The 286,204-nt window shown below is 40.2% G+C and overlaps 17 protein-coding genes across 36 annotated transcripts; 9 read left to right on the forward strand and 8 right to left on the reverse strand.

Moving 5' to 3' along the window:
* Positions 1-24,159: 24,159 nt before the first annotated feature.
* Positions 24,160-78,351, reverse strand: LOC309715511 (E3 SUMO-protein ligase ZBED1-like). Of its 3 annotated transcripts, none has more exons than XM_082548694.1 (4): positions 78,142-78,351; positions 25,324-29,136; positions 24,895-25,147; positions 24,160-24,736 (listed from the first exon to the last, which is right to left on the reverse strand). In XM_082548694.1, the coding sequence occupies exons 2-4, from the start codon at positions 26,166-26,168 to the stop codon at positions 24,320-24,322; spliced, it is 1,515 nt and encodes a 504-aa protein (XP_082404820.1). In that variant the 5' UTR covers positions 26,169-29,136; positions 78,142-78,351; the 3' UTR covers positions 24,160-24,319. The 3 variants fall into 3 exon arrangements, with proteins under 3 accessions (XP_082404820.1, XP_082404818.1, XP_082404819.1); XM_082548692.1 differs by lacking the exon at positions 78,142-78,351 and adding an exon at positions 77,710-77,725; XM_082548693.1 differs by lacking the exon at positions 78,142-78,351 and adding an exon at positions 30,417-30,434.
* On the reverse strand, positions 33,144-38,079 carry LOC309715654 (uncharacterized protein). Its single transcript, XM_082548940.1, has 2 exons — positions 37,474-38,079; positions 33,144-35,168 (listed from the first exon to the last, which is right to left on the reverse strand). The coding sequence occupies exon 2, from the start codon at positions 34,874-34,876 to the stop codon at positions 33,314-33,316; it is 1,563 nt and encodes a 520-aa protein (XP_082405066.1). The 5' UTR covers positions 34,877-35,168; positions 37,474-38,079; the 3' UTR covers positions 33,144-33,313.
* Positions 64,959-69,646, forward strand: LOC309715319 (uncharacterized protein). The gene is made up of 7 exons (XM_082548335.1): positions 64,959-65,120; positions 65,305-65,652; positions 66,095-66,204; positions 66,299-66,443; positions 67,886-68,335; positions 68,921-69,023; positions 69,297-69,646. Exons 1-7 carry the CDS (start codon positions 65,039-65,041, stop codon positions 69,424-69,426), a joined length of 1,368 nt encoding a protein of 455 aa, XP_082404461.1. The 5' UTR covers positions 64,959-65,038; the 3' UTR covers positions 69,427-69,646.
* Positions 70,635-74,813, forward strand: LOC309715514 (uncharacterized protein). 2 transcript variants are annotated; one of them, XM_082548698.1, is made up of 6 exons: positions 70,635-70,860; positions 71,621-71,725; positions 71,816-71,858; positions 72,057-72,181; positions 72,672-72,730; positions 74,026-74,813. In XM_082548698.1, exons 1-6 carry the CDS (start codon positions 70,857-70,859, stop codon positions 74,509-74,511), a joined length of 822 nt encoding a protein of 273 aa, XP_082404824.1. In that variant the 5' UTR covers positions 70,635-70,856; the 3' UTR covers positions 74,512-74,813. The 2 variants fall into 2 exon arrangements, with proteins under 2 accessions (XP_082404824.1, XP_082404825.1); XM_082548699.1 differs by having other exon boundaries at positions 71,624-71,725.
* On the forward strand, positions 77,854-80,329 carry timm10b (translocase of inner mitochondrial membrane 10 homolog B (yeast)). Of its 2 annotated transcripts, XM_082548701.1 has the most exons (5): positions 77,854-78,069; positions 78,364-78,458; positions 78,545-78,660; positions 78,739-78,834; positions 79,544-80,329. In XM_082548701.1, the coding sequence occupies exons 3-5, from the start codon at positions 78,631-78,633 to the stop codon at positions 80,027-80,029; spliced, it is 612 nt and encodes a 203-aa protein (XP_082404827.1). In that variant the 5' UTR covers positions 77,854-78,069; positions 78,364-78,458; positions 78,545-78,630; the 3' UTR covers positions 80,030-80,329. The 2 variants fall into 2 exon arrangements, with proteins under 2 accessions (XP_082404827.1, XP_082404826.1); XM_082548700.1 differs by having other exon boundaries at positions 77,962-78,069; positions 78,364-78,660.
* Positions 80,330-82,425: 2,096 nt separating this feature from the next.
* Positions 82,426-89,602, forward strand: ilk (integrin-linked kinase). Its single transcript, XM_082549328.1, has 13 exons — positions 82,426-82,606; positions 82,997-83,131; positions 85,052-85,217; positions 85,501-85,596; positions 85,762-85,858; positions 85,959-86,042; positions 86,131-86,216; positions 86,299-86,408; positions 87,905-88,032; positions 88,337-88,458; positions 88,546-88,645; positions 88,871-89,001; positions 89,096-89,602. Exons 2-13 carry the CDS (start codon positions 83,043-83,045, stop codon positions 89,243-89,245), a joined length of 1,359 nt encoding a protein of 452 aa, XP_082405454.1. The 5' UTR covers positions 82,426-82,606; positions 82,997-83,042; the 3' UTR covers positions 89,246-89,602.
* A 1,301-nt stretch (positions 89,603-90,903) lies between these two features.
* On the forward strand, positions 90,904-98,279 carry smpd1 (sphingomyelin phosphodiesterase 1). The gene is made up of 9 exons (XM_082549646.1): positions 90,904-91,101; positions 91,326-91,587; positions 92,691-93,011; positions 93,312-93,592; positions 93,846-94,019; positions 95,807-95,978; positions 96,101-96,177; positions 96,544-96,689; positions 96,771-98,279. Exons 2-9 carry the CDS (start codon positions 91,369-91,371, stop codon positions 97,187-97,189), a joined length of 1,809 nt encoding a protein of 602 aa, XP_082405772.1. The 5' UTR covers positions 90,904-91,101; positions 91,326-91,368; the 3' UTR covers positions 97,190-98,279.
* Positions 97,298-104,977, reverse strand: tpte (transmembrane phosphatase with tensin homology). Of its 3 annotated transcripts, none has more exons than XM_082549650.1 (19): positions 104,872-104,977; positions 103,866-103,956; positions 103,698-103,778; positions 103,571-103,618; positions 103,308-103,469; positions 102,665-102,784; positions 101,985-102,084; positions 101,830-101,893; positions 101,651-101,715; positions 101,452-101,512; positions 101,285-101,366; positions 100,993-101,081; positions 100,834-100,895; positions 100,658-100,738; positions 99,799-99,904; positions 99,601-99,698; positions 99,424-99,519; positions 99,268-99,338; positions 97,298-99,172 (listed from the first exon to the last, which is right to left on the reverse strand). In XM_082549650.1, exons 2-19 carry the CDS (start codon positions 103,910-103,912, stop codon positions 99,067-99,069), a joined length of 1,539 nt encoding a protein of 512 aa, XP_082405776.1. In that variant the 5' UTR covers positions 103,913-103,956; positions 104,872-104,977; the 3' UTR covers positions 97,298-99,066. The 3 variants fall into 3 exon arrangements, with proteins under 3 accessions (XP_082405776.1, XP_082405774.1, XP_082405775.1); XM_082549648.1 differs by lacking the exon at positions 104,872-104,977 and adding an exon at positions 104,371-104,835; XM_082549649.1 differs by lacking the exon at positions 104,872-104,977 and adding an exon at positions 104,225-104,364.
* Positions 104,978-105,057: 80 nt separating this feature from the next.
* Positions 105,058-107,899, forward strand: fgl1b (fibrinogen like 1B). The gene is made up of 9 exons (XM_082549651.1): positions 105,058-105,556; positions 105,669-105,755; positions 105,938-106,211; positions 106,389-106,548; positions 106,680-106,777; positions 106,926-107,014; positions 107,101-107,226; positions 107,352-107,416; positions 107,558-107,899. The coding sequence occupies exons 1-9, from the start codon at positions 105,551-105,553 to the stop codon at positions 107,736-107,738; spliced, it is 1,086 nt and encodes a 361-aa protein (XP_082405777.1). The 5' UTR covers positions 105,058-105,550; the 3' UTR covers positions 107,739-107,899.
* An 843-nt stretch (positions 107,900-108,742) lies between these two features.
* Positions 108,743-114,698, reverse strand: thsd1 (thrombospondin, type I, domain containing 1). The gene is made up of 8 exons (XM_082548941.1): positions 114,074-114,698; positions 113,220-113,344; positions 111,981-112,375; positions 111,293-111,893; positions 111,002-111,163; positions 110,475-110,895; positions 109,833-110,370; positions 108,743-109,715 (listed from the first exon to the last, which is right to left on the reverse strand). The coding sequence occupies exons 2-8, from the start codon at positions 113,269-113,271 to the stop codon at positions 109,083-109,085; spliced, it is 2,802 nt and encodes a 933-aa protein (XP_082405067.1). The 5' UTR covers positions 113,272-113,344; positions 114,074-114,698; the 3' UTR covers positions 108,743-109,082.
* Positions 114,699-115,820: 1,122 nt separating this feature from the next.
* Positions 115,821-123,327, reverse strand: vps36 (vacuolar protein sorting 36 homolog). Of its 3 annotated transcripts, none has more exons than XM_082549994.1 (15): positions 123,237-123,327; positions 122,707-122,897; positions 122,433-122,501; positions 122,266-122,336; positions 121,032-121,146; positions 120,846-120,935; positions 120,176-120,262; positions 119,557-119,589; positions 119,303-119,380; positions 118,935-119,069; positions 118,724-118,789; positions 118,563-118,627; positions 118,089-118,173; positions 116,348-116,424; positions 115,821-116,202 (listed from the first exon to the last, which is right to left on the reverse strand). In XM_082549994.1, exons 2-15 carry the CDS (start codon positions 122,800-122,802, stop codon positions 116,121-116,123), a joined length of 1,149 nt encoding a protein of 382 aa, XP_082406120.1. In that variant the 5' UTR covers positions 122,803-122,897; positions 123,237-123,327; the 3' UTR covers positions 115,821-116,120. The 3 variants fall into 3 exon arrangements, with proteins under 3 accessions (XP_082406120.1, XP_082406118.1, XP_082406119.1); XM_082549992.1 differs by lacking the exon at positions 123,237-123,327 and adding an exon at positions 123,070-123,154; XM_082549993.1 differs by lacking the exon at positions 123,237-123,327 and adding an exon at positions 122,998-123,018.
* A 239-nt stretch (positions 123,328-123,566) lies between these two features.
* Positions 123,567-132,324, forward strand: proser1 (proline and serine rich 1). 2 transcript variants are annotated; one of them, XM_082549990.1, is made up of 12 exons: positions 123,567-123,678; positions 123,766-123,831; positions 124,210-124,278; positions 124,995-125,089; positions 125,231-125,324; positions 125,524-125,634; positions 126,130-126,231; positions 126,430-126,508; positions 126,768-126,860; positions 127,937-129,242; positions 130,082-130,223; positions 130,335-132,323. In XM_082549990.1, exons 1-12 carry the CDS (start codon positions 123,634-123,636, stop codon positions 130,458-130,460), a joined length of 2,328 nt encoding a protein of 775 aa, XP_082406116.1. In that variant the 5' UTR covers positions 123,567-123,633; the 3' UTR covers positions 130,461-132,323. The 2 variants fall into 2 exon arrangements, with proteins under 2 accessions (XP_082406116.1, XP_082406117.1); XM_082549991.1 differs by lacking the exon at positions 126,768-126,860 and having other exon boundaries at positions 130,335-132,324.
* An 812-nt stretch (positions 132,325-133,136) lies between these two features.
* On the forward strand, positions 133,137-137,871 carry stoml3b (stomatin (EPB72)-like 3b). The gene is made up of 7 exons (XM_082550128.1): positions 133,137-133,413; positions 136,030-136,133; positions 136,236-136,308; positions 136,389-136,471; positions 136,567-136,770; positions 136,999-137,133; positions 137,254-137,871. The coding sequence occupies exons 1-7, from the start codon at positions 133,350-133,352 to the stop codon at positions 137,440-137,442; spliced, it is 852 nt and encodes a 283-aa protein (XP_082406254.1). The 5' UTR covers positions 133,137-133,349; the 3' UTR covers positions 137,443-137,871.
* A 181-nt stretch (positions 137,872-138,052) lies between these two features.
* Positions 138,053-186,192, reverse strand: mtus2a (microtubule associated tumor suppressor candidate 2a). 3 transcript variants are annotated; one of them, XM_082548704.1, is made up of 16 exons: positions 186,061-186,192; positions 167,561-169,815; positions 166,395-166,653; positions 163,283-163,528; positions 150,960-151,124; positions 148,128-148,226; positions 145,732-145,895; positions 145,535-145,660; positions 143,794-143,860; positions 143,277-143,491; positions 143,078-143,183; positions 142,895-142,968; positions 142,697-142,795; positions 142,445-142,564; positions 142,207-142,304; positions 138,053-142,074 (listed from the first exon to the last, which is right to left on the reverse strand). In XM_082548704.1, exons 2-16 carry the CDS (start codon positions 169,571-169,573, stop codon positions 141,642-141,644), a joined length of 4,284 nt encoding a protein of 1,427 aa, XP_082404830.1. In that variant the 5' UTR covers positions 169,574-169,815; positions 186,061-186,192; the 3' UTR covers positions 138,053-141,641. The 3 variants fall into 3 exon arrangements, with proteins under 3 accessions (XP_082404830.1, XP_082404828.1, XP_082404829.1); XM_082548702.1 differs by having other exon boundaries at positions 142,207-142,307; XM_082548703.1 differs by lacking the exon at positions 186,061-186,192 and adding an exon at positions 172,377-172,406 and having other exon boundaries at positions 142,207-142,307.
* Positions 186,193-190,523: 4,331 nt separating this feature from the next.
* Positions 190,524-222,559, reverse strand: slc7a1a (solute carrier family 7 member 1a). Of its 4 annotated transcripts, none has more exons than XM_082549813.1 (14): positions 222,324-222,559; positions 216,476-216,564; positions 199,024-199,277; positions 198,751-198,933; positions 198,490-198,648; positions 198,222-198,396; positions 197,967-198,100; positions 196,371-196,593; positions 193,334-193,470; positions 192,327-192,429; positions 191,890-192,068; positions 191,446-191,597; positions 191,229-191,337; positions 190,524-190,899 (listed from the first exon to the last, which is right to left on the reverse strand). In XM_082549813.1, the coding sequence occupies exons 3-14, from the start codon at positions 199,220-199,222 to the stop codon at positions 190,721-190,723; spliced, it is 1,932 nt and encodes a 643-aa protein (XP_082405939.1). In that variant the 5' UTR covers positions 199,223-199,277; positions 216,476-216,564; positions 222,324-222,559; the 3' UTR covers positions 190,524-190,720. The 4 variants fall into 4 exon arrangements, with proteins under 4 accessions (XP_082405939.1, XP_082405936.1, XP_082405938.1 ...); XM_082549810.1 differs by lacking the exon at positions 193,334-193,470 and adding an exon at positions 193,987-194,126; XM_082549812.1 differs by lacking the exons at positions 193,334-193,470; positions 216,476-216,564 and adding an exon at positions 193,987-194,126.
* LOC309716164 (homeodomain-interacting protein kinase 1-like) lies at positions 203,269-221,251 on the forward strand. 6 transcript variants are annotated; one of them, XM_082549814.1, is made up of 11 exons: positions 203,269-203,450; positions 204,007-204,201; positions 204,378-204,462; positions 218,071-218,290; positions 218,388-218,579; positions 218,686-218,867; positions 219,028-219,151; positions 219,267-219,386; positions 219,462-219,548; positions 219,697-219,883; positions 220,097-221,250. In XM_082549814.1, exons 3-11 carry the CDS (start codon positions 204,386-204,388, stop codon positions 220,180-220,182), a joined length of 1,275 nt encoding a protein of 424 aa, XP_082405940.1. In that variant the 5' UTR covers positions 203,269-203,450; positions 204,007-204,201; positions 204,378-204,385; the 3' UTR covers positions 220,183-221,250. The 6 variants fall into 6 exon arrangements, with proteins under 6 accessions (XP_082405940.1, XP_082405942.1, XP_082405943.1 ...); XM_082549816.1 differs by having other exon boundaries at positions 204,045-204,201; XM_082549817.1 differs by having other exon boundaries at positions 204,118-204,201.
* Positions 222,560-222,886: 327 nt separating the features above from the next.
* paxbp1 (PAX3 and PAX7 binding protein 1) lies at positions 222,887-233,609 on the reverse strand. The gene is made up of 18 exons (XM_082550135.1): positions 233,136-233,609; positions 232,774-232,896; positions 232,234-232,440; positions 231,711-231,932; positions 231,501-231,601; positions 229,411-229,634; positions 228,959-229,148; positions 227,875-227,998; positions 227,123-227,225; positions 226,746-226,861; positions 225,996-226,195; positions 225,748-225,895; positions 225,528-225,649; positions 225,328-225,404; positions 225,150-225,216; positions 224,721-224,867; positions 223,776-223,930; positions 222,887-223,551 (listed from the first exon to the last, which is right to left on the reverse strand). The coding sequence occupies exons 1-18, from the start codon at positions 233,431-233,433 to the stop codon at positions 223,431-223,433; spliced, it is 2,745 nt and encodes a 914-aa protein (XP_082406261.1). The 5' UTR covers positions 233,434-233,609; the 3' UTR covers positions 222,887-223,430.
* Positions 233,610-286,204: the final 52,595 nt, after the last annotated feature.

Genomic DNA, 286,204 nt, shown 5'->3' on the forward strand with positions numbered 1-286,204 from the left:
CACCGCTGACAAAAGAAATGGAAGAGGACCAGAAGCAGCTACAGAAAAAGATGATTTTGACATATACAAAAAGAACCCCTCCAAAGCAGACTCCAATACACCCACCCAGAATCTCATCCAATCAAGCATGATATGATTACATTCAATGACAAATTCATATATGAGGCATATGACAATCCACATTCATATATTAATGGAAAAGGGCATAGTGTTTCATAATGAATAAAACATATATACATAGAGCTTTTTTGTGAATATGAACATTAAGCAGAAACATTTGCTCCAGAGACCTGTAATAATAAAGAGATGTGATTTTTATCTACAACAGCATCCAATGATGTTAATTGCTGTGAAACTGTCCTATGCAGAAATGACTTACTCTGATAATCCTTGCATGCTGACTTTGCAAGTCTTAACAGCTATTGTTTAAATATTTTCTTGGAGCAAGATTTCATTCAAAAGCATGGCCAACAGAAAAATGCCTCAAAAGCTACTGAGTCTGAATTGCTCTAGCCAGATTACAGCATGTGTCCTATTGCCAAAGCATGCTCCTCTTGTACTGCTGAAGAACAGCAACCATTTCAATACACTTTTAACTACTGTACTTTGTAACTGCTAGAAGTCCACTGAATTGGTGCTGCAGGAGTTGGTTCCCTGGTCTTTGCTGAGGACCACGGGAGCCTGAAGACAGTTGATAACTGCTGAGACCTTAAGCAGTGCCCGATGGTTGTCATGGCAACAGACACTGCAGACACCAACCTTTCTCTGTAATAAAATAAACAGCCCTAAACAAACCAAAACTGTAAAGCAGCCAAACTGTCATGCTCTTCTGAATCTGACTGGGCAGACTTCAGCAGTTGAGATTAGGTATTCCACTTTTCATTTTCTTTTCAGTCTGTTTTATCACTGAATGATATTCAAAGTCAGTGAATGGTCAGCTGCCATCAAATGCTGTCAGTTTAGGCTTCTCCTGGACACACTTGGATCTCTTTGAAGTCAACTGGAGAGTTTTCTGCTTGGAAAGCCATATTTGCCTCACTGAAATATAATTTTCAGTTTACTCTTTAACTGTACTTGTTGGTGGGTTCTTTTGTATTTTTTTTTTAAATATTTATTTTCTGATTAACATTTAATGTGTAAAGGGGGACTTTGATTGCATCTAATGATTGCATCTAGTTTTTATTTTATTTGGTTTGATTAGCTCATTGCCAATCTATACACTACTTCACTGATAATGACTCATGCAAATAGGATCCATTCTAAGAAGGCAGTGCATCTTACATTTGGTTGACAGCTGTTTTTGCCTTCCAGTGCTGATGTTCACTTTTAAATACAATTTCCAGACTTCATTAACTCATCATGTTGTTCTTCTCAAACCCTAGTTTCAGCACATGCACTGAAAACCTGAACTTTTTCAGGCTTTTTTTGCACTCATGTGTGAATTGGGTCAGTATAGTAATTGCCCAGTGGACTGACAGCAAGAAAGTACATGTCGTGTGTACTGCCTCCTGACAGTTTAATCAAGTCTCACTCTTGCCTAAAGCAGAGTAGTTTCAGTAATGAAGAGTATTTTCTCCTGTTGTGTGCAACATTTGTCAAACGACAAATATAGAAAATACTCCTCTGTGTCCTCTGTGATATACTAGTGACATATATATCACTTTAAATTTATTGACAAAAAGTCTAGAGAGTAAAATACAAACTGTGGAAATGACTATCTACTTATGTTAAAGCAGAATATATTCTACCCAACCATGCAGCCAATGTTTCATTTTTCAACAAGTAGTAAAAGCTGTGATGAACAGGCTTGTTCATTGTTGGAATACTGCCCTTTTCTACAGCAGAAATGCTGTCACTATATTTTTTCTGCGCAGTCCTCTTTGGACTGGGTTTGCTCTCGGCTTTGTGGTATTATTGATTTAAAGAAAGGGACAAGGATTTGTTCTAATATGCAGCCACAATTAACACAGAAGTAGTGTAACAAGATTTAAATAAATTTGAGCAACAGACAGTGATTATGGTATAAATTGTGGCAGAGTAGCCTGCACTGTTTCTGTTTGTATGTTCACTATGAATGGGTTTCTACCAGGTGCACCATTTCAATCCCTCAGCCCAGTGACATGCAGGTCAGGTGAAATGGGAGCTCTGAATGACACGTGTTATTATGAGCATGAATGTGTTTGTTTGAGATAGAGCGTAAACCATGGTCAAAATGGTTGAGAGGTGGGATACACTCTTGCCCAAATGTGTCTCTGAACAGGAAAAGAATAAATGGGTTGTTCCATATGAAAACAAAAAGGACAAGCTACTAGCCAACACTCCGCTATTAATCCGCTTGTATCTCTCACACAATGCAAATATGTTATTGTTGTTTAAATGTTAAAAATATTCAATTGGTGCCCAGTAAAAACAAATGCAAATTCAGCTAAGGGACTCACTTCACTTTGCCTCGTCTTTCTAAAAATCACTTCACACACCATCGTACTTTCTAAATATCTCTTCTCAAGCCCTATATTATCCTCTTCTAATTCTAGCATGCACTCCTATAGTTTTGATTACAATTTTTTTTAGTATTGGAGAATTCTTTAAAAGGTCACAGGAATACTTTACAGTACACACTGTCATCCAACATTGTGTCTCTTTTGCAAACACATTGTATTTGGCTGTGAATTAAATTAGTTGTTTAAGTGAAAAGCAAAGACTGACCTTATGTGAGACATAGATATGGAGCACTTGAAAAATGCAAACACAGAAACTATTCTTCTGTGAATTTAATGCTCTTTAAGCAATTGTTTATTGTAATTATTTATGCAGAATAATATTTGAATACAATACAGTATGCCATACAAGTTATTATACGTTTGCTAATATGTGACTTACCTTTAAGATGTTTTATGTGTTGAATTAATTAAGGAAGTTTGTGTTTTTTAAGCCTAGGTTATGTCCTTTATCTTTAATAGAAGCACATGACTGGCTAAGCAGACTTTCATTTAGACCCTGGCTTTTTGCCCTCTGCACTCTTTTCAGAATGAACACAAAGGTGAAGCTTTTGAAGCTGCATGCATGAAGGACATTTAGTATGACTTAGCTTGTTTGTTCAGAGTAAAGTACATAATTATGTGTTAAGAATTTTTTAATTTATTATCATGTCAAAATGTCAGTAAATTATCATTAGTGCCTTTTAGCAGTCTCTTCTTCATTGAATTTAAATTACTTTTACCAAGGATGAAAAAGTGGTTCTGAATCTGTTTTTCCTTCATTTATTTTCTCTCTTTGCTTTTCTGGCTTTTGCTGTTTGTAACAGTATTTTTAAAGAGGATTTGAGGAGAGAAATTTATGTGTGTTTTGACCAGCAGCTTGGTGCAATTTAACTGGAATGTGATAACATTACTACCGCAGCATTGGCTAGTGTAATGGTCAATAAATTAACTGACTGCAGCATATCCTGTCATGGTTGGCTGTGTGGCAGGCAAGCAGAAGTGGTGGACCCAAAATTGCAGGACTCTTGGAGATGGGAATAAACTGAAAACGCAGCTTTATTGCTGGAGGAATGATTATAACACATAGAACTCAAACAATAATAATAATCATGATAATAAATTGGAAAATGATAATAATAATAATAAACTTAAAGCGCTGGGTCACCGACCCAGGACCATGACCGTACCCCCCCCCCCCCCCCCCCCCCCTCAAGGGCTGGCCCCCGACAGCCCCAAAAGACAAACAGACCACCAAGCCAGGGTGGGTGGTGGGAGGCACAGGACGGAGGGCCCAGAACAGAACAAAAGAAGAGCCCCCCCAGAAAACCAAAAAAAAAGTCCAAAAACCACACAGGGGAGCAGAGTCCAAAACGTAGGTCAGGAGGTCGGCCTGGGGACCGATAGGTCAGAAGGCCAGCACAGTTCATTTCGGGAGGCCGACCGTGCGAAAGGCAGCGGGGCAGGTTCAAAGGTCGGCCGTGCGGATGGCAACGGCGGTGACGGGCAAACAGTTCTGGGGGCCGACCGTGCGCATGGCAGCGGTGGCAACAGAGCAAGTCCGGGGGCCGGCCACGTGGAAGGCAGTGGCGGCGTTCAGGAGGTCGTCCACAGCGGCGACGACTCCCAACTAGAGGCCAGGAAAGCGGCCGGCAGAGACGAGATGGAACAGGATGAGCTGGAACTGATGATGGTGTGGCAACCGCAGGACTAGACGAGGCAGGACCAGACGAGGCAGGACCTGGCGTGGAAGAAGCCACTGCGGCTGGACCAGACGAGGCTAAGGCGGCTGAAGGCGAGGCTGGACCAGGCGAGGCTGAAAGCGAGGCTGGACCAGGCGAGGCTGAAGCCGGAGCTGGACCAGGCGAGGATGAAAGTGAGGCTGGACCAGGCGAGGATGAAAGCGAGGCTGGACCAGGCGAGGATGAAAGCGAGGCTGGACCAGGCGAGGATGAAGCCGGAGCTGGACCAGGCGAGGATGAAGCTGGAGCTGGACCAGGCGAGGGCGAGGATGAAGACACAGAGGCTGCAGCTGGCGAGGATGAAGACACAGAGGCTGCAGCTGGCGAGGATGAAGACACAGAGGCTGCAGCTGGCGAGGATGAAGACACAGAGGCTGCAGCTGGTGGCGGCGTGTCAGCCGGAGACGGAGGCGCTGCAGCAGGCGGCGGCGTGGACGAAACTGTGGATGTGGCTGCTGCTGCAGAAGTGGATGAGGCTGCTGGTGGAGCAGCTGGTGGCTGGACGGGCTTCTCAGGCCCCCCAGCTGACGAGGAAGGTGGCTGGACGGGCTCCTCGGGCCCCCCAGCTGACGAGGAAGGTGGCTGGACGGGCTCCTCGGGCCCCCCAGCTGGCGAAGCAGGAGGCTGGACGGGCTCCTCGGGCCCCCCAGCTGGCGAAGCAGGAGGCTGGACGGGCTCCTCGGGCCCTCCAGCGAAAACAGTCTCAGGACCAGTGGGCACAGGGGCCCCTGGAACACACAGGACAAAACCAGCAGGCGCGGGGACCTCTGGCAGGGACAGATCGGAACCAGCAGGCCCATGGGCCTCTGGCAGGAGCAAAACAGAACCAGCAGGCACGCGGGCCTCTGGCAGGGACGAAACAGGTTGCGCTGGCTTCTTTATGTCCAGGGGTCCAGAGTTAACTGAATGCTGATATTTAACCTCTGGGGAGGCCCGGAGAGAGTAAAAGTCTCAAATTTAGCCAGGTCTTGAGGAGCAACGAAAGTCTGTGTGGGGGCATCCTCCTCCTGAAAACGAGTGGGTGGAGATGGTGGCTGAATAGACGGTGGAGTTGGCGGCTGAGGTGCAGGCCATGCTAAAGGCTGAGGCGCTGGAAATACAAGAGAGTGCACTGAGGTCGACTGAGCTGCGAGTGACTGGAGAACAGGAGGAGACTGAGCTGCAGAGGACTGAACTGGGGACCGCTGGGCAGCTAAGTGAGCTTCTGGCTGGGCAGCTAAGCAAACTGAGGGCTGCTGGACTGCGAAGTGTGATGACTGCTGGGCAGCTGACTGCACTACCTCAGTGGAGTTTTTAAAAGACTCGGGAAATTCTGGCTCTTCAGCCTCTAGCGGTCCAGAGTCTGCTGAGGGAGGAAACGCAGACTCTGGGGAGGCCCTGGAGATTGTGTCAATATCTACAACATTACTACTTGAAGTCTTTAAATGAGTGTCAGTAGCCCAAGAAACAAAACATTCGGGCACACACTGAACAGTCTCTTGAGGTGGCAGTTCAGAGAATAAAAGAGTCTCAATGTTCTCAGAGCTGAGGTTAATTGTCTCCGGGGTCGAAGCCGCAGCTTTAGCTGATACGGGGTTAACAGGGTCAGATGGAGGAGAAGAAACATAGTCCTTTTTATTGACATTCCCAGAAGGAGTGCGTGAAAAACTGTCGTGGTTACTCACAGCTGCTGATTGCTCTGGGAAGGGGCTGGAGTGCGGCTGTAGCGAGGAATGGTGATGGCGCCGGTGCCGTTTCCTCCTGGAAGTGGGAGTGGAAACTGCAGAGGAGAATGGCGATGGCGGAGAGGCCGACTCCTCATCCTGCGCCCACATGGCCGCAAGGAAAGAGGCTGGCGAGCGACAGTCGGAGCAGACCGGAGTCGGTAGTTCACTCTGTGGCAGTGGCAAGGGGTTGATATCCTGCCGCGCCGATCGCTGTGGTGTCGCAGAAGGCTCCGTGTTCGGCTGCTGCTGTGTTGCAGGGAGCTTACACTGCTTCGCGGCGCGCTCCGTCCGCTGCTGCTGTTGCTGCGAAGGCCTCAGAGTGGAGTACTGCGAACGAGCAAAGGCTGCTAGCTCCCGAGCCTGAAGAACCTCCTGGGCTTCGTGCATCTCGTCAATTAAGCTCATGAATCCCTTGAGTTGGCAGAGATGTGGATTCCCCTCGAGGATTGTTCCGATAGCGTTTAATCCGATCGCCATCGCCTTCGTATCCTTTGTGTGGGAAATCCGCTTCATTAGGGCCATGACGCGGGCAAGATCGCGCTCCCGGGATGAGTCCGCTGGGTCCATGTACTGGTCGCGGCGTTCTGTCATGGTTGGCTGTGTGGCAGGCAAGCAGAAGTGGTGGACCCAAAATTGCAGGACTCTTGGAGATGGGAATAAACTGAAAACGCAGCTTTATTGCTGGAGGAATGATTCACGAAATAAAACTTACAAAAAACAAAACTCTAAACCGAGGTGCTGGAGGCCAGGACATTACAAACACACAGCAAGTTGAGGGTACGACGCAACACTGACACAGAGAAACACAGGGCTTAAATACACAGATGGCAGTAATCAAGGGATGAGAGACAGGAGGGGAACACACCTGGGAGAAATCACAGCTGACGAGATTATGACAGACGTGTTTATTTTAAATTGTTATTGATCAGAACACTTTGCCTGTGTGCATTTTAAATGAGCTCAGGTGCAGAGAAGGCAGGTGCAGCTGTCTTTGGATTTTGTTTTTTTTTTCTTTGCATTATAGAGGTTTGCTTTTAGGGATGCAGTAACAAATTGTTTTTTGCCCATGTAATGATTTCCACCATAAAATCATGTCTGACTTTGATAACAACTTGAAGATACATCCATGTAGCTTCATGTAGTCAGAAAATTAATTTCAGTAAAAAGCTTTGTAAATGCTTTGATGGCTAGTTTATGCATTAATCGTTGCTGATTCATATTTCACAATAAATAATGTAACAGTTACATAACTTTATTAAAGGTGTGTTTCCTTTATACTTTTTTAACACTTATTTCGAAAGAACAAATTTACATAAATTATATTTTAATGCATGCTCAATCATCCAAGTAAGTAAATCCCCAAAAGTTGATTCTGTTCATCTGGAAACGCTACGCCCAGATGAACAGATACAACTTTTGGGGATATATAAATGATTATTTTTTAAATCTTTTTTAAATGGTTACAGTACACTCTCAAACGATTGCTTATGCTGTGCTAGAGCTGGGCGATATGAGATTTTTTTCATATCACGATATGTTTTTTTCATTTCAGGCGATAACAATATCTATCACGATATAAGCCAAATAACTATATTTGTAAGATTTAAATGTGCTGTTGCTCACAAGTAAAATGTGAAATAATCAGCAGCTTGTTTTTATTTAAATATTTATTTCCCATAATAAGTTCAACAGGGTAGATGTACTTAAGGAACATGAGACTTTTTCAGATAAATAAAGGCAAATATTGCAAACTACACAAAAGGCAGCCGCTAAAGCGTTTAAGTTTCAAAATAGAACAAATGAAACAGACTAAATTGTCAATTCCACTTAGAAACAAAGTATTAATTCTAAAAATAAATCTTAGTTTGTTTTACAGAAGAACAGACAAAACTGACTAACTTTTGTCAATATCAAATAAACTGAGAACTAAAAGGAAATTCTCAATCTCTCCTTGTTGTATAGCTTAGCTTTTCAAACAGTTTTAACAGTTACTTTAGTCTGACAAAAGCCGAATGACGAATTAGCGCTTCCAGTCAGAGACTGAGGCTACGTCCACACGTACACGGGTATTTTTGAAAACGGAGATTTTCCGCTTTCGTTTTAAAAAATAATCCCGTCCACACATAAAGGCAGAAATGAAGGAAAACGCTGCTATGAACATGCCAAAGCAGCAGGTGACGCTAAATTCCTAACCGTGCAGAAATGTTGGCCAATCAGAAGTCTAGAAGCCTCGGTGGGAAAAAGTAAACAAAGCTGGGGCATAGAAGCAGAACCGAGTCGTATGTGTGGAGGGACAGTAACTGTGTGTATATGTAAGCATTTACACACTGCAGAGAGTAGAATTAACAGTATTGTAGAAATTCATTTCACCGAAACAATAACGTGGTGCACAGTGAGACGCATGCACCAGTTTACTGTATTTCCAGACTTGCTTTCGGCACAATTTACAGTGCACGCTACTCTGTTTTTTGTCAGACTTGAAATAGCCGAAATACCTTCACACTACGGAACTTCTATGGCTCTTCCGTTCGACAATCTCTCCGGCATTGGAACCATCATCTGTTTTCTCTTCGGTCACGCTCGGTTGATTTTTCTAGTCGGCACACTCATTTCCTCCATTACGCGCTGGCTCCATTACCCGCTGGCTGCTTCCCAAACAAACACACGTGTGGCTTGGCACTTGTGCTGTACGTACCAAGTCACGCGACGTGACGCTGCGGCTGTGATTGGTTCGGCTCTGTGCTACTGAATTTGGATCGGCTGACCTTTTTTTTTTTTTTTTTTTTTTTTTAAGAGGACAAGAGCGGCAAGGTCTATCGCGATAGCTTAATTTCTCTATCGAGTAAAAGTTATATCGCGATACATATCGTTATCGTTCTATCGCCCAGCTCTATGCTGTGCTAATTATTCAGTACACATTAACTACCTGCAGACATGTGATACCTTCAGGATGTGTGCAGATGTGCGGAACAACCTTAACACCTGAATAGCCAGCACTGAAAATACTTGTGTGTTGAACAATGTCTTCATTCGGCTGGTGATATACAGTATAGGAATTGTGAGATTATGTCAATTGAAAATATGATCAAAGTCACAGCGTTCACATTTTATGAAACTGATTGCAAATGGCAATCAGCCTCATAGTAACAAAACTGCATCTCGTGCTGCTTTACAGATAAATGTGTTTGGTTAATCGGTTATTTCCTGAGTGCATTTCAGTCAATGTTCACATGCTGAACGCTCGCTGTGCTGATTGGCAGGCAGTCCAGGGTCTCCTGATCCAAATCTGCTCAGCAGAGGCAATCCAGAAGGTGTTACCTGACTGAATGGATTAAAGGCGACATAAAACAGTAATCTGAGATCTGTTCATTAAAGCTTGTCTGATAAAATGGAAATATGTATGAGAGTTATGCAAATTGAACAGAAGGAGAGAGCCTTTGAAAACTGTAGAGGTACTAAAATGGCTTAAGCACAATAAGAATTGCATGTTATGTTTAGGAGTAACAGTAGGAAAACATGGCTTCCTCCAAAGACAACTAACTCACAAATGTAAAAAAAAAACAAACCCAAACAGATCTGGTACACAAGTCCATCACTGTGCTGCCGGCAAAGAGGCGTACGCAGCACACACAGCCCAAACCCTGCCAAATGGTCCACTGGCTCTCACTGCATGCTCTTTGCCAGCCTTGTACTCCTTGAACCCGATGAATGAGTGAAAACAGATGCTTGCTCCTTGGTCACCTGCCGAGATATCACACCAACCATGACACCAGTCAATTCCAACAAGACACTCATCCTGGAGCTTGGCCCACTATTTAGTTGACAAAAATCTGCCTGCCAAAATCTGTCAGATATTTTACCTGAAGTAAAGAGACAGGCATTTTAATTTAAACTCTTCAAGATCAGTCAGCGTTGCTTTACAAGTGTTTGGTTAACATAAAAATGAAGGCTGAGTTTGGGTGTGTTCTGACAGAAAAGACATTTCAGAATAATAAATTACAGTCAAAGATTTTTGTTGATAATGCAGAAAATGTAATTAGAATTGAGAATGAGGTTGGGATTTTTTTTTGTTTCTAAAAAGAATATGAGCCTGTTTTTGCTTTGCTCTGTAGGAAGACACACGTTTCTCTAAGAAGACAGTAGCCTCAGTAACCACAGTGACTTACTGCAGATTAGCTCTGGCTAATCGTAGCTTTTGTGCCAGAAAAGACTCGGGGCTTTGAGTTTGTTTGACTGGCTCAGAGAGGGAGGAGGGCTCTATTATTCATCTGATTGGCTGGGCAACGTCTGGACCTAGCTGCACTAAATCATAAGAGGATACTTTCCAACAACCAAAACAACAGAGGACATTCAGGCCAGCAAGAATACTCTCTGCAATCCAATGAGCAATCCAATTTGAGAACTGCAAAAAAATTAGAGCTAACCTCCCCCATTTTTTATTTCCATCCCTTAGAAGTCCTTTGTAAGCAGGGCACATTTCAATACACTGACACTGCCTCTTAAGATAATTGCATTTATAAGTGTCTATCAGCCTTAGATTGCTCTGTTGGCTTTCCTTTATGTGACCATGTTTACCGTACAAACAGTGTGTATATAGTTGATCCTCCATAAAGACAAAAACGTCTCACTGAAAGTGATACAAAATCAAATAAATGGCATGTAAATATAGATGTTCATTTATTATCAACGATTCTCTTTATTTTTGCAAGTTTATTTTTTATCTAAATAAAAATATTACTTATTACTAACTTATTACTACTAATATTTAGAACAGGATTATTACGATATTTATTCTTCCAATAAGAAATTGATGTGCCCGAATATTCTGTGCACAGAATGTGCTGTGTATTTAGTCTGTGTGTTTTCATTCAGTCTTTGTCAGGTGGTCTGTTTTCCTCCCTTCATGGCACGGTTCCTGCATGCTCCTGCTCTGAATCATGTTCATGTCTTTTTCAAAGTCATCACAGTCTAATTTTTCCCAGTTTAGGTTTTAGTTATAACAATTGTTTTTTGCCTTATTTTGTATTCATGTTTTTCGGCCCAAATAAACAGCTCGCTTTTTGTTATACTCCGTTTTTCTCCCGTGCCTGCATTTTTGGTCCACACCTCAAACACACTGGCTCGTCCAGCCATGACACACAGTAGTAGTACTATGTTTGAGATGTCAGTGATTTCTGACCTGTTGCCAATTAAACCAATTACTTGCAAAGTGTTTCTCCAGCTGTTTCTTTTTAGCTGTTTCACTTAGTTTTCCAACCTTTCGTTGCCCCCATGGATGTAGACTGTCTTTTCAGGTAATCCTAAACTAACTTGATGTTAAGAACAGAGCTCTGGGGGGGTCATAACATCTGCTGCTCGACTTCTTGTTTTTCTTGTCACCCAAGATAGCTCTCTAACCCATATGGGGTAGCTGTCATCTGCATTATGAATTTGGCACCAACGAAAATGTCTCCTTGTGGAGTAAGATGGATTACAAAAATCACAATGTTAACACCAATTGATATAAATGGATTAATTACAGAAATCAATCTGATTTATTATTTCAATTACAATCTATTTGTGTTTGTGAAATATGAAACTCAACAGTCAAACACACATTCATTGTTTTATATACTAACGAGGATCAATATCAACAGAACAAAGCTGACATTTGCCTGGACACCAACCTTTATGATAGCCAGAGATGGTAGCATACACAGACACGGCAACACTCCTATTAGACATTCAAACAGTGTTGAAGAAATATTCAAAGTAAGTATAAAAATGGTAATACATTCATTCATGTCAAAGAAGGATGTGATTGTGAAGGAAAGAAAAATGCCTCCAGCCAGTGATAGCAGGTGGTCCATGAAGAGTCGATTCACTGTGGAGCTGGTGAAGAGCATGTCAAGCAGACCTTAAAAGCACTGAGATGGGTACTTGCACCAGGGGGCACAGGAATTGTATTGGATGGGGGGAAAGTTATAATTGATGGCAGTGTCCTTTTGTTCAAACAAACAGATGTTTCATTTCAGAGCAAAATACAAAAAAAGGGAAGTAGTTTGATCTTTCTAAAGTTGCAGATTAGGCAGAAAATGGAAAATATTAATCGCCCAGATTGCTTCTTTGCTTCTACACTTTCAATAAACAGCAGAAAATGTGATGTGAGAGCTTCTCCTCGTTTCTAATTTAAAGGCAGCGCTAGCTCTTATTGTCTGGATAATAAATTGCACAGTATGTACTGGTCCCATCATGGCAGAGGACACACTTATGGGAGTCTCGATATAAGCATTGTAATTAATGGTACAGTTAGGATGAAAAACAACTTGCTGAGTGATTTGGGGTTTTTTTGTTTTTTGAATACAAATTTCTCCGAGCTTATCATAAAAAATAGCTTGCTTACCTGGTCCAACTCAGAACAAGATTGATGCCTCAATTTTTCCATTCAAATACTTGTTAGGAAACCATTTAATGGTTTAAGGCTTTCCTTTTTTTCTTTTTTACAGCATCTCCAAAATCCATCCAGCTGACCTTCAAATCCGACTGCCTGTTTTGGTTCATACATTCTGTCTGGCAACAGCACTAAAGACAGAGCTGGGCATAAATCGTGAGGTATGAAATCCTCTATTATGGATTCAATCCCCCCCACAAAATGAGTTGCTGTGTTGTGACTTTCGACCCAGTGATTCTTCACATTTTCGTCAGCCATCAAATAGTGCTTTCTCACCTCGGCTATCTCTGCTGACACCGACTATTCACCTGAGTGCCAGAGATGTTCCGCCTTTCCCCCCAAAGTTACACCACTGCTCAGTCAGCTCACACCTTTAGATTCACCCTGGACTGGTATAAAGAAGGTAGATAAAAATACAATCTCGGGCTATTATGTTGACATTTTTTGAGTTTTACAAGTGCACTGAATAAACAGTTCACTTTGACGTGGCAACAGACAGATATGCTGTCTTCCACCGAACCTCATCTTGTTCTTCTTCCCAACAGCTACGAAAGTGCCAAAGAAAATGTGTTGGGATAGAGTCTGTCAAAAATAAAATTTTAAGTGACAATAACTTTGCAGGTGTAGATTACATCCCATTACAATAAGTGCACAGACAAGATCTGAGTACATAGAGGCAACATCTACCAGTCCTGATCTAATCTAGCACAAATTGAATGCAAAAAATAATACCGTTCGAAACCAAATAATTTAACATCTTGCTCCTTACATACTTCGCAAATGCTTGCCATCACTACAGTGGTGTTGTTTCATCATGTTATATGTAGCTTATTAACTCATTCACTGCCATTGACGTCTATAGACGTCAATTGAAAAACTTACGTTGACTGCCATTGACGTCTATAGACGTCAATTACGTTTTCAATGGGAGGGGCTAGAATACAACCTCGGGCAGCTTGTCAGTGAACATCAGACTGCTTGAAATGTATTTTTCACAACAAGCTCGTTTTCTCCCTTTTTTTGGTCAAAACAGGCATTTTTGGTGGAACCCACCTCTCTTCTACAGCTGATTACTAAAGAACGGAAAATGGTAGAAACAAGCTTTTTTTTTGGATGGAAGAAGAGAGTCTGTTCTTCATTTTGGTAGGTTCAGCGTTTATGTGATCATAACACACAGTTTTCTGTGGCTCTTCAAAAATGAGTAAAAATGCTCAAAAACCCTGGCAGTGAATGAGTTAAGAATACTCACTTCTTAAAAGAAAAAGTGCAACAACAAACCACAACTTTAATGACACAGTAGCTCACCCAGCTCACAGTCCATTACAATTCACAGGCTACTGCCCATAAATGACAAATGTGACCTTGAGCTTGATCACAGTGTGTGTGAAGACTTATGGGATGATCACTGTGTGTGGGTTTGATTCATTTCTGCCCAATATTGTAGCTTGTGAAAGACAGAGTGATGCTCATAGGTCCATTGGCATATTTGTGCATTAAACTGTTCTGTTTTGAAGCCACATGTGGTATAAAAACACTGAAAACTGCATTAGCAGTAATGTTTTTCTGATATCTTTGATTTACCAGAACAGTGTGAATTTGCAAAAAATGATTTTCAAAACTTAAGTGGTGAAAAGTTTAAATATTGTGTTTAGATAGCCGACCGAAGACATCCGTAAAAGACAAAACTGAGAACTTTTCAAGAAAAATACACACAAATATGATTTCTTAAAACTAAAGCTCACTCCAAACACAGTTAAGGTCGTCACTGTTGTGGAGCCTATCCCAGGTCTCATTGGGTGAGGGGCAGTGTACACCTTGGACAGGCTTCCACAACCATGGAGATGCAGTATTTGCTTTGGAAGTAGGTTTAGTGAAAACTCTGAGTTTATTTTAATCTGAGATAAAGGAAACTCTCTGTTTCAGAACATTGTGTATTTAGAAAGAGAGTTATCTTTCCTCCGTGGGTTATAGCCAAAGAGTGAGTGAGTGTGTGCTTCTGTGTCCCATTTGTGTCTGTGAAAACTGCTGGGAAGTGTTTGTCCTGTATCTTTGGATGATGATGTGTGAAGATTGTCCTCCTGGGGCTTATTTATACTTTTTTGAAGTAGTTCAAATCCCATAAGCACCAGAACATCCTTTGGTTAGACTTTTTCAATAGCTTTAACACCTCTAGCTAATATCAACATGTGGTCTGTGTGAGATGCGACAAAGTCAAATCTCTTCAAGCCAACTAAGTTCAATTCAAGCCCCACAGTTCTTAATCTTATTTATGGAATTTATCTTATGTAACGGAGAAAAATTAAAACCCCAGTAATTTAAAAGTTGTACATTTGTACAATATAAAAATAAATAAATACAATAAATATGTTTATGTGTTTAGGAACATTTACACCTCGAAGGCAAACTATGTGAAAGCGCTCACTGTACCGCAATACAGTTGTTAAATGCTGACCAAGTGGAAATTAACAAATGTCACTATTATTCATGACAGTCCTTATAAATCCTTATAAGACCCAGCAATTCATTCTTCTCCTCTGTGGGGAAGATGAGTCTGAAACTTCTACGTCAAGCCAAATTTATGCATCTATTTTAGTCCTTCTGTACTGTCAAGAGGACATCCTGGGCTTTTTAGTGATGGCATATTTGTGGGAGGTTTGACTAACAGACAGCATCATTTTTCTTTTTTAAAACTGATAGGCACTGCAGCTTCCACATTTTATGGCAATAACACAGCTTAGGTGATATTTTTGCAGGTATTATGTTTCTTTTAGTAAAATTGTTCATTCAATATGAGACTCTTAATTTCAGCTTAACAGTAATTTCAACCTTATCAAAACGAAACTTTAATTCAGTGTACTTTGTAGTGGAGAGCAGGCCTTACTAACCCCAGTTTTCAACCTATATCTATACTTCAGGAAGCAGAGGGCTGAGGGAGGCCGAAAGGATTTCACTGTAGAAGGGGAGTCAGGCGTATAGCTGTCAGAGGATGAGGTGAAAGAGAGCCAGGCAGAGCAGGAAGGTGAGAGCTCAGAGGACATACCAGAGGACATACCAGAGGAGCTTTAGCAGGGACAAAGTGATGGCACCCACTGTCCATCATGGGAAAAAAATCAATGTGCAGTCTGAAGCGCTCTGAGGTTTTTTTGGCCATAAAATGTGCAAAACTGTAATAAGAGACTTTTTAGTTAAACACACACACAAAAGTTTCGTTTCTTAAACTATTTTGAAAAATCTGTTAATATTTGCTAAAATTGCTGTAAACTGTACCTCTCCTTTCTTTATTAATTCCATTTCAACTCTACCGAGTCTGTGTCAAGAGACTTTCTAACATGAAACATGGCCACAACCACCAAAACTGCAGGGCGCCAGATCACATCAAACACTAATTTTGAAACCAGGTTTTTGAAAATGTCAAAGTGTACAAACCACAATGAGACACTCAACTCTGAATGCATAATTAAAACTGCAAACATGGCATGACTTGCACACCCCAGAATCAAGTTATACTGGTTCCTAGTAACAGCCAGTTTAATCAGTCGGAATTTTTTTGGGATTAGGCAGTCACACAAAGTAACAATATCTTGATGTCTCTGAAAAAAGGGACAAGGGTAATTCCCTCTGAAATATTCAGAATTGTAGAAGAGTCACACTTATTGCTGTTTTTTTATTAGTGCAGTAAACTATACCTCTCCTTCTGTCATAACCTGTGTGTCGCAGGCACGATTGGACCCAAATGCAGACTCACAGAGAGGATTTTAACACGAAAACTCAGCTTTATTGCTAGAATGACATGATAAAAAAGCTAAACTGGAAAACCTACAAACTAAATCATGAATAGACCACATACATCCGGGTATGAGGGAAACGGTGACACTAGATTGAGGGAAACAGAGACTTAAATACACAGGGAATGACGAGGGAACAGAAAACACATGGGGAACACAGCTGACACAAATTATGAGACAGGGAGGAAAGCAAAACTGAAAATACTAACCCAAGACACGGACTGTCAAAGTGAAACAGGAAACATGGTGAGATGTAGACTGTGACAACCGGACATGGCACACGCAGACCGACTGGGGAGGCAGGGTGGAACACAAGAAGAGGAACGGACAAGGGGACTAAAACACAGACACCGCTAAGAGGGCAAGGGAGAGGGAGAGGGGAACGTAGGGACGAGGGAAAGAGTGAGGGAGCACCAGAGAGAGAGAGAGAGAGAGAGAGAGAGAGAGACCTGACATGCTGGGAAACATGGGCACAGAAGAGGGCAATAAGACACAAGGACTCACACTAAGAGGGGGACACAGGACAAACACACAAGGGGAGCCTAAAACATACAAGAAGCAAACATAAAATAAACTCAGGGTTACAAAAAGAACCTTAAATTATAAACTATAATACAAATTAACACCAAAACACCGGAACTCAAAAACAATGGGTCAAAATAACCCAGAACCATTACACCTTCTTTATCAGCTCAACTTCAATCTTAATTAAACTGGGTTGAAAGACCTTTTAACATGAAACATTAACCATGACTGATGATTGCATTAAAACAGTAATTAGGTAACCAGGTTTTTGAAAATGTCACCGCACACAAACAACAGGGAGGAGCTCATTTCTGGAACAGATACAAAGTGAAAGATTCACATTTAAATGATAGCACTGATTCTATATTAACAAAGACGACAAATACATGAGATCCTCGTTATACATTATAAATCTTACATTATACATCTTATTACCATTTTCTGTTGTTTAAATATATGTATACAGTATTTATTTTTGACACTGACATAAAAAGGCAATCTGTTCAGGATGTGTTCGACTTCTAAGCAAATGCTTGCTGGAAGCCCTTGCAACCCTGAACAAGAAAGACAGGTGAGGGAAATGGGAAAATAAATACATAGTATACAATATAATCTGGCCAAATTGTACTCCTCACTAAAAATTTGACTTGCACGAATTGACACAGAAAATGAAAAAAGGTCCTGTTGTACACTAGCTACACAACCTCTAAATTAGGGCTCCCCAATCCCAGTCCGCGAGGGCCGGTGTCCTGCAGGTTTTAGATCTCACCCTGGGTCAACATACCTGAATCACATGATTAGTTCATTACCAGGCCTCTGGAGAACTTCAAGACATGTTGAGAAGGTAATTTATCCATTTAAATCAGCTGTGATGGATCAAGGACACATCTAAAACCTCCAGGGACACCGGCCCTCGCGGACCAGGATTGGGGACCCCTGCTCTACATCAATGAAGGAAATATTTGTCATCAGGATGGTTTGTTTTTTCCTGAAAGAAGGGATAGTCCACAGTGTATCCTTACATGCAACATCAACGTGAGACAAAATGCAATATCAGAACTTGCTTAAAAATCTACGGGTGTACAATCAAATGAAAACAGATAAAAATCCGTTTTTTACGCACACTCGCCAGACACTTCTTTGGGGCATAAATTCAACAAGGTGCTGGAAAGATTCCTCTTAGATTTCGGTGCATATTGACATGAAGACATCACAGACTTTTTGGAGATTTGTTGGCTGCGCATCCACGATAAGAGCCTCCCATTCCACCACACCCCAAAGGTGCTGGACTGAGATCTGGTGACTGTTGGGGGGACACTAGAGTACGGTGAATTCAGTGCCATGTTTAGAAAACCAGTTTAAGATGATTTAAACAGTTTTGTTATCATGTTGAAAGCAGCCATTAGCAGATGGGTACGCTATGATCATAAAGGGATGGACACAGTTAGCAACAATAGCTGGGTAGGCTGTGGTGTAGTTCAAGAAACTACACCATTACACCATCAGCAACACTCTAAACTGTCAAAACAGGTCAAGATGGATTCATGGTTTCATGTTGTTTACACCACATTCTGATCCTACCATAAAAATGTTGACAATGTTTTGTCGGTCAAACTGTAGCTATAGTTTCCTGATCTAAGCTGACAGGAATGGCATTCAGTGTGTTTGTCTGCTGCTATACGCCACCTGTTTCTAGACTTGACGTTTTGTGGCTTCAAAAATATCCTTCTGACTACCTTGGTTGTAATGAGTGTCTTTTTGAGTTACTGTTGCTTTCCTATTAGCTCGAAGCAGTCTGGCCATTCCCCTCTGACCTCTGGCATCAACAAGACATTTTCGCCCAGAGAACTGTTGCTCACCAGATATTTTCCTCTTTTTCAAACCGCACTTTGCAGAGGCAAGAGAAAAAAGATGGTTGTGTGAGAAAATCCAAGTAGATTAGCAGTTTCTGAACATCACTTTTTCTGAGATCAGACTGTCTGGTTCCAGCAACCATACCAGATTCAATACAGAGGTAAGGTACACAAAGCTTACACAGACTGCGTGACAATTAATGGAGAGATATGAAGAGAATGTATATGCTCATCAGATACTTAGAGGAGCTAACAGGTGAAACCATAGCTGAGCCTAATAGACATAACGAGATGAGGAAGTAAACACAAGACAGAGAGAACAACAGTTCCCAAAATAAAATGGGAAGCGACTGGGACACAAGACAGAATGAACTCAAAGTAAACTCATTCATCAACAGTTACTACTGCTAACCAGAACAGAAAACTCAATGTAGAGGAATACAATATATCCTAATAAGGAAAGCACAAAAGCCACAAATAATATGTATAAAAACTTAAAAAAAAAAAACAGAATTAAAGTATTCAAGAAACAGTGAAATAGGTATTAACTATGTACTCACAAGGACAGAAAACCACAAACTAAATAGACACAAGGCGGGTTCTTCAATGGGCTCTTCCAGAAACGATAATGCTCTTTTCCGATTGTAGGCAGTAATATCATACCAATTGCTCCAGAGCAGGTTAGGTTCAAATGAAAGTGTTATCATGGCGATGTCTTAATAGTATCAAAAAACCCAATATTACTCCTGAAGTTACCTGGATGAGACAGAATCCATCTTCATAGTACAGGCCTCAGGTGAACCTAACAAAGTGGCTGGTGAGTGTATATTCATCATGCATTTTTGAATTAGATTTTTCCATAAACCAGTTTGTATGTAGATTTTGGAAACAGTTTTTTTTCCTGTGACATTATTCCACCGAAGTGGGGACAAAACCCTCTACCAGTCGTTTATGGAGATTTGTTCACAGAAATTAGAGACGAAGGATAAGTAGAAAGGACAGCATTATTCATTTAGGTGCGAATCCCCAGCTGCCTGGCTGCTTAACATTGCAAAATTCTTTCCTGAGCTGGTATGGAAGTATGAAGATTAATAGGAGTTCTAAGTGTGTTCTAATATTCCCTGTGGAGATTTATATTATGTTTTTGCTTTTTCATTCACTGACGCCTCACTTGTTGCCCTTAAGGACAAACTGTAAATTTTATGCATTGTAACCGGTTTATGTCTGCAAATTGATTTCGTTCAGCTGTAAAAACAGCTTTGATCTCGGAAAATTTCCTCCCTTTGTGATTTTATCCCATAATAATACACCAGGCATGTATTAAAAGGGAAAGTAATTGTTGTTCTGCAAGACATTAATTTATAACACTTTGTGTCTTAAAACTCATTGCAACAATTCTGAGATCATTTATAAGGTGGAAATAAATGCAAATGAAAGGTCACCTTCTTTGTATTTTTTTCAATCATTCCAGAGTTTTTCCCCATTATTCTGGCAGATTAGACCTTTTCTCAAGTTGACATTGGGCAGACACCAAACTTAATATACGTAAAAAAATAAATAGAAGAGCAAACTCTCCCACGCTGAGAGGTACAACAAAACAAACAAAGCCACAGAGTCATCAATCAACCACCTATATGGAAAAAATCTATATAAATCTTATAAAGTTTGTATCTGTCTTGCGTGGAACTTGTATGCAAAGCATACACGAGTGAAAACAGATATAAGATCCCTTGAAAAATTATATAAATGAAACGTGTATGCATTGCATAAATGTGCCTTTGGGTCAATTACATATCCTAGGAAAAAAATAAAATAAAATAAAACCCTAAAATGCAGTGTGGCAGGATGTATTAGTAACAAAAATCAAAATAAGCCTTTATAAGCAGTCAAACTAAAACAACTGAGTGGAAGCCAGGAATAAGACACAAGGCCCCAGCAGACAACATGGGACAACTCAGCATCCGGAGAATCACTATCCCTATATGTGAAGCATTGTGAAGTCTGAAATATGTGAAGTATTTTGTATTTTATCATGGAAAACAACAATTATTCGAACTGTTTCTGTTAGTTCATCTAAAGCATTCTGACAGCATTTTTTTGTATTATAGTGAAATGTGGATAATTCAGGAAGCTATCAAGTTTGATGGTGTCCTAGCTATTAAAGTAGATAAGCAGCTAATTATATATGAGCTAACTAGACCCAGATGTGCCACAATAATCCTCTTACGGGGTAATATCTAATAATTCTAGATCGTTAAGGGCATTGTTTTCGTGTTTCATCCTCTAGTATCTTGTTTCTACCCTTCATGGTTTGACACATTGCAGTATCTCTACCTTAACATGTAAACACTTACATATTGCCAAAAATATCTGCTTATTTGCGTTCCCATGCATAGGAACTTGACTGCTTGACATGAGTCAAGTCTTCTGGGAAGGCTTTCCACAAAATTTATGCATTAAATTATGTTTTTGTTTTTTTGTTTATGGGAAATTTTGACCATTCTTCTAGATTCACATTACAATACATTATTGAAAAACACTTGCAGTTCTTTTGTAGCACTAACTGGAGAAGTAGAATCACCAAACCCCCATCAGAACTGAATGTGTACATGCACTGTATTGCGAAAAATATTTGCGCTTCTTCGCCTTCGCACACCTAATATGAATTTGTGTTTACATTCCATTTATGTCTTTATGTCTTGGTGACCTCTATGCACTATGCGCTTAACAAAACAGTATTAACAGTTCTTTTTAAGATTTCTCAAATGCTTTAAATATTTTACAGAACTTAATTAAGACATCAGTTTAGTCCCAATGTGAAAGAAAAATCTTTGTCTGAATTTTTTATCAAAGAAATGTTGCTTTATTCTTTGGGTGGACTAAAGTTTCTAATGCAAACTCCTATCAGGTCGTGTTTCTCCTTGCTGTGGTTAGAAAACGTCTAAGAACCTCAAATTGCCTCAGATATTCATGCATAGCTGTCGTGGACTGGCAGCAGGCTCATACCTTAATCCCGGATTAAGCTCTGAAGCAAGGTTACTCGTTGATTAATCTTGGAAGCTGTGCATCATTTGGTACGTATCCATCAGTATTTAACTGCAACTTTCAGTTCCTCGACTGCAGAGTGTGGATTGGATGGACTGCATTAGAGAAAAATGAGACTCATTAATGATTTATCATTATGCGTTCACTTAATTTTCACTCCTTTTATCCTACTTTTAAAAATAACCTTCCCATTGATCACTTTTTGCACTTGAAAAAGCAGATTATTGGTTGACTTGTCAAGCATAAATACCTTTTCTATAAAAAGCAGCGCTTTTAGAGGCCAGTTTCTAAAAACATAATGCTGGATGTCGAAACTATTCCACTTAATTATTTTCTGGACTTAAATGGCTTGCCTGAATGGTGCATATGACCAAATCTATCAAAGCCAAAAAGCAGTGAGCCAGCATCTGTGCTGCACAATTTGTGTAGAGTGCTCACTGGCAATGGCTGACACTAGTCAAACTATCAACTATAAACTGTAATTATTTTAGAAATGTTGGCACTATCTGATTGTACTAACTTGTGGTTATTGGATACTACTTCTACAGCTGCTGATAGTTAGTTCAAGCTGTAAAGAATATTTTTCAGAAAATATTAAGCTAGACAGATGTTTTGTGTACATGTGCATTGCAGGTTCATTATTCTGGTAAGTAAATACAAATGACTTGCTGTAGAAGGAAACTGACACCAATCAAGTGGTGTCCATATAGTAGGGCACGGTGTCAGGTAGACTCATTATAGCCTCTGTAACATTTAAACCAAAGTTCCCCCAGACATCACATGTTCTCGTCCTGCTCTGCCCGAGCCAGAGGTCTGCAATTCACCGTGTGGTCCTGCTACGCCTGAGCCAGTGGTATGCACTTCACCCGAGTCAGTGGTCACTGATGCAGACATGACTTGTCCTGCACCGTCTGGCCATCTGTGGCTGCCTCCTAAACTGCTAGTTCTTTGTTTTTCAATCGTATGCTCCTGTTTCTCTTTATGTTCCCTTTCAGGTCCTGTTTGTCATGGTCTATGTATTTTTTCCAGCCTGCCATGTCTCCCTCTCTGTCACTGTCCCTCACTCTTTGTCTCTGTGTTGTTTCCTGTTTTACTATGGCAGTCCTTGTCCAGGGCTCCAGAGTGCGACCATTCTGGTCACACATGCGACCTAATTTCTAATACCTAATAAATCCTAGGTCGCATAGGTACGACCAGCTGTTCGAGTAAAAAAAAGTATCTGCGACTGTGAAAGTCTCGGTGTGGTTAACAACAGACACACATTGTGCCCACATCAGGGTCTAAACCAATCAGAGATAGTCAAGGACGAGACCTCTCTGATTGGGATTGGCCGTGGTCCAGATATTCTTTTAGGCTACGTGCTACGTGTGTGTACGTTTGAAAGTGCAGGCGGATACAGAGAGGTGAGTAGCCTAGGCCTGATAGAAGCGGATGTAGCTGTGGGTAATGAGAAAAGATGAAAAGAACGATTGACAACTTTTTTGTTAAGTTAAAGCCTGATCCACCCAAAATTCATAGCCAGCGTTCTGACACGGAGCCATCAACTTCTCAGGTTATGTCTAACACTGGTTCAGAGACGGCATCAGATAGTGAGCCACATACGATCGACTCCGAGCGAGAGCCCACTGAAAGTAAAAGGGAGAAAGTGTATACATTTCGAAGAGAGTGGCTTGACCAGTTTCCCTGGCTATGATACAGTAAAGCCGACAACATGATGCACTGATTTTGATGACCCCAGAAAATCTGTATTTGTAAAAAGCCCTAATCAAAGCAGAAATAGATCAGAATTATTAGGAACAACTGACTGACAACGTCACAAACACCCATGAGGTAAGACAAAAAAGATACTTTTTTTGATACTCCTAAAGACACCTTATATATTTCCTCCCAGTACCATGTCCGAACCTCTACACCCCACACACTTCTAACACTTTGATGTCTGCCAGCATTATTTGCTACATATTTCTATCTATTGCATTTGTGCTGCAGTGTCTGTCTTTTTTTATATTAGTTTGTTTTTAGTACACGTGATTGTGATGTGGTTCTTTGGTTGATATTGCAATTCCTGTATTGCTTAAATAAAGACATGCCTTTTTGTTATTTGTTACTCGTGCTTACTGACAAATTGATTGTGTTTCAGGACACTAGTTTGTTTTGTTTTAATTAAATCAATTACTTTTAAGTGCACATTTTGTAGAAACATCCTTTACAAAGATTCAATAAATCTGTCGTACAGATTTTTTTTTTCATACAATGGGGATATTTTTATTAGTGCTGTCAAGAGATTAAAAAAAAATAGAGATTAATTAATTATGATTTTTAATTAATTGATCTAATTAATCTCTTTTTTAATCTCACCTAAAAATAGCTGAGGAAAGCCCTCAACTTATTGTGGCAGACCAAAAGACTGATATAACAAAGAAAGTGACTTTATAAAGTCATTTATTGTTTAACAAACGTTAAACAGATGCAACCATTTACATACTGTTGTATTCTTTTGTAAAATAAGTGGAAAAATAAATACAAATAAAATCAAATAAATTAAGTGCTGCAAGTTAGCACATCAGAGTCCTCTTTTCTGAGCAATATAGCACTGAAATTCCTCTGCTTCAGATAATGAAAAATAAAACTGACATTGCAGTGCTGCAAGTTAGCACATCAAAGTATTCTTCCATCACAAAAAAAAGTGCTGAACATCAAGCAATCTATTCTAGTAGGCTACAAATGACACAGCAGCTATGCTGACCACATGTGTCTCATTTCTTCTTCCTCAGCCAGTCACTAAGACACACCAGCCTGGTAACATTTTCTGGAAGCAAGGCTGCCCTTTTCTTTTGCACTATGTGGCCTGCAAGGCTAAAGAGTCTCTCACAGGGTACAGAGGTAGCTGGGGAGGCCAGGTACTTTTGTGCTAGGACTGACAGCTTTTCATAGACTCCTGAGTGAGCATACCACCACTGCAGGGGACAGTCATCAATACTGATGCTGGGTTCTGCTCTGTAGCGCTGCAGCTCTCCAGACTCAATTCCATCTTCTGAGTCAGAGTCAGACCCCAGAAGGAGTTCGCTCCTCCTCTTCTTCTGAGCTGGTCCATCATCCTCTGTGGAGGGCTGGAGACTATCTGCTCTTCTGGGCTCTGCTGCCTGGAGCATATTCTCCAGAATGGTCCACACCTGAATGAATGAATGAATGAATGAATGTGATTAAAACTAAGTGCTTTTTTTTTTTATTTATTTAATCTTGTAAAGAACTTTGTGTTCCATATAATAAATAAAAGTTTGATTTGATAATGAATTGGACTCATTAGTCCAGCTTAACCTTATTGTCCTACCTGTTCCCTCTTTTCTCTTGGAAGACATTTCAAATCCTTAAACCGTAGATCCAATGCTGTGGCCACCTCGAACCATATCTCGTTGCCATTAGCTCGTCGTGCTGCCAGATCCTTCTGGAAGGCATTCTTGAACTTCACCACGTAGGCAGGATCATCATCAGTAATGTCCATGACACGGTACAGATGGCGAAAAGCAGGCAGCACTACAGAGCAAGAGACGTAGGCCTCACCACCCAGCAGCTCTGTCACATACCTGCAGAGGTGGAGAGGTTTGCTAAATAAACCTAGCTGGATTCATTTAAATCAAAGTGTAACTGATTTCCAATTTAATTGTCCTTAAAAGTTCCTTGTTATGTTCATTAATTTTGATTTTACACATGTAACAGTAGTTTATATAATTAAAATGGGAAGGTGTTTATTTGAACTTACTTGCATGGTTCAAGCAGGAGCTCCAGCCTCTGCAGTTTCGCCCACTCAGCTTCGGTTGGCAAGACCAACCTGTGGTTCTGTTGGTCCAACGTAGCCTGGACAGCCTCTCGGTTACATAGGAGGCGTGAGACCATTGCGAGAGTCGAGTTCCACCTGGTGGGTACATCCTGTATAAGTTGATCGCTCTTCTTTCCGAGTGCTACTTGTTGTTGGTTAAGTTCTGTGGTACTCGCAGGGCTTTGTTTAAAATGACCAACAATCTTGCGGCACTTTGCCAGTACACCGACAAAACCACTGCTATCGAGACATACCGTGATGGTCCTCTGGAGAATGTGAGCATTGCAGGCGATGTGCTCATATGGAAGTGCTCTCATAGCAGCCAGCATGTTTGCTGCGCTGTCTGTGCCAATGGTGGATATCTTGTTTTCAATACCCCAGTCATTTGCTACCTTGAGGAACTGTTCGGCGCATTTATCAGCAAAGTGCCTGGTTTCTGTTCTCATGACGGTCAGTGCAAATGAGTTGAGGTTCCACTCACTATCAATAAAGTGTCCAGTCACCCCAAAATAGCTGTGGTTGCCAGCTGAGGTCCAGTGATCTCCGGTTATAGCAACACAGTTGGGAGAATCCTCCGCCAAAATCTCAAGTTTGTTTTTCTTTTCGCCGTCGTTGCTGATTTTGGTCGTTACTGTAGTCCTGCACGGCGGCTTGTATGACGGGTCATTGGACGCAATTTGCAACACCTCTGTCAATCCTTCGTCCTCTACTATATTTATCGGCCTACAGTTCATCGCTATCCACTTGGCAATAACATTAGTCAGCCTGTCGGTCGCAGACTTGCTCATACGAGGGGTATTCTCTAGTTTTGTTTGGCGAAAAGCTTTGCTCTGGCTTGCTATATTGCTAACGTCTTCACTGCTAGCTGTTGCTGCACTCGCGGCTGGGTGCTTTGCGTTGAGGTGATAGGCCAAACTTGAGCTGCTTCGGTGGTAAGCAAACTCCTTCTTACACTCTAGGCAGACCACTTTACCTTTGTCAATGGTGCCGTCGGGGCGTTTATGTGACTCCACGTGACTCCACCCCCAACAAGTCAAGCACAAGGAGCCCAGCACATAAAAACGGATTTTATAACATAGCAACTCTCATACAAAATCAATGACGTCAAGAGATTAAAAATTAGATTAACGAGATTAAAAAACATAACGCGCTAAATAGCATTGTAATTAATTAATCGCAATTAACGCGATAATTTGACACCCCTAATTTAAAAGCCTTTAATTTTCTTAAAAATAGACAGTGCACCTTATGTATGGTTGTGCTTACTGATTTCAAACCAATTTTATGTGGTACACGGCACTCTGTCAAATCTGTCAAATGTTTTAGTATGACTTTGGTAAGCTACAAAGCAGCACCATTTGATGTATTGTCGGAGCATGGCTACCATAGTCAGCACCCTTATAGAGTAATTCGTACTGTGCTTCAACATAATATGGTGTGTGTGTATAAGGGCCTGGCAGCTGTTGAGAGCCATGCTTATGAAGCAGATTTCAAACTGATCAATCCACATTCATCAATCCATAAATCCTGAAAAGTGAGTGTATTGTTCTGTATTTTATGTCTTCAACTGAACAATTTTGAGAGTTATTGTAAATGAGTTGAATAAAGTTTGACTTATCTGTTTTGTTTGGCTTAATGTGCCTTAGAATTTAGTGCGCCTTACAGTCCGAAAAATACAGAACATATATATCATTACACACTGAAGAGTTGTACAGTACATTATTAGATTCAACTGAATGAAAATGTTTATCATATGGTGGTGGAACATTTCTAAGGACATTTTTGCATTCTATTAACACAATAAAAACAAACAGAGTCTGTAAACCAAGATGTGGTGCTACAGTAACTTACTATAAACATTATATGGTCAAGCTAAACCCACACAATGAAGTCAGAGCAGACAGTTTCAGACCACCTGCTTTAAACACTTCACATGCACTCAACTCACATGATCCTTAATGCCCAAAGGTCTCAAATTCCTGTTTCTGTGTGTACTTACCTGGTACAACAGTATATCATAATGTCTGGGGAGCCGTTAACATAAAAGTAAAAAATAATTTACTCAGTATGACTTTTGACAAAATGAAAAATTTGGAGACAGATGACTCCTATATATGGGCTCAAAATGTGGTCATAAATATTTTGTACTTGTAAAAAAGATTTGTATGTGTAAAAAAGATTTGTGTGTGCGTAAAAAAGATTTGTATGTGTAAAAAGAATTTGTGTGTGCGTAAAAAAGATTTGTATGTGTAAAAAAGATTTGTGTGTGCGTAAAAAAGATTTGTGTGTGGACTTAGAAAAAAACCCCTGCAAGTTACAAGTACGGATTTTGACCCTATTTTTCTTCCTTTCATCTGATTGGTCAATGTCATGTCAATCACAAATGTAACAATCCAATCAGAAAACAGAAGGGTTTGGCTGTCGGAGGGGCGATTTTTTGAACTGCAGGTCCTTGAAGGGTGATACAGTTTGAAGCTGGAGGATCGCTATATAAATATCCGATAGCAGCTAGGTCCCCTAACTTTCAGTAGCTGTTGAAAGGAAAAAGTTGTGGTATATCAGTGGTTAGAAATACCATTATTACTTTAGGATTAGTTTAACACAAAGTCAAGGCTGACCCAGGACCATTGCTGTGAGTCACAGTGCGCAGCATAAAAGTCCTTTCACATCGGACGCAGGATGTGCTGCTAATGCTAACTGCTAACTAAAAGCAAAGGATCCAGAATTTGTTATGCTGGCTGCTGGGCTCTGTGGGTTTTTGCAGCAGCTCTACCTGTACTAGATGCACCTGCTCCTTGTCTTTTCTATCTCTGACTTTATGTCCTCTACAAGAGTTTGGTTTTTTTGCTGGTTCTTCAAATGTTCAATAAAAACATGTATGCTAATTCATAACGAAGAAAGCTTTGTAATGAAGACTGTCATTTCCAAAACACTGCCCGCCCCCACCCCGCGTCCGCAGCGCTGTTGAAAAGGCTGTGGAAGTCCCTGTATTAAACACGTAGACCTGTGACACAAAAATCACCAAACTCGGACGACCACAGACTGTTTTCCTTCGTGGTGATGAAGGAAAACACTGGGTTGGCATGTAAAAGGGCATTTATTCCCTTCAAAGACCTGCAGTTCAGAAAAAGTGCCCCTCGACAGCCAAACCCATCTGTTCTCTGATTGGATTGTTACATTTGTGATTGACATGACATTGACCAATCAGATGAAAGGAAGAAAAATAGGGTCAAAATCAGATCAGCAGTCTAGAGAAAGGAAACAATTCATCAGATCACTGTTTGATGATTCAGACTGTTGAGCCTCTTCACACACAATCCAATTTACTGTGACATAAATTAACTAGTAAAATTCTCAATTTATTTAAGGCTTTATGAGCTTACTGTAGTCTAAAGAGGAGATAAATGAACTGCAGCGTCTCACATGGTTATAGCAAGTGTAATAAAAGCATTCATTACTACAGAAATACAAAGAATAGCCACCAATATTTGTTGGCACAAGTGCAGGATATGCCAAATATTTCCTAAACAGAAGCTTTGTGGCTCCAACATTTTCTACAACAGGTCAGTACTAGTAAAGTGTGAAAACCAAAACTTTTAAAAACTTTTTGCCCATCAGTAAATGGAAACATATCACAAAAAGTCAAACTACTGCATGTAAGTTGCCAAATGTGCTACGCAATGCCAGGTTCATACTGCTTCAGTTACAATCACTGTTTACTTACCAGCAAAGGCAAAACCAAAGATCTCTTTCATTCTGTGTAACAAAAGACAAAGCACAAAAACACAGAATGAGACAACTCAAATCAGCATCACAGTCAATACTGCATCACTCTGTGTAGTCCAAAAGATTCAGTATACTTCTTTGTTTACCACAGCAACAAACAACTCTCCTCTTTTTTCTACACCTTATTAAAGATTACTGTCTTCATTAAGGTAATATGTGGTTTCATCCATTTGTAATAAGCCACACACGTTTCTCAGTTATGTGATAGCTCTATTAGTTTGGTGCCATTAGATAACACAGTAGATTTAATAAGCAATGATTTGCTACACCTAGCACTGCACACTTTATCAAATTCTGACATCACAATTTCAAGGCATGAACAATCATAAATGAAAGCTTGGATGATATTTTTGTAGGCTTCAACATTTGAGTTGGTCTGCATTCAAATTCTGCTTCCTAAAAATATTATCACCTACACACAGTATCATTTAATATGCTGTTGTTTTAAATATCTACATATCATATTTTTAATATTAATGGTGAACTGCTGCATTTTATTTATTTGAAGGTGGACTTTTTTATATTTCGTTAATTTTTCACAAAGTGAGAAGTTAAACAGAGCTGCAGGTGTAGGTTTTCTTTAAAAAAAAAAAACAACCTGCACAAACAAGTGCTTGTTAAACAGTTCTTAAAATTTAACTAAAAAACTAAAATTAACTTATTAAAAAAAACTTCCTGTTAAGAGATGTTATTATTCTTATATTATGTGTTTTATCCTCACTCTCTCTCTCCCTTCTGTTAATTAACTCAAAGCACAAAAACACGTTTTGGGACACAGCTAATGGCGGTAAAATGGCTCCTTTGAAGTTGCCGACCCTGCTGCTTCAGCAGCTAATCAGTGGTTCTAAAATTACCTTACAACCTAAAGAATGAGGCCGTTTTAACTGACTGATTTGTGAAGAGGAGAACTAACTTCACTTTCCTAAGAGACTCAGAAACACTAACACACCGAATGAACCAAATACAACACAATAACTGTATTAAACAATCAAATGAACCACATTAATTTCACACTGGGCCTATAGCAGCTAGGCTAGGCGTTAGCGCTTAGGTTGTTAGGGCTAGCATACCAAACACTCCTTTTAAATACTAAAATTACAACGTTTCACTAAAAAAGTAGTCATTGTGTTACTTTAACATGACTTATACTTCAACTGCCTTTATAAGTCACTAACAACAACTGGGTAAATCACTCAAACAGCTTATAGACATTTCATTTCAGAGAAGAGAGACAGAGAAGCAGCGCTTACCGGCAGGGACGAGCAGAGAGTGGGCAGAGATTCAGGCGTCAGTCGGAGACATAAAAAAAGAGGCATTCACGGGTAGTGGGAAACTCCGCAATTACACAAAATTGAAAACGTGAAAAATATATGTAAATTTAAATATTATTATACTAGATTTTTTTGCAACAAAAAGCAACTAACAGAAATTTTATTCTATATATTTTAAGAAGCCCCACATCACCGGCCTGAATGACTACAGACCGGATGCTCTTCGTGGATTACTGCTCAGCTTTTAACACCATCCTTCCACACAAACTGGTGGCCAAGCTACAAGACCTGGGGCTTCCATACAGCACCTGCATGTGGATCAACAGCTTCCTCTCGGGCCGTAGACAGAGAGTCAGAGTTGGCCATCACACATCCTCAGCCCTGAGTCTCAGCACTGGCTCACCCCAGGGCTGTGTGCTCAGTCCACTGCTCTACTCTCTCTACACACACGACTGCACTCCTCGCCACCACAGCAACATCTTTGTGAAATTTGCAGATGACACCACAGTGGTGGGGCTCATTTCCAAGGGAGACGAGTCTACGTACAGAGACGAGGTGGAGCAGCTGACGTCATGGTGTAAGGCCAATAACCTCCTCCTCAACACTTCAAAAACCAAAGAACTCATAATAGATTTCAGAAGGAAAAAGGCAGAGATCCAACCACTATTCATAAATGGGGACTGTGTAGAAAGGGTGGCAAGCTTCCGCTTCCTGGGAGTCAATATAGAGGAGAACCTTTCCTGGAGTGTGAACACCTCCGAGCTGCTGAAAAAGGCCCAACAGAGACTGTACTTCCTGAGAATTCTCAGGAGGAATAACATCACACAGAAACTGCTGGTGTCCTTCTACAGAGCCACCATTGAGAGTGTTCTAACTTACTGCATATGTATTTGGTACACTAGCTGCACAGGGGCTCAGAGGAAAGCACTCCAAGGGATCATTAACACCGCCCAAAAGATCACTGGCTGCCCTCTCCCCACACTGGAAGTTCTACACAATGCCCACTGTTTTAAAAAGGCCCAAAACATCATAAAAGACACCTCACATCCTGGCCACTCCCTGTTCGAACTGTTGCCCTCAGGCAGACGGTACAGGGCAATCAGAGCAAGGACTAATAGACTCAAACACAGCTGTTATCCAACTGCAATAACACATCTGAATACTACAAAAAAATGTCCATCACGCCACTCTTGTGTTAATCTATGCACGGCCTGAAGCATGTGTGTGGGAATGTATGTGAATGTTTTACTGTTACATCTTATTAGTATTTTAAGTATTCTATCTATTTTATTTATTGAATTTTATTGTTTTATTTATATTTTGATATTGCTAGGGATGATGCAATGATCGGGGACCATTCTTCATTTCGTTGTTCTCGTGACAATGACAATAAAGTTTCTGATTCTGATTCTGAATAAATGTTTCAAACAGGATTCTTTGAATTTGAAATAATGGTTAAAAGACATAAATAAACACAAGGTCATTATGTTAAAATGTACTTTATTATGATAGATTTATTTAACTGACTGTAATAGCAGTAATAAGAACAGTCTTCTTCTGAACACCAACACCAAGGAGCTGGTGTTGGTGTTCATGAAGCTTCAGCTTCAAAGCTGAAGCTGTCTGCAAAAACTAGCTGAAAAAGCTGAGAAGTTGCAGAAATTGTAAAAACTTTGCAGAAGCAAAGGAACTTTGCTAAAATGGAATAACTTAGCAGAACTGCAATACCTTAGAGGAAACATAATACTTGGCAGAAATACAATAGCATAGCAGAACTTAGCAGAAATGTTGGGGGAAAACTCTGTAAAAAACCCAGGAGAAATAAAGACACAATGAGACAAAGTTACTTTCTTTATCAAACGTGTACACGGGTGAGCTGCTAAGAACAACTCACACCATGCACAGTGGCTTGGTAATTTTTATAGGAAAGACAGTGAGAACAGGATAAGAAAATACAAAACAAATAAAATAAACAACTCCATATGTGGCGCTAGTCTCGTCAGCAGAGAGCTGGGAGAAGGCTGTGAGAGATAAAACAATCTAAAACAATATGTCCCAAAACAGTATGTCTTTGCTGAGAAAGTCTAAAAAGATAATTCTAAACTAATCTAACCATAGGCAAAGGGCAGACAAAAGGCATCTTTGTACATTTAAAAGAAGGTAAAGAAACATAGAATCATTTTTCCTGTAACATTCCCCCCTGTTTAACTTATTTTAAATGTATACAACAATTGTCTATGAAAATTATTTATTAAGTATCTTAGGCAATTTTTAATTTCCAAAAATCTTCAAAATGTCAGCATAGCAGAAATGGCAGTCAGTTGGTCTAAAGAATAAAACAAAAGAAAATAATAAAAAGAAAAACATAATAAAACAAAAGAAAATAAAAAGAAAAAACATAGTAAATGAAAATCATAGTAAATGAAAGAACAAGTGGAAAAAACAAGAAAAAATAATAAAACTACAAAAAATAAAGGATAAAAACCTTATATTTTAAAACGAACAAAAAATAAAAGGATTAAAAGTAAAATGAAAACTTTATATTTAAAAATGATGAAAACCTAATATGTAAAATGAAAACTTCAAGAAATACAAGGATGAAAACCTTATATTTAAAATGATGCAAACCTTAAATTGAAAACTTTATATGTAAAATAATGAAAACTTCATGTTTAAAATGAAAACTTTATGTTTGAAACTGAAGACTTCAAAAAAATAAGAGTATGAAAACGTTATAAAAATGAAAAACTTCATGTTTAAAAGTCAAGACTTCAAAAAAAAATAAAAGCATGAAAACTTGCATAACCTACTAATGTTTTAATCAGTGCATGATCACTTGACAAGTCATTTTTAATCACCACGTCATTTATTAGCAGCTAGTACAAGTTCTCTTCTAATAGAATTGCAACGGGATGTTGTTCTTCTTGAGGCACGGCAACATAAGCAGTCATTGTAGTTGTTATCATCTTTGAAATCATTACTCTTAGGCATGGCAACACACACAACACTAATATGAGCAGTGCTATCATGATGAGACCTAGAAGAAAAAATGGCTTTGCTACAGCAGCCAGCCATGAACCGCTGAACAGCCAGTCAAGCCAGCCTTGTGCTGTAGCTGCTCCAGGTGTGTGGTCAGTGACATATTTTTGCAGAGCGGTCAAATTCTGCAAAGCTTCATAAATGTCTCCTCCAGTTTCGTATCCATCAGGGATAAAAGTGCAACATGTTTCCCCGATCAGCTTGCAAACTCCTCCTTGTGATGCTGTTAGCAGGTCTAGTGTCAGTCTGTTCTGCAGCACCATCGTTCTGATGGCCTGCTGTTCTCCTGCTAAGGCAGTTCCCAGGGTCTTAGTCAAGTTGATGTGTCGTAGCAGAGCATATCGGTTGATCTCCACGTGATCCCGCACCTCGGCAACTCCAATGCCGGGGATCAAGCTCTGTAAGAATTTCACTCCTCCTCCCCAGATGCGAAACTCTCCCGGCACTCCAGTGTCCACTGTAATGCCGAAAGAATTGGGGGAGGCGATGTCCACTTCGCGTCTCTGCCGGCTGCTTGGGTGATGTGCAACACTTTGCATGAAGAAAACGTGATCTGATAATTCCACCAGGGCGCACAGACCTCCCCAACCTTCAGGGAGTGACAGATAAGCCTTGTTGCCACATAAGAAGTACCAGTCAGCCAAAACTCTGGTTCCTCTGCTGCTGGGTGCCGTCCGTGCACATCCTGTCTGGTACTGAGTCTTTGTTTGTAGTGGCATTCGGTAGCTGTAGTCGGAGCGACAGTTTAGGCCCATCAGCGTCGTGTTACTGGCACAGGTGGCGTTGATTGAACAGGCCATACACTTCCTCTCGTTCCTTGGTGGGCAGAAAGTGTATATGGACTTACATAGGTGAGTAGGCAGCTCCCCCACTGCCCGCGATCCATTGTTCATCACACATACTGGCAGTTGTGATGCGTTCAGTTTGTTCAGTAGAATTACATCAGGCAGTGGGTCTGAGACTTGGGGCCAGGTAAGTAGGTAGGTCTGTCCGGAACAGTTCACATTTGTGAGTGATGATGACCTCCAGGTTGCTTTTGCTGGGATGCTGTAGTTGGCTTTGGACCAAAGAGTACCGTAGCCTGGATGTGTTGCCAGGCCCAACAGACACCAACTGCGATCTTCAGGTATGCTGTACGGCCACAGGCCAGACGTCTGTGAGGATAGGGGCATATGGGTACATGCATAGCAGTCAGTTTTGTTATTCAAGTGAGCTGTAGTGTTCATAAACTGCCACCAGAAGTTAGTGGCGTATCCATGGGGAAACTTGGTGTACTTTCCTTTGTCATACAGTGTCTGCCTTTTCTCCATGTAGCGTGACTTGTTGTCCCTCACGGAAGCAAAGGTGAGGAGCCCGGCCATGGTCAGGGCCGCTGCAGTTGATAAGAGCCACCACGTCATGACGACGGAACACACCCTCCTGTCGCGAGTAGACCCCCCGGCCAGGAAAGCTGACCCCTCCACCGGGCGAGATCACAACAAGCGGGCAAGCCTGCCGTCAGCTGTGTTTAGATGGCTTCACTGACTCGCCTGCAGTGACTCTGATGAATCCAGGATGGTCGTTCCGCAATTTTGCAAGCGGTCGGTGTAGTGAGGAGGACTTGGTATGGCCCCTCCCACCTGGGTGTGCTCCAGTTTTTCCTTTGGAGCACCTTGATCAGAACCCAGTCACCGGGCTTTAGTCTGCAAGACACTGGAGAAACATCATCAGGTTGTTGATTATGTACAACGATCTCTTTGTTTTCTAACAGCTTAGACATCCATTCTGCTAATGTGTTTTCTCTGATTGCTTTGTCTATTGGTTGACTGGTAATAGGCAGTGGAAACGGCCTGCCATGAATGATTTCAAATGGAGTTAGTTTATGGGAGCCTTGTGTTAAGCGCATCCACATTTTCACTAAACCCAAACATTCAGGCCACGGCCTTCCTGTTTCTGCCATGCATTTCCTGAGCCTTTGTTTTATAGTGCCGTTAGTTCTCTCTACAAGGCCTGCGCTCTGAGGGTGATAAGCACAGTGGTGTTTTATGCTGAAACCGAGTGCTTCAGAGACCTTAGTGATGACATCATTTACAAAATGAGTGCCGTTGTCTGACCGTATCAAAGCTGGGATGCCATATGTGGGTATGAAGTGATTGCACAGGCACTTTGCTACTGAAATTGCATCTGCCTTTTTCACTGGATAGATTTCCGGCCACTTTGAGAACACGTCTATAACCACTAGGGCGTATTTTGACCCTTGACATTCGCTTAGTTCAATAAAATCCATATGAATTGTGTGAAAAGGATGAGGCGGAGTTGGAAAACGGCCTCTTTGTGGTCGCAGGTTACCCTGAGTATTATATTTTTGACACGTCATGCATGTTCTGACAAATTGTTTTGCTGAGGTTTCAAAATTTACAGTGTAGAATTTACAGTGTAGAAATGAGAGTTGACAATACTGGTCAGTCCCCCCGTTGACAAATGCGTACAGCCATGAGTCACTAATGCCGCCATTTTGTGGAGGAATTTTGGCAACACTGGCTTGCCATAACACATCATTAAGTCGTTTGTCAGAACTGCACCGTGTTTTAGCCATTTTGCCTGCTCTGCTGTGCTTGCTGCTTTTTGTTCATTTTTCAACACATCCAGTGGAATCTGATGTGTGTTTACTGCCATCAATGTGATGTTTGCCTGTTGTGCCGCCTATTTTGCTGCTCTGTCAGCAAAATTGTTGCCTGTAGTAATGAAAGAGTCAGTAGGCGTTGTAAGAGGTTGGCATGCTGGTTTGCCAGTTGGTGTAATCATTCCTCTGGTTTTCCAGATTTTTTGCAAAATGATGCACAGCAGAGAAAACATACTGGCTGTCTATATAAATGGTTATTTGTTTATCTTTGTGTATTTCACATGCGCAACAATCTCGTGTGAAGTGACCTTCCTCTCCACGGTTCTAGCAGGCGTTGTCTCTATGTTATCTGCTGTTTCTGCGTGGCTGTCTGCGGCCTTGGTGTTTGTGACTTTGCTCGCCTCTCTGTTCCTGATAGCCACCTGCGAATTAGTGTTTTAGTCTGTTGTCAACAGTCAGCCTTATTTTTAAGTTACAGAATGCTTCTCCCTTTTTTTTGTTTTTTGTTTTTTTTTTTGTTTGGGAGAATAGATGCAACTCTACATTTTCACTTAATAAGGGATTATTAAGTTCTTCCTGATATGGGTGGTGCTGCAGATGCGGCTGCAGGAGTGAGTGATGGTTTACTAAAAGGATTGTGGGAACTGCACAGTGTCTCGTCTTCTGGTTTGACTAAACTGGCAGTTGAGTTCTGTTCTTCTGACTGTTTATATTTTGTTTTCTTAAATCTCTCAGTTTACAGACACTGTTTTTGTCCGGCGTCTGGGCTTTTCTTTTCTCACCACTGCTCGTCAGCAGGAGTGAGTTTTAATTTCACTTGTGTGATTACCCATCTTATTTATGTATTTACTTATTTTTGTTTAAGTAATATATACACAATACAGCTGCTATCACCTTCGCTGGTATTAGAGACGAGAGTGGTTGCTCACACGCCCTTCTACTTTCGGACTATTTCCAAAAGCGGTGTGAACTTTACGAGACGGAACTCGACCGTTCTCTCAACTCACCAGCACGTCAGTGAATAGCAGTAAAAGAAAAACACAGTAGGAGCAGCTCAGTCTCTTATTGGACCGTGAAAATTCAGCTTGCTCCATTAATTAAAACAATACACACACACACACATTCACAGCTTCGACGCGCGCGACCGGAACCCTTATAATAAGGGGAGCTCCCAGAGCTACTTACTCCCTAGACCCAGTCTAGACCCAGCTGGGGGAGCTACCCAGAGCTCCAAAGCTACCAGTCGACGAGCTTCCAAAGCTTCCAGTCGACGAGCTACGCTACCAGTCGACGAGCTCCCAGAGCTACCAGTCGACGAGCTACTTCCGCTATTTTAAATTCCCTGAATTCAAAATGCGCTTTTACGCAAGATTGTGTCAGTGTGTCTGTATCTACCTGGTCGGTGTCGCCGGGTCTGGTCCACCTCGATCGGGTCCCACCACCGTGGGTCGCTTTCTAAGACGTTGGCCAAGACCCGAATTTAACGCTCTTGGTCTTTTTCCACACACCTGGTGTGTGGGCTGTCGACAGGCGAACAACGTGGACTGGTCACGGAGATGGGACACGATGGAGGTGATCCGGCTGTCGAAGGACCAAGAAATGTTGGGGGAAAACTCTGTAAAAAACCCAGGAGAAATAAAGACACAATGAGACAAAGTTACTTTCTTTATCAAACGTGTACACGGGTGAGCTGCTAAGAACAACTCACACCATGCACAGTGGCTTGGTAATTTTTATAGGAAAGACAGTGAGAACAGGATAAGAAAATACAAAACAAATAAAATAAACAACTCCATATGTGGCGCTAGTCTCGTCAGCAGAGAGCTGGGAGAAGGCTGTGAGAGATAAAACAATCTAAAACAATATGTCCCAAAACAGTATGTCTTTGCTGAGAAAGTCTAAAAAGATAATTCTAAACTAATCTAACCATAGGCAGAGGGCAGACAAAAGGCATCTTTGTACATTTAAAAGAAGGTAAAGAAACATAGAATCATTTTTCCTGTAACAAGAAATATTGTAACTTACCAGAAACACGATAACCTCTCAAAAATACAAGAATTTAGGAGAAATAGTATAAGATAATAGAAATAATATATTTAGCCAAAAATACTTAAACATTACGGAAACACGATGATTTAGAAAAATAGTACAACATAGCAGAAATACTGTGATTTACCAGAGACACTGTGATGAACTATGAATATTGTAATTTTAAATCAATACTATGTTTTAGCACAAATAGTATAATTTGACAGAAATACTATCATTGGGCAGAAATACTATGTTTCAGCACAAATACTCTGGTTTAGCACAAATATTATAACATAGCAGAAATACAATTATATAGCAGAAATACTGTATTTAGCACAAGTACCAAAAAGTAGCAGAAATACTATGATTTAGCAGTAATACTATGATTGAGCAGAAGTAGTAAGATGTAGTAAAAGTACTTTGATTTAACAGAAATACAATTATGGAGGAGTAATACTTTAAAATGGGAGAAATATTGATACACACAAACATACACAGAGCGTAAAGGGAAGAGTATTTGTGCCATGGAGTGTTAACAAGAATGTGAGGTCCATATTAGAAAAGCTGGTAAAATCATAAAAGTTTGCAGAATTGTAATGAATGATCAATATGAATTACTGGTCTGTGATAGTGTATTAATTTGTAGGGAAAAAAACATGTTGACGAAGGGGGAATCGAACCCACGACCTCTGGCTTGCAGACTGCGCCACTGGGAAAGAGAGCGGGCGACTTGAAAAACAGGGTGATGAGCAGTCAGAATTAGATCGCGGTGAGAGGCGAAAAACGCTGTTTTTTGGAATTACAAAATGTTGTGTAACTCAAAAATTAGGTGGGCTAGAAGCATAATTCTTCTACTGGCTGAATGAGCGGACTTTGGTGTACTTTGACCACGATTTTCATTGATCTTTGTACATCCGTCGCTGAGATATGACAAGGGAAGGAACGGCAGACCTCAGATATGATTGGCATGCTGGGAAGCCGTGCAGGCCCTGATATGTGCATTTGAATGTCTGAGTCCTCACAGAGGATTGGCTGCCTGGGGACCAGGAAGAAATATATAGAAATAGTATGATTAAGCATAAATACTACATTTAGCAGAAATACTATATTAAGCACAAATCCTATAAAAAGCAGAAATAGTATATTAAGAACAAATCCAATAAAAAGCAAAAATACTATATTAAGCAATATAAATATCCTATAAAAATCCTATAAAAGGCAAAAATACTGTACTATGATTTGGTAGACAAACTATAATTAATAAGAAATACTATATTTGGTAGAAATACTAAATTAACACAAATCTTATAAAATAGGAGAAATAGTATGATTTAGCACAATAGTAATAACTTAAAACAGAAAAATTGGAAAAGCAAAATGGACAGCTGAAAAAATGCCGAACATGCTAAGGGTCCCTAAAATATACTTGTTAAATGAAAAAAATAGGCAAAAAAACATATAACAGCCACACAATCACAAATATGGACACATATGCAAACACACATGCACAGAGAGACACACACACAAGATCCAATTCAGTCAACCAGTCTAAATATATTGAATTTAAATCTTACAATGAGATCATCCCATTAAAAGGCTTTCTCTCTCTCTCTCTCTCTGTTACACACACACACACACACACACACACACACGGGGAGAGAGAAGCAAGTTTCTAGCTCAGTCAAGCAGCCTGGGAGCTGCTGAATTTGAATCCACCAATCAGAGAGCCTGTGCACTTTTTCCCGCCAAAACAGGTGCACGCAGCACAGAGAGACACAGGATTTTTGCAGTCTATTTCTCATAATGACGACTCCCCTCAAACAAATGACCATAATTTCCTAACCGTAGGGGCTAGAATGGTCATTCTTACACCAGAAGAGATGGGGGAATCTTCAAGTGTTGACAATTTATCATTAAAATATGAATTATTAAAGATATTTGACTTCTAATGCACCACAACTGAGTAGAGCAAAGCAAAAACTGCCTTGACTTGCCCTCAAACAACACTCTCTAACTCTAAATCTATTTGGAGTATCAATATCATTCTTTCACCATAAGAGACAGCAGGCTTTGGTGAACAATCATGGAAATTTTCAGGTCTCTGTGGAAATACATTAAAAAGATATGACGAGAGAAAAAAGTGGTTCATTTCCAGAGTTTGAAATCTGAAGAAATCTGAGCGAAGGACGAATTTCCTACCCTCAAACAAGTCTAACTCATTTCAGAACGGTAATAGGTGAGAAAATAATTCTTGAATTGTGAGCGTCAGGAGTGTCTGAAGATATACTGGGACAAGCCTTATGTCTTAACTTTACTTCGTTAAGGAGATATGACGATTCGAATATGCCTCTCATTACAGAAATCAAGCGGTGATTTTGAACAAGCTCTCCATTGACTTTCTATGGAGAATTTTCCGACTTTGTGTTGGTCTGAGGAGATTTGCCAAAATTCTATAAATCACACAACAATGATAGTGACATTTTCAGAAAGCCAGCAAAAATACCTACGTTTTGATGTATAATTTGTGGAAGTTGAGTGAAAATTGAGCAAGTAGCAAGAAGTTGTTCAGACATGAAGAGAAGACTGCAAAACCTTCAGTGGCACACTGGAAGCCAAGTGCATAGCAACCATAACAACGCATGTATTTTGTGAAAAATCACAATTTTGCAACTGAAAACTTTAAGAGGCATAAAAGTAAAACGGTAAAAGATTTGAAAAAGCTGATTTATACCTGAATAGCCCAATAATTTGAGAACATTTTAAAGTTTGAATGGTTGTTCTACGTGAAAATATGAGGAAGTAGTTAAGTTTCAAAAACAAGAAAATTTTAGCAGAATTGCAGAATTTTCCCATTCATTTCAATGGGACAAATTAAGCTTAATATTTTAAAAAGTATAATAGTGAAAAATACCAAAAGACATAGCACACATTAGCAGAAATAGCAATTTGAACGATGAAAATCGGCTGAAAATTGTGGAAGTAGTTAAGTGCCAAAAAGTGCACGGAAGTCCCAAGAGGAACTCAATAGTGTGGATGCTTAAAGCATCCACACAATAAAGAGAAACAGGAACTCAATAGTGTGAATGTCTACAGCATTCACACAATAATAAAGATAAAGAATAAAGAGAAACAGGATCTCAAAAGAGAAACAGGAACTCAGCCATGTTGGCTGTTGGTCAGTGTCAGAGTGAGTGACGAGTGACAGTCGCTTTGATTGGGTGACTGATGCCTCACTTTTTCAGACTTAAATGTAGAAACACTGTCCCTACATTATAAAGAGAAACAGGAACTCAATAGTGTGGATGCTTAAAGCATCCACACAATTACTATTATTTTATTGTGGATTGAGTCCAGTGCATTCACAATAAGGGAAGCAGAGGATAAGGAGACTGGGTGGATCAAGTGAAGTGTGAGAGTGAAGGGTCCTTAAACAAGGAAAAGAAATGCATGTTCTGGACCATATCAAAGCCTTTGGGTTTGTGTGTCTGTCTTTCCCTCTTATATTTCACTCATTGTACTTTAGTATAATATTCTGTGACTTTTACCTCACCTCTTCCACCCAGACAGTTAGGTAATGCAGTATAATATATCTAACAACGAAATGTGTCCCTATTCAGAAAACATCTTACCAAATCCATCTATTAAAAGTGTCTTGACTTTGTAATATTGGAGCTGGAGAATCCAGAGAGTCAAACAATTTAGGGAGGACAGCAAATATACAATATACCATGAGGAAAAACAGCATTTAATCTAAAAAAAAAAAAAAGGTTGAGGATGTGTGTAAAATAGGGACAGTGTTTCTACATTTAAGCCTGAAAAAGTGAGGCATCAGTCACCCAATCAAAGTGACTGTCACTCGTCACTCACTCTGACACTGACCAACAGCCAACATGGCTGAGGCTGCCCCCTCAATTAAAAAAAAGAAAAGAAATAAAATGCCTGGAAGTGAAAGCCAGTAGCTGATTTCAACATAGTTAAGAGCTTTGCAATCAATGAGGAAGGGATGGTTTTTAAAGCTTAAGCCAAAGTACAGCCTCTTCTCACCTGATTCATTTTATCTTTGGCTTCCTAACAGTAATTCTGTATTAATCCTTGAATCTTATGAATCCTTAATAGAGTTCAATCTCTATTTTTAATCCTATGTTTACAATGTGTAAGAAGTGAGAGCTGACTTCTAATTCAACAACATTAAATGAAAGGTTAACACTTCTATGCTTGCCTTTTAATCAGTAGGAACGTGTCAACATTCACAGTTTAAGGTGTGAAACAGGAACTGATGTGTCTTTACACCTTACAGCTTAGACCAGATGTCATCAGATTCTCTTATCAGTATAAGAGGAGCACCAAAACAGGGTGTGCGCAACTTAACAAGTAAAAAATCGAAATGCTATGTAAAACATTGAAAATGACACATAAAACAACCGCAGCAAATATCAAATGACACTGAAGTGGTTCACTATAACCAGTTTAACGTGAAGTGAACAGTGCAATGAAGTGATTAGCGTCTCATCTTCTCTAGTGTGTCAGAGGAGATATAGCTCGTGCCAACTCTTTCAAATAGATATTTATTTTAGAGGAAGAGGACAATGTCACAGAGGAGGCAAGTACAGCAGGAAGTGGTAAGTGAAGATTGTGCTTGTGTGTTAAAAAAATAAAATAAAATTCCTGTTTCACTGTGTGGGCGCACAGCAGCATGCTGGCACAAGCCACAGTCTCCCTAAGACACTTTACAACGTTACAGTGACATCCTGACTCTCATGAGTGTCACAAAAAAAGACAAGCTTTCTCCTGGTTGCACTTTTCACCTGCTGCTTGGACACGTTGCCACTGAAAACTGCCATTTGGTTTGGTTGTTGTTGCAGTTGGGGGCATGGGTTATTTGGAAAATATGAGTGAAGAGTGATGAAAACCCCTTTATAGCTTTGTGAAAGAAATGGGTTATGTAAAGCAACATAATGCAACTCCAGTTCCCAAACAGGCACTACAATATGTAAAATGCAAAGAAATAAAAAAAAAACAGAGTCCAATGGGTTGTAAGTCTCATAAACACATTTTATTCACAGTAGAAAAGAAAGCAATCACATGGTTAACTGGAGAAAATGTATAATTATTTAAAAAAATATTCACTGATTTTGAATTTGGTGGCAGCAACATATCTCAAAAAAGCTGTGACAGGGCCATGTTTACCAGTGCGAAGCCTCCCCAAATCATTTAACAGCCCGTTCCTCTTTAGTCCAGGAGATGCAACATCCATTTTTAAAAGGTTTTACCCCGAGGAACGTCATTTCAAAATCGTTCCACAATTTTTTTCAGATTTTGATGAACCTCTGCCTATCTTTACTTTTGAGAAACTCCACCGCTCTGAGATGCTCTTTTTATATCCAATCACCTTGCTTACCTGCTGCAAATCAACCTAATTAGATGCAAATGTTCCCATAGCCTTTTCTGTTTAGCATCGCTTTCTTTTCCAGACTTTTTTTTTCTCCACCTAAACTTTTTTGAGATGTGCTGCTGGTACCAAATTCAAAATGACCTTATTGTTTTTGCTTACAGTGATAAAAAACAACAATTTTCTCACTTTAAGTATTTAATATGTTTTCTGGGTTCTTTTATAGATAAAAGTGTGTTTATGACATTTGCAAATCATTGCATTCTGTTTTTACTCAATACAACATGTTTAAAAATGATTGTCGGGGCACTGTACTGATATAAACTACACTTTATCCTTTATTCTATTGCAACACATTTTACTTTAAAATGCTATGTATTTTAAAAGGTTTCTATGCTGCCTATCCTTACTTTCAAGATACTTCAGTGTGCCCACAGTACCTGGCATCTGCTATATTTCACAAGTCCTGAATCAGTGACTTAATCTGATAGGCTTATAGCACTGTGCAATGTCACATAGATTGTCTCTTCAAATACGTATGCACCAAAGAAGAATGCTAATATTAAAAGTAAAAAAGGAGAAATTTCTTCAAAGTTGACATGGACAAAGGACTGGTTAGAGGCATAATAAACTCTTGAGTATAAGAGAAGCGAAGGACACTTAGCTGAAAAGGGTTCAAGAACTAACGTGAACAGCAACCCTATCAGAGAGGAAGTACAGAGAGAAACAGATCTGAAAGAAGCGGATCAACAACCCTCCCTGCTGCAGAGATCATTAAGACTTATTCTGCTGCATGCAGTTTGCCCAGTACTTCATTGAGAGGGACAGTTAGATCATGCCCTTGTAGAATTGCAGCACAGAGTGCACTTGGGACTGCAGTGCAACAGCAAGCTCCTGTCACATTAAGTCTTTTCACATGACGCTTCCAGGGACTGCAAAAGCAAAATACAACTGCACATTACATAGTCTCAGCAGATGCTGGAAGTTGGCAATGTAAAAGAGACTTCACCCACAATACACAAGAGGCTCAAAGTCAAGATATATAAACATAGTATATTTAGGATCCACCCTGTCAACAGGAATGTTCATTGTATAAAATGATTTGCTTTGGCAAATCTATTTTAAACAACATGTCTGTTAGATAGTGTTGCAGACTTCTGCTGAACTACACTGAGATGCTTAGTGAAGACAAATGAAGACCCAAAAAAATTGTGTCACTATGCATATATATATATATATATATATATATGTATAGGGACTGCTCTCACAGCTAGAGATTGACGAGGTACAACACAAATGCTACGGCAAGGAGGAGTCAGGACGCCAGGTCAGGGGGGAGATATCATCACCCCCACCCGAGATTGGGTACATAGCCCCAAGTGCGATAGGAGAAGGATCGTTGAGTGCGAGAGGAACTGACCTGAAAAATAGGATCATGGCCAAGCTTGAAACCTGGATCCCGCGTAGCCGGTTACCAAGATTACGTGAAGTTCCCTCAGAAGGTCTGCTAGATGATGTTAATGCAGCACTACGGGCAATACCTACAACCACGATTACCGACACTAACAAGCTGATCTACAATACGGCAACAGTGATCAGTGAGATGCTTGGCTACAAGTTGAACAGCGACAAGGGGCAGTACCCTCCATGGAGAAGGAGGCTAGAGGGCAAGATCAAAGTAGCACGGAGGGAGGTTAGCCAACTAACGGAGTTGCAGAAAGGTGCGACAAATAAGGTGCCTAAGAAATACAGCAAGCTGTCCATACCTGAGGCCTTGGAAACTGCCAAGCAAAGACTCACAGCCTTGGCCAGCCGCTTGAGGAGGTACACCAGAGAGATAGAAGGCAGGAGAATAAACCAGCTGTTCTCCACAGAACCAGCAAAGGTGTACTCTCAGTGGCAAGGGAACAATAAGAGAACAGCACCACCAAGGCTGGAGACGGAGCAATACTGGAAGAGCATATGGGAGAAGGATGCAACCCATAACGGCAATGCTCAGTGGCTAGAGGATCTGAGGGCTGACCACAGCGACCTCCCTGAACAGGGTCCAGTAACCATCACAGTGGCAGATATCCAAGAAAGGGTCTCCAGTATGAAGAGTTGGACAGCACCAGGGCCCGACATGGTTCACGCCTACTGGCTGAAGAAGCTGACTGCACTCCACGAGCGTCTGGCAGCACAAATGAACCAGCTGCTAGTTAACGAGAGACACCCGGAATGGCTAACTGAAGGCCGGACGGTCCTGATCCCCAAGGACCCCAAGAAGGGACCGGTCCCCTCCAACTACCGACCAATAACCTGCCTCAGTACTACATGGAAGCTCCTGTCAGGCATCATATTGGCTAAGATGAACAGGCACATGGGTCAATACATGAGCGGGACACAGAAAGGAATTGGCAAGAATACCAGAGGCGCAAAACACCAGCTACTGGTAGACAGAACAATCAGCCGAGACTGCAAGACCAGACTGACCAACCTGTGCACTGCCTGGATTGATTACAAGAAGGCCTATGACTCAATGCCCCACAGCTGGATACTGGAATGCCTAGAATTGTACAAGATCAATGGGACCCTAAGAGCCTTCATCAGGAACTCAATGGGGATGTGGCGTACAACACTAGAGGCCAAATCCAAGCCCATAGCACAAGTCACCATCAAGTGCGGGATCTACCAAGGAGATGCTCTGTCCCCACTGCTGTTCTGCATAGGCCTGAACCCCCTCAGTGAGATCATTAACAAGACTGGCTACGGATACCGACTACAGAACGGAGCAGTTGTCAGCCACCTCCTGTACATGGATGACATCAAGCTGTATGCCAAGAGTGAACGAGACATCGATTCACTGATCCACACTACCAGGCTATACAGCAATGACATTGGAATGTCGTTCGGACTGGAGAAGTGTAGTCGGATGGTAACAAAGAGAGGGAAGGTAGTCAGAACTGAGGGGATTGAACTACCAGAAGGCAACATTGCAGACATAGAGGACAGTTACAAGTACTTGGGGATCCCACAGGCGAATGGGAACCATGAAGAGGCCGCTAGAAAAGCTGCAACCACCAAGTACCTGCAGAGGGTCAGGCAAGTCCTGAGGAGTCAGCTGAATGGTAAGAACAAGATCCGGGCCATCAACACGTACGCCCTGCCCGTGATCAGGTACCCTGCTGGGGTAATAGGCTGGCCAAAGGAGGAGATAGAAGCCACTGACATAAAGACAAGAAAGCTCCTTACCATGCATGGAGGGTTTCACCCCAAGTCCAGCACCCTGAGGCTGTACGCTAAGCGGAAGGAAGGGGGCCGGGGACTGGTGAGTGTCAGCACCACAGTCCAGGATGAGACAACGAACATCCAAGAATACATTGGGAAGATGGCCCCAACTGACTGAGTGCTCAGTGAATACCTCAGGCAGCAGAAACCCAAGAAAGAGGAGGGAGACGAGGAACCATCATGGAAGGACAGGCCCCTGCACGGTATGTACCACCGGCAGATAGAGGAGGTGGCTGATATCCAGAAATCCTACCAGTGGCTGGACAAAGCTGGACTGAAAGACAGCACAGAGGCACTAATCATGGCAGCACAAGAACAAGCTCTGAGTACAAGATCCATAGAGGCTGGGGTCTATCACACCAGGCAAGACCCCAGGTGCAGGCTGTGTAAAGATGCCCCAGAGACAATCCAGCACATAACAGCAGGGTGCAAGATGCTAGCAGGCAAGGCATACATGGAACGCCATAACCAAGTGGCCGGCATAGTGTACAGGAACATCTGTGCCGAGTATAACCTGGAAGTCCTGAGGTCAAAATGGGAGATGCCCCCAAGGGTGGTGGAGAATGACCGAGCTAAGATCCTGTGGGACTTCCAGATACAGACGGACAAAATGGTGGTGGCTAACCAACCGGACATAGTGGTGGTAGACAAACAGAAGAAGACGGCCGTAGTGATCGATGTAGCGGTTCCAAATGACAGCAATATCAGGAAGAAGGAACACGAGAAGCTGGAGAAAGAGAAGAGCTCGAGAGGATGTGGAGGGTGAAGGTAACGGTGGTCCCCGTGGTAATCGGAGCACTAGGTGCGGTGACTCCCAAGCTAGGCGAGTGGCTCCAGCAGATCCCGGGAACAACATCGGAGATCTCTGTCCAGAAGAGCGCAGTCCTGGGAACAGCTAAGATACTGCGCAGGACCCTCAAGCTCCCAGGCCTCTGGTAGAGGACCCGAGCTTGAAGGATAAACCGCCCGCAGGGGCGTGCTGGGTGTTTTTTTTTTTTATATAGTAATAATCCACTCTTCTTTAATATGCCAGTGTGCAAATAAAATAATTATGAATATTGGGTTGTTTTGTTTTTACAGAAATCACATTTATGTAAGCATTTTAGTTATTGCTGCACAAACTAGTGTCAGAGTGTCCATCTTCCATTAAAATAGAGTCTCTGTACCAAATTTGGTTTGCAGAGGTGTGAGATAAGGGCTCAGTCACATTACAGTAAAAATAGGATGGCAACCTCCCCAAGGTGATTGCATAGAACTTTTTTTTTTTTACCTTCCATGACACATTGCAAGTAGCTGCAGCAACTGCAGGTGTTGCAATGTCAGCCAGAGCAAAGATCACCCGGTGAGAGGCAGGAGCAATCACTCTTATACAGAATGGTGAAGGTATGGAAATATCTGCATATTATTTAAAAATCCAGACATACTGCGAACATGTTGCAATCAATCTTAGTCAGCTGATGAGTGCAACGTGTCTGTAACGCATCCCTTTGCAATAGAGGACTAGACTCAACTGGTTAAAAGCTGGTTGTATTCCAGTTATATTCTGAAAAAGAAAGGTTGCTGACCACTTATGGTATTTTCCTATTTACCTTCAAAGGCAAAGCTACCAAACACCAACAAAACTCTATCATTAGTCACAGATGAATTTTAGAATTTTAGTTCTGGCTGGACTCTGTCAGTAGTTAATGTGAATTTTTGTCTGTAGTTCATTACAAGCAGGTTGCATGTAACTACCCATTCAGTTGCAAACAGATAACATGACTGTCTCCATTGTATTGCTTTCTTATTGCTGTGCTGAGTCCCCAAACGGCACGTTGAGGGTGCCAGTTGACTGCAAGTGGTTATTTTAAGCAACCATTTCGGAGGCAATGAAGTCATTAGTTCATTGCACACAGTCGCAGTAATTTTGGTCATGCCACAGTTTTCCCTAGTTGTGACTGTAGTGTCACCTAACTTCACTTTAGGCAGCTTTGTGCTATTTTTAATTGCTTGTGACAAATAAACACTTTTAAAATCCATCTGATTTTATTATGCTTGATCAGAAGATCATCTTTACCAACTTTGATAAAAATATGTAGAAAAAAAAATAATGTGGCCTGCGACAATTATTTGAATGTTTTCATAAAATGCGGTATGATAGGAAACTTGGATTTAGGCCCAGACTTTGTGAATCAAGTTCATCAAGTTTAAAAGTACATAACAAAATTTAATGGGCTTCGTCTTTGCCTGTGCTTCACTTCAACCTTCATGAAAATTGGCATGATAGGCAATGACATCACAACCTCCTTGGCAGAGGAAACCAATCATTTATACAGTGGTGTAAATATCAGAGGAGACACAGGGGACATGTCCCACTCAGGACGTAGAACATGGGCATTTATCCCCATCTCATCAAATAAAAACATGAAAGTAGCAAAGGAATTATTTAGGGGGGGGGAGATCATTTTACTTAGCAATGGGTCTTTTCTACTCCCAGAATATGAATATGAATTATGAGTTCATTTAACCACTGAAGCTTTTGTAGCAAACATAATTATGCTCACCATGCACAAACACACTCAGTCACCAGCAGCAGCAGAGCCTCTCCTCTGGTGCTGTGCTCAAGCAAGCAGGTTGATAAACGTGGAAGAGTCAGAAGGAAAAGAAGTTGAATATTTTATTTTATTCTTTGTTTTTTTCTCAAACTGTGTCAAAACTAAGTAACCTGCTTCACAGACACACATTTGTGACACGTTCTGTGTTCAGAAAGTTTGGAACATGAGCTGAAATCTCAATGAATCACATACCAGATATTAAAATTAAAATAATTTATCATTGAACTGAACAGGTGACACATACATATTTAAGCAGGTTACTTCCCCAAACAAAAGACACAAAGCCATTTTGATATCAGACAGAACTGCCAACTCATTACACTCATGACTCTCATGTCTGGAATCAGAAAACCAGAGTAAAATCAGTAAGTGACAGTGGCGGCTGCTGGTAAATTATTAATTTTAATTTAAATTTTTTTGGTCATCCGATGGGTCAAACAATCTAAAGCATCTTACAGGCAGGCCAAGAAAAAAACAAACAAATCTAAAATCTACGCAAACACTTTCTTATCTTTTAAACCTTTGCAATTAAAAAAATACCCCTTTAAAAACAAAAGTATCTACATAAATCTTGAATAAACATGAACCCTTCATAACAAGACCAACTGGGGCAGGTAGCCTCTACTTGAACATGAATTTTCTCTCCAAACCACAGAAAATCCCTGGATTATCAGAATCTGCATTTTTATCATGGCCAAGCAAGGCCAACTCAAAGGCTTCACAAAATTTAACACAGTCTGTGATTCTAGACAGAAGGTGGTGATTTTTCATCACCTCTTCGTTGTGCTGTCTTCTGCCAATTTGATTGCTCTCATTCAGTTGTTCTACTTTGCTAAAAAAGTGTAGCTTCATGATACTGTCCAAGCGGTCACTGCGACTCTTGAGCCTTTTGCACTTTTCAGTTAAGTGCTTCAAGTCCCGTACACCTGTGGAGCCATGGAAAACAAAATCATTGCTCACACATCCAGTTAGCCAACTCAGCTTGTCGTATAGCGTACTGGAGAAGGTCCATGTATATGCTTTTCCACAATCGATGGACTGCTGCTGACTAAAAGCAGGGTCGGGTCCACCAACTACCTTAAAATGAAGTAGACATCTTCAGTTAAGAGCTAGCTAACAACAAGTGTCTGTTCTTGTTCAAGACAGGAGTGTCTGTGCTGTGTGAATGTTGCTGAATTGTCTGATCAAATTCTTAAACAAGGTAGGTCATTCATGCCAGTTGGTCATGCCCGTGAGGGGCAAATTTCAAGCTAAAACTGAAACTCAGCCTTTAATTTTTGTCATTAATTGTTTGTGATGGATTTGTTTCCTTGCAACATTTTTACGGATGCGGCACCTCAGCAGCCCTCTATTGATGAGCCACCACTGGTAAGTGATGCCTATTTCTGTGACTGGTTAGCAGGGGTAACATTAAATGACAAAGTATAACAATTATTTGAGAGAAACACAGAGTGCCTGAGTGTTACACCCCAGCTCTGCTAGGTGACAGGGGAGGTAGCATAAATGAACCCAAGGACAGGAGAATCAGTTTAAAAAAAAAGGTTTACTACAAACTTTGAACAGAAAACCGGCAACCAATTAACACATAAGGCATTAACATGGGTGAGACTAAAAGCTAAAATTTAACTAAGGCAAGCTAGCATCAAAAAACTCTAAACAAACTAAGCTCAACAATATACTGGGGTTAACATGCAAAGTTCAACACTATGAACGGAGTTGAGCGAGCACAGTTCAAAGAGGAAGGCAAGAAGGGCAAACTGCATGTTCACTCCTAAGCAGCAGCCCACTGAGTGAAGGATCTCCAGCCTTTTGTAGCTGCAGGTGAGCACGATCAGCCACTGATTGCTTCATGGAGCGCCACAGGATTCCCAGGAAGCCAACAGTCTATGTGGGTTGACACATGCAATCAGCATACACGAGGGCTGGCATGAGCCTCCAGCTAGCCAATCATCAGCGAGTCCTGGCACTCTTGGATTTGCTTTAAGAGAAAGGCGGTCTCACTCCCTCCGAGGCCCAGGGCCGTAACACTGAGATTTTGACATTATATTCCACTGCATGTCAAACTGCTTCATATTTCGTGAGCCTACACTCCAGTGCTCAAACAAAAACTACAAACATGCATTTTATTTCAAAGTTAGATCCTTTACATCTCATACGTGTAACTTCTCTCAGGGGATTAAAGCATCATTATCATTAGAGGTAGCAGTGTTTCATGTTTTGCTCCACATTAAAAAAAATATTGAGACAGTATTCTGGTACAAACACTTTAGGTTTGACTAAAGTGATCATTGCTCTTCTTTTTCTTGGTTGGGACAGTTGCGAGGAATGGCTCACCATGGGTATTTTTTTATGAATTTTACTTATTTTTCCTCTTTAAGCTCACTGTCCATATGTTCCATTGGTATAGAGTCCTCAGTTCAAATAGAGCAGCCATCTAACCAGCTGGTAGTCAGAATGCACGGCCCATGACCATGCTCTTTCTCAGCGAGTGGATACTGAAACTGCTGTTACTGCTGTGCTTTACAAGCTGGCTTTACGAACTGGCTGTTTGCCTGAACAAGAACAGTGGTAGTTGCACAAGCAGGCCTGATGTGGATTGAGGAGTAAAACAGAGATTAGGCTTTGTAATACTGAGATGTCTAATGTTTAACCGTCTTTGACATCCCATTTGCTCCCTTTGGCAGCCCTTTGAAGATGACGAGAGCACTGCTATTTAACTTGGTGTTTTGTGATATTTTATAGGTCTATATCCAGACGGTTATGTAATTGACTAATTGACATGTCTTCTGTTGTTTTTATGTTTATTGCTGCTCCCTGTAATATCGTATTGTTTAGAATCACCAGTTAACCTAACAAGTAGTATTTGAACTGTAGGTACCCAGAGAGGACCCACGCAGCCACAGGGAGAACATGCAAGCTCCACATATAACGTGAACCCACAGCAGGCAGGTTGACACCTGGAACTTGTTGTGAGGTAACAGTGATCTGCACCGCTGTGCCAGCCCAATAAAATGTGATAAAACAACAAAAAATAGAAGAGATTTGGCTTACTAAATGTGTAAAGCTATAATAACCACAGCAAACATCATATGACATTAAAGTGGCTCAGTTATTAATGGTGCAAAATGCAGTGGACAGTGAAATAAAGCAAATTGTAACTGTGGTGACCCCTGCATAACCTGCTGGCATGCAAATATAGCAGTTAGACTACTGTGTTTTCCTATTTGCCCTTGAAGGTACCGGGCAAACATAGTCGCTACATCCAGAGAGCAGGATTTGAACACCTGGGCGAAGCTTAGAGGAGAAAAGTACAACCAGATATTTTCTCTCTCTTTCTCCTCCTCCTCGCTCTGCTCCACTCCTTTAGTTTCATTTTTGTCTTCTTTTCACAACGCCCATTAGTGCCCCATTATTTCACACTCTCACATCTACATCACTGATGTTACTGACTGACACACCCCATATTTGGAGCACTGAAATAAATATCTTAATTTGCAGCTATCAACTGTGTCCCTTTCCATTTATTGTGGCCTATAAGCCGAGTTAAGACAAAATGGGGTTTCGTGCAGCAAATACCTAATTTTTCCACACCCTTACCATTTTCTACTCCACCTAAAAGGACCTCACTGATATTTTGATAAATGTCATTACTTTGATAATGTCACTGGAGCCGTCTTAGCCCTGATGAAAGTAGGGTGCTCTGTCAGGTGTTTTATTGTGCTCTTTATCTACAGATGGAAGGGCTCTGTCAATTCTTCACCCCTTTACTTAACTAGCTTTGAGAAAGGTCAGCAAATCCAGATTTTAATAAATAGGAAGTGATTCAAATCTAGTTTTTCTAGTCAGACTGTAACAAAAGTTACTCTTCTCCTTTACTACTGTTTTTCTTTCTCCATGACAATTATTCTTGGCATTAAAACAGACATCTTGATAATTAATATCAAACCTCATGTAATCATTGATCAGAAGAATACTGTAATTGCTGCCATTTAAGCCGTTAATATTGAGTTTGGTTAGTCAGAGGCGGCTGAAGTGGAGACAATCATGACGACTAATAGGAGGGTGTTGTTGATGAAGTGGAAGTGAAATTATCCACAAGGATAATGAGTCATGTCTCAATGTGACTCCGTCACACCATGCCAGCACTGCAGCACCTTATGCCACTCTAAATACTGCTGCTATCTGGCAACTCTTTGCTCACTCCTGAAACTCGTTAATTGACCGCAGAAACCTTATAGTGCTTTGTCTGCAGTTTTTCATGAACCAAGGAAAAATGATTTACCATTTATTAATTCTCAATTTATTGTGCAATTATTATGCCTATTTGATTTAAAATGTATTAAAATAACCAGGGAGAATTTTGAATTTTGCCAGTTAGACCAGTTTGCTATGTTCACTGTTGTAAAATCAAATGCTAGTTCTCTTGCTTCTTTTGTTGTTTTTGTTTTTCAGAAGGTAAAAATGCCTTCTTGTTTTTAAAACTCTTACCATTAGCTGGTAAACTTTACTTTCCATACAGTTGACATTGGTACACAGAATTTAGACAGTTGGTACAAGAAAATCTAGACGTTTCTCGGCACTTTATGGTGAATTGCAGTAAGTTAGTCATCCATGGTGGCATGCAATTAGAAGTGCCTGTGGCTATGTGCTACTTGAATTACTTCCCAAACACTATTTTCCCACAACACTGGATCTACTTCACTCACAAACAGATTCTTGAAAGGGAAACGGTCAGTCAGTAATTGGTGCATCACTTCAACTCGCATTTCAGCTTCTCTCGTCAGCTGACAATGAGTGCAGCACACGTTGCCATGTGGCTAAATGAACGCTCGACTCACAAAATCTGAGAAGATTTAGAGGTCTCTGGCTGAATTTATCCAAGTATTAACTTTTAGGAGGCTGTTCTACTGCATAAACATTACTTGACTTCTTGCTTTTACAACAATCTGAATTAAAAATTGTCACACAAGTCTATATAGTCATAAGAAAAGGCTTTCACATGTTACGCAGTCCTTTGAAAACCTAAGTACACCACATCATTTAACAGCTTGTACAACCACCTTTATCAGAAATAAGATGAAGTAGTTGTTTTCTTTCTCGCTTTGGTCTCTTACACTGATATGGAGGAATTTTCTTTTTTACAATATTACTTCAGGTCTTTCAGAGCTGATAAGGTCCCACCACAGAATCTCAATCAGGCCATTGCAACACCTTAATTCTTTTCTTTTCAAGCCTTTCAGTTTAAGATTTGCTGCTGCATTGTCGTGGTTCACCAGTTTTTAAAAAGCTTTAGCTGTTAGACAGACAGTCTCATATTTTATACTTTGTTATATAGAGTAGTTCATGGTCAGCTCAATCACTGCAAGGTGTCCAAGTCCTGTAGCTCCAAAACAAGCCCAAATCATCAACTTTCTATCATCGTGCTTACAGCTGATATGAGGTGTTTGTGGTGATATGCTGCATTTAGCTTTCTCCATACATGGCTCTGTGTATTATGGCCAAACTTCTCCACTTTGGTCTCATCTGTCCAAAGGACGTTGTTCCAGAAGTCTTTGTTCAGATGTAACTTTGCAAACCTAGGCCATGCTCCTATGTTCTTTAAAAAAAAAAAAAAGACGAATCTTTCTTTCTTTCTCTGTTCCAAACGAGCCAAACTCGTTTAGTCTCTTTCTTATTGTACTGTCATTAACTTTAACCGTAAACACTCTAACTGAGGCTAACTGTAGAGTGTGAGATGAAGTAGCTCTTGGGCTTTTGCAGTTTTGTTGACCATTGCGTGATCTATTTTTGGGATGATCTGAGGGGACAGCCACTACAAGAAAGATTGTGGCATTGTGCGAATACATGTCTGAATTTTCCAGACCAGCAAACTGAGGTGATTACACTTAATTAATGGATTACATCATCCATTAATTAATTGCATTTGATTAGCAGAAATTGGCTGCTATTTACCCTTTTACTCAGAAAGCAGTTTAACTATGTTTTTTGTACACACTGCATAGAGTCCTGTGGATACTTTCTTTTCCACATGACTGTAAAATAAACATGGTAGAATGTCTATAAGGGTTTTGAAGACTTTTGAAGCCATTTTCTCTAGAAGTAGAATGTTTTCCTCCTCGTAGCATGACATTTTTCACACTGGATGGGGACCTTTGGTGGAATCAATGTGATCAAAAGTAATCACAAAAAGCAACACTGTTTTTTGTGTTCCACAGTCCTTGCACCACAATGTTTGTGTGTGCTCATCTGTACATTTGAAGGTACATAGAAATGTCTTGAAAGAAAAATACCATCATGAAACTGCTTTCTCAGAAATGGAAACATTTTTCAAAGGTATTATTACAGAAGAGTTTGCAAAGAATATTTTGTTGCTGCTGTTTTGTTCTGGGTGAAAAAAAGAGTTGCTCTCTGCTTCTCAGTTATTACAGTTCTTTGTATATCACACACGTGTGCTCGTGCTACTGAATACCAAGTAAGGAACATTAACAGACAAAGTATGCTAAATGGAGCAGGAGCTGAAATTGTTGTTAAAGAATTGCTAATATGATCTCATTTCAATTAAGGAAAAATGCATTTTTAAGCTATTTAAGATTTAATTCCTTTGTTACCATACCTTTCTCTACTAATCTTGATTCACAATGTGCATTCTCAAATCCTTCGACAGTTTGTTAACATTGTAAACATTCTCAAATATCATAATGAATAATTACAAACAAAAGATCTGACCTTATAACAGTCAGGCAAGAATTTTCTGTTCGTTGCCATGCATATATCCAAATGAATTAAGATTTTGGATGATTTAGTGTTATTAGTTTCTATGACTTTAACTTATGAGGAAACCACATCAGTCACTGTCAATCAGAAATGTATTATATGTTGCTTTGCAGAAATCATAATACCTGTAGATATATGGCACAAACGGGTTATAACTATTATATGTAATTATAATAACAAGTTTATGTGCCTATGAGTATTTTATTTTAGTGCAGCTGGTTGAGAGCATGGGGCAACACAAATCCAGCTTGAGAGAGTCAAAAGCTAGTGTACTCCTAGTCATAGATCCCAAGTCTCAAGATATTAGAGAATAGAGACGGTAGTACGTTAGGTGATTGAATATAATTAGTTGCATTGACCAACTGTTCGCCCAGGAGTTGAACGTGCAACATCTGGGTAACATCTGAGGTTGTGGCTGGAGTCTGAATGTAAGTAGTTAATGAGAATTTCCTTTTAATGTGAATTTCTGTTTATGTAGATGCAACAATTTGCAATTTTCACCAATTTATCTCATTTAGCTATATAACTACAGATTACATGGATTTGACAATTTGATGCTATTAAATTAAAAAACCTGATAGTAGACTACATCTTATTGGCACTTTATTTCTATCTTGACAGACCAAACTCAGTGTGAAGACGGCAACCAATTGCAAGCAATCACACACTTGTTCCCCGTCTTCAAAGCAACCATTTCAAGGTAAAAAGAGCTCACAACGAATAATTTTAGTCGTGCCATGATTGCCAACCACTTTTTTTCCAAGTGTAACTCTGGTACACGAGTAAAAACTGTTAGTAAAACAGTAACTTACAAACTTGGCAGTTAGTACCTTTAAGTCGTTGCTAACTTCCAATTTTTTTTAAATATATACTTGACTGAAAAAGACAGTTTAGATAAAACTCCATAAGGGAGGTGAAAACCACTAATGTGTTATGACAGTAATATTTTTTTCCGTTTTTTTGTTTTTTTTTTAAACAGCTGCCTGCTGCTGTTGGAGATAAGGTTCTTGATAGCTGTGAAATTAAACCATACATCAAATTTGTCAAGAAAACTGAAACAATCAGAGCTAAAGCCAACTATAAAGGTAGGGTTGCAGAAGGTCTTTGAAACAGCTTCGTGTCCATTTTATTGTGCAGTACGGTAGCTATTTCACAACTTGGAAGAAAAGCTGCCTGGTTTAAAAGCAATTGCATTCTGCTGCAGCTCCAAGTAAGCATCAGGACTTATACAGGTGTAAGAAAAATAATTTATGTGACTAATAAATTTCCATTAGGCACATATAACCTTAATCAACAGAAAATATTATAGAAAGAGACAGAAGCAGACTGCTGAAGGAAAAGACAGTAAAGTACAAGTTGGAGTAAGAGGCCAAATATGGGATTGCGCTAACAGTTGCTGCCTGAGGCTCTCATATGTTGAGTTACTTTCTCTTCAGTGCACTAAATCAGATTCCCAGGAGACCTGCATTCAGACAAGAAGCCCTGAGACATTAGAGGAAGGGTTCTGTATAACAGAGAAAAATGAACAAAGTCAAATAGGATACTTTAAGGCACTTTAGCATCACAATGAGAACATGGCTCATTATGTGCCAGAGTGTTGTCGAACTATAAGAATTATAATAATAACTAAACAAAACTACAACTCAACAAAATCTCTTTGTGCTGTCAAAGTGATGAGTTTAAATGCGAGAGGCATTAAAGCGAAAAGCATATCTCAACCATATAAAGGGAATTAAGATAAACAAGAGAATTTAATACATTTCACATGGAAGAAATCCCACTTGATGCTCTTTGTTTTAGTAGCTTGATAAGCTAAGAAAATTGTTTCAGATTTACCACAAATAAACTCCTCTAGATGCCATTTCTTTTGTTGTGCAGGGATAGCAATGGGAAAAAAATATATCACGCTTTGGAAATTCTAGCTTTCTGTCACTTCCACTTTTATTCATCCTCTACGCTTTGTTTGATAGAGATATTTTATTCATATCCAGGGGATAATTGGGGATTATCAACTCTCAGCTGGCATTTTGATGGCTTTTAAAGAACACTGATTTGCTTTGAGAGAACCAACAGTGCGTGACTAAGTTTAGCTTTATTATGAGCTTTCCAGTATACGGAAAAGAGGGTGCGACTGTGAAAACATTAAAGTGTTTCACAAGGAAAGGAAGTGAACTCAAACTAAAACAAAGTTGTCCACCCAATTAAATCAATCTCTTTTTGTTATGTAAAATATTTATGCGGTCTTGAGTTTAAAGAAGCTGCAAGTGTTGCTGGATTTTGTAAAAGTCCTGAGTGGGCTCGCATAATCACATTAGATTGGAGATACCGTTTGCGGTTTTTGGTTGTATAATGAGATTTGCTATTCTGCTTCTTTGTCATTCTTGATGGCACCGAATAAAAATGTATATTGTAATTCTTCTGCTCCTACTTGGTTTGGTCTGTATGTAGAACATCTCTCCATAAGACATAATCTTCTTCTGTTGATCTGAAGTTTCTCTGATGTTTTTTTTTTCACCATTATGTTTTCAGGGTGTCGTCTGTACATTGCAAATGCAAGGCTCTCCTATTCTTCTCTGCATTACATCTCAGAATGTAATTTTTTTTCAAATTAAAAAAGATTTTCCTTTGATCTTATGTACAAACTGATTAGAATTTAGTGGGAAATGGTCAAGTTGCGGCAGCACAGTGGCACGGTGGTTAGCACTGTTGCCGCACAGCAAGAAGGTCCTGAGTTCAATTCCAACATCAGGCCGGGGTCTTACTTTCTGTGTGGAGTTTGCATGTTCTCCCCGTGTTTGCGTGGGTTCCCTCCGGGTACTCCGGCTTCCTCCCACCGTCCAAAGACATGCAGCTTGAGGGGATAGGTTAATTGGATAATCCAAATTGCCATTGTGTGAATGGTGTGAAAGTGCGAGTGAATGTGAGTGCGAATGGTTGTCTGTCCCTGTGTGTTGGCCCTGCGACAGACTGGCGACCTGTCCAGGGTGTACCCCGCCTCTCGCGGGGCCAGCGCCCCCCGCGACCCTGAAAAGGATATGTCAGTGGTTGTGATTAGTTCAGCTGTTAAAATGACAGTTGCTGGTGGTGCTTCTCATTTTTATGAGGTGTGTGAGTGAATGAGTAATGAATAAATTGTTGCATTTCTATTTTTTTTTAAATATCCCACATTACAATCCCATATACTGTTCAGCATTGTAAGACATTCATTCTGCAGCCCATTGTCAGCGGTCTTGACAAGTTATAAAACAACGTTTTATCAAGCACAATGCCTTACTCAATTTGTCCCTTCCTCTTCATTCAAACTCCCACTCATGACGGTCTCCAAAATGTCATACTTTCACAAAGTTTAATGTTGTTCAGAGTTTGATGTTTGCAGTGCTTGTTATTTGTGTCTCTCCATTTATCCTTCAAAAGAAACAGTGAACTTTTTTTCCCAAAAATATTGGGCAGAGAGTTGAAAATATTAGACACACATAAAAGAAACACCTGAGCAACAGTCAAAGAGGTGAAAGCAATCATTGTAAATGCGTCATTTTCTGAATGGGTCAGTGCCCTCCCTACAAATAAGGGGAGTAATAAAAGAATCCCAGATTTTGTGTCTTAATCCAGCCGTCTGATTTCAGTCTGCCCTTCACCACATGCAAAAGTTGAACAAAATAGTTTCCCACCACCCGAAATTTATTTTGAGTGTCTTCATAGTTTTATTTTTGAAATACACCAATTTTTATATACTGCAGGAAAAACGAAAAATAAATAAATATTATAAATAAATAAATAAATATTATAACGGAAATTTGCAAATAAAAACAGCATATACATCAAAATAAACTATTTCCAGCAGTGCAAACGACACAGAAAGTCATAAAGTCAAACATAACTTTTAAAAACACCAGTATAGGCTCATAAGGCCCTGATGGTAAAAAACTACATTTCCGCAAAATGACGTCACTTCCGGTTTTGGGCAGGACATGGAGGACATGCGATAGTTCGCGCTGATGGACGTAGGAAGTGTTACAAATAGCTGATCGGATCGACAAAGCGTGTTTCTGGAATATTATGTTTTTGTTGCTGCAAGCGCTTTTTATGCAGTTTTTGCAAAGCTATATGTGGAAGGAAACTGTGACCTAGGACAAGCTGATGGCATAAGATGTAAGTACAACTCCTCTGGTTTCATATGCAAAAAAAATTATTGCGCTAGCTTATGTGGTTGCAGTGCTACCGGGATTTAAAAATAGTTACGCAAAACGGAGCGTGCCTGCTCTGACCGGCTTTAAAGGGTTAAATGATGATTTTATTTGTCAAGGGGGAAAAAGGTATCTAAAACCTAAGTAATCCTGTGTGAAAAGGTAATTGCCACCCCATTAATTAACTGTGTATAATCACAGGAAAGCTGAGTTCAATATCACTAGTCTGTCTGTGAAAGTTCTCAGTCATCCAGGTCATCAAAGTCTAAGAAGCTTGGAAAGAAAACTTTCTGGACTTCTTTAAGTTTCCTTGAAGACGTTTCACCTCTCATCTGAGAAGCTTCTTCAATTCTAAGAGAAATTGGTGAAGAGTCCCAGATTTAAGCCCTAAGGGAATGTCCCCAAGAGAGTCATGGACTCCTCCACCTAATCACACAAGCCAAGGTGTGAAAATGGGTGTGGTTCACAATCAGCCATGAACCCATTGTGAAACCTAGCCTCACCCTATCATGTGATTTACTGAGGTCAAATGGCCCAGGGTGTGAGTAGGCGTTAAGGCGCCTGGGAAGGGATCTCAAAACTGGATAAAAATCTGGGACTCTCCACCAATTGCTTATAGAACTAAAGAAGCTTCTCAGATAAGAGATGGAACGTCTTCAAGGAAACTTAAAGAAGTCCAGGCACTTTTCTATCCAAGCTCCTTAGAATATCACTATTCACACCCAGGCCTGAGTAGTGCCAGACCTGGTGAATCAAGAAATCGCTTAAATAGAACCTTTCTGAAAAAGTAAAGTAGACTATAAGATCTCAAAAAGCAACACATGTCAAGAAACTAAAGACACATTAAAATGTCAAATCCATTGACATCTATCAGTCTAGAAAGAGTTACAAAACCATTTAAGGCTTTAGGACTCCTGCAAACCACAGTGAGAGGCATCATCCCAAAATAGGGAAAACAGTGGTGAACCTTCAACTCATCTAGGAGTTCAGAAAAGAAAACAGAGCAACATCTAAAGAACTGTATGCCTCACTTGCCTCAGTTAAGGTCAGAGTTCATGATTCAACAATAAAAAAAGAGGCTGGACAAAAATGGCACCAATTGGAGAGTTCCAAGGCAAAACCCCCTGCTTACCAAAAAGAACACAAAGGCTGGTCTCACATTTGCAAAACAACTTGAAGAGCCAAAAGTCAACATTTTTGGAAGGTTTGTGTCCCATTACATCTGGTATAAAACTAACACAGCATTTCCTAAAACACATCATCCCAATAGCCTAATATGGTATTGGTAGAGTGATGGTCTGGGGCTGCTTTGCTGCTTCAGGACGTGACTATTTGTAGGATTTTCAGCTCTCTAACTCCACCAGTTAAAAAAATGAAAGTTTTGGAGTGCGTAGTTAAAGTTTGGACTTCAATCTGATTGAGATTCTTTGGCATGCCCTCATGTTGGAAAACCCACTAATGTGGCTCAATCAAAACAATTCTGCAAAGAAGAGTGGGCCTAAATTCTTCCACAGTGATGTAAAAGATTCATTGGCAGTTATCATAAATGCTTGATTGCAGTTCTTGTGGCCAAGGGTGGCACAGCCAGTTATTAAATTTAGGGGAAAATTCCTTTTTCACATACAGCCAAGGTTTTGGTTTTTTTTGCCTAATAAATGAAATCATCATTTTAAAACTGCATTTTGCATTTACTCAAGTTATAATTGTCTAATATTAAAGTTTCTTTGATGATTAAAGTGTGACTAACATGCAAAAGACTAACAAATCAGAAAGGCTTTGGGTTTGTTTTTTTACAGCACTCTATCGCAGTTGAAGATAAAGCGCTATAATCAATACTGAGGAAGTTTCACAAAAGGTCAAAAACGTGTTAATTAGTTTGTACCAGAAGAACACAATATGAAAGCAGCAAAACTTACACTTAGATTTAGATACAGTACAAATAAAATGTCTCTCAGGGCTCCGACTGGCTTGTAGTCAATCTCCACTACATGTTCGAATTTTAATAATGCATTGCCTTTAAAAACCACACTTGTTCTCGGAGATAACACTGTGCTCAAAGCAAAAACCAAGCGTTGAATGTGTCCAAGTGAGCAATGCAGCATGTGTGAATGTGTAACAGCATAGGTGTCACATATCCCCTTGAGGTCAGTGCATAAAAATTCACCCCACATACACGGACACATACACGCACACGCGCACACAAGGTTTACAATTAGTGTTCTGGTGCAATAGGCTGCAAAAAGTGCAATTCCCCTGTATCTAGGAAGCCCAGAGATTTTCTGAGCAGACATGACCTCTGACTGGGACTATGAGTAATAGTGTGTGCAAGAGGGGCAGGGTGCAACAGCAGGTTAGAGCACTTTCATTCCTTCTCAGCACATCAAAGAAGGCAGAAACAGCATACTAAAACAAGTGACAGAGGTTTTCTTCATTCATTCTTTTAATTGTAAGTTAATAGAAGGAGTGAGAGAATGATTCATTTTCACCTAATTCTTATTTTATGACAGGAACAGTGGTTAGTGATTTGAAATTACGCTGATTCTAATTAGTGGAATACTTATCATTCTTTTGTCACATTTTTCTTGGACTACTTAATGCAGTCTCTAAAATGTTGCAACTTATTCATCAAATAAGATTACCAACAGTTTTCTTAATCTTAAATCCCTGAAGAGTAATTTTCCGAAAATATTTTTCGGAATTATCGGCTTTCACTTGGCCTGCAGCCCTCATTAGTTACACACATGTATCCTTGCAGCCTTTGGTTAGAAGATTTAAACAAATTTTCCAGTTTATTCTTATGATCTGTGCTAATTGGATATAGCTATTTGAAGCTATCATTCACAAAGCCGCATGCAAATGATTCAATTTTCTTTGAAGAATTAATCTATGCATTACGATTTGAGTATTGTGACACAACGTCTTACAGGAACAATGTTTCTCGTCTCTAATGAATGGGATAAACAAATTATTTACTGGAGTAATAAAATCATATTTGCTGAAAATTGCCCATTATTTCTGTAATACTTTTTGTTTTTTTATCTCTTGATCCCAAAGCAAGTGTGACGAGCTTTATAATTACTTCTGCTTGGAGACGTTAACCGCCAACCAAACAGATAATATAAGGCAATCAATTTAGCCAACTGCTATAATATGTCGATGCACATTTTGTCTTCTGAGGCCTACATCTAACAGCCCGCACTGAAAAGTAAATAAATTAAATTAGGAAAGATATTTTTATTTGCTCGTGTCTGTTGAGATGTGTGACGGGCATGCATAGATAGATTCTTTTGATTGCAGCGATGTATTTTTATTCATTTAACAATCTAGTTTTATTTGTGTTTTTCACAATGGTCATACTAATTATACATTGTGACTGTGTTTTATTTTCAGGCGACTTTATTGTGTTGTGTGACAAACGAGTTTTCTGTGTGACTATTATTTTTTCACACTATTCATCTATATACTATATATATATAATGTTCTTCCTCTACCCCCCCCCTTTTTGCACATGTCGAGGAGCGTGTCAGGTTACATTTCACTGTGTGTTATACTTGTATAACTATGCATGTGACAAATAAAGAACCTTGAACCTTGAACCTAACATAGAGAAATATTTGCAAATTTCTTCTTTACTTCAAGTCATTATGGTTTGTAGACGTTTGTTTATTCACGCTCTCTTAAGATCCCACTGAAGCATTTCAATGTGGTTCCTGTCTGGACTTTGACTGGGCCACTGCAATACACTGAATCACTGTCCTGTTGCTTGACATCGTGTGTTGGACAGTCGGACTCAAATTTGACTATAGAATACCTGAGTTTACAGAGGAGTTTACGGTTGACTCAATCACTGCAAGGTGAACTGTGGCTGCAAAACAAGCCCAAATCATCTCCCCTCCACCACAGTGGTTGACAGCTGGTGTGAGGTGTTTGAACTAATATGTTGTGTTATGTTTTCGCTACACGACTCTTGCTGGCGTTATGGCCAGACATCTCCAATTTGTCCTTGTGTGTCAAAGGGACATTGTTCCAAAAGTCTTGTGGTTTGTTTAGGTGCTACCTTGTGCTGCCATGTTTGTTTTTGAGAAAAGAGGTTTTCTCCTAACAGCCCTCATACTTTTTGAGCTCTTTTCTAATTGTCTGCAATGTTGCTCTTATGTTTTTTTTGTTTGTAGCATTGCATGCTACTTACCCTCCTAAATCCTGTGGAAGACTGAACCGCTGTACTTCATTTTGATTTTGTTTTTGTTATATTAAATAATATCACAACATATTATGTCACATGTCGTTGTTCATCTGTGGTGTATTAAGGATATACTAAAGATGAGGTCTGAGTGGACTGATGTATCAACCAAACACTACACATTAAGAAGTTGGTTTTAATTTAAATCATTTTTAATTTTGTTCTTGTTTGGGTTTGTGTGTCCCCTTGGTATCATTCTTGTTAAAATGATATGAGTCTGACTCTTGTTAGTTAGTCCTGACAAAAGGAGAAGTGACTGAAGCACATGCTACTGCAAATGTATGCTTTGCACCAGGTTCTTTTTACCACAAAGCTTCAATAATACACGAATGAGTCACTGTCTCTATGCGACTTCCTGTAAAGATAGGCCATCCTGTCTCGCAGTTTCTGCCCCATTTTTTAACCTCAGTTGACATTCTACTCTTTCTGCCTTTCCTGAGTGCCTCAATCAGGCTCGATGGATACAGTCTGATTTGTCGTAATGAGTTTGGGGACCTCAAAAATGGCTGGAAATGCATTGGGAATAGTTTTCTGTCTTCTACTTCTTGCTTCTACTATTCAAGGTAATTCTGGATATCCACATGTTTTTGGGGGGTTATGATATACTGGCAAAGATTAATGTTTATCATTAGTTTTGAAATATGTTTTGGCTTCTGGTGTGACAAGCTGTGTTACTATAATCCTAAGTATAAGTGATTTTGTGTCCTGACTTTTGTCACTTCTAACACTATCTGATGTGTCTGACAGGGATCCAGGGTGTTGAGTTGTTCTATTATGAAAAGATGGAAGCTGTAGTGGGCCAGAATGTTTCCTTACCCTGCACTTTAAAAAGTGCTACTGATAACAAGATTGTCAGCATTGAATGGAGTAAGGAAACAAATAAAACTACAAAGCTGGGTTTGCACAGCCAATTTTATGGATTCCATCTATTCTGGCAAAATATTACCATCCAGATTGAGAAGAACGGTACAGATGTCCTGGGTTCCCATCTAATACTTTCTGATGTGAAGAAATCGGATGAAGGCATCTATGTTTGTGACATGGCCACCTTTCCTGATGGATCCAAAAAGGTTAAAACACAGCTAATAATCAAAGGTAAGAGAACCTAGTACACACAAAGCCATATCTAAGTACCTAAACCAGACTTTGTAGACCACCCTGGATTTAATATTTAAATAGAAATACACAACATCTTTCTATCTAATGCTGTATTGCATATATTTCACTTTACTTGAGGTTGCATCAGAGCACTCAGTCTCTGCCAATCTCAGCAGTTATTTACTCAGCAAATCCAAGTAAGAACGAAAAGAACACATCTAGTAGCTCTGCTAAAAGACAGTTTTCTTTTTCATATTACTTGTCTCATAACACACGACACAACACACTCTTTTGTTCAGTTGAAGATGTTGTGATCACAACACTGGCAGAAGACATATTACAAAATGTGCTTTTCACATCACTCAGTCGGTTGATTTTTTTTTTTTTACGTTTTTTGTGTGATCAACAAATCTAATTAATCTCATGCTTTCCTCAATAGATGACATTAAAATAACGTGTGATGTGAATGGCACTGTTGAAGTCCAAAATGGAGAAAATGTGACAATTCGCTGCACATCATTTCCAAACGCACAGTACAGATGGACCAAGGTAAAGGAAACTTGGAATTTAAAACTGAATTTAACTCTGACTTCTTTTCAAAATAAAAGGTTTTTATGTGCTACATAATCATGCTTTGCCCCAGAATGATGAAGTGTTGTCAGAGACTGAATCTCTGGAGCTCTGGTGGGTGACTGATGCTAATGCAGGGGTTTATACACTGACTGTCAACACAGGAAGCAAAGAGTTTGTGGTCACAGTGCTAACGACAACCACAAGTTTGAAGACAGGTGAGCGTCTTCAGTTCATTGCTGCTGTTTGCCTCTTTGTGTCATATTCAATTTCATCATTTCCCGAGGGCTGGATTAGCAATCTAGTAGAGGGCCCAAGAGACTGAATGACTTAATAAACTGCACTGGACCAGAAAGCTGATACTTGAACTTTTGTTATTATACTGTAGCTCACTCAATTTTAATTTTTAATTAGCTGAAGGGAAGGCGAGAGATTCAAAGGATTGTGATGCTGCCAGCCATGTTATGAGAATGTGGAAGGAACTAGGAATAAATTGGGAACTACTAAAACTAAAAAGAAAAAGAAACTCAATTATTTGCTTTAAATCGGTTGTCCATTGGGATTTGAAGGAATACTGAAATACACCCAGCTAAAACATAATTCAAAAGTTTAAATTTCAATACAACCAAGCAGCATGTGGTCTGCCTGCCACCACTGGTTAAATAGTTTGATGGAGTGCTGTGAGCCGGCTGTGCTCAGTTAGGAAAATAATCCCCAGTTGTCTACTTTTTCATCCTTTGTAGACGCTTCTCATGAGAATTTGAATACGTGACAAAAAAATACAAACAGTAGCCACACAGACGTCACAACTTACTTCCCGTTCTTTCATTCTATGTTTCAAACCACAAGCACAAACACACAAACACAACGCACTGCACACTATAACAGTAGCTCAACACCAGCTATGAATCGTGATATGGGGTAAGAGCACAGTCTGTTGGTCAGATTGGAGTAGTACAGCAAATGTAGAACTGAAAACGTCGAAATAGGTCACAATTTCCCGTAGCTCTCATCTAAATTTAATAGAAATGTACATTATCAAACTATGGCATCTCAGTTGTGTCTCATTGGACATCAAACCTCTCTGGGTGTATATATCAGGGTAGGCACGGTAGCATTAAAATTGACACTCAGAAGAGAAACTGTCCTAATTAAAAAGAAACACCTGTAAATTGTACTATTGATATTGCAAATTCATGCCAACACCGTTACCTCATAAATCTGTGCCCAAGGCTCCAAACTCTAGATACTTGAAATATTTTAGTTGTATTGATTATGCATATTCTCCCGAATGCCAACATGAGCCGTGTTTTAATGATGTATTACTCTTCATTGGGTAATTTAAAGTTTTCGTCAACTATAATTATAATCCCTACTCTTTATGCAGGTTCAATGAATAGCTTTACATTTGGGAAATACATTGAACACACAGCTCTATATCTCATATTAAATATGAGGCTCTGACCGTAAAGTTTGAGTGTTGGCGAGCAAGCAATTAAGTTTATTTCCCAATAGATTGAAGTATGTTGTAAACAGTAATGCAAGCTAGCATGATTCTAATGTGATGGATAGACTACAGATTTCTACAATATGAAGACACAACCAATCTGCACAGTACATTCTGATAACAGGATTATTTCTTCTTTCACTGTCTTGACAGTGTCACCACAGGGTTTGACTGAATCAGCAGGCATCAGCCTTACAACATCACCAACCCCCGAGCTTTCAACCCACACAGATCGGACCACCTTCATTGCTACAAATGCTCCAAACACCACAAATGTTACAATCACAGCTGATGAGTACATAACCTCTTTTACAAATTCTACACACATCTCTGTCACAGCATCCCCTACCACACACTCTCACACCCAAGATTTGTTCAATACGACTGTCCAGAGGACAACAGAATCAGGCTATCCTAGCACAATGTTGACCTCAACGCAAGAATCGGCCAGTGATGAGATGAGGAATGAGACTGAGGTACATACAGAGCAACCAGAGGGCATTTCCTCAGCAACGCCAGAAGAATACAGCACCACAGGAAACATTTTTAAAAGTCCTGAAAGACCTTCATCTGGAGATAAATATGGAGAAAATGAAAATAAGGGTAAAGTTTTAAAACCGCAGTATTTTACTTTATTTACATCTAAACATGTATCGGTACGATGTGAGAATTTTTTTATACATTGCCAGTCTGCCTCTAGCTCGTTAGTGATGCTATTAGACCATTTGGTGCATTTTCTTTGGGGACTACCAACAAAGTGAGCACTTCGGTTTGTGAATATCAAGGCAAGGTCACAGTGTTGGGGAAAAAAATTGCTTGTAAACAGGCAAACAGCAGATATAAATGCTCAAAAGGCAAAACCTGAAAAGCCAGAGATTCTTTGCTTTCACCATCTGCATCTTCATCATATATTGCTCAGCCTCCGGCTAGAGGCCTTTCCCAGGTAGAAAACTCATTAAGAGGAGCATCTACTTCTAGGGATGCTGCATGACAAACTGAGGGGGAGGATTGTAAGACACACTTCTCTGCCTCGAGGCAGAAAGTTTCTGCGTTGTAGCTTTACATTTATTATCAGTATTTGTTGACGTTTTGCTCGGTTTCACCAGAGCAAGACAATCAATATGTTAGAAACTGCAGCTGTTGCTGTACAAATAATCACATTTTCCCTTCTCACAATCTGCTTCTTAGATACGGCACCGATTCATCTGTTGTTGGTGGTAATCATTGTTCCGGTGCTGGTATTGATCGCCGTGGCTGGCTTTCTTTTTAGAAGACAAGTTATAAAAACCAGGTAAAACCCTTACTATCTATGCATTCAACCGTCCTCCACACCTGCACAGGGTCGTGCACTGGGTGACCCTCAATGACCTCAAAAATATTGATATCTGTCAAATTTTCCAGTAGACACACATGACCTACAATACATACCTCCACATTCAATTCAATTCAATTTTATTTATATAGCGCCAAATCACAACAAAAGTTGCCTCAATGCTTTCTGGTTTCAACTAACTGTCTAACAATGCCACAAGTCAATATTTGCACTCTGACTCTGTCTTTGTAGGCTGGATTCGCCGCCTTCGTTCAAACCCCCTCCACCTCCAGTGAAGTATACAGCAATAAGACACAGCGAGACTCTGACAGACTCTTTTCCCATTTCAAGGTGCAACTCTTTAACAGAGACTCAAATATGAATGACTCAAATTTTTGTCCTCTCTTGGTCATGTTGAGAGTTACAGAATGAAGTTATTTTTACTCATTACAAACCAGTCACAGGAAATTTTCCAAATGTGGCTCTGTGTATATACTTTGTGAGGTTTTTTGGGGGGGGGGTTGTTTGTTTGTTTTTGTATAAAATGCACCCAAATATATCAATAGCTGAAAATGAACGCATATTAAAGTTCATTAAACTGACTTTTAAACCGTGTTTGTGTTATTTACTTTTCTCTTGTGACATTGTTTCAAATATTGTACTGCTTACTCCATATACTACCAATTCATACACAGTGACAGAACTTTTTAAGGTGTACTTTCTATAGTTTCTTTATCTTTCAAAGGAATGCTGCTTCTGCTGTAATACTTCATTCATTAGTCTGACGAGGCATTTCCTGCCCAGAAACCCAAGGATTTTCTCTAATTTAGCTCAGTATGTTTAGTTGATGCAACAATGTTACAAATGTCTTAATATCAAAGACCCCTGTTGTCCACAGGTACCGCAGAGCGACAATCATGATCACAAAGCAGGGCTAAAACCACAAACCACATGGGCTTAATGGCTAAAAGAAACATAGCAACCACTTGATGAAAGAAAATATGAATCAGTATGGGTTTCATAAACATTAACAAGTGAAGTTCTCTGATGTTTTTTAAATATATTTTTTAATCCTTTGAGTTAATGAATTGCTAAGTTTTAATGAGCAATTTAAATGGATACTGCTTATATTTATTTAGCCATCGACATTTGTGTTTATCTGCCCTGCAGACACTCACGTATGTAGATGTTCTGGGAAACTTTTCACAACTGCATTTTTTTTCTTATTTTCCAACCACAACAGCTAAACCACAAAGCGCTACGTCTATGCAAGATTTAAATTCTTGATATATACATAGCATACGTAACAATGGCCCTTGCATACAGCTGACAGAACACTATAAATGTGAGCTTATCGTTCAAGACCACATTGTGGTTTTCACCATTTTTCGACTCTTTATTTCTTTTTTAACTCTAACGTTGAGAGCAGACCAGTCTGTGTGAAATTCTCTGCTTTCTTATTGTAGATAGTTTTTTACTGTATTTGTTTATAACTGTGACAAACAATATTAAAGTTGCTATCGTTTCTAAACAGTTGTCATGTTTATATTATAATACAGCGATCTATATGAAATTATTCTGTATCCCACTGTAGTGTTGAGACTGCGTGCCTCAGAATGAGGTTACCTCGCTTCCTGTTTGTAACTGAAGAACATTCAGTTTTCAAAGTACCGTGATACCAGCGAGGTAACAGAGGGAGGGTAAAAATAGACTACAGTGTTGCACATCTCACTGATTAAACAACGTGATGCCCTGTAACCTGAGAGCAGTCGTATCAGACAGAGAACACGTTTTCTTCAAGACGGCTGGAATATGGGTAGGATATGAAGACCTTTTAGAAATTTTAAAGTTATACATATCTGTTATATCTATATCTATATCTATATATATCTATATATATATATATGATATGTATATTTCACAACATTATTCATATCTCACATACGTCGTATATCGCTAAGTATAATTCTGTATAATTTGCTATTTTCCAAAATACTAGAAAAATATTTTTCTAGTTATGTTATGATTATGGCAGGACAAAAGATAAAAGTCAAAACTCCAGGCTGACTGAGTTAGTAATCATGTCTGTGTATATATGTATGTAATCGTATGGTTCTTTGTCTACAGTAGTTAAGCATGTTGTGCTTGTGGGAACATGGCAAAAGCATTTTATGTAAATTTGTCAATAATTTCTAGTTGTGAACAAAACTGAGAGGGAAAGATTATTTTTGAAAAGCAAACCTACGACGCTTCGCTTGTAGAAACACTCGAAGCTGTATACGTTAATAACTTTAAAGTAGCCATATCAGGCTTTAAAGTATGCAAGGTCGTAGTTTTCTTAAAAATTCTCCTCTTCACCATCAGTGATTGGATTTGTCCAACAATGTTAAAGCATCTAATTGTTTTTAGAAAACATGCTAGAATCATTTCTTTTTCTCTTTGATACTGTGATGCATAGAAAGGGGGTTGTAATATTAATGACAGCGCAAGCAAATAAATAGGTTTGAAATATGAACACTGAGTTCTAAAATGTGTCATTTTTCAATATTAGTGGTCATTTTGTTTTTGTCTCTTAGTAGATATTCTAACTGTAGCCGTGGCGCTGCTATCTGTGGCCCTGTCGATCTCTTTATGCCTCAATGTGATCTTTTGCATCAAGCGAAGAACTATTTTGTGCAGAGGTAAGGTGATATGTAATCTAAATGTATTCACAGTTATTTCTAACGCACTCTTTACTTTCTGTAAATTTGCAACATATTTTATTCACACAGAAAAAAATGGATCCTGCTGCCCCCACACTTCTGAAGAAGAAACGTATGTTTTTTAATATATATTTGTTTATTTATTTATTTTGTTGGCAATGTATTATTTAGTCCAATAGACAACACTTGATTGTAAGTAACAGTAATAGATACTGGAGTATTTTCATTTTATTTTTTGATAAAATTACAATATGCAAATAGCATCACATTGTTTAAACAAACTGTCCAAATGTTCTTTCATATTTTGAAGCCTGTCACACAATGAAGGGCATTATTTTCATGACCTTAATCATCAAGAGCAGAGGGAAAATCCCCACAATCATCATGAGCAACAGGAAAATCCAATCTATGGCAACATCAGCACAGAGAGAAGAAGTGAGTGTGTCTGCTTTCTGACTCGTTTCGAAAAAAACAAGACAAAATCAGTGCGTTAGCATTAAGAAACACTTGTATACCTTAATGTATAACTGTGTATGGTTTGCTGATATATACAAAAACATTTTTGGCAAAAACAAACATGGAAAACATGTTTTAATATGGACTAAAACTTAATGGATTAACATGTGCAAATTTGCCTTAATTGTACATCCCCCCAATTGTTGACTTATAATTTAGTTGTCTTGTTATTAGCATTCCGTCCGAATGTTTAACCCTGTAAGACCCAACCCATCAAAAAATAGCCAGAAAATTCTGATTTTTTGGAACTGAGATGTTTATTAGCCCTTAAAACAAAATCCACAATTTTTCTTCGCTATATCATGTTGTGTATGATCATGTTGACGAGGTCTCAGAAACTCATGTATCAAATATGATACAAAGGGCATTGTTGTTAATAAAAGAAAACATTATTTGTGTTTTACTTCAGGTTCTGCAGAGGGTTGCTATGAGATGATGACCATGCAACGCACAAGAGAAAGTAAGAAGGTAAGTGCTGTTCATAAGTTTATTCAAATCTATCTGCAAGTGTATTTTAGTGGATTAACATATTCCTATTACATGATCCAGTAAAGACTTTGAAATACCCTAATAAGACTCTCATAAATTAATAAAAAGCTCATTTAACTCCATCTTTATTTACAGAATTTCTATTAACTGCATAACTCACAGGTTCTTTGAAGTTCCTTTGAGTTGTTACATACAGTATTCTGCACACTAATGTATGTGAATGGCACTTGTAACTTGTGTATATAGTTCTTCTGTCATTCTTACACTTCTTTCATTGATTACTTTACTTGCTGATGATGTGACTTGTGAAATATATGTTAGTCATGTAAAATTAGCGCGTCGATTGATAGCGTTTAAAAATGTGAAAGGATGACACATTATGCTTCTGTGTCGGCGCTACTCAATTAAAGAAGAAATATCAAAATAATTACTGTTTGACACAGTTAGTCGCTTACTTTTAAAACGCTCATTTGTTGAGCGCTTGTGATTGTTGAATTTGAACAAAGACTATTCATCATCTTGGCTAAATCTGTTACTGCCTGATGCTTTTAAGAGTGTACTGCTCTGGAGTAAAGAGACGCGCCAAAATTATTACAAAAGACAAGAACAAAATTGCGAAATGGAATGCAGCGCAATAAACATTTTACCTTATTTCCATAACTGAAGATACAATTGTAACCAAAAATAACTGATTAGTTGCCGTGCCCTCCTTCTACTTTCTATTTTTTGTGATGGTAGGAATTCATTTTACTTGTTTTTCACTTTGTCCTACTGCACACGGTTTGCAGTTATGATTTTGACCAAACTCGACACTAAGTTCAGTTACATCGTTTCTTTTACAACCATTTTATAACCATTAAGGAGACTAAGATAGATATTATGACATAAAATGGACTTCAACTGTCAGTATTTCACACAGTATAATAATGTTCTGCACTGACTATCTGACTATACTCAAGAAGTCAGCTCAATCTAAAACTAAATACTTACATTTTGTGCAAAAATACAACAGTCAAATCAGTTGAACTGATGCTTACAGAAGTGCTTTCAAAACGGAAGGCAACTGACACCAGAGACTCTTTGTGGTCAATAAAGCTGTGAACCAATGAACACAATTAAGCCTGAAGCCTTCTAAAAATAAACTCGACAAACTCAAATACATGAGAACATACACAGGAGCCACTAAATAGGATGCAGAAACCGGTGCAGAGTAAAGCAAAACCTGAAATCAATTTTACAATCAATCTATTTTTGTCTGTGTTGTCTGAAACCAGCCTTTCCAGAATGACCTGAATTATGCCTCACTGGACCTGAAGACTGCAAAGAAACGAAAGAAGAAGCATCGCCATCAGCATAGCCAGTCACAGGGACGAAATCATTTCCCCGAACAGCTGTCAGTCCACCACACACCTCCTCCGAATACATTCTTGGAGGTGGATGCAGACATGGATGCTCATCTTCCGTCCAGAGACACCAGCACCATGGTTTCACACAGCAGCATCTACCTCAACAGTCAACAAATAGCTCAACAGACAGAGGAAATGGAAAGAGAAAAGAATCTGACGCTGGAGAGGAATGTTGGTTGGAATAGTATGCGAAGGCGCGAGGATGGAGGAAATCAAGAGAGTGAAGAAATGAAAGATGAACAAGAGTGTAACAATGGGAGTTTATGTGAACAGCTTTCAGAAGTAGAAACCTTTCAGAGCTGCACAGATCCTTTCATTGGTAGCTTTAGCCAGGATGGTCACCAGCACGGTTAAACAAACATATCAAGTTTTACTGTTTCAAACTGTTTTGAACTGAAATCTATATCACCTGAAAAAGACTTTTTGGTTTTTATTTTATTTTATGTGCAAAAAACAAACTACTGTCTATTACTACAGCTGTAAAATGAAACTACGTCACCTAAAATATTCAAACTGCTTGCAGGGTTGAGCAATTTCCTCTCCGAGATAGACAAGATGAGGTCTCCTCATTGAGCAACAGAGGAAGAAAAGTGTACCTTTCATGCAGAGGGTGTAATAAATGTAAATAAAGCTAAAAGGAAACTCTTTGCGTGACATTTAGATGTCAAGGCCCGTGTGGAAATTTTTCAGTTTATTGCAAAAGATGAGGAAAACACCAAATCATCACAGGCCATGGAAGAACTCTCACTGTTTTGATGTCTCATCATCATATATTACCAGATGTCTCATAGAAAGGTGTGAAGAAATTATTTCTTACATTTGTTTTCCACGATGTGGGCGCTGGCTATGTGCTGAGAGGGAATGTTTCACTGAAAAACTCGACATGCTCAGCATATGTGAAACCGCCTCTCGGTAATGCTAAGGGTGAAGATAACATTAACGTGACGATAACGTTTAAAAAACAGAGAAGTAAAAACAAAAAAGGGGGGGGGGAAGCTTTAAGTGGGACATAAGTGATGACATTTTGTTTTCCCTGTGGGCACCTTACTTTGTTGTAAATGTCATGTAGGATTTCACACGTCATGGTTATGACAATGGTTGTTACTTTAGTAATCTATTGCACATATGAGCTAATTTGCCATCTGCTTAAATGATTATTTCCCTCACTGTAATCCCTTGGCAGGATAATTTACTGCCCGGCTATCTGCCGAGGGAATTGAGCTATGGAGTGAACTCAGCAGTCAGAAGCCTGCAGCCCACTCTTTGTTGACAGTTTTTCAATAGCTGACCATGGCCTACTTCCCCTCTATGGATTAAATTTTGCCCTTGGGCATTTTGGATGCAACTCTTGCAGACATATGGGAATGTCACAAAAGAAACTTTTCACGGATAACAGGCACCATTAGTAACTGTCATGTATGAGGACATAAAGGCAGTCATTTATACAGGATGTTTTCAAAATTATAAAGTCACGCTTCTATAAAGAATCAGTTGTAATTAGGAGCAGTTTATCATTTAAATATGGGTATTAATCTTATACTGTAGCCTATTAAGTTGATTTGCAGTGGGCATTTCCTAAGTTACTCTTTAAATAAGTATGAATTGACAACTTAGCTTTTAGATCTATCTTAATCGTGTAATTGAAAAAAGAGATAACGCTTTTAATGTGTTCTGTAATCTAATATGACATGATGAGAAGCAAAAGGCAACACACTTATCTTTACATAGACAAAGGAAAATGTACTGTTTTATACTATGCTCTTAGAGTAAACATACAACCAAGTACCAAAGTTTATGACTGGGTTACAGTAAAGTATTAAAGGGACATTGACAATGCAGGAAATCATTCAACTACGTAACGTCTTCATAATAATGATTTGAGTAATTAAATGATTATGCAGTCCACAAGAATAGCTCAGCCAAGCTGACGCCCATTTTGGGGACCCTGCAGAGAATCGTGCTTCACTGCTGACTTAACTTTGATCAAGCGGTAAGAAAATGAGGTACATTTTCAAAGGTATTTATCTGCCTTTCAGCAAGGCTCAGCAAAAATCTGCAAATTGCATGATGTGGCTGTGAGGAGACAGAAAATACAAAAGAAGATTAATTTTTTAGTTAAAAAAATAAAATGAAAAAAAAAGTAAAGTAAAAAAAAAAAATTAGTAGTAATTAAGATATGACATTGGCTTTCAAACTCACAGTACAAATTTGTGGTTGCATAATCACAACCCCTTAACGCCTAGTGTATCGTATTTGATACATACAGTTTTTTTGTGACTTTTTAAACTGAAATGCCAGATGTAGCAAATACAATACAAATTAAACACCATATATGGAAATTAAAACGTATAATAATTTATAAACAAATTTGTCAGATGGCTCAATAAACTCTCTGTTTTCAAGAATTTGAATTTTCTGCCGATTGTTTCACAGCTCAGGCTTTAAAGGGTTAATTTCAGCCATGAAAAAGCAATGCAACAATTCTCTTTCAGCTTGTAGTCGGGCATGTGGTTTCTTTGTAAGATTGCTATCATTGTACAGTTTGCTTATGATGCCACATGTGACCTGCAGTAATTGGAACAGGTGTTATTTTTAAGTTGCTTATTTGTTTCATGTATGTGTGCGAAGAGAGCGAGAGGAGGGGGGATGAGATGAAACAAAGATTACATGACAGATATGAAATATAAAGTGGGTTACACTGCAGCTTGTGAATTGTGCATTAAATTTCTATAGTGCGTTTCGAACAACTGTTAAAGTAAGTGTGACATTCAATAGAATAGTTCAGTAGAGACAAACAGCTCACGATCCAAAGCACACCACTGAAGGTGACTGCGGGAAAGGTTAATGCTGGACATCTTAATACAGAAAAGGCAGCATTTGGTGATGTCCATGGGTTCTGGACGTCAGGTAAATGTTGACATCCATCCAAGTATTAAAAACTAGTCATAATTTTTTAAATTATGTTAGCTTGTTCAATTACAAAATACTTTTGAGCCTCTGAAAATGGGGGATTATGTATAAAAATGCATGCAATTTTAAAACAACTAACACAATACTTTTGTTAAAGCACTTACATTAAAGCTAAAAGTTCACACCTCAATGTAATCACATCTTGATTGTTTGATTTAAAACCCACTGTGGTGATGGACAGAGGCAATATTAGCAAAAAAAAGTACTTTGTTCAAAAACCTATGGACTTAACTGTAAGTGGGTTTTCTAATCTGTTCCACCTCCTTGTAAAACTGCTATTAGTCATCTAAATTTATTTGGCAATGGTTACAACGGACAAAGGTTGCAATCAAGGATAATCAATATTATTATGAACGCGTTATTTTTTTTAAATCTTTAATAATAATTTTGCTACTCAGACAGTTACAGGTTGAGGCCAAGTATACTGTTTTCAAAGAACATAACCTTATTTTGTATTATAAACAACAGAACTCAGATTGTAGTATTTCAACCTCATAATACACAAATGATGCTAAAATTCTAACATTTGTAACTACTGCCATAACAATCTAGGATATTATTTTCAGTACATAAAGTACTTACCAGCAGATACAGTTGCACAAAGGAGTAGCAACCAGAGACCTTAAAAGAAAGAAACAAATTGAAGGGTCAGTATTTTTATGTAATAAGTGCCGCTGGAGATTTATTTTTGATTTGTTCTTTTTAAAGGATGTTAAGTTATACTGTATTTTTAAGTATTTTTTAAGTAGTGATTACTCACAAGTACTAATTTAAGTAATGAGTGCCAACCATAGTTCTTTAGAGAGAAAAACTAAATTGTAGCAAAGTGGTTTGTTCTATACTGAGGCAGTGAAGGGTCATATTATCCACTTGCGGCCTACCTGTAGAGACTGGCTAGCTTCTCGGCTGTTTTTCTCAAACTATGATAGGAAGCTCGCTACGGTACAACAACTCATTTCTGTTATTAAGTTTAAATAGCATGGTTTGGTTACGACCTTGGTTACCTGCACGAACCTGAATAAACCATAAATTTAGGTCTTCCACCTTTCAGACGGCAACCCAATGCTACTATGCTAGTAAAATACAGTAGCAAACAGGCAGAGAGATGATGGTAGATAATTTACACGAAATATAAGAATGTATAACAAAAATTTAAAAAAATTAAAAAAAAAAAACATCATGTTATCTTTCACTTTTTTTCTAACCAGCCGGAAATGGAAACTTTTTTTTTCACAGACTACGTAGTGAAGCCTCTGATGGGCGGAGACGATCTTCGTAACCAACATGGCAGCGTGCATGTGAATGTCATGCAGTTGTTGCGAATTATTCAGGTGCGCTTATTTCAAATGCGAATATTCCGTTGTTAAAGCCTATATGTGACTTATATCTTGCCGATTTGTACCGTCACCCAACCCAGACAATCTAAAAGTGGGATCATTTGTTCAGTACCGCAGCTGATCACCGCTCATGCTAACATATTAGCTTAGAAGTAGACAAATTTCCATGATGGATCCTGACCAACAGCTGAGAAACGTAAGTCACTTTAAGTCACTGCTTTATAACCCAATCAGCAACACGGCTGGATGATGAGTGTGAGTGTATGTTTTTCAGCTGCGGGATTTTCTTCTGGTTTACAACCGAATGACTGAAATCTGCTTCCAGCGATGCAGCAGCAACTTCAACTACAGAAACCTCACAATGGACGAGGTAGGAAAAGCGAAGATCACAGTTACTGTGTCGGCTACGTGGTGGTATTGTTTGATTGCCGTGTTCTGCGTCTCAACACGATTTCTTTCAAGTGTTTTTTTCTGTCGGCTGTTCCATTTAGGGGTCGCCACAGCGGATCGTCTGCCTTCATCTCACTTTACCCCTAGCATCGTCCTCTGTCACATCAACCTTTCCCCTCCTCCACTATATCCATGAATTTTCTCTGTGGTCAATGGATTTTCCTCTTTTCTTCCTGCCTACTGTCTCAACCGTCAACAAACTTTGTCCAATATATCACCTATCTCTCCTATGCACTTCTACCTTAACTCTCTAACTTCGTCTCCAAATTGCCAAATCTAAGCTCTTTAATATACTCATCTCTAAATCTGTCCATCCTGGTCATGCTGCTTTATTGTATTTACAAACACATTTGATGTTGTGTAACATCTTTGACAGAGAGGACTTTGCCTGTGACCCTACTCTGTGAAAGAGAAACTTTGTAGCATTCATAGGCCCTTACTGAATTTAACCTGCAATAAAGAAGCCAGTTTTATGTTGCAGCTTGAATATTTTCAGTCAAGTCAAACCACTAAAAATAGTCCCAGTCAGGATGTGGATAACACATTTGCCTACTAATGCATATATACTGTGTGATCACAATATACTGTAGTTTTCTGCTTTCTACCTCTGACTGCTGTTTGCCTTCCAGGAGCGCTGTGTGGACAACTGTGCAGGGAAGCTCATTCGATCTAACCATCGTTTAATGGGCACCTATGTGCAGCTGATGCCTCGGATGGTCCAGCGGCGGATGGAGGAGCTGGAGAGCAAAGCTGCAGAGAATGCCAAGGAAGAGGCAGCATCTGGAGCTGCTGGGACTGAAATTTCAGCAACACATCATGCTCCCAACACCTCATCTCCACTTCCAGCTGAGCTGGATGCGTCTGTGTCCTCAGAACTCAAATTATCAGCTGCCACACCGCTCACTCCCACAAATGAAACGCTAAATGCTCCAGTGCTTGATAAAGCTGGCATTGGACCTTCATATACAGGAGGATTTTCTCAGCCTTCAGTAGCTGGTGGCCAGATTGATTCTGCCAGCTCTCCGGCACTGTTTACGTCATCTAACTCTACATACTTATCAGAAGATGCATCTAAATCAGAGAGCCTATCAGGACAAAAAGAGTCTAATAAATAGGGTATAGTTGATATCTTGTGACCAAATGAAACCAAATGTCAGCATTTTTTTTCCTTTTCCTTAGTCAGCAATAGATGAATCTAAAGTCAATTAATGACCATGAAAGGCATTACATGTTACAGGTTTGACACAGTTATCGATCAAGAGCGTTATATGAATCATTTTGATCAAAAGGCATGAGGAGGAGGAATGTCATTCATGATAGGAATTTCAATTGTGCAGTAATTTTATGGTGACTTCTTACACAGTAGGGAAAAAATTGTAAAAGGTTAACATTAAAAGGCTACCCATAAAAGGTGATGTTGTTTGCTAATGAGAGTTGTTTGACAGCATGTGTGTGTTTGTGTGCATCTGTACCTACAATTCAATTTTATTTATATAGTGCCAATTCATAACAAGAGTCTCCTCAAAGCTCTTTATATTGTAAGGTAAGTACCCGAAACTATTAGAAAGAACCACCAACAATCACGTGATCTCCTAAAAACAAGCGCTGGGTGACAGTTGGAAGGGAAAACACTCTTTTAAAAGGAAGAAACCTCCAGCAGGATTATGCTCAGGGAGTAGCAGCTATCTGCCACGACCAATTTGGGATGAGGGGAAAGAGAAGAGAACAAAGAGAGATGGGACAAAGGACACACTACAGGAGAAAGAGTCAGAGTTTGGTTGTTACTCATGATTAAATGCAGTTGTGTGTATATACACACAGGGAGTGAAAAGGACTGAGTAAAAAAAAAAAAAAAAAGCCGGGGATTTCAACAATAAATGCATGATTCTAAATCAAAGCACAATCGTACACCTGGTATAAAGACCAATCTGGTGTTTACCCAGATGTGCTTAGCCAAGACAGATGTTTTTTGGAATTGCACAGTTTAACAGTACAGCGTGTAGTATATAGTGTAAGTTATAAAATGGTAGGATGACCCTCTCTGAAAAATGACAGCTTTTAAAATATAACAGTGACAGAACGTTACTTTTATGGTTTGAAAACATTAAAGGCCATCCCGCCTTCATCCTGTTCAGGTGTCTGAACACAGTCGGGGGAACGCCACGTGCTCTGGCTTGTGTAGCTCTGAAGGCAGTTCACGACCTTTGTCACATATCATCATCTTCCCCTCCTCCCCATCATTTCCTGTGTTTGCACAATCTGTGTTGCACACCCTCTAAATCCAGAAGGAGAGCCGCAATAAACAGCCAGCAACTGTGCGTTCTTATGGCTGTGAATGAAGACGTTTGGTTCCAGTTATTGATGTTGTTTGGAGAAAATGTTTTTTGCCACAATATTTCACCGCCCTGCTGCTGCAGAGAGGGAGCCAATGAGATTTACATTCCTTGTCAATAACAAGCTAGTTAAAACAGATGAGGGGATTTCACGTTGCCATAGGGAGTTATTTGTCCTAAAAACACTAAGTAACTGAAGAACATAAATCTTGCTGTTTTGTTATTTTTCAAGTTATAAATTGGCAAAAAAAAATAAATAAATCTATGTAAGAACAACCAAGTTTATGAAACTATGACACTTAATAGTTTTAATTTGTATACATATATAATCCTGTTGTGATGCATTAAAATGCTATGAAAATTCATAATTAGCCAACATTAATTACTGGGTTATTCTTTAATAATAATGGATTGGATTTATATAGCGCTTTTCAAGGCACCCAAAGCGCTTTACAATACCACTATTCATTCACTCTCACATTCACACACTGGTGGAGGCAAACTACGGTTGTAGCCACAGTTGCCCTGGGGCAGACTGACAGAAGCGAGGCTGCCATATCGTGCCATCAGCCCCTCTGGCCAACACCAGTAGGGTAAAGTGTCTTGCCCAAGGACACAACGACCAGGACAGAGAGCCCAGGGATTGAACCGGCGACCTTCCGGTTACAGATGCGCTTCCCAACCCCCTGACCCCCTGAGCCACATTCTTCAACACAGTTTGAACTCTCTTAGATAAGTCTTCTTGTAATTTCTTTAAGTAGTCTTCAGTTCTTTAGGCTTTTTGAAGGACATTCAAAGCTCTTCTTTGGCTGTTGGGTGCCTTTGATTCCATTCTCTGTCAACATGATCTCAAACTGCTTCCCAATGTTGAGGTCCGACCTCTGGGGAGGCCAATCCATGACTGATAGTGTGGCCTTTTCATCCGTGTTTCTTTCAGATACTGTTAATCTGCTGTAGATAGTTTTTTAGTCCTGCCACCTGCCATCACCAGTAGGCGGTAGGTGAAGTGACTTGCCCAAGGACAGAACGACCAAAACAGACAGAGCTGGGGATCGAACCGGCAACCTGCTGGTTACAAGATGAGCTTCAGCAGACCTCAGAACATCTAAATACCCTGCTTGCTTTTGCATGGTTGCGTTGCCTCCAGCAGGGAGCGCTGGTGCTTCGGTGTCCCGGGATATGGTTGCCAGTAGCGGACACCTCCTCGAACTTCTCTCCAGCTGTAGCCCACATCAGCTCTGAGGAGCGGGGCGTGGACTCGGAGCGACCATTCCCTGCTCTTAAATTTGAGGAGACGGCAGACTTTCGCGGGGGAAAAAGAAACCAACAAGAAATCGATCGCTCACCAGCTGGTAAAAGGTTTGAAAACTTTTTTTCTATACAGTTCATACTTTTCCTAAACATACAACAAACCCGAGAAGCTTCGTTGTTGACTGAACTTGAACATTTTTTTACAGTAGTTTTCAAAGTGATCCAATAGGCCAGCCCATCCGATTCAACGGAGGCAGATGAAGCCAAGAGGAAACGTGGGGGCTTTATATTCTGCTGGCTTCTGGATATTTTTGCAGCAAAAATAGTGAATTTAACATTTTGATCATTTTTAAGGCGGACCTTAAAACTAGTCAGCCATCAGAATAGCGCTGATAGCAATCTAGATTCAAAAGTGAGTGATGTCTGATAATGTGCTGGAAGGTGTGCAAAGCTTTTAAGTGTGAGGGGGTGAAAACCTATTAATAAAACCTCTTACAGGCTCTGTGATCCTGAGCTTAAACCAGGCGGAACCTGCAGCATACCCATGGATGACATCTTCACACAGTGCAGAGAGGGCAACTCTGTGGCTGTTCGTCTGTGGCTGGACAACACGGAGAATGACCTCAACCTGGGGTAAGCAGATAACTGTGCACACTCATTCAAACAGACAAGGCTTTGAAGAGGACTGCTGCTGGACTTTCTGCTGAATCCAGCTGTGATGTTGAAGCCTGTGCAACAAGACCTGGACTTTTAAAGAATTTGTATTAAAAGCAAATGATTCTTTGGTGTTTTTGTGTGCTGGTGTGCATTAGAAAAAGGTGATCTTTGGCGCATTGGAGCTGGTCACATAGTTTCCATATTGTTCTCGCTCTGCAACTCCACGTACTGCTGAGCATCACTAAGCTACAGTCTGTACTTTTTCCCCCCCTTCTTCTTATGAGGTCATTTCCAAAAACTGCTTATGGGTAATTCAGAGGAGGTTTCACAGTAACTTACGTGACTCAGAGAGCTTAAGATTTGCCCCTCTAGAAGTGTGTTGTGTTTAAAAAACAGCTACTTTTAAAGAAGCCACACTTTGGGATTAAAAGTGAAATCCAAACTATTACTGCCAGATGATTTTATATTAATCAAAGGGTGCAGCCCCGTCAACATCTGCCCTTTCCAAAAATCTCTTTCCTTGAAAGGAGCAAGAAGACCTCACTGCTAAAGATCTCAGTTATCTCATTCTTTGGTCAGGCCATATATGTGCAGTTTGTTGACGTTGCCTCTGAGGGCTGCAGAGCTTCTAGCCAACCACGCAACAGCCAAGACCATTTCCTCTGTTTCAGCTCCATACAGGGCCAAGCCCTCGCCGACAGAGCTACCCAGACAGCTCTCTGCAGTCCCGCATAAACATTTGAGAGGCCACTCATTATGCTGGAGGCCTCCTTTTTGGCTCTTACTCTGAGGAAGCTCAGCTATGCGGTCAGGCCTGTTTTTACCTTTAGAATATCTAATAATGTGCAATTAAAGCGTCATGTGTCGGCAGGGGAAATGTGCTACATGTTAGTGGAATTCCTTTACCTCTACATCTGGTACAAAAGGAAAGGGAACTTAGAAACAAACATTTTACCAAACAAACAAAAAAGCTGTTTCAGATCAGCCCCCTGGAAACGTGTGACATAAAGAGACATGAGGAGAAAGAGAGAGAGAATGTGTAGCTCAGGATTCCACTGTGTTTTTTCCACCCTGTCATTCCTGAGTTTTTTTCTCTCTCTTCTGTTACTTTTTATAGCCCAAAGGGCTGGTTAGACTGCACTGTCTGTCCACACAGTGCTGGATCAGAACAGACAGAATGTGCCTAACTGGCATTTCACTTAAGTGTTAACCTAGTTCTGGAGCTACTTCCTACGGGCTGTACAAGCTCTCTTAGGGTTTATTGTTAAATAGAGTGAAGAGGTTGTGGCTTTGCAACGAGCTGCGAGAATCCCCAGCAGCTGCCTTGGGGTCAGGTAAAGCAAAACGGGTGAAAGAGGGCCAAGTCACATGGAGGTGATATCCTGGGCTCCTCGCAGGCTGCTAGAGTGCAGTGCTGCAAGTGTTTGCGCCTTTACATATCGTTAGCTTCATAGCATAAGTGCCTAAGTCATTGACTTAGTCAAATGACTTAGGCAATTATGCTATGAAGCTAACGATATGTTAGTAGCTATTCCAGCTTGCACTGGCATTTTTATCACATGCCAGTCATCAGAGGAGTCACCAGAGGAGTATAGGCTGCAGGAAAAGTGCAGTAGCATATGCTTAAGTCTAAATAAAGATTAGCAGTTGGTGTGTGTGTGTGTCTGTGTGTGAGAACCTGGGTGTCTCCGTGTCATAGAGGAAGCCACACATGTACAATTTTGTCAGAGGCCGCCAGCATCCTCCTACATGCAGTTCAGCGAAACAAGAATGTCATCACCTCACAGTGACACACACTTCATCAACTGAAAATATACTTGTCAGACTTTATAAAGTAAGTTTACAGTAAAAGTATGTCTTCTTTGCTTCCCGTACTGTGCTTGCCCTGTGGCTTAGTGATGACCACGGCTTCAGCCCTCTCCACTGGGCGTGCAGGGAAGGGAAGAACGGCGTTGTCGACATGCTCATCATGCGAGGTGCCCGCATAAATGTGATGAACCGTGGCGACGATACGCCGCTGCATCTCGCCGCAAGTCATGGACACAGAGACATCGTGGCCAAGGTAAACACAGCGCTTTATACAATACACTTTATATATTCACGTAGGCACTTTTTTTCTAGAGCTGAGTGCTTGCTATCTGACATTCACACACATTTACATACCGATCAACTCAGAACGACTGAACTGCCAACCTTCCAGTTAGCAGATGACCTGCTCTCCTGAACCAAAGCCACCCAGATACAGATACAGTGTTGTTAATCAGTGGGTCTGTGTATGTGTTTTATTTTTTTTTAGGTGGGTCAAATCTTATTTATCATTATGCCCTTTTGTTTTTTAATGGCAGCTGATCCAGTGCAAAGCCGACCCCAACACAGTCAATGAGCACGGGAACACCCCGCTCCACTACGCCTGCTTCTGGGGCCAGGATGAAGTGGCCGAGGTGCAGTACTTTACTATATACCCATACACAGATGCTCTCTCTTTACTTTACCATTATCTCTTTGCTCCCTCTTCTGGTCAGAGATGGTCACTGCAGTCTTTTTCTGTGAAGCTCTTCAGTATCTAATCTGTGCACATTACATTGTTTGACCACTTTTTCTTTTAGGACCTGGTGGCCAGTGGTGCCCAGGTGTGTATATGCAATAGGTATGGACAAACACCTTTGGACAAAGGCAAGCCTCACCTAAGACAGCTGCTACAAGGTGCTACAGGGGACTATTTTTGGATATTTTAACAGACAAACAGGGGTTTTTTGAAAAGGAAATAATTATGCATTCTTAATTTTTGTTGTTTTCTTTTTAGAAAAGGCAGAGAAAATGGGCCAGAGTCTGATCAAAGTTCCATACAAGGAAACTTTCTGGAAGGGCACCATGCGGACACGACCCCGTGAGTAGCATTTATTCCACACTCTAGGGGCCAATCATCATATCAAAGCAGAATGTTTGCAATAATAGCGATGTTTTTGACCTTGTAGGTAATGGCACCCTCAACAAGCAGGCTGGTATCGATTATAAGCAACTCTCGCTGCTGGCAAAGATCAATGAAAACCAGTCTGGAGAGGTTAGCTGCACTCTGTTTTTATTGCTGCGTGCCAGTCTTTTTCAGCTCCCCGGCTGTTTAACACCATGCGCTCTGTTTGTAGTTATGGCAGGGTCGGTGGCAAGGGGACGAAATTGTAGTAAAAGTGCTACAAGTGAGAGACTGGACCACCAGGAAGAGCAGAGACTTCAACGAGGAACATCCTAAACTGAGGTGATTCAAATAACCGTACTGTAGGAATGAGAAAGGTTATAGTGGTGGGTCTGGGGCAGCAGTGTTTCTTGTGGTATCCGAACAATGAATCGGTATTCCATTGCATTGACTGTATATGAAAGATGGATCTAGCCATTGTTACAGCACGCACTGGTTTGTGGAGTTACATTTCGACTCTTATGACCTTTGCCATAATTCTTGAGCCAGAACTCACCATATTTGGACAATTGTATTATGAATTTGAGTGGGTAAACGGCACAAGGAGTCATCATATTTATCATAAAGCTAAATATTCCAGGAGGCACTAACACTGCATGTATCATACAGTTCAGTGACTTAGTTTGGTGGTGTTAAATTCACACTGTATCTTGGCCCTAATAATGCATAATTTTAAGCTTTAAGCTTTAAATGAGATAGTTTAAATAAAAAAAAAACATATCCTGGGAATTTATCTTTATAATTTAATTCTTGAATTAAGCTTGTTTCACCTCTGCTTTTCGTGTCATGGATCATGGGCAAACATCACAGGGTCACATGCTGTCAGCCTGCGTGTTTATGTAAACTGAGGCAAATACATTTGGTGCTGCAGTTTCTTATCTTGAGTCGGCTTAGCGTCTGTTTGAGTTACATAGAATCAGTCGACATTTGGCCTGGTGGCCATGCACTGGTAAACACAGTCCTCGTGTAGAGTACAGATGACCGCGATGAACCGCCGGTGAAGTCTGTGGTCAAAGATTAGCTAGGATGTTGTGCAGGATTCTTATGCAATGGAGGAGAGGACCCTTTATTTTTGCTAAGTCAGGTTCTACAGCAAACATGAACCTCTTTTATAAGATGAAACCAGACCCTTCACAATGTGACTCAAGCATTACTTTCTAATCCTGTTTTCTGTTATGAACTTATCGTGCAATAACCGTCGAACCCTGCAGAACGTGTTAAGACGGGCCCAGGCGGGCCCACAGAATGACTTCAGCATTCTGAAGCGTCCTCTGAATAGTATTAAATCACCTGAGCAAAACTGCATTCCCATCTCATCTACTTTTAATAAATTCTGTCATCCTCGGGATAAAATGACCAGAACAGAAGGTGAGAGAATCCTTTGAGCAGGCCAAATCAAAGAAACCTCACCAGGAAGGCTGAGTGCGCAGTAGGAACGTCCTGGCTGTGCTTGATGCAATCATCAAAGCGCTGGTTATGCGTGCGCCGAAGATTAGAGGCAACATAAGCTCTTTCATGTACTGCAAAAATAGGTGACAGTGAAATGCAAAAACACTGCTGCTGGGCTTAACTTTAAAGGTGACACAAATGGTGGGGTGGTTTCTCGTGGATTTGCAAAGCATTCTCGTGATTCAGACCAAACTTTGAGGCCATTTCTTCTCTGTTAGTCTCTTCTTATCCCAGACAGACCATCTTGAGCTTAGAATAAATAGCTATTTATTAAATAATATTTAGAAACACTTCACAATCTCTCTTTTTTTTCTGTTGTGGCTTGATAGGATTTTTTCTCACCCAAACATCCTACCTGTTCTTGGGGCCTGTCAGTCACCGCCATCCCCTCACCCTATAATCATTACCCACTACATGCCCTACGGATCCCTCTACAACATATTACACCAGGGCACCAGTAAGTCATTTGACAATGTGTGCATGCGTTAAAATGAAAAGGCTCAAATTTGTCTTTTGTCTCAGCCTGAAAGAGCTAAGACTGCGGCAGGTTTGCCACTGTGGATGACGCTGTGTGGCTTCATACATTATGGATAAAGAAACGTATTTGTGCATGCGTCTTTCTCTCACTTATTTCTCTTATTTCTCTCACTCCCCCCCATCTCACTCATTCATGTCAGCTAGTCAGTTAAGTGACATTTAGATGTTGGTATCATGGCACTTAATTAAACCCCATATCCTACTTCTGCCTTCTGTTCCCTCAGCTCTCGTGGTCGACCAGAGCCAGGCAGTGAAGTTTGCACTGGACATTGCCAGTGGCATGGCTTTCCTCCACACCTTAGAACCAATGGTTTCGCGGCTTTACCTCAACAGTAAGCACATCATGGTGAGAGGCCTTTCTGCTGTCTTTTATTTCATTAGATATCCGCATGTTTATTATCAGATGTGATCACAAGATGTAATTCGTCTACAGATTGATGAGGACATGACCGCCAGGATAAGTATGGCGGATGCTAAGTTGTCCTTCCAGTGTCCTGGTCGTATGTACTCTCCAGCGTGGATGGCTCCTGAAGGTATTTATTCCCTTTTGTTTTTCTCCTCGCTCACTCACTGTTCCCTCCTGCTTCCTGCTCACTAAATGCCTCCTTCGACTTTATGAGTCTTTCAGCCAGGAGGAAACTGCGCTGTATAATTTAGTACCAATTAAGAAGCAGTCGTGCTGTTTTACCTGGTAAAGTTACATAATGAAGATCTAAGTTATAGTGCTTATGTTTATGGGGTTTTTTTTCTTTCTTCAGCTTTGCAGAAGAAGCCCGAGGACATTAACAGAAGATCTGCAGACATGTGGAGTTTCGCTGTGTTATTGTGGGAGCTCGTTACCAGAGAAGTCCCCTTTGCTGATCTCTCACACATGGAGATAGGCATGAAAGTAAGTTGACACAGTATTTATCTGCCCATAGGCTTCAACATTACATTACAAACACGTGCAGCTTTTCTACTTAACACCGCCCCAATATAAACAGGTGTCTCTCGAGGGTCTTCGGCCGACCATTCCCCCGGGGATTTCCCCTCACATCTGTAAGCTGATGAGGCTCTGCATGAATGAAGACCCAGCCAAGAGACCCAAGTTTGATATGATTGTTCCCATCTTGGAGAAAATGCAAGACAAGTGAATGCTTGTGCATCAGTTCACGCACTTCCTTTTTCATGTTTAATCACCAAACCACTCTATAGCATCACTTCCTTTATGTATCTGCCAAGCCACTGTAAATAATTCCAGGAACCACTTCAGCGACCCACAGTTCAGACACTAATATTGTATTGCTTTTCTTGTATAAGTTAAATTTGTAGTTAAATGTTCTTTTTGGCTAAGCAGCTCTTTTGTAATGACTGAGACTTGGTCACTGAAATGCTGGCAAGCTCTTTTTTTGATCCAGTGTGGATTTCATTCAGTGAAATATGTATAGAATCGATTCTTTTATGCACACCACTGACTGCCAATGCAATAAATGTTTTATATTTATGACAAATGCTTGTTCGTTTCATTTGAGACATCATTTTACTTTCATCACAGACTAAACATTGTCACATTTTCACTTCTTAAAAATCGTTTTCGCTACCTGGATGGGGTTTTGTTTATGTCATTGGGATTTTCTGTCAATGATTGCTTCCGCTCTTTTGTCTCCGGTGGAAAATTCTTCAAATATTACACAATTCTTCACTTAAACTCGTGGAGAAAAAAACAGATTTTGGTGGTTAAAGGTCAAGGTAAGTGACTTTACAGCCATTTTTTGGTCTTAAGAATTCACACTCTGATTCTGACACTGACTGATGTCTAAACACTATGATATTAAAGATCAGCTTCTCAAAAACCAAGATTGCAATATTTTAACTAAGACTAGATGTGACGAAAGCATTTTTCCAATTTGGAAAACTAACTAGAATAAAGTAGAAAATAAAAAGGAAATCTTTTTAGTTTTAGTATTTGGCAGTTTATTTGAATGTGTTTGGTGAAACTTCGGATATGAGTCAACTGCTTTCAAAAGTTCCATGTTTTTACTGTAATGCTAAATCTAACCTCTGCCATATCTGCCCTTCATACCGTAATAATTAAGAAGACAAACTAACACTAATACTTTTAAACAATAAAAACGAAACTAAAATGATCAAAACCCAATCTGGAAATTACGTGAAACTAAACCGAATTTAAAAAATCAGTAGAGTCATATCATACTAATATGATAACGATATTAGAAAAAAAAATGCAATAACTGTCAGAGATATCACGGTGTACTTCAAAAATGTTTGACCTTATTCCATGTTTGGTTGGATTGGGAATCAGTCATCTTGGTTGCTTGCACATTCAAGTTAATAACTATATAGAAATTTGAATATTTTGTTGATTCTTTGCAGTAGTATCCATATTTACATGTGTCATAACAGACCCGCTGGTACTGGTGATAGCGTTACACTTATAAAATAATAAATTATGAATCAGTAACGCATGCACACACAAAGGAAATAAGCAACTTACAACTGTTTTGACCAAAATTAAGACTTTATTGGTTTTATTTTAAGATAGCGGACATAAAGCAGAATATACTGACGATCAGCACATTGAATTTATAGTCCCAAATTTATAAAAGTTTGCTTAGGCAGCTATTTCTGGACTTCAGTCACTGTGTAATTAAGGAAGAATTTGGTCACAGGGGAGGTAAAAATATAAACGGTCAGCGCGTGACCTCAGCTTTGATAATCTTTGACAGCTGCAGACTGTGGGCCAATCAGAAAACAGGAGGGGGGGGGGGGGGGGAGCGCACGAGTGAACCCGGCCTCACGTGACGTGTCAGCTGACTTTTTCAGAAGTCAGAGGAAGCAGCAGCAGCGGCTGAGGTGACAGTCGGACTTCCACAAAGAAAGAAGGCTGCCGTGCTCATTTCGTTGCACTTTGTGGACGTGGGAGCTGGGCCGCTCTTGACCTTCCCGCTTCTCACTCAGGGAAAACTGCGGCACTTTGTTATATTCAGAGGTATGGTATCAGAAGAGTAGCTAGCTTTGTTAAGTGTGTGTTCTCGCTGCTGCTGTGTTAGTAGCTGACATACAGAGGAATATTGCTTGCGGTTGTTTGTGAGTCACTTATTCTGAAGCTGAAGCTGAAGTGTTAAGTTAAGCACCGCGACAGTAAGTGTTACTTCCTTGACACCCATCCTTGTTTTGTTCTTGTTGTGCCTGTTGTGTTGCTGTCCTGTACAGAGGCTGAGGCAAACGCTCTCTGAGGACACCTGCTGTCTGGACCATGAGGCTCTCCTCTCAGCCGCCCTCCTTTGGGCTGATAACCTGCTCTTTGGTCTTGATATTGCCGCTGTTTGGCTCCTGTCATCCAGCGCAGCTTTCCGGAAACCCCAGCCTGGTGTTCATGGAGCAGCTGAGCCACTCAAGTGTCAGATTCAACTGGAGAAATGTCACCTGCTACGTCTGCAAAGCTGTCTTCACCATTGTTGATGTTGCCCTTCTGGTAATGTGTTAAAAATGTCCTATTAAACCACAAGTTGCACAAGTGCAACAGACCATCCGGTCCTTAGAGCAGCTCAGGAAGTCATTTGTTTTAAAAGTGAAAAACATTTAGGAGACGTTTACTGGAGTATTAAAACTGCATTTAAGTGTAGTTATACATTACTTGTTGTTGTGGACTGCATTTTGACTACATGTATAATTAGAGCTTACGTTTTTACAGTCCGTAGAAAATCTTGATCAAAGTCCAACAAATGTTGGAAGACTGCAGCTGCCTCATAAAATGCTGTGCAGGAAGAGTATGTTTTCCATATTAACCTGCATCATGAAATAGTGAGAGGTGCTTCTAGTATATTCAATATTCCCTTTACCATTTACATCAGTGTGTTTTCTAATGTTGAGAAGTAGAAACATTTAAACTGGATGGCTGAAGACTAGATTTGATATCAACATATGCTTCTGGTTTAACTGTTTTTTGTTTTTTTGTTTGTTTGTTTTTTATTTCTTCTTTGTGATTTGTGGTTTGTTCTGTTTATTGCACATTGTCCAACTTCCTAAACTGAACAAGGGACTTCTCTTAAGCTGTGGCAGTTACGCTTTTATTTATTTGTTTATTCAATTCTGGTACAGCCAAATTGGGTTAAAAAGACAATAAATCTGAGCAGTTCGCATTATGTTTCCAAATGTGAATCACCAATTATGTTAGAGAATATTACTGCACTTGCAGAGCATAAAAAGTTTAAAAATGTTCGTGGTGTATGATACAAGTCGTATGACACTCTGCTTCTTCTGTGTTTAGCATAAAAGTCCTTAGACTATGTCATGTGGTCTCTATTGACCACAAATAACATGTTTATCGTTAGCTGTAACTGCTGACCTCAACCACATGTGTTTGCATATTCTCCTGTTTTTTAAGTGCAGATGCTGCACTTAAATTCTGTGACTTATGTTCGTACTGTGAAATGTTTCTTTGAGCATGTTTAAATTCAGATTGTTCTAAACAAATTTTAGCTTGGCCTGCTTTGCAGGAAGTTCAAATGCAGTGGTTCGTTTTCTTAATTTCCTCCTCTCAGAGCTTGTTTTTTCTCTGTTAACCCCTTCCCCCAGAGTGATGCAAATGAAGAGCGAGTGGCACAAGCAGTAGGTGAGGCGTGTATCCGTCTCCATCTGGCTGATGAGCAAGTCTGTCGGGATATAATTGAGCTGTTCAGGGATGACTTCATAAGGGCCCTGCAGGAGTCATTTCTGTGGCCCACTGAAGCGTGTGCTATACTGGTGGGCCCTTCCTGTGGCAAATTTGATGTGTATGCACCTTGGAACATCACTTTGCCAAATGTTCCTAAGCCCCCCGTTAAACCACCCTCTCCTCCCAAACCGGGTTCTCCACAGAGCAGAGTACTGTTTCTCACAGACATCCACTGGGACAGGGTGAGTGTGTGAAACGAAAAGAGCCAAAATTGAAGTGAAATCCTGGCAAACTTGGCTATTCTTGTCCTAATTTTGTGTATATATGTAGTCCCTCAAAGTGTGTCTGTCAGTAGGTGTGTATATGAAACCTTTTTATATTAAGGTCATACGTTTGTTAAAAACAAGGTTAAAGTTAATGATTTACAGCGTCTGTATATTTTCGGCTTGACTCAGCATAAAGTGTTATGGCTTTGATCACCTGACTTGTTTTGGTTTAACTCGTGCCTTAAAAAAAATATTACTCTTTGTTCCTCCTGACAGGAATATGACGTCGGCAGTGCTGCAGACTGCAAGGAACCTCTGTGTTGTCGTAACAATTCAGGCTCTCCAAACTTGAGCAGGAGGAAGGCTGGGCACTGGGGAACTTATGGAAAGTGTGACCTGCCTCTTTGGACAGTGGAGAACCTTCTGGAAAATGCTGCCAAAGCTGGGCCATGGGACTGGGTTTACTGGACTGGAGACATACCAGCACACAATGTGTGGTCACAGACCAGGGAGCAGCAGTTGTCAGAGCTTACTGTCATCTCCAGACTCATCCACAAGTAAGTTAGCTTTAAGTTTAACTGACTTTTTTTGATACGTGCTACTTTAGCTCATAAAACAGCAGATCAGAGTAGTTTTAATATTATAAAACTAACAATATATGTTGTGCTGGTTTATGGCTACATTCATTACAAACACACTGTAGTCTGACTCAGACCATGTTAACATTCATAGGGTTGTCCAGTCATAAGTTTGTCATGTGCTATCTTGAACTGGTCCAATCTCATGTTGACTCTTAACTTTTGTCCTCAGACACCTGGGACCTAATGTGATGGTTTACCCTGCTGTAGGAAACCACGAGAGCACACCAGTAAACAGCTTCCCTCCACCCTATATTCATGGCAACAGATCCTCTTCCTGGCTATATGACCAAATGGCAGAGGAATGGGCCCCGTGGTTGCCAGATCAGGCATTGAAGACTTTAAGGTTACTGAATTTTATGATTTTATTATATGTGAATGTCCTTTGCCACAGTACTGCAGTTAAAGCTACCCGTAGGTAACAAAGCATTTACACTGGAACACGAGGAAACTGTGTTTATGATGCAGTTTCACTTTGACTGGTTACCAGTGATGGAAAGTGTTTCTTATAAACTTACTGGCCACTTTTTTTAGGTGTAGCTGTTAAACTGCTCATTAATGCAGATATCTAAACAGCCAATCACATAGCAGCAACTAACCTGATTAACTGCTCATTAATGCAACTATCTCATTAGGCAATCACATGACAGCCACTCAGTGTGTTTAATCACGCAGACATGATGAATAGAATTAGAATAGAATAGAATTCAACTTTATTGTCATTGCACATGCACAGGTACAGGGCAACGAAATGCAGTTTGCATCCATCCAGAAGTGCTTTAGTGATATAGATATATTACAATATATATTAGCAATAATATAGATATGTGAGTATATTACAGAAATGGGTCTATTATGGTATGTTATAATGTACACGGTATGAAGTATGTTGTGAATATTCTATAACTATAAGTATGTACAGGCTGTAGTGAGTACAAGCTATGTACAGGATATGAACAGGATATAAATATGAAAAACTATACAGAATATGAAATAAATAACTTTACAGAATCTGGGATATACAGCTATACAGAAATGGGAACTATGCAAGTTGTAAACAGTTGTAGGATTAAAGATTATCGAATGTACAGAATGATTATTTACACAGAGCTATACAGTAGTGCAGTTAAGATAAGTGAGGGTGTAGATAGTTTCTACAGAGGCTATATAAAGTGCTAGTGGTTGTGAGTGGTGGTTCAGTCCATGTTATTATTGTGTTTGAGGGTACAGTTGTCCATTGTGGGTGTGTGTATGTTCAGTCCATGAGTTTAACGTGGGTCAGATGTCAGGAGGCAGAGTTCAGGAGTCTGACAGCTGTGGGGAAGAAGCTGTTCCGGTACCTGGTGGTCTTAGTCCGGAGGCTCCTGTGGCGCCTCCCAGAGGGCAGGAGGGTGAAGAGTCCATGTGATGGGTGACTGGGGTCTCTGATGATTTTCCCAGCCCTTTTCAGACACCGCTTCCTGTAGATGTCTTTTATGGCAGGAAGTGGTGCTCCGGCGATGCGCTGGGCAGTTTTCACGACCCTCTGCAACGCCTTGCGGTCCGAGGCAGAGCAGTTCCCGTACCAGACTGTTATACAGTTGGTCAGGATGCTCTCGATGGTGCAGCGATAGAAGTTCACCAGGGTGTCTGAGGACAGGTGGTTCTTCCTCAGAGTCCTCAAGAAGAAGAGGCGCAGTCTGCTGAAGTTCAAACCGAACATCAGAATGTGGAACATGGTTATTTAATTTAATTTGAATGTGGTATGGTTGGTGGTGTCAGATGGACTGGTGTGATTATGTCCGAAACTGCTGATCTGTTGGGATTTTCCCACTCAACCATTTCTAGGATTTACAGAGAATGGGCTGAAAAAGAGAAAATGCCCAGTGAACAGCAGTTCTTTGGGTGAAAATTCCTTGTTGATGCCAGAGGTCGGAGAAGAACCTAAAGAACCATTTGTTACAACCATGGTATACAAATGGGCTACAAAAGACCACTTCGGTCCCAGTCCTGTTGTTGTATACACTCACTGGCCTCTGCTGGCCAGTGAGTGTATACAACACTTTGAGCTTCAATAAGTGACCCAGAGCCTGATAATGTCTAGAGTTTCATTTAAATTTGAGTCATTCAGAGGTCCTGTTGTTGTAATTACAGATATGGAGGATTCTACACAGTGCAGATTCAGCCTGGTCTGAGGCTGGTTTCTCTCAATATGAACTTTTGTGCACGAGAAAACTTTTGGCTGATGGTGAACTCCACCGATCCCGGGGATCAGCTGCAGTGGCTCATACACATTCTCCAGGCCAGCGAGGACAAGGGAGAAAAAGTGAGTTTGATCATTTAACACTGTGACATTGGGATTCTCTTATTTTAATTACCTCTGATCTCATTTATTAAGCAAAGGAAAACATTTATTTTTCTTTAAAAATATCTCCTCCTTTATTGTAGGTACATATCATTGGTCACATCCCACCTGGCCTTTGTCTTAGCAGCTGGAGCTGGAACTATTATCACATTGTCAACAGGTAGCTGCAGTAGCCACTGAAGATTTAATATAAAGCTGTTAGAAACTGTTAGAAGATAACTGGAGTACTAAAGTCAGTCTGGCTACCTCTTTGTCACTTGGAGAATGATTTGGGCTCGTATTCATTAAGCAATGGTTTATTGTTTAATTGCAGAGCATTAAATGTTTCCCAATGTGAATTTAGAAAAGGTGCGTGTGTAATGCTGATCAATGCAACTAAATCCCAATAAGCAGTATTCTTGGAATTACAGCAGCGAGATACAGAGCTGGCTTATTACTAGAAACACTTTTCAGCATCTGAAGCATGTGAACAGAGATGAATTGGTTGGTTTCTCTTTGGTAAACTACTCTCGCATCCTTTCTTCAGGTATGAAAGTACAATCACTGGACAGTTTTTTGGCCATACGCACCTGGATGAGTTCCAGATGTTTTATGATGAGGAAACCATGACCCACCCATTGGGGGTAGTGTTTATTGCTCCCAGTGTCACTACCTTTGTTGGCCTTAATCCAGGTGAGTTAATAATTGAGTTAAATCATCTTCCAGCATTTCATAAGCAGCACACTCACACGCAGCAAAAATATATCTTTTCAGGATACCGTGTCTACTATGTTGATGGGAACTACCAAGGAAGCTCTCGGCTGGTACTCGACCATGAAACCTACATCATGAACCTTACAGAGGCAAACCACAGTCCATGGGCACCACATAGTCCACAAAAGGATCCTAAATGGACACTACTGTACCGTGCCACTGAAGCTTATGGTCTGTCTACTCTGTTCCCCTCCGATTTTAATCGGCTGATTGGGACCTTTATCAATGATGATCCTGTCTTCCAGAAGTTCTGGTATTTGAGGTATAAAGGACACGTCTCAAAGCCTTGCAAAGAGGTCTGCAAGACCGGTATACTGTGCTACCTGCGAAGTGGGCGTTATGATGACCTGAAGCAGTGCGACTACCTTAATGGTTTTAAAGGAAGCTTAGCCAGAGCTGCCACAAAAACTCTCTGTTGATCTGATGGAGTTTAGCCTGGAAAAGGCAGGGTGAGGGGGAAAAAGCAATATGACTAAATATGATACTGAGCCAAAAACAAATCATCCTCTGTTGCAGATGGACAATGATTGTTTTTTTGTTTTTGTTTTTATAGGTTTGGTTTCATAAAGTCACTTGACCTATTATTCATGTTCACATGGATGTGGAACTTAGAAACCCAACTTGAGTATTTGCTGTGCCTCATCACTAATAATGTGTTTTAAATCACTTAGATGAATGTGGGACGGTTGACTTTTTTTTCTTTAATGTCAGTTGTGAAAAGGGTGGTTAAAATTGTTCTGAAGCGCACACAGTGTTAGGCATTACAAGGATTCTTCAGTTCTCATGATTTAAGCAGTTCTTTTGAAGCCAGTGCCTTTTCTTTTTTTCTTTTTTTTTTTGTTAAACATGAACTTATCGATTCTTGCGATATATCTTTTAAACCTCTGTCCCTCTGAAATTTTAGTCATCCATTAATTTTCTTCTTTTTATATAAATTTGGGGTTGCAAAGTGGCTGGAGCCTTTCCAGCGGTCGTGGGGCAAGAGGTGGAGCACACCCTCTATAGGTTGCAAGCCTGTGGCTAACACAGACAGGCAGCCATTCACACCCACATTGACACAAGAACCGACACATATACAGTAACCTTGCAAACTCCACACAGAAAGACACCTGCTGGCAGACCTTATTCTTGTGCCGCGATGAAGCTAATCTCAGTCCCACAGTGTGACTCAAATGTTCTGGCACTTTAATATCTTTTTTTTTTTTAAGTCCTTCGTCAGCACCATTGTTTGGATTTTAGGCCTGTGCTTTATGTAATCCACCTTATGTGCAACATTTTTTGCCTCAGCAAAAACATCTTTTAGCCAACCAAAGAGCAGTATTTTACATTCCTAATGTTTACTTCTGCCTGCACTTTGTTTTTAGCCACTTTCTTTAGCAGTGAATAAATCTGACATGCTTGTTTGGCTCCTCAAATCTGGGGAATTAATGGTGTAACAGGAAAGTGCTTGTAATATAAGCAGTAATTTAAGCGATTGTACAGAGTGTGAATAAAATTGCTTGCTCATTACCTATTTGTGGGGCAAATATTGAGTTTAAATTAAAATGATTATTTTTAATTAATCAAACACATGCACAGCTCCAACACTTTATTACAGTTTTTTGTTCTTCAGAAATTTGATACAAAAACTGCCATCAAATCATTATTTGCATTGAAGTGACCCTTAATTCATCAAAATCAATACAGTTTCTACAATAGCTGCTGCTTTGAAAGCTCAACTTCTAAATCATTGTGAGACTAACATCTTTTCTGAGCTCTCGTTAGCAATGTCTTAGCTTCCTCTCTCCCTTTTCCACATTTCCACCAAAGACAACTCTAACCCTAACCAATACCTAGGCTACTTTAGGTTTCAATAAATCCTCAAGTGGGGCTGAATAGGTAACAGCATTGGGAAATAGTTCACAAATAAAGCACTGAGCTATGAAAAGAAAAGCCACATATAGCTTTATAATTTCATGAATGCTAAATGTTGATCATTTTACTACATACAACAAAAGTACCTGCACATACAGATTAATTTAAATGTGGACATTATTCTTTGTGTATTGGTAATTCTCCATGTCTCACAAATTTAAGTGGCAAAAGCTGAGAGTAGAATTTTAGTCTACATTATTTGTAAAGTGGAGAATTGTAAGCACTTAAGATCACAACATTTAAACATGTAAATGTGCGGTATTCCTCTGGTCAATTTTAAACACCAAAACTGCATTTTTTAAATTAGTGTTCAATTTGCATATTTCTGTTCATTATGCATCATTAAAGCTAGAACAGGTTTTCCCATCTTTCGATCTTTCTTTTATTCAGATTCTAAGAAGAACATAGTGACACCAAAGTCTTCCTTGTACAGGTCCCAGGTCTTTGGTTTGTGTGGGTTGTCCAGCTCTTCCCTGGGTAAAAACAACCTGAGGACAGTTTAAAGAGTGTAAGTCATGATAATACAGTCAAAAGAATACAAAAAAACGGTCTCTGATCTGCTGAAATAGAAAAAGAAACACACTTGTTATCTTCTATGAAGGATGTATTGAACCAGAAGTAGAATGGAACATCTTCATATCCTTTCGGGAGACCCTAAGGGTGATGAGAACAGATCACATGAATCTAATTCACAAGCTTTCCTTTAATATAGGTGAAAGGTGAAAAAGTAAGCACTCACTGCACTCGATTCAAACATGACCTTCACATCTCCTTCAACCACAGGTCCATTCTGCAGGCTGATGACTGCTGCGTTATTACCCACATCAGGAAATACCTAACAAAACGCATAAACGGGTTAAAACGCTAAAACTCTTCAATCCTGTTGTGTGAATTTGTGAGTGTGTGACAGACTTACCGTGCAGTTCTCCTGCTTGGCACACACACACTCAAACACCAGCTCTTTTCTCACAATTATCTTGACCTTGAAATCGCTACCATTACCTTTACCAACGCCTGAGCAGGAGTAGAGGGAGAAAAAAAAAAAAAAAAGCTCATATGTGCCACTGTTGGTGGTGCAGCTATAAACGAACATGATTCAGGTTTTCTAGTTTACCTGCTATGGAGTGGATACGGATGCTTTTAATCCTGAGGCTTTTCGGTGGAGGCAGTTGTCTGTTGAACTTATTCTTCATGATTTCATAGTACCCTACATACCGGCTCTGCAGGACACAAAAACAACAAAACCTTTTAACATATTGTGGCTGTAGGAGGTAGAGCAAGCCATCTACTAATTGGAAGGTTGGTGGTTTGATCCCTGGCTCTGCCTAGTCTGCATACCAAATATCCTTGGGCAAGATATTAACCCCAAGTAGCTATGTGATGCATCCATCGGAGTATGAATGTGTGTGAATGGTGGTTAGAAAGCATAGAAGATAGTGAATATGTGAATTTGGCATGTTCTATAGAGCGCTTTGAGTACTCTGGGAAAGTAGAAAAGAATAAGAATCAGTCCATTTACCATTAAAAAAAGCAAGCATTTAGTTTTTGTACGTGTATTCCAACAGGCTTAAGAAGATGTTGAGACTCCAGAATCCCTTTTATGCTTCTTGGAATTGATTTCACCGGTGCCTAAAACTCTAATATACTTATTCCAAAAGACATTCCTTTACTATTTGTTTTGATGATGGTTGTGAAGAGCGATGTCTCACAGGTACGCCCAAAATCTCCCACAAATGATTTGTAAGACAGAACCCTTGGCTGTTTCCAAATACTTTCCTAGAAAAGGTTTGGCCAAAACCTGGCAACTTTCTGTGGCGATGTTACAAATTTTGTAAAAAAAACAAAACAGTTGCCTCACATGTGAAGAAGGCCGTTGTATTGCTGCCATGCTTTTGTGTTTCTGCCACATGGAGCTGCTCATCATAATGATTAGAGGTCTTCACTACAAAGAGTTTTTGATGACTTGTTGTTACCTGAGAGGGAGTCTCCACCCCCTGAAACTTGGAGCTCTGACTTTTGTCCGTCCTCCGCTCGCCAAAATACTCCAGACTGTCCTTCAGTGCGAAAAGAAACAGATGTAAGGATATAGCTTTGTTTTAAAGCACTTATCTATTTACCCTAGTTTCACAAGTAAGTAAGAGAGATGTACCTGTGCACTCTCAAACTGGTCACTGTCGATAAGCCAGGTGCACACCATAGTACCGGTGCGTCCTGGGAAAGGGAGCAGTAGAATTCACATTTAAAAAGACGCATATTTTCAAATAAGTGATCCAATGATAATGAGTCAAGGAGAGCTCACTAATGTTACCTTTCCCTCCTTTGCAGTGGATCGCAATGATGTTTTGGGGATCAGCAGACATCCACTCTCTCACGCTCGCTGTGTATTTGAGCATGTCCCTGAAACAATCCAGTACAAGAACAAAGAAATAAGGTGTGAAAATACTAATTGGCACTGGAATTGATGCAGTTGTGATGCATCTTTTTCCTGGATCCGAGTCATTTATAGAAATGCTTGAAGTCTCAACATTGGTATAGGTTTACTACAAGAAAAAGATCCAGATTAAAGAAAAGGCCACATATGAAACAGAAACCGTGCTCACTCCAAGGAGGGGACATTGTGGTCATCAATAAACACCCGTTCAACCCTGTAGTGGAAGAACTGGGGGTCGTAGCCTTTCTCACCTGGAAGCAAAAAGAAACTATGCTGTTTTGTAATCCTCAACAAAAGGGCATACAGTGCATGTGAGGAAAGGTGGTGCACACTTACTGCAAAGATTGTAAACTTTATAATGGCCTTCATGTTTAGTGTCTAGAAACCTTGCCACTTCCTGCACAAAGAGAGAAGAGAAGTCAGTTAAAAGCCAATGGTAACTGATTGGGATCATTTTGATCTTTGTCTATGTTATTATTATGTTTGTAAAATGAAGCAGGTGGTGCATGGTTCGCATCCAAGGCCACTCACTTACCCTGATTGGATTCCTATAGAAGGCTTGCTTCCCAGAGGAGGGGAAAGACATGGCGATGACGCGGTCTACAGAGCGGGTAAAGATGCAAAATCATTGTTTTTCTTTTCTTTTTTTTCTTTTTTTTAAATCTCAAAATGTATTTTCCTGACATGCATAATTGTTTAACTTCAAACACCTGCCTGTGACATAGGTAAGATCGAGGTCAAATCCATCCTTCTGATAACGCCGCTTGTTTTCAGAAATCTGAAAAATAAGCAATTTTTCCAGTGTTCTTTCTTGATGCCAACCCTAACACTTGTAACTGTCCAGTTTGCGTCTAGAATGACGACCTTACCATCCTCCTGGTGACTTTCTCCAGCTCTTTCTTCTGAGCAGCCAGTCTGAAAACCCTCACGAGGATTATTATTCTCAAGAAGCGGAGAAATGTCACAACCCTGAAAGGAAAATTGCAAAAGTGAATCATTATTCCAGGTGTTCGAAGTCCAGTGCATTCAAAAGGAGATTATAAAATCTGTAATATGGTTTACGATACTCTATGCAACTACTGCATGTAGCTTAAAACCATATGGTTAAGCTAAACAGTCATTAGACAATCAGCCAAGTCAGTCATTCATTCTCAGATTTTCACCACCAAATAAGAAAACAAAAATAACTTCAACATTTTTTTGCTTTTGTTTTTAAAGTACAATATGGCTAATTGCAATTTTACTGAAAACATTGCTCTATTGCTTTCTTTTTGGAGTAGTTTGTACACAGATCTATGAGGTCAGTCAGGAATCATAAGAGAAAACAAGTAGGTGGGCTATTGGTGTAAATTCCCATATGGAAAAGAAATACAAGATTTTTTTTAATTCAAATATTAAATGTGTTATACTATGATATGCTCATTAAAGTGGCCCCTTTTGCATTTTTCTTATCCAACAAAATGTTTATTTACTGATCATACTTAATTATTTAATTGTTCCTTCCGACTGTATGCCTGTTGTGATGGGAATGCAATGAGCAAACATGTACCTGGGGATGAGGCTGGGACCTGACAGGTCAGAGAAGGTGTAGACCATGGTGACCACCAGTGTGACAATCACCACGCAGGCGTCTATGATGTTCAGCTTGGAGCTGAAGTACACTTTGAAACTAAAAGGAGGCCAAGATAAGTGGAAACATGACACAAGACAATTAGTATACAGCTGGAGAAAGACTCCGCACAGATCATGCAATGGACATATTCATTTCTCTGACACTCTGATGACTGTGCCATTACATTTCCTAATCCCTAACCCAAAACATTTCCTGTCTGACTTCCTTTTCACAACTTCCTGTTTAATGACAAATCAGACTTGGTTTCAGCTGATTCAAAACTCCGGTGGGAATCACTGCTTTAAACATTTCTCTTTCTCACATTAGCACGGAAACAGTTGTGATCGCGATCCACTGCATCAATGTGAGCACTTCTTCTAGCGCAGTGTCAGCAAAAAATTACTTTTGCAAAAGCAAGTTTTGTCTGATTTGTTAGGCAATCCACTGGCTTCCTCAGAACAGAGGCTATTCTTCCTGGAAGGCTGGCTCATGCGCATGACTTCTTACTCACAAACGGGTGTTGATGGTTACAGAGGTGCAGAAAACAACGACTAGACTCCCACAAGCATTTCTCACTCACCCCTCCACATAGACACGCAGGAGGACATCGGCAAGGAAGAAGAAAGAGATGGTGAGGGACACAGCCTCTAACGCATTTCCAGCATCTCTACTCTTGGCTGGCAGCGAGAGATCCACAATCACCAGCACAAAGTCCACTATGATCAGTGTTACTCCAAATAAACTGGAAAGAAAGACATGCAAATGATGATAAAACATCCACTTAATTAAAAAGACAACCAGGTAGGGGTGTACCCTTTTCCAATTTGCAAAAAACACACTCACCGAAAGCCAAAGGACATGACAAACGGGGCTATCCTTTTCCGAAGATTGCTGCAAAACAGGGGACAGGGTTATATGTGCCTGTATGTAGAGCTGAAGGGTTGTGCAAATTGGATCTCTGTAAACTTACTAGTACAGCGTGTCTGGTAGTGCACTCTCCTCCTTTCCATCATCAATCTCTACTTTAGCGTTCTCCATCTTTGTCATGTTTCTGAGAAGACAGAGATTACGGACAAAGACACACAAATATATGTATTTGTTTGATATATAGAGAGCGATAAATAAATAAAAACCTCACCCATTTACACTTGAGTCTAACCCTGGGCTAAAGTACACAGAGGACATGATGCTTCTGTTTCCTTTCTCTTTTTGTCCTGAACGTGGAGTTTCTGCATTTGGAGACAAAAGCGTGATAAGATTGAGTGCACCCATTTCGGCGCGATGCTACGTGGTTACAATGTGGAAACAAATGAGACAAGAGTGCATAAACTTTGTGTCATCGTCCTAAAACGCTGCTTTTCTTCAAACCAGTCTCTCACGCATTTCCCGGTGCTACCTGCAGGATGCAGGAGTCCACAGCGCGTCCCTAAACCACTACATTCAGCTGCAGCACGTACAAAGAAACTGCTCAAGAAAGGAATCGCTCATTCCGTTTACCTCTGGGTAAATTTTAACAAAATTTCACCGCCCGGTCCACAGTCTGTGTGATCACCATTCACTGTCCTGTTGCTTTCCTTGCAGCGTTCACAACAAATCAGACCCTCAAAAAGCCCAACTAAACTAAACTCCCACCGCCTGCTTACCGTCGGGACTGTCATTCGTCAAATTATACGAGACTTCGTCTTGTGACTTCTCCCGGGGACAAAGGAAGACGGTTCAAAGGTTAACCGGGTGGATTTTTTTCTATCCATCCACTATTCCTCATCGTTTTTGCAAACGTAGCGGTTTCGAACTTCCTGGAGCTCAGTAGAAAAAAAAAAGAAAAAACAGGAGGAAAAAATGCCCCCCCTCTTTATTCATATTTCCTCCTCAGCTTACTTTGACTCAAAAACAGAGTCTGACGGTAACCCTTCTGCACAGACGTATTTAAACCGCCGATAGTTACTAAACTAGCCCAACGGGCTGCCTAATTTGGAACATCTGGTTCTAATAGACTGGCCAAAATAACGAAATAGTACATTCCTGCCTTTTGCGTCACTTGTTTGTTTGTTTTTTGTCATGAATTCATGAAATTTGGGTATGATATTCAGAAAAGTAAAAAGTAAAAAAAAAAATGAAATAAATACATAGAAAACACAAAATACCTCAACTGCTCCCTTTAGGGGTCGCCACAGCGCATGTCTGCCTCCATCTGACCCATTTTCCTTGCATCATCTTTTATTACAACAACCCTCTGCGTGTTTACTTCACATGCAGAGGGTCATTTATCGTCTTCCCACACGCTGACTTCCTACACTACAGTTTGCACCTTTCCCGTGTTTTATACCATTGCATATTAAATATGTGTAAATATTATAACTTTAGTGTCCTGGGTAATGTTCACCCGGATGCTCTGCTGTTCATGAAATTACTAAGAAATCATATATTGCATTACTTTATTGCTCGAATTAGTGTTTGAAGTAGGACATTTATATAAAAAGAATGTAATTTTTTTTAGGAATAATTGTCTCCCCCCAATAGATCACTGTGTTATATTTAAAAGGCAAACCCCACAAGCAGCGCTTCTGGTATGTAAATGGAGCTCTTTCAACATTTTCGGTCAGTGAAGCTATTTGCAGCTCTGAGATCAGCTCTACTTTCAAGACAATGCGATGGTTTATGAAGGAGCAAGCACAAAACTGACCTGAGTTCAGTGTTTGACGAGACCGTTCTAGTCCGAATCCTCTAATGTGAAACATGCAGACGCCCAGCCTATAAATAATGCTGACAAATTTTAGGGGAAGAGAACACTGAACCTGAAGAAAACAAGGGAAGCTTTGTGAAATGAAGGTAAGGCTTGTGGCTTCGAGATTCTTCAGGTGTTTAAAAAAAGCATTTAAAGTTTTGGATAACTTTTTGATTTTTCTTAAAGTTTTAATCTAAATTGTCTTGTTTATTTTAGAAAACGTGGTTTTTCCTAAAAGTCATGCCAGTGTTGCTGTTCTTGACTCTGCTGTGCCCAGTCTTGGTCTCCTCTTCACAGCCGTCTGTATGTATCTACTCTGTAACAAATATTTTCATTTATTTTTGTATTGACTGTGAAAACTGAAAATGTTTGCCTTAAATTGTGTTTTTTCTAGATGTGTAGAAAAAAACTGTGATGCATTACTTGCTTCCTCTGTGTGTTATCAGAATAAAAACAGAGGTATTTTTTTCCTTCCTTATTTTAAGGCAACAGACTCGTGCGGGCCTGAGTTTGCTGTTCTCAAGCGCAGCATAAGGAAACTTGAAAATGGTCTTTTGATCAGAAAATGGCAGGTTGAGCACTTGCAGACGCACAAATACTTCCGTCCGTTTCAGCCTGCTGCGTCTAACAGCAAACCTCAGGCTGATTCAGACCCCGATTCTGGTTTAAACCACAACAAGAGCGCAGCACTAGATGGACTGGATATGACGCTGACTAAACCACTTCCACCGACAGGCAGTTTAATTGTATATGATAAAGGTAAGAAAAGCGCACTATGTTTGGTGCAAATCTACAGTGCATGACGCATTTTTCTATTTCTAGTTCACTGAGTTTTGCACATGCACAGCTATTTTTACTTGACATGCAACACAAAGTCAAAATGTCAATGTAAGAACAATAATCAGCAATCTCTGAAGCATTTAGTCTTTCTTCTAGACTGTTCTGAACTGTTCGACAGACAGAGACCATCAAGCGGTTTCTACCGCATAAGACCCAAATTACATCAGGAGCCCTTTTTAGTTTACTGTGACATGGATGATGGAGGAGGGTGGACAGTGTTTCAAAAACGCCGGCATGGAAGAGTTGACTTTCACAGGTAATTGTGCAGAAGAAGTAGCCCACAGCATGTGGGTGGAAGATCCCACAGCCTGTCTATCTAGTATGATGCTGATAAAGCTTGTGGGGTTTTCTGTTTGAAGTCAACTGCCAGCCTACTTCTCATTTCAGAGACTGGGTGGACTACAGAGATGGCTTTGGCGACTTCAAACTGTGGAATGACGAGTTTTGGTTGGGCAATGAACATATTTACTCTCTGCTCTCAGAAGGTCAGCAGGTCACGTTATGCACTAATGCTTCACATTAGACACCCAGTATGTGTTTTTTCATTCATATGTTGCATTTTAAAAAGTTCTATTTCCTGTCTTATTAGCTTCTCCTTTACCAACTTTACTTTGTGTCTTTTTTGTGCTAAAGGTAAGAACCTTGTGAAGATCGATCTTATGGATTGGGATGGACAGAGAAGCTATGCGTTTTATGACAACTTCAGGATCACCGATGAGGCTGTGAGAAAAACACTTTGTGTAGCTTTTCCTTAGAATCATAAGTATAACGATCCTCCCAGGAAACATTGTTCTAATGCTCATTCCAGGATAAATATCGTCTTCAGTATGGGCAGTACAGTGGGTCAGCGGGAGATGCTCTCAGTGGAAGCAGGGGTGTGGTGGAGCAGTGGTCTTCTTGCCTCAGTGGCATGCATTTCAGCACCAGGGATCAGGTTAGTCGCACATCTGTCAAAACCATTACCACTCCAAGATGGCAAGTTGATGTTTCACAGCACGTCTAATAGACTACTCATGTGCAAATGATGAATGTGAAAACACTGATGCCGGTGGTTGACAGGATAACGACCGGTACCTCCAGGGAAGCTGTGCCCAGGAGAATAAAGCAGGTTGGTGGTACAACAGGTGAGGCTGTCACCCACCCTTTCTGTTTCATGATGAGTCTGCATCACTTCAAATGTGATTATGAAGTTTCTGTCCCTTCACCGGGTTTTGTAATTTGGAAAATTTACCTTTGACATTGTGCCCTTAACTTCTGATCTACAGATGTCATGCAGCCAACTTAAATGGAAAATTCTATCGCAGAGGGAAGTACAAAGCCGAGTATGATGACGGTATTGTTTGGGGGACCTGGAAAGGCCTTTGGTATTCACTTAAACACACCACCATGAAGGTGCGGCCTCTGGTTTTCCTAGACGCCGTGGGCAGTGGAGCGGGCGAAATTTAAAAACCTAAACGCTAAAAAACAAAAACAAACATTCTTTGCCATATTTTAATTTCTCCCTTTGCTATTTTTCTATCAAATATCAGTAATACCGTATTGTATGCATTTCTTTCTGTAAAGTGTCTATTAACCAAACACTAAAATAAACAGCATTTCATCCATAACACCTCTCTGATGTTCATTTGATTGTCCTCAAGCATAGTTACAATGGATACAACTGTGTAATTTTCATTACATATTTGACACTGCTTAGATCTCACATTAAACAGTGAAGCTGTCAGGATCTGGAGACTCGACTGGAAAGTGCTATCAGGCACCTGAGTTCCTTGGTCTCCACCCCTGGGCGGAGCCATCTCCCTGCTGCAGTACTGCACACCTGAGACTGATTCGGGGCAATCAGGTTGAGGATTTAAGGTCCCCTCAGACTCTCCTTCACCGCCAGTGCGTCAAAGACCTCACGTTGGTATTGACTCTACGGCTTTTCACGCTCTTGCCACTTTTTCATTGTTAACCTTGGTTTCATGTGCATTTCCTGGACCTTCGTTGTCATCGCCCTCAACCCCAGCTCGCCTTACCTGCCCTCCAGCCTCACTCACCACCTTGGACACAGCGGAACTCAGGTCTGCCAGCCGTTCCACTACTCCCCTGGACTACCACCGCCTCTCCCTGAAAGCGAGATTCACGCCGATCACCAACGCAACCGCTCCGTTCCCGTCTCAACCTGCTAAATCCCCGTTCACCCCCGACCCACGGCTACTTCGTTAGCAACTCCTTGTCACGAATTCACTGGTTGACTAAATAATAAACACTGCAAAACGTTTGAGCCGTCTCTGTTTGTGGTTATCTGCAATCGAGTCCAATTTAGCTATCGGCCCGTGGCCATTGTGACAGAAGCAGTGTAGCTGGTGCGGTTTCAGTATTGTAGAGTACTGTAATTGCAGAAGACTTGGCAGCACTATAAAAGAAACACATACAGTTATGTGGAAATAAAACTAGAGCATTATCTGGGCCTAGGTATTGATTTTAAGAGTGCATTTAGAAAATGTGACAGGTTTATTGTACCAGCTGTTGAAGTACAGAGGAGAAATGTATTTCCAAAGTGTGTTAAAAATCTCAGCAATGGCATACAGTGAATTAAATAAAACTTTCAGTCAGTAATAATATTACAAAATATCAAAACAAACCTTAAAAAATTCCAAACTAAAGTCAAAAATAAGAACTTTAAAAGATAAACATATAGAGATAAATCTAACATTACAATACATAGGTGGGTACAGAGATGTAGGGTGAAGGGTAAAGAATAAATGTGATTTTCAGTGGCAGCTTTTCTCAGCTGTCGTTTGTGATCTACTCCTCCTCCCATACATATGACGAGGACAGATCTAGATCCAGCATCTTTTGTTCTGCCTCGCTCAGCTTGTAGGGAGAGCCATCACTGCTGGTGTACTCCTCAGTCACGGGCAGAGAGTGGCAGCGACCTTTCCTCTGGTCTGAAGATGAAGCAGTAAAGCTGGAGCTGCGCTTGCGCCCCTTGGCTGCAGAGTTGGACTGAGCCTCCTTTAATTTCCGGGCCAGGATGTTCCTCTGAATTGGTGAGGGGCCACGACGATTCCAGTTCTGTTCAGCCCGATCCAAACTCAACTGGTTCACTTCCTGAGAACTAACAAGTGCTGCGGCGGGACCCCCGATCCCTGAAACTTGGTCACTGTTTTTTCTCCTCTCTGCTGTGCTATTAAAGTCAGATTTACCCTGTGTCCCAGATGCTGAAATTGTGTTTGTGTTGGTTCCAGCATGTTTGATTTCATTAATGTGTGAAAGCACTGGTTTCTCTGTCCAGGGGTTCCTCTGGTCACTTTTCTGTAATCTGGATCTAGCCCACTCTGAAGCCCCATGCTCTGGAATTGGATAAGAGCGATATGGCTGTCTCTCCCACCCTCCTTTGCTCCAACAGCTTCCTTCGGGAAGAGTCCGAGATCCCACCTGGAAAGGACATAACGGTTAAACTTGACCATTCGTGGCACTAAAATGTTTTACAGCAATAATAAATAAACAAAATAAAAAATAAATTAAAATCATACTAAAGAGTATATAAGTTACCTGGGTCAGGCTTCTTTCTCTGAACTGTCTGGACTGTGAGAAGGACGGTAGCTGAGGTTTGGCATCATTAAAACTGGAAGTCCGTCGGAAATTTGGATTCTTATGACAAGAGTTTCCCGCTGCTGCATGTCCTTCTCTGAAACCTGTTAGCCCACTCCTCTCTACCATCTCTACCCAGTCAGCAGTGCGGTCATGCCACTTGGAGCTGCTCCTACTTGCGTGAGCAGCAACAGGAGGACCTACGATCAGTTCCACTCTAGGACTCAGTCTGTCCGGTGTGGCCCTAAAAGTTTGTGGTGGTGGTTCAGAAAAGGGAGCTGCAATGTGAAAATTCTTGAGTTTAGAATCACCCTGTAGACCTAAAGGGGAGGCAGAATGAGCAAATCCAATCGGTGTAGGAATGGGAGAGATGGTGGGTGAAGCAGATGTGTCTACAACAGTGTCATGGACAGGGCTGGAAGAGACATGGTACAGCTGTGTAGCCTCCTTTAAGCCCTTCTTCTTCATCTCTTTCAACTGTTGTTGTGCCAATTTGTACCTAGGCAAAAAATAGTTTCCGGTTTATTGTGTGTGTGTTTTTTTTAATAGCTGTGACAAAAAGGGCGACATCTGGGATAGAATATTATAAATTTTAAAACATACCCAAATATTGGTGGAAACACCTTCTGGCCAGTGGGAGATAGTCTTTCTGGGTCCTGTGGGAGTGGTATCACCACGGTCTGTGAGAGAGGTTGACTTCCCAAGAAAGCCCCATCTTTTTGGGCTGCAGCCACACCCACGCCCCCTGAAGGGCTGTGAACATCAGACAGGCTGGGTCTTTGTAGGCTGTGCCCACAGATGGAAGCCTCATCTGAGAGCTTGCGCCCTCCAGGAGAATGCATGGAGCTTCTCCGGACAGAGCTGCACTGAGGGCTCTGGCAAAATTTTCTCCACACCGTCACCACAACAGTAGCCATAATCACAGCCAGACAAAGGGAGATACCAACTACCACAATCATGTTACCGCCCAAGGGTGCAACTCCAACCGGTGCAGGTGAGAGAGATGGAGAAGGAGCTGGTACCACTGGGACAAAAAGAAAAACAAAGTTTGGACACAAAACTGAAGAGAAAAAGCTTTAATCTAAGATACTGAAGTTTAGAAAGAGCAAGTTAAGGGTAAACAAACTCACCGACACAATCCTCTAATGAACACAGGGACTGCTCCTTGATCATGCCAGTGCACTGCATCCCTCGCACACCTGAGGGCAGTAAACACTCACGCACTCGTTCCCTCACCCCTTCTCCACAGCTCACGCTGCACACACTCCACGGCTGCCATGGCCCCCATGACTCTGCAGGATGCAAGGAAAGTGTTAAAACACGATAAAGCAGATTAGTAGTTTAAAACCTTTAACTCTGCATTGCTACATAAATTCCCTCCACTCCAATACACCAAAAACACACGGGCTAAACAATCTCACCTGCACTTTTGTAAGCCACCAGACACGTCTGTGCTGGACTGGGCGAGCGGCTGTAGTTGAAAACAAAGCGAAAGCAGTACTTATGCCTTCCCGGGTAAAACACGGAGCAGTTGAATTCAGTTTCATTCTCTCCCTGAGTCAGCCAGTTAAAGGCCAACGGGGGAGAAGTGGGCTCCTCTGCAGATGAAGCAGCATCACTATACAGTAATACTTTCCCATTGATGTGAGCACAGGGCGGGGTGATCAATTTAACAGTCATAGTGCCCTCACAGCCACTCTTGTACGCATTGGCATTTTCCACTAGCAGCTTATAGGAGAAGATACGGGACAGGTAGAGCGGTCCAGAGCTCTTCACCTCCTGTGCTGTGTGAGGAGACTGTAGAGCAACTCTTATGAAATCTCTGTCTGTGAATGGGAAGGCACAGGACAGTTCAACACTCTGAGAACGGAGGGGTTTGATTGGGATTCGCGTGAGGGCTCGGACCTTGTTGATGCTCTTATGACCTATTTGGTTGTACTCCATGTAGCTGACTTCTAGTGAGAGAGCAGAATCAATGCCGCTGGAACAAGCCTGAAAGTGTTCATTAGTGGATATCCCAACCTGAAGAGAAACAACAGAAGAGAAGTATGATAATTATTTATGGTCATTGTTTTACAGCAGTATATACTGAAATGTTGTTTTTATTGCCTGAAAGGATCCAGAGTGGTTCCCAGCTCTCTCCACGGCAATATGAAAGGTTGGCCAATGGACTTGTAGTTCTGAACTCCACCACCAGGTAGTGCTCTCTATGCTACTGCCCTCTGTGCTATTAGTAGGGAAAACAGTGGAGATGCTGGTTTGTCTCAGCAGGAACCGGAAAGTTCCTGCGTACGGGAAGCAGGAGCAGTTGAACTCCACCCTGCCAGCCGGTTGATTGTTGTGGAGAGTCTTGGTCAGAACAGTGGTGTTGCTTTCCGTGTTGACGAGAGATAGGCTCCTTCTCCGGATGGTGCTGCTGTTGGATTTTATGCTGAAGTCCACAAATACACTGCTGTTGCTTAGGGCAGAATGCAAGGAGGGCCAGATATTGAGCCCTGCAAAAGCTGCAGGAAAGAAAACACACAAGTAGATGTGAGAAAGACAGAGAAAGGAAAAAGAAAATGTTACACATTGTTCTACAAGTGGTGAATACACCTTCTTAATATGTCCACAATGGGTAAAATTAAGTCTGGTTGTAGTTAACCATTAATGCATTTATTTAAAAAAAAATCCAGATTTTCCAAGCATGCAAGCAAAGTTTTACTGTACCTAAAGGTTGTTTCTAGTTCCATTTTGTTAGGTAAATTAATCAGAATGATAAGCTCAAGTGTGAGTTAATATTTGTGGCTGTTTAAAAAAATACTAGGAGTGTATGGGTCTGTTCATTTTTGTTGGTAATTTTACAAATTGTAGAAGGTTTTCTAGTAAAACTTGGCCTCAATTGTGAGTTTATAAAGCGTCAGTTTTGACAACACATTGTAACCATAATTTATAACAACGTGTCCTATGTGTAATTATAATACTTTTATAAACCTCTTATACATTTCCCTTATCCAACATCAGATATATTGCCCAAACAACGACAAAGTATAGTTTTTTGCTCAGAACGACAGAACAAGCTCAGTGGAGTCCACATTAACAGGTTCAAAAGCAGTAAAGTATAGATATCAAACAGACAAAGAGTTAAACATGTTTGAGTATATAAGCCAGGAATCAGGGTGCTATTAGTGGGGGGAAACGCACTAGTAGCATGTTATTTTAAGAGCTATTGTGCTCTGTATTGTGTAAATCCTGTTGTTGGGACCTCACATCCTCACAAAGGAAAGCGGGTGTCTGAAGAGGCCACGCATTAGCCTCGTTCAACAGTCAATTAAAATGCAGTAAGATGATAGATTTGTAGAAACTCACCATATCCAATGAGCACTAGCAGGAAGGACAGCAGTGAGACAGCCTGTGGCATTCCGATACCTGTGCCTCCTTCTTCTCCAACACCACATGATCGTCCTATTCCACCATCACAACGCTGTAAAAAGCTTTAAATGGGGAAATCATAGAACAATAAAACAAAAAAACCAAGAAGATAATCCACAGAGAAGTACTAGATAGCAGTTAAGTGTGTGTACAAGAAGCTGTGCGCTCTTCTGCATGTATGGAAAACAGGAAGGCTAGAGTATGAACAGTGAACATGACTTTTCTGAATTTACACTGGCGTCTTCCTCTTCCTTTCATCTTCACAATGGGTATGGGGAGCTGCCACCATCACACAAGAGAGGTTTCAAAAAAAAGAAGGGGAGGGGGCTTTGTTCATCACAAACATGTAGTAGGCTGAAGCCAAACACTTGTCTGAATTGATCTATATAACAAACAATGTATATATATATATATATATTTTTTTTTTCAAAAACCGACTATTTCAGACTTTTGAAGTCAGAGCAGAATCAGAAAATTTACTACTAGTTATTATTTCCATCATAAAGTCAGCCAAACTTCCAAGCAAATACAAAGTTAAGGTGGAGCCTGGTGTTTGCTTGTTTTTAACCCCCTGCTCATACTGTGTAGCTCATTTTGGTGAATATTTTCAGGATATGACTGGTTTTTAATCCGCGAATAAACACAGCGCCCTTTGTATGCGCAATACCTTCTGATTAGTGAATCTAAACCTTGATTTTCAGTCTAGATTAGCATGCATGGTGCTTTACATAGTGACTCTAACCCTTTACTGTTTTGTGTAGTGCAGTCTGATTAAATCAAATTGTACTCACGTGTCTTGAAGACTCAGAAAAGTATGGTTCCTCGACGCTTTCCCCCGCACAGCACCCACAGTAACTGTCCCTCCATATGCTCGTTGCGAATTTCTTTTGCCAGATAAGCTGCTAATAAATTTCACTGACAGTCAGGGGGACAAGTATGACAGCCCCACGAGCGCTCCAGAGGCGCGCGCTGGGGTTCAGAGCGCGTGAAAGAGATCCGCTCAGTAAGGTCAACAAGAGGGCGTATTATGTTTGCGACAAACTCCCTTTTCCTCTCAGAAATTAGACACGCAGTTAAACGGTTTACGACTTAAGTCTTAAATATTATCTGCCTTGAAGCTTCCATTTAAGAAGATATTTAAAAAATAAAGAACGTTTTGCGTCCAAAACGACTCTCGCCCTTTTTATTCCTGCCTGAGATTAATAGCAGGTAAAATGAAGCAGTGAGAAGTGGAACTGGTTCTAACGTGCTTTAGCTCTGGGAAATTTCATGCTAGATGAAAAAAGGCACAAATGAAAGATACATTTCCTGCTCTGGCAGTTAAAGGATCGCATTGCATTAAGTCTATCATTCCAAAGATCGATATCAGTTTTAACAGGCGCCCGGATCATCAAAACATTTAAGATGGCAGTGCCGCAGGAAAAATATGTGAAATTCAACATAGGGATCTGTAGTTCAATACTTTATGTGACAGTGTGAGAAAAAAAATCTAACGTTTTAATCAGTATTGTATAGTAAACTATATATGTCGTTTTTCTATGATTAACCAATTAGAGTTAAAAATAAAATAAAATAAAATAAAATAACATAAAAGCACACCAAATCATAAATTATGCAGAAAGCCGTAGTCAATCTCATTGTAAGAGCAACTGGACTCATGTCGTGCGGTAAAATGTTCACCTAACCTAAATATTGTGCATGCATCCCCAATTATGAGAATCAGACCTGCCTCGGCTCGGCTCGGCTCTCGAGACTTCCTGAACTAGTTGAATTCATCTATCAATAAGCGGGCCACATGGCAGGGTAATCTAATCAACTCTGCAGACCTTCATTCTTCCTCTGGCGAGAGTCCACACAGAACAGGAAACCTCTCTGGAGATGAAACGTTCATGTTCACAATGGGAACAATGAACTTTTCTATTCTGTTTGTTAAAATACTTTATGGTGACAACAGAAGCACCATTCTAACACTACTTGTTGCCATAGGCTCCTCATTCATATGTAGTTACTTGCTATATGGTAACTGTGGGTGAATATGATAAAGTATTGTTTTGAAAGATTTGTTGTGCCAGTTGATCACGTGCTTAACTTTGTTTTGCCTTCAAAACACACACTCTGGTATTTGTCTAGCACAACTTTCCTCTGAACTGGGACTGAGTATTACTCACATGCACTCTGTAAACTGGATTGACAGGAGACGCATTTTAGTCTGTCTTGTCTGGTCTTGAATTTACCCAAAGCTATTACACTCACAGGAGCGTTTGCTGGGAAAGGGACAGGAACTGATGTTGATGGACTAAATTAAATGACCAACAAAAGATGCAATGTGGAGCAGGTCATTTGGATTAATTGAAACCTGGGCATCTATGTCAGCAGGGAACGCTACAGTCCCTAACCACTTATTATATATTTTACTCTGGAAAATGTCATTAGCGATGGTATTTTTCATAACAGAATGCTTTGGTTGCATTGAATAGGTATACCCGACTTTTCCAGAATGAGTACATTGTGAATGAAAACAAAGTATAAAACATAAAGTGCCGTTTTTCAAAAAGCATTTATTACCAAACACACCCGATGGTCACTCTACCAACGAGAGTGGACCTGAAGCTTGAAACATTTTGAAAACAGTCCAGTATCGCTCGTAGTTCTAGATAAAAACATATCTATAGGTGGATTCACAGTGCTCTATTATAATCAGAACACCAAATGGATACATACATTGGATACATACAGCATGTATGAAAAGTACAGCACCTGTAGAGGTCAGCTGATATAGTTTTTTTTTTTTTTTAAAGAAATCATCTGTTAATATATTCCACTTTAATTGTAAACAGGTTAAAATAGGTTTGGGTAGAATCTTAAACCCTCAACAGAGTCATCTCTACAAAGGTGGCCCATCTTCTCAGCCAGCAACAACCTGGACATGGGGAGTGAAGAAGGCAAATAAATTACAACATGACAAACTGCAGCAACAAAGAACTATAAAATATGAGACACAGACAAGTATTTCACACTTCTACACCATGACGATAAAGTAAAACTGACTGACATGACTAACTTACCGCTCTTTTGACAGAAGAACAGAGAGACCCAAGAGCTTTGCAAACTCCTCTGCAGTCAAGGAGCCTTTCTCTGACACCTGTCCATGACAGGAAGAGATACAGAATTGGTTATAAATGTATCGGTTTTCTCTTAACCTTCAGAAAACGTGTAGTTGAACGCTTGTTCACACTTGTTGGAGCAGTGTCTGTACTGCACAGATTGTTCTTGGTTAGAAGAAAGCAATTGCTACTTATTCACCTTTTTTTCTGTGTTGAAATAACTCTCTGTTGACCAAAATCAGCTTAGTTTAATGCAACCCATAAATCAGTATCATAGATTAGATTACCTAGTGAAGTCATTTAAAGGAGTAGCCAACTTAGCCATTTAGTATTTTCCTAGCAATAACAAGGTTAGACAACTTGCAGTAATTTCCCTGAAGTTGGTAGGGATATATATAGAATTATACATTTTTGTGCTATAACAAAGAGTTCATGTTAAAGGCTATGCTGTGCTGGGAGAAGATCATTTGCTGACATTAGTGGACTGAGTTTTTAAGCTTACTCTAGCCAGTGTTTTACACTAGCTTGCAGTGTGGCAATAAAGGGAGGAACTGAGTAGAGTCTAACCAATATCAGAGTTTTTAGACCAATACCAATACCGATATTTGATCATTTAAAAATCTGATATACTGTCCAGTTTTTTTAATTATTCTGTCAGACACTCAAAACATAAACAGATTTCCCTAACATTTGTTATCTGTAGTTATTAATTTACTTGTTTGCCCAATTCTGGGCCGATCAGCTGTTTGTTGTGTTTGTGGTTCCAAACATACATCGCAGAACGCTCTCCGGTGAACGAACTGTGCAAGCTCAACACTCATAACATGTTTGAATAGTGTGTCTTTTGTCTCGTCTTTAGTTAAAAATAAATAAATCAATCAATTATCAGCCATTATAAATGCTGACCCTGATAGATCAGCAAATAGCCAATATCACCAATATCGCCACAACAGCTCATCTGGCTCCATCTCAACCTCTCCTCTAATGCCCTTATACAGAACTACAGTTCTTATCTAGGCAGCCCATCATATGCTTTCTCTACAGCCACACACAGTCCTTCTGATTTTCTCTATAATTCTCCATCAGGACTACACAGAACAGTTAAGGGTTAGACCCACTATGTAAAGCATCATGCATGCTAATTTTTGCTTTCTGATTCACCAGCTGTCCTTCATCCATTCTCCCCTCCTTCTGATTTTCTACATTCATCAGCTCCTTCCATCTTAGCACACTCTCTTCGCTTTTTAGCACATTTTCCATCTCTATCCTTACTTACCCTAACCTGCTGCACATCCTTTCCAGCTTGGCCTCTCTGTCTAGCAAATATATACAAGTCCTTTTCCCCTTCCTTTGTGTCCGGCTTCACTTAGTCAAATGACTTAGGCAATTATGCTATGAAGCTAACGATATGCTCCCAATACGCCTGTCTACTTTCTTTATTTCCTTGATTATCCCAGTTTTTTCTTTGCTAACCTCTTCCTTTTCATGACAAAATCATGCCCCGAGTCCTTTAAAAAGATGCCAGCCAACATACTGTTTTGAGCAAATAAAAGGTTGTTACATGTAAATTGCTTTACATTCCTATTCACAGCACCTTTAAATTATTTAGTTCATTTTGATAAGTAGTGGAATGTGATGTTTAGTCACCCTAAAGCATGATAACGTCACAGACTGTATTATGATTGTAACAGTTAAAGCTTACATTGTCCAGTGCTGAAGCTATCATTTCCTCTTCACTGTGAGACTGCAGCTGGACCACCATCACTCCGCTATCAAACACACGCAACCTACACACAAGATGAGATATGAGAAAAAAGGGGTTAAGTGTGCATGGAAGGAATAGAGACCAGTTTTAGGGTTTTAGGCTGTTTTATTAAATATTATAGACAGTTAAAATATGGCAACTAGCTTGTAGTGCTGGGATCAACTTTGTACGCAAACAGTAAAACAAGCCAGTTTTTTGGTTTTTTTTCTGAAACTGAGAAGTAACAGGAAATGACAGCTGCGGAGGCCTGGACAGCCCTTCAATCAACAGGAAGCCTGGCAGGAAGAGCCTGGCCTTTGTGAAGTGGGCACCAACCTAGCACTATAGTAACATAGCCTGTCTCTATTCAAATTAATTTAGTGCACACCTAGTTTAAAACGGAATACAAAGACAAATGCAACACAAACTCACCTCAACGGGAGCTTCAATGACTCAAACATTTTACACGCATTCACCAAATCTTCTGGAGATAACAGCTGTGGAAAGAGGAAAAAAAATAACCAAAGATGTTTGTGTGTAGTGTGGAAGTACAATGTTGTGTTACAGTTATGTGTGCATTTTCGAAGAATTACCTCCATCCCTCTAGCACGATTGACGAGACAGTACACCTCTGTAAGAGCCATCATACCTCCACGTTCCTGTGAGAGTGGGGAGTGGGAGAAAGAACGTGAGAGAAAGAGGATCATGAAGAGAATAAAATAAAAGCAAGTAAGTAAATATAAAAGGTATCTCTTTTTTTCCTGTTTCACCCCCCACCCCCCAAAAAATAAAAATCACACCCACCTCCAGAGGGGCCTGCAGCATATCCCCCAGTTGCTTAGCCAGTTGCAGGTGATAATGTGTACCGGATCCATGTGTTTCTCTGGTAACAGGGTTAGCGATACCCATGCTCAAGAGGTATGCCTTAAACCGTATTGTCTATTGAATAAAACACAAGAATAAATAAAAAACAAGCTGCTAAAAAAGTTATTTTAGAGTCACAATTTTCTAAAACGCTAAGGTAACCGTATCATGCAATAAAACATGTGTTGTGTTAAATTTGTGCGATTTGTGTGATTCAATAAGATGTGAGGAGGATTACAGTACAGTGACTTGAAGGTACAGATATTATCCTTCATGTTTCTGTCTCATCACATCAGGAAACTCTTTACCTCATCTTCTGTTATGTCTCCCTGCTTGTCTTTGATCTTGTTGGCTATAGATCTGGAGAGCTCCACCATCTCTTTGGCCTGTTAGGAAGAGAATCATGAAGAAAATCCCACCAAGGAAATGAGTTTTACACAGCTCTGCTATTTATGATTATATAAATTTACACATTTGTCAGTGGATAACTTAAAGCTTCCCTAATTCTGTTATAACTCAGCAACTATAGAAACATGTAAACATGAAATGAGAGCTTCCTTACCTTCACCATCAGCTTACTGAGGTCCTCAAAGGCCTGAAAAGCAGAGACTGAATGAGTAATGGCTTTCAAAATTGTTGACAATTAAATAAACCACAAAACTTCCTGGCTGCAGATATAATTTAAATGTCATTCCACAGCAAACCCCCCACCCCTGTAGCTGGATATAAAACATACTTCCTAACTTTAAACCCCATTTTTGTAAAAGCTATACTTGCCATGTATTTGTATCTGTCATTTGGATTAAATTAGTATTTTTAAATACTGATATATCATATAATGTATTCAATAGAAGTTATATAAACAACTTTCCAGTTGCCTTCCAGAGTGTCACAGTGGCTGTGGTCATCTTGCTTTGCAATAACGTCCAATGTTGACAAGTTTTTACAGAAGAAAAAACTAATAAAAAATGTAAAAAAAAAAAAAAAAGTCCAAATCCAAACCATATTTATTTTAAAATATATTTACAGTTAATTTAGTCAAAATGACTTTGGTTAAATACAAGACCTCAGCTAAGGGTTTCAAGGAGATGGCGATGGATTTTATCCATAACTCTGCAACAGAGAGAGTATACCATAATTCCAGTTCTGGCCCATTTCTCACTCTTTATTTTTCCCATTACCTCAGAAATGTTTTTGTCTGTTTCTTTCCTCTTCTCCTCGATCTTCCTCTCAATGCCAACAATCCCAACTGCACGTGTCTTTCCTGCCTACATGACCACAAAGGAAAAGAAAACACACATAATCAAGTTAAACACGGGCAACTTGTCTCAAAGGACAAGGAAGGACAAAAACAAACAAAAGAAATCCAGGAGGGAACTCTTTGTGGTCAGTAGTTGTTATAGTACATACGTTAATTTTACTGACCATTATCCTGTTCAACAAAAAATGAAGTAATGTACTTTTTGGAGACACATGACCTAATGCAAGTGGAATGACTTCTTGCACTAATTTCTGTGAAACATTAAATCTAATTTGATGCATATTGATACTTAAAAAAAACGTTGGAAAAATCTAAATGTCAGGCAGTAATTCTTACTAATTGTTAAAAACTGAAAGGTACAAGAATTAAGTGCCTACGCTGCCATCATGTGGAACATATCTTACACTGACAGTGATTCCAAGCTTCATTTTATCATATACTGAACTGTTACGGTACATGGAAGTTGCGTTTATACGCTGGTGAGTGAAAACAATGTGCCACCTACACCTACAAATCCCCATAAACATAACAGAGCACAAAGGACAGATGGTTATCAGTGAGGAAACACGGTGTGCTCTTTTGTTTCTAACCTGAGATCCAGTTCCTGTGGGAATGGGCTGTGAAACTGGTGTATTCTCCCACCTTTTCTTGGTCATCTCTTCAGTGAGCCTCCTGTAAAACTGCAAGGAAAAACAACAAAACAGAGCCATGTCAGTTCCAAGTCATCAAAAAAAAAAGCAGTACAAAAAGTGAAAATGAGGAAGTTGAATCACTACCTCAATCTGCCCATGTTCCTTAAAGGATAGCTTGATGTAAGAGTACTTGCTGTATTGGTATGGACCTGGCTCCTTGTTGGCAGGTACTGGATGCAGGTGGATCACTATTTTTGCACTTAAGAATAAGAAAAACCAGTAGTTAGGAGATACATATTTTCTTGTACTAAATTTAAGTTAGTGTATTTATATGTTCTCTGTGAAGGTTCTCCGTCATCCAGGTCATTGTAGTCTAAGGAGCTTGGAAAGAAAAGCTTCTGGTCTTCTTTAAGTTTCTTGAAGGGAGTCCCCATCAATTGCTCCTTACAGGATTTATTAGTTTACTCTCCCCATACTTTTTTATTCTGTAGCTGTTACCACATCTATTGATGTAAGAGTGATGCTTGCCTCTTTCAAAGTACAACTAGTGAGATCATCATGTTTTGATCTTTGTTTTCACTACATATTTAGTAGCAATGGAGCCTAGTTAGCTCTCCTATCTTGTCCCTTTTGTCTTACTTCTCTCTGTCCCTTTGAAGAAGTGAGGCTCCATAAATATTAAAGAGGTACATATTATTTCTAAGTTGCAGTGAATAGACAGAAAAATAAACTGTAGAAAACTAAACAGCAGAAAGAAGAAGAGAAATAACAATTTTAACATAAAGCAGTGACACACTCTGTAGCCTGATCAACCCTGGCATGGCCTCCTTGGATGAGGGTGTCTAGTGATAATAGCCGAAATGCCTGATGAATCCAAAAGTTTACTACTGACGATGTGTCCCAAATTTTAATATGATAAGATAGATCAGATCTCTAATTTCTAAACCAAACCAATGAAGAAAAAAAAATGGCAGATTAGCTGGTGTAAAAGACCAAAAGTTGAGGCACACTAGATGTGTGCCGCTGGTAAAGTTTCTGGGCTGCCTTTACTAATAACAGCCATCCCTCAAGATTCTCTCCATTTAAAGCAATGCATTATCAGGGATTGTAACATCTAGTCCTTTTACTGAATCAGTAAGGGGCAACACAGATGCTATTTATAATAATTTGGCAGTTGTCTATCCTAAATAATTTAGACCTTTTGCTCTTTATCACACTATTTATGTACAAAATTGACATGATGCAAACAATAGACTATTGAATAAGTAAACATTAGGACTGATATTCACAATGATTTAAGTGCATTCCTGATAATTTTTAACTGTCTTTGTTGACCATTGCAGTGTGCTGGAAAAAAAATGTATTCAGCAGTGTTTACCTCTTTCCTATTCCTGCAGCCTGCTCCTCAAAGAAGATGATCTGTGACAGGGGCATGGCGATGCAGCATTCCTGGAGACAGCAAAGGCAAAAGGAGCCATCATATCAGCAATAGGCACCAGCTGGCACACAAGGTGGGTAGTTAGGGTGTGTTTAATGCTCCCTTACATGATTTTTGATATCCCTCCAGATTAAACGATGGGTGCTCAGCAAGGTAACTCCGAGATCCAGCTTAGCCTGTACAATGACACGAAAGACTTGACGTTACTTACTTGCGCAGCTTTCCGAGCTACAAACACTCCCCACGGTACACATGCAACCACATAAAGCAACAACTCTTCATCAGCATCTGACATATATGGTTTTTGTAACAGTAATATGGTGTAAGTTTTAGCCACCGCGTTGTTGGACCAGGCTGTTAAATCACAAAGCAAAACGATACCTTATCATCACCGTCATACAGTCTGACACCTCGCTGCTGGATCACTAAAGTTTCGTTTATTTCTAGGAGCCCATTTGACCACGAAAACCGGTCCATTTTTAAGAAAAGCAAGAACAATTCAGGTCGCACTTCACTTCTTCTCCGGTAAGACTCATCCTATGTTTTCTTCCTGTATGCTGTTCAAAATTCGCCTGCGACAAAAACCAAAATAGATATTATAATATAAGCTAAAGTCAACTGAACTCACAAATATATTGTTTATACATTAACTCTCTTCATTGGTGATGTTACCCCAGTTAACTGTAGCTTTGATATTTTTTCTCTAACACTTTTGCTACACGCTGTATTTTTTAAACTAGCTACCTCTAAGGGGTCCTTTCAGTGTTGACGTTCACAGCGCCAGCTGTCAGGAGCTAGCAGGACTGCTATCTTCCCGGGTTAATTTGAGATTTTAAAATATATATTTTGACATTTTTTCACTCCTATTTAATAGATCATCAAAAAATGTAACGATGATTGAATGAAAACACCTGCAAATATTTGTTTCCGGGTGTCTAGTCGTTTCTCTAGTTGCGCTGTCCTCCGAGTCGAGTTAGCTGTAGCCCGCTAGCTTGTTGTTAGCTGCGGGCAAATCTGGTACAGACGGGTTCTGCTCTGCAGACTGCTCCTCTTCTTTGGAAGTCATTGTTGTATTGTATGTAACGATCATGCAATTTTTAAGTAGTATGCTGCGAATATTTATTGCTTTAAATTTCGACGAATTAATAGTATAAGTGAGTAACTTTGGTCATCAAAATAAAAGTCATCTGAATGAATTTGACATCATTTGACTTAATCTGCTGTATCATAATCAGTCTGTTTATTTAAGTTCAGCTTTTTGGTAGTATTCATTGTTAAAGAGTCTAGCGTTTGTTTAAGTCAACAAACATGGATAAGAAATCATTTGACATTGTATTGGATGAGATAAGAAAGGTAAGAAGCGGCTAATGTCAAAATATCTTATTTATTTTGGAATCGCTTAAGCTTCTAGCTTGCTCTCTCGTCATCCTGTTTCTGTAGTGCGTCTTGACCGATCAGCGCATCAGAGCCATTGAGCAGGTGCATGGCTATTTCTCCAGTAAACAGGTAAATGTTTTACAAGCTTCCTCCATATTTAATAGCCCCAGCTATCCTCATGTGATAAAAGATTAGATTAATTAAGATTAGATTAATCAATCACAAAGCAAAACGATACCTCGAATCATAGATTACTCACTGTATAACCCGTGTTGCATGATCGTTTGTTTACAGTTGTTACAAGATGAATTGTATGATTATTTATTAAAAAAGAGGATGATTGCAAAGAACTCATATTTCAGGATAAACACACACACACACACACACACACACACACACATATATATATATATATATATATATATATATATATATATATATACACACACATAAACACTTTTTTAATGCTTCTGCTTCTGCACTAATACTGTCCTGAAAAATCCACAGGTGATGGAAATATTGAAGTATTTCTCATGGGCTGAACCACAGATCAAAGCTGTTAAAGCTCTGCAGCATGTAAGTAAACCACTGATTTATTTTTATTTATTTGTTCGATTGGGGCCCCAGTTTTATTTTCTCTATTTATATTGTGTGAAATAATCAACTACAACGTTAAAGAAATTAAGACTACCTGCCTAATATTGTGTAGGTCAACCTTCCACCAGCAAAATGGCTCTGAACCTTAGGGACATGGACACGGGACCTCTGGGGGTTTCCTGTTGTGTACAGGGACAGCGGATTCGTTTGGTCCTGATGGTTTCGGGGTGGGGCCTCTGTGGATCAGGGTTGTTCCTACAAATCTTCCTGATGTTTGTTTGGGATCATGGAAGTTTGAAGGCCAGGTCAATGTCAGCAAATCTTTGTCATGCTCTTTGAGTTGTTCCTGAGCATTTGTTTTTTGGGGTTTAACGGTGCATTGTCCTACTGGGGGAGGCCCCTGTCGTTGGGGAGAGCCATTGCCATAGGGGGGTGTGCTTAGTCTACAGCAACGTGGGTGGTATGTGTCAAAGTAATATTTACATAAATAGCTGGTCACAGAATTGAACTGTAGCAATAGTCAAACTATGGTATTTTTATACACTTTCATAATTGTTTGTAATCTGTATCACAGATGTATCTGTGATTAATATAAACAAGTGCAGCAAATACTATGAACTTAGAAAATGTGTTTGTTTAAGTGAAGTTGAAACCTCTTTGTTCCTCAAATATGCTTTCTAATCTGTTGCCTTTAGAAAATGGTTGCAATCCCCACAACAGAAGTCGCAAATATCTTGAACTGCTTCACGTTCTCAAAAGACAGACTGATTGTTTTGGAACTGATAGCCTTGTGAGTACATTTTACAAATGTGTCCAGTAGGTTAAACAACTCATTTTAAACACTGTAACTCAGATGTTGCGTTTAAATCTTAGTGATTTGTACAATTGTTGACTAACTGTTATCCCTTTAAATATTACTCTTCCCATTCAGAAACATTTCAGATGCTCAGAATTATCGGCCAGTGGAGGATCTCTTTCGTATACACTTGTCTGAGAAGAAGCGTGCCCGCAGGATCCTGGAACAGGCAAGTTTAACTTTTAAAAAAATCAGGAGATGATAAACTGTTGTCTGTTGTTTAGGAAGAAGTAATTAATGTAATAAAAAACTAAGATAAACTTTTAAACTAAGAGTGCTATTGTGTTATTTTCCATTAGTTTGCATATTTTAATGTACACACACACACACATACAACCTTTAAAATAATAATATTTCTCTCTTATTAGGTCTGTAAGGTTGGCTGCAAGGCTCCCATAGCAATGATCTCCTCCTGTGGAATAATACCAGGAAATCCATATCCTAAAGGCAAACCCAGCTTGGTCACTGGGTCATTTCCTGTAAGTATGAGGTTTGTTGAAGGATACCCAAGTTCTGAACTAACAGACTTTATATACAACTAACATTGCATTACATTACATTGGAAATAAAAATTGATTTTTTTGATTTAAATTGTAAACAACAAAATGGTGCTCAAAGGAGCTTGCAAAGAAAAGCGTCTGGAATTCTTTAAGTTGCTAGAATCACATGAGCCAATTAGAGGATCATCAAGGGGTCCTTTTGTCCCTCTTTGGGAGGATACTCCCACTGGGTTTAAATCTGGGACTCCCCACCATTTGACCTTAGAACTGAAGAAGCTTCTCGGATGAGAGGTGAAACGTCTTCTAGCAACTTAAAGAAGTCCAGACGCTTTTCTTTGCAAGCTCCTTTGACTACGATGACCTGGATGACTGAGAACCTTCACAGACAACAAAATGGTGCATTTCTGGATGTCCTTATCTGTTTTAAATGGGCCTAGTCATTTGAAATAATATAATTTTGTTTTATGGTAACAGGGAAACCCACCAGTAAAAAAGGAAGGCGAGAAGAAAGAAGACACCTCTAACAATATGGAGGGGAAAGGAATTGCTTCCCGAATTATAGGACCATTCAAACCTGTAAGCATGAACGTCAAACACAGACTATAATGATGGTATAAAAAAATAATTTGCTTCACTTGTTAACCATTGATCATACAAAGGATGTTTTTTCTTATTTTCCTTGATTCTTCCTCACATTCTGACTTTATGTATTCCAGTTATACAGAACTTGCTGATCACCTAAGTGTTTTATATCTTTGTGATCCTTTTTTCAAGTTCCCCTCAACATACAATCCTCATCGACCTGTTCCTTACCCAATACCACCGTGCCGACCCCACGCCACCATTGCACCAAGTAAGAAACACCACAGAAGCAACACACTCCCACCTCTGATTTCCTTTGCATTTCCCTATACAACCTGTCAGTTATTGAAAAGGTGGATACCAAGCTCCGAGACAATTCAATTAATACTGATGCCTAAAGAGGTGCACTTAACCATGTTTTCTTATTGCCATCTGGGATTGGTTTGGGTGCAGTAAGTAGTGGGGTGTGTGATTCTTTTATGTGTATGAATGTGTGGTGGACACGCTTAATATTTACAACTGCTGCTTAGGTGCATACAACAACGCAGGCCTTGTTTCTATGGGAGGGGTTATAACAGCCAACGTACCCCCACCCCCCTACAACTCCACCCACAAAGTAGCAGGTATGATCCAATGACAGCAACCATGTACGTGTGAGTGTGAGAGCACTCGTTGAAGCTTGCTGCCTAACACACTGGCATGCTGCTTACCTGTGCTTCTCCAGTTTAATGGCTTTATCAGGTAAAGATGTCTTTCCCACTTCTCTTGGGAACACTGAGTGACCAGAAATAAAGTCCACTGTGATTTTAATTTAAATCGTCCATTTAGATTAGTCGGAGAACATTTTATTGTCGTTTTTCCCATCCACTTCCAGTATTACAGTATTTCGGATACATTTAACTTGATAATTCTTCTTGTAATAAATGTGGAGGACTAAACTGAAAAAGTACCAAATTACCTTTCAGTGCAAGTGATGCAGTAGCACAGTACAACACTACAAAGCACCCAGCACATGTACCAGACAAATGAGAAGTAGTTTCAGTAAAAACAAATCAGTGATTTTTCTACTGTTTTTTTTTTTTTTTTCTCTTGTAGATATTTTGGTTTTCTGGTCAGTCAGTGTAGATGTATGTTTTTGATCACTTGTGGGGTTGGGATTTGGGTTGACTAGCCTGGGAATAACTTCAAACTAATGTCACTCGTTTTCTTTCTGGATTCATGCTTTGTGCTGGCATTTAACACGCATCGCTTGGGATGACTTGTTTTCCAAATGCAGCGTCTTATCACTTTTCACAATTGAAATACATCTTTTGAAGGCCTTTGGGGAGATTTGTGATCTTAAATGCAAAGATTTATTGTAGCCAGAATGTTCAGATAAAAACAATTTTAGCATGTCCCAGTGTGTTATGTAAACCTTTCCCCAAAGGTAAAAAGAAGACATATTTTGATCTTGAAAATTGTTTTAAATTTCAATTTAATGAGCTGCATGTATGAATGCTCTATATGCAAGTTTATTGGCTCTTTGCTGGGCGTTCCTGCCTACATCCTGGAGTAAAACATGTTTGTAAACAGTATTACTAAAAAAAACCATTTAAAAAATAAATAAAATGCAACATTTTTTCGATTTAAGTCCATGCATGTCAGATAATAGTAGTCATTAGTTCGCACATTTAGCTAACTATAATCTCCTTCTTTACAGGTTACAATAAACCAGGCAATCCACAGAACACCACACCTGGAATTAACAGCGGGCCCCTCCTCATTCCTCATGGGTCCACACCAGTCCCAAACCAGGCCTCTCCTGCTCCTCCCACTACCCCCATCACGCCAGTTTTCCCAGGAATGGTGCCCTCTCACAACCTCAACGCCCCCTCTCCCTCACCTGCTCCATCCCCATCTGTAATCAAAGCAGGACCACAGACTCCCACTGGTCATGCTACACCTACACCCTCATCTGTCATTAAAGCGCACACCCCATCAGGCACACCTTGTGGAACTCCTGTCCCTGGCAGTGGGGGCTTCTCCCCTTTCCACGCAATTTCCCGACCAGGCACCCCTGCTACTTCACGCAGTGCCCCAGAGTCCCTGTCTCAGACGAACTCCAGTCAGCAGAAGGTTTATTCTCAGTCCACAGAACACCAGTCAGGATCACCCTTCCCTGGCATACACCCACAAGCAGGTAACTCTTCTGGGTCAGTGATCCGAAGTTACACCCCATCTGGACCGCAGTCTCTTCCCCCTGGACGCTCCACGCCAGTAATTCCGAGCTGTTCCACCCCAGGTCCCAGTCCTAAACCTTCCCCTGCTCATTCTGCACAGGCTCAGGCAGTTGTGGCTGGAGCCTTGAACAGACACAGTGCGGGTAGTAGCAGTGGCAGTAATAGCCCTGTACCCTCTGCCTTCAAGGGTACCTCTCGCTCTGGCACACCAAGCTCTGCACAGGCTGCTCTAGCACGTCCCTACGGCCTCTCACACCCTTCAGGTTCTCCTCAAGTCTCTCTCCCTAGTCCTGTTGGTCTCACTGGCCTACAAGCGCTGTCTTCCAGCAATGCACCCTCTCATTACCCGGGCCTGTCACCTTTTCCCTCCCTTTCTTCATCTCTGCCTCCTTCAACTGTCCCCTCATCCATGCCAACAATGTCCCCAACTACCAAGATTTCTAACCACCCACCAACAACCATCTACTCTGGCTTGGCTCCAAATGCTCCTCCGAGTGCAGCCTCTCCTTTTGGTCTAGGCCTCACCTCTGCTCCCTCTATATTCCCAGGCCTTCCACCTGGGGCTAGCCCAACTGCCTTCCCTGGACTTGGTGTGGCAGGGGGGCATGGTGCTGGGAGCCCTGTTTTAACTTCATTCATTGGACTACCAGGGGCCACTCCATCTACAGTGGCATCAGTGGCACCACTGCAGGCGGCGGCGGCAGCAGCAGCAGCAGTCGGCGTTCCATCATCTTCACCAGTTTTACCAGGCTTTGCGTCTGCCTTCAGCTCCAATTTCCAGCCTGGGTATGTGTCCTCTTTACTAGCCAGTATACAGAAACTGGGCTGTGTGTGCCATAATCTGCTCTATGTGTGACAATACAGCATTGACTTCCTGATATTAAACTGAGTTTGAACGCCAAACGCTTACCTGTTATAGTATTCATGTATTGTAGTAATGAAAGGGAAAAGTAGACTGCATTAAGAATTTGGACACGATGACACCATGTGACACAGATTTCCAGTAGCTTATAAAATAGCTGGAAAAAAGGGCATCGTAAATCATAACTACTTTCCACTTTGTTATTGTCTGATAACCGAACAGTTCATTTAGATAGTGCAAGGAGCACATGGAGTGCAAGCATTAGACTTTTTTTGTGATGTCTCAAATAGTCCTTCAGCAGCATTGCTCAACTGTTTACTCCGTCATATGTAGTGTGATATGTTTTCCTTGAACAAGTAATGCAAGCAGAAGGTTTCCTTTTGTTGAACTCGAAAGGGACAAACTGTCTTGTAGGAGGAATTAAATGAGCCACCACATTATTTAGTAACAACAAGTATAATAATATGCACATACATGACAAGTGTCATATCATAAGCTGCCTTTATGTTGCTAGTATAATTCTTACATTCTTATGAAAAGTAGTCTTAGAATTGGCTGGATACTAACACCATGCACACAGACTTAAAGGAGAGTCTTCGCTGGTTGCATGGCAACGGCTCAGCTGTACAGCAGTACATGGACTTTTTGTCAGCTGTTTTTAAATGTCAGCTCGTGTACACATTAAAAAAAGGACAGATAACATGCAGGTGGTGTTATTGTTTATTATGTGCCATTTTTAAGACCATGCATGCGCATATTCCAGGTTGAGCGGTGGACTCCAGCCTCCAGGCAGTAGCGGGTTTCCTGGCTTACTGTCGTTCCAAGTGCCAGGCTTCTCTCCCTCTGCCTCCCCCGCTGCACTCAGTGGCCTCCACAACCCAGCTGTGCAGTCTGCCCTGCTGCAGGTAAATGCGCACAAAACCACACACACACAAATGTTCTGACCAAGTTTTAAAAAAACAAAAAGAACTGAATATTATGTTGTTGTAAACACTGATTTTCTTATCTTGTTCCAGCCTCATCCCCCTTCTGCTTTGGAGAACTTCACTACTCAACCTAACAGCTTCACCAACTACCCTGCAGGCCCAGGACACACGTTCCCTATCCAATCGGGGCTGCACCAACCGTTGGGCTGGCCGTGAAACCTACAATAGTTGTGAAACATTGAGTAAAAAAGTAACATTGACTCCTGCCACACCTCTTAGCAGGTGATACAATTTCTATTTGTCCTTGAACCCCAGATGAGCACATGACAGTTAATCACTGTGTATGTTGGAACAGGAGTGAAATGGGTCAAATAGTCTGTGGGGGAAAAGGCATAATTGTAATATCATTCATAGTGAAGCGTTGTAAATATTAATTGTGAAAGTTGTTAGTTTGACAGGTAGACTGTGAGTGATTTCATTATTAGCCTGACTTGCCTGTTTTTAATCAAACTTAGAACATTTATAAATGAATAATGAATTATAGAGTATTAGAAAAGTCCACATAACATTATGTAATAAATTGACCTCAGTCCTGAGCCACAGTAGTATCTCATTTCCAATTACAGAGCAAATGAAATGCTAATGAAATAGATTGACAGGCATAAGATATAGTATTGTAACATGATTTTTTTTTTTTTGATGATGTCCCCGTTATGCTAATTTCTAATCTAAAAATTTACAGCACAGTGGTCTTCTTTAACATGTGAAAATGTTAAGTTTGTCTCAGTTTTTTTTTTTCTTCTAAAAACATCAGGTTTTTAGCAGTACACTTTGGGCTGTTTTAAATTGGTAACGAGGGGGTGCTTCACCAATTCTTGTTTGTTCAGTTATGTAACACAAAAATAGGTAAATGAGAACAGTTTTATTTACAGTTAAGCTGCATTAAATTAAAGTTACTGTGAGCACAGCGTGTAGAAAAGGGGCAGACAGATCTGATTCTGTAATTTTAGCGATGGAAACAACTTCTTTTTTTTCTGCTGATGCTGGGACATTGCCACCACCTCAGTTGCTGGGAGTGCACGGAGATTCTTGATGCTTTTGTAGCTGAAGTGCAGATCATTGTAAGGACTCTGTCTACATCTCAGTTTCAAATTGAGTGTTTCCAGCACTTCTAAACTTCATTTGGAGAAGGCTTTCGTAAAGAATAAATAGGAAAAACCTCACAAAGCATAGCAGGGGCACATACTAAAGTATGCAAACTACAAATGAATGTGCTGTGTCAGGGGTTAGTTTGTAGTACATACAAAAACTTGCATTTGGCAGCTCTACACAAGTGTGTTTTTTGTTTTGTTTTTTTTTCATTCTTTTCTTTTCAGTGAACATATTTGTGACTACAATTTTCTGTGATTCTCATGTTTACAAAGTTTATTTCTCATATGTGACACTGCTGTGACTGCTACTACAACATTTATCCAGAATAAGGGTATGCAGGCATTTTTTTTTTGACATTGTCACTTTTTTTTAATTATATTCTGTAGTTTAACAGATTGAAAGCTGTACTTTTGCCCCTCTTTGCTCCTTAGTAGTTTTCTATTCTACTGGGATTATCTCAATGACAATGACCTTTGTCTTGAGTAATAGATGTTTTGTATGCTACACAGTTTTTATTTTATTTTTTGCCCTTTTTAAAAAAATGTTTCCAGTGAACTGCTGGTTACTGTATCTGTAGTCTATGTGATGCCATTACTGTCGACATCTCTTGAATAAAAATACTGGAGCTGGACAAAATAATGGAAACAAAGTTTATTTTAACCATAAAGCTACACATATACATCAACTCAATTTTGAAGATTCACTTAACTACAAATCCTAAATGACTGCATCTATTTAATATCCACTTTGGTTCCTAACCTTGATTTGAATGGTTTTACAACCTGCGTACGTTCCACTTACCCCACCATATGCAAAGCTTATCACAAGCGTCGCTATTGCTCAACACACAAAGTCATGTGTCAATTAGTCATGGAAAAAATTTTTCCATTTGAGTTCTTTGATCAGAATATGTTTGCTAATTATATATAAAAAAAACTTTTTGTGATTTTTGTTTTGTACAGTTTAGCTTTTTTGTAAAACTATTAAACACTTTTTCAGTCAGTGCAATTAGGATTATTCATCTAAACCTGTATACATGTATTTAATTTTCTAGGCAATTACAGAAGTAAAAAGGGTTATTGCTCCAATGGATCCTCAGCAGTAAAGCTGGCTGGCTGATTTTCCCCTACATAGTAAAAGTACAGCATAAGTAAATTGAATTACATTTTACATCGTACGTACACTGTACTGTTCAGGTCGTGGGCAATGTTATGGAGTGACATTTTTGTGTGTAACGTGAAGTGTACTTTGCAACATTTCACAAAATCTGTTTTCAACATCAGGCTTTAACTGGTTCCTCATTCTAGTAGTAAGGGAAACAAAGGAATGCATTTCTATTTGACAGAAGCATGGTGGGGAAATTATTAAAATGTAATTATAGCTTAATTATATTATTTCCAGCTTACATCTTACTATAAATTACATTTTAATCGTGAACACAAATTGTATCTTATTTGATTTAAATGATTTGTTTCTTTGCTATCTATCCGTCTATCTTAAAATGAAATAAAACCCGAAGATCTTTAGTGTTAAACTTAAAGCATTAAGAAATAAAAAATAATGAAAATACAAAATTATAATACGGTTTTTTTATGTAAACATCACAGCAGAAATAAAAGTTTATAGTAATAAATATATCGATATACTGTACTGTTTCCCATGTGGTTCATACATGTCACGTGGTTTTTGATTTTCTTCTTCTTTTCTTTTTTTGCAAGTGCTATCTAGAATTTTACAGCCTCTAAGATTATCCATTTGCCTGGAAGAATCATGACGATAGTACTCTGTTACTGTGGCGATGATTGACCCTGAATCAGAGCCACGCCTACACCTTGAGCCACATTGTATTGCAGCAGGGCTTCTTTAAAAGGCGCACTTGCTCCAGTTCAGGCACACTTCAACAAACTCTCTCTAAACGCACTTCCTACTAACCACTCTCAGTTTTACCAGCATATGGAAATGGAAGACCAGATGGAAAGCCAGAAGAGGAGAGGAATGAGCAAAGAGGACTTGATATGTAAGCTGACTTTCAATATCATTATTATTATTACTTCGTGTTTTTAGGGTTCGATATCCTGTTACTGGCTGTGCTAAGTAAGCTATTACTATTACTACTACTACTTCATTCGAGAACAGAGTTATATCCTTCTCCAACAAGGCACAGTGTTATTGTTGGCCAACAATTACATGTAAAATATCATCCTTGTTCTGTGAGTCATTTTAGTATCAGTTTTATATCTGTATAGTCGGTGTGGAGATGGAAAGCAGCTAAACAGACTAGGGTTATAGTTTGACTCTATCGTCATAGTGACAGAAATCACATGCCACCAAGACAAACAGTCCCAAAGCATGTGACTTTTTTTATGTGTGTGTGCACTGGTGAAAAGGAAGCGCTGTCATGTTCGCATGTATGGAAATGTCCTTTATGTGGGCGTTGATAAGGGGTTGTTTCCATATCACTTTTTACCCCATTGTTTTTATTATCACCAGCCTGTCGGACAAGATAATGCCAAACGGATAGCTGTGCGGGCAGCATTTCTATTTTTGACGTAGGTAAAATATTACCTGGGTGCAGAGATCGGTTAGTGTACTGAGACAGCTAAGATTTCCTTAAATGTCTTAGCTAAGTTTCTACAACTCAACTAAAAGTATGCAAGTATGCTTATTATTTTTTCTCTAAAATGAAATATACAGATATTAAAAACAGGCACAATGAAAGCTGTGATTGAAATAACATGATCATCTTGTATTATTTTTAAAATATATAACTTCTAAATAATAATGGATTGGATTTATATAGCGCTTTTCAAGGCACCCAAAGCGCTTTACAATGCCACTATTCATTCACTCTCACATTCACACACTGGTGGAGGCAAGCTACAGTTGTAGCCACAGCTGCACTGGGGCAGACTGACAGAAGCGAGGCTGCCATATCGCGCCATCGCCCCTCTGGCCAAGACCCGTAGGCAAGTAGGGTAAAGTGTCTTGCCCAGGGACACAACGACCAGGACAGAGAGCCCTGGAATCGAACAGGCGACCGGTTACAGATGCGATTCCCAACCCCCTGAGCCACGGTCGCCCAATAATAGCCATAGAACATATGAAACATCTGAGGTGGGTTTGCAAGGTGGATTGAAACGCCTGCAGACTTCAGTACAGTGGTCTCAGTCTCACAGCAACACATTCAAACCACAGGAAGCTGTTTCCTGTTGCTGATCGATGTCCTCTTGTTTGAAGGCATAAACAACACCTTTCTTTCTTCTTCTTCTTTTTTTTTTTTTTACCACAGAAAAGATACCACAGAGCATAATAGCAAAATAAAGGTAATCTCTCAACTTTATATTAAAGTATACTTAAGATCATCCTATAGTAGCCCTGTTTAGTGATTCACATTGGAGTCATTTTGTAATGCTTTTATTGTAAACCATATAAAGAGGCTCAAATGCTGTTATTAGAGGTGAAACCTATTACACATAGCACCTCTCCCAAATTAATTTTTTTTAAAGGAGATGATATTGCATGACTAAACATTTGTGTAAACTGTAGGATGGAAAACTGAGTGTGAGTGTAATTGTCTGAAGGAAAATATGAATTACAACTGTGTAAACAGGCCTTCTTATTTACCCGTGCCTGCGCTCTGGTTTCCACCCACGCACTTTTGCATTGTGTGGCGGCCTACTTGGCAGATGAGGGTTAAAAGCCGTCCCTCAGGTGTCCTGTGTGGTAGATACAGAAAGCCAAAAGATCTCACCTCCAGTTCCAAAGGGATCCACAATAAATTTAAGCAGGTTAGTCATCTGGGACATTCTGTACTTATATGTCTCAGATAAGTTTTTTTTTTGCCTTGTTACAATTCCAGGCGCTCATTTTATTTTTATTATTCCCAATGAAAACCAGCTCACGTATAAAATAAGCAGATAAATTAGCCGTGAAGCTGAGACTTACGCTTCAACATTACAACATTTCCCTAATGCTGCTTAATAATCCAACATAAAGTTAAACATCATTGTTTAATGGCCACGTCACAAAACCGCAGAGAAAGACTGTACACCATGAGTCTGGAATACACTGACCCTTCTCTGTTTTTAATGGCTTCTTTTCACAAACAAAGCAGAAATCCCAAGATTGTACTGCGTGAGTAAATATTTCAGTGTGTGCACAGAGCATGGGAGAGTGTTTTCATGTGTACGCTAACAGTTTAGCTCTCTGTGTATCTGTGTTTGCTCTAGGATGGAAATCTGAGGAAATATACACAGATAGGTATCACAATAACAAAGAAAATATTTATTTTAATGGTTGACACGGACCTTTTGTTTATACCCAACATTTAAGATAAGCTGGAAATGTGAGGAGCAGTCCAACAATAAGACCATTATGAACTGTGGGAAAATATTAATTACAATTGTCGGCACGTAATCCACTTTTGAATAGTTTGTTGATCTTTTAGCAGCTGAAGCTTGAGAGCTTGAAGAAGATCTTTGTGTACCTCACCGAATCAGAACCAATTTTCTATGTAAGCGTGATTAAAGCTAATACTTATGACAAGGTAACTTTCCTCTCCATCCACGTATGGGTGTCAAAGTGTGCCAAACACATTTAAACACACGCCGTCTCTGTTTTTCTCTCTCTTTAGCCGAACGCACAGGGTCTTTGGGAGCGTGCGGCTGGATCATAGTTATACTCGCTGGCCTGTTCACAGTTCTGCTCTTCCCCATAACGATCTGGTTTTGTCTGAAGGTGAGCGAGATAACTAAATAAGCACAGTGGGCTGAGGAGCTGAAACCACAGTTTCCTTTGCTGCTGTGAACATGAACTCAGCTTGTGTTTTTGGTCTTGCAGATCGTTCAGGAGTATGAGCGAGCTGTCATCTTCCGACTGGGCCGCATCACAGACAGGAAGCCTAAAGGACCAGGTAGAAACGCTCAGGGTTTGCACATTTGTTGGGTTCTTAGACAAAAGAATTTGTATTTACTTTATTTATTTTGTCCACAGGAATTTTCTTTGTTTTGCCATGCACTGACTCCTTTGTGAAAGTGGATCTGCGAACCATTTCATTTGACATCCCACCACAAGAGGTAGGATTGTAGACGAACAACAAAATGATGTAAAATTGCCCCCTTGCAGCATTATAAAATGACTCATCATGCTGGTATATGTATTTCTTTTATAGATCCTGACCAAAGATTCAGTTACAGTTAGCGTAGATGGCGTGGTCTACTTCCGCGTCAGTGACCCCATCGCATCTGTGGCCAATGTTAGCAATGCTGACTTTTCCACCCGTCTGCTGGCACAAACCACCCTTAGAAATGTCCTGGGAACCAAGAACCTGGCTGAAGTCTTGTCTGACCGCGAGGGCATCGCTCACAGCATGCAGGTATAAAACGTGTGTGATGTGGTTTTTAGAGGTTTTTCAGAAGCCAGAAAATCCCCTTTAGATGAATCTGAATATGAAAAACCCAGTTCCATTTTATTTTTGGCATCATATTTCTAATACCTAAAAAAAGACTCGGATGTGCGTAGTATCTGCTCTGTTTCCCAAACATACTCTGTATTTACACTGTAAGCTGTAGCTGTGATCATCTCTTCTTCTTGACTTTTCCAGTCTAACTTGGATGAAGCCACAGACAACTGGGGGATCAAGGTGGAGCGTGTGGAGATAAAAGACGTGAAGCTGCCGGTTCAGCTGCAGAGGGCCATGGCCGCTGAAGCCGAGGCTGCGCGAGAGGCCAGGGCTAAGGTCTGGAAATGTCGCACATGAAATACTTCCTAGAAGTGCATTATTCATTTCACGCTTTTGACTTTTAAATGACTTATTTTGCATTTCCTGATTACTCACTCTGTTTTGATCCACGCACAGGTGATCGCAGCAGAGGGTGAGATGAATGCATCCCGGGCCCTGAAAGAGGCTTCCCTTGTGATTGCCGAGTCTCCCTCAGCCCTTCAGCTTCGCTACCTCCAGACTCTCAACACCATCGCAGCAGAGAAGAACTCCACCATTATCTTCCCCCTGCCCATGGATGTCATTTCCCACTTCATGAGGAAGTGAGGTCGCCGGCTTGATGACGCCTCAGCTTGTTGCTCATCGTGAAGCTTGAATCAAACGACTGATTTGCATATATGTGCATAAAAAAACAAAAAGCTGTTGCGAATGCCAAACAGTAATCACAGAAAATCTTCATGTTTACTTCAAGGTGTGACTTGACTAAACCTGTTGTTATTTGTCTAGAACAATATTCTGATAAACTTTTCCAGTAAGTTGTCTGCAATTCATTATACAGTGCATGAATGACTGAATGTTTTCTTATATTTCCGTAAATGAACAAAGCTTTTGCTGCTTTGTAATTATTGTGTTTGTAACATTCTTTATAGTTTATATTCTCATCGCTTAACAGATTATGTTATTTCTCTTTTGAATTTATTTGTTAACTACCAAAAGATTCTTTCATTTCCAAAAATAAAAGTAATATAAAAAGAAGTAACATCTTGTGTAGAGAATTATTTCGTGGCGTCTTAAAAGATGAGAAGATTGTTGTTTGAAGAAAAGACAAGTGATGACAAAAAGTAAGTCAGGGCTTTGAACTATTAAACTAGCTCTGAATATACAGCAGCTAAACACACGTTAGTACTACTAAAATGAACACAAGGATTTCCCTCACTTTTCTTAAACATTTTAATACTCTGCTCTCCCCCAAAAAGAACAAATCAAAGGCATCAACATACTGTGCATCACATTACATTGATGAACTATTTCATTCTTCATTTTCTAGGTCTCCTACGCTACAGTTACATTTTTGACAATCACAAATGCTGAGAGGTTAAATAAGAGAAAGGGAGAGCGATAAAACAGCAAAGACAGAAAAGAAAAACAAAACAAAAAACATGCTTCTATTACTCTGTTGGTGCACTAAGACACAGCTCATGTTGTAAATGTATTTACATTCAAACGTACAATCAGTGCCAGAACAAACAATATTCTGTAAACCTTGTTCCTCTACCAGTTCCAAAATGAGTCTTTGTATAGTTTACACACACAAATTCAAATTTAAGAGCTGAAAGTCGACAAACATTTGCTACGACAGCATTTAAATATTAAAATGGGCATTTTGCCCCCTAATAAATGGAATAAATTACTCGTGTATTACGGGGAGGCTCAGCCAAGTGCTACATGTTAAATGGCTGCTACATAGTCGTCAGACAAAAAGTCCTTGTATATTAAACAAAATCACATGAACAAATTGTAAAAAAGGAAAAAAAAAACCCTAAAACGCAGTAGTTAGGTTTTTGACATTCAGCACATAGTAAGATGTCCACAGGACACATTGCAGGGTCACTACAATACCAGTTTATTGTTTAGAAATGAAAGTCCATTCAGTGGTGAAATATTCATTAAATACGACACTGGTAACTTTGCGCTGTCACTTGTAAACAGTAGTTTTGTTGCATCCATGTTGACTGTAGTTTTTTGCAGCTTAAATAACTTTTTAGGAGAAACCTAAAGAATCTTTCAGTGTCGGTGAATTGTGGTCCTAAAAAAACTGAAAACACAGTGACTTTCTGACTGGCATGTTCTTTTTGACATTCTCAAAAACTGTTAGTATAGGTACAAAATCAGTCACAATTGAGATACTTTTTTCCCCCCCTTTTCAACGCCAACATTTGCTCGTTTAAGAACAGTTAACCCTGTGTACGTCTCATACAAAAAAAAAGATCCATGAAAAGAATCCCGCTTCTATTTCTTTCTTTCTTTTCAGGACTGTCAAAAGTGCTGGTATAGCAAATACAACTTTAGTTAAAGGTAATGAAAAACTGGTAACTCAGAAACGCCATATATTTTACATGCTGGTAACATTTTCATCTGTAAGTGAACAGAAGATGTAACCAGGGGCGGTTTTAGAAATGTTAAGAATTGGTGCCCCCCGACGCAGCCCTATTCCCCCCTTTCATGCATCTATTAAACTATTAACAATATTTGATCAGCTTCTAAATCTAACTCATGCTCCCATTAGCGCTGCCAACTTCATCTTTTCTCCTGGGCCTGATGTATTTACAGTGACCCCTTTTTAACATATCTGGACTTTTTTAGCTTTGTTGTTGTTGTTGTTGTTGTTTATTTGTGAGTAAATCTGAGATTATACTGTACACAAATTTGATCTTGGCTTGTTCGAAGCTGGACGAGAGATTAAGACCCTGAGGGGAAGTTAATCTGAAGAGTACAGTACAGGAGGCAGGTATAACATACTGTGTGCTATAAAATATTTCTCATTTGTATATATCAGTTGTTGGTTTCTCTGTTGTATTTGATATAAATGAAAAATTATCTTGGGGAATATCTTGGAAATGTATAATGCTGTGTTGAGAAGCTCTCTCTATATTTATATAAAAAAGAAAGGATTTCTAATCTAATTTTAGAAAACAACTCCCTGAACAATATATTCTCGCACACCGGAAATCCAGCGTAGCTCGCAACAACATGATAATCAAAGAATAAAAAGTGTTGTTCAGATAAACAAACCAGAAGAATATCTGAAGAAGTTAACAGACCGAGAAAGGACTACGTTACTGTACTACACCACGAAGAGGTAAACGGAGGGTTCGTTTTTGAAAATTTACATAGCTTATAGATACTATATTTTACCATACGACACCATCAATGTACAGTTTTCTGCAGAAGTTTGTGCATCAGTGGGCAAATTACATTCTTTACAGCATGTTGTCTTATAAAAATCTTTAAGGTCTGTTAAGTTAACAAAGCTTTGATGCTTTAAAAGTTAGCTAGCTATTAAATAGTAAGATAGATTTTGTGCATGCTGCAAAGTTTTAAAGTTAATGAAACAAGAATCTGGGCATTAGGGTCTGAACAAAAGGGTTTCACTTCAAAAACTTTGCAGTCTCCTCAGAGGTGCAAAACTTTTGCAAAAAACTGCATGTGTGAAGACAACCAGTCACATAATATGCAGTATATCCGCTTTCTCCTCAGGTACATCACGTTCGACTTGTGACCTGTAGGTGATATTTTATAAGTAACTAACGCCATTTATCTTCTTCACACCTCGAGCTTAATAAATAGACAAATCACAGCAATAATAAGTTCCATGTTAAAACTGGAAGACTTTCACAGTACATGCTTGCTAAGTAGCAAAACACATGTAATAAATTAGATAGAAACGTTTCTTTATAAAGAAATCCACAACATTTAAAACAGTGATTCCTGTGCTAGGTTTTCCCCCCTTAGCTTTGAGCTCCGCGGTAGCTGTGTGATTTTTGTTGACGTTGCCGTTGAGCTAGAGACACAACAGACGGCACATTCCCACTGAGGTAAATCCAAAATGGCAGACATAGTTTTTGCAAGTTGACCTGAGGGATCCCAGAAGTGAAGAGTAGCTCATGTGTAGGAAGACCTGGCAAGGTTTTAAAAGACATAAGTTCTTTGTGTTTTGCTGATAAAAATGGCTGGGGTTCCAAGTAAATCTGTCAGCTAAAATTAAGTAATTACAAAATTTTAAATACAGTTTGAGGAAGGTAAGAAACATGACTTTTAGGTGTTTTTTTTAATATACAAACCAATTCTTTATCCAAAGTCCTTTATAAATAAAACATTGGTCGTTCTCTGCTGGTGAGGTTGCAGGACCCAGTTTAAGGCGCTTTGTTAGGGATTTTTTTAGAGATACAATCCAAAAAAGGAGAAACATTAATTCATGATTTCATGAAAGCATGGGAAACTAATCCCAATTAGAAATTATAGCTTATTTTACATAGTTGATATATTTGTGTTCGTACCACCCCAGAGTATGTGCTGTGGTGCCAGCAGTGTGCTACTTTCCATCTGTAAATGTGCACTGTTGTACTATGTACTGTGCAGGACTCACAACTACCCATGCAGGGGAAGTTTACAGCACCGTTTGTGCCGCTATCATACATTATCTACAACCTACAAGTCAAGACTATTTCAGTAAAAGTGTGGGCTGGGAAAAAGGAGCTTGCTGTCATTATCACAGTATGTATCCACATTGTATTTCTGTGTATGATGATACTTTCATATGATGGACACCAACAGCTGTAGAGCCTGATAAAAGTACAGGACTGTGTAACCTCATTGCTTTAGCACTGAGTGTACAGTCTGTCCAGTTTATGCTGTGATGACTGGAAACCACAGGCTTGCAAAAAAACAACAAACTGAAGGTTGGGAAAGAGAAAATAAAATAAAGGTCAAATGAGTCAGAAGAGAAAATTGAGAAGTGAAAGAACTTATCTCTGCAAAGAGCTGAGAGAAGTATTTGAATTACAGCGACTGCGTGATGCCCTGTGCGTGGGTGTGACATGGGTGGGTGAGTAATTCTGATTAGTTACTGCCCTGTGTGTGGGTGTGGCTGGTCCCGGTGAGAGATTCTGATTGGTAGCAGCAGCTCTGTGGGAGGGAGAGGAGTACTGGGCCTGCTGAGGACAGCCATGGCAGTGAGTGGGGGAGTCACACCCTGCTACAGGTGAAGAGGAAAATAATGGGGATGAGGGAAGTGGTGAGGTAGAGAAGGAGCGGTGGAGTGGGGAGGACGCTGGAGACACGAGAGGGCTGGTCTGGAGACGCCACAGCAACTCCTCGTTGTTCCGACTCAGGCGCTTCTTCTCAGTGCTCTCCTTCTCAACGGACTCGTGGAGGTTTGCGTTCTCCTCAGACAGTTGTCTGCAGGGAAAAAGACAAAAAGGGAGGTAAAGTTAACTTTCACCTCAAAGGTTGACTCTGGATGTACCTACAGGAGAGGTAGGCATGAAGTAGTGAATGCTGAGCATTAATGTTAATGATGATGCCTCTTACCTGGACAGGGCTAGGTTCTTTTCAATGCGAGCTTTAAGATCTTCATTCTGCTGTTGCAGAACCTGCACTTTTTCCTCGAGGAACACGTTCTTTTGGGCCTGCTCAAAAGCAGAAAACAACCATACCGCAATCTATCATTATACAGACCACACTGACCTTTCTGTCTATTCAAAATAGTGCGAATTTGTGGAAAAGGCAGTGTAGAAGATGCTGGTTACGGTGGCTTATTTGAGCCTACCACTTTCTCCAGGTCAGAGATCTTCTTCTCCTGCTGGTGTATCTGCTGGTTCTTCATTTCCACGACCTCCTTCAAACTCTTGAGGTCTTGCTCGATGTGTTGATATGGCGCTAAAGCATCCTGCCAAAAAATAAGCGCATTTACAAATAAATGAATGAAAGGGAGTGTTTGAATAAAAGGCACCCAGCGTCTCAGAAGTATGCCAAGTTTCTGTTTGCGCTCTTTGTATATATATGCAAGGTATTTACTCACCACTATCTGTTCATCTGTGCTCCTCCTCAAAGCCTCCTCAAAGCGTTTGGCCTTGTCCCTCAGACTCTGGTTTTGAAAGGTGAGCGTATCCACTTGATCCTGAGAAAATGCACACACAAAAATACAAGATTACACACTGTACCAGTACAGATGTCTATGTTTAAACCTAAAAAAAAGATCTTCTTTTCAGTATCATACCTGTAGAGAAAGTCTAAGCTTCTCAAAGTCCTCCTCTAGAAGGATCTTCTGTTGCTCGTGAGCTTTCCTTAAGTCTATGTGCAGATTTAGAAGGATGATAAAAGAAGAGAGCTGGTGTGACTCCCTGCAGTGCTTGCATCATATTGTGTTTTTTTTTTTATTAAACAAACCCCACATTCATACCTCTCATAGTACGGGCATGCTCTTCATGGAGTGTTGCCATGGTGATGTTGTGCATGTCTCTGAGTTCCTGAATGGCTGCCTGATGGCTGACTGTCATCTCTTCGATCTAACGCACAGCCACACACGTGTACACGTGCACGTTAAAGCCAGCTAATAACAGAAACAAACCAGTCACCTCCCACCGATGCCTTTCTCCTACCTGCTCCTGCTGTTGAGTCCTACACTCCTCCATCTCTGACCGATGCTCCGCCTTCAGGTGCTCCGCCTCTGCTGAGTGACACTTCCTGAGTCCTTCCTCCACAGCAGCCAGCTCTGCCTCCTGTTGCAGCTGCAGCTCCTGCAGCTCTCGCTCAAACGCCACCTCCAGCGCTGCCTTCTCTCTCTGGAGTCTCTCCCAGCGCACTGAGTTTGAGGCTGTGCATGAAGTACATCTAGTCATCTAGTTATGCGATGAGGACACTAGCAGCTATAGAAAGCTTAAAACCAACATTTCTATTTGGAAATCATTAATGCAAGTCGTTTTATGTTGAAATATAAAATGTAAAAATAAAAATATCTGCCTTTTACACTGATTACACCTTTACAATTCACTGTATGAACAGCCCAGGTGTGAATAATAGGTAGTTATAATGGTCTAGTGATTCTAACTAGAATACATTAACTGTGCTTTAGTTAATGTAACAGCCGTACATTACTTTAAGTGATTTGATTTTTACCCATTTCCTCTCTGATCTTTTGCATTTCCAAAGACAACTTCCTTTGATTTTCTTCTGCGGTTTCATTCTGAAAAACAAAAATGAACGTCATTGTTGACACAGTGCACAGCCCAAGTACAAATCAACTGGAATTCTTAAACTCAAATGACCTCAGACTGGCCTTGAATTTGGCCAAAGAGAATAATAAAAGTTTAAATAATGAACAGAAGGCCAATAGTCTATCTTTGAAATGATTTAATTATGGATTTACTGGCCTTTTAACTACAAAAAACTTGTTGACACTGGGTTTGTTTGGCATTTTAGCTGCAGTACTGACTGCTTTAGTGACATTTAAAAGATTTGACAGAAAAATAAACATTGTAAGAACCTGTTAAATAATCTGAATTTAGTAAAGTAGAAAAAAGTCTAGCTCATGCCCTAAATTGAGTATTACTGCTTTGTACAATTCACTTACTAGGATGTTATTTGTGAGGCTACAGGTAAGGTTGATGGGTATATTAACAGATGCGTTTTTCATTCATTAACCAACGTAGTGGACAGCATGCTTTGATTTGAAATGTACCCAAAAATCCACACTGCCACAAACAGCTCTTAATCTTTACCTTAAATAGCAGTAAGGGATTTTTTTTTACTGCCAGAAAAAAAAATTCTGTTGCTAATCAGAAGCTTTCCAGATGTTATTGCACTGATTAAAGCCTCAAACCATATCAGAGCCCTGACTGTGGTTCACAGATGGCTGTAGACATTCACTTTACTTCTCTCATACATGATGACGATGATTCAAACCAAAAGTTTCAAATTTGCATTTTCTTGTTGGTGCAAAAATACTCTTTTATGTCAGATTATGTTGTCTTTAGTAATTTTGGTAGGCTCTGCTTGAGAAAAGGGAAACATATGTGCGTTTGTGACACATAACAAAGTGCCCAAAGACACAATTTCAAATAGTTTTTTTGCTAAGTTGTGTATTATGTTTAGACACCACACTAGTTTAGGTGTTTTTTTGTGTGTGAATGATTCATAGGTTAATGTTAAGTGTCTTAAACAAAAGGCCATTCATCAGAAAATGGTCGGGTTCACGTACAGGACTGAAAATGAGTGAAAAAGCAGCCAATGATGCCAAAGACCTTCAGAAACCCTACCTACCGCTTAACACCACTTTAAAAAAGTACAAGAAAGTCTGGCTTATACAGAACTGTTTACACAGTATTATATACAATGCTCTAGCTGTAGTTTTTGACTGATGCCAGCAGAGGGAGCTCAAATCCACTCAAAAGTCACACTTGTACTTTCCCTGTCTTGAATATCTGCAGTGTGGACCTGTGATTGCAGCACTCAGACAATGACCATAAAGAAGTCAGACAGTCCCCCGACAGTTTGGCACTGGTATTACTACCACAGCACCTCAGAGGTGAAATCATCCCATTAGACAGAGAACTGGATGAAACCAGATCAGTGACACACTGAACTCTGGTAGACCCTTTCCACAGTCACACTGTTCAAACTGTTTGTCATCCAGCATGTCATTGACCATGCTGTGAACACTTCATGCTGTTAAATACTGCATGTGCCCTTAAATTCACGCGTGTGCACTGTGTGCACATGTGTCATACATATTAGGCTTGGTGTAAACACTAAGACTGCGGTATTATGTTGTAAATCTGCATGGGATGGCAGGTGAACCTTTAAGCCTTAATATGGTGATTACAGTAATACTGTGCACAGTATCATTCCAGTTCGCTACCTTGAGGCAATAATGCTGAGTGGTGACTATGAAAGCTTCTAGACCCAGCGAAGTCTTCTTCAGTTCATCTCTAAGAGCTTTCAGCTGCCTCTCCTGCTGTTCGCAGCGTCCCTGCAGCCTCTGAACCTGAAAAGCGACACAGAATAATACCAGAATGAACAGCCCAAACGGTGCTGCAGAGTTTCTCAGTTACCCACCTCTTCTCTTTGCTTTTCTTTTTCTCTCTCCTCCGCTTGCCTCTGTTTCTCTTTCTGTTGAGCCTCCTCTTTCTCTCTCTGCAGGTTCTCCTGCTGTTCTTGCTGTAGCCTCAGGGGGGCCACGCGGCGAGGGGAACCAGAGGGAGCTGAGCCCCGGACTGCTGCTGCACGCAACAAAGACAATCAAATAAGGTTAGAATGAGCGTGTGTGTGTGTGTATGTGTGTGTGTGTGTGTGTGTGTTTTAAGGAAACTAACAAGACATTAGGGACTCACAAATGTATCAACTGAACATCAGCCAATTAAACATATATACCGAAGTTTATCTGTTCTGTCACATCAGTTTTAGTGTTGAATGACAGTGACAAAAAGGAGAGGCACTTTTAAAACAGTTCAGTAGTTTCCCAGCATAAAGAGGTAACAAACAGGAAGTAAATACATGAAACCAAAAAAATATCCTTAATGGAATCTGGCAATTTTAAACATCAAAATTCAACTGGTGAATCAGTGATCGCATTTTCAGGATAAATGGTAGTAATTTAATTAAATCTATTTTTTAATACAGTCTTCAGGTAGTTTCTCATAATGAACCATTTAAACTCATGATAAATGTGTAAACTTCTCTCATATAACGATTTAACACCACGATTATGCTAACGTGGGTGTTTTATTTACAACATGCATATGTAAAGAAACATTTGGGCACATCAAAGTAACGGTGTCTGAAGGGGCACAATCATTAAATCATAGCTGACACACAAGCAAGGCGATTAACCCTTGCGCCACCTTGTTACAGTGCGAGTGTGTGTATACCATAAAATTTACTCTATATTAGCAACAGACTCACAAACCAGCCTGTAGGTGGAAATGTGCTTGCACACAAAATAAAATCACAGCAGAACACCAAATCACCTGCCTCAACGTTATAATTCAGGCCTGCTGGAGCATGGGGAGTGGTCTCCATGGCAACACGAGGCTGGGCTTGGGGAGCAGGGTCCCAGGTAATGAGTGCAAAATTGTTTGGAGGGAGGTGGGGGTGCGGAGGGTAAAATACAAAAAAAAAAGAAAGAAAAAAAGAGCAACGAACGGATAGAGCGGAATAGCTGCAGATGAACTGAATAACTGTCTTGGTGATTGATGTCTATAACCCGTTTAACCAAATATAACCAAAGGGCTTTGCGTAGAAATGTAACACATTAGTAGGAGTAGCTCTCTGAAAAAATGACAGAAATAAAGACCAAAAGGTAAAAAACTGCAGAGATGTTTTGATGTCATCTGTTAAAAAAATGCAAGCGTCAGCAATTGTTCCAGAGCTCCATCTATCTCAATGTCCTTTCTTTGCCTTGAAGCCTTATTAGGAATCCCTTTCCCTTATTTTCAGCAAATGCTCTCTGCCTCTTTTTCAGGCACATGTGCACAAGCATGCATGTGCACACACCTAGACATGTGCAAGTTCTAGTTGAAAGGTTAGAGAGAGGATACTGAATACTAAATGAGCCTATATGGATGAGTGTGAAGGCAGCATGCAGATGAGAGCGGAGAGGTGGATGGATGAGAAATAACGATGCAAGAAACAATGAGAAAAGGTAATGGCAAATCTTGCGGAGAGCATAGATGGAAGTGTTTGTCTGTGTGTTTTTAGGGTGTTCTTAAAGATATCAAGGCCGAGATATTCACGAGGTGAATATCAGTTTCACTTTCTCTCGCTAGCATCTTGCTGGGATCGTGTCCAGAGCAACTTCAAGGTGGAACAACAGTGTGCAAATTTCAGTAAACAAGAGCAAAATCAATGATGCTGGGAATTTGAAAGAAGAAAAATGCTTTCATTTTGGGACCGTGTAGGAGTAGACGAGGTCCGAGAAAGTAGCAGTAAAGACAAAGGTGAACAGCAGCACCAAAGTGAGAAAATAAGTGGCCTGAGGAGATGTGTTTGACTCTGCTAGGAAACATCTGGATTCTCTCCGCAATCCCAAAAGAAAATTACTCTGCTCTTTCCAGACCACATGGATGAAACCACAACATAGAAGAAATTGTTAAATATCACAAATCTCTACCTCAAACTGTTTAGAACCACATCTGGGTATTAGAAATATTTGGGGGGCGGGACACCCCAGAGCAGAGTGAGGTGGAGCTATACAATACGTGTCTTATTGATCAGGATGAATAGTGTACAATTAGTCAGCCACCGGGATTCTGGCACAGGCTTTTTTAATTACATACAATTTGACTTGCCATCGTAGGACAAGCACAGGTGTCTATATTACCATCAATAGTTTTCTGCCCCTGTGTGCGAGTCAAACTGTTCGATTTCTAGCACCTCTGTTTTGTATTGTAGACAAAGAAAACCACTATTCCATATATCTACACTTTGCATAATAACAAAGAGGAAAAACTTACCTGGAGACTGAGGTTTGGGAGGAACCACAGCCAGCCTTTTTGGAGAGGACGGGAGAGAACGTGTGACTTCTGAACTCCGCTGAAACTCCTTCCTGCTCACTGTCACAACACAAGGTGTTGATTAGGCTCCGAATATCACACAGTGACATTTGGCTAGTACAGCATGTCAGATATACACACATGAGTGTCAAATCGACTTTGCCTGCCTGCCTCAATCTTTTTTTATTGTACTTTTTTCCATTTCTTGGCTGATTTTCCTCCTCTCCTAACTTTTTTCCAATCTTTCCAGTTACCCCTTCTGCTTTCATCTCCAGCTACATCCCCCCTGCTGTGTAGTATAACTATGTCCCACAGGATTGCGGGTCAAAAAGAAGCTGAGCAGATGTGCTAAAAATCCTCCTTCGTCTATGTGACACTATTGCACTTTGTAGTCAAGACAGGAAACAATTAGGAACTCCCAATGATTTATTAATATTATTTCAACCCTCAAAAACATTCTCCTGCGTTTCACATTGAATCTTTTGCAGAATAGTGAATGTAAGAACAAGTGGCTGGATTTGAAACAAGTACACGGGAGCTCGAAATGTAGAAAATTGGGGCGAAAAATTCTAAGTGGAGGAGAAAAAAGAGGTGACGCAAATAAAGAAGTAGGAAGGAAGGAAGTTTCAAGAGGTTAGCAGGGAGACTGGTGTGAAGAAGGCAGGAGAGTGGGAGCGAGACCTTGAAAAGAAACTAATTAGACCTGTTACGGGAAAGAAGCCTCTGATCCTGAACAAATCCCCATATAACCCTGGAGGTTTCTTTTGCTCTGCAGCAACACTGTGTGTGCGGTGTTCAGTGTGCATGTTTTGGTAAAATCATGCAAATGTGGCTCTCAGAGGGAATCTTTATTGCCACACACTGTCACATCACATCACCGTACTGACTCGAACACACAGTGAGGCTTTGTAGAATCTGAATTTAAATCTGGATGGGCTACTTGAAAATAAAAGGTCAGCAGATGCTTGTGATGTGAAGCTGTTTAGGATAGCACAGCTACATTTCCCATTGCCTACACGGAACACCATGCTTGTATGAGCACCTTTTCCAAACAAGTAGAACATGTTCAGATGACGATACAGATATTTTTTACATGAAATAACCGTTGTTATTTTTTACAGGCTGAAGCAGAAATACACGTGCTCATGACATGTTACTTCAGTTTTTTTGCTGCTAAAAGTGTTTCTACAAGTTACTTAATCATGGGGGTGTATTTAGTTTTTCCACATACAGTTTCTGCATTTCTGTCAGGGTCCTGGGTCTGAGCGACCCAGGATCCCTGGGCAGTCATGGACTTGTGATATTATATGTATTTTTGGTGTTGCTGCCCCTCTTCTCCATGTTTGTAGATATGAGTGTGTGTGTGGGTGTGTGTATGGGTGCAGGTGTGTCTGAACACTTGTTTTCAGGCCTGGTGGGTGTGGCCCTGCTAGGGACTGGCCACACCCAAGCCACACACCTGCTGCTGATCACGGCTCGTCGGGGGAGCTACTTAGGAGAGTCTTGGAGCTCCCACCGATGTGGGATCATTGAGTTAGACTCCCAAGTCAGTGTTACTCCAGGAAGTACTGATCGTGTTTGCCCGCGGGGGTCAGTGTCTAACGGCTGCTTCCATTGTTTTCCCTGCAGGAGGAGCATGGAGAGGAAGGACAGCACGCACAGGGTGTGCACAGTCACGACAGCAGGGCGCACGAACACGGACGCCACTGGAAGACACACACGGGAGTCTTGGGGAGCACGGGGATTAATTGTGCATCAGTATTTACCGCACTGTAAATAAACGCACAGTCTACACACAGAGCTCCGCGCTTGGGTCCTCACTCCAGACCGTGACAATTTCGGCTTGATTTTTGGTAAATAAATAATAAATAATGAAACACTGCATGTGTTGGTGCTCATCTGAGGTTCTATTTACCTCATTGTGGGACCTGATGCATAAAACCTTAGAATTCAAAGATGGTGTACCTTCTGTTTTATTGCCATGACTGTACATATGAGTCTGTACAACCCTATAGAGAGCCAAAAAAAGCCTTAATGCAACGCTAATATAGAAAAAGGGTATGAGTCAGGTTGCCAGGAACTTTCTACATCAATAATTCATAACACACTCTGTATCAGCTCAGGGCACACAGGGTGAAGGATATTTTCTCATCCCCACAACACCGTCTGCATCCCTGATAAGAACCTGTTGGCAACAATAGCAATGTCTGCATTGTTTTGTCTCAAATGTATTTCGCTTATGTCACAGAAGAGAACATGTAGCTCTGTGTCATCTATTCAAGCAGAAGCAGGACATTTTTATAACATCATATAAATGTGGCAGAGTGAAGTGCGATACTATGGAGCGCCTGGTGTTACTTCATGTATGATAATACAAATGCATTTGAAAAAGAATATTGCTGCTGTCAATTCCATCCTCTTATTCCTGGTGGCACTCGATTGGATATGCTGCATAGTGTGCCTCCTCTAATGTGGATTTCTCATGATATTTTTAATTATTTTAACATATGTGCACAATAGGTGCCTGTAAACCACATATGTGACGACAGCGTGAGACAATAGGACACAATCTGTTACTGGAAACATGCATCTCTCTCTTTTGCACACATCCATAGAGAACAAATGTGCATGTAAAATATATATTTCCTACATTTACTACACAGAGCTTATGGGTTTCGACTGATGTGTGGTAGTGCAGAAATGTTAGCTGTGCCAAATCACAGAAAAAACAAAAAAATGCTTTCAGTTTTATCAAACCAAGACTCTGTGTGTTGTTCCAGGAAAACTACTGACCTCCAGGGGAGCTTCTTGACTGGGGTGGCAGGTAGCGTCGGGGCAGTGCCGGAGTGGAGGGGGGCTGGAGGCTGTTGCTGCGACATTGTGCCCCTCTCTGGTGATCTGTTGACGCAGTGCCAGTTGTCACTCTATGAAGAGGAGGCTCCTCACTCACACTCAGACCTAGAATACAAAAAAACCAAAAACCAACTCATTACCTTCAGAGTTTTCTGCCCTATTTTCTGTATTTCACATCTCTTGCGATCACATATTATTCCTATAACTGGACAGGGTTATATTCTGACTGAATTTAGGGTCACTGGACCGGGAAATGGTTTCTAACCTCAGGGTCTCACTGCTGCTGCCCCCAATTTCTTGTCCGTTAACCTGGGACATACACTTGTCTTTCATATACCCACACAATCTCAAACACACACACATACAGGGATTTGTTTACACAGGGAAACATCGACAGGCATACAATACTTGGAACATGTATACTTGCAGTGATTACTGCTCTTCCTGACTCTTAATGGAGCTCTAATCTATTGAAAAACTGACAGATAGTTTACACACTCTCTCTCGCACGGCATAAATCCTGCTCATCTCCCCGTTCCTGATCAATAGTGACACAAGAGATTACCGGCATTTCTCAAGCTTCAAAATTTTTCCATCAAACAGGGATTAAGAATTGGTTTTAAAGCTGATCGAAAGAAGCTATGAAATTATCATTAAGCCATTTAGCACAACTTGTACCTCACTGTAACGCAAGTTGGTTGCTTAACAACACAGGAAAAAAATCCTGTTTGAATGTATCTATCAATACTTTCCTTTGACCAGCCGCAAGCCCATAGTGACTGCAAACTTACTTTGCTCTTTGATGCATGAATATTGTGCAAATATAAAAACAGCAATATTATATGTAATATTCCAGAAGCAGGAAACAACCTGGACAGGTCACCAGTCCATCACTGCAAACTCTCACATCCACCCCTACAGCCAATTTAGAGTCACCAGTTAACCTTACTAGCATGTCTTATTGTTCACTGATTTGTCAGCACACAGTTGACATATGTTGCATTCCCCAAGCTTCCATATTATCCCAGAGCTCCTCTGGGAGTTCATTACTAAGGCTGCTGACAGTCTGACAGCATTTCTTTCTCATTAACCAGCTGAAGATATGGTCAGTTTATCTCATTCAAATCTAATCTTGGAGAGAGGAGTGGACTACGTTCACAGAGCTCTGTGGCTCAACCTGTCAGCATCCTTTATATTAGAGGTTTAAAAGATGAAAACCTAGCCTAGAACATTTAAACTGAGTTGACATAGATCAGTTGGCTGGCTGATATAAACAGAGATGAGCTCATTCGTCAGAGGTCAAATATGGACAAATGAACTCCCGGAGCACAGAGAGGAAGAGAAAACGATGATGTGGGGAATACAAAACTGGGGAATGCTGTGAAAGAGAAGATGGCGACTATTTTGAGGGCTTAGAGAAGGAGAAAAGGGGGGATGCATTTCATTATCAAGCTGATATGCATCACTTATTGGCTAATTGCCAGCTGATGATGGATAACAGAGAAAGAAAGAGGGAAAAGGCTGGATGCATGGAATTAGGAGGAAGGCAACAAAAGGATATAAAAAGACCTACAAGGAGCAATAATTGGTGCTGCAATGGAGCCGGCAGCAAGCTTAGTATTTTACAGAGACGGATGAAAAATAGCAAAGAAATGAAAAAGGGACCATGAATAAGAGGAAACAGCTGGGAACAAAAGACAGCAGGCTTTTGTTCTCAGCGGGAGGCCATTTTATTGGATGGGTTTGTTCCTCATAGCTAAACCAAGACCAGCAGAACTGACCTGGCTTTTTGGTTTTCACTGGTATTCACTGGCAAAAACGACATTTTAATTTGAAAGTGAAATAGTCAAATGCTTCGTTCTCACTGCGACATGAACTCTTTTGGTGTTTTTCACATTCACATTTATAGCACGGAACTGATCAAGCCCATTCACGTTGAAAGTAACCCAGGGGGAATGCATCCAGGTGCAAACATGCATACGCAGGCGCTGATGTAGGAGCTTGCAGTGCAGCTTGCAGTGCTGACATGGCAAATCAATAGCCCCCCTTTTTTTCCTGAAAAACACCTACCACCCAACAAAAAGGCGAATGATGTATTATGTATTATATGAAAAGAAGAACCATGTGGTAACAGATTCTTTGAGATATTTGTAAGATAACTAATGAAGCAGGTAAAGGGGTTACATTGGTCCTGTTTTAAGTCAGGGCAGCACGGTGGTGGTTAGCACTGTTGCCTCACACCAAGAAGATCGTGACTTTGATTTCACCATATTTCCTTCATGTCCTTTCCTTCACCAGCTCTCTCCCAAAGACAAATAACCTAGTTGGGTTAGGTTAACTGCTGATTCTAAATTGTCATAGGTGTGAATGTGAGAGCATATTGTTGTCTGTCTCTCTGCGTTAGCCCTGCAACAGACTGGCGACCTGTCCAGGGTGTACTCTGCCGTTCATCACATGTTAACTGGGATAGGCTCCTGCGACCCTGATAAGAACAAGTGGAAGAGTATAGATGTTTTAAGTTGTGGTTTGTGAGCATTTCTCGTTAATACCTACTGAGCTGGAGGTACTCGTGTCCTGTATACTGTATAAATAGATGAAGCAGCCTCACAGTGCGCAAATATTTCATTTAAAATCACTACACTCAAACTTGTACTTGAAGAACAAAAGAAGTACAAAAAGTATTCATGTTGACACAATGAACAGATATCATCGTTTCCCTGTTAATATTATTATGTTTAACTTTAAGTTAATGTTAATTAATGCGCTTTCTTTGCGTTTTAATCAATAAATCCATTCCTTTATTTTATCTCACTTTTTTTTGTTTAACAACAAAAGTACAAATACCTTAAGACAGAGATTACACCTTGCGCCTTAAAATGACTGAGTTTAAGTCATTAAAAGAAATAATAATTAAATAATATTTTTATTTTATTTTTAATAATAATTAGAAGAAATAATCAGAAAAACAAACAGCAAGAAATTAATTCACAAAGTTAAAAGTAACAGATCCAGGTTTGCTTGCACGCTGCTTTTGTAGTGTGATTTAAAACAAACTATAAGTGATGAGTAATGTAAGTCAGTGTGTAAACCTACTGAAAATTTTTTCCATTTATACACCAACTTTTAAGCCTAACCCTAATATTAACTTTTTAAACTTTTTTTTAATTAGACCACATGTTCTCACAGACAGATGTCAGTTTCCTTTAACACTGTTCAGTGCGAAAGACAGCGTGTGTAATGAAGCTTGAAACTCATATTCATCAGAGGCCATAATTTGTTCTGCTTATTAATGGCTTCCTGCTGATTCCTTCCTTCAGCTGGTTTTAAAGGTGGAATAAATGAAATTCAGAACAACTGTCAAAAGAAAAAAAGAATCTAGCCACATAAGGAAGGGAATTTGACTCCATCGACTCTATCCAGTATTTGTAGATGAACCAGTAAAAGAATATTTGGAAGAAAAGCTATCTAAATAAAATCACATTAATAATATTAGATATTAAAAACTGGTCAACAAACAGATTAACTTGAATACTGGGTTTCCAAAGCATGCTAACAGAGTAAGATGAATAAAACATAGAATAAGATACAGATTTGATATTCAATATTCAGGTTACATTAATCGTTTTAATTGAAAGTGCAACCTGGAATTGACAAAGGAGGTTGATTGGTTCAAAATTAGAAAGTGTGGCTTTAAATATGCTCCAAACTGAAATTTATCTCAAGCTACATTAACTTAAAACTTTAAGTTAAGATTGTCACCAAATGTCTTCTCATGGTAACTAAAAAACAGTTTGCAAACGCACGGAATTGTACATCCCACAATTCTCAGTTTTATATCAGGGAATAAAACGCTACAATCATGTGTGATGTTCTTGAAAGTCATGGTAAGGTTATATCTGAATATATAAATATCAAATTAATAACCCCACAGAGCAAAGGCATGGGTTGTAGACAGTCGAATTAAATGATAACACAGGAGCTGACGGCAGCAGCCTCGGGCCTCCTTTCCTCTCTTAGGACACAGATGCCAAGAGATTAAAAGTTCATTCCAGCTAAAAGGACAGCGTTTCTCCTCTCATGGTCAACAAGAGAGAGATGCTCCTCTATGATAAGGAGCACTGACTGAAAGCAGTCAAATGGTAATTTAAAGTTCAGTCTTAAGAAATGATCTCAGAGTTAGACTGGAGGAAAAGCATTTTCTCTTGATTAACCTCCTAAGACCCGAACTCTTCCAGAGGATGCATTTTTAATTTCTCTTTGACATTTGGGCATATTGGGGCTCGATGAATGTAAAAACAAAGAATTATCAAATTTTTTTTTTTTTTACCTGCTTTTTGTTTCTAAGAAAAATGAGAGCCACAAATGAAGATATTTGTTAGAATTTTGATAGAACAGTGGCAGTATAATGTCCTCGTAAGTGGATATCAGGCCCTTGTAGAGCATAAGTGAGTATTTTGGTCTAAATAAAATGTGATGTCCACATATGTGGACGCAGGGTCCTAGAAGGTTAAATATAACACTGCTGTTAGGCTCTTGATCAGTCTTGAAGAAAGTAGATTTCTGAACATTCAAAGCAGGAGAGAATAAGCGAAAGATTTAGGATGGAGAGAGGAGGCAGTAGAAGGAGACCATCTGTTAACCACAGTCTGGGTTCAAAGTGACAGCCAGAATCATCCCTGCTGAAGTGTTCTTAAGCCGAGCCATTTGCTCTGCATTTCTTTCAGCTTCTGGTCACAAGCTTGGACAAAAACAGTCATTTCACTCACTGAGGCAACATCACGAGAAGTGAGCACAGGCAGTCAGCACTATTTCAGCAGTATTCAGACTCTGTCTCCAGGCACTAAGCCTTTTACAGAATAAGTTAATGAAAATGCATTTACCACCATGGTGCTGCTACACCCGCCTGTTAGTTATTGACACTTTTTGGGATAATATCAAGCTCCCTGTTTAGGTTTCTGAAAGAACAAAGCAAAAAAATAAATATTCATTTATTAATTTTACAAGCTTACATTTTTCAGCCATGAAATTACATATAACAAGTGTGACGACATTATTTATGTGTCTATAAAAGAGGTTGCCTTTGAGGCTGTGAAATAAAAAATATAATAAAAAGGCAAAAACTAGTAAATAAAAAACAGGAAAAGAAACGATACTGGCTGACAACATGAAACTTTCTAATAAAACTCAAACAAAACTTAACTTGTGTTAGCAGCTATTTTGTTATTCCAAAATCTTTTCAAAAATGTTTGACTTCCTGCAATTATCTCATTAAAAAAGATATTTCCTGGAGTTATTTGCTTCTTCTAAGAGATGCATCAGTGAAAAACTAAAATAGCAATAAGAGCTCCTCAGCGGGGAGAGAACGAAGGACAGGGGTGCTGCCTCTTGACTAATATGCATGCATCTTTGTCAGTCTAAAGCATCTTTTAAGCTCATAAAGCTCGATTAACACAGAGCTGGTTGAAATAGAGTGGGAGTTTAGCAGTTAATAAACAGCCCCGTCGAGCCCATCCTCACCGCTAGAGCACTGCCGCTTCAATAAGCCTCTGCCATGTTAGTTTTTTCTCTCCTCTACCACAGAATGCCAGCCATATCTAATTGGCCCATCTAATGTTCTCCTCCACCAGCGTGTGTGTGTGTATGCTTATAAGTGTGTGCGCACATGCACCACAGAAACCATCTGTTCACAGTGAGCGAGCATGAGTCAGAGACTAGATCTGAGCCATGGCATCTGGGGTATGGCATTCACTCTCCTCTCTATGCAGATCTCCGCATGCCTCGCTTTCCGCTCCTTTTTCCCCCGTCTTCCTTCCTCTCTCCCCTTAGCTCATTTTGACTCATTGAATTTGCTTTCACCGCTGCATCTCCCTTCAGCTCTTCTTCTCCCCTCAGCTCCCTGCTCGCTCCAGCCCGCCCTTCGTTTGATTTCTTACAATATTTTATTATCGCAAGACAAGACAAATAGAGCTGATAATACACAGTTTGTTTTGGCGATTGAGTTTCTGTCATGGAGTCGGTGTTGCTCAAAGGCACAGGCTTAATCAACTGTCTTCTGCTGGAATCTTCTCTCAGCTATGAAACAGAGTCTGCCAATCACAGAGGAATTAACAGCACACACCCCTCTTTCATGTGCGGATGCAAGAGGGGTGTCTTCAGTGCAAAAGCACGCAGACATCCACACACACACACACATGAAACATCTTGGGAGATGTCAGCCACTGGGCTAAAGCATGGATTGAATTAATGGCTAATCAATGCCATGTAGAGTAAGCTATGTGCCTCTAGATACTCTACTCTAGCCTCTAGACTAACTCATACATATTTCCATGTACACTTATATACAAACCGCTGATAAGAATCAATTATGGTCAAAGCAGTTTAGCCTAGTATTAGCTTAGTGTGTGAATGTTATGTGTTCCTATGCAGAAAAATGCCCTAATTCCAATTAGCTCTAATAGTATCAAATAATTGCAAATAATTTTCATTAATTTCCCCAGTTTCCTGATGCTGTATGACTCTTTTTTTCATCCCACTGTAATAATAAAGTTGAATGGCTTATAGTTGAACAAGCCATCAGCTATTTTTACTGAAGCTACTATCTACGCTAGTCCTGCACCGTACACACACACACACACACACACACACACACACACACACACACACACACACACACACACACACACACAACCCACTGAGCTGGAGGATGAACTACAACAGTGGGAAGTATAAACTCCAGGGACATTCCTCTAACCCACTTTACTAGTGCCCTGCAATCTTTTCCCAAACGCGTTACTCCTTAATGATTTCTTCTATCAGTACCATCCAGAGCACTAACGGAGTCCGTTTTGCTCGTTGATCAATGGGGAATGCTTCTCTCTGCACAAGTAGGTACTAGGTTGCTGGAGCTCCCCTGACATCCTTGACAGAAGGATGTGAGAATGCATCTGTCAGTCTTTCTGTTCTTTGATCGAAGCTGGAACGTGGTGAGATGGGGCAAAGATCCCAGAGCAGAGGAGGAAAATCAGGTATTGCAAATCTCTCTCTACAAATGAGTTTGTGCAGAAACACGGACCAGTCTCTCAGAAAGTGCCGTGAGCTATATAAAGATTTCTAAAGGTGTTTTTTGGGGGGTAAAACTGACAATATTTAAAATTCAAATTGAGGAAAGGCTTCGGTTTAAATGAAACGTCAGTCTTCCTGTATTTTGACAGCTTTAATATATTATTGAAAAAACCCATGTTAGCTAAATCTCTGACTAATGTTTGATACAGTTGTGGTCAGATGTTTATATACACAAGTTTGCATTTATTATGGATTTTCTCTAAACCACACAGGGTCAAAAGTATACATACACTCACTTAAACCTTTTAATAAGCATGCCTACTAATGTCTCATTAGTAATCATGACTGACTGCATGGCTGACTTTGGCAGGACTCGTTGGATTGACCAAAGCACACAGAGTCATAGGACGATCTAATATTGAGAACTGTAGATTTACACAAGTTGGGAAGGTCTCTTGGAGTCATTTCTACGCAAATGCAGCTTCCAGCATCATCAGTTCAAACAACTGTGTTTAAGTACAAGTTATTTGCATGTATCACAACTTCGTCAAGGTCTGGAACAAGACACAAATTGTCACCCTGAGGTGAGAAGAAGTGCTTAGGATGTTTGGGAGCAACCCAGAAACTGACAAGGCTGAAGTCTGCAATGAACTGGGAAATGCTGCAACACCTACATTCCTTTACACAGTAAAGCAAGTTTTACATTGCCATGGACAACTGAACCCAACTGAAGTTTGTAGCTGCCCACATAAACAAACCAAATGCTGGAGAACGGTTTTATGGCCAGAGGAGACAAAGATTAAGCTATTTATTTACAAGAACTAGAAGGTATGTTTGAAGGACAAAAGTGAGGCATTCAAATCTAAGAACTGTCATGTGGATTAGAGAAACTCCTAAATACATTTATTGTTGTGGTTTTAAACTCATTATACATATAAATGTATGGCAACTCACCCTAATCTCTTTTTTTTTTTCTTTCTTTCTTTTTCTTCTTCTTATCCCACAACTTAGACATTCACATTATTCACACTCTCATTACACATACATATAGGATCTTGGGGGTGGGCACAATCACGGAGTCCAAATTACCATCAGGGTGTACACCTCACCCCTGGCGTCGTTGCCCACCTCTCAATTTTAAATACACTTAGACATTGAGGGCTATCAGGAGGGACTATGCGCTTACCTGCTGCTCCTTGGCAGGTAGCTCCATGCCCTCCTGGGTTTTAATTGCACCTTAGAACACACATGCATCAACACTACAATGAGCGGGTGGAGGGAGGTTTGGAGTCTTCTCCCACCCCCATTCTCTGCGGCCTGCTGGAGCGGGAGGGCTAGGTGGAGTTGGCCGTCCGACTGCGGTCTGGAGTGTGGAGCCTTCCTGCTGCTGCGGAGTCAGGGCGGTCTGCCTCTCCCCACTGCAGGGAAAATGGTAACACCACCTGGGTCTGGGTGCAGTTCCCCCCTCCAGGAGCAAGGGTACCTAGACCCGGTTTGTAGAGTACGCTTGGGGAGTGTGATCGTGTGTACAGCGTCTCTTTATGTCTGTCTCCACGTAGGTTGAGTGTGGAGTGAGTGCATATGAGAGCATGAGGGGGGGAATGGATGTTTGTATCTGTGTGTGCCTGTATTTCTGTGTCTATATGTCAGGTTGGGTATCAGACGCCACCTCTCTGGGGACATCTCAGGCCCTCCAAGGTTTGGAGGCCTATCTCCACCTACCACCACTTCCCCTGCCGGTGGCGGACTCCCTCAGGTGTCGGTGCGTTGGTGGTTCTTTGTGTCTGGGGGTGGGCGTCCAGGTACACACCGGCTCACTCCTTGGCGGCCGCTTATCGGGGCCTGGAGCCTGGGGCTCGCTCGGGCCCCTTCGGGGGTGGGGTGCCCCCGGCCTCTCGGCCTGGGGCTCGGTCACTCAGGCACAGCTGGCGGCCGGCGGAGCTCACGGGCGCGTCACTGCAACTCCCCCTGGCTTCTGCTCCGCGGCTGCTGAGTGAACCCTCATCTGGGACTCTCCTCAGCTCTTACTGGAACAGTGGTGCAGCTGCCCCTCTGTTGGTCTTCCATGGTTTCTTGTGTTCTGGGGGCCTCTGGATGTCTGGAGTTTTGATCTCCTCCATACCTGCTTCACACCCTGGAGGACGGGGCTGTGGCCCCCCCACACTCCCTAGCAGATCGTTACATGGAGAAACCTTTGGAATACAAGCATGCTGATCCACACAGGTATGCACACGGGTGTTCACTGCTCGTAGACCCAAATTACACCTTTCTTGGCTGCTACTTCGAAGCACATCTGTCCTGCGTGCTGCATAACAACATTGAATATTTAGTATTTACTGCTGTTTACACTTAGCTAGATTAATGCGATGGTGTTGTGTTTAGTATGTTGCTTTGTTTTTTGTTTTTTTTGTCTTTTTTTGCTTGTTTTCTATTCTTCTCTCAACAGGTGATCCAGGAGATTTTTTATTTTTTCCCCCCCCTTTCTCACTGTCCCTCTCCCCTTCTGTTTTTCCTTTCCTTCCTCTTTCTTTCTCCCTTTCCTATCTCTCACTCATGTCTGTCCCGTCTGTAACATCTGAAAATAAAATATAATAAATAATAAAAACAAAGATCGACCAAATGGACCAATACGGCAATGCCACGATGATCCATTTGGCAAAGTAAATCCATTGGGTATCCTTGTTGGTCTTCAGACAACAATTCTGATGGCTAAAGAACCAAATGGGACAGGCGAAAAAAAAAAAAAAAAAAAAAAACTCACCCTAATCTCGCAAAGAGAAGAGCTAGTATGACTGTTAAACTTATCCCCCCAAGAAAGTAAAGTAAAGTAAGACAAAAAGACATCAGACAACCTTGTGCTTGAAGCTCATCAAGTGCTCACACAGCAGGAAAGAAAAAGGAGGATCTGCAGTCGGGGGTTCAAAAAGGGCCCAGAGTTCAAATACTTCACTGATAAAGGCCACAAGCACCACGCAGAGTCAAAAGTGGAAATAAATGTTTCTGCTCTCCCCTTCTGTCTCCCGCACTGCATGCCACGTACAAACACACCAACAGACACACACATAAAACTTAACATCAAAGGACCTTAATCTTCCTCCTCTCACGTCTATCATCCTCTATTCCATTTTAGCTTCACCTTACACTGCAGCCGTTCAACAGCAGTAAGAGGAATATTCTGCTGCAGGCACTACTTTTAACAATTTCTAGTCTTCTCTGTTGTCCTGGCAGGTGCTGCTACACTTTCTGAGTATATTTGATGTATAAAGGTTTAACTGCCTAAGGAGTTTTGACCGACAGGTGATTGGCTACTGCACATTAATACCGAGAGCTTTTTAAATAGACAATGTGCCAGCAAGAAAGATCATGTCACATTGTGTTTGTTCTTCTCTGATTTAGTAGTACAAGTGTGTCATTACAGTATGTGAAGAGCTGCAGTGTGTCCTGATGTAATTAATGAATGTTTGCTCAGCAGAAATATCTTAAATCAAATTTCACTTATGTGCGACATTATTTGAAATATTTTATTTTAAGAAAAAAACTGTAGAAATGAAGGTTTTATATAAAATGAAGAATGTAAATTGATTACTTTTGGTCATTATCCTATTAGAGCACTTAATTATGAACAAATTTTACCATCTAGGTGTTGATTTGAGGTGAAGGATTTGGAGGTAGTCCTAATTCACTGTTCCATCCACTTTGTGCAATGCACCAGTGCCACGGCGAGAAAACAACCCATTATTTGTTCACTGTGGAAAGTGATGCTGATGAATCAGCAGTTTCCATGGTTGTTACTGAACATCCTAACCAGTTTTCTCCCATCTACGGGTGACAGTTTGGGTGTTCTCCCAGACCTTTGCCAAGTGGTGACATATCCACATAAGTTGTACTTGCAGTTGTTTAAATTGAGGATGCTGAGATGTATAGTTGCTTAGAAATAGCTCCAAAAGACAATAAATATTCATGAATAAAGGATTCTTAAAATCACTGATTTCAGCTTGACACACATACACGTGCCCCCACTCTTAGTCAGTAATAGTGCTATTTCCTTCATCAATACGTACAAAGTTTAAAACTATAAAAACATTTTTTTTCTCCTGAAGCACATAGGCTTTTCAAAAAATAAAACCTCCCTATTTATGCAGCTTTGTTTAAAAAAAAAGAAGAAAAAGATAAACACATTCTGCTTTGGAAACCCAGAGGGATTCCTCTTTTCCCTGTTGCACTGCAGAGAGCCGTTCCCTCAGTACTGCACAGTTTGTGTTCACTTTTTAACCAATGGCAAAGAAAAGACAAGGATAAAAAAAAAGGATGAGCACAAGGGGGGAAATGAGGGAAAGGAGCGATGACATAACAGGGGGCCTGATGTGCGTGAGAGCGAGGCGCTTACGTCAACTGTAACTGGGAGAGGAAGAGCAAGCATTTCCTATGTAGGTCACATTAAATACACATGCAGCCATCACAAAATTCAGCCAACTATCTAACCAGTCTGCCAAGCAGCACTGGGATCACAACTGTAAATTCTTCCAGGCCCCTGCTACTGTGAAAATGAAAACTATTCACACAAGCATTGCTGTTATCTCTGCTAATGCTGACAGAATCTGCAGCACAGACCCAGTTACAGTAAGAGCCTGTAAAATTACTGGTAAGTCTGGGTAACGATGATGTGTGCTGTGTCGTTTTGACAAACCTCTAAGCGTAAGAATGGAAAGACCAACGTGGCCTGTGCACAAACCTATTGATGATAAAACACTAATGCGAATTGACAGCTACACACTGCACTGCTAGTGACTATAATCTGATTTTTCTTTGGTGTCCTCGTGTGTTATGGAAGATGTGCTTCTTGAATCTGTGTCTCTGCACACGATAATTACGTTGATATTGTGTGTGAAAATTCAGAGTGAAGGATAAATTGCAGGAGGGGTGGAACTCAAAGAGAAAGCAAACCCTAACATAATGCATGTGGGTGGGGGCTGTTTATGCAAACTATATTCATCAGGGAAAACACAGTGGAAGGCAACAAAAGCGCTTAAGTGCTTATCACTCTTAATGTATCATAATGTGGTGATAAAGTCGGCATTAAAGTTAACAGGCAGGCATTCGCGTGACGTGAACGTGGCATCATAGAAAAGCAGACGCGTGCATGGAAGGGCCTCTATCTGACGCGTGGTAATGGTGGTGTCAACAGATTTGAGCTGACTCACGGTGAGCTGTTCTGCAGGGGTCACTCTGTGTGCTGTCAGCAGAATGGGCCGAGGAGACAGAGGACACGCTGGAGCTCCGGACGAAGCCAAATGCCGCCAGGCGGCCCGCGGGCAGGCGGCTGGAGCTGAAACCTGGGGGGCGAAGACCCGACTGACTTGCTTTGGGAAGCAGAGACCTGCAGGCCGCTGCAGCCTGGGGCTGGGCTGCTGCTGTTGTAGTAGCGGGTGGGGTGGCAGCCTGGTCATCTGAGAATCAAGCATAAATCATGTTATCTCATGTGTATTACTGAGAATTCTAAAAAACGAATCAAGACATGCGCAATGAACTGAGAAAAAAAGAACTACTTCACTGCATTTCATCATATCTGGCTCTACTGCATTTATGCTCCTTTTATCTAAGTTGCAACAAATGAATCCTGATATACAGGGAAAGTGATTTTGTGTACAGATGTCTGTGTGTGTGCATGTATGTGTGTGTGTTAGTACTTATTGACTAAACTCATTAGGCAAAATATATACAAGAAGCTCAACAGTTGTGATGTTTATCCCCCTGTGAACCATTCATTATCCTGTGTTGACTAAGCTCTCAGTGGGCACCAGGAAGTTCATCATTCTATGACTATGACTGCTGCGCCAAGTAAATATAATAAGTATACACACAACAACCTGTGAACAGCTGTGTTTGGCTCTGCTGGTGATTGCAGACTGGGCTACTGGCCAGCGGTTTCTCAAATGTCAGCGCTATCATGGTATTCAATGTGACACTCACAGATTAGGTCATTGTTAATATATCTATCTAACCCATAACCTTACTGCCTTATTATCAGTAACCCTTCAAAGTTATCTCAAAGACTAAAAGCAGTCGTTTCCAAACTTGAAAGGTATGGAAGGTAAATTTTAAAAAAGAGAAACTATTGTTATTGAAGGACAAAAGGAAAATGTTTGGAATCAAGGAGAGAAATTGAGGTTAAAAAGGTAATCACAGCCTCATATAGGAAGCTATTGTCAGGGAACGATTCTGGGTGGAAGAGGAGCTTTATCCCCTGCTGGCTACAGAGATAAGGTAGACAGCCCTCATTTCCTCTCCATTTGGCACAGCTGCATGTGCCAGTGCATGCTATGGGGGCAACCACATCGTGAGGACAAGAGAAAGAAAGAAAAACTTTGTGAAGGAGAAATAAAACCCTGTTGGAACAGAGAGGGGAAAACCCGGGAGAAAAATTAAAAAAGCTTCCAGTCTAGCTCCCTTCCAGCATCATCAATGCTGCTGCTCACACTTGTCATGTCCTCCCTCGATCCTTAGCGCCCGTCTGTGTGCCATGCGGTCTGTTCATTAGGTTGGAGCTTGCTCCTCTAGAGTGAGAAGGTCAGGATCATTCAAGATAAATGGTCTCATTTCTATTCTATCCTCCCAACCCCCACTCCTCTGTACTCATTCACTCTGAGAGACAACGGAGAGAAGTGAGCTTGGCAATCATCAACTATAGCCTAAATACCACAGCCGCAGACTGCTTGTGAATATAGAAAGCAGTAACCGGTGTCTTTATTCCACACATCTCAAAGTTCTCTGTGATAAAGTCACCATCAAAAAGCTTATATATAAAGGTCCTTTAGGCTATAATTGTTTTCCCTTAGAAAACCCTAAGAGTTTTGCCAATGCTAAAGACGTGAGCAAAACCATATTTCCGTCCACTGCCTTTGAATGAAAGCAAGGACATTAAGTAATTTAGGCCAGAAAAATTCAATGGGATAGGCAGCTGGGAAAGGTGCAACAATCGCCAGTCTTTTAGAGTCAGGTCAAGGTGAGACACAAAAACCTGCACCGATTACCTCCACTGAGTCTGAAATTCCATGTAAATGTAACACCTGAGTTTATTACAACCTCTGCAGCAGAACATGCACAAAGCATCAGGATCACTGCTTTTAGAGTAGATGAGAGTGTCAGCACGAAGAAGCTGTGGTTGCTACAACACATATGAGAAGAAGGTCCTTATTATAAAAACAATACAGTATTTAGACGTATCTATATAGTAATTAAGTAAGTAGTTTGAGTAGCTTGACAGCTACACAATAACTTTATAGCATAACTACTATAATCTGTGTGACACAGAGAGATTTCCTCTTCTCTCACATGTTGTTATTCACAGCGATGAATGAAATAAAGGGGTGGGGGGTAGGGTGGGGGGTTCTAGTTAGTGTTTTCCCAGGAGACTGATGAGAAAAAATGAAAAACTCAAATAATTTCAGCATTTCAGGTGCCGTTTATCCAACCATGCAAAGGGCATGGAGGATTCCAGAAGGAAGATAGTGACATCACTTAAGTGTTAATTGCTTTGTACTTCAAAGGCTTTAGTTCCCAGAGGGCCAAGCGGCATGTAGTTGCTATGCATATGTATTAATAAGGATTATGATAAGGAAGCCCAGCACATCATGAAACTATGCTGATCAACTGTGCATGTTCAGTTTTGGGTATGTATGTATGTATTTTGTGTATATATGTATATATTAAAGTACACATGTAGATGTACAAAATCTCTCCGGATGTTATCAGTTTGTGTCTGCGTTGGCACCCTCAGCTACACAGCAAATCAAACATGCATGGGAGTGATAAATGACACAGCCTGCCAGCAGTGTGCAGGATGATGAGAAAATTTTAGACTCCAATATTGCATTAACAGTTGAGCTGTGACTTAAATCTGAGTTCGGCAGCCAGAGATGCTATCTGAACCCTCAGAATTGGAAATTTTTTGTGCGCGAAGAGGAAAATGTGAGCAAGTAGTTATTTATTTATTTGATTTTGGTGATGGCAGCGTACTGGTGTGGAACGAGTCCCCTCAGAGTGTCTCTAAAAGATTCCCAATCAGATCAAAATTAATCTCAGAGAACGCATTTTAATGAGCTGCCTTCATCTCGGGCCAAGTTGATAAGGGGAGGAAAGGGTCTCAAAACTGCTTGGTGCGGCAGAGGAGAAGAAAGGTAACGCAGCATAAATTTTGGGTTGCTGAAATAGAATCTGACATGAGCTCAGATGACTCAAAAGAGGTCATTTACAGTTGCTATCCTTGCTGCTTTCTGTGTGGAAAATTCAGATCTGGTCAAATGTTTAATTTACCTGTATTATCCGGGTCTTTCTGATTAGTTGCTGGGGTGACAGGTTGGACCGGCTGGCTGAAGACTTGTGTTGACCTCTGACCTTGACTAGGTCCTCTGCCCTTGGCCGCGATCGTAGCCGTTCTGGTGACAGCTCCCAGTCCCAGACGCAGACCTCTGCCAGACCGCAGGAGACTGCCACTCCCTCCTGCCTGAGCAGCCGTCCTGCTCTGCAGAGCGTCCTCAGCGGAGCAGCCTTTCAAGCTGACGGATCTTCCAACCTAGAAATCAAAATCACCAAATGGAGTCAAATGCCATCAAAATAACTGACATGCTGTGTTTTCTGAAGCCATTTCTGTGCAGTTAAATCACATAAGAGCTTTCCATTTTTCATTGCAGCATTTCAAGTATGGGCCACACTTAAATTCATGACTAAGATAATAACAGCGTTTTCTTTTGTTTTTTTAACATTTGTGTGTGTTTGCTTTAAAACCCCCTTCAGACTTTCACCCACGTTTGTTAGCAACAATGTCTGGATACTGTAGCAGCTTTAATTTTGTGCAAAAATGCAACGCACCCTGTAATCTAATAGCAGCATGATGCTGATTATTGAAAAAAAAAGTATTTCTATCCTCAGTTTGGAACTCTGCTGCATGCTTCTTTTTCTTATATTGTGAGTAGAAGCAATTAAATCTGATGAAAAATGGAACCCAGCAAATCAGATGTTATTAACTCTAAATGAAAATGTAACAGTCCTGCAGGGAAACTGGAAGCTGCGGAATAAATTTGAAATGTTGACACTCTCAACAGTGTTACTGTGTTCTAGGCAAAATGCTAACACACATACATTGTCATGTGAAGCACTGAAAACTAACTCGTCCCCCGCGGACTTTGCACTTCAACAAGCATTAAATATTTATTTCCCCATGTTCGTGTTTGACTGCGTATATAAGTATGAATGCAAAATGAATTTATTGAATCAGTATCAATAAGAAATAGGTTTAGAAGCAATAATGAAGGTCCTCTGAGAGTGATCATAAAATGCAAAAGGCCTGTTATCAATTATACATGGTTTACTAGGCCTATCAGCATGATGGAAGCATTAACATGCTTAGTCAATAAACTGTGCGTAAGACTCATAATCAAAGAAAGACTTAAAATCACATCTCTACAGTAAACAGGACTCACCTCTGATGGTGTCCCATAGAAGTTGTCTGCCTTGCTGCCCAGTTTTGGAGGTGCTGTGTGGCTATGGGCGTGTACGGGTGGAACAGTGTTTGTGTGTCCAGGAGCCCTTATACTCCTATTCAGTATTCCTGATGGAAAAATGTTTGTCTGCATCTCCTGGCGGTACTTATCATAAAGCAGATTGGAGGCACAAAGAACTGGGGCTCCTCGGGTTTCCGGATCAGGCCTTGGGGGCTCTTTAGGTGTGTCTTTAAAAGATGTGGGTGTTTGGCTGTGGGTGCATGCGGACAGCCTGGATGGTAGCGAGGATACCTGATACGGTCCATCAGAAGCCTGAGGCTTAAACTGAGGATTCTTTCGGACGTAGGTAATGATTTTGGGGCGAACTCCTTTAGGTTTCAGTTTAGGTGATGGCGAGCTGTCTTTGGGGGAGTTGTTGTTGTTAGAGCTGGGGGAGCTTTGCTGGTTGTTAAGAGGCGCTTTGGGGATTCCACTTGTGCTTATATTAGTTTTGACTGGTGCTCTCAAGCAACTGTTGCCATAGCCCTGAGCTGATGTTGATACAGCAGGGATATGTCTAACCACTCCAGAGACATTCCTAGAAACGAGGTACATGGAGGGTTGCCTGCATGGTGAGCCCTGGGGTGTCCTGAGAGGGGAGTGTGGAGGGGTTGATGACCTGGATTCAACCCCAGTTCTGTTGGGACTAGAGCAATTCCTTCTGTATGTAAGCTGAGTCTGGGGTCTCTTCTCTAAGGTGGAAGGGTTTGAGGGATTGGAACTGTGGCGTGCACTTGTAGCTGGCTGTTTTTCCGCTGGTGGAGTCTCCCTTTGGGATGTCTGGCTGGGTTGCCTCAGCTGGGAGACTACAGATGTGTTGTACAGGTGGGAGAAATCAGATGGTTCACGTAAAGATGTTTTTGTAAACTTTCTGTTTGACCCATTACTGTGTGGATCTGCAGAGAGGTTAAGAGGAGACGGTTGCCCTGTCTCAGTTTGCTGAGTGTTGGAGTCTGCACTCCTCGCTCTTCCCATCTCCGTCTGACAGAGGGGCCTCACAAGCTGTTGGCGCCGTGGTGGCAGCACCCTCTCCTCAAATCCAGCCTTTCTCCTTTGGCCTAGCCCTCCATCAGAGGACAAGCCATTTCTATGACTTCTCTCATCTTTTCTCTGATCCTGGTATGAGAATGCTGGGTTAAGGGTCTCCTGAGGATGCATCGGTGGGGAGTTCTGATTGGCATCTACAGGGGCTGCCCTTCTTCTGTTCTGGGCTGAGGTAGTGTTTTGGGCATTGTGATAAGGGTTGGTCTTCGACAGAGAGGCGAGAGAAGTTTCTCCATCACCATCCAGAGCACTAGACAGGCTTCCACTGAGGGAAACAGCTGACAGGCTGGAGACAAACACATTCGTCTCAGACTTAGACTCCTTCAGACCTCCCTTCCATCTTTCTCTGCCTGACCTGGTGTCCTGTTTCTCTGCTGTCACACATGCGTCTAGCTCCTCAGTGCTATGACAGGCGATCCTTTTCTGAACCTCTTTGCCTCTCTGAATTTTACTCTCCACTCTGTTGCTGTCATTGTCATTTCTCCTCACGCCGGTAGAAGCAGAGCTGGCTGTTGAACTCGATGATATTGACATGGCACCTTCATCTTTTCCATCTTTCATGCTTCCACAATCATCCTCCTCCTCATTCTCCTCCTGCTTCCTGCTTCCCAGGTAAGTATGTATCTCCTGACGTGCCAAAAGTTCATAGTCAGACTCCACGCATTGCTGCTCTGATCCCCAAAACTCTAACTTTTCTGGGGAGTCGCTCTGAGAGACCAAGGGAGGAATAGAGCTTGTGCCGTATCCCGTGTCCTCATACAAACCTCTTCTTTCTTGATCACTGATTGAGGATAACTGATTGGCGTTGTCATCTCCAGACTGAGTGAACTGGATCTGGGTTTTATTTCCAATCTTTTCTCCTCTGTCAACACTGACCCTCAGGCCTTGGATACTAGTTGGATTGCTCATGTTGAATTGATTTTTGTCACACTCAAAGACACCTGCAGGGTACTGAGGCCATTTATGGAGCTACAAAAGTTACTTCCCTCACTGCCTTTTCTCTTCAGGGTCTGATGACGGCTCTTTTGAATAAGCCAGGGACAAAATGTCATCTCATGAAACCTTTCTCACTTCACCTTTCTTATTTTGCATTTACGGCGAGTTAAAAAGCGGTCTCTGATGGTTTTTCACCACGATGAAGGTCTTTCAATCTGAAATAAAAGACAACAAAGGGAACTGTCAGAAAAAAAAGCATCAAGTACACTTAATAAGCAGCCATTCTGCAGTTCCCCCACAGAGTCACTTAATTTTTTTTAATATTCAGCCTGCTCTGGGTAGCAGCAATTATGAAATCAGCTGTGTACGGCAAACCATTTTCTGCTCTTAATGTATGGATAGCCATTTGAAAAAAAAAACTGGTTGCCTATGAGAGAAGAATCACTGGAAGTATAACAAGAAAATTACAGTTTTAATACTACCTTGTTTCTATTTCAGAGGCATCAGAGACTTTACAAGTAGAGGAGAACTCTTGACTCCCACTTAGAGATTTCTTGTGTTATAGTGGGTGGTTGCAAGGCAGTTTAGCATAAATGGGGCCTATGGAGCTGGTGCCATGTAACATGCACACAATTACAGCAGTTTGCAAGTTTTATTGTGTGTTCAAAAAGAACTTGGAGGTTTTAACTTATCATTTTTATGAGAATTAGATATTAGTTCTCTAAGTAATAATGTTCATTTTAATTTCAGGCATCATCAAAGTCATTCTAGACACAAGTCTGGCCACTTGGCAGCCATCTTGAAATGCCTCCAGATACTTATTTTAAAACATTATCCAAATTATCTTTAAGTTCAATGGTTTCAATGGACATTTTGTCCCAGTAGCTAAACTTCTACCAGCAAATTCACCCTTGAATTTCTGGGAGTGCCATGTCTCCTCCTTATAAGCGAATCACTTGGAAACTGGTGCACTTGATATTGGCAAAATTAGGTTCTTTGTAAGTAAAGCGCGACATACTGGCAGCTCCAGTTTATTGGAGTCGGTTTTTAAAATAGGCAATAAATGAAAATGTAAAAAGTAAAGAAGACGCAGGAGAAACACCGTTCAACCATGTTATTGTGCTGACGTTGCACAGTTTGTTCTCCACAGGGCACCCTGCAACTCCCCTGTTGCAGCAATTTGGAACCTACAAACAGCCAAGTGATCTAAGTCACGTTAAAGGCCAGTCCGTGAAAATATTGTCGGACATAAACCGGTCCGTGGCCCAAAAAAGGTTGGGGGCGGCTGCCCTACAAGAGAGAGAGAGCAGAGACATGTCCAGAGGTGGTGAAACTAAGTAAGTACTTCACCTAAGAACAGTGTTACGTTCATTTGTCTAGGGCTGCTACGCCAGTATCTTTTGGATGCAAGTGTTGCATTTTGTACTCTATTTTCTAATATGCTGAAATAATTATATTTCAGCTCAACAATGAGCTAACAGATAACACTACCCAGCTATGTATAATTAGTTAAAATCAATATCCACCTGCGACACTGAAGCGACAGATGCATTTTGAATCGGTAATTTACATAAAATTTAAATAATTCTGTATAATGGGTCTTTTACATTATGCATTTTATGTGTATTTTGAGGCTAAACATTGCCTGTTTCACTGAATTGAGCACCAAAATCTTTGTTTCACTATTTTGAAAACCAGTTATTTTATGCAAAACAGCATCCATAAAGCGCATCACTGAGGTAATAGCAATGTTCTTACTGTGATCAGCACGAGTACAGGGACAGTTACTGTAGATGCTCACTTTAGTCGTGAGAGATATGTGAAGAGAGAAGTACAGCGTGTTTGCATGTAAGTGAAGGAGTCACCCTGGGGATGGTTGATGAAGGCAAGTAAGAGGAAGGCGGAAAGGGTGAGAAGTGATTTGTAATGAGCTTTTTTTTCCTCAAGAGACAATGTGAAATAGAAAGCAAGATGAGAACTGGGTGAAAAGACTTGTAATGAAAGCTTTTCCGATCATTAAGTTTTTATAGAACATATAACACAAGCAAGCAGTGTCTCCAATATGTTCAAAGGCAGGCATCATCCTAACATGAAAAAGATGAAAATTAGGTGCAGGGGTCGTTAATGGCGAGGACCAGAAAGAGCAGTTCAGAAGGGATAAATCCATGCGGTATGTCTGATCACTACAGGAGGGTTTCCACTCTCCTCTCAGCATGTTTTCTGTAGCGGGTGGATGTAGTTAATGGCATGATTGGACTGTACACAACAATGTCCTGCTGCATTTAAAATCTGCAGTCTCTAAAACTGTGTTTTAAATACTTGCGTTAGCCTTTAATGCACAAATGAGGCCGTAGAGCTGAAACATATTACTACATATCATATTACGAGATGAGTTAAACATGCGGTATAAAACACGCACACTCAAACGCTCTCGAAATAAACACTTCCGGCTGTCTCCTTAAATTTCTCCATAATTATACGAGAGCTCTACGAGGAATTCTCTTTCTGCCTTGAACCAGAAGCATTAAAACCATTGAATATTAATGGTTTCAGCTCCTTTGCCCTTCAGGGAGAGCATCTTTTGCTCACTTGTTCTGTAGGCCTGTTTCCTGCATCATAGAGAAAATTCATACAAAACAAGCGTCAGATTTCAATCAATTGCCGTCAAAACTGTCTGGATCAATTCATCTGTCTGTGCAGTCAAAGAATGAAGTAAAATATGTCTTAAACCATCACACTGAATGTTTGAGTAGCAAAGTATGAATAGCTCTCCCACCTTCTAATTATATGTGCAGCAGGGGTGTCTGTTCTCATTAGCGAGTGGCTTTTCCACGTGCCCCGTGACAGCTCTCACTGCCTGTGGCACGTTTGATATTCCACAAAACCTAGAGAGCTAAATTCTCTCTAAATGTAAAGGACAGGGGAAAGATTCACATGGAAGTTCAATTTCCTACAGGTTTTCTTAGAAGTAATTTGGAGATACCATCAAAGTTAACCTAATATTCTATTTTTTTTAAAGCATAAATAAATAAAAGCAATAAAAGTTGGCTTTAGCAAACTAAAATGAGGTCATTTTTTAAAAGAATTTCAGTTATAAAATCTAAAAACCCAAGTCTTTTATTGAGATTGTGGTAAAGTAAACATCCCCCCCACACACACACACACACACAATGGGAACACATGGAAATTCACTGTGCCTGACAAACAGAACATGGAGGATAATCCACACAATGTCTGCTCCCCTCTGCCTGTGTGTACCCTGCTCATATTTACCCTTGATTGGCGCAAACAATCAAATAATTAGCTAATTGCTCACACAGAGGCGGGGACAGAGACCGATAGGAGGGAAGGAAAGTGGCAGAGAGCTGTGCTACAGGGTGAGAGAATTCCCTGAGAAGACATGTGTGGCAGATCAATTTTGGCACTGATGTAGTGCTGCAGCTTGTGCTGATGACAGCACTCTCGGGAGGCTGGATGCTGAGCTCGGTCACAGTGGCTGAACCAGAATAAGCTGCATTTCACCTAACTGAGAAAATCCAAAACAGAAAACAATCCAGCAAAACTCTAATCATAACATGAAAAATAATAGAATCAAAAAGAATAGTAGAAACTGGTGGATGATAGTAAAACAAAAAGAAAAAAATCTGAAACATGAAAAGAAAAAAACCCCTCAGCTGCCTTTCCTCGTTATTAGGCTATTTTGATGTCACACACGCTCAGATCCTCTAAGTAAAGAAGATCACATGCGAGGGAGTGTTGGTTGAAGGCGTGTCGGTTGGCAGGAATATGAATTATGCAATTACAAAATCTAACAAATATGAAAAATCTCTTTGATCACCCAGCTCGGAGCAAAGGAAAAACTGCAAATATGAAAAACTAAGTGGACAGGGTACTATGCATTATATAAGAGTAGTTATGAGTTATAAACGCACAGTTGCCACAAGCACTCCTGGCACAGCCAAACCCTTATTTACATTATACAAGCCAAGCCTGTCTGCACTTGCTCGCCACACGTATATATAAAAACACATACATGCATGTTCATTTATAATGTTATTCCCTTTATCTTCATATACAGTGAAATGGCAAAAATTGCTGTTCAGAAAGACCAAACAAATGAATACAAACATATATTCATTCTGCCTATTTGAAGCTACATACTCATTGTAGAAGACAAAGTAATTCATTACAAGCGCTATTAATGTCAGTGTTTGATGAACACCTATTTTTACATTTGTAAAAGCGACACTGCAGTAAACGTTATTTAGAAAAATGTATTTACAAAAATATTGTACAGGTAACGTATGTAAAGGCGACAACTTACATGTAACGTACACGTTAGATTGCCATTGATAAGCTCTACACATAATATACATTTCATTTGTAATGATTTGAGTGACCCAAATTGAATCACAAACTTATGATACCTGGATATATCATAAGTATATATATATATATATATATATATAACAACACCCAGCACGCCCCTGCGGGCGGTTTATCCTTCAAGCTCGGGTCCTCTACCAGAGGCCTGGGAGCTTGAGGGTCCTGCGCAGTATCTTAGCTGTTCCCAGGACTGCGCTCTTCTGGACAGAGATCTCCGATGTTATTCCCGGGATCTGCTGGAGCCACTCGCCTAGCTTGGGAGTCACCGCACCTAGTGCTCCGATTACCACGGGGACCACCGTTACCTTCACCCTCCACATCCTCTCGAGCTCTTCTCTGAGCCCTTGGTATTTCTCCAGCTTCTCGTGTTCCTTCTTCCTGATATTGCTGTCATTCGGAACCGCTACATCGATCACTACGGCCGTCTTCTTCTGTTTCTCTACCACCACTATGTCCGGTTGGTTAGCCACCACCATTTTGTCCGTCTGTATCTGGAAGTCCCACAGGATCTTAGCTCGGTCATTCTCCACCACCCTTGGGGGCATCTCCCATTTTGACCTCGGGACTTCTAGGTTATACTCGGCACAGATGTTCCTGTACACTATGCCGGCCACTTGGTTATGGCGTTCCATGTATGCCTTGCCTGCTAGCATCTTGCACCCTGCTGTTATGTGCTGGATTGTCTCTGGGGCATCTTTACACAGCCTGCACCTGGGGTCTTGCCTGGTGTGATAGACCCCAGCCTCTATGGATCTTGTACTCAGAGCTTGTTCTTGTGCTGCCATGATTAGTGCCTCTGTGCTGTCTTTCAGTCCAGCTTTGTCCAGCCACTGGTAGGATTTCTGGATATCAGCCACCTCCTCTATCTGCCGGTGGTACATACCGTGCAGGGGCCTGTCCTTCCATGATGGTTCCTCGTCTCCCTCCTCTTTCTTGGGTTTCTGCTGCCTGAGGTATTCACTGAGCACTCGGTCAGTTGGGGCCATCTTCCCAATGTATTCTTGGATGTTCCTTGTCTCATCCTGGACTGTGGTGCTGACACTCACCAGTCCCCGGCCCCCTTCCTTCCGCTTAGCGTACAGCCTCAGGGTGCTGGACTTGGGGTGAAACCCTCCATGCATGGTCAGGAGCTTTCTTGTCTTTATGTCAGTGGCTTCTATCTCCTCCTTTGGCCAGCCTATTACCCCAGCAGGGTACCTGATCACGGGCAGGGCGTATGTGTTGATGGCCCGGATCTTGTTCTTACCATTCAGCTGACTCCTCAGGACTTGCCTGACCCTCTGCAGGTACTTGGTGGTTGCAGCCTTTCTAGCGGCCTCTTCATGGTTCCCATTTGCCTGCGGGATCCCCAGGTACTTGTAACTGTCCTCTATGTCTGCAATGTTGCCTTCTGGTAGTTCAATCCCCTCAGTTCTGACTACCTTCCCTCTCTTTGTTACCATCCGACTACACTTCTCCAGTCCGAACGACATTCCAATGTCATTGCTGTATAGCCTGGTAGTGTGGATCAGTGAATCGATGTCTCGTTCACTCTTGGCATACAGCTTGATGTCATCCATGTACAGGAGGTGGCTGACAACTGCTCCGTTCCGTAGTCGGTATCCGTAGCCAGTCTTGTTAATGATCTCACTGAGGGGGTTCAGGCCTATGCAGAACAGCAGTGGGGACAGAGCATCTCCTTGGTAGATCCCGCACTTGATGGTAACTTGTGCTATGGGCTTGGAGTTGGCCTCTAGTGTTGTATGCCACATCCCCATTGAGTTCCTGATGAAGGCTCTTAGGGTCCCATTGATCTTGTACAATTCTAGGCATTCCAGTATCCAGCTGTGGGGCATTGAGTCATAGGCCTTCTTGTAATCAATCCAGGCAGTGCACAGGTTGGTCAGTCTGGTCTTGCAGTCTCGGCTGATTGTTCTGTCTACCAGTAGCTGGTGTTTTGCACCTCTGGTATTCTTGCCAATTCCTTTCTGTGTCCCGCTCATGTATTGACCCATGTGCCTGTTCATCTTAGCCGATATGATGCCTGACAGGAGCTTCCATGTAGTACTGAGGCAGGTTATTGGTCGGTAGTTGGAGGGGACCGGTCCCTTCTTGGGGTCCTTGGGGATCAGGACCGTCCGGCCTTCAGTTAGCCATTCCGGGTGTCTCTCGTTAACTAGCAGCTGGTTCATTTGTGCTGCCAGACGCTCGTGGAGTGCAGTCAGCTTCTTCAGCCAGTAGGCGTGAACCATGTCGGGCCCTGGTGCTGTCCAACTCTTCATACTGGAGACCCTTTCTTGGATATCTGCCACTGTGATGGTTACTGGACCCTGTTCAGGGAGGTCGCTGTGGTCTGCCCTCAGATCCACTAGCCACTGAGCATTGCCGTTATGGGTTGCATCCTTCTCCCATATGCTCTTCCAGTATTGCTCCGTCTCCAGCCTTGGTGGTGCTGTTCTCTTATTGTTCCCTTGCCACTGAGAGTACACCTTTGCTGGTTCTGTGGAGAACAGCTGGTTTATTCTCCTGCCTTCTATCTCTCTGGTGTACCTCCTCAAGCGGCTGGCCAAGGCTGTGAGTCTTTGCTTGGCAGTTTCCAAGGCCTCAGGTATGGACAGCTTGCTGTATTTCTTAGGCACCTTATTTGTCGCACCTTTCTGCAACTCTGTTAGTTGGCTAACCTCCCTCCGTGCTACTTTGATCTTGCCCTCTAGCCTCCTTCTCCATGGAGGGTACTGCCCCTTGTGGCTGTTCAACTTGTAGCCAAGCATCTCACTGATCACTGCTGCCGTATTGTAGATCAGCTTGTTAGTGTCGGTAATCGTGGTTGTAGGTATTGCCCGTAGTGCTGCATTAACATCATCTAGCAGACCTTCTGAGGGTACTTCACGTAATCTTGGTAACCGGCTACGGGGGATCCAGGTTTCAAGCTTGGCCATGATCCTATTTTTCAGGTCAGTTCCTCTCGCACTCAACGATCCTTCTCCTATCGCACTTGGGGCTATGTACCCAATCTCGGGTGGGGGTGATGATATCTCCCCCCTGACCTGGCGTCCTGACTCCTCCTTGCTGTAGCATTTGTGTTGTACCTCGTCAATCTCTAGCTGTGAGAGCAGTCCCTTCTTTCGAATGTTGGAACACTGAGCTACTAGTTGTTTCGCCGTCATTGTGGATGTTGGGTATCGAAGAATCCATAGGTCCCTCATCCTATTCATGTAGCCCCTTCCGCCGGGGTTACTTGCGTAGTAGCATTCCAACAACGCCCTGTTTTCGTCCCTTGCCCACCGATGCCTTCTTGTTCCAGTAGCCCACTTTTCGTCAGGGTGCCCTGGTTCCTCAACACCTGACGCGGACCTTGTTGATCCGGGCGACGTCCGAGCCGGCATGCCTTCATATTTATCTGTCTCGCTCATGTCTGCGGTAGGCTCGCTTAGCATAGGGGGTCTAGCCTTAGGACCCTTACTGGATACAGACGCCCCAGGCAGGAATCGAACTTGCGATCCTCTGTTCCAAAGGCGTGTAGTTTAACCACTACGCTATCCAGCTGCATATATATATATATATATATATATATATGTGTATATATATATAGTCAATCCAGGTATCATAAAAGGTTTATATAGCAAGTTTCCAGATTGTTAGGGAGTTAGGGAACAAATATATGCTATAGTATTTTTTAACATTTATTTTCCTTTTATCCAAATTGAATAAATAGCATAAGCTGCTTGAGGATAATATTGTAATCTGTGCCACATCATTCAGATTTAGGTGTTAAGAAGAAAGGCAGGCTTTGTTTCACCTAACTGTACATGTACATGTTGAGTTAAGTATTCAGACTGAGCTCATCTGGGAAATAATAGATGTAGGCATAACCCAACAAAGCTGTTATCGGATGCAGATAATACATTTCCTCATGCTCGAATTTACCACAAGTGAAAAAGGTCAGTCATACAATAAAGATCTGAAGGTCACTTTTATGCTTTTACATTCCTATGCATTCTACTGTGCATCAATTTCACATGTAAACTCACACCTACACGCAACTGTTGTTAGAGGCGCACTCAGCCACAAGCACACACAGCGCGTACAAAATACACACAGCACTAAACATAAATGAGCGAAGGAGCAATCATATCCCTGCAAAAAGGTGGAAAGGTGCATAGCTTAAGTGATGGGAGCGTGGGCTATGATATGGGGATATCTTGGCAGTGCTTAAATTTGGAGAATGACACTTGTATTTGTGATATTTTTCACTGGGCTCCTATCCCACGAAGTGCTGCGTTTAAGACGGAAAGCTCTTTTTAGAAGGTGAAAGATGAGAGGTTGGTAACAATACATGACAGGGGTCTCAAGGAAACTCGAAAGTGGTGTTGAGTTAAGAAAAGACGGAGGCTTTCCTTAACCTTCCGTTTTTGTCTCCAAGCAGGAATGAGTCTGTGTGGGTGAGAGACTGAGACACAGACCTGAGGTGAGAGAAATGAGACATGCAAATAGATACAGAAAAGAGAGTTGTTGCTGGAGCACACGAGTGTTCTAATTAGTGCTCATTTGGCCCTCTATAGGATGCACTACAGAGCCCCTTTTCTGAAGCGACTTACTGATAAAAGCCCAAGAGAGCAAATCAGTTAACAAAAATCTGTTACAAGATTTAATACTAATTGGTACTGGTCATGTCGCTGAAACTGAGAGTTGTTGTTTTTTTCGTTTTTAATCTCTCGACTGTGGGTACACATAAATAAATCTCCTGACAAAAGTAAAGCCAGGCTGTAGGAGCCTGTGTGTCTAGTTTTGCTTGCTTTGCTTCTATTCTTCTCTTCTACACTGGTGTCTGCTCAACCTTGATCGTTTACACCTGCATCTACACTCCAATCAGTTTGTCTAAGCTGTGACTCAAATAGTCTGCATTCACACAAGTGTGTTCACTAGAAATGCACCAACTGCAATTTTCTTCAGTTTTTTTTCTAAGTGTGACCCACTGATGCCTATTTTGTTTGTCAGTTTTCTTCCTAAGCATTAAAACTGACAGTATGAATAAAACGTTTCTTTAATGTAAAATCTGATTTTCATAATGAAAGAAATTAAAACGTACAATTTTCCTTCGACTCCAATACGTTATGGGGTTCCTGTACAATAATCTTTAGCTGACGTATTACGAAAAAAAAGTCGATGAAACAGATATCTGTAATAAAATAAATGTTATTTCTTTTATTATGCCATTTATTCTAGCATGTTTACATACACTCAATACAAAAAGAACATCAACCTTTTTCTCTTTTTCACTAGTCTCCATAGTTTTTCTTGTAACCGCTTTGATCTTTTGCTCATACCGAGGCTGCTGTCTTGTGGTTGGCTCTGACATCTGCATAGCTCTACCTTTAGCCACATCACTAAAATGGCCATTTTTAGTCAGGGTGAGGATTAAGTATTTTACTCTGTGACTTCACTCACAGTGAAGAACTTCCACGTTAATGACGTGTTAGCGTGCATGGCTGTTTGCCTGTGAAACCTGCGCTTGTGTTGTGCAGGCATGAAACAGACCAGCTTGTAATTACACATGAGTGAGGCTGACCGGGCAGTCACCAGTCTGGGACGAGAACGCTGGAATTTGTCCAGTTCCACTTCCTGACTGGTCGATCGGTGCATCTCTGCTGTTCACTCAATCAAGGATTGTTACATGAAGTGAGCGCACTGACGATGTACTCATAAACGTCACAAAGTTAACTCTTGGCTACGCAATGGAAAGACAGGGTTCCAAACAATGTCAGCCAATAATAGCATCAATGATGATGTCAGCGATAGCTAAATGAGATTTTTTTCAGCCATCTAAAGCACGTCATGTTGGTGTAATGGTGTTTAATGTTGCGTGTATGTCAATTTTAATCTTGACTGTAGAAAAATGTTATTTTATGTGTGCTCAGAGGCACAGAAAGATGTAGAAGTTCAGACGTGCAACAGCTGGCCAAATTAACCTGTTGAAATTCACATACTCCACAACTAAGTATGCAGTAGATCGTGTACTACATGAAACAATGGAAGTATTTGACTTGACACACTAATAGCTATTTCCTGGCCACATTAGCAACTCTTTATTTTAGTTTTGCCTACCTACCAGCTTTTTTTTTTTTTATCTCCACTCCAACAGTAGAGCTCAAATTAAAGTAACCATCTAACTGTGTTCTAACCTCTCACTTACAATTACAAATTGAATTGTTCAATATGTTGCTATAAGGCATTTCTAATGAATATTTGACTTATAGAGAGAATGCTGTGTTTTGTTTTTTAACTGGATGAAGAAAACTGTGTCTCTAAAGACACTAATGTCTTGCAATAGAGAGGAAGATTCAGCCTCCTCTCTTCAGTCCTCTACTTCCTCTCAGGTCAAAATATGAGCCAAAATATGTGAGAGGTTTTTACAGATTTCAAGAAGGGTAGGGGCTGCCAGTCTTGGATTCATTCAGGGGATCAAAGTTGAGTGCCGCAAAGAATTTTTTCCAGATAAAAAAAACATGAAATTTCAAAGGAATATGCCCCGGCATCTTATATATTCTTCTTTGAAAGCAAGTAAGGAAATTTGATGGGCATATCTTTTTGTTCTTCTGTTGCTGAGTTGGTTTACATTTTCTGTATCGCATGAACGCATGTGACAGTACAAAGGCAGTCACCTGTGTAGACACATCAACACGAGCCTTCCCCCTCAGTGTCTTTGTTGCTGGTCCAGCAGCACATGTGGCTATTACAGAAGCCATTTGTCTTTGGCACTTTGCTTTATTTCTCTCCTCCCCCACTGGAGAGCAGACAGGTTTTACAGCTCTGTGGTCCCAAGGGGAAACCCAGGAACACACACATATATTCATTGCCCCATGCCCTATCGCTCTTTCATCCACACATACCTCTGCTGAGATGTAAATTCCATCACATTGCAATATTAGCAAAAGGGGAAAAAACTCAAATGGACAAAGCGACGACATAATTTATGACTCCTGATTGTTCCCGCATTTGAAAATTGGATTGTGCAAGATTTGCATTAAAATGCAGTGGAGCGGTTATCCTTAAAATCTTTTTTTCTCTCTCTCTCTAATTCAGTCCATGCTGTGTCTTTGCATACATGCAATTAATCACCAGTGAAATTACCCTTGTGTGTCCTTGTACAATGAACATGTTGGAGAGTGTGAACTTGTGAAAAGCTGTGTTCTAGAGCCGTGGATAGATGTAAGACATAAAAACTATCATATTTGTGCTAATTTGGTGGGGGTGGAGGATGTTGTCTTTATATTGCATTCCTTAACGTAATCATCCAGCAGGATAAAGCTTAGCGAAAAAACCTATTCACAAATTAGCTAAGAATTAGTCATCCATTCCTTCCTTTTCAACCCCACTACCGCCACCTCATCGCTGTCTGCGAACCACACAGACAGAAATAGGAGTGAAATAAGCTAAACGCTCCATTTTCACAAGACACAATAGATAGCCTGCAGACAGAATTTCACAAGAGATGATTCACTGAAGTATGCTCGACTGTTTATACGTGTGAACCGAGCAATAACCCAGTATGCACACAGCAAAGGGATTACCATCACACAGAAACAGCGAGGCAAACAGGAGCGCAAAAATAACCAGAAATAGTCTTCTCCAGCTCCTTGATTGTTGTTTTGCACCGATTTTCTTTATAGCTGTGCTTACAGACATGCTCCTCATCAACCAGCATCGCCTCGCTGACACAATTTAGCTCACAACACTGAGCTCAGCGATGTCCCTTCAGTTCTTTGGTGTTATGCCTTTCTCAACAACTCTGTCTCTTTTGCTCCCCTCTTCTCTTTCATCCCAATAATACAGAGTTAATAAGGGCAGGGTGAGGTAATCAATCTCATTTTCATCCTTATAGATGGCACATCAGCAGGCTACATCTGCCCAAATGATTTCCTCTCAGCTCATCCCCCCACTCTACTCCTACAGTTGGACACCTTTTTGTACCCCGGGGGAGGGGAATAAGTCTATATCGCAGGGGAATCGGTAACAGGATTTCTACAGGATCTTGAGTCATAGTGGGTGGTCATATATGAGTGAATAAGGGAGAATGAGAATATCAGATGATCTCCAATAAAAGCTGATTTATTCCCTTATTTCGGGCAGGCAGGCGGCGTTTGGCGCCTGCTATGAAATCAGCAGCAGATCACAATATGCCAGAAATTAGATTTATTAGGTGAAACCAAATGAAAAACGGTCAAACGCTGGCATGGGTTCACGTGCACATCCATCCATCAAAACGTGTTCGCACGCTAGGTTTGTCCCATTGTTGCCAACACGGGAGGCAGAACAAAAACAAAAGGACTTCTGATCCGAAAAACCCCATAAAGCACCAAGGTGATCACCGAGTGCATGCGAAATGAAAGATCATCAAACACGAGAATCACCTTCACACACAACAGCTCACGCTCAGGCAGTGACTATCGCTGCAGCAGGGGCAGACAAAGAAACAGCTCCTAACTGGGGGGGGAATGAGGCTTAAAAAAACAAAAACAAAACAAAAGGTCTGCATGCATGCACACATCTATTTATGGGATTTACCATCTCCTTATTTATTTATTTATTTTAGCCTTGCTTTTTATGCAAAAACACGGGATGAATCTCTACTAAATTGGACACGGTCCCGCTTCGCTGTCTATTTCACCAGGCTATGCAGTCGGTAATGCCGGACTGGGATAAAGTGAGGGCAGACAATAATAATAAACTTTATGGTGCAACGTGATCTACATGGTTAAACTACAATTTTACATTTTACATTTTTTTAAATGTAAGAATGGGGCACATAAAAAGCAAGACCAATGCAACAAAAGCCGACCTAAGATGAAATGAAAGAAAAAGGCAGGAAATATGAGGGAAAAAATAAATAAATAAAAACGACAACAAAGCTGAGTCCTTTCTGGATATTCAACCTGAACCATCAGGTTAAAAGCAGCAACTACGTGCCATTAAAACACGTGTTTGCAAAGGTCCAGACAAGGGTTTATTGAGGTAAGGGGAGCAGAAAAGAGGGTGTTTGTCCATGCTGGCTGCTGGGAGCAGCACCACCGCATTGTTATTAGTAAAGCCCCTCCACCCACTAGCCTCACTCCTGTCGCAGAAAAAAAAATGTTAACTCTTCCATAGCTGGCTGTGCGAAACTGTATGAGGCGGGACAAAGAGGAGGTCATTTCAAATGCAAAGCGGTGCAATGATAGTGCAATTCTCCGTGGGACTGTGAGGATGCCACAAGCTCACCAAGACTCGCAGACATACACAGTCAGACATAAAGCAGGAGAGGCGAGACGGACCAGACAAAGAGAAGCTGAGAGCAACTTAGACGAGCTGAGTCACTTGTGTTTATTTCGAGAGAATATAGAAACAGAAAATGATGCTGCGGAGTGCCAAGGGGGTGCAAAGGAGCGGGGATGTGACGGATTCTGGTTAGTATTGTAATGTGCAAGCGTATGTGCAATGAGCAAGTGGTAAACCCCTGGGGTATGGGGGAGGGAGAGCTGCCCAAGGATCAGTGAGAGGTGAGCAAAGAATAGGGCAAGATGAGGGGTTTTTGGGAGGGGCAATGATATGCAAAAAGTGCGTGTGTGGGGGGGGGCTTTTTTTAAGAGTTTTCATACATTCAATAATGGAAAGCTAGAAAGTACAACACAGGAGAAGAATCCCCTTGTGCTGCTGTTCTGGGAGTGGATTTTATTTGGTGGGAGTAAGTCTAAAAAAAGAACATAGATGTACACTGTTGAGAAGTTTCATAAAACATTAATGAGGTAGACCTAACCAAGGATAACTACAGCGGTTCTTTCTATCACACACGTGCTTTTAAGTTCACTGACACAATTCTATAAAGTTTCTTAATAACATCTGTAGCTTAATCAAATAATATGAGACAAATATACAAATAAGATACATTTAAAATAAAAAAAGCAAAATCAGGTGAGCGCTTAAACTGTCTGACACAAGTGAATAAAGGTCTTTCATGTCTGTTCCTGGTGGGACACGGAAAACTGTATGTGTGTGTGTTTGTGTGTCATGAAGGGAGGCGTGCCTCTCTTTTCACCCTGTAATGTCTTGCCTGCGACTGCAGGGGAGGAGCTACAATAAGCTCAATGCCACCTTCCAGACAAAAGCAGCGTGAATTCGAGAATGCGTGTGCTGATGCTCGGTTCACACATAAGGCACATGCGTGTGTACGTGCACTTGCAAGTGCAGAGCGTCTTGCGTCCAAAGTGTGGAGGATTCTTACAATTGTGTTATTAAAATAACTGCAACCTTTTCTATCATTTTCTTACATTAAACCTATTTCACCACTATCGGGAAACCGCTGTTATATTTATTAGTAGACCGCAATCATCCAAGCAAAAATGTTAAAAAAAAAAAAAGACAAAAATGTTTCAAAATAATTAAAACCTTGCACTTGTGACATGTTATTCAAAGGCACACTGACCAACTTTAGTGTCCTTCTCAGCTTCAGTTCACTTCCCATCTCAATTTCTCCCTCTCTCCCTTCCTTCCTCCTCCTTCTCCTCCGTTCTGTCCTATTAAATAACCTTGAAGGTCATACCGGTGTGCTACATTCATAGGCCTACAGAAACAAATACATACACACACACACACGGTATAGGAACCTCACGCTTAGACAAAACACACAAAGTCAGACACGCACACACACACACACAGCCGGCAGTGGTATTTCTGGCAGAGATCTGATAAATTGATCGCTCTTCAGACCTAGCAGAGGTCAGATGTAATGAATCAATCACACATGCATCAGCATCGAGAGCAGCAACTAGAGCAGTCAGTGTACAGCCAAGGCCGTAAGATCTGCTTTCCTGCTTTGATGCAGTGTCAACCTCCACGTTAACATGATCGGGAGGGATTGGTGAGATTTAGCAAAACGGACTTGAAGATCCATAAATGTGGGAAGTCTCTGATACTGAGATCAATAGTGGCAGCAGACAATTCCAATAAATGCTGAAAACATCACTTATTTTTACACGGAAACTGTCAGATTAGAGGCACATTGTTTACATACTTCAGTAGTACAGGCAAATTTTGAACTTTAACGGTTGCAAACTAGAACGGATTTGAAAAAAGTACAAGAACTTCGGCCAAGCAGCTGAAAAAGGGGGATTCACCCCAACAAAGACACCCCCATCCAACTGCCTTAAGGACAATCCAATCATCCGACACCGGTCAATTGAAACAACAGCGTGAAATCCCTCAGTCACTTTTAATTGTTCCATCCGTTGTTTTCTTTTGTCAGGTCTCAAGTCTCCAACAATGAGACTGAGAAAATGGGAAGTGTTGCAAATGGAATTGAAGTATCAATACAACCTCTGTGCCATGAATTCCTTGAAAGCAGTCAAGATACTGAAGAATTAGTGTTTGCATGAGTGTGCAGCAGTGTCACTCGTGGACTTAGAAATGAAAAGTTATTAATCATACTATCAGACTTCAAACCTTGGTATTATAAATGTACATTTGTCCACTTTCACTGGTAAAAAGCTTAAGCCTGAGCGGGCAAACACGACAAGAAATTTAAAATATTGCAGCTTTTCCGCTATCAGTTAACAAGAATTATATGTTATGTATTAGAAAGCTGTGAGAGTCTTTGCTTTTGAAGTCTATACACTCACAAAAAATAGCTCATCAATAAATGACATTTGGCGAGAAATGAAAACAAAATCCTTCAAAATCAAGTCCATATCATCTCTCAGTGCAGTGGATCTGGTTTAAATCCTAAAATCTATACTGGATCATTAGCAACACTCACAGAGACTTGACCTGCTCCATCCATCTCCATCGCACCGTCTCTTCCTTCTGACCTCACTTTCTCTCCAACACTGTGGCTCAACTTCGAGGTTACAGCTATTTATATGTAGAGTCGAGCTAAATTCCTTCGCGCATTGCCGTGATGCGGGCCTAGTCAAAAACAAACTGTATTTATGGTGCTGGTCGAACCGAGTCCGGCAGCAAGACCCGAAATCCTACGAGCAAAATAAGTGCGACACTTTTTCGGGAAATCAATGCTAGCCCTCCGAGCAAAATAAGCACGGGGTGTTTACAGTCGTGCGACTTACCTGCAGCTTTCTCTGTTGCTGATTCATTGAAGAATGTCGGTGAAAACCCAGGAGTTGCCAGCGCGTCTCTCCACTTCCTCCCCACTCTCCCTGGCTGCCAGAAACGACGCACAGAGAGATAGAGAGATAGAGAGACAGAGAGAGAGGTACTGCGGACAGCAGGAGGAGGAGGGAACTGGAGGAGGAGCGGTGCTGATGCTGCAGCCGACACCTGGCTGAGCATCCTTCTGCTCAGACGGCCGGGCTTTTTTAACACATGTGCGCCCTCTGCTGGAACATGTTGGAAGCAGCTCTTCCCACGTGGTGGGATTCCAATATGACCGCGACTGGATTTTGAAAAGCTGAATTACAAGTCCTACCGTGCTATAAATTCAAAAATCATTTTGGACCTCAAAAGGCATCAATGAAAATTTTTCACATGTAGAAACGGTAAAGCACAGCGAACTGCAGCTGCTTTTATACATCCAGACAATGACCTGACCACAGATTTCTGTTAGTGAAGAATTATGTCACAGATAAGCCAAGTGTAATGTGAGAGCTTGTAATGGAGCAATGTTAGAACAGTATACTTTCTATTGTTACATAAGAACTGGGAGATTTTAGAGAACTTAGGTATTCATACCAACCTGTATTTTATACTTACATGTGTTATCTGATGATAAGACTGCTGCACATACACTCAGGTCCATAAGTATATGGACAATGACACACTTTATTTGTGTTTGTTTTTTTGTAATTTAGCCTTTGTGGACCACCACACAATGATGGATTTTAAATCAAAAATAAACCAAAATAAACAGCTGCCAAATCAATAATCTGTTACAAGAAGGGACACAGGGGGGCAGCTGAGCAACACCAGAAAGCGTAGGAAACTACAGGAGAAACTAAAGTGGATGATCGCAGAATTCTTTTCAGAATCAGAATCAGAATCAGAATACTTTATTAATCCCGAAGGAAATTAGGGTAACAGCAGGCAGCACGCTAATGGCGCATGCGCACTTACAAAGGAACCTTCTGACCAACTTTACACAAACATCACTTTGGGGAGACATGTCAGAAAGGTAGGCTGATAGGAAAAAAACAACAAAAATACATAACATGAGGTAAGAGGAGGAGAAAAAAAACTCCACTCAGACTGAGCTCCTAGTGGGAGAACAGTTTGATAACAGAAAAAACACCTCAGCACAAAAAGCACATGACTATCAGTACACCATAGAAACACAAGAAAGGGTAAGAGAGAGCCGGTGTAGACAGCGCATCTGGTCCTGCAGCGTGTCTGCGCTGGTCCAGTCGACTGCCATCTTCCCCGGTAGGGCACAAGCATCGAAGGCGTTTGGAAAGGGAGGGGGGATCAGTGTGTGCATATCAGTGTATGTGTGTGTGTGTGTGTGTGTGTGTGTGTGTGTGTGTGTGTGTGTGTGTGTGTGTGTGTGTGTGTGTGAGAAGATGTATATACAATTAGGTTCATAGGTTTTTGGAAAATGACAAATTTTCCAAGATTTTAAATCAATCAAGTGGGCCTAACATTGATGTCCTAAAATATCTCAGTTGTGAATAAAAGATTCTGTTTTTTATTTATAGTTTACACAGTTACACGCATTTCCTGTATTTCAGTATTTTATGTTCATCTCTTTCATACTGTTGTAGGTCCATACATAGTGATTTGGCACAACATGTAGATTCCTTTGAGTTAAATTCCTTTTATAAAATTATGGGAAGTGCTTTGGCTATAAAACTGTAATTGAAGAACTACAAATGCAGTGAAACTATGATATGTGTGAAAAGTTAAAGATCTGCCATCTACAGTTAAAGAAATCAATTGTATCCACACCCCTAATTATAGCTTCCCTGCGGCTGGCCCTGGGCTCATTAGATTCAGTGAAGGAATATCTTAATGCTTCAGGTTATCAAGACATTTTAGACAAGTCTCTGCTTCCGTCATGGGAACAGTTTAGGGTTTAGGGAACACAGTATTTAGATCCCACTTCCGCTTTGCACAAAGCGAGATTCATATAGTTGGATGTGTTTATTGTGAAAGAACTTGACTGGCGAACACAGAGCCTTGTCCTCAGTCTCATTAAACACTTTTGGGATGAACTAGCAGAAAAACTTCAAATGTCCAACATCACTGCTTCACTGCTTCTTTCATTCAAAATGCAAGAATCATTTTGATAGTGAAAACCATGTTTAAAGAAATAAAACATGAAGCCAGTCATTTTGATCATACAATCAAAATTTTATTAAGTTCAGTTTGTGTGTTACATATTTTAATGACAGTGGTGTAAAACTCAGCCAAACAGTATCCAATTACATTTGTAAAAATTCAGCATGGGTATTAAAACACATCAATAAACAGGAGAAAACATGTAAAATGAATGGCGGACATATAACTTCCTCAAAAGAGACATTTCATTTGATTAGAAAAAACAAACAAGTGGTAAAAATTTGGCCTCTCTTATTTTGCATTAGAAAATACATGCTACAAACCACAAATGCAAAGATACAGCAGCCAGCACTGTGAAAATCCACTGTCACTTAAAGTTGGAGGACATGAACTGAAAATCTGAAACTGTCATTGCTTTCATCCTAAACATGTACAAAGATTCAGAAGTTAGATTTACTGCCATTACCAATGGGAGAGCTAACACAACGCACAAGTTAAACAACTTGCAATAGTGTTGTCTACACTCCTGGAACATTAGTTTGTGTATTACATTCTGCGTTGCAGATCTTTGCTTTACAATGTTTCATGATTGCTGCTTAAGAAAACAAAGATATAAACAAACATACCACTGCATTAAAACTGTACTGTTAAACCACAACTGAACATGAGGACCAAGTTTTGGACCTCAAAAGGCATCAATGAAAAATTTTCACATGTAGAAACGGTAAAGCACAGCGAACTGCAGCTGCTTTTATACATCCAGACAATGACCTGACCACAGATTTCTGTTAGTGAAGAATTATGTCACAGATAAGCCAAGTGTAATGTGAGAGCTTGTAATGGAGCAATGTTAGAACAGTATACTTTCTATTGTTACATAAGAACTGGGAGATTTTAGAGAACTTAGGTATTCATACCAACCTGTATTTTATACTTACATGTGTTATCTGATGATAAGACTGCTGCACATACACTCAGGTCCATAAGTATATGGACAATGACACACTTTATTTGTGTTTGTTTTTTTGTAATTTAGCCTTTGTGGACCACCACACAACGATGGATTTTAAATCAAAAATAAACCAAAATAAACAGCTGCCAAATCAATAATCTGTTACAAGAAGGGACACAGGGGGGCAGCTGAGCAACACCAGAAAGCGTAGGAAACTACAGGAGAAACTAAAGTGGATGATCGCAGAATTCTTTTCAGAATCAGAATCAGAATCAGAATACTTTATTAATCCCGAAGGAAATTAGGGTAACAGCAGGCAGCACGCTAATGGCGCATGCGCACTTACAAAGGAACCTTCTGACCAACTTTACACAAACATCACTTTGGGGAGACATGTCAGAAAGGTAGGCTGATAGGAAAAAAACAACAAAAATACATAACATGAGGTAAGAGGAGGAGAAAAAAAACTCCACTCAGACTGAGCTCCTAGTGGGAGAACAGTTTGATAACAGAAAAAACACCTCAGCGCAAAAAGCACATGACTATCAGTACACCATAGAAACACAAGACAAGCAACAGGGGCGGGTAAAGGGTAAGAGAGAGCCGGTGTAGACAGCGCATCTGGTCCTGCAGCGTGTCTGCGCTGGTCCAGTCGACTGCCATCTTCCCCGGTAGGGCACAAGCATCGAAGGCGTTTGGAAAGGGAGGGGGGATCAGTGTGTGCATATCAGTGTATGTGTGTGTGTGTCCAGAGTTCAGCTGAGACAGTGTCCTTCGCCCCGCCAGGCTAAGTAAACAGTCTTCCAGCCAACCCAGGCCAACCCAGGTGGTCTTGCATGGAATGGGGGGGACGGTCTAAACACAGTCGTTATCAGAGTGTTCTTGACTTTCTTGGTTAAGAAAGTCAAGAACACTCTTTAGGAGGTAGTTAGTTGCCTTCATGAATGGAAATCGAGTCATTTTAAAAGAGGATTCAATCTGCTGGTTAAACTCAACAAGAGACAGGCCAGATTAGACTTTGCCAGAAATATATCTAAAAGAACCTGCACGGATGAAGCCAATAATAATGGGAAAAGGATAGTGAAGCAGGAAAAAAACAACTCATGATCCAAAGCATAACACATCATCTGTCAAACACGGTGGAGTCAGTGCTATGGCATGAGTATGTATGGCTGCCAGTGGAACCAGTTTACTAGAGTTTATTGATGACGATTCAGCTGCTGATATAAGTAGCAGGATGAACTGTGAAGCATGCAGGGCTGTACTCTATGTTCCAATTCAACCCGGTTGTACAATGGACACTTCGCAGTGCAAACTGGATAATGACCAAACACATTCTGCAAAAGCAACTTTCTCAAGGCAAAGAAAGGCTATGTTCTTTAATGGCCATATCAGTTACATCAAGCCAACAGAGTTACACTTTCAGAAGAAAAAACTGAACTAATTTCTGGATGTCAGACCATCACTGACTGTAAAAGATTTTTGCCCAGTTATTAAAAGCAACCCTTGTTAATTTCTCCAGGGTTTTTTTGATTTGCAAATTCCTACAAATCTCCATCATTCTCTTCCCTTACATCAATGTCATTGGACAGAAAGGCTTCCTTTTCTGGTGATGCTGACTTGTGGTTAAGCCCTAAGCCCATCATCTCTGTGTCCGGAGTCGAATGAGCTGCAGCTGACAGGGTGCTGTGACGGATACCATAGCTGAAGTAGATCGCGAAACCTGGAAAGGCAAAAAGAACCGGTGTTATGGAATCCTAGCTTTTCAATGCAAATACACCTGCTGAACTTTTCAGTCTAAAAACATGTACCTTTTTAATAACATTGACATTTTCGCAACCAACTGACAAAGTATGTTTACTCGTGTTTTGTAAATGTTTCAGATCGGTCTGCGAACACATTGCAATGTCAAGTCAAAGCAGCTAGCCCATTTCAAGCAGCTAAAGCAAGTAAAATAGTCAGCTGGGTGTGTGAGACTTTTCAGCATCATCCTAGGTAAGTGTAGCGAGCAGAATTCTTGCAGTTAAAAAAAGAACGATGGAGTGTAACTACCTATGGCCATCCAGATTGAGAATTTAACCCAAGTGCGTTCTTCAAGCTGCATCATCAGGTAGATATTGACAAACATGCTGATCACTGGAATGAAGGGCAGCATGGGCACCTGGGAGACAAATACCACAAAAGGAGAAAGCGTAACAGTATCCATTAAAACTTAGCGAGCGTGAACTCTCAGGGGGCAGAGGTAGTGCTGAAAGGGCTTAAATCAAACCTTGAAGGAGAGTTTAGTGTGGTTCTGGGGCTGTCTCCAGATGATGAAGACCACGAAAAGACACATCATGAAGATGACGCTGAGGGCTACCAAGTTCCACGAAGCAAGATCTCCATAAGATGCCAGAACACTGAATGCCAGCATCAGCATTCCTTTAAAATGAAAGAAATGTTATTATCTTATGTGTAATACTTCACAAGTGCAATGTGATTTTTAACAGTGAAGATACTGGAAATAAATCCATCACCTACATTCAAGGCGAGCACACTTGTTGGGTTGTTTACCAAAGATCTAACGCCTTCATTTTATTGAGTAAGCAAATAAATGTTATTTCTACAGCACATTTAAAACTAAAGTGCTTTACAAGGTCTTTATACTTGATTTTCTTACATTATTTGTATGATTTTATTGCCATTTTAAGGCAGTCCTGGTTTAATAACATACCGAGGAGAAAGACACAGACGTTGACAGTGAAGCCTGACAGTTTGGATGGTGTGGGGTTGTCTGGGAACAGCAAGGTTTTGAAGCTGAGCCTCTCTTCCATACCGGGCAGGATGTTGCCCTCATTCAACTCCATCTCCTCGTGGCTACTGACAATCTGGTAACCCATGCTGGGCCGGTACCTGAAACAACAAGAACAAACACCCATAATGAAGTGTTCAGACATAGCAGTTGTACTCTGTGTTCCTGCCACTTAAAATAGTTGCTAGCACCGGTGACAAAGCTGGTAATGCACACTGCAACATTAGCACACAATGAACCTGCTTATAAGCAATGTCAATGCTGCGTATGTTTGAAATAGCTTCCAATAGTTTTGTTGGCTAGCATAAACAACTATAAACATGTTCAGACCGTGTCCAAGCTGATATATTCTCACCAACCTGAGCACCAGGATACAGGCAGCCACTAATGTGTAGGCTAGCAGCGTCCCTATCGACATCAGGTCCACCAGGTCCTTCAGCTCGAACATTAACACCATGACAACTTCACAGTACAAGGAGACAAAAAATAAAAATTTAAAGTGAGAATGCTTGTTTGATCCCATCAATTATTTTCCATACTTGTCTTAGAAGAATAAATTAAGATGTGTCTAACATTCAGCATGCTTATACAGTTACTGTGAGCATAGAAGTATGCTGATCATAAGCTCAAATGATGCCATTGAGTACAGCCTCATAAAGATGCTAGCTCGAATGTACATATTCTTTTCACAATAGTGATTCCCAAAGTGTGGGTCATGACCCTCTGGTGTTCCAATGGTTTACCACACACACAAGAAATCTTTGCTACAAAAAAATGTATAATATATAATTATATGAGTTCAAAATTTACTTGAAATTTCACAACTACAATCTTCTTAGGGTGCTGTATTAGGATATAGGGTAAAAATAGCATTATGGAGCGAAACCAGCAACCACCTGGCGGCAAAGTCATTCCATTTCATTTATATGACACTCTTATTTTTCCGCTCTATTTTTTAAATGGGGCAAAATCTCATATCACGTCACTGGTGGGGAAAGATAAAAAATGAAGCAGTGGCTAAGAAAGGAAAGAAGTTAATAGTAAATCAATCTCAACAAAACAAATCAAGAAAAGATTAAAAACCTGTTGATTAAAGTTTTGATTAAAGGTTTGCATGTTTTCAGTTTTAAAAAGGGCCCCAGTTGGGAATGGATAAAGTATAGGCTGGAGGTGGCAAAAAGAGCTGCCTCTATTAAAAAAAAAAGTTATAAAAAGTTTTTAAACTTAATCTTTCAAAAACCAAAAAGTCTCTGCTTTGTTCTTTTTCTCTTCAATTCAAACCTGACCTTCTATCACTGCCTCTCTCAAGTCCCTCTACTCAAATACAGGAATTTGCGTTTTTATTTAACGCCCCCCTTTATCTTACCAGCTATAGCCCCGGCAGCAACAGTAGATGTTACGGGAGATTTTCTCTCGCTGATGTTGGCCAAGAAGGAGAAGAGCAGGCCATCCTGCGCCATGGCAAGGATGATACGAGGTAGGGGGAACATGGAACCCAACAGACTGGGGTAAAGGTGGGGGGAGGGCATCATATTGTGATGGCAGCGGTTTGGTGTAACGTGAGGGACAAGGGGGAAAGAAGAATTAGGAAAGGTCAGCGAGTACCAAGGGAAGATTCAGAGAAAGTAGACGTATGTGGGTGGAAAGATCTGGGGGTTAAAGAACATGCTGCAGCGTGCCAGACTGGCAACACTGTTGAAGAACAACATGCTGGGACAAGGATACTCTGATGTCAGCATGTAAAATTTGGCCCCCAGTATGACTGCATGTTTTGCACATGCTGTTACTGTCAGTTTTAGTCCACGTACCATGCGGTTTAGTTTGGATTAGTGCTGGTGCACATCTCCTTCTCAAGATGCAAGTTAGAAAATATGTCTCAAGTTTCCCAACAGAAAAAACAATGGAAGACTTATAGTATAGACACAATAACCTTGACTCCCTCAGCCAACTAAACAGAGACCTGGCTATGTAAAACACTTAATAATTAGTTTTTAATGCTAACGCATGTTAGTATCTCACCTGCCAGAGAGGAAGTGACAAAAGTTGCATTTAGTGGGGTTTTGGTGCAGGAGTTGACCCTGGCCAAGGACTTTGATAACAGCCCATCATCAGCCATAGCCATGATCACACGAGGAACAGGGTACAGACAACCCAGCAAGCTAACATGGGGGGAAGGGCGTACCAAAATATAAAGTATCCACAGGAGCAACCATGTGAAACATGCATAAGCAAAGACAACAGCACACATATGCAAGGAGCATTACATTCAACATAGATACAGCAGATTAAGACAAAAGAAAAAAACACAGAACACAGGATACTTAAATATGTTGTGCATACATTTTAAGTTAGGAACACATGTGCAACACTTTGTAATGTAACTTTGTAATATGTAAATAACAATTTAATGCAATTTTTTTGCAGATCTTATGCACCCATATTTTATTCAAAATAAAACGTGACAAAAATCAATGTTTAAACTGAGAAAATGTACCATTAAAACAAAGATACTAGCTCATTTTTATATTTAATATTAGCTGAATTTAATATGTCTTAGTATAGATGGGACAGGGCCATGCTGTTTGCCACTGTGTGGCATCCTCTCTTCTTTTAACAACAGTCTCGAAACATTCGAGAACTGAGGAGATCAGCTGCTGAACCTTTGAAAGAGGAATGTTATCTCACTCTTATCTGATTTGAGCTGTTCAACAGCCCTGGGTCTTGTTTATCGTATTTTTCACTACACGTTTATTTTCAATTCATTTTATTTTTATAGCACCAATTCATAAAAACAGCGCCTCAAGACTCTTTATACTGAAAGATATGGACCTTACAATAATACCAAGTGCTTGCTCAAATACCTTTCAGCAAGCACTTGGTGACACTGGGAAGGAAAAGCTCCCTTTTAACAGTAAGAAACCCTCTGGCAGAACCAGGCTCAGGGAGCGACAGCCATCCACCACGACCTTTTTGTGATGATAGGAGAAAAAATATTTCATGTAAATCTTTTCAGCTGGTGAAAGGTCTGGACTCCAAGTAGGCCCTTTGAGCACCCTCTGCTACTATGAAACCATGCAGTTCTAAGTGTTTCAAGAAGTGGTTTAACACAGTCTTGCTGAGATATGCAGCATATGTCACTATAAAACCTTTAATGTACTAATGCACTAATGCATCCCCTTAAAATCAGAGATGCATACTTTTGGACACAGCGTTGACAACATGCATAGTCTCTCTCCTCACTAGTCCAGAGGACACGGTGTCCAAGTTTACCTAAGGGAATTTCAAATTGCATTTCACTGGACCACAGCTTTGGCCCAGAGAAGACAGCATTTCTAGATCATGTTCATAAATAGTTTCTTCTCTGCATGATAGAGCTTTAACCTTTGTGAATCATGCCTGGTTTTAATGCAGTGTTGCCCGAGGGGCCGAAGCACATGAGCTTCCAATATTGATTTCTGGCTATTGCCTTTAGTGCAGCGATGAACCATTTAAGATAATATCAAAATGTTCTTTTTCAGCTGTTTGTTGCACCCATGCCCAGTCTGGTGCCATCAAATTCTAAATTATCATTGTATCGTAATTTTTATCATGAAATAGTAAAATACTCAGTTTAAACATTTGATGTGTTTTCTATGTTCTATCATGAATAAAATATTGGTTGATTGTTGCTATTATTAATTGCTAAATATAACATATATGGACCATCATTTAAAGTGATTAGAAACTAATTGTTAGTAAAAAAAAAAAAGTCACCTGCCTTAGCCTTTCTGAGTCCCTGTTACGTAATCGCCTTCACACACTGATGGTGCAGCTATATTCTCAGCAGCATGTTTTATTTTTAGTTAAGGCATCAAATGCTTTCCGAAGTTAAATATACACTCTCGCTCAGAAACACAAACATAAATATATATGTGTGTGTGTGTAGTTATCTGAGACAGAACCGTGTACACAACTGCGCATTTAAAATGAATGATAGTCTTTGGTTACGCTCCAGAAAGCAGATGTAGTGAAGATTCTGAGTTTGCTAATCCTGAAATAGGGGAAATTCTGGATCTTCTGTTCCAAAAAACAGGAGCTTAAACTCTGAGTTAGTTACTGACTCCTGCCCTCCTGCTGCAGCTGTAGCAGCTGAGTGACAGTGTTTCATTTCCCCATTCAAACATCTATATTTTGATAGGATTCCAGTTTGATTTTTTTAAAGGAAAATTGCAGTTGTCTAATGATGACTGAGTGGACAATGCTGAATAAATGTCATAGTCCACAAGGAACAAATTTATATTCCTCAGCCTAATAGAATATCTACTGGTATTCACAGTTGCTTATCTTAGTGGTAATCAGTTCAAAGTTTACTCAGAACAAGATCTAGTACATGTGCATTGTGCTTCTAAGTTCAAATCTCTTACCTTGTAGACAGAGCGCAAAGAGAGCCTACAGCTACGGCATATTTCGCGCCCCCCCAGCCCACATAATTAAAAGCTGTAGGCAGAGGGCTGTTGCTGTCCAGCAGGTAGTATGGCATCATGAGGGTGAGAGCACCAGAAACGCTGAAGTAGATCACAAAGCAGATGAGCAATGAGGATACGATACCAAAAGGAATGGCTCGCTGGGGGTTCTTCACCTCTTCACCTAGGACATATATAATATATAGACACAGTTAAGAGCCAAGATATGCAAATCTGCTTCTGTATGACTTCAACGGGTGCAGAAATATCTTCAGGTAATGTGCCATTTTTTGCTTATATTTATATTTGAAAAACATCGTCAGAAGACAGAAATTCTTACTTTCAGCGTTTGAACATGAGGCAGAAAAGTGAATATGTGAAAATTCAGTGGAACGAAAACACAGAACACAGTACAAACTCTAGTGTTGGATGGATGATGGATGGATATTCAGATTTTGGAGGAGTTTTATGCTTTCATCTGAGAATTGTCCATTTGAATGCAGGGTGCAGGCACTGTATTCAGAAAGGTAACATAATTTACAGAAGTGCTGCAGTTGAATCGAGAAGTGCATGCAAAGTTTTGTGGAAATTAACTGAATGCTAAGTGGTTGACTGAACCTGTAAATAGTAGTGAAATTACTTTACCTTCTTAGTTATTTCCTAAATCGCCCCATCGTCTGCTATACAGCTATGTCTTTGTTACTAGCCACTCCCAATTCATTGCAAGGTTTGAAGATATTAGCTTATTTTTTGGGGGGAGCCACCATGCTGAGGGGCCTAACTGCTCAGCTGCAGGTGATTATGTAGGAAGGCCTTGCTGTGTAATAAAACCACATTACGGTGATGGAGCGAGTGCATAAGACGCACAGTTACGTGTCAAAGCAGGCCCAAAGTACTGTAAAATAAAAGAGCTCTGAAACGTGACGGAGACAACTGCTGTGTGGATGATATGTGTGTGTGTGTTTGTGTGTGTCTGTGTGTGTGTGTCAGGGGGAAATGGAGTATGGCTTCATGCCAACTTAACTCTTACTGCCATACACACACACACATGGAAAAAGATCATTGTGAGTTTGTGTTATGTCTGACAATCGTAATTTAAGGCTAACTGGTCAGCTTGCCAGCCAGTTAAAATTCAGGAAACCTATGGGTGGGAAAAACCTTGTAACATGTATAAAGAAACAAGGCTGTTCACAAACTCTGCAAAACTCAGGGAAAAACCTCTGGAATGCCCTCTTCCAAAACCCTGTTTGTTCCCCCCTAACCTGAGTAGCAGTCTTTTGGCCTTCAGCCAATAGCAGAAATAAGTCAAACGCAGTAAAGTGCATCTTTAATAATTTCTCTCTTGCCCCCCTGTTATGTAATACTTCTGGATGTTTAGGAAAGCTCGGGGCTGAAACGGTTCCAAAAAGATTGAGTTACATTCCCCCCTCTCTCCCTGAAAATGGAAACACACCCATGAGGCCGTCAAAGGGAGATGTATGTGAAACTGCGAGACGTGAAGCAGAGGGAGTCAAAAACAGAAGGTCGACAGAGTTTTCAGGTCAGATCAGCACTAACCTGTGGTAGCAATGCAGTCAAATCCTACAAACCCATAGAAACAGGTAGCGGCTCCTGACAGGACACCGGTGAATCCAAATGGCATGAAGCCGCCGATTCCTAAACTCTCTGCGCTTGGCAGGACGTCTGTCACACTAAACCAGAGGAATATAAATAATATGAAATATAGTTCTAAAAGAATGTCATCCAGATAAAAACAAAATAGAGTAACAGAGACAGTTAAAGGGAAAGATTCAGCATTGAATATGTCCTTACTTGGTGCTGTTTGTTGTATAACTTGCATGTAGGATCTCTTCAGGGTCTAGCTGCCAGTTTTTAATATTGCCTTTGACGAATCCAGAGATCACCATGAACACCAAGACTAGGACATTGATACAAGTGAAGACCTTGTTCACCATTGCTGATTCTTTGACCCCAAATGCCAGCAGACCTTAGAATTGCAAAGGACAAAGAAATGGAAAATGAAAAATGTCTTGGGAAAATGTGTTAAGTGTAATATTAAATGTTTTCTATGTCTTCTTACTTGTAAGAATGATTATGATGAAAGCACCAAATATGTCAGGATACTCTGCCAGTGCTCCTGGTACATTCAGGGCCATGTACTGTCTGCAGAACTGCCCTATGGGGTTCCCTATCAACTCATCAAAGGTGGCGCTCCATGCACGAGCCACGCTGGAGGCACCTGAGACGAAGAAAAAAACATTCTTGAAGACAAATTTCCTCCTACACATGACCTTAAACTAGGCAAAACAGAAACAATAAAGCAGTGGTGCTTTATGCTTACCAATGACGTAGGAAAGAATGAGATTCCATCCAGTGATGAAGGCCCACAGCTCCCCTACAGTCACATAGGAGTACAGATAAGCCGAGCCTGTTTTGGGAACACGGGCTCCAAACTCAGCGTAGCAAAGCCCGGCTAACACTGAGGCTATAGCTGCTATTAGGAATGACAGCACAATAGCAGGACCTGTGGAAGGTGGTGGGAATCATATGATTAAAAACTTTCAGGTTTTTCCTCAATACGCATGTTTTCACTATCAAAAGTAATGTCACTTGCCTGAATTCTCTCTTGCAACAGCACCAGCGAGCACATAAACACCAGCACCCAATGTACTGCCCACACCGAGGGCTACCAGGTCAAAGGTGTTGAGACATCGGCACAGACGGGAGTCCTCGGAGTTAGAGTTTACCACTTTCACCCTCATCAGCTGCTTCCTGAAAGTGGAAGCAGCGTGCAGAAGGCTCTTTATAGCCATGGATCACACTCTGGTCTCAGCAAAAGTCAGGGTTTAGGGGTTCAGAGGTCACAACCTAAAGATGAAAGACAGTAAGTTTAAAAAACACGCTTAGTTTTTCATCTCCCCTGTTTAAACAAAGGACTCCGAATCATTTCTGACAATAGCTAAGGAAGCTCATTATAGTGCGTTACTCATTGCAGAAAATAAACTAAAAGTATCTGCCAGGATTGTTACTGTTTATCCCATGTTTGGATCATACAGCTAAGTCATTTGCACAAGATAAACACAAGTAACAGGGAGTAGCAGCCTGACAAGTATCCAGACACCTTGTCAGATTACAGTGACCTAAGGATATGAACACGAGAGGTCATGCGGACAGTGCAACAGTTTTGCCGCAGCTCATGGAAACTTCCACCCAAGGACAAGCTGATGTGAGAACACTGTCGTCGCACTTACCTCTGAGAATAATCAGGCTCACATTCAATTTTCCAGCCTAGCACATCACACGTTAATTATGAATTACACTGTATAAAGATGTCTAATAAATGAGCTTGTATCCAAACCAAGCAAAATTACACACATATATCTAAAGCCGACTTAGACGACGCTGTAAAATATAGCATATGTAAATACAAATATAATATCACATGCAACCAGCCACATTTTAGGGAATAAATGAAAATAACTGCTCAGGACAAAAAACACTGTACAGATATTTTCATGTCACTGAACTAAAAAACAAAACAAAGAAAAAACAAACAAACATAGAATCTTTGAAAAAAGGCAAGAAAATACAATAACTCATATTTACATTAAACAAATGGGGAAATTTTAGTAATGTGCTGGCACAATGAAATGATTCTATTCCTTGTTGCATCAAGCTGTCCACCATTATCAAACTGAAACTGCTACAGAAGTCTGCAGCAGTGTAGAGGTCACTATAGTTTGCATGTTGTCAGTGATTATAAATGATGATACACGTTCAACGGTAAGCTCGATGGCCATTCATTAGATTTTCACAGGTGACTGCCTCTTCTATTTTCCACTATTAAAGGCCTAGATAATGAACATATGCCTTTTGATTAGATGCACACCAATTGGTCCTTTATTAGTTAAATGAGAAAATCAAATGTTAATATTTTCCTGGTAGATTCTGACATTTACAGACCAAACAGTTGATAGAGAATATAATCAAAAGCGAAGATAAGTGTTAGTTCCAGCCTTCAGTTACAGAATTGATATATCTGATTCATATACTGCATGACATAAAAAACTAGCATTTTTTCAAAGTAAAATGTGACTTCAGGTTGCCATTTCTCCTTAATGCATGCCATGTATTAACCCTATATTATTTCACTCATTCAGCAAATGAAAGTGAATGGTTAACGTGTATAGACATGCAGAAAAGTAACAATGCGCAAGTAAAAGTTGAGAAATGATATGCTTTATTCATCTTAAGAACAACCATTGTACAAATAATCTATTAAATCTGGACTAAACCAGAAGCACTAATACTGCATACTGCTTTGATTATCACAGCATTACACATGCTGCATCTGTCTATGATCTCAGAAGCTCATAAATACAAATTTGTAATAAAAATCCAATTTAGTGTAAAGATTTTAAAAAATGTTCTGGTGCAGTCATAAAATCCTTGCAGAAAAAACAAACAAACAAACCAATGAAAGTGACCTATATATATCACACAACCCCTGACTGACTTGAGTATACGGGTCAGTCTGGGGTCACAACTTTCTGTCGAAAAATCTACATTTTGTCAGATTTTGTTCAAATTGAATGAAATCTGATCATTCAAAACAAACTAAAATACGCCTTCTGAACCTTATGTCAAAGTAACCTGTTCGTTGTGAAGGCAGAAAAAGACAGAACAGAGTACTTACTCAAACACACCTACAGGTACACTTCAGCGCTCGACCTAACAACTCCTGATGAAATGATAAGCGACGACAGAAGGATTAAACTGTGCATTTGTTAACTTTTCTTTAAGCTGCTGTGAAGACTGTGGGGCTTTGGACAGTAGGCGATCTGAAATAGAATCTAGAAGAATCACATGGCTTGGCTATTCCAAGCAGTGGGCACACATGCACACATGTGCAGACTTAATTCCTGCAGACTTCGGATGACTTAATAAATGCATTTCTACCAGAAGAACTCTTGTACATAGACTAATATAACAGCAGCATTGTACTTGCATATTACATTTACAACAGTATGCAATATAAAGCATGGTCCCTTGTAAGACACATTAAAAAGTATTTGGCAGGGTACTTTGGATAATATGTTAAAGAAGTGGAAGGGAGGAACTGAACAGAAAAGGGGTGTAAGCCCTTTCAACCAATGAAGTTAGACCATAAATATGACACTTCTGGACATTTGGAAAATGGCTGGCTTAAAGAAGACTTAATAGTCATTCCATAAATAGCCTTAGTTGTTATTGTAGAGTCTTTACCTTACAATATAAAGTTCCTTGAGGTGACTGAGTTTGGAAAGAAACGCGTCTGGACTTCTTTACGTTTTTTGAAGCTGTTTCACTTCTCATCCGAGGAGCTTTTTCAGCTCTAAGAGCAATTGGTGGAGAGTCCCAGATTTTTAGCCCCTATTGGGAGTGTCCCTAAGAGGGTCCTGGACACTTAAAAATCTGTCAAATTTGATATCTCGGGTGTGGGGTTAAAATTACTTAACTGAAGCTTTAAAAGAGCTTAATGTGATTGGTAGGCCTGAAAATTGCCTTTAATGAAATAATACATAAATGAATACATAAAAAATAAAGTATTCAGGAACACCACAAACAAAATGGGCAAGTGGGGTGCGTTAACCTTAATAGACAGAGCATGAGAAAACAGTGAGCAAAAGTATCCAAGGCAGTAATCAAATATAAAAGCACAAACACTGAGCAGACACCTCTGTCGATCATTGAAAACAATCAAAACGGCCCCTGGGAACGCTAATTGAGCTTTCTCAGTAGCAGATGAATGATTCTATGTCCAAAAACAGCTGGAAGAATACCAGAAGCGAAGAACTGTTTATAAGTAAAAGAGTCAACTGGTATCTGTTTAACCCCCCCCCCCCCCCCCCCCCCCAAAAAAAAAACAACCTTGCTGACATGATGTCTATGAATGATTAATGGTTTGAAACTGGCAGTGTTTTTAGTTGGCAGTGAGTGAGGATTACTATGTTTTCAGATAATCTCTGATTACAATTCAATTCCAAAAACATTAAGTGATCAAGATAAGAGGGATAGTGTTTTTAGGCTGAAAATTGCCCAATAAAGGGTTAAGTAATCTAGATAATTAGTCGTGCAGGGAAGAGAGTGAGTTTTAACATTGCATTTCAGTTCAGCTACATGACAATGATTATTGAAAGAGGTTGGGAGTTCACTGGGATTCGGCAGGGCTGTTGTAAGAGGAAAAGACTTACTGACAAGAGCATCACTGAATTTATTTGCAGTAAAGTCAGTGGTAGAGACAAAGATGGGCTGAAGTTTAATAAAAAGCTTTGTGGTCTGATGGAAATTTACCCTCTACATCTAAGTTCTCTAGACTTTGATCAGGTCAGGACAACACGGACAACACGTGTGAATGTTTAAACAGCTAGAATGAGTACCCTGACACCCATTGACAGAGTAACAGAGAAAAGTGCAGAAAATGATGTGCTGTGTTTTTTGGTTTTGTTTCGGCAAATCGATATATTAAAAAGCACGACAAGCTAAAGAGTCCAAAAGCAGAGAAACTGCTAAGAGAAACAAAGGACACTTAACACACTTTTTATAAAAATCAACACCTCTCTCACAACTTTGAGGAAGACTGGTGGCTGAATTTAGTCATACTGGCTTTACCATAAAGAAGTCCAAGTAAACTGAGATAATTAAATCACAAGTCACCTTTAAACAAAGTAACAAAAACAGACAGAAAAAAACTGTATCAGTGACACACTTTGTCAGGTCAATAATAATAATAATAATAATAATAATAATAATAATAATAATAATAATAATAATAATAATGATGATGATGATGATGATGATGATAATAATAATACAGGATTTAACTAAATAGGTTTATTTTTGACAATGACAGCTTCTATTCATCTGTACAGTACAGTGAATGGCTGAGCACAGGTGCTGAATCCATTCAGTCCAGTGTGAAGGGCATTAGCATGGAAGAGGATGGATTATTGATTTAGTCATCTGTTTTCCTGTTTTCTTCATTTCATTGGAGGAAGAAATGTAAGTGTAGATATGGGACCAGACATTCCAGACTAGATTTAAATATTACAAAGGTCGAAATTGGACACTTTGTGCTATTCTGTTTTAAAACTACTAGCTAACTATAAGTGTGGGTAAGAATTAACAACAGGCCTAATGTTTCCTGTGCTGGCTTCTGTTAATGAATTTGAAACTTTTATCTGATAAAATAAAGACATTTCTGTCTGAACGTAGCATGTCACTGTGGAAATAGCTAACGCTAGCAATGCTGGATAAAGTTAATGCTGTCAGCTTGATGAGGGCTAACACAGAGGTGGTAGAGGAAAAAAAGCGTAGCATTAACTATGGGACTGTGTTGGTATTAAATTTAGTAGCATTAGCTTTGCAAAGGTTAGACTGCAGCAGGTCTGCTGTTGTTTTCCATAGCCGTTAGCGATAACATCTTAAGCGCACAGGCTGCTAACTACATGTATAAAACTAGCTACAACTAGTTGTTTGACTGTATTTTAACCATGCAAATGTTTGCATGAAACAATATCAGCCTTCATTTATTGACATGTATGCTAATTGTGCACAGTTGCGCCAATGAAGAAGCTTTATTTCGCACAAACGTAGACAGGGGCGGCGCATGGAGCTGCGTAAAAGACAGGGTCCCTCTTCTGAAATCTCGCACGCCTTTCTCCATCAGCTGAATCTGCTAAAGCGGCAGGTTTGATTAGAACTAGAAAGGCAGCTCTGGAAGAAGTGTTTGGGAGGACTGGAGACAAACAAGGTAAATTTTCTAAACTGACATCTGTAGCTTCAGTAAGTTTTTGAGAGCAAATTTAAGAACCTACTTTTTTCCATACCACTGGAGTTATCAACTAGCTGTTGCAAACTCCATGACAAGTGTGTATGTTTCAGTGTACTGAAGAGGATCAAATAATTTACTCTAAATTTACTCTACAGTAAAGGCAATGGCTGAGCTGCCAACTGAGCGGGGTTTCCCTGGACCACCACCTGCCAACAACGGGCAACAACCTTCTTCAAGAAGGTAAGCGTGCCATCTCTCTCCCTCCCTCCTCTGTTTGTCTCCTCCGTTAAAAAAGCATCTCACGGGCAGTTCCTTCAGCTTCCCTGATGCTCGCCTCTCTTCTCTATTGACATTTTAATAGTTCATTGTTAACACGATGTCTGACCCTGTATTTTTACCGCATCGGCATTCCGTTTGCTGCAATCGCAAAAATGCGCACATGGCTGGAGGAAGTTTTTCGTGATAGCTGTTAATAGAATCATTTATATACAAGGAGGAGGAAAAGTTTGTTTAAAAAAAATACTATTTCACTATTTAAACCTGAAGTCAGTGTCTACCAGCTGGCCTGTATGTGTGGAAAGACAGAAAAAATTATTTAACGTCACATCTCGAGTTATCCGCAGTTCAATTAAGACAGGGGTTTTAGGCCATGTGCGTAAATGCGCACCAGGCTGTGTGAGGCTGTGGGCAGTATTAACGTCAGGTTTTTGGATGTTATATTGGGACATTAATCTAGCACCATTACAAAGTAACATTAACGAGTGCATTTTAGACAAACATTTCGATAATTATATATAATAGGGCTGATCGAAGGAAGTAACTTGAAAATGTCTCTGTGTGCGCGCACAGCGGGGAAAATATAGCTTTTCCAGGTGTCAAAATTTCTGTAGACATTCTGTCTATTCTGTCTAAAAGTCTGATAACCAATCAGCTCGCTGAACAAGTGGATTTGGCTGCATGTAAAACAGGCTGCGTGAAGAACCACGATCGGGGTTGTCTCTCCCTCCTGCTGAAGCTCCAGATTTTAAGTTCGGCTCCATCATCAAAATCCTAGTATTACTAAAGAATAGAAATATGTGGCTCCCTTAAACAATAATGGTGAATAAATGAACATTCTTAGTGGTACCTGATGCGCTTTTTTGTCACAAGCACATCAGGTACAAAAAAGACAGGTTTTTTAAATATTTTTTTTTAATGTTTAAGTTTGTTAAATGTAGTGCAAGGTGGTGAAGGTTTTTTTTTTTTTTAATCCTTTTTTGATGATTCAATGCAAAAAAGAAAGGTTTGAGATCACTTTGTACAAGTACAGGGTACCTTTGTATGTGTGTACACATGGACAGTGCTATGACAAAGTATTGGCCCTTTTCTGATTTCTCAGACCATCAAACAAATTTTATTATTATATGACAAAAAAAACCCCAAAATAAATGCAAATTGCAGTTTTTAAAAGATTATTTAATTTATTAAGAGCCAAAAATATCCAGAATTTGCTTCCTGTAAAACAGTAATTGTAAAAAACTAACTGGTTGCTCCACACTTGGCAACAGGAATTGCAATCAACTATCAACTGCTCTAACGTGAAATAATAATAACTTCACTGTCGAGGAATTTCGGCCACTCGTCTTTGCAGAATTGATTTTGAGTTAGCTATGATGGAGGCTTTTCCTGTATAAACAGCCTGTTTAAGGTCTCACCATAGCATCTCATTGTGATGTAAGAATTTGACTAGACCACTCCAAAACCTTCCTTTTGTTTATGAGTGTGTGTGTGTTTTTTTTTTAATCATTCAGAAGTGAACTTGTTGATGCATATCTCAGATACCCAGGAAAATACTCAGTACTGTTTTACCAGTATCCCACAGGGAAAATATTTAACCTGTCCTGCAACAACAGAAGTAATGTCAAAGAAATCCTTTCTTGAAAAAATGTAACCTGTTAACTTTCAGTTAGATTTAACAAAATAAGTACCTATTTAAGATTGAGTTAATTTAAGAGGTTTTATTCATTTTACAAGTTATTTCGGTACAGATCGTGAAGGTAAAATATATTTGAGAACCTCCTAACAAACAGAGGGTACAACAAACAACACAATACCTAACACGTGGAAATAATAAAATTATTGTAGGAGAAGAAATTAAGATAAAAGCTACAAATGAAAGTTGGATGTGGTATTAGTAACAGATACAGCCACTTCAAATGCCCGCCTCATTCCTGACAGGACCATGACCTGTCCCAAGCAGCATTTATGAAAACCAGTGGTAATGTCTTGTACATCCACCAGGGGGCACTAATGGAAGTTGATTCACTTCCAGCTTTCTACACATGTATCAATGCAAAATATAAATGCAAACTGATTACTGGTTGGTCCTGTCAGAGAAGAGCGTATTTTAGATGTGGTACAATAATAATTACATATATTAGCTAGTTATGTAGTCTTATAATATATGGATTGCTGTAGCTCAGGTGGCAGAGCAGGTCAGCCACTAATCAGAAGGTCGGTGGTTCGATCCCAGGCTGCATCCTGGCTGCATGTCAAATATCCTTGGGCAAGATACTAACCCCATGTTTGCCTACTGGTGGTGGTCAGAGGGCCTGGTGGCGCCTGTGTCCGGCAGCCTCGCCTCTGTCAGTGCGCCCCAGGGCAGCTGTGGCTACAATGTAGCTTGCCATTGCCAGTGTGTGAATGGGTGAATGACTGAATGTAGTGTGAATGGGTGAATGACTGAATGTAGTGTAAAGCGCTTTGGGGTCCTATGGACTAGAAAAGCGCTATACAAATGCAGGCCATTGCATCATTTTTAAATGCAGTAAATTGCTCGCTGTTAACCACCTGTTTTTCTTTTAATTCTCCTTCCACACTCTGCAGATTTCTGATAAATCACTGCGGTAATTTTAACAACTTTTACAGACAGGTAGGCAGAGGGCAGACCGACATTAGCATCACAGCAGATTCCTTTGTCACACATTAGGTGATTCATCAAACAGCTCTCTGAAGGGCAGCAACTTCCAAACCCCACGCAAATATCCTGTCAGTGCTGGTTGTGATTTTAAAACTTGTAAACGGTGTTCCAGGAATCATTGATAGAAAGTATTTATAGAACACTGTTATAAAAACAGTCACCTTCTTTGTATTTTCCCGAACTATAGGGAGGGATTTTTGCTTTTCTCATTTTAGTGCTTGTTGTTAAGCTGCCGTGCTTCATTTGCATATCGTCACCACTTAATGATGTGAAACAGACAAGCAGCCCCCCACCCTCCCCCCAGCTCTGCCTGTCTGTGAAGCCTTCTTATTCAATGCCAATTATGTGTTTTGTCCTTCAATAAAATTAATCAAAAACGATTTTTAGATTACTTACATTACTGTAAAAATCCCGTTTTAAAAGTATGCAGTCCAGAGTTCGTTACTGTTGTTAATACATTTGCAAACTTTGTAACATCATGGTAGATTTATACCAGAGTGTAACCCAAAACGATGCAGAAGTCATTTCAACTTGCAATGATCTGACAAACCAGAACATGCCTGTTTAGTGTATTAAGGTCAGAGAAGGTCAGTCACAGAAACAGTTTTCAGCGCAGCGTTCATGAAACCCCCGACATCAGATAGTCAGGTTTTTTTTACTCTTGTGGTAACTGTGAGAGCATGTGCTGCTCTCCTTGAAACAAATTGAAGGTTTCAACAGAAAGAACAAAAGCTCACTATCAAGTGGGAAAATCTTAAATATATGGAATTCACATAGTAGTATAGACTCCATTTTTTGCCAGTCTTCTAATGCCCCGCTTTCAGGAAGGCACCATGAGGTTGCTTTGTTTGTTTGCTCACATTTTCAAAGACCCAGCCCAGCCCTCATAAACAGCCTAAACAGCTGATAAGAGTTACACACCTACACACACCTATCAAGTTAACACAGGTGGAATACACTTGGATTTGGATGGTTGCAAGGTTAAAACAGAACTTGAAGAAACATTCCACCCTAAGGTACAAAACAATTATAAGGCAAAGACCTTTATAAAAATAATACTGAGAAAATCATCGGACTGAAAGCAGCAATATTGAGTGGCTGTATCTGTATACTAAGCTAAACTAGTTATACTAAAATAAAGACAATATAAAAAAACAGACGGCTAACTGTGAACGATTGAACTGGTCACTGTCCGCATTTTAAAACGGACCTCACAGCTGGCTACAACAACATAAGAACCTCAGTTTAAAAATAGAGTCAAAGTAGAAAAGTTAAAGTTAAAGTCATCTTTTCCACATCTAATTTTATTAAAAACAATATAGTTTTTGTTTTTATAGTCTCTCTAGATAGCACAAGAAACTTTAGAGTGAAGACTTGGTTAGCTGTGTGTGTGTGAGAGAGGGAATAAAGCAAAAAGAGAAAGCTCTCATTTAAATTAGAGCAAATTCCAATGAAAATCTGCCTTGAAACATTTGATAATGTTATGGTGTGCACTGTACCGTTTGAAGTACAGGGTTCACTCAGCCATCAGAGCTATAATCTGTTCAAATAAACACCCAACATAATCACTAAATGCAGAATTCTACAGATACATTTTATGCATACACAGAAAAGCACTAAGTGATGCCTGTCCAGCAGAATTAGGAAGACACCCACTGATAATTAGACTGAATTAAATAAAGTAAAACATTTTTGATCACCATAAGTCCAGCTCCTAAGACACACTTCATTCTAAAGCCCTCTAAACCCAAAGAATGAGCCTGACTGATCTCACAAAAACACTGCTTTCCAAACATCAGCCAGCTAATTATAACAAAATGCAAATAAATGTATGTAAGAAAAACAGTCAGAGATAGAAAGTAGAGACAGCTCTTAACGCAAGGACACAGAACATGCGATCAGTGTTTGACTGGTCAGTTTGAAACAAAGACACATTTCCTCCTAGATTGGAAGTCATTCAATGAAGTAAGGAACACTTACTTAAACCACTTCACTTCTGTAATTCCAAATTTCCACGAGCTAAGCAACATTTCAAAATAAAAGTATATTCCCAGGAGAAGGACACAGGGCATGACTGGCTGCCTGATATATGTCAACATGCCACCACCTAAGGGACAGTGAATGACCTACACACCCACACAGACACACAAACTCAAACATGCACATGCGCACACAGGCATATAATAAATGTATGTATTTATTTATTTATATATGTGTGTGTGTGTTCTGTTTTTCCATTATTGTGATACGTCATTATCGGTATCACCATCGCCCGCCTCTGGTGGTACTCGATATCTTAATAACCATTTATACACATATTTACTAAAGCTGGACTTGCTTATATTTTTCACACTGCTTTGATAAGTCAAAGTCAAAATCCAGTTGCAACTTGCTTCATCTTAACTGTGATGGTATAAACAGAAGCTACACATTGTTTAGGGAAAATGTGAGCTCATGCTGGTCTGAGCTGAAGCTATCTAGATAATGAACATATGCCCTTTTCTAGAGGAAACAAGTGTAAATATAAAACGAACTCACTGCAGTGATAGCAAACAGTACTGTGCATGTGAGAGATTGGATTTCCTTGTTGACATGACAGCCTTAAAGTTTCAGAAAGTTTTCATATTGACTTAAATGGGATGGGATTTAACACCTTAGGATGAGGTATTTTTCTCATTCTCATTGCAGTGCCTTTGCTTTCACCACCACCTGTGGTTTTACAGTACAAAACAGTACTTCAAGTCTTATGGCCACCCTTTTCCCTACATACATTACAGGCCATTGTTGGATAAGTTCAATTGCAGCTCCGATAGATTCAGATCTAGCAGTTTCCAGGATTTATTATTCATTTTTAATAGTTTTGGCTACTGACCATGTGCTTTAAGTAGCTCATTATTGTAGTGTTGCATTAAAACAAACTTCTTTCAGTAGGATACAAGTGCAGGAAAAAGGAAATTCTAAATGGTTGTAGAGAGACCACTGGGTGCTCCTAATTTTATGTAGGAAAACACATTTCTCCCCCAGAAAATCATTCCAAGCTGGGGTACAGTACTACTAAGTTATCAGTTCGGTAGTACTTGATCACTTTCCTGCATTTGTGACACAGAAATGATAACATTACAACAGTAGTATTTTACCTTAATGCAGCAGCTGGGCAAAATGTATCTAAGGTATTGGATGCTTCCCTGCAAAGCCTAATAAGATGAAGCTGTAGAACCCCACAACACAGTCTCCCACAATGGTGAAAGTTTGATCTTTGGATGCAGTGAGGAGTTTCGGGGTTACTCTATTTAACGCATGGAGATGGAGGAGGAGATAGAGGTGCAAACACGCAGCCCCGCCTGCTCATTACTATCAGCCATTACTATGATGCTATAACCTTCTGGCTTAAACTACACTAGATGATTAAGTCACACACCTGAGAACTGTTGAAATCAATAACCAGAAATTCACGTGTCTGGAAATTGGTAGTCTGCAATTTTGGAGGGCACAACTGCTCCAGTTAACTTCCAAGTCAAAAAGATAAGAAACATACATTTTAAAAAAACATATAACGAGTAAATTATAGCCATTTTATGGATGATTTGCTGTTTCCAGAGGATCAAAGGTAATTGACTGATTAGTGGTTGGCTGTGTGAGGCTTATTCTCTCGATATTTCATTGCAATAATAAGGAAATAGTTGGACTTGTATTTGGCAGCTGTTCACTGGAATTTCTGATATGCTAAAAGTTGAAAGACCTGTGTGGGCAAGGGAGAAGGTCATAATTAGACATTAGCCTAAAGATGGGCAAGTTAGACTTTGCTAGAAAACATGTAAAAGAGGCCACACATTCATCTATCCATCTCCTTCATCCATCCTCTTCTGGTTGTCTGCTTATTATGGAAGCAATGCTATGGCATGTGCATTTACGGCTGCCAGCTGCGAGTGTGTATTAATGATGTGACTGCCAATAGAAGCAGCAGGATGAATTGTGATGTGCACAGGGCTGAAGCATCCTGCTAAAAAAACCCAAGAGACTTGGTTTATTAAGCCAAAGATATTATTCAAAGTTCTTCTATTTGTGCTGCCCACAGGCTGCAGATAGTAAAGCTAGTAGCTAAATCTGGTACAACCTTTTCTCTTAGGAGATTAAAGTTTTGCTTTTGTTTGTACATGGCCCCTGACAAATAAAGTGGAAATGAAATGAAACAAACATGAAAAAGGTTAGTCAGGTCAATAAACGATGCTGATCATTCATGTTTGTGTCAATAACACAAACATGAATGTCTATGCATTATTAGGCTGTGCATTTGAAATATTGTCAGCATGTGGTATAACAGAGGCGTCGTTTTGAGGTGAATGAACAGCAAAGTAAAAACACAAAACCTCATGTCAGTATGGATGGATTTACAACAATATTATTTTAACTTTAAATCTAATGCTTTAAAAGCGCACAAAAAGCGTTCTCAGTAACAACTGAATGATTTTTCAGTTTACTACCAGCTGCAAAAAATACCAAGTAGCAAACCAACTGTTAATAAGTAAAAGAAATAAATGAGCAACAGCAGATAGTATCTCTTTAAAAACTGGGTTGACATATCTATAGCACAAGCAAAACTTAAGCTGAGAAACTATTCTGACCGCAGGATAATGATTAACGTTTTGTACCCAGTGTTATATTTCCTTAAAGTAGAAATATATCGGTGCAAGTCCCTGCACCAGTCATTTTCTGGTTTAAACTTCTTCCTTGGAGAACAAATGACATGATATAAAAGAATTATACTTATTTATCTTGCAGCTTTAACTGCTTTTTGGTAGTTTATTTTATAAATCCATATAAAGTAGAGAAGGCTGTCTCATTTTTAATTAGTGTTCATTTGCCTTTCAACTTTCTCCATTCCTGAACTAAATGAACTAATTAGCAGGAGTTGGTGTTATGCTTTCTCCATTTCAGTTTAGCGACACACAATGATTACTGAGGGAGGTTAAAAGGTGAGGGTGAAATTTTAAAAGTGTGAACAAAAGAGATCCATTAAAAACATCGAGCTTGTGGTTTGATATAAATTTGTCCTCTACATCTAGGGCCTCTGGGCTGAGATGAGGGCAAGAATGTAACCTTAGGGATGAGCAGGTACTACAACAGACTATAGTTGTGATTCAAGTTGTAGTTATGCATACATCACACATGAATGTTTTAAGAGCTAGAATAAGTACCCGGCCACCCTGTGACAAAGCAACTCAGAGAAGTTCTGAAAATTATGTGTTGATTTTATTTTACCTGTGTTATCTGATTACTTATATTTGCAGCAATATCTTGGTATCATCTTCAGTTCCACACGGTAACATGTTGTGTTTCTTATTGGCTAACCAAGATAGAGGTGGTATGCCCCACAGGGTCACCTTGAACCCGTAAACCTTGTCAGTTGTAACTGAACAATGTGTATTGATAGGTGGCACCACCTCTATGGACAAACAAAGAACAAGATGAGTAATACAGTATCAGTAACAGTTAGCCACTGTGTCAGATCCAAATGTTTCATAAAGACATAAAATGTTTCCACAACACTTGTCAGCATTACCAAAAATCTAGGCCTCTTATTTGAGTCAAATCAAATTTCTAGTATATTAGTTTTTCAGATCAATTTAAGCCAAAAGCAACAGAATGTTATGTAAGTAAGTCAAACTTGAAGTTAATCTAAACACTTGTAAAAAAAAAGAAAGAAAAAGAAAAGAAGATGAAAAATAGCCAGCATGGATTTTACCATGTGAGAGGGCGGACCCAAATGCAGGACTCAGGAAACAGGAATGACTCAAACAAAAAAATCTGCTTTAATGTAAAAAGTAAAAGGTATAAAAATGTTGTTACTATAGACATTATCAGGCTGGTGAAGTAAACAAAACAGAAGACACAGAGAACAACAGAAAATAAAACAGAAAGACACAACTGAATGGAAGCAAAGGTTAACTTGGCATAAGGGTGGAGAGAAAGACAAGACAGAGGAACGCATAAAGATGCAGGGCAATGCAGATCAGTACACCAAGGAACACAACAGGGTACTAACCCAGTGTAAACAGTAACTACAACTAAGACGAACCAAAGACTCAGAGGAATACAATAAGTCTTAAGAAGATAATCGAAAAGAGCCACAGAAAATAGACAAAGCTTTTAAACTTGTAAACACAGGGAATTAAATGAAAGCAGCCATTCAACAAATAGTACACTATATATTAACTATAAAGGGACCAATACTTAGTTGAAAATGATGAACTAAATATATCTAAGGCCACAAGGGAAGCAATATTACAAAAGAAACAAAACTTTTCTTTTGAAATATTTTGCCCTTTTAAAAATACAAAGGAAACATTACCTCACAATGTCAAACGTGGGGTCCAAAATGCAGGGATCATGACAGTTCCCCCATTTTCTTAACAGTCCTACTCCCCATACTTTCCTAACAGAGGGCACATACAATATCAAAGTAAGTACTCATAATGCAGAGACGAGTAGGTCTCTGCATTATGATAAACTCTAAAGTTCTTATCCTGCATTAAAAATTCAGAATGTTATTGCTATTATAAGTAATAGAAATTGACAAAGCAACATCAGAGATATTAAGTGAATTGAAATGACTTACTCCTGGAAAATTAGGGTGTGGGAATTGTGGTTTTTCAGTAGCAGCTGAATGATTTTATGTTCAAACAAGTTGGAAAAATATCAGAAGCAAGTCAACTGTTAATAAGTAAAAGAAGGAAATGGGCAGCACCTGGGCATCAGGTAGTAACTCCTTAAACAGGTTGTTTTGGTGGACATATTGTTTTAAAGTCAAACTAAAGTGAAACTATACTTGCGAGAAAGAAAAAAAGAGGCTGGCAACATGCCAGGCTGGCTGGTAATAACTAATAATACTTCTACTCTTTCTCCTCTTTCCTGACGCAGGTAAAAAATACTAATGTTTTTTAGGTCAGGTCAGGAATAGTTCATGCTGTTTTTGCACAAAATTAAAAGGAAATAAAAAGAAGGCTGTATTTATTGACATCTCTGGAATCACTTTTATGACTGGTGGTGGTCAATAAAAAGCTACAGAACTCTGAAAGTGATACTGTTTCAGTGTAAAGCGTGACTTATTTCATTGTGATTGGCTAGTCAACTTATAGTTGCAGAGTTTTTGTTGCCAAAGATGAAAAAAAACCCAGAAAAGCACGACTGCACTTTTGACCTAATAAGCAAAAATGTAACTTTATATTTCAAAGTACTATATTTGTGTATACTTGTGATATATATTGATTTTTATATATAAACCTGGCCAAGAGCGCAGCAGAGACTGTGACAAATATAAATATATGCCAAGAAAGAAATACACTTGACACAATGTAAAGTGAGTGAACTCACCACCAAGATCATATGCAGTAACATATCGTCGAGAACTTCAAGAGCATATGTTTAACTGTTAGGTTATGTTACATTGACCAAAAGATCTCTTTCATCAACATTTTACAATGAACTTAATTCCACTCATAGCAGATTATTACTCTGTAGATTACTCCAGGAAAAAGTGGAACTCTAAAATATTCAGAGTTAAAGCATAAAAAGTATTCTGGTTATTACGAAGAACGAAAAGTTACAGGTTTCATAAATCCCTACCCACTCAATACAAACCTTCTACCTGGAATCTTATTCTTAGCATTCCTATTTCAGCAACAAATCAATTCCAAAAGCAGGAACACACAATGTCTGAGTGTGTTACTCATAACTGTGATGGGTATAAATAGAAGCCACAAATCAGGTAGAGACACAGTAATGAGGAAATATGAATAAGCCCTTCATGGTGCGGAAGCCTCCATAATCTCAGTGATCCTGGAAAGCTTACACACACACACACACACACACACACACACACACACACATACAAACAAACACACAGACACACACACTTATTTAAGTGTGTAGGGGTTGCAGATAGACTAACACAGTCAGCAACTTCACCACTAGTGACCCACATTCAGGGGTGCTAAAGTTAGACTGACTCGAGCTGGTCTGAGCTGCAATGGTCTAGATCTGAAAGGTCAGATTACTCTTTCTTTAAATGCCTTTATAACATGAACTCTTGTCGATTATATGTTACTGTATAATGAGCCTCTCTATTTTTCTCAAGAATATAAGCATAAATACAAAAAACTCATTGTGGTAATAGCAAAACAATAGATATTCCACTTTATTTGAGTTTTGTTTTGTTTTTTGCAGAAAAAAGAATAAAATGTCGACTTGACAAGTCAGTATCCAATTAGGAGACAAGTATTTAACTCTTAACACCTTCATACTAACCAAAGCAGGATCTGAATCAGTTTGAAGATGTGTTATGTTTTCCATTATGGTACTTACTGCACAACACCTTTACTTTACTCCTACTTATGGTTTGCAGTCAGATGTTAGTGGCCACTTTCTGCTTTCACTCTAATTTAGATTGCCGAAACTCCACCAAGGCCACACGACACATTCGGGTTCAAGACCTTCTCAATCCTGGGTTTAGGCTACTTTTAAATAGCAAAATGACCCTGGCTCAGATCCAACCTAGAGATATCATAGGCTCTGTAGTGGATCTGCAAACCAGGTCCAGATCACAGTCCACCTGCACATCAGGATGGACGCAGAACAGATAAGGATCAAATAATCAGCCCCATCTGGACCGGATCTATTTTGGATTCGTTAGTAGTGACTCATCTTATCAATATTAAAATCTGTCATCCTTCCAGAATTAAACAGAAATTTCTAAAAATGTATCTGACCAAAGTGTAGATAGCTCTATAAATGGTAAATGGACTGTTTCTTATATAAGCTTAACTGCGTTCTACCTAAAACGCTTTGGCGTGCAGACTGGAGCAGCCAAGAATCGGACCACCAATATTCCCATTAGAGGATGAACTGCTTCTCCTGAGCGGCAGCCACCCCAATAAAAGTTAGATATTCCTTATAGCATGTTTGCTTTTACTGATGAAACTTTGCATTCATTAAATACCTAGGTTCAGTGTGGTCACTGTTCCCCAGCTACTTCAGGCCCTCCCAGCTAATGTTTGACTTACAAGTTGGTTTGCTAGCTTGGTCACTGAAAAAAGAGAGGATCTCATCCTGCAGTTGAGCAGCGTCTAACGCCACCGTTTTGGACTGTTGCTAGATGTACTTTATTGATTAATCTAGTTTGGCTTCCCGTGTCTAACAAAGACAAGGTCTGACCATAAAGTATCATTGAGTCCACTAATAAAATGTATTTTCTTTATGTGAAGCAGCAGTAGAATAACAACAAGAACAGCAGCTCACCTTCTTGAACGTCCTCTGTCTACTTTCAGGTTGAAGGTTTTAAGATGTCATGACATATGGCGGCAAGGGAAACATGACTCTCACTGCATCTATAATCACACAAGCAGCAACTTTAACAAACCTCCATTTAAAATATCATAGTGTTAGTTACAGTGTAACCAGTAGGCTTTAATCTTAAAGTCTGCCTAAATGATATACTAAGTACACTTTAGCATACTTGAATGTTCCAGATTTTAAAAACAAAATTTAATTGTTTTTAACATTTTATGATATAAGAACAAACTTCTCTCCCTCCCATTTTCTGTCTGGCTTCTTAGCACTAAGCCACAGACCAACTCTGGAAGTAGCAACATCCCATTGCAATTTCTCCAAAAGATGCATTGTCTACTGCTCCTATGGGCTTGTGTTTTAAGTGTTAGCAAGTTTCTTGGTTGTTCTTGTGAATCTAATAAGGTAATAAATCTAATAGGGCAATCAAGGAAATGTTGGTCAGCTAAAGTTGCTAAGGCCTTTACAACTTTGGATTATGGCTTGTGCAAAACATTCAATCAATGGAAAAAAAATAAGTGGATTAATCTATAATAAAAATAATCATTAGTGGCAGTCCTAATAAATATTCAAATAAGTTTATTGTCAACAAAGAATGACTTGAGGACTGCAGTTCGACACCCCTGACCTAGTGCATGCAGGCCACATGCAGGCTTATAATGCGTCTGCACCCTTAATGTAAGGCAACCCTTAATGTAACTTTACATGTGCAAATCAGCTCTTAAAATTATTTGGCTGTCAGTACTTAATGCACCTGTTATAATATTAATAAGGTTTTTAATAAGAACATAAAATGAAACATAATGCTGGATTGAAATGTATCTCGTATGAGACTCGCTTTCAGAGCCCCTACACTTTGAAGGTGTGGTTTGTGATGTTGCATGGATACTAGATCTCTATCTTTTGGATTTTGTGCCATGCTTTATTCTGCAGGAGATAACTGGAGGGTAATTAGGTGCATGAGTTTCACCTGGGCCAAATGAGCTCGGCTCTGTGGCTCTAATTTGTTTTATAGGTAAAAACTGTCTTCTCTCATTTGAAATGGCTAATGTTTGAAGTTTTGTACTCTCCAAGAATGAACCTTTAGACATCACCAAATCAATATTTGTGACAGGTCAAAATAACGTTAACTGTAAGACTTATTTATTGAAGTCCAGTCAGACCCCTGACTTGTGACCTAAAAAAACAGCTTCACCAAACCTTTCCATTTCAGTACTAAAAAACTCCAAGCACTGTAGTATGCAGAACTTGTTCACTCGATATTCATCAAAGTAATTTTTAAGGTGAAACTACTGAGATAAATCAAGGACATTAACTTGCCAAGTATTTAGTTTGCTTTCTGGTTAACTAGCTCATGACAGCAGATGATCGGTTTACAATCACAATGCTTTGTTTCACTTTTTCCTCTAATATCACCTGCTGTTATTATGAAAATGTGTCTACATTGTAAGAAATGAAGTTTTAATGAAGTTTTAAATTACTTTTTAAATTTTTGTTTGTTCGTTTTTTAGGATTTTTTTTCCTTTATAACGTTTTTTTCTTTTTAGGTGTTATGATGCCAGAGATGCCCATAAAATTGCCCAGATCAACCGATTACTTCCCATAGGCTGGCACTTAACTGGAGCTTCACGGTACCAGATGATAACTACCCTGGGAGAAGGAGCCTATGGCACGGTTGGAAAATTCATTAGGCTCAATGACATGAAGAGCGTAGCCATCAAAATAGTTAAGACTGATTGCTTCAGAAATGGACTGGCAAACTTGGAGGTAGGAAAGACTTGGCTTGATGCAGTTAATCCAACAATAGTATTTGAAGAAATTCCTCTAAAATATTTACTTGAAGCTAAAACTCATATGTTGCCAGGTGGCTGCCCTGCTGAAGTTAAAGTTGTACAAATCTGAAAGGTATAACTTGGTTCAGTTTTACAACGTTCTTACCGATGGGCAAAAAGTATGTCTCGAATTCGAGCTTTTGGACAAGAACCTTTATGAATTCATGAAGGAAAGACAATTCCGACCACTCGCTCTAAACTCAGTTAGAGCCATCACCCAGCAGGTGTGTTTAACTGTATTCTCTACATAAATAAAGTTTTTCAGATGGATGCTGATTACATTAATACAAAGGTGTGTGGTTTTTTGTTTTTTTGGGGGGTTTTTTTTAGATTGCGAAAGCACTGGATCATTTGAAGTCTGTACGTTTGATACATGCAGACCTCAAGCTGGAAAATGTGATGCTTGTCAACCATCAGAAACAACCTTATAGGGTCAAAGTGATTGACTTTAGCTTGGCATGTGAAACCTCCGCTGCCTCGATGGGCTCTTGCATTCAGTCCCGTTCATACCGGTTAGTAGCTGTAACCAAAGTGGCTTTTTCTCTTAAAGGTCAATACTGGATACTCCCCTGCTGTTTCTGTGATGGGCTTCTTGGCTGTATAACTAATCCAGTTGTCACTTTTGTTGTTAATAATTGACAGTTGCTGTTTTTCCTGTTTGTCCTAAATCAGGTCCCCAGAGATTATTCTCGGGGCTCCATTTACAGAGGCCATAGATGTATGGTCTCTGGGCTGCATTGCTGCTAATCTGTACCTTGGCTCCATGCTCTACCCTGGTGAGAATGAATATGAGGTGGTAAGTATAACTAGCGCTTCTCCTTTGAAGAACTTAAAGCTTTATTTAAAGGATTACAACACATTATGTTAAAGTTGTTGGACTCTGAATTTGACCAATTGGTCTGTATTTCCAGATGAGGTACATAGTGGAGACTCAGGGCCAGCCTCCAGGCAAGATCCTCGACAGTGGGCTCAAGACTGCCTTTTATTTCGACACGCAGTTGTATTTCACCACCAGCACGTGGAAACTCAAGGTTCTTAGTACTTTACAATTTTTTACTTTACAAATTTACAATTTATCAGTGTTGATGAGTTTCCTGTCTTTTCAGACACCTGAGCAGTTTGTCAGTGAGACAGGGATTAAGTTCACTGAGAAAAGGATGATGAAGTTGACCTCTCTTGATGACCTTAAAAATGTAGGTGTCCTTCTTGACTGTTCTATTTTGTATGTTTAAAACTAAATATAGATTTTATTTATAGAATAAATATTTAAACAAAACTCCCAAAAAGAAACAACTTAAAATTCAGAGTTTTTAGGGGCCTTTTCTTTCTTTGATGTTTCAGCTCTGGTTCACACGTCATCAAAATTATACCAGTAAATCCGCAGAAATCTGTGATCTGCTGGTGTTTATCGAGCTGCTTAAAGGAATGCTTCAGCTTGATCCTGAAAGACGGATGACGCCCAGTCAGGTGCTGCAGCACGACTTCACAACACTGCGCCACGTATCGCGCTGTACCCCTACAGCTTCGAGTAAGATATTACTTCTCTTTTGAAACACTGGTTCTCCACATACAACACATTTCCACTGTGAGCATATGTTCTGTATCTCGCTTTATGTGGAAAATGTTGTATTCAGATGAGTGAGTCAATAATTTGGTACATGGCTTTATTGTTTTGCAGTGTTAACTCTTGCTTTCAGAAGATGAGCATCTGTCAGTAACGACTGGTGGTACCTGTGTGCAGGTCTCTGCAGCAACCATCCTCCAGGACCAGCCATGCTACCCAGCAAAACCAACCTTGCCCTCGAGCTGAGCACAGCATCCAAGTGAGGCGCCATTCTCACTCTAGGACCACCTGTCCTCCTCTGCAAAATCATCCTCGCCCTCCATCTATGCGCTACAGCCCTTATTCCAGAACAACCCACCTTGCTCAGCAAAATCATCCTTGCCTTCCCGTGTTACACCACTGCTGTTGCTTCAGGACCATCTGTCCTCACCAGCACGATCATCCTCGCTCTCCAACTGTGCGCCACTGGCTCTACTTTACGACCACACACCCTCCCCAACAATAAACACTTTGCTCCCTAGCTCAGCACGGCACCCAGGTGCGGTATCACTGCCTTTACTGCAGGACTACCCATCCTTGCAGCAATATCCTTCTGGCCTTGCAGCTAAACTCCACTGTCTTTACTCTAGGACCACCCATACTGGTTAGCAATGCCGTCCTCACCCTCCAGCCAAACACTGCACCCCTGCACAAAGTCTAGGACCACAGTGAAGTCCTTAGCAAGACTCACCAAATCAAACCAGAGTCTTAAAAAAAATTTAATGACTGATTAGACAATGTGAGTAAGAGTCTCTGACCAATCTGAAAGATCATTGTGATTTAAAAAGGGTTCCATTGTTGGATGTAGGACAATTATAGCTCACCACAAAGTAAGAATCAGAATACTGTATTAATCCCTAAGCAAATTATGTAGAGAAAGATGAACAATGGGGAAGACTATGTTGAGAGGTTGCATAGGAGTGCCAGATGGAACTCTTGAGATTGCAGCATCCACACTTTTAATCACATCTTCCCTATTGAGACTGATCAACGGGACACTGGCTGAGCACAAATGCTGGAGACAGACATTTCTGCTCAGGAGTAAACCAAAAAAAAAGAAATAAAAAAAAAAAACATGAAAAATAGACCTGATAGGTTATATGTACCAATCTCTTATAAGAAGAAGTCATAATTAAAAGCAATCTGTTGCCATCATTGCAATAGTCAGGGGGCTTAGACCATTTAAAATTTGTTTTTCCAATGAATTACTTTATTTTCACTCACATGTTGTTGTATGAAGTACTTATTCTTTATTGTATTTTCTAATAAGTGGAACAATATTAAAACAATAAACTTGTGATTTCTCTAATTTAAGAACCAGCTTCATTTTTTTTTTATTATTCTAATGCATCATGATGACAGGGTTAGTAATGTTTTCCACAGGTCAGTTTGAGGTTCTTTCATAAAATACATACCCTTGAGACAGTGGGTGCCATTTTGCTGAAAATAGTGAGGGGAGGGAAAGGGGGTGGGGGTGTAGACTTCAAAATAAAAGTGTGTGTGTGTGTGTGTGTGTGTGTATGAGAGAGAGAGAGAGAGAGACACTGGGAAACAACCCAGACTCTCAAGCCAAAAGCCTGCTACAGTAATTGGGGAAAATAAGTAATGTAACTATTGTAGTAATTACAAAAATATCAAACGCTGTCTCTCTGAAGTTCGTCAATAAACGGGGTTTACGATAGCAACAATCTTGCTGCAATTTGTCTATAAATTGCAATTTAAATGAGCTTTACAGTAGCTATGTACTCCCGGACAGCTGTACTGAAAACAAAAGGTTATTGTACAACTGGAAATCGGAGTAATGTCAAATCGGGGCGTCGGTGATTTTAATTTCTACTGTTACTGTCCTCGATCGAGGACAAGAGGAAGACCACCGATTGATAGTTCAGGTTCAGGTCCCACTCAGTCCTGGGTTTAGAGCAGTTTTAAATCCTGCACGGTGCTCCAGATCTTACATGGCAAGAATCCTTGCACGCATCAGGCCACCGTTGGATAACTTAGAGTCACGTGTCCGGGAATTGCAGTTCATTTTGTGTGATTGCATCTTCAAAGGATGCATCACAAGTACCCCCTTAATGTAGAATTAACAGAAGCTTCCTTAACTAGGATACAGTTGCACACAGACACGCTGCAGAAGACGGCAGCACAGACAACCGAGCAGTAAAAATGGGGGTCCGAGTGAAAAGAGCATGTGTTTTACAGCATGGACCCCCTATTCGCTTTACTCAAATGTACACAGGAAAATGAGTCTCCTCAAAGATCCCTAACACTAACTTGGACAGCAGTCAAGCCTGCTATACAGTAGTGCTAAGTGCCCGATCACTTTCATGCAGTCGCTACGTAGCTATTGTAAGCAGTACTTTACCTTAACGGGCATAAGGAGGAGAGGTATTTACAGTTTCCCTGGGAGGCCCGAGAAGAGGAAGCTGTAGAACCCCCAAACTCTTGTCTCACACGACGCTGGTCAGGAAAGTCTCGTCTTTAAATGTAGAAAAGATATATTTAGGTCTTGAGTGGCTATGTCTAGGTAGTTGAGCTAGAGGAGGGGATAGAAAGGCAAAAACAGCTTGTCCCACCCGCTCTTTACTATTGCGCAATCGCCTCCTGGCTGAAATCGCACTGGATGACACCAAATCCCACATGTGGCAGCTGGCTGAAGTCAGTAACAAAGTATCATTTTACATAAACAGAGTTGCCAAGAGTGTAGAAACTGGCGGTTTGCAATTTTTTGAAAACGTTTTCCATGTTATCATTTTAAATAAATCAGTGATACCCATTTCCCCCAAGTTTAAAGAGATATTGTAGTTTTAAAAACCCTACGGTGAAGAACACTGGGTGTAAGTTTGGATTGTTCTTTTATGATCATAATACTTACATAAAACACGACATCGTGAGGGACAGTTGTTGCTTAATGGCAGCAAGACAGAATCATTCAAATGTTCATTTTATTTACAGGCAAATAAACGGCTAAAACAGAATTCTTGCAAAGCTGAAAACAAAGCCCTCAGATTCTTAAAGAGCATTTAAACAGAGAGGTGTGAGGAATACTAACAGGATGAAGCAGGGATCACAGAAAGATCACATCTGGACTGTTAGGAAACAAAAGTTGGATACCATTCTTTGCCTGCGTGCATCTGACCTTTTAGCTCGTATGGCAAAGATGAGTCTGCTGTACAGAGTTGGAGTGAATAGTGTTCATTCAGGAATCAGTCTCAAAAAATAATCCATGTCAAGAACTTCTACACATTTAAAATATTGCCAGCAGTGAACAGTCTCTTTGAGCTGACAATACAAGGCCTAATTTCAGCATCAGTATAAACACACCTTTCTATACAATACAATATATACAATATTTACAAGATCTTTTTTTCAGTCATGGTCTCAGTTGTTGAGTTATTAAGCTGGGTGACACGTCCCTTCTCTGGGAATCCCATTTAGTGATCTGTAATCCGGATGAAAAGTTGCTTCTCCTCTATGATTTGACTTCTAAAAGTGGTTTGATGTCTTTAATCCCATGCTCTGCTGCCACAGCTATGATGTGGTCCAGGGCATTCATTTGGCCCAACATCTTCACAACATCTTTGACCTGCTCCCTGTTGTAAGACATGACATGACATGCACTATGAGCACTACAAAAAAATACTCATTACAACACAGCTTAAAAGCACTCATTGTGAAAAAGGAAGAGTTAATATGATAAAACAACACCGACAATGCAATTGTTCCTAAAGCACATTCAATACCATTCTTGCAGATATAGCTATTAGTAAATTCAAGGCGCCAAGTTGTATATACAAAGCCGTGTAGAGGTCCTTACTTTGAAGTGCGCCGCTCAATATCAGACCCGACCAGTGCGCTGCGGTGGATTGAGTTGGCCAGGTGGGTGAGGTAGCGACAGAATGGCTCCAACTGAGGCAACGTCTGCTGGCCCTTCAATCCAGAAAACCAGTGCGATGGCAAGCACTCCACCACCTGAGAAGCACACGAGAACGAATTAAACAATAGCTTTGTGTTATCATGTTCAGCGAGCCACTAATGGTAAAAAGATAACCAACTAACATCTAACACCCCAGCAGAAGGGCCAGTTTTTAATAATCATGCGACTTAAAAATAGCAACTGACCATGTAGTCATAAACAGGTACAACAGACCCCTCCTTCAAAATATTTTGTCTGTGCATGCTCACTCTTTACCACAATGATCTCAGCCAACAAATCTTATTGTATTTTACATGGTTGTAAATAACGAGTATGCAAGGTGGGGAAAAAAATGATGTATCGATCACAGTTTGTCACATGAGCAAACTAAAATTACTGCCTTACAGTTTGTGAGCAGTAATTTTTACAGTTTGTAAAATATATCATTTTAAACAAAATTTAATAGGTAGGACCAAAAATTTGTGTCACTAATTCTTATATTACCAAATGTGAAATCTTCTCATCTGCTTTGGAATATCAAGGTTTACAGCACTTTTAAAACAAATCAACTGAAAGCGCAGTTATCAGTTTAAAACTATATATGACAAGTAAAACCACGGTCAGAGAAAAGTTCTAAATTCAGTTTTTCTCAAAAACAAGTGAAGTAGTGATGACTGAGAACCTACACAGACGTAGTGATATCGGTACAATGTTCTCACACATAATATCCGTTCATGATGGATGGAAGGATATTTTGTTAAGTAAAAGAAATCTGCAATGCTCAGTTTAATCTGATTTATCTATTGAATGAAATCCACCCCTACTAAGTGATTACATTTTATCTACCTTTTGGCACTTCTGAATATTTTCCTCCCATGTATCTGTGGTCTGCAGTGCAGAGAGGATATATCGGTTGAGAGTGCTGTCCAAGGCCAAGTCTTTCAGAGAGGACATGGATAAGATACCGTCCCACTGCAGGATGTTGCCCAGCAGCTAAGCATGAAGGAGACAAGAGTTAGACTGGACTCAAAGGCAGCAACACAAAAGTACATAATATCAGTGTGAAGATACTTTGATTATCAGCCCGCTGCAGCTGCTTTTCAAATTATACAGATCTCATTGTGTGATCTCCAACAATCAGGCAAGCTATTCATGTGATGCTATCAGTTCAGCAACTGACTGGAGGAAGTAATTTAGACACACACACACACACACACACACACACACACACACACACACACACAAAACAAAAAGAACACACATTTGCACACATACCTTCACACAGGACCAGAACTGCCTCTGATAGAATAAGTAGGGACCACTGTTCTTGTTCTCCAGGATGCTGAATAAAAGCAAGAGAGATTGCTTTAAGCAGCTTTAAGTGCTTATTGTAAATATAGAAAAAATACTAAGTGGAATCAAAATGTTAATATTGTTATTAATAAGAACATACTTCTTGGGGTACAGTGGAAGAAAGACATCTTCATCCAGAGTCCTCCTGGTCCGTAAGACAATTGTTTTCAATAGCTCCTAAAAGAAGGGGGGGGGGGGGGGGGGGGGGAATCAAGGTAATGACAGCAGTTCTTCTAAAAATATCAGGTAATCTAACAGCCAATGTATTTTGAGGAAAAAGATGATGAGGGTGGGGAGTACCTGTGTGTATCGGTTGTCCCCGTGCAGCACAGTGGGATAGCCTTTTAGCAGTCTGTGAATGAAGCTCACAAACCTGGTTGTTTGACTGCTGGAAAGTGGGTCCCACACCTGCTCTGCCAACACTGCCACATGCACAAAGTAGAGAGAAATGCATATAGTAGGAGTAATTTTCTACAGGCTTGCAAGCCAAGGACATCTCTGAGCATGCTATGCCTCGAACCTGACAGTTTGGAGAGGATGACCTTCTCCACTATAGCAGGCAGCAAGCCGATGTCGCCATCTCCTTTTTGCAACGTGCTGTTCTCTTCAAAGCCGTAAAACAGCAGCGACTCAAACCAGAGCATGTACTCAAAGTTTGCACACTGCGCCTGCACAGTGAATAGAGAAAAAAAAGATTCCATCACCATTCCTCATCCAATTTCCTTTCAAAAAGGAACTGGTTACACTGATAATACACCCATGCCCTACCTCGAGAGGGTTCCATGTAATCAGCTGCAGACGGACTAAGGGGTTAAAGAGCTTGGGCAGACAGAGGCCTATGTAAGCATCTCTGTAGGTGTTGGCATACTCCTTCCTCCACACTTCAAAGTGGGATTTGATGTAGTCGAGAGAATGAAAGTCCTCCACAACATCCTCAAATACCTTCTTACTTTCCCTTATTATACGATCTGGGTAGCACAAAGAGATCACGTCAGATTTTAAAAAATTATTTTCAATATCAGTTGAATCTCATATGTATGGTACGTAATACATTTATTAGACTAACAACCAATGTAAGGTAAATGCCACAGCTGCCCTAAATTAACAGTATTGATAATTACCTAAATCATTTTTAGGTTTCTGTAACCAGTGTGCACAGGCTCTTTAATCAAAACGATACTTTCAATGCAAAAATATAACTACTATTTTTCATTCATTTTCAAATTTACTCTTTGTTTACTAAAAAAGGCAGGAAAAATATTAACGCACATCTTTGGTGCAGTTTTTTTTAAACTTATATTCCTAAACAGAAAACCATTTGTTTTCTTGTTGAATGTTATATTCAAATAATTTGACTTATTTCAGAGAAATTCATTGAATTCAGTTTGTTAAATTTAAACAAGATTTTGACAGATTTCTTTTTTTTTTTTTTAGTTAACATTGTTGAACACTGCATACAATATACATTTACTTTTTAATGTATTTTTTATTTATTTATTTTTAAATACAGGAACATACCTCTCTCCATGTTGAAGCTGGTGATGTCAGTAGAAGTCTCCTCGTCATCAGATGATAAGCCTTCTTTATGTTCTGCCCTCTTTCCATTCTGCTCTCTGGCTTGTCGTCGACGTGTCCTGTATTCATCCACGAATACAAAGGAAGCCAAATTAAAAACATGAGCAGAAATTGCCTTTTACCAACTTGGCACTAAGGTGACACTCTCATGGTCAAGACTTAAAATCGGATGCACAGAAAACCTTTTTTTTTTTACAAATCTATAGCTGGATTCACATTATTCGTTTCTGTGTAACTGTAATTGGCTTCGCATTTGTGGCCAAAAGTACAGCACAATACAGCATTTCCACAGGGAGAGGAATGTGAGAACAAGTTGGTACCTTCGTGCTTCTCTTTCAGCTATCCTCCTCTGACGACTGTGCTCTTGGTATGCTGCGCGATCTCGGCCAAATGAGTCTAGATTAGGAGCCATGACAGCTTTATCTGCAAGAGACAGGAGTAATGTTAGAGCCAGTAATGAGAAGCTAAGCCAACCCATAGCCTCATTCTTATTCTGATGACTAATTCCAAACTAAAACATGGGTACTCAAATAAGAAAGTATAATTAAAGGCTTAAAAATAAATTAGACGATCAGATCAAAATCTGTTTGAAATTTATCAAGCAGGTGAAGATATTGCCCTAGCCTTCCTATCTACTGGGCACCACTGGCAACAAAACATATTAAATCCAAACAATGTTTTTATCAATCACTTTTTGGTGTCAATTACTTACCAGGCTGGAACTTCACTTATGGCACAGTCAACGTGACAGATGACATATCACTTAATTTGTTTTTTTAAATGCCATCTTTACACAGTCATCTTTACTTGAGCTGAGTTACAAACACCCAGCTGACTTTCAGATTCGGCCATTAAAGGACAGCCGAAACAGCTCCCTCAACAAAGCTTTTTCCATAAACGTACATGCTCATCCACTCGACAACACACATCACTTAGCTTTAATCGTATTTGTGAGAGAAATGTGATGCGATACAACAGCGTGAACCGCAGACACACGCAGACATAACACGCACATACAGAGAGCTAATGAGGCCGTTCAAATAAATCATAAAAACCTTCAAGATGGACTGACTTGAAAGGCTTGCAAACTCCGACGATTCATCTTTAATATCATCCTGTCGTCTCTGGACAAGTCGCGTGGCCCGTTGCCTTAGTAACTGGTGCATGGCAGCCTCCAGCTCCAGGACAGCAGGCACCTGAAAAATATGATGCCTTCTGTGACCTCTGACCCAGCAAAAGTGGGACTCCGAGTCACAGGGATGTCTTGCTGAAGGGATAAAAGAAGTGGGATGGACAGTATAATACTGGAACCAAAATATTGCTGGTGTTGGGTGAAAATGTGCTATTCTGGGGGAGGCTCTCTGAAGTAAAGCCTGAACTTAGTGGACTTAGTTAGTTTAAACACTGAAAAGTGACAAAGTTAAGGGTCAACTTAGATTATTTGTATAGAAAATATAGTGAAGTTCATCATTTCTACCCAACATAAACAATATCATGATCCAGACATGTATATACTGTATGAAAGCACTCCACATTAATTCATGCTGACAATGGAAGGTTAGTGGCCCATTTGGAGCACAGATTAGTTGAGGAAACATAATGGTGGTGGGAAGGCCAGTTCTTCCATCATTCCATATAGTTGCTGTAAGACCAAAACTAAATTATTCTGTGAAGACATGCATTCAGAAGTAGCTATCTGGACTCGTTGTGAAAATATTTTAATACATACTTGTCTAATCTACTGTAATAATTTCTTTTGCAGCTCGAATCCATCTTTCATAAATCTAGTATCGTATTATATGAACAAAAACTAGTATATATTATTTCTGTTTAAACAGCTGATAATGTTAAACAACCTGAACAGGTATATTTATATATTCATAAATATATTTTTAATTAATGAGAGCAGTTTTGAAGAAACTGAGAAATACCTAAAGTGTGCTTCAAGCAACATATATGTACTGTCACATTTGCTTGTTAGCACTGTTAACTAGCCGTAATTATTCAACAGTTAAAAAAAATAAATATAATTACAATTAATCCTCAAAAGACAGCATTTCGATAGACTGTACCCCTTGGAAATCCACATTACGTGGAGATAACACAGACACAAAACAGCATACAGCTAATGAGACTGCAGGCGAATTCTCCCTTACCTTTTCACTGAAACACTCAAGCAAGTCTCCAACATACCCTCGCATCTCTTGCAAGAACTTATATTGCTCTGCATTGTCATTGGATGAGTCCTCCAGCTGCTGTATGGTACGCTCAGAAGCAGCAAGGTCTTCATTGATCTGTTTGTAGCGGTCGACATTTCCATTGTGGCCTGCATGCATTTGGCTGAGCCTGTAGACACATGACATACAAGGACAGAATGAGTTAGATGGTTGTAAAGCTAGTGCAATCTTAATTACAAGCTCTGCAGATAGAAAAGTTTGAAGTACACCAACAATAATAAACAGCAACTAGAGAGGCAACATTTTTGCCTCTCTGGTCCTTAGATCTGTGGACTGTGTGTCTCGGTCATCAGGACCACAGCAAACAGAGATGGCAGCAGCCGAGCTGAGGACTGAAAACAGACGTTGGTGCAGTTTTCTACTGGACCTACCTATCCTGCAGGCGTTTCTTTACCAGATCAATGGATACCGGGATTAGATCATTAAGAGAGGCCCCATAGTGAACGGAACCATTGTCAGCTTGTCCAGTCTGTTTGGCAGTCTGTGGAGCCACTGTACTGTAGGTGTAAGGCATGCTGTAGGAAGAGCCATACGGCTGGCTCTCATAGCTGTTCTGGTAGTAGACTGTGCTGTCTTCTGGCTGACTGCTTTGGACCTATTCATTAGGAACACAGAAAACACAAAACACTTCAGCTACTAAAAATAACAGCATTGCTCCAACTAACGATTAAAGCACAAATTTTCAACCCCATAAACTATTCAATATATTAGGGTGGCACAATGGATCAAATTTTAATTTCAATCATGATTTTGGCTTCCCACAATTAATTAAACATGATCAAGCGATATTGAAAATGCATGCTGCACTATAAAATGCAAAGGCAAATCAAGCCTTTCCTAAACATTGCATATGCTTAACACAGCTGCTCCCTGCACCATGTAGTTTCCTATACTAGCTTGGATGAGGAACAACTTTAAAAGACTGATGTACAGCAAAAGTCAGACACAGTGAAGAGCTTGTGCCCGATCATTACGCATCGTTCGGAAATGCGTCACTCGATTCAAAGTGACTTGAGTGACGTTAACCAAGAAGAAATCATATGCAAAGAGTTCTGTAAAGGTGTGTCTGCCTCGCAAAGCAACACAACTTATTCAAGCTGCTTCCAGCTCACAAAGATGCACTGAAATCACCAACACAATTGCATTCCATTTGACCAAAATGTGTGTCCACTAAACATTGTGAGTAACAAATTCACATCCATTATGCAGGTATAATAAATGTTGTGAAACACTATATTTTACTTCACAATACCAAAGTGAAAGCAAAGGGTGGTGGCAGTCTGAGTACCAATGCCCTGAAATCCCTTACCCTGGCCACCTTATCCAACTCATCCAGTTGGACTAAATCACCCATGTTCTGGGTCTGCCCCTGGGCTTCCTCCCAGTAAGACATGCCCAGAATACCTCACGTAGAAATGGTAAATGGCCTGTATTTATATAGCGCTTTACTAGTCCCTAAGGACCCCAAAGCGCTTTACATATCCAGTCATCCACCCATTCACACACACATTCACACACTGGTGATGGCAAGCTACATTGTAGCCACAGCCACCCTGGGGCGCACTGACAGAGGCGAGGCTGCCGGACACTGGCGCCACCGGGCCCTCTGACCACCACCAGTAGGCAACGGGTGAAGTGTCTTGCCCAAGGACACAACGACCGAGACTGTCCAAGCCGGGGCTCGAACCGGCAACCTTCCGATTGCAAGGCAAACTCCCAACTCTTGAGCCACGATCGCCCACGTAGAAGGTGGTACCCTAGTCAGATGCCTGAACCCCCTAACTTACTCCTTTATATTTGTAAAAGAGCAGCAGCTCTACTCCGAGTCCCTTTCGAACGACCAATCTTCAGCCACCTGGGAACCTATTCTGCTTCTATCTATGACTAACAAGTGAGGCTAGGCAGATACTGATTAGTAAATAGACAGCTTCATGACTACAAAAGATTGGTGCAGCATCTGCATCACTGTGGATGCCGCTCCAATTCATCTATCGATCTCTCCCTCCACTCTCTGCTTACTCGTGAACAAGACCTCGTCCCTGACCTGGAGTTATCACTCCATCCTTTTCCGATTGAGAACCGTGGTCTCAGGCTTGGAGTTCCCGATTCTCCTTCCAGCCGCTTCACACTCGTCCAAAATGCTCCAGTGCAAGCTAAAGGTCACTACCAAATTACCTAAATACGCTCAAGCTTCACAAAGATTGAGATGCTCTTACACACCATCTAAAGACATTGTTCCAATATATTCATATGGAAGAACAAATATTTAAATTTCTCCACTTAATTGAAAAACAGAAAAACTCTGATTAAGGGAAAGCCCCAGTTTTTTAGTAAACAATACAATGGCAGCACAGAATCAAACAGTAAGTAAAAACACAAACATCATTCACTGTCAACAGTCACACCTGATAGGAGAATATTTTTATTATATCTCTCTATCCAGAGATTCAGTACATCTTACCTGGGGTATGCTGATCCCTTTCCTAATTTGCTCCTGCTCCCAGCGGCTCACCTCCTCATCCTGTCCGGTATCCAGTGCTTCATCATCACTACCCTCAATACCTGTACACATATGAAAGACACATCCATTTTTAATAAAGTTAAAAAAACAAACAAATCTGATTCAGAATAGTAGTCAGTAGACAGCAAGCAGGGAAGCTGAATAGAGTACCAATCTCCTCGGCTATCTTTTGTCTCTGGCTTTTGTTCCTGACGCCGCTGAAGCGGATCCTTTTCTCTTCCTCATCTTCGTCATCGCTGGCATCTTGGTCTTCTCGTACCAGACGTTTCTTGGGCGCCTCTGTTTCAACCAGAGGAGCATCACCTCCCAGCTCTCTAGCAAGCTGCCGGCGTTTTCTGGCAGCATGGATAAATGCTGCATCAGGAATCTCCCCTGGAATAAAGTCAGAAAAGTCTTCATCTAACTTCTTGTGATGCTGTGCAAACAACAAACAATACAGCTTGTGTGTTTGGGGCATAGCACTAATGCAGTTAAACTAACACAGCAGAGTGGTAGATGTAAAACGCTGCACCTGTTCTCAAGATATCAAAACCAAAGACACTGATATTCCTTGTTACATAACACACAGAAAAACTCCACAGCTATTACAATGCCAATAAACTGTCATGAATGTGCTCCTGTGATGACAGTCCTTTCAGATAGGTACTGTGGTGGAAGTGTGTGTCGTATATACCTGGTCTCAAGCTGCCAAGTGTGGAAAGTGTGTTGAATGTTGCTCCTGTGCTGTTGCTTCTGGACACTTGACTGTTTGTCTGACCACTTTGACTCCTTGCATCCTCCTCCTGTTCATCAGCACTCTCCACCTCCATTTCTTCCTCTCCCTGTTCACTACTTGCTCTGCTAATAACTTCTTCTTTAACTGCAGGCTGAGCTGGAGCATCTAGAAAAAACAAAAAACAGGAATGCAGTGAAAGATGCATCAAGTCGAGTGAAATCATTTATGGCATAGTTGTGACTGTCAGATGTGGCTGACAACACAACTACTATGGTTAAAGAAGGTGGGGGGCCTCTGACAATTAATTGGCTGAAACATTGGAAGTATTTGCTAACGTAATTTAATGTCACAGTTAAAAAAAAATTATAGTTCTACTGCTTAATTAGGCTTCACCTTATTTCATAGTTGGGCGCTAATATATAGATAAGTAGTAAATATAATATTTCATGGTTCACATGACAGCACATAACGCATGGCATTGACAGTAGGCTAACACACCTGATTTGACATCCTGTTTGGTAGATCCAGACCTCTCCAAGTCCTCCTTGTATTCTTTCTTGAGTTGTTTCAGAATCTTTTTGCTGTGATTGGATTTCTTCACTCGGAACACCTCTGAGCCGTCTGTTTACAAACAAGTCGTAGCACAAAGTTAATAATGAGTCCAATTAACCATGCACAACGTGCATGTTAGCTTGGTGGTCAATAACTTTCTTCCCTCTACAGTGCCTGGAGTAGGAAGTGTAGTTTGCGCAGAATATGCAGAAACTGTTTGATAACGATCATACTTAAAACTGCCACGCTTTCTCCGGCTAATGTGAACAAGCTAGCTAGCTTAGCATCGGTTTGGCTACCAAAGTTACCTTCTTCATCGACGAAGCTCAGCAAACTGGCCTTCGTGGGTCCTGGCACGGCAGTCGTATCTTTGACCTTCTTTTCCTTCTTGACGGCTCTAACGCTGTTAGCCTGAAGGCCGTTACTATGACAGCTCTCTGTAGTGCTGAGCACTCCGGTAGCGTTGCTGTTGGAAGTCTCCATAAATGGGATTTCGGTAGGCCCAAACATTGTCGGCGCCAGCTGCGGCTGCTGACTCTCCTCCTGCTCATCCTCGTCGGACTCATTCCGACGTCTAAAGTTAGCTCTTTTCGCCTTCTTAAACATTTTTTTTAGTTTACCAGCTAAATGCAACAGTGCACGTACAAACACGGTTCATCTTAAAAATGTAACTCGAGCCGAAAGATGTCACAACCACACACCATGTCAGCCATTTTCTTTCAGAGAGATGTGCAGTGGATGCCGCGGTGCTAGACGGCTGTCTTTCCTTGGCTGTGATTGGCTGTTTCGCTGTCAGGCAACCGATTCTTCTTCGGTGTTTCTCGGGAGTTATTGTCCTTTCTCCACTGAAAGGACTTTTGAAATACTGCCTCCTTTGTAGTTTTAACTAGCTATTGTCCCGCGTCCTGAACCGCATGCGGCTCTTTTAGGTTTTTCCAGCAGTTCAGTGTAATCCTGACAAAGAACGAGGCAAAAAATAATATTTATCAGAATCATCAGAATCAGAATCAGAATACTTTATTGATCCCTGGGGGAAATTATTTTTGTTACAGTGCTCCATTTTAAACCAACATTAAGACAAGACAGACAATACGCTAACTAAGAATAGTACAATATATACATATATATACATACATACATACATAAGTCACTTATAAATAAATATTTGGAAAAGAAACATGTGTAGTTGTAGCAGCAAACAGTGTGTTAAGTGGATGCGTTGTACAGGGAGATGGCCACAGGCAGGAATGATTTCCTGTGTCGTTCAGTGGTGCTTTTCGGTAATCTCAGTCTCTCACTGAACGTGCTCCTGTGACTGACCAACATGTCATGGAGTGGGTGGGAGGTGTTATCCAACATTGTCTTTATCTTGGACAGCATCCGCCTCTCCGACACCACCTTGAGGGAGTCCAGCTCCATCCCCACAACATTGCTGGCCTTACGGATCAGTTTATTAAGTCTGTTGGCATCTGCGACCCTCAGCCTGCTCCCCCAGCATGCAACAGCATAGAGGATCGCACTGGCCACCACAGACTGATAGAAAATCCTCAGCATTTTCTGGCAGATGTTGAAGGACCTCAGTCGCCTTAAAAAATAGAGACGACTCTGGCCCTTCCTGTAAAGTGCTGTGGTGTTTTTAGCCCAGTCCAGTTTATTGTCAATGTGTGCTCCAAGGTATTTATAGTCCTCCACAATGTCAACACTGACCCCCTGGATTGAAACAGGGGTCAAGTGTTTCCTGGTCTTCCTGAAGTCCACGATCAGTTCCTTGGTCTTTGCCACGTTGAGCTGCAGATGATTCTGCTCACACCACGTGACAAAGGAGTCGATAATATTAATATGTAATAATAATTAAAAAAAACTGTTAAATTTTTTTTTATTATGATTTCTTGTGATTCTTGTCCAGCTATAAAATTGGGCAACCTAGCTGACTTTTATGTGCCTACGTCAAATGATGTGCCTACTGACACAGTGTCCAATTTTAAACAGTCTGTTTAATTTAACAAATTGCTGTACTGACAGTAAATTTGATTTAATTTGCATAGAGTGGCCTTCTTAACTCTTTGGCCACTTTCTTTCAAGCTAGGCCTTAATACTTTTTTCTGTCACTTCCTAATTGTTCAATAAAAAGCTAAAACCTTTTTTTATTATAATAAAAATACAAAGTTAAAGTAGAAAAATTGTAACTTTACACTGCGGAGTCACATGTGATTTTAAATCACTATCAATTAGTGCTTTAAATATAAGTAATGGTGGCATGCTAATTTATACTTAAAAGACTGTGTTACCTTCATTATATGAGCTACACTTCTTTTTCTTCAAGAACTGCTTTTGGTCTGTGGCTCCGCGAGGTGGGGTAGTGCTGTGGGTTCGGGGGCATGTGCCAGGAAAGCTGTCAGGGCAGGTTGGATCAACTGACTGACTGTCTTCCCTGTTTTAGTAGCTCGTGGGGTCCGAAGAGAGGGAGACCTGAGCCAGAGACACGATGGCTGAAAAGTAATTGCTGAAAAAATAAAATAAAATAAAACCCTCACTTGCCCCGCAACACTGACTATGTCTGTGTGTGTCGTGCCGGGGTCCAAGACAGGGAGTTGTGTCACATAAAGGTTGCCGACCCCTGGTCTGTGGTGTGTCCAGTTGTGTTAGTCTCCTGACGGAATCTGTGTATCAGGTTCTCCCTTTAATGCAAATCTTTAATGTTGCCCCTCTACATGTCCTAACTTTGCAGACCTGTATTCACCACCCTGCTCCACAAGTCAGGATGTTCTTCACTGTCATTTTTACAGTTAGTAATAAACAGTGTTCTAGACAGGTGATGGTGAACATCTTAACCTACTTCTAATTATTTGTGCTTCTCTGTTGGTTTTGCTGCTTTATATTGTATGTTTTCCTTTTATTGTTAGTTTTATTTTGATGTGAATCACCGGTCATTTACTATATGAATAAATGTACTTACTTTCTTATTAGTTTTGTGCTACAAACTCAATGACATTGTCATTACTTTATTATTATCCTCCAAATTATTCTATAGTCTTCTGCTACATGTTTTTCAGAAACAGTACCTTTCTGGTTCCCACACTAGTATTACATTTTTCCACTCATGAGTTAATTTCAGATTGGTGAACTGTTGTTCATATACTAGATGTTCAGATGAGTTAAAGTGTAGTTCAGTAAATCCCGGTGTAGAGGGGCCACGGTGGAAAATGTCTCACTAAGAAATAAGTGACATAATAACTACAGCAGATTTGTGCTCGTTGTGGATGCATTGTGGTCAGATGAACGCTGTACTGGTCCAAAGGTTTAGTCCTCTTTGTGCGTCTTACATTTTATACATTTGCATTTTATATAAGCAGATTCCAGAACAAAGATTCAAACAGAAGATTATTAGGTTTATTTTAAACTGATAAAAGCTTCAAAGTCAGCCCTGCTGCCCAGCACCCATACGTTTGGATTTTTCGGAAAGTTATTTTGAACAATTTTTCAGATGAACTTTAATTTCAATAGTCAAAAACTGTGTTTATTGAATAATCTGTCAAATTTGCAAAGGAGTGCTTTACATTTGTCCTGTTTGTCCACAAATACATTTTTAAAAGCTAGTTATATATTAGTAGTTACAGCCCATAATTACTATTAAAAATGTTCCAAAAACAAAAATTCCAAATTAAATCCAAAGTGGCATCTCTCTTTCTCTCTCCTGCATACAGATCATGTACAGAACTGATGTCTGTTGAAAAAAATCTCTATCTCCTCGACTGATATGATCTTGTCATGAAACGGCTGTGGCAGGCAGGAGATAAGGGCCCAAATGCAGAACTCAAAACACGGAGATGAACTGATGGGGGCTACTTTATTGTTGCAAAAGTCACACAAAAACACTTGCAAAACCAAACCAAAACCTAGAAACTGGGAACTAAAAACAAAACACCGGGAAACTAAGGATGGTGATTTCTGGGAGCACAACAGGAGAAACCCACACAGCATGAAAGGATGACACGAAACTGACAGATAGAAACACAGGGCTAAAACACATTGAGGGATAACGAGGGAATGGGACACAGGAGGAGATCACAGCTGGGACTGAGCACACTTGACGAGACTAAGAGGAGACAAGGCTAGAGACACAGACATGAGACAAGGGACCATCAAAGTAAAATGACATGAACACAAGGGGAGCACAGAGAACACCCAAACACTGGAAGAAAAATAACACAAAACCCACAAAACTCGAAAAAATTAAAAAACACAGACCATAAACATGGAGTCATCAGACTCCGGACCATGACAGATCTTCCTTGGAAACACTTTGTGTGTTTGGTTTTGTGCTGTTGGTGATATTTGTTATATTGTTTGAAGTACTGTATTAGTTTTTGCTCTCTCCTCTTCAGCAGGGCCATGCAGATGCTGAAGCTCACTGACATGTGCAGCACAGAAAGAAGGATGTGTGCAGGTAGGATTGTGTAGTGTCATAAAAGCCCCTGAAGCCTCATGTGGACAGACCATCCAGCTACACGTGGAAAATGAACTCACTTGACAGTATTTTGTAGATCTTTAAATGCACATCATTTACATGTCTACAAATTTACTTATTAACTGAAAAAACTGGAACGCCGTTCTAGATCATTTATTTTAACCTGCTGCAGCCCCTGGATGTTACTGATTTCTGTCTCCTTTTAATGGCTGACTGCAAGCCAGAAATCAGCGAGCCGTATATGTTGGCTCCAGTTTACTATGACAAGTTCAGCAAGTTCATTCTTCAAAGTTCATGCATGCACCTGCAGAAGAAATGGAGGTAGAGCTGGCCACAACCAAGTCTCGCAAAAAGTCAGGGATTAAAAAATATTATCATTTACTTGTCGGTTGAATTTAGAAAGCCAACAACTTTTTGTGTTGTTTTACAACAGCAAATTGTTTTCTTTCATCACTATACCACAGTTAGCCATTCAGAGGACTTGATGCACACCCAAATTAGCTGATGTCGTCTGTAATGGTAAAATGGTCTGTATTTGTATAGCGCTTTCCATAATCCCTAAGGACCCCGAAGCACTTTACACTACATTCACACACTGGTGATGGCAAGCTACATTGTAGCCACAGCTGCCCTGGGGCGCACTGACAGAGGCGGGGCTGCCGGACACTGGCGCCACTGGGCCCTCTGACCACCACCAGTAGGCAACGGGTGAAGTATCTTGTACAAGGACACAACGACCGAGACTGTCCAAGCTGGGGGTCGAACCGGCAACCTTCCGATTACAAGACAAACTGCCAACTCTTGAGCCACGATCGCCGCCTGTAGTTCTGTACCAACCCAAAAGAAATGTTATGGAAAGTTGTATAATCTCAGAGCAGTGTCACTATGGTTTGTCAGCCCCTGACACACTGTTAATGACAGAAAAAGCAACAAATCTCAAGTGTTACAGTAAAGAGTCACAGAAACGTACGAATCAAACAAACAAGCTGTTGAAAATCGCTTCTGTTTTAATGTATAAATTTTGACTTCCTAGGCTCAGCATGAAGAAATTTATTGGACCAACAATATCGGATAAAAATGTATTTTATCTAATATCATCCGAGTGTCTCCTTGACTTGATCTACAATGGTGTATACTGTTTATCCTCAGCTCAACATATTTGGTCGAATACTGCCACCTACTGTACGAGTTTATGTTTTACCAGAGCTTCATAAACTTCATGATAAAATTAATAAATGAATGGATAAAAGTAATAACAATAAATACATAAACATGTAAATGGCATCATGTCATGTTCTTCTTGTAATCAGAAGGTTGCCAGTTCGAGCCCCGGCTTGGACAGTCTCTCATAATTCTCATAATTCTTATTCTCATGTATATATCTCATGTATATCTCATGCACATATCTTTCTTTCTACATAGCACTTTAATTCTTATTGTCTGCACTGAAGCACCGCAGCAATTTCCTAATGTTGTAAACCTCAACATCTGGCAATAAACCCATTCTGATTCTGATTCTGATTCTCAGTCGTTGTGTCCTTGGGCAAGACACTTCACCCGTTGCCTACTGGTGGTGGTCAGAGGGCCCAGTGGCGCCAGTGTCTGGCAGCCTCGCCTCTGTCAGTGCGCCCCAGGGCAGCTGTGGCTACAATGTAGCTTGCCATCACCAGTGTGTGAATGTGTGTGTGAATGGGTGGATGACTGAATGCCATTTTACCATTTTTTTTCTTCTTTTTTTGACAAGCAAAGACTTTTACATATATTTTCTCTTACGTTCAGTAAAATCCCTTGGAAATTATACTTCATATCTTAGCTTATGTCCCACAAATATAGAATATTCATTACACCTAGATATTGTCTATTGTCAGATATTGTGTTCTTTCTGATAAACATGTTGCTACTTATAGATTTTGCTACATTGTGTCTAAATCTTAATCTTTACAAAATAAAATCTAAAAACGATTAAACACTATTTAAATTAACTATAACTGGTGATGACTTTGCACACAAATAAGGTTTTAAATGCTTTTTTCCTGGAAATTATGCCTTTACTGCCATCTTTATTGTTGCAAAATACACCCTTAATTTTGAATTCTGAATTCAACGAATCGCTCTCTCTCTCATGCTTTTGTGGCTACTTGGAATCTCTGGTGACAAAAACCTGAATAATATGAAGTGATCTTTTAATTTGTCACATTGGACAACACTTTGTGTGCAGATCCAGTATCTCATTTAAAAATACATCCTCTTGCTTCACCTCTGAGATTGAAATTGTCACACTAGCAGAACTAGCAGATATACGTTAGTGAACTTTTGCTGCAAACAGTTTTTCAACACTGCATTTGAAATGACCTGCCACATCCTCCATTGGTGTGCAAGTGGGATTGTGTGGTGGGATACATGTCTCTGAGGCCTCAGATGAACAGACCATGCTGCAGCATGTGAAAGATTCACTCACTGGACAGTATTCTGTAAATTTCCATCAGAATTGTTTTAAAGCATGCTCAATCATCCAGTCATCTCTTGAACACCACCAAGTCATTGGTTCAGGTATGTGGATGACACCTGGGTAAAAATCTAATCTCAGGATGTGCCCCAATTCACTGATTCACAAACACATCAAATTCATCAGGGAGGATATGAAAAGTGGCAGGTGAGTCTTCTTAGACTGTGAGATTTCCATCAGTAATGGTGAACATTTAAAAGTTGATTTGTATTTAAGGTTTGGGTCTCATCATCCTCTGGAGAACAAACTGGGTGTCATCAGGGAGAACATCATCCCCACAGACACAGCGGCCAGGGAAGCAGAAGAACATCATATCAAGAAGGCCCTGAGTAAATGTGGTTATCCCAGCTGGACATTTGTCAAAGCTGGGAAGCACCTAAAGAATGCTCCAGGCGTTCCAAGAGAAAAGGACAACTGCTACCTAAGCGAAAACCTTTAGTGATCCGTTATGTGTCAGGAGTATTGGAAAAGCTGAGACACTTTCGGTGTCATGGTGTCTCTGTGGCTATTAAACCCCAAAACATGCTGAGGCAAAAATTGGTCCACCCCAAGGATGTGTAAACAGAGTAATATAGTGTACGCTGTTAAGTGCCAGGAGGATGATGCCATGATTGTGATGCCATGATTTATACATCGGGGAAATCAAACAACCTCTGGCTAAGAGGATGGCACAACACAGAAGAGCTACCTCATCAGGTCAGGACTCTGCAGTCTATTTACACCTACAAGTCAGTGGACACTCTTTCAAGGATGAGGATGTACACATCCTGGACAGGGAGGAACGTTGGTTTGAGCGTGGAGTCAAGGAGAGGCCATTTATGTGAAAAGGGAAAGACCATCTCTGAATCGAGGAGGGGGCCTAAGGGTACATCTTTCACCATCTTACAATGCTGTGATTGCAGCCATTCCCCAACTCTCACTGCTACTGGTTAATGGTCATGGTCATCAATCATATTAATGATCAAGAAACTGCCAGCATTGAAAACAGCCCATTGTTAGTCTTGACTTGATTTTACAAGGTTTGAGCATTACAAGGTTAAAACAGATCAGTGTACAGCAGTGGTTTGTGCTATGGCTCAATAAAAAGGTCAGTATGTTTTGAAACGCTCTGCTGAAAATGAGCTCTATTAAACAAAAGCGCATGGAAAATTTTGACAAAACTAAATTTCATAAAACCACTAATAATTTTGTCTTCACCTGTAAATTAACTGAAGAAAGCCAACTGCTTTAGGTTTTATGACAGTAAATATTTTTCATTCATCACTGTAATATTTTCACCCTTCCCTGAAATCCATTGGAAGTCATACCTCATATAAATATAAATTATAATGCTTATGTTATTGAGAACCTTATAAAAACACACCTATCTCAGAGACACTTGGTTATTAAACAGTTGATTTTAATCTGCTTTTCCTGGGTGTTAATCTTAGACTCCCACTCCTCATTTGCCTTTGAATGCCTTCACTGATTCCATACACTGATATTGTCGCCCTTTGATATCTGTGTCCCACGTCTTGCCGTGAATCTCTCACTCCTTTCTTATCAAAGATTTGGCCATGGGAAAAACCATGGCCACATTCAGTTTCATTGCCATTTAAGCTTTACATACACCACCAGCAAACAACAGTTGATAACAGCCACTGTTTACAAAATCCTACAAACACAAGAGGCGAGTGATCCTTGGAGGGGCATTTATTTGATGGTGAGATGTCTCAACATAAGGGGGTTTAAAGGGAGCGTTCAGTTTGGGATTGTGTCTTCTAGTTCAATAAATACCACAATCTCCAGTCTAATATAAAGTGTTAAAATGAAAGGTCAGAGACACCCACAATGGACACATGTAATTTGGGCTTAATGATGTAAAATGGTGCATTTGCTCTAACTTTGAAGTACTTAACTCCCCAACCTTTGATTTAAGAAAAAAATATTGATCACTTTGTTTTGTACTTTTATTTTCCTGTATACACTGCAAAACATTTGAACCACCCTTCATTTCTGTATATATTTATTCTGTATATATTCTGCAGCAAAAAAATAGGAAAATGTCAGGCAACGAGTTGACACAGGACCTGCGAATACTTCTGGTGCTTTTCTCCAAAGCATAATCAGACATGGCCAAGAAACCATTCCCAAGGAAGGGAAACAGGGAAAAGGTTTGAAGTATGCCAAATTACAGAAGAACTCAACTGAAAATCAGTGGTAACAGATTTTAGGCTTAGATCATCATGACTATGAGAGGAGGTAGAGCAGTGAGAGTCGAAACCTGTCTGGCAGCTTTTGCAATCAGAATAATGATCCGAATGCAGTGTTGTGCCAAATACATTTTGCTTTTCCAACATGAGCTCTATAGGCTCCTCTTGCTCATATGTTTTTTTTATTTATATCTTTATTTATTCATTTCTTTTAGTATTTTTTCAGTTATTACAGTATATGTGTAGCGTGACAATGTCTAAGTTTACTCTGCTGCGTCAAAGACGAGCAGGAAAGTTCCATCTTGGCACTGAAAATGGATTTGACTTGGCCCATTTTGCATTAGGCATGTATGCACAGTTACTCTGTCTGCTAGTCATCATCAAGATCTGTGGTATTTAGAGCCTGATATAAAACAACAACAACAACAACAACAACAACAAACAAATTAGAGTGCTCATTCTCCTGCTAAAGCACATACACACAATTACAGTATCACTTGACCAGTTGTGAATGATTCATATTGCATATTTTGGCCAAATCATCTGCAACTTCAATTAAACATGCAGGAAAGACAAAAGGAAAATATGCATTTTTTTGAAAAAGCGCTCATTATTTAGGAGGCAAAACAGGATTAGAGGTCACTAACTGGCAGCCTATCGCTGTAGCCATCTTTGTCTGCAGCCATTTTATAACGTCACAGTGGGAAAATGATAAATACTAAATGAAACAATACATGAAGTGACTGCTGAATTGCATTTAGCTGCTTTCGTTTCAGGGTTCTGCGTCTGTTCAAACAGCCGTGAGTTATTGGTACACTTGATTTTTGACAGTTGTGCTTTTCCAGCTGTGACAAGTAAGTGCTTATTCGCATTAAAATTCATGTTTGGATATAGACAGGTTGAAAGATGGACAAAATAAAATATGCATAACCTTGCAGGTAGAAGTAAATACCTGTTGGAAACTGCTGATAGACTTTCCCCTCCCCTTTTCTCACAAATGTCTAAAAAAGAGAAAGAAAGAAAGAAAGGCCTTTCATTTTGGCTCACTTTTGTTCACCAGTCATTATCTCTGGACTGTTTCTTTCACTTACCTGACAACAGCGTTTTGAAAAATAGTCTTGAGAAGATGAAAGATTTCAAATGCCTAGCTTTGAAATTGCACCTGATTGCTACAGTATGTATGATGGCATCTCAAACACATTATGGACAATGGAGGCAAGGAGAGGAGGTTATTTCTGTCCTGAATGGTGCAGATGCATACCGGAGACTTCGACAATGTTCAGTTCCGTTAATAAATGCCAGACATGTGTGCTGCCGTTAGTCAGGGTCATTACAGAGCCATTACAGAGACACAGTGCAGTCGACACTGCAGCAGTGATAATAACTGCTGAAATTAAAGTGTCACCGCAGATGAAGCTGGAGTGATATGTTGTGATTAATTAACGACAAGATGACCCTTTGCCATTAAAACAATAATTGGAGATAAATACCTTCCCATTATCTGTAGCATTTCAGTTTTAACGTCCCACAGCCCCATTTTTCACCTTAACGCATATACACCGAAGCACAAAACATATGATCCTGGTATGTAGTGAGGTATTCACGCACAATAACTGACATCGATAAGAGCACGTTGGTTTTGAATCTTGATCAGCTTTGGATTGTATAATCAAAAAAATGTAAAGACATTTTTTTTGTATGTTCATACTTTGGAAACCTGTTTCTATGGGTATTGGTTAGATCCTCATAAAAAAGCCACAAAAAAAAAAAAGCCCTGATCCATCATGCCATGGCAGCTTGATATTGGCAGGAGATACTTTTGGTCCTGTGGGTTGTGTGGTTGTCTTCTAAATGGGGTTTGTTGCAGTTAATCCTGTGGATGCTCAGTTTGGGGAATTTAGAGCCTGAGTCAGTGCCTTGGGCTGTTGCTATGTAGGGCTTTCTTACTATGGGAACCTTTACCCCATGTTTTCACTTAATACACTGTGTCCTCTGGTAACATAAAAGTACATTTAAGCAAAAGTTAGGCTTTATCAGCCGATTAAACCAGGCAGGGAACACCACATTGACCTGGTCATAGACCCACAAGTTTAAAAAAAATGGTACAGACAAATTTAGATTGATTGTCATTTTGTATTCCAAACAAGCAGGGACATGGAATTCATCGAATAACCACTCGGGGGCACTGTAGCCCCTTGTAAGATACAAAAAAGGGTGCTTTATTTGTGGCCAAGGTAGGCTCATAGTTCACTCATGTATAAATGCTAATGAAATACAATGACATTTCCTGATCCAGTCAATGTATCTGAAAAAGGCCAGGATGAATATAGATTACATCAATACTGACTACTCAAAGGTTCATAAGGCTCATCAAATCATTCCTCTCATCTTTAAGGGGAAGCTGTTGCTAGGCTCTGTGATCATTTCAGGTATTTGTTTGTTAAAAAGAAAGGAGGATTTCATTTCAGGCGAATATCGTTACTTGGTGAGTTGTTGTCTGTGTGCAGGGGGCTGTGGTAAAAGGAAGCAGTATAGGCAGTGTCTGTCTTCTTTAAGCAGTGTCGCAGGAGTGATGCCATGTTAAATTCCTCCCCCAGGATACAGTAGCTGTAAAAGCAAAGTTATAGAAGTCAAGGTTTCATTTGCACCAATGGTACAAACATCAGGGTTGAATAACGGAGCTTATTAAATGCACTGGGTGAGCGTCAATACGTAAAATAGACAGAATGAGAACGACTGTAGGAAAACTGTGTTCTTTTGCTTTCATGAATGCAATCATCATTTTATTAAAGGCAAAGCCAGTCTGCTTTTAAAACACCTGCCTTATTTTTGACTGCACATTAACTCTCACACGTGTCCCAGTACTCTCAGGTAATTCTGTGCTTTTAAGACAGAAAATTAATGCTATAATGCGGGCTCCCACACACACACATACATACAGAGCTGCAACAAATGAATACTGTGGATAACTAATATTTAGCTCTGACAGGGGGTCAGGATTTACAGAGGTAATTTCTGAATCCTTTGTGCCATCAGAGTACATTATTCCTCCTCCGGCACAGATGCAGGATTGGTCTTACTACCAATCACAAGATGAAATCAACTAAGTAACTGCTCTGTTATCAGGGACGCAAGCTGTCTTGACACAAATGAACCCCGAAATTTGTTTTACATTTTTCGGAAAATGTGTAGAAACACATTTAGAAGTACTGACAAAAAAGGAGAGGTTTGGATCGATAGTCCGCACTCTTCATTTTCTGAAAGTGGTCAATGTGGCTTGTGTGAATGCATGTGATGTATTGTTTACACAGTTATTGCAAGGTAAATATGGGGTTTGGGACCACTGTGAGCATGGGCCTGTTTGAGAGTTGTATATGGTTCATGAGCATTGATCTTTGATGAATGATATGAGCCAGTAAAGCGAATGAAGGCTACCTTCTCTGGTGATGAAGATAAAAGATTTTTTTTTTGTGGTGATAGAGAAACACTTGCTGTTTGCGGTGCTGAGCACAGTGGCTATTCTTGGAAGAACTGATAAGTTTATGAGAAATGGACAATAACCACTGAATAGGTGGAACACCTCTTTGAAAATAGCAACATATCTAAAGAAAGGCAAGCACAAATGGAATTTTAAGGACTTTAATGCAGTCCAGTAGGCCCAAAAGAGATGACATCTAATGAAAAAGTCACTATTCTCAAGAACCATTTTGAGCTAAACCCTTGGTGGGTAGCAGAAAGGTTCAGATTTGAGCTGGTCAGTGGCACTGGAGCAATTCTAACTGTGGTGAAAACCTTGATTCAGAAATCAATTCATCACCAGTGGAAAAAAAAAGAAACAGCGAGCCACAGAAACCATTCTCTCAAAATGTTTTCAGCTTTGTCATAAATTCAGGTTGTTCTAAACACAGAGAAAGCCAAAAGCTCTGGAGTGAAGTTGTTACATTTAGGGTATGTCGCATTTACAAAAGGTGAAAAACAGGTGAAAAAAATCACTATATATGAGTGACATTTCAAAAATGCCATCATGGTCGCATTAACACGGAGTACCATTCTAAGAGGGTAAAGATGCTGAACTGTATAAAATGACATTCTTTACAGCGGTTGCTTGTTTAGTGATGGAAATAGATGTTTGTGCTGCAAGAAGTGTACCACAAGGAACTCATGGAAAGAAACTGCCACATTTGCCACTGCAGCGATGCAAAGTTAAGCTTCAAGTTTATGGTGGTTGCATACCTGCTTAGGGAGGATCACGGATAGTAAAAAAAAACAAAAAACGTATAATCATACTGTCATCATGCATCATGTTCCTCATGAATTGAACAAACAGAGATCAGAATCAGAATCAGAATCAGAAAGGGTTTTATTGCCAAATGTTGAGCGGGTTTACAACATTAGGAAATTGCAACATTAGGATCTCTCCTTCTTTCCTTGAAAAAGGGGAGCTAAAGAGGCCGGAAGAAGCTAACATTATATCTCCAGTTAGCACAGTGAACAATACGAGTACCAATATTGCCGGGGGAGAAAAGAGAGATGTCGCTCAGCTTATGTGAGGATTATAAAATGTCAGCAAATCAGACAGTTGAAACACACACCAACCCCCTGCCTATTTGTGGAGCTTTAAGGAACCCTGGGAGGAGCTAAGGTCTTTTTTAAGACTTAGTAGCAGCTTAGTAGCAGCAGGTGTTTTTAGAGTGATGACAATAAACCCCACACACTTCAGAAATATCAGTAAGATTTCTTTTTCTGACAGACATACATTTAGAATTAGGCTGATAAAAAAAAAAAATACTGACTAGTGATCGAGTTTTTGCTCACTATGATTCCAGTTTATCAGTGCAGTGTGTGAACCAGCTGTTTTCCCAGCATAAGGACAAGTCCAAGATTATTTAAAGCAGATATTAACATATATGTGTTTGTAGTCTACAGCTGAAAAATACATGCGCTCTAATCAAAAGCTGTGACATTCTGTCTAATTAGAAAAACACCCACCACCACTTCTAAATTATATACAGTCATGTGAAAAAGAAAGTTTACACTGAACTCTATAGCTCGTAGAACTACCTTCAGCAGCAGCAACTTCAGAAGCAATTGCTTTCTGTATGACTTTATTGTGGAGCAATTTTGGCCCACTCTTCTTCACAGCATCGCTTCAGGTGAAGTTTACAGGTATTCGCTTATGCACAGCTCTCTTAAGGTCCTGCCACAGCATTTCAGTCAGGCCGAGGTCTCTACTTTCACTGGGCCATCACAACATCTCAATTATTTTCTTTTTCAGCCATTTTGTTGTAGTTTTGCTGCTGTGCTTGGGATCATTGTCCTGTTGCATGACCCGGTTTCAACCAAGCTTTAGCTGTCAGACAGTTGGCCTCACATTGACTCCACAATACTTTGACAAACAGAGGAGTTCATGGTTGACCAAATGACGGCAAGGTGCTCAGGTCCTGTGGCTGCAAAACAAGTCCAAATCATTACTCCTCTGCAGAAACACCTCTTACAAACTGTGCTTGACAGTTTGTAAGAGGTGTTTGTTCAGATATGCTGTGTTTGGTTTTTGCCAAATGCGGCACTGTGTGTGGCCGAGCATCTCCACTTTCTCATTTGTCTCATTTGTCCAAATGACATTCAGATTTAGAGTCATGCTTTCCAAACCTAATCACTGCTGTCAGGGTCTTTTTAAAAAAGAAACTACCTTCTATCTGTCAACTGTTTCAAATAAGCCATATTTGTTCAGTTGTTTTCTGGAATATTTTGCAGTTTCTTTCCACATTGCACAGTCTGACCTTGGGGTGAGTCTGCTGGTCCGTTCACTCCCGGGATGTACGCTGAGTGCTCCAGACCAACACACTGCCAAAACTTCCGCTTTTTCGCAGATGATCAATTAATCAAGTGAATTTGATTAGCAGCACCTCGCTGCCTCTTTCCCTGTTAATTACTATGGAAGAAGCAAGGGCGTAGTTTAGTTTTCACTGCACAGAGTCCCGAGACAACTTTATTTTTCAGATGACTGTATGAACCCACTGAAAACACAACCAGCAGAACATTACGCAGCACGCATTTGTAGATTTTTGTAGGGATCATACTGTGAAGACTCTCAAAGAACATAACATGTTTCATTTAGATCAGGCATCTGCCCACGCACATTTAACTACGCGTGACTAAATGGATGAGAATGTCACAAGAATATTTCTCATATTTGTGAAGCTGAGGGTGAACATTTGAATACCTATCCAGATTGTGAAATTAGTCAAAATTGCTTTACATGTGTTCAAATTGCTAGGTTTATGTAAGAAGACTGGGAAATGCATTTGTTAGTTTTCAAAAGTATACACAAATACGCCACAATGTGCCAGAAAAAATATCTTTATATTTCTGTTCATGTCACCTAGGAGAACGTATGCTGTAGGCTTATGTAGCAGCGTGAGATGATAATGTAGGATCTATGCACTAACCCAGAATTGTAAAAGCTGCAGTGACCTCCAAGTGCCTCCTTCATGCATTATAATAAAATTTAACTTTAACCATTTCATGCTTCTTTTCCTCTCCCTTTCACCCTTCCCTTCAGCTTTTTTCTCCTTTTCCTGTCTTCTAAGGAAACGGTTGGGGGTTTTCTTTGCGCCTCACTTTAGGATTGCCGATCGAGAAGCGGTAAGGACTTTTAAAATAAAGTGCGAGGAAGAAAGTTGTCTCAAACTACTGTGTCAGCAACATCACCTTTCCTCTCCTCCAGCCTACCTCCTCTCTCAACTATCACTCAAGGCGACATCAAAGCCTAATCACTGGGAGACTTAGCTAAAGTTACACATCCTGTCCAAGAAAAAAAAAAAAGTTCTTTTCAGTGTTTTTGCTCACATCTATGTTTACACATAGTCACACACTCATGAATTCTCACACACCCACGCGCTAACCTCTAGCGTTGCGTGAATATATTTCTAATACTGTCACCCCACTCACAGCCCCCTCGTGGGCGTGCTTGGGACTAGGCATCGGATTTGTGATGAGGATTTAAGAACACTAGCACGCACTGATGTGTAACATGTGACAAAGGAGAAACCGTAGCATCCTTTCAGGGATGCTGCTGAACTTCCTGAGAGCAGCTGTGTGCAATGCAGATGGAGGCTAGAGTTAAGAAAAGGAGTGGTGGAGATGATTAAAGAGAACACAGAGAGAAAATGATGATGTTTAAACCCTCTTTGAAGCCTCAAACTGGTAAATAAATGATGTGCTCAAGAAGACTTAAGAAATGGCTGCGGCTCCTACACCTGCGGCTCAGTGCTTAAATATTCATTTCCTGTCATAGTCTCTCTCACACACACACACTCGAGTGCACGTATAACTTATAAAAGTGAATGCATATGTCTTAAAGATGCATGATGCATTAGGAACAAACATGCCGCTCACAAACTGTTGTCTTCAAGTGCATGTAGAAAAGAAGAGAATGCAACATTTTCTTCCTAATGATCAACTCAAACATCCTCAGAACCCCCTCATCAGCGGACAGCACAGTGGAAAAGAAGCGAAAGCCCTTGGTGCCTTTCATCAGCTCCCTTACTATTCTTTCATCCCTGCAATGCCCATAATGGTCCTGAGATTAGTGCTGGATGTGTTAGCTAAACTTCTCATTTGGCAGAACGGGAGGGTGAGTACACTCTTGCTTGAGAGAATTACTGCAGGAAAAAATGAAAAGAGAGAATTTTCAATGCGGATGTTTAGAAGATGAAAGAGGGGCTAATTCAGAGAGGAACTTCAACATTTTAGCATAAACTAAAGTAATAAGTATTTATGTCACAATTGCACACATTGACAAACAAACACACATTCGGCAGCAGATGTTATCTCTCATTGCGGGCCAACCAGCACAGATTGCGCTGAAGTTTTGATGATTAAAGACAATAGATTTAAATTAATTTCAGCTAACTGTCCTGTGATTGACAATCCATTGTATATAAAACAGTGGAAATCATCCTGGAGTAGGAATTGACTCCTTTTCGTGCACTTTAAAACAACTACTTGACTACAGTTTGGCTCACACGATGTACAAAAGCACATCTCCAACCCATTCTTCATCACCGTCTGCTGATTAATCATTGTATCTGACTGCTCATTAGACCATCTCCTTTAAAGCTGCTTGACTTTGTTTCGACTTCTTTTTCCCGACATCTCTTCGTTTCACGTTTCTCTCTCTGATTTGTCTTTCTTCCTGGGCTCCTCATTTCCTAGTCAACGTATGTTTCAGACACTCCTTCAGAGGCGTTCTCCTCTGTCAGTTTGAGCACAGATCTTTCAGCACCTTGATTTCAGAGTAATTACGTAGGGATAAATGATGACTCTCCTTGAATGCGTTTCTCCCCTCTTTCCTGTCAACCCATCAGGAACAGGACCTGGGGCACAGCAATCACTCACTATTACACTGCAGGCGGGAGTCAGAATCTCCCAAAAGTTTACACGTAAAGACAAAAAGATTTTTTTTTCCATGATTGCGGTGTTATTACATAAGAATAAGACTCTCCTTGAATGCACCACCTTTTTTTCTGTAAAGTCAACAGGAAAAAGACAAGGGGAACAGCAATCACTCGCAAGTGCTCTGCAGGAGGGAGTTAGAGCTTGAAAAAAAAATATATAGTCCCTTTTTTCTTCCTTTTTTCAATCATTATGGCTTTGGCTTACCATGCATGCTATTTTTCAGCACCATACTGCGTCACATTCATACAGTTTTAAAGGTTCCACCAGGGAGTTGGCAAGGGCAGGCTCATTTTGGCATCTGCCGCTGAGCAGCTCCACTGGAACAACTGGGTGTAGCGCAAATGTACTTAAATAACAGGTTTAGAGGGACAGCTCCACCTACCTCACAGTTTATCACCTGTTCTTCAGTTTCAATCTACAGTTCTTGCAATCAAACTAAACTTTTCTCATCTTCATGTCACTGTTTAGGATTTCCAAAGTACTTTGGTCTCTTTAAATGTTTCATTCAGATCTTCTCTCTGTGTGTGCAAAAGAAAAGCCCAGATAACTGAAGGTTTTTCATGTCTTTGTCTTGAGATTATGTTCTGCCACCTTTATAGAGTGCCTTTTGCTCTTGAAGGCCAAGGGCTATGTGAAGTATATCAGTCAACAGCATCAAAATCCAACCGGATCTTAAGTTTGATATCCAGCAGGTTAACAATAACACTTTGAGATTTTGGGCAGGTACGAGACATATATGAGTGATGTTTCAAGCCCATGATGTGGATAAAAGCGTCCTTGGTACACAATGAATTGGCAAAACAAACAACAGAGACACTTTGTAATATATCCTCTCAGGGACACATCCAAGCTCAGCATGGTTAAAAACCCACTGTTGCCCCAGCAGAAGGCCTCGCACCAGGGCCTTGATTTAATCATTGCCCAGCAAGGGGAGAGGCCAAGCAGGCAACAAAGCTGCCCTCCAGCCTTCCATCCTCCTGCCATCAATGCTCCCAGTAGGTTGACCCAGGAGAGGCCAACCCTCACCCTCCACCTGGGTTGTTTGAAGATGAGAGCAGCTTAGTATAAGGGGAGGGAGGGCCAAGAGGAGGAGAGGTAGATGAAACCCCGGTTGTTCTCTTTGAACTGCTAATCACTGTGTTTAAAGCTGACCTCGCTTCCCGTCTCTTTTTGGCTCATTAAAATACGTACCGTGATAAAGGGTCAGGATGGGAGTTCATCATGAAGCATGATTCTACCAGTCAGACACGCACACTTAAGTTTCTCCAAGATAAAAATAACCAGGAGAGAACTTTGGGTCACTGGTATTTAAATAAAAATGTTTTGTAACCCCTACCTAGACTAATTTGCTTTTCATTAATGGTTTCTATAAATACAGAAACAAACAAATAAAAAAACATAATAGATGATCAGCAGTCTAACCAAAAAAAGATGCCATTGCTGTAAAACATGCCTATATATATACATATATAGTAGTGTGACTCTGGTCTGAGATGCATTCAGGTCAGATGTGCATTGTTAATCACGTCTACAGGATCTTGATCCAATTTGGATAAATCTGAACAAGCCAACAGAGACTGCAGGGAGAGGAAGGGCTAGGCATGGAAGGAGAGCATGATGAGGCAGCAGAGAAGGAGAGTAGGGTAGCAAGGGATCAATCAATCATCACTCCTGTTGGTTTATATTGACTCTGCAGTCCCACTGGGCTACCATGGTCAATGTGCTTTCAGGCATTTTGCGTGGGTCGATGGAGGAGCGTGCCTGGCTTAACACTCACCTTTTAAAGGGATTTGTTGTGTGTTTATAATATATTAGATGTTTTTATACAGTGTGCATTGGGAGGTTTTTGTAATTGTATGTCATGAGGAAAGTGCATTAGTGTGTGATATGTGCTTACACGTTTTAGAAATTACAATCCATAAGTGTCAAATAGCCGCTGGGCATCAGATTTTGCCAAGTTCAAGGGGTTGAGCTTTTAAAATTTGTTGACCTTGCTACCACGCTGCATTGTACAATGGCAACTTCCCAAAAACCAGCATCAAGATTGGCTTTTGCCCACGTGCCTGTGCTTGGCAGTCGTGTCATATAAAAAATGCTATCCGTGCCAGGTATTGTGTAAATATTAGCCCAAACTGATGCAAATCTATGACAATGGCTCATTCAGTTTGAAGTGCAATAATTGAGGTCATTAAAAAAAAAGATTTATTCCTCCAAGTTCTTGATCAATTAATCATAGATCTGCAAAATCAATAGACATGGCCTTTATATCCTCAGAAACTTTTTTAGAACAGTCAACAACGGTCAGTATTTTCCTGTGGTGTTTATAACAGAAATGTCATTTGTGCATTAAACTAATATTTCCCATGTTAGGTTAATTATGTAGTCATTAGTGAAACATTAGTCAAACAGCTAAAAGCTAGGCCGGGCAAGTTTTTAGCTAATAGCTCTTTGAGAATAAATTCAAAAACACTATTTTATGCTTCCTGTCTTATATTTGGTAATTTCTGGATTCAGCTAAATAAATAGGAACAAATTGGCAAAAGGCTGCGAGTAACAAAGCCCCGCAAGAATTTAACAGTGGTTCTTTGCTAAGTGGTCATTTATAGACATGACACCGGTTCTACCCTTGAGTTAGGTGCTCTTTTATATTTGCATGAACATATGTCAGAGTTAAGTGGCCAGTTTGCTTTAAGCAATATCTGAAGACATTGTAGAATACTTTCTTTCTATAACAGAGGGAAATATCATAGCTTTATCGCTAATATAACAGTTATGTTGTAACACAATAATATTAAATATTAGAATTAAATATTAATATTAGAATGCAAAAAATTGACTTTAAGTGGCAGTCAAAACTAGAATTTTATTTTTGTTCTATTTTATTTTAGCTATTATCACAGTTTCCCTAAAACCTACTGCTTACTATAAACACCTTTTGCATAAAAAAAAAGAAAAAGAAAAAAACCCCAAAACAAACAAACCAGTCAGTTTAAACGTGATAATTTCCCGGGTTAACAGAATCAAAGCCAACACTGAAACAAAAGTCAGCTGTTAGTAGGATGCTTGAGGAACGCTGAGCGAAGGTTTTGTTTAACTTCCTGCTGTGTAATGTGTGGTTTTTCCACCATCCAATTTGCTGAGCATCTCCGACACTGTGACCCTTCTTTTATTAACAGTCTGAGCAGCGTAAGAGGGGACAATGTTTCTTTGAGCTGGCAGCCTCACTCAATAGAGCCAAGGTAATAAAACGAGTTTGAGAGAGAAAGACTGAAAAACAAGCAGAGAGTTAGATTGAGTTGAGTTGAGCAGTAGCGGGTGGACTGGCCAAAACGTGAAAAGGCTTTCTCTCTGACAGGTTATTGATTAGCTCATACTTCCCAAAAGGATTCTTGAAGACTATTAAAGGGAGAAATTGATGCTATTTGCTAAAGCAATCCCTCTTTTCACTGAACCAAGCCTTCGTCTGCTTTCCTCTTAATACTTGACGTTGTTTGAAATATTGATAGGATTTGAGATAGTTAGAAAAGTGTAGATCAATGAACAAAAAAAGGAGAAAAAAAAACAGACTCCATGCCAAAACAATTTCCCTTCACACACCTTTATTTTTACAAACCCAATAACCAATTCCTAGTAATTTGGGATGCTGTGTAAAATAAATGAATAAAACCCTTATTTTATTTACAATAGAACACAGAAAACGTTTTGAAGATTTAACCTGAAATAAATGCCACATTTTAAGAGAAATATTAGCTCATTTTGAATTTAATAGGACCAACATATCTGGAAAAAGATGAAACAGGGCCATGTTTACAACTGTGCAGCATGCCCTCGTCTTTTAACAGCAGTCTGATTGTTACTCAGTCCTGGGTCTTATTTGTCATAATGTTTTTATTTCATTTTGTGTTAAATGTTTTCAGTTGGTGAAAGATCTTGATTGCAGACAGGCCAGTTAAGCACCCAGACTCATGCGACGCCATGCTGTTGTAATAGATGCAGTATGCAATTTAGCACCACTTTGCTGAAATATGGACATCCCTGAATAGAAGATCATCTACCTGGGAGCATAAGTTACTCTAAAACCTGTACATACCTTTGAGTATTGATGGTGCCTTTTCAGATCTGCATGCTGACTATCAGAGATTTGAGTCAACTGAGTCCAGATAATAAGCCAGATGATCCTCCTCCTCTTTAGTCCAGAGGGCACAGCATCCATGTTTTCCAAAAAGAATTTAAAATTGGACTTGTCTGCCCACAGGCCATGTTTCCACTGTGCTTAAGTCCATTTTAGATGAGTTTTGGTACGTAGAAGATCACGTGTAGCTTCTTTTTTGTAAGTCTTGTATGACAACTTGTATTTATGGATGGAACAGTGAACTGTGTTGTGATTTCTGGAAATGTTCCTAAGCCATGCAGAGATTTCCCTGACAGAATCATGCCTGTTTTTAATGCAGTACCATCTGAGGGCTGGAAGATCACTGGCATCCAGTACAGAGATTTCTCCATATTCTCTGAATCTTTTGACGATATCATGTTCTGTACATGATGTGGATGATATTCAAAGTCCTCAGAATTTTACTTAGTAAACCTCTGGCCAACTTTATTTCTTAGAAAATCTGCCCCTTTAAGATTCTCTTTTTATACCGACTTTATAATTACCAATAAGACTAACTAGTTGAAAAATGTTCCCCGAGCTGTTTTTTGCAGTACCAATTACCTTTTCAGCTTTTTCTTGCCCTCGTTCGAATGTTTTGGAAATGTCTTGCTGGCAGCAAATTCAGAGCTCATGTTTCTTCTTAAAATGGTTGTAATTTAGTAAGTTTAAACACTTGATATATTTTCTATGTTGTATTGTAAATAGAATATGTGTTGTTTGTGTTTTTATTGACATTTTAAAGAGCATACCAACGTCTTTAAATTTAGGGTTGTAAAAGCTCAAAGGGCTCCTGAAGGGTGAATAAAATAACTGCACGGAAATTGAATTTAGTCTCAAATATAATACAGCTCTATGATTCATTCTAGCCCTGCGGAGATCTCTGTTTGAACAGTATATCTTCTTCTTCTGGCTGGTCCCTTTAGGTGTTGCCACAGTGGATCATCTGCCTTCATCTGACCTTATCCCCAGCATCTTCCTTTGTCACACTAACCCTGTGCATATCCTCCTTCATTACATCCATGAATCTTCTCTCTGGTCTTCATCTTTTTCTCCTGCCAGCAGATCATTTTCAAAATCCTTTCCCCAATATGTCAGTGATTCCTCCACTACACATATTCAGCCTTGCCTTTCTAACTTTGTCTCCAAACCAATCATCCCAAACTGTCCCTTTGGATAGCATGTGCAATTATAAAAATGGTTTCCCTGTATATACATTTTCTAAGCCATCCCTAGGCAAGGCAAGGCAAGGCAAGTTTATTTGTATAGCACAATTCAACAACAAGGCGATTCAAAGTGCTTTACAGAGACATTAGAAACAAGAACAAATAAAAAGCATGATTTAAAATTGATTAAAACAAGCAAATAAACTAACTAACTAATTAACAAACAAACAAACAAACAAACAAACAAACAACAGTATATAAAATCAAAACAGATAAAATCAGAACAGTAGATAAAATCAGTAGTTAAATGTAAGTTTTGAAATTTAAGCTTAAAAGTGTGGATTTGGTGCTTTATTCAAATGCAGCTGAGAACAGGTGAGTCTTCAACCTGGATTTAAATAAACTGAGTGTTTCAGCTGATCTGAGGCTTTCTGGGAGTTTGTTCCAGATATAAGGAGCATAAAAGCTGAATGCAGCTTCTCCGTGTCTGGTTCTGACTCTGGGAACTGATAAAAGACCGGATCCAGATGACCTGAGGGATCTGGATGGTTCATACTGGGTCAGGAGGTCACTGATGTATTTTGGTCCTAAACCATTCAGAGCTTTATAGGCCAGCATCAGAACTTTAAAGTCTATCCTCTGACGGACAGGCAGCCAGTGTAAAGACCTCAGAGCTGGACTGATGTGGTCCACTTTTTTGGTCTTAGTGAGGACTCGAGCAGCAGAGTTCTGAATGAGCTGTAGTTGTCTGACTGATTTTTTAGGTAGACCTGTAAAGATGCTGTTACAGTAATCAAGCCTACTAAAGATGAATGCATGGACTAGTTTTTCCAGGTCCTGTTGAGACATCAGATCTTTTATCCTTGATATATTCTTGAGGTGATAGTAAGCTGACTTTGTTATTGTCTTAATGTGTTTTTCTAAGTTTAGGTCTGCATCCATCACTACACCCAAATTTCTCGCCTGGTTTGTGGTTTTTAGATGTATAGATTGAAGTTCTCTGGTGACCTGTAATCGTTTTTCTTTGGCGCCAAAGACTATTACCTCAGTTTTGTTTTTGTTTAGCTGGAGAAAATTGTGGCACAACCAGTCATTGATTTCCTCAATGCATTTACCAAGAGCCTGTACAGAGCCTCGGTCTCCTGGTGACATTGTGATATATGTTTGTGTGTCATCTGCATAGCTGTGATAGTTTATTTTGTTGTTGTTTATAATCTGTGCCAGTGGGAGCATGTAGATGTTAAACAGAAGGGGTCCCAAGATGGAACCTTGGGGAACTCCACATGTGATACTTGTCTGCTCAGATGTGAAGTTACCTATTGATACAAAGTATTTCCTGTTTTCTACGTATGTTTTGAACCAGTTTAGTACAGTTCCTGAAAGACCTGTCCAGTTCTCCAGTCGTTTGAGTAATATGTTGTGGTCAACTGTATCAAATGCTGCACTGAGATCCAGTAAAACTAGGACTGACATTTTTCCACTGTCTGTATTCAGACATATGTCATTAAACACTTTGGTCAGAGCGGTTTCAGTGCTGTGGTTCTGTCTAAAACCTGACTGGAAGGCATCGTAGCAATTATTCTGTTTTAAGAAGTAACTGAGCTGTTGAGAAACTGCTTTTTCAATGATCTTACTTAAAAATGGGAGATTTGAGATCGGCCTGTAGTTGTTCATTTGTGTCTTGTCAAGATTGTCCTTTTTCAGTATAGGTTTGATTACAGCAGTTTTTAGTGATTCTGGAAACACACCTGATAATAAAGAAAAGTTGACGATCTGTAACAGGTCTGACTCCAAAGTCTTTGAGACCTTTTTGAAAAAACTTGTTGGCAGGACATCTAAACAGCAGGAGGAGGAGTTCAGTTGACCTAAGATGTCCTCCAGGTCTTTGCTGTTAATAGGTTGAAACTGTTTCATGGTGTTTAAACAGTTTTTTGGGTTATTATTATCCCTAAGATAATAATGTGTCTGAAAGAGCTATGACAATAACCACTGCTGACCTTTAGGATGTTGACAGAATCACTTATTTCCTGACTTTAACAACCTCATACATATGAGGCCTGGACTGTTTGCAGACACGTATACAGTCTGGACTAGATCCCTTGTGGAATTTGTTAACATATACAGGTGGATAAGCAAACACGTGCTTCACATACACGGTCCATAAAAATTCCACCACTGCTGCCATCCACACTCAGCTCTCACAAATCCATTTCCATGTTTCCACTAATCTGTGTATTACGGTTGTGGATGAACGCTACAGCTCACTATGTGTAGTGTCCATGTGTTTGCATGTGTTGTGAAATTGGAAATAGCAAGGAATTAAATAATCAAACTGAATCCACTTACAATTTCTACTTTTATAAAGGGAAAGGGAAACGTAAATATAAGTTGAAGCTTATTAATAATGAAACCATGCCCTGTTGAAGGCTCTGCTGTCATTACTCATTACTTGACTTTCAACTTAAATCTGAAAAATTTCTACCTTGTTCTATTGTGTCTTTTTGGAGGATTTAACATGGAATCTACTGCTTTGCAAAAATATATGCTGTAATATAATAATACTGATAGTGCTGTATTACTTGCCAACCTAACCTATTTGTTCTTTGAGATGGTTTAATAAGGTCATCATGATAAACTGTCATCAAGCTCTTCCAGAAGGCCTGTCAGGGAATGATTTATACTGACTTTGAAGGGGAAAATAATAATTAAAAGCTAGATGGCAGCAATCCACACTGATTATGCATAACATTATGACCACCTGCCTAATATTATGTTGGTCCCCCTTTTGCTGCCAAAATAGCCCTGACCCACTGAGGCACGGACTTCAATAGAGCCCCGAAGGTGTGCTGTGGTATCTGGCACCAAGGTGTTAGCAACCTATCCTTTAAGTCCTGTAAACTTTGAAGACTTGTTTGTTCTGCACGTCACACAGATGCTTGATGGGATTGAGATCTGGGAATTTGGAGGTCATGTCAACTCCTCAAACCATTCATGAATCATTTTTGCTTCGTCGGAGAGTGGATTATCAAGCTGAAAGAGGCCACAGCCATCAGGGAATATCGTTTCGATGAAAGAAATGGTACGTATCAAAGTAACATCTGCATGGAGTCAAGTGCAGGACTCAAGGTTTCCCAGCAGAACCTTGCCCAAAGTGTCGCACTGCCTTCACTAGCTTGCCTTACTCCCGTAGTGCTTCCTGGTGCCAGGTGTTCTACAGGTAGGCAACACATATGCACCCAGCCATCCACCTAATGTAAAAGAAAATGTGACTCATCAGATCAGGCCACCCTCTTACATTGTTCCAAGATCCAGTTCTGATGCTCATGAGCCCATTGTTTGTGCTTCTAGTTGTAGACAGCCTGTGGTATGTGTGTGGTATGTATTCTGATACCTTGCTGTCAGAATCAGCATGAACTTTTCTGGCACCCCAAAAGGTCGATTCTGTTCATCTGGACGTAGCGTTTTCAGTGGGAGAAACGTTTCATCACTCATCCAAGTGACTTCTTCAGTCTCAGCTGACTGCAGGTTTCCCCAACCTTATAAACAGCACATTTGCACAATGACTGAAACTAGCACCACTGAATGAACAATGGGATGTGAGAGCTGGCAGTCTAAGCTACAGTAGACCATCTATTGGATCAGATCACACACACACACACCCACACACCCTCTCCTCATGTGCATCACTTAGCCATGGCCACCCATGAGCCTGTCACTGGTTTACCACTGTTCCTTCCTTGGATCACTCCCTTGGACCCAGACATCTCGCCATCACAATTTGGCCCTTATCACACTCACTCAAATCCTTACACTTGTCCATTTTTCGTGCTTCCAACACATCAGGTTTAAGGATAAAAAGTTCACTTGCTCCCTAATGTATCTCACCCACTAACAGGTGCCACAATGAAGAAAAACAGAGAAGTGTTATTCACTTCACCTGTCATTGACCACATGTTATGCCTGATGCATGTAAAAGTTACTAATCAAAATGTAACTTAATAGAGCCAGTTGTTTCCTGTTTGGTGGTTGTGGCTGCTAGTCTATTGTTAGAATGGCTGGTTTGGCCCTACCTAGCTTATCACATAGATTCTGTAGGGAATCGGGGACTTAAAAGACACACAAAAACACTGGTTACTATTTTAAAATGGACTTTACTGAGACCCAAAACATAGAAATGAAAATAAGCAATTTTAGCAAATAAATGGGCCCTTAAAGGAGGTCAACAAAACAGAACTCTGCTCAAAATGCTTCTAACAAAACAATAAGGTAACTCATAAACAGAGCTTTCAGTGGAAACACAGGTACTAGCTGATTGGACCATTATAAACCCATAGTTGAAAACAACAGAGACAATAAGTAAAGCAAAGACAACCACCCAACATGCTTTTAAAGGTGAAGCGTTTCTATTTAAGAAGGCTCCACAGCCACGTAGTGCAACTGAAACAACAATTTACAGGAATGAAAAGGATCAAGTGTGATGTCTAAATGTGCAATTCAACATTACAGGCTGTGATTGTGTATTGTTTATTTTTAATCGACTATAAATCAACTTTAGTTTAGCAATAAGATATATAACCATTATCATGTCCACTCTTACATAATATCTCGGCTGGGATCTCACTGGATTAAAAAAAAAGACAATGGAAGACTTGCGCCAGTAATGTACACAATAAAAGGCTGATCACTAAATGAGAAACACAAAGACCAGAAGCTTATTTTTTAGATTGAGCAGTGTACTGGCACAAATCCCAGACCACTTTTATGTCTGAGACCTCAGACATCAGTCTCAGCTCTTGTTTATTACTGTGCTACAGTATATGATTAAACCTACAATCTTTTGATACAACTTAATTTTTGAGCTGCCGAGTAGACCGTTTTAAGTCAAAAAAGGTCAGCTATCCTCTCTTAGCTTATGATTAATGGAGCAGTTTGTTTTCCCAGAAGCTGTCAGGACTAAGAAGAATAAAAAAATACTGAGAAAAATTCTGTTAAATTGGTACAAGATAAGTACATGGCCATGAACCTAAGTAGATAGTGGTGGTATTATGTAGCGTTAAGAATATAATGTACTTTTGGAGCGATTTCAAAAGTAACACCATCAATAAAAGAACAAATGTTTACAGTGGTTATTTTTAAAAAAAGTAGCAACTCTTGCTTATACCAAACTGCTTAAATCATCAATGTCCTATGCTTAGGGCTTTGTGAGGCAGATATGCATAGATGGCATCTATGCGCACTTATTCCATGCTGCATCTATATAGACAGATAATTTCTTTTACCTTGCAAGAAAAAACATGTCCCAACTCAAGTTATCTCACAGTTCATCCATAATCAAACCTGACACTTCTTTCCTCTACTCCCCCCTTTCCTCCTGTCCCCCATCTTCCCCTTCCCCACCTGCCCTCCTTCTGCTTTCACATCCCAAAATACCAGGCTGCTGAACAGCAGACTCTACCTGTAAGCCCCAGGCCAATTAGTGTGGGGTTGCAGCATTGTTATCTTCCTGTCATGGTGGGTTTCTCCTGCCTACTATGTTTGTGGCAACACAAACTGTCGCTGTGGCTTCTGCTGCTGCTGCTGCCGGGCCACAGGCAACTTGAGAACTGGAGATAGGGATGGGTGAGGAAAAGAGGAGGAAAAGAAATTTGCTCTATTTAACCAGGGACAACTTCTAAAATGAAATTCTGGGAAAGTTCTGCATAACAATGTGTCCAGTTTGTCTTTGTGCATTACCACAGGCATAATGAGAATGAGACAAAAGAATGATGAGGGTACTTCTCAGATGAGTGGTTGAAAGCACACCTCGGTCATGACCACATTACATAAGATTGATAATCATCATGCAGTGATGTGAACACTGAGGAAAGAGGTGGGGGGGAGAAGGTTAAGGTCAACTAACTTATTTTTAGAAGGTTTTTTTTTTTTTTTTTTTTACACACTGTCTGGCCCACATAAACGTGATGTGTGTTCAGTGGTGTGCACCCTGGGGGTTGGGCAGACCCTAACCTCAGTTATGCTCTGTTCTGTGGCTAGAAAGGGGATTTCAGCATTTCAGGAAACTGACTAGTGTGGAATTACTTCTTTATTTATTACTTGTTTCTTGCCTGCTCCACCGTTGTACAAAAAAAAAGAGAACAGCTTCATTTGCAGACAAGAAACTAAGCTTTGTTTCACCTTGTTAAAAAGTAATCCATTTGTAAATTTAAGATTACGCTTAAACAATCTTCGACTATCCAACTACATTTATATAAATAAGGCCATAAAATGGTCAAATTTGACTCATATCTTTTAAGCTTGATTTTTCATCCACCAGTGTGGGTCAAAGGAAAACTGTGGCATAAGGAAATGCTGAAACTGTTAAACTGTACATGCCATATCTATAAGGATATTTAATGGGACAGTGGTGACAAAGTTCAACGGGACCCTTGATACTATCTGTGCTTCTGGCTTTTGAAAGATTACGGGGGAATCTCAAAACAGTGAAAAAGAAAAGAGACTTACAATGCAACAACAGCACTGCTAAACTCTGAAAAAACTTTTGGGCCACTGAGTCAGACTAGTGTGGTCAGTGCAGTGCATATGTGAAAGGGCCATAAGAGTGATCATGTTTGGTGCAAAGGTGTAGAGGAACAGAGATCATACAAAGGTGAGAGGATGCCACGACGCAGACACGATATCAACACCTGATAGCAGACGCACCTACACTGTAACTAAATCATCTAATAATAAACTAATTAGAATCCATTTACTCTGAGCTAACCAAAATTAAACTAATTGGCAGTTAACTGAGAATAAAACAGAGATCAAATGAGGGTCAGGAGGGTCATAAAATTAGGAATGCACCTGAGTTGGCATTTCAGTGCGTGTGGGAAGCATGCAAGTTCCAAAATATTGTAAAATCTAAAATTACACCCTACCTGCTCTCTGAAGAATTAATTAATCTTTAATCATTCATTGTCAGATGTAAGTAGAACATTTAAATCATTCTAAATAAATCTTCAATTCACAATTTATTGCAGGCACTTATTATGACTTTTGTCTCTGGTCAAAAATGATCTGGACCACGATGTAAAGACGTAAAATGTGAACACTAAGTAAGGGTTACATAGACATTGATATTCTCATTTAGTTATGAACCCAAAACCTTTACTGATCAGCCTTGAGCTTTTGTAATTATTAAAAGAAAACATTTGCATTTAACAAATTTGATTTGCTGTGATTCTCTCCCAATTTATGTGTTAAAAAGCTTTAATCATCATTCCCTACCGCATAAAGAAACTGCTAGACTGCTGTTATAAAAAGTACTTATCTAGTCACCCGTCTGGCCAAAAATGAGGTTGTGAAACAGCGGGGACAAGAGTTAATGGCAGTATAGTCCCAACTCTGATTTTTAGGCTCAAAACTGGCTTAGAACGACCCATGTGGTAAAGTCACTGTACAGCACTACAGTAGAAATCCCCACATTTAAACGAGATGATGGTCGTAACACATCCAGGGTGTTGTGACTATTACTGTGTACAAAGGCTTCAGTGGACAGCAGGAATAACAATAATGATGTCTGTGTGTGAGCATATGCCACTATGATAACTTTAACTTTGCCTTATACACTAAAGACAACTGAAGTGGTGTGAAACAGGAGAAGCTTGCCACAATGCGGCCTCATGTATCTGGGGCACCTGATATATTAAGACGCGTACAACATTCATTTTGTCAAAGTTTGAAAGAAAGAGAAAAAAGTTTCCTTCCAAAAGAAAATCTAAATATGCTAGCGATAGCTTTCTAAATATACTATACCAGCCAGGACCTTAGCCCCTGCAGCCCCTCCTGTTAGTGGTAGGGCAGCACGATCTTACCTGTGTTGGTGTTGTTCTAATGTCACCATAACAATGTTTGCCCAAGATCAGCATTGCAACTGACCAATGATGTTGTCCGAGCATTCCGTTAGCATTAGCCAGGAAGTTAGCTACTGCTTCTGATTCAGTAAAAGGAGTAGATGTTTTAGTCCCTGCCATTGCATTGCTTTAAATGGAGAGAATCTTGAGGAATGGCTGTTATGAGGAAAGGCAGCCCAGAAAATTTACCAGCAGCACACATCGTTTTGTGCCTCAACTTTCGGTCTTTTACCCAAGTTAATCTGCCATTTTTTGGGGATTAGAGATCTGATTTAGATCATCATATTAAGATTTGGGGCACATCATCAGTAGTGGACCTTGGATTAATCGGGTGTTTCGGCCATTCTCACTAGACACCCTCATCCCTGGAGTGTGTCACTGGTTTATGTTAAATTGTTATTTCTTCTCTTCTTTCTTCTCTTTAGTTTTCCACAGTTTATTTTCTCCTATCTATTTGCTGTAACTCAGAAATAATACTTACCTCTAGCATTTATGGAGCCTCACTTCTTCAAAGGGATAGAAAAGGTGATAGAGTGAAGTAAGACAAAAGGGACAAAAGGGACAAGATAGGAAAGAGCAGAGAGTAGAGCTGGAAGGGGGCGCCTGATTTGGCACCATAATAATGCTTGCCCAGGATCAACATTGCAACTGCATTGCAATCTTTCTTGATAAAATATTTATTATATTAAATAAATAAACTTGAAACACTTAACATTTGTTCTAGAAAATTATGGTGTTTTTCACCATTTTTTCCTCCTTCCAAAACTATGACATTGCAACAACAGGACTGGTCGGTTGCAGTGCTGATCCTGGACCAGCATTAATATGATAATGCAGGAACATGACTTTGGTGTAAGTCAGTTCCTACCTTCACCTATGGTCATGGTCCTGAGTAGTGAAGAATAACGTTGTGGATACAAGCAGCAGAAATGAGTTTCCTTCAAAAGCTTACTGGGCTTTGCCTTTGAGATACTGTGAAAAGCTTGGTTCACAAGGGACTCTTAGTAGAGCTGCTGCTCCTCCACATCAAAAGCCTGATTAGGTTGCTTAATTGACTCCTCCTGGGTGTGGCGTTTTGTGCATCACTCATCAGACCACATCGTCTTTTTTTTCACACATGTAAACTGGTGCCTTTTTTGACATCTCTAAACTCTCACGTGATATCTGCAATCAGGGGTTTATACACTGCAGCCCCAGGATGTGCTTGCTGACACAGTTTGATCCTGTTTTGCATCAAGCTTCTCAGTTACCCGAGGGAAAGTTATGCTTCTGTTTCATTTTCTCACACGTCACATTAATGCACAAGCTCACCATTATCAAATGTATGCTGTCAACCACAATATCTTTCCCGTACATCTAAATGCAGTTATCACTTTAGTCACTGTTCCTATTGAAACAGTAGGCAGTTGTGTAGTCTTTGTGGCTGAAGCACCTACCATCTGTGCCCCAAGAATGGATCTTCTTTCAAAATTACTTAGGCTTCATCCAAAATCAAACTCAACTGTGTTTGTTCAGCATTTTTTTTTACATTCCAGAGAGCATTTCTAGATCCAGTGCACCTGTTTGCAAGTATCTGCATTTTTTATGTTTCTCCATTCATTAATTCATGTTTTTCTTTTCTCTTTTTATGTTAACTGTCTGTAGGTAGTAGAAACAGGGTAATTACAAATGTCTTTCATCCATTGGGAAATTAGGTTACATTTTAAATCTAAAGTAATTATCCAGTTAAATGTTAAATTAAAAGATTTTAGCCAGAAACCCGAACATTTGCTAAAATAAAACCTCTATTACACAAAAAAACCCATTTACAATTACACTGAAATTACATTAAAACATTACTGAACTTAAAAAAGAACTTAACAAAATAAAATGGAGCAGTTACACTTTTCAAGAAAATAACTAAAAATGCTTTGGATAAATGATAAATGAAAACATAGAAAAGGAAAGGAACATAGATTCAAAAAAAATGCTATAAAACTGATCAGGGAGCACTCCACAGTGGAAATGGATAATTACCCAAAGCCTACTACAAAAGCAACCCCAGAGTTTCTTGAGGCACACTACCTCCCAAATCACTCACCTGTTCTCTACCCAATTGAGGGTGCTCTTCAGACATTAGAGACAAAACAGTAAACAGTAAAATAGCGTTTGGTGTCCGTGGATTCTAGACTTCAGGAAGTCATTGCCTGCAAAGCAGTTTCATGAAAGAATTAAAAAACATGGCCTCTATTCAAATTTATCTTAGTTTGTTGGGCTATCTTTGAGTGTCATTGTCCGTAAACATACAGATCTAACTCTAGCTATCTGCCTGCTCTTCTAAAGAGCATTTATTTACTCCCTCACTCAAATGCTGTTTATTATCTGTTTATATCTTGATGTGAAAAACGATAAACTCATATCTGAACGCTCGTAACCTCAGTGAAACATTTATTATATCAAATGAAAACTCTCAGTGAGCAATATACGATAATCAAATGCTTTCTCCCCACTGAGCACCTTCCAAAACATGGTGTGCTAGCAGAAATGGCTAAATGCCATTTGCCTTTATTAGCAACAGCTTCAATGTCCACAGCACCACAATTCACAGCCTCAGGTCATGTGACATTCAAACAGGTCACGACACACTGCAATTGTACACTTAGCTTTATTGATTTTGAGCAGTGTGTCGTCTAGTTATCTGTTTAGTGTTTGTTGTTTACTCTTTGATTGCTTAGCAATAGTGTGTTCTATTGTGTAATATCTGCAGATGCTTTTTTTCATTTTGAATTCTGTTTTCATCGTTTGTAATGTTTCCAGTTTCATCTTTCATGATCTTACATTCTCTTATGTCTCATCCAAAAAGATACACTTAGGAGTTTAAGAAAAAAAATATCAAACATGCACAAGGTCACGGTGTGTTTTGCTACAAAAGACAATCAAATTAGTTAAACCTTGACTTGACAATAAAATTGCAATTTTTAAAAGTGCAGCAATCTTTTGGTCTGCATCTGAAGTCTCAATTTCTTTAGCTGAAATCTAGAGCAGGATGTGTTACCTCTCAATTCATCATGGCACCTAGCAAGAGCAAACCACTGTCTGAATGACGGAAGGGTCAGAACTTCACTAATGTGACTTTTGGGAGATTGTCTTTAAACACAAGTTTAATGAGAAGATAGGAAAATCAAAAAAACAACTCCTGCCTAGAATAAAATTATGAAAAAAGAGCAGTTATTCCCACAGCTCTTGCTTGAACTTTGCTTTGTCGAGACATTTGTGCTGCTTAAATTTCATATCTAGGCATTTTGGCAACATGCACAGAGAATAGAGAAGACAAGGAAGAAGAATACAGATGACCCGATACTAGTTTGCAGCATTTGAAGCAACTATCAGCTATTTAAGATGAGTGACAGAGGACATTTTCTTAATGTTCTGAGATGGGATAAGCTTTGATAAATAAAATCTAGGCCTCTGATTCATTGGTAGTTGTCGCATGCACATCACCCACTTAGATACTTTCATCATCTGTATTTTTGTTTTCTTTCTCAAGCACAGCCCACACAAACGCCTTGAGACTTATAAAGAGCCTGTCTTCTTAGCATCCAACATCAACGCAGATCAGATTTTTGTGGACTGTTTGCCTTTAAAATCAGAATCCTACAGGACTCATGGAACTGTCGCAGGACTGGAGCAACACTGAACTCATTTGAGTTTGGGAATCAAGTGAGATAAAGCTTAGGGGTGGATGAAAGCATATAAAACATTTATGTCTAATTGTGTGTTAATATCACGTATTATCCCAGAAACTGTACAGCATGTTAAAATGGCTCAAATTGTAATAATTTAATCAAGAAGGCAGAAAATGTGCACACTAGAGATCAAGGGAAGAAACCTTTTGTCAGAGCTTTAACCTTTACCCTTCACTACACAGACGTAGTGGACTACAAATGTCACTTTTCTGTCACAGTTCACTGCTCATACAGAAAAAGGTGGCTGTGCAAGCAATGACTTTATGTATTTAATTTACCAGAATCTGATTATAGTAGTCAATAAATCATAAAAATACCTGCCAATTTATGAAGGTAACTTTGCCACTGCAGCACTGAATTATAATGTTCTGCGCAATTTCCTATTTTGAATCCAACTTGTATTCCTTTCTTTCAGCCTGAGTCACTGCTTGCCCTTTCCGGACCTGTCCACAAATCTCCAAACTCATCTACATGTAGCTTACAAATCCACAAAGGTTACTCTGCCCTCATCTACCATTCCTCTCATAGCAGGGTGAGTTCTACCAAGTAAACAAACGGCTGAGTGTTGGACTGTTATTTAGATTCAGACCTTAGACTGCTGCTGACAGTCTCTTGTGGGACTGCAACTTGCTTTCATTTCTCTGCTTGAATCTTCTAGTCCCTTTTCTCTCTGAGCTGTCTTAGCATGCACCTAGTCAATAATAAATTCTTCCTGACATCAGCGTAAGTTTCAATTCCAGCTACTGGTTCCTTTTTTATTGTGTCCACTATTATGACTAATAGCTATAGAAGCTCATTTGTGCTGATGCCTGTGGGTCTCCTGGGCATGCGAGTCAGGAGGTGGGCGTTTCCATAACCACCATTGTTTTTAGTTATTATTGTGCCATACTATGTAGCTTTCCTCTTATGGACTGTCTTTTTATATTATGATTTTTAGGTCCTGTTGCATTTTTTATTACTTGTCTTTTTTATGTTTCAGCTTTTGCATCTCTTGGGTGACTGGTGTTGATTAAAGTAAAATAAACAATCAAAAATGTTTAGACAAAGTTTGAGCAGGAAGACAGTTATTCTAAATTGCTCGTTATGCCAAGTCCCCATCTCCTGCTTCTCTGTCTGTCAGACAATCATCTTAACAGCTGTGGAGCACTTCCTCTAGTGTAAACATCATTGTATCTTTACTGTGTCCCTGCAGTTCACTAGGACCCTTTATTTTTACCACGTCCTCTTATGCTCATTAATAGTTTTTACAGTAGATGTTCCATTCCTCCAAAATGGATACAAGCAGTCCCAGAAAAAGGGGCTCTATGAACATTTTATACATAATCAGTTTGAACTTTTATGTAAAATTCATGATATCACATTTGTGTCCAGTTGTGAAGGTATTTAGCTATGCAGAGTGTGCAATCCATGGAAATGTGCTTGTGTGCTATAAAAAGCCATCAGCCAGTGCATAGTCTGATGGTGATATGTCAAATGGTGAATGATTAAAAAATTGGGTTGATTAAGCAAAGGGATTTCAGCTGACTTCACACTGAAATACAGTAACATAAAAAAAAAAACTATAAAACATCCAAAAATAAGAAAGTAGCCACTGTAGACAGTTTCAATTATCTTCAAAACTAAGTTTCAATTTCGTTTTTCTTTTTCTTCTTTTCTGTAAAAAAAGAAACAAACAAACAAAACCCTTCAATCTTCTTAATAACTGGCTGAAGGACAAACAACAAGACAAGCAGAAGCCCACTGACTGGTTGCTTGAGAGGCTGGCCCCTGGTGACAGTAAACAGCTAGAATATGTAGACAATGGTCAGAAAAGGCTATGCATAGGGGCCAGTGAAAGTGTAGCTGGCTTGTAGTCCTCCCACTCGCTCACAATTACAAAATGGTACTTCTAAATCCTGTGCTTGTTTTGTTCCTTTTCTAAAAAATCAACAAAAGGTTTGTCTTCACTTTTGACCACAGATCCATGTGTTACAACACAGCTCAGGAGCCATGGCACAAAAATATAGACTGATACCAGAGTTAATAAAAAAAGGTGAGTGAGTTTTGACTCAATTTTTGCATGTGTGAAGATAAAATCCAATTACAAGAAAAACACAGCCAGAAGAGCACGATGAGTTCAAGCAGCAACGGGAGGTGGTTAACAGGAGAGTGGAGAGAAATAGAGAGATGGTGGCTGCACTTTCTTTGTTCTGTATTTTGTTTTAGGTTTAACAACACTTGTTGCCATTTCATTACCGCGATCTAAAAAACTGCTTGTGGGGGGGTTGATTCTGGCGTGGTTGTTCCTGCTGAGCGGCTGTCCTCATTAGGTGACCTTGTTGGTGAACTACCTTTGTTTTCTTCGGAGTAGAAAAACAAGAGGCGAGAGGCGGGGTGTCCGCTCGACAGGGCGCCCGTCTATCAAAGCGCTAGCAGAGAGACGGACTCACAGCCACATCCGTGGCCAATTTAGAATCGCATATTAACCTAACATGCATATCAAATCCCAAACCTTCTTACCTTCTGATGTGAGGCAAAAGTGTTAACCGCTGCTCCACCACTAAATCTGAAGAAACATTTAGTAAACTAATGTTAGTAAAGCATAACCAAAAAAAAAAAAAAAAGAAAATAGAAAAAAAAACCCAATAAATGAGACATCCTGAAGTCCTGCAGGACTAGTAGAACAATGCTCTCGTTCACTGGAGCAGCACCTTTTGTGACTGTAATGACACACACACAGTGGAGTGGCAGTCCTTCTGACACTATTCACAGCTGCAGGGGATGGTTAGTCCTGCCCACCCAGTCTGGGCCTGCCCATAATAATAGGTGTGGATACAAGCAATTGTTATTACCAGCTCCAACAAAGAAGAATTTTTCTTTACTGTCGGGTGCTGCTATGAGAAAAAGATCATCCTTCCATCACTGTTGGTAAGAATCAGAGAAGTACAAAGGTGGGATGTGTTAACTGGCAGCAGCTTTGATATGAAACTAAACTGCTCTAGCAACGATAAAAATGACTAAAACACTTACCTTCTTTTCTCTGTTCTTGCACTGCTTTTGGCAAAAGTTATTGTCTTCCTTAGCTAAAATATGTGCTGACCTACCTCTTTTTCATGTTTTCTTTTTTTCAGGTTACACACACAGGTGTGTCTGGTGACCGGGACTGCAGGGGCGTTGTTGTTCCTGCTCCATTAGAGTCCTGTTTGATGAACTGTTCCTGGTGCTTATTGTACTTTAGAAGTGTGCTAAATTTCAGTTCAGTCCAGTGTAGAAATTGTTCCACTAAGGTTGGGCCAGAAAAAAAAGAAAGAATAAAAAAAAAGAGAGTAAGAGAGTGAAAAAAAAAATCTCACTGTGTGTGGGAGAAAATGGAGGAGCTTTCAGCTTTTTTTCTTTTTTAAAGCAGAGGAGGAAGAGACCCATGAATAGTAGTAAGCCTCATTACTTTGGTAAATGGGTAAATGCCCCATGGCCTGTACCACCTACAGTATGCCAGCTGCAGGAGCAAATTGGTCTCCAGGGACTCATAGACAGCTGTGTGTGTGCATGTGTGTTTGCCAGAAACACTGTGAGAGTGAGAGAAATAACGACTGACAGAAGCCACTACAAAACATTGAAGTCAGATAAATAACAAATTAACTAACTTGCTAACACAGCAGAAGAACACAGACTGACTGTGCGACTTATTTCCATTCATAGTTAAAATGAAGGGCAGCATTGTCAGAAATTTTAGGTGGAAAAAAAGAGATCTTTTTCCTAACCTTCACTTTACTAAAAGCCTTCAAACTTTCTTCAAGACTGTCAGGAGCAGTTTAGAGAGAGAAGAAAACTTTAACACACCAATGTTGGGTAAAATCTCTCTTCCCTAGTATTTTACTATCTATCTATCTATCTATCTATCTATCTATCTATCTATCTATCTATCTATCTATCTATCTATCTATCTATCTATCTATCTATCTATCTATCTATCTATCGATCGATCGATCTATCTATCTATCTATCTATCTATCTATCTATCTATCTATCTATCTATCTATCTATCTATCTATCTATCTATCTATCTATCTATCTATCTATCTATCAAGAAGTTATTAGCTGTACCAAAGTGACTTGGTTTTATATATTGTTTGGTATGTTTAAAGAATCCTCTAGGCAGATAACATTTATACGTATTTTTATTTATTTAAAAAAATTGTTTTCATAGTTGACAACAGTGATAATAACGCACTAAGGCTCCAACTAGCTAATAAATGTATAATAACATATCATCAGTCATTCTTTGTCTATAAGATACATTCTCATCAAGTCCTTTGACAGCATCCCTTGACTGCAGCATTAATCCGCACAGTTACGTGAGCTTCAGTGAGCGAGAACGCTGTTAACTGGTTGACTAATTGACATAATGCAGCAGTTTTGTTGGTACCAAATTGTCAGTTGCTCCTCTTTTTATCTTTAGTGAAACACAGTTTACAAGTATGGACTTGGCATGGTTGTCATTCAAAAGATTTATCTTTAACAAGCAGTGGGCACTGCCATTGTTCAGCAGAATCCCAGTTTAGATCACAGAAGGCTTTCAAAGTGTCTGTTCCTGCCTCCAAGGAAATCTTATTTGTTGTTTGTGTGCTCTATTATGTGCTTGTTGGATTATTGCAGAGAAAATATGTGGAAACAAAATTCTTCGCTTGCCTTGGTTAAATGTCTGCAGCTCAGCATTCGGTTGCTTTTGGCTTCCCTTTTTCCTCAGCCACCTGTAATTCTCACACAGTGCTGGAGAGTTCACCATCAAGGTCAGGAAGTACAGTCAGACTGAACAGATATTTACAGAGACCAACAAAAGGGATGTGGGAGAGAGAAGAGAAAAAGAGCCTGACTTCTTTTTGGTATTGTGTGTGTTTAAGGAGACCTCAGTACAGACAGCATTTCAGGATAAAAAAAAAAAAAAGAAAGAAAAGAAAAAACCTTTTCAGTCCTATGAGCCAGACAGATCAGACACACAAACACAAAGCAGAACCACCCAAACAGACGCACCAAGTCTGGGCTTTTGTAAGCAATGAAAGGTGGAAGTAGTCGCACAAAGAAAAGGACAAATAAATACTTACCTGCTGGGTTTCAGACATAAATGCACACACACATACAGACAGACAAACACACACATACACGCGCACACACATACAGATTCTGATTCACGATAGCTTTCCCCCTCCTGAAGTATGTGTGATGAATCGAATCATCTTGAGAAGCTGAAGGCCCCAGTCGATGGTAGGAGGCAGTGGGATCACACACCACAGGTTTTTGTATATGCCTATTCATCCCCCAAAAGGGGGGTGGATACACATTCTTTTATTTAATTTCCAAGATTTTTAATTAATTTTTAACTTTCACATGTTCCCCTTTTATATAAGGTTTGCTTATTCTTTGGACAGTTGTCTGAAAACTTGTGTGATTCTTCAATCTAAGGCATTCGCGAATAAGATGAAGCAATTACAGTATATGGTTAATTAGGGGCTGACATTTTATTATCTTGATATTTTGTGAATTAATTATGTTGATTGAGCCACTTAAAAGCTTATTATCTTCCTGTAATGCACCACAGTTCATTACAAGTACTTTCTGGCTATTATTCACTTCAGCAATGATTGCATGTATAAGCAGTCAAGCACGATAAACAAAGGTGCGTTTATAAAATTAAAACTTATAGCAACTTCTCAAGAAACATACATTTTATAGTGAAAACTATCCCGGAAAAACCTTTTCTGACACTTGGGCTTTGCCATCATATTTCTGTCAACTCAAGTGCAGTGAAAAATAGTCTTATAACAATAGAAACATCCTTTTTGTGTATTAGTGGTGTGAGCTGATATGCTTTCATTGAATTCTCAACCAGCCAACTGGACTTTGTGAGATTTGGGTAATGGTCACTAAATGAGTCATCATTTACTTCACTAGGAATTATGACAAAGGCTCCTCAGCAGTGAAATGTAAACAACATTTCTTGATTTCGTGGAAGACACAAAATAGGTCAAAGTCACTATTAGAACAACCAGTTGTTGTAAATGTCATCCAGGGGATTGTTGATCTGCAGTCATTGTCTACCTGCTAGGACTGGGTTTGATTTTGCCTTCGAGGTGAACAAGGTGCCTTTGAGATTTTGATCCATATTAACATAGAAGACCTATGGCTGCTATATTAAGGTGACTATGGATGACATTCGAGTGCTGTGAAAGAAACCAGTGCATTCAAAGATGCTCATCTTCATGTCTTGATTGTAACAAGAGGTTATTTGAATTACTATTTCTTTGAAATGTTCTCTTTTTCAGATCAGTCCCTGGTTTAGTGGGAAAATCCCAAAATAGATTCCCAAAATACTCAGACATGCCCTTCTTTCACCAAGTCATTTTGCTTCCCCAGTCTGAATCTTGTTTGAACTTCATGCATGAAGTTGCTGCTATGTGACTGAATTAGATAAGCAGAGGAAAATGGATGAATGGATGGATGAATATCTGCATTAATGAGGAGCTGAAGAGGTGTACCTAAAAAATAGGCAGTGTATGTGCAAACGATATTGTATTTTTGATTTTTTTTTTTTTTTTTTTTTTGGCAATCGAGCTGTCACAATTCTGAACCTTGTTTGGAGCAAAATTGCTGATAAGCTGTAGCGTACTCATTATTTTGATAGAAAATATGATCGAATAATTTTAGTGCGATCATTTTAATTTGTATTCCATTAGACTGATGATATCAATAAGTTTGTTGCAACTTGTAATACCACATTGGAAATATCAGAGCTAACAAAATTCCCACACATCCTCCTTGTAATTAGCATTAGCAGGCTGACATGGCTATTTCCCCCCAGTTGGCTCCTCATACTTATGGTAAATTTGATATGACACAAACACGGTATTAACATCAGAGTGAAGATGTCAGCAGAGAGGATGCTCTTATGCCAGGTCCTTCAGTTCAGTTCAGTGTAGCTCTTAATGGGATTTTTAGGATGTAATATGCTTCAGGATTTTTAAGCACTGACAACCCTATGTCAATTATGGATGCTATTTTGGTCTGCTACTGAGGCTCAAAAAGACCCCTCTTTGCATCATAATATGGGAAGAAAAGAGGACCATACTTCTAAGATGATGTCTGAATTAGGAGCTTAACAGGTATAAGCTTAGATAAGAGCAGCAAATGCTAAGGACTAATGACCAAGATGAAGTTTCTTGCCTCTCTAGAGAGTGAAGGTCGTCTTGTGAATTAATAAGTAAAACTTTTTGGTATTTTAAGAACATTTAAAACATTTTTGCTACAAAAGTGCCTTAAAGTCAAAGAAATTTAAATGCTTTATAGGCAGCAGTCAGAATACCGAGACATCTAACCTGTTTTCAATCTCAGGTCCCTGTCAGAGAGTGGACAGTAGTGCTGTGGCATGATGCACTCAGTTTATGGCAATAAAAATGACGGTCTTATTACTGACTTGTTATGTATGGATGCTTGTAAAGGACTCCCTTGGTATCACATTTAATTATAATGGCTAAATGTCTCTTTTCAACGTGCAGCTTTAATGTTGTGAATTTTAGCGCCCAAACTTGGAGCAGATTCAAAGCAAAATTGAAATTGAAACTAAAACAAAGTGAAGTATATACAAAGCACAGTCCCTCCAAACAGGACGTTTACTGTGGTGCTTGAGCTTCCTCCATCATCACCCCTGCAGCCTCCAAACTTGCTGTTTATATAGAGGACCGTCATCTTTCAACTTTGCTTATTGGTGTGTTTGATGCATCAGGGGGCTGACATCAAAAGACACCTTATTTGAAATGCCAGTGTCATCTTACAAAGCAGCAGTATTTGACGTCATGGGAAGAAGGCATGAACAATTAAAAAAACACAAGTTTCGAAAAAAGAAAATAAAAGCAGTAATCATTGGCTAAACCTCCCTCCTGCCTTTATGTTTAATTGGCAGTCAGAAAGGTTGTCCATCCATCCATCCTTCCATCCATCCTTCCATCCATTGTTCAGAGTTGTGGTGGGACTGGAGTCTATCCCGGCTGTCACGGGGCAAAAGGCAGGGTGCACACAGAGGCAGACAATCATTCATGCACACATTTAGCACTCAATTTAGAAATGTCAGTTAACCTAAACCATGCATGTCTTTGGACTGTAACCCTTTCACATAGGAAGTGGCATGAACTGAACTGACTGCTCGGTTGTGTGAAGGGCCTAAAATCTGTGTTGAGCTGCCTGCTGTTCTCTGCCTGTAATATACAATTTTTTTTCCGTGTACAATATGTGCCCACTCCCCGTTATTCTGCATTCCTGTTGATTGTATGAATGTACTTCACACCAAGCCACAAGGTTCACCACGGCACACACGAGTCCTCCCTGGCTAGTGCTTGTGTTGCGTTTTGCTTGACGCAGTGGGGAAACCTTTTCTGTGTAGCACAAGCAACAGAAAAGAATGGATTTCAGAGCGCAGCGCATGGGCCTTCTTATGTGAAAGAGCATCATAGGAAACCAGAGTGCTCAGACAGAACCCAAGCATGGGGAGAACATGCAAACTCCGCGCAGAAAGCAGGGCAGTAGATTCAAGCCTAGGAGCTTCTTGCTGTGAAGCAACAGTGCTAACCGCACCACTGTGCTGCCAAACAAAAAAATATTAAACTAAATCAACAAATGAAAAACAATGTGCACAGTGTGTATATTGCTTTATCTTTCACTTGACACTCGTCTCTTTTTAAACTTGGGGAAGCACGGAGTCACATGCACTTAGCCGGACTTGCTCCCAAGGCACACAACAGCGAGGCTCAGATTGCAACCCACGTCGGGTCTTCATTCTCTGGTGAGCTCTTATCCCACAATGCAATTCATAGTCATAGCCACATTTACTCACCACAATTCATATAGAAAATTCAATACTACAAAAGCTATATCTGTTCAATTCAATATATACTTAAAAAACCAGAATGATTTTTCCCGAAGCTGTTTAAAGGACAAATATTTGAAAAATCTAGTCAAGTAGCTGGAACGAAGTAATGGTGGCATGTCTCTGCCTATCTCTGCAAATGATGCATTTCAGTGTTTATGAGTGTTCAGCTGGGTGATTTAACAGGAGCAGCCTCTGTTACGCGGTATGGCGGCCCCCTTCCCTCTGTCTTTCTCGCTCTCTCAAAAAAGCACACGCACATATTCACAAACACACTTTACTAGCTAGTTGTCCTTGCTGTGCCTCATAAAGGCAGACTGAGGATAGTTTCAGGCAATAAAAAACAGCCTGTGAAATCGCATTGCATGTGAAGTCACAACAGATGGCTACTACCGCTATGTCCTCAAAGAATATCACACAGGAAAGGACACCATAAAGATGAGCTGCACATACTGCTGCTCATCTACGCTTCCCCTGAAAGAGGACATGAGATCTTGTTAAAGACAAGGTTGCATATTTAAAGCTGTACTCAACAGCTGCTTATTGTGCTGTAAGTGAAATACTAGAATAACATGGGGGGAAAAAAATCCAAACCAACGATGAGACCCAGTAGGGGGCAGAATTAGTCCAGAAGAAAATAACAAGGAAAAGGAAATGGGAAGAGGAATGGGTGGAAAAATGTACCTGGCTACATAACAAGGTGTTCTTAAGCAAGGCAGGAATGTCACATGCTATACTACACCACACTGGCATGATTAGAAAACCTATGGCTGCTATAGATGGAGTGTGTGCAGCTTTTATCTCCATGGTAACGCTGCAAGTTTTTCTTCAGCCCTTTTAAAAGCAACTGCAACATAAATATCTCCTAATGAAGATGTGGGTGGGTGGTTGGGGGGGGGGGGGGGGGGGGGGTAGATGCTGTCTGTATTGTTCAGTGGATCAGCAGCTTAATTGTTACTCTGGAGGGTTGTGCCAAAAAGAAATGCAAAAAAAAGCAGGGGATGGAGAAGACAAGGGACGGGTGAAATGGCACAACAAACCCACTTCACTTAATTATCTTAAGTGAATTAGCCCAGTCATCGCTGCTCCGTAGTTGAATATGCACTGGCCAAATAATGGTTGTGGAGACGATGAAAGCACCTTAATGGCCCTGTTGGTTTTCAAGTGGCTCTGCCTTTCAACAGCCTCTGCATGGCCACAGAAGGAAGATAGCACTTAAACCCTCTGACTAAATAGCCATATTGGATGGATTTTTTTTTCGGGCAAAACGAAGAAACCACAGTTCTTTACATATGTGCAAATCACGCTGAGTGATATCTTGACATATCATTAACACATTTTATTTCATTAAAGTGGTTGAGAAATGGATGGATGGATGAGTGGATGGAGACATGAACTGAAATGGAAGAAGTAGAATATAAAATAAGCAAATAAAGATGTTTTTTTTTTCCAGTGTTGACAGTTTCCAAGGGAATGGTTTGGACTTTAATCACCACAACACTGTTTTGCCAGTTACAGAACCATCAGATATAGACTATTTCTTTCATAGAAAGGCAGAATTACCACAACACATGTAGTCCATTCTTCTCGTGATTTGCTTTTACAGGCCTGTCATGTAAAAAAAAAAAGATGTCAAACACAAAAACAATCTCAGCAAGCAATAGCAGATGGCAATTGCAGGACCTTTCCTCTTCACCTTCAAAAGACTGCGCAGTCTCTAATTATATAGGTGAAAGAGCCACTAACAGATGTAGTTTTAGATGTAAAAAAGAAAAATTAGGCTGAACTCTGTCATACCAAGAAGAAGCTGTAATAGCCGAGATTAGGTCTTCCATCTGAAAGGTTGACGGGAAAAGATGTTCTTTTACAGGTAAGATTCTTGGGTTGAATGTCAGAACTCTTGGGGATAAAGGTGAAAGCCAGAGGGATTTTGCAAACATCCTTTTTTCCTTTTGGTAAAAGACCTCCATTACCCATTACTACCTGTATTTGATGACTATATTTCATATTATCTTCCCATTTCTCAGGTCAGTCAGTCTCAGGCAGGTTAAAACAAGGTAGAAAGACAAAGATATAACTCAGATAGATATAATACAAAGATTCAAGCTCAGGTTCTCTACCAGAGGCCAGGGAGCTTGATGGTCCTGCGCAGTATCTTTGCTGTTTCCAAGGACTGCACTCTTTTGGTCAGAGATCTCAGATGTTGTTCCTGGGATCTGCTGGAGCCGCTTGCCTAGCTTGGGGGTCACTGCACCGAGTGCTCCATTTACCATTGGGACCACTGTTGCCTTCACCCTCCACATCTTGTGGAGGACGTGTGTGTGTGTGTGTGTGTGTGTGTGCATGTGTGTATATTTTATACTTACTAAAAGTCCAAAGACTAAGTGAAACAGAGGACATTAAAATGAGTTTCTGATTTTCTTTTATTAAGCAGCCATGAGCCATTCGTTGTGTGCATTGATGACTTATGAGTGACAGCAGGGAGATTGAGACAAGGACACAAATAACCGGAGAACCTGGTTTAGTACACTTGCTTTAATGAAATATTTGTACTCCCAGTTCACATTGTCTGTTTCATTACTGTTCTCAAGGTCTCTTACACAATGTCATCACCAACACCTCTTGTTTGTTTTTCTTTTCCAGTCTCTACACGTCTTGTAGTTCAGCTCCGTGCGTGTGTATGTGTATGCATCTGCAAGATATTGCAGTGAATACTGTAATGTATTACTCACCATGTTAGAATATGGAGCTGAAATAAGACCACTTCAAACCCCACATGAAAAAAAGTGCAAGGTAAACGAACAAACAAAAGAGAGGATTTTTTCAGTTGGATCAGAAGGCAAAGAGCTCTTGGATCTCACCCATGCTCAGATTAGCTTTTGTTTTATTGTCAACTACACTTCAGTCCACATTTGAAAAGTTTCATCACCTGAAAAATGTGTCTAAACTTGGGCTGAAGGACACATGAAAACCTGCCAAGGTACTAAAAAGCCCATCTGCAGTAGGACACCTTACAATAGGTGTAACCAGGACCACACATGCATGTACAGCCTTGCAACCGGGGTTTTAAAAAATGTACCACCACCTTCAGAAGCAACCAACAATATCAATCAGTAGTGTAATCTTTATACTTACTCTGTCGCTCTTTCTGTTTTTATATTATATACTACAGAATAGCGTCGTATAGTAAAGTATTCATATATACATCCAGGTGTTTTATTAGGATCTTGAAACAAAAACCTTAGCTCCTTTCTGAGATCCCAAGTTTTTCAAAGTAAAATAAATATATATGTGTTCTGCCAAAAGGGTCAGGTTAGGTAGATGAGCTGATTTTTATGACATGAATTTGAAATGAACAAAATAAGTGCAATCTATTTTTTTTTTCATTTAACTTTATTATTTGTATTTTCAGCAACAGACTACAACCACAGAAAAGCCCTGACACTGATTAAACACTCAGTTTGTATGATGTCAAAACTTTTGAAAAATGACCCTGGCCTCCTAGCTTCTGCTTTTATTCTGTGACAAGGGCTCCTTTTTAAACTCGAAAACTCGTAACTGTGACAAACTCCGTCTTATCTATTAGATACTCTGCTCTTCTTCACCTCTCAAGTAGCTCTTTTGGTGTCATCTGTCGATCAGACTCCTCCTGTCCTCTGTACAGAACTCCTTGTTAAAGAGAGGCCATCAGCAATGAAATGGGACCAGGTTTATCATTTTTAATGTGTTGAGTGGATTGCAAACATCGGTTTGCAAATACTGGATTTATGCAATAAATGAAACCATTATTTATGTAGCTATAACCATAAAGCTGTGGTGTGGATGTACTTGTTTTCATAGCTAGTTTATTCTCAATAAATGTTGACCTATTAGGTAGCAAATTCTCTTAACTGTGTAAATTACATCACAGGATTAAGAACATACTCAGATGACCCCAAACACAAACAATACTGCACTGTATCCTTGTCCATCTTTATGCGGTTATACAGAGATTCTGGTGGTTTCTTGGAAAGCTCAGAATCCAAAAACAGACAACATAGAACTGAACTGTCAGCTGACACACAAAGAAGGAATCCATGACAGAGCATAAGAGGAACAAGATAAGTCTCTGGCAGGATCATCAGGGTTAATATGATCTAGAATTACCAAGTGCAACTGAGAGAGTCTGAGCGTCACTACTACACGAGTGGACGGAACAATCTGGCGGAGAACGGGAGGATGAGCTGGTGCTTAGAAGCAGGAGACTGATTGCAGGTGTGTAAGCTGGCACAGAGCAGGAACCAGGAGAAGGCCACAAATGTGCTAAACTGAACGTAGAAGGTGAAGGGAGAGAGATAGAGCACACACAAAATACTTATGCCCAAAAATGGCCTAAAATTTGATTACATGTAAATTTTCCATGTATATGGAAGGTAACATTTTACATTTGATTAAATTCACTTGATTGCTATAAATTCAGTTTATAGCATATTTTCCTTAATGACTAATTATTTTAACACATAAACCTTTGATTTCATATATTTCAGTTGGATTTTACTCAAAATCATTGCTTCATGTTCACGAGATCTATTAATCATTATTTGAGTGCAGATAAAGCAGGCTGATGCTGGATTACATGAGGGACTGTGACAATGTTGGTCCATATTTTTTACAATACAGGCTGTGATTTATGAGAGACTTATGTTTGTTGTCTCCATTAATAGACAATATCTAAAATTTGAGTTTGTAGATTTTAGTTCAAATAAACTCAAACTAAAGTGAAAACTAAATGTCACGCTGGACGGAGGCCAGCAACTTGAACAGAACCCAAGCGCAGACACACAGAGCGGAAGCAAGAGAGCGTTTTAACACAATTTATTGGTGAATATATAATAAAGGTGAAAACACAAGGACGTGGCAAACTGTGGTGTGGAAACGTAGCCGTGGAACTATTAGAGTGGCATGAACGTTAGGACAACTGGATCTAGGCAGGTAAGTATTGGTCACACTGGGGAGAGAGGAGAGCGGAGTTAGAGCTGGGTTAAAGGATTACCAAAGAGGGTAAGTATAACAGTTTTTCAAGCTTACTTGCAGGAGGTGAAGGTGTGGTATTGAGGGGGAGGTGAGGCAATTCCTCGGAGTTTGAAAAAGGTGAAATGGCTCCTAATTCCTGGCACCACTGGGACCACTTTGGACTTTATCTTCCACATCTGCGCCAGTTGTTTCTTCAGTCTGTAGGACTTCCTTATCTCCTTGTCCTCCTTCCACTCATGTTGCTGTGCACTGGGATTGCCACATCTATCACAACTGTCTTCTGCTCCTCTCGACCACCACTATGTCTGGTTGGTTTTTCAAACAGCTGCTTGTCTGTCTGGAACCTTCAGTCCCACAGGACCTAATGTCTCCCATTGGGATTTGGGGAGTTCTAGTCCATATGCGGCAAAGATATTCCTCCGCACTATCCCAGCCACTTGGTTGTGCTTGCCTCCTACATCCTGCTGCTATCTGGTGGATAGTCTCTGAGGCACCTTTGCACAACCTGCAACTTGGGTCCTCCCTCTTTGGATCTGGTGCCTACATCCTGCTCTTATGATGCCACGATCAGAGCCTCTGTGCTGTTCTTTAGGTCAACCTTTTCTTGCCACAAGTAGGATTTCTTGATGTCAGCAACGTTTTCTACCTATCAATGGTGCATACCATGTAGGGGCTTGGTCTTCCATGATAGTTTCTCCTCCTGTTCCTCATCACCGTCTGTCTTCAGCTCCCTGAGGCACTCTTGGAGCTGCTCCTTCCACGGGGCTGCCTTCCTAATGTATTTGTGGATGCTCCGTGTTTCCTCCAGGACTGTGGCTCTGACACTCACAAATCCTCACCCTTCCTCTTTCTGTAGCTCATAGAGCTTCAGGGTGTTGGAGTTTGGGTGGAGTTCTCCCGTTAATAGAATTAACCCTTTTATGTACAGCTGATCCCATTACATCTTACTATTCACCCCCAGTAAGCACCATACGGTCTAGCTATATTGGAGCAAAGAGGTTTCAAGTTCTCCCAGTCCTCCAAAACCCTTTAGTGAGAAAAATCTTTTCAGCTGTAGAAACTTATTACGTTGCACTGCAAGACAAACACTGTTATATATGCCAACAGAAACATTTGAGAGCTTTCTCCACTCATATGTACACATATGCCCGCACACACTCAAACACACAAACCAGAGTCTGCCTTCACTGGGCTGTTTCTGCCTGTTGGGATTCAATTAAAGTAACTTAAATGATACTGGGATGACTGCTTCATATCCTAACAGGCTGAGCTTACACATGTCCTCTTCTTCCCTGCTATATTTCATTAATAGCACATTGCCTTAAGAGGGAGACTGGAGTGGAACAAAGGGTTGGATAGAAGAAAACAGAAAGTGGGGAGGCAAAGGAGAAAAAAAAATAGAGTGACGAGGATGATTAGCTGGCTCCTAAACAAAAACAAAAATACTTGCAGTAAACATGATTTGTTGATTGGTTACTGTGCGACCTGATCTGCCTGAAGGCTACTGTTGTCATCGTGGTTGTAAAAACGCAGATAAAAGGAGGGATATCAAACGCACACTGCATACATGCAACATTTACAGATGTCTTGTGTCCTCTTTCAGTTTCAGACACACCTATTTCTAATACAACATTGCAAAATAGCTCCGGGTATTAAAGTGTAAAGTGGATTAAGCTGTTAATAGTGTTGGAGATATAAAAATCTCTTGCACCCTCCACAGCATTAATTACAATATATCACTGCCTCCACATCACTGCAACTTTCTTTTCTTTTTTTTTAAAATAGCGAACAGAGATTTCTGTTATTGCAGCACCCTGGAGAAGGTGAGTGTTTCTTCATTTAAAACCAGACTATCTCTCTGTTAGCGAAGGACAAGACCAGAGAGATGAGATGAAGGCATAAAAAGGAAGACAGTTTTATAACAACACTGCTACTTATCTCCCTCATCTCTCTTTCCCTCCTTTTCCTCGCTTTCACCCTCCCTCGATTCCCCTGGTTGCTTTGTAATGAAGTTATCCCAAAGCAGAGATCTGAGCTCAAGCTATCTTCGACAGAAAAGGGATAGAGGGAGCAACAGAATCACAGAGAAGAACTATCAAAGACAACAGTGAGGAAAAAAAAAAGCCTGGGAAGAAATGAAGGCGATGGATAATAAGGGAGAAGAGAGTGATGGAAGCAGAGATGTAAGAATGTGCAAGAATTGAAAAGATGCACTTTAGATGCCTGAATGTAATCACTGTGACATATTCAATAATCTGCTGCATTTATTAACTAAAACTATCCATTGCATTACAGAGAAAGTAGAACTCTACACAATTATCAGCATTAATATAAGAAGTTTTTCAATATTCTGTGCCTACTACTGCATAGGGTTAGGATACCCCTTTCCTTGACCTAATTATGGGGAAAGAATAGCTTGTATCGCTGAGGGCTGTCTGCTATACTTCTAAAATGTGCAAACATTTAGAAGAACTCCACCATTCAGGAGTAAATATGTGTTTTGAGTTTGTCACAATAAAACTAGGAGCTATATTTTCACAATAAAAGAAGTTTATGAAATTAGGTTTCAATATCATAAAAAAAATGACCAGCCTTCTCTGCTGCAAAATGATGGGGGCATTTCTGCTGAAGGAAAACTCAGCTCATTTTGTTTTAACCCAACCACACGGGTTATCGGGGGGTATGACATGCACTGTGGAAAAATGATATTATTGTCACTTAGCAGCTGTTTTTCTGGTACAGTCAGATGAGAATATTTTCTATTTGTGATGTAATTTCCTACAGCATGACTGGAAGAGTCCATTAAAACGCCAACATTTGAAAGATCGAATGCTAACATAATTGCAAATTCTCCTTCTATAGATAATAATTTCTGCTAATATTGTAGCTTTACTGAGGCACGTAAGAAGCAGTTGTTGTGGACTAAGTTATGAACTACACATTGGCGACTTACCCTTACTTAGCCTGCGTACTGCCGTCAAGGACAGTGTACACTGTAATTCAGAGGCTTAGTAAATATCACTATAAATATAAGTTAGATGAGCCTGATAAAATCTATGAATATCCTCTTAGTAATTATTTGAGTTTGATAAGTTTAAATGAATGTCTAAAATGTTAACGTATGTGTTTGTGTTAAATTAAGGTATTTATTTACATTTATCTCAGACAAAAAATTCAGTATGTGGTTCACAGAATACCTTCTTTGCATGTACTTAATATTTTTGTTTAAAATTCATTTCAAATTCAAAATATTTGATAAATAGGTATCTATACTCATCAGTATCTTGTACTAAAATCATTAATTATTCAAATCAGTATTATTTATTGTCAGCACCTACAACTGAAAAGTGTAAGTAAAACACGATAACATAGAGTAATTGACTACCATGAGCCTTTTTCATTGTTTTGTTCATTTAGTTTTTTAAATACTCTGAGCTTTTGTGTTTGCTCTCCTGGTTTGCCATTGATCCTTCAAGTATGTAACGCTTTGAGCTAAAAGGGAAACAGAAACATTTGATGAAAATTCCAAATGAAAATTAAATTTTCATTTGGAAAAATGTTTAACATGTGGTCATTTTTCATACATGTATTATGAAACACACAACTACATATTAGTTTTGTTTTTTTAGACTTAGACTACCAGTGAAATACTATAACTGGTGGTGGTCAGAGGGCAGCTGTGGCTGCAATGTAGCTTGCCATCACCAGTGTGTGAATGTGTGTGTATGTGAATGACTGAATGATCCTGAATGTGTTCTTTGGGGTCCAGAGGCACTAAGTAAAGGGCTATACAACGACAGGCCATTTATCATATTTAATATTAAGTACAATTTTGATTACGTTCAGTTTACAATATTAAGTAAATGGAACAAAATTTTGAATTAACATCTAGCATCTATATTTCAGTTACATTAACCAAGCATGTCAGTGTTATTTACTCAGTTTTTTCATGTTTGTGTAACAACTAAAATTAGTCATTTCAACTCAATATGTTTAAGCTTTAGTTATTCGATTGATCAAGTATATTGAACAGATTTGACTGGTTTCCAATCTACTCAATATTTAAGTGTTGCCTCAAAGATTTTAAGTAAATGTCAGTTTTAATTTTTATAGTGTAGACGTGGCTCTCAATCCTACAATAGGGTTGCTCATAAATTTAATGCATCTCTTCTTAAACTGAAGAGATTTCACTAAGGAGACCAAGCTGTTCTGCATCAGTTTAATTCTGAAACCATAGCTATCATCCTAACTGCTGGCTGTAAAAACAATAGATTGCCAGTTGTAACTCTTTGCAGACTTTAAAGGTAACTATACATTATTATCATAGGAATTAATCAGATGTAGTCAAGCCTTTTCACAACTGTAGACCCTTTAATTCACACACGATGCAGGAAAAGTGGGCAGTAAAGTTATTTTTTATGCACTCAGTAGCACGTAAATGAATCAGAACGGTAGCAATATTGAAATGTATTGACTTTGTATTATCAAACATTAAACAAAAGCCTAACTATTATACAATTCCCCAACGGCTCGTATCAGAACAAATGACCAGACATCCTCCAGCTTCTGTCTCCTGAGGGGCACCAGACAGGGATGCCCACTCTCCCCCTCACTTTTTGCAATTTTTATCGAACCTCTAGCAGCAGCATTTAGACAGGCTACAACAATTAAGGGCATAAAATGTAAGAACATAGAACATAAAATCAGTCTCTATGCGGATGATGTGTTGCTTTTTCTGCAAAACACACAAACCAACCTCTCTGAGGTAATTACTTTAATAAACTGGTTTTCAAGAGTTTCAGATTATTCAATTAACTGGCCAAAATCTACAGTTCTCCCCATTAACTGCTCCTTCCATAATTCTTCCTCTGCCCCACTGCAATCCGGAAATATTAAATATTTAGGTATTAAT

The sequence above is a fragment of the Aulonocara stuartgranti genome (assembly GCF_965226115.1).
Source record: "Aulonocara stuartgranti genome assembly, chromosome: 10".
NCBI lineage: Eukaryota > Metazoa > Chordata > Actinopteri > Cichliformes > Cichlidae > Aulonocara > Aulonocara stuartgranti.

Bases quoted from the DNA above. Each gene is read 5' to 3' on its own strand.
- LOC309715514 (XM_082548698.1), top strand. The intron at 71,726-71,815 runs GTAAGGTGATAT...TTATTCACACAG, and splicing joins AAGAACTATTTTGTGCAGAG to AAAAAAATGGATCCTGCTGC. The intron at 72,182-72,671 runs GTGAGTGTGTCT...GTTTTACTTCAG, and splicing joins CATCAGCACAGAGAGAAGAA to GTTCTGCAGAGGGTTGCTAT.
- smpd1 (XM_082549646.1), top strand. From the start codon at position 91,369: ATGAGGCTCTCCTCTCAGCCGCCCTCCTTTGGGCTGATAACCTGCTCT. The intron at 93,012-93,311 runs GTGAGTGTGTGA...TCCTCCTGACAG, and splicing joins CAGACATCCACTGGGACAGG to GAATATGACGTCGGCAGTGC. The intron at 96,690-96,770 runs GTGAGTTAATAA...ATATCTTTTCAG, and splicing joins CTTTGTTGGCCTTAATCCAG to GATACCGTGTCTACTATGTT.
- timm10b (XM_082548701.1), top strand. From the start codon at position 78,631: ATGATGGATCCTGACCAACAGCTGAGAAAC. The intron at 78,661-78,738 runs GTAAGTCACTTT...TATGTTTTTCAG, and splicing joins CTGACCAACAGCTGAGAAAC to CTGCGGGATTTTCTTCTGGT. The intron at 78,835-79,543 runs GTAGGAAAAGCG...TTTGCCTTCCAG, and splicing joins GAAACCTCACAATGGACGAG to GAGCGCTGTGTGGACAACTG.
- vps36 (XM_082549994.1), bottom strand. From the start codon at position 122,802: ATGGACCGGTTTTCGTGGTCAAATGGGCTCCTAGAAATAAACGAAACT. The intron at 118,790-118,934 runs GTGGGTGTGATT...CCACTCTCACAG, and splicing joins TGCTGCAGGCCCCTCTGGAG to GAACGTGGAGGTATGATGGC. The intron at 116,203-116,347 runs GTAAGTTAGTCA...CCCCATGTCCAG, and splicing joins GTTCTTCTGTCAAAAGAGCG to GTTGTTGCTGGCTGAGAAGA.
- stoml3b (XM_082550128.1), top strand. From the start codon at position 133,350: ATGGAAATGGAAGACCAGATGGAAAGCCAGAAGAGGAGAGGAATGAGC. The intron at 136,134-136,235 runs GTGAGCGAGATA...TTGGTCTTGCAG, and splicing joins CGATCTGGTTTTGTCTGAAG to ATCGTTCAGGAGTATGAGCG. The intron at 136,771-136,998 runs GTATAAAACGTG...TGACTTTTCCAG, and splicing joins GCATCGCTCACAGCATGCAG to TCTAACTTGGATGAAGCCAC.
- paxbp1 (XM_082550135.1), bottom strand. From the start codon at position 233,433: ATGTTTAAGAAGGCGAAAAGAGCTAACTTTAGACGTCGGAATGAGTCC. The intron at 232,441-232,773 runs GTGTGTTAGCCT...TGTTTTTTCTAG, and splicing joins CAAACAGGATGTCAAATCAG to ATGCTCCAGCTCAGCCTGCA. The intron at 229,149-229,410 runs GTAGGTCCAGTA...ATGTGTCTACAG, and splicing joins AAGAAACGCCTGCAGGATAG to GCTCAGCCAAATGCATGCAG.
- LOC309715654 (XM_082548940.1), bottom strand. From the start codon at position 34,876: ATGACGTGGTGGCTCTTATCAACTGCAGCGGCCCTGACCATGGCCGGG.
- LOC309716164 (XM_082549814.1), top strand. From the start codon at position 204,386: ATGGCTGAGCTGCCAACTGAGCGGGGTTTCCCTGGACCACCACCTGCC. The intron at 218,291-218,387 runs GTAGGAAAGACT...ATATGTTGCCAG, and splicing joins ATGGACTGGCAAACTTGGAG to GTGGCTGCCCTGCTGAAGTT. The intron at 218,580-218,685 runs GTGTGTTTAACT...GGTTTTTTTTAG, and splicing joins TTAGAGCCATCACCCAGCAG to ATTGCGAAAGCACTGGATCA.
- fgl1b (XM_082549651.1), top strand. The intron at 107,015-107,100 runs GTGAGAAAAACA...TGCTCATTCCAG, and splicing joins TCAGGATCACCGATGAGGCT to GATAAATATCGTCTTCAGTA. The intron at 107,417-107,557 runs GTGAGGCTGTCA...TCTGATCTACAG, and splicing joins GCAGGTTGGTGGTACAACAG to ATGTCATGCAGCCAACTTAA.
- proser1 (XM_082549990.1), top strand. From the start codon at position 123,634: ATGGATAAGAAATCATTTGACATTGTATTGGATGAGATAAGAAAG. The intron at 124,279-124,994 runs GTAAGTAAACCA...TGTTGCCTTTAG, and splicing joins CTGTTAAAGCTCTGCAGCAT to AAAATGGTTGCAATCCCCAC. The intron at 129,243-130,081 runs GTATGTGTCCTC...CGCATATTCCAG, and splicing joins AGCTCCAATTTCCAGCCTGG to GTTGAGCGGTGGACTCCAGC.
- slc7a1a (XM_082549812.1), bottom strand. From the start codon at position 199,222: ATGGCTATAAAGAGCCTTCTGCACGCTGCTTCCACTTTCAGGAAGCAG. The intron at 198,934-199,023 runs GCAAGTGACATT...CACCTTCCACAG, and splicing joins TGTTGCAAGAGAGAATTCAG to GTCCTGCTATTGTGCTGTCA. The intron at 191,338-191,445 runs GTTTGATTTAAG...TTTGTCTCCCAG, and splicing joins ACACTAAACTCTCCTTCAAG to GTGCCCATGCTGCCCTTCAT.
- ilk (XM_082549328.1), top strand. From the start codon at position 83,043: ATGGATGACATCTTCACACAGTGCAGAGAGGGCAACTCTGTGGCTGTT. The intron at 85,597-85,761 runs GTGCAGTACTTT...TTTTTCTTTTAG, and splicing joins GCCAGGATGAAGTGGCCGAG to GACCTGGTGGCCAGTGGTGC. The intron at 89,002-89,095 runs GTAAGTTGACAC...CAATATAAACAG, and splicing joins ACATGGAGATAGGCATGAAA to GTGTCTCTCGAGGGTCTTCG.
- thsd1 (XM_082548941.1), bottom strand. From the start codon at position 113,271: ATGCCACAGGCTGTCTCACTGCTGTCCTTCCTGCTAGTGCTCATTGGA. The intron at 111,894-111,980 runs GCAATAAAAACA...GTTTCTCTTCAG, and splicing joins ACCACTCTGGATCCTTTCAG to GTTGGGATATCCACTAATGA. The intron at 111,164-111,292 runs GTGAGATTGTTT...TGCATCCTGCAG, and splicing joins GGTGGCTTACAAAAGTGCAG to AGTCATGGGGGCCATGGCAG.
- LOC309715319 (XM_082548335.1), top strand. From the start codon at position 65,039: ATGAGTTTGGGGACCTCAAAAATGGCTGGAAATGCATTGGGAATAGTT. The intron at 66,205-66,298 runs GTAAAGGAAACT...GCTTTGCCCCAG, and splicing joins CACAGTACAGATGGACCAAG to AATGATGAAGTGTTGTCAGA. The intron at 69,024-69,296 runs GTAAAACCCTTA...CTGTCTTTGTAG, and splicing joins AGACAAGTTATAAAAACCAG to GCTGGATTCGCCGCCTTCGT.
- tpte (XM_082549650.1), bottom strand. From the start codon at position 103,912: ATGTCCTCTGTGTACTTTAGCCCAGGGTTAGACTCAAGTGTAAATGG. The intron at 102,085-102,664 runs GTACATGTTTGC...TTTTCCTTTCAG, and splicing joins GGTCCCAGCCTCATCCCCAG to GGTTGTGACATTTCTCCGCT. The intron at 100,896-100,992 runs GTAACATTAGTG...TCCCTTTCCCAG, and splicing joins CCACTGCAAAGGAGGGAAAG to GACGCACCGGTACTATGGTG.
- LOC309715511 (XM_082548694.1), bottom strand. From the start codon at position 26,168: ATGAGCAAGTCTGCGACCGACAGGCTGACTAATGTTATTGCCAAGTGG. The intron at 25,148-25,323 runs GTAAGTTCAAAT...CCACCTCTGCAG, and splicing joins CTCCTGCTTGAACCATGCAA to GTATGTGACAGAGCTGCTGG. The intron at 24,737-24,894 runs GTAGGACAATAA...TCATTCATTCAG, and splicing joins CAAGAGAAAAGAGGGAACAG to GTGTGGACCATTCTGGAGAA.
- mtus2a (XM_082548702.1), bottom strand. From the start codon at position 169,573: ATGAGCAATCCAACTAGTATCCAAGGCCTGAGGGTCAGTGTTGACAGA. The intron at 148,227-150,959 runs GTCAGTAGTTTT...GTGTTGTGACAG, and splicing joins GTCAAGAAGCTCCCCTGGAG to TGAGCAGGAAGGAGTTTCAG. The intron at 142,075-142,206 runs GTAAGAGGCATC...TTTTCCCTGCAG, and splicing joins AAGAACCTAGCCCTGTCCAG to ACAACTGTCTGAGGAGAACG.